Consider the following 231428-nt stretch of genomic DNA (forward strand, 5'->3'; position numbering starts at 1 on the left):
ATACCATTTCCCACATGTCAACTTTACATCAGCATCATTTTTTAAACATTTTTTTTTTATTAGGAACTTTTTCCAACAAGATTTACAAAACCATTTTTTTAGGGACCACATCAAATTTGAAGTCACTTTGAGGGGTCTATATGACAGAAAATACCCAAAAGTGATACCATTATAAAAACTGCACCCCTCAAGGTGCTCAAAACCACATTCAAGAAGTTTATTAACCCTTCCTGTGCTTCACAGGAACTAAAGCAATGTGAGAGGAAAAAATGAACATTTAACTTTTTTCACTTTAGCTCCAAATATGTTATTTTCACAAGGGTATCAGGAGAAAATTGACCCTAAAATTTGTTACACATTTTCTACTGAGTACGCAGACAGCCCATATGTGGAGGAATGCTACTATTTGATCGCACGGCAGAACTCGGAAGGGAAGGAGTAACATTTGACTTTTTGAACACAAACCTGTCTGGAATCAAGAGCAGGCACCATGTCATGTTTGGAGATCCCTGATGTGCCTAAACAGTGGAATCCCCCCACAAGTTACCCTATTTTGTAAACTAGAAACTTTAGGAAACTTATCTAGATGTGTCATGAGCACCTTGAATCCCCAAGTTCTTCACAGAGGTTTATATCGTAGAGCAGTGAAAATAAAAAAATCACAATTTTACCCACAAAAATGTAATTTTAGCCCCAATTTTTTTATTTTAACATGGGTAGTAGGAGAAAATGGACCCAAAAATGTGTTATGCAATTTCTCATGAGTACAGTCATGGCCAAAAGTTTTGAGAATGACACAAATATTAATTTTTACAAAGTCTACTGCTTCATTTTTTCTAATGGCAATTTGCATATACTCCAGAATGTTATAAAGAGTGATCAGCTTAACAGCAATTACTTGCAAAGTCAATATTTGCCTAGAAAATTAACTTTATCCCCCAAAACACATTTCAACATCATTGCAGCCCTGCCTTAAAATGACCAGCTAACATCGTTTCAGTGATTGCTCCATTAACACAGGTGTGGGTGTTGATGAGGACAGGGCTGGAGATCAATCTGTCATGATTAAGTAAGAATGACACCACTGGACACTTTAAAAGGAGGCTGGTGCTTGGCATCATTGTTTCTCTTCTGTTAACCATGGTTATCTCTAAAGAAACACGTGCAGTCATCATTGCACTGCACAAAAATGGCCTAACAGGGAAGAGTATCGCAGCTAGAAAGATTGCACCTCAGTCAACAATCTATCGCATCATCAAGAACTTCAAGGAGAGAGGTTCCCTTGTTGCCAAAAAGGCTCCAGGGCGCCCAAGAAAGACCAGCAAGCGCCAGGACCGTCTCTTAAAAGTGTTTCAGCTGCGGATCGGGCTACCAGCAGTGCAGAGCTTGCTCAGGAATGGCAGCAGGCAGGTGTGAGTGCATCTGCACGCACTGTGAGGCGGAGACTCTTGGAGCAAGGCCTGGTCTCAAGGAGGGCAGCAAAGAAGCCACTTCTCTCCAGAAAAAATATCATGGACAGACTGATATTCTGCAAGAGGTACAGGGAGTGGACTGCTGAGGACTGGGGTAAAGTCATTTTCTCTGATGAATCCCCTTTTCGATTGTTTGGGACATCTGGAAAACGGCTTATTCGGAGAAGACCAGGTGAGCGCTACCACCAGTCTTGTCTCATGCCAACTGTCAAGCATCCTGAAACCATTCATGTGTGGGGTTGCTTCTCAGCCAAGGGAATGGGCTCTCTCTCAGTCTTGCCTAAAAACACAGTCATGAATAAAGAATGGTACCAGAATGTCCTCCAAGAGCAACTTCTCCCAACCGTCCAAGAGCAGTTTGGCGATCAACAATGCCTTTTTCAACATGATGGAGCACCTTGCCATAAAGCAAAGGTGATAACTAAATGGCTCAGGGAACAAAACATAGAGATTTTGGGACCATGGCCTGGAAACTCCCCAGATCTTAATCCCATTGAGAACTTGTGGTCAATCATCAAGAGACGGGTGGACAAACAAAAACCTTCAAATTCAGACAAAATAAAAGCATTGATTTTGCAAGAATGGACTGCTATCAGTCAGGATTTGATCCAGAAGTTGATTGAGAGCATGCCAGGGAGAATTGCTGAGGTCCTGAAGAAGAAGGGTCAACACTGCAAATATTGACTTGCTGCATTAACTCATTCTGTCAATATAACCTTTTGTTACTCATAATATGATTGCAATTATATTTCTGTATGTGATAAAAACATCTGACAAACACACATAAAAACCAGAGGGCAGCAGATCATGTGAAAATATAATATTTGTGTCATTCTCAAAACTTTTGCCATGACTGTATGCCGATAATCCATATGTGGGGGAAAATGACTGTTTGGATGCACGGCAGGCTTGGAAAGGAAGGAGTGACCTTTTGGAACGCAGATTTTGATGGGAGCGTCATGTCGTGTTTGAAGAGCCCCTGATGTGCCCAGGGGTATAGTGAGCATTTTGAACCGACAGGTACTACACAGAATTTGATAACATTGGGTTGTCATATTGAACATTTTAATTTTTTTCAAGAAAATGTTGTTTTAGCCCCAAATTTGTAATTTTCACAATGTATAACAGGAGAAAACTAACTCCATAAGTTATTAAATTTGTCTTGAACATGACCATACCCCATATATAGTCAAAAACTTCTGTTTGGGCACATAGCAGGGCTAGGAAAGTAAAAAAGGTATTTGCCTGGGATAGATTGTGAATGCTATGTCACATTTGAAGAGCCCCTGATATGTGAAAACAGCAGAAACCCCTCACAAGTGACCCCATTTTGGAAACTAGACCCCTCAAGGAATTCATCTAAGGGGTGGACTGAGCATTTTGAGCTTATAGGTGCCTCAATTTTATAAAATTTTTGTGTTTGCTGCAAATTTGCCAGGTACACAAGGGTTAATGGGTGACACTGGACACTAGAATTTATTGCGCAATATTTCCTGAACGCGGTGCTGCCCCATTTGTTGTCAGAAATTACTGTTAGACCACACGTCATGGCTGAGAAGGAAGGAGCGCTATTTGGCTTTTGGAGCGCAGATTTTGCAAGAATAGTTTATGGGCGACATTTGCGGAACCCCAAAGGTGCCAGAACAGCAGAAAATCCTACAAAGTGACCCCATTGTAGAAACTGCACCTCTCAATGAATTCATCGACGGCTGGAGTGACTATTTTGTAACATCCATGTCAGGCTTTTTTTCTGGAGAATTGCAAATCTGCCAGTCTAGTACGAATACATTGTGCCCCCATATATTGTAGCGCCCCCATACATTGTGCCCAGCTTGTGCTTCTGGCGATACGCACCTGTAAAGTAAGCGCCTTCTCTCCATTACAATAATGACAGACTTGTGGCCTCTTACTGAGGTTTAGACACAGTGGGGATCAGGAGGGGGGCATGTGGATTTGAGAGCACAGAGTTCACTGGATGTTATTTGGGTGGTGGGAGCTGTCGCTTTTCCAGAGACTTTGTTCTGCCAGTTACGTGGGAACCCCCTGTATTTCCTGTGACAGATGACGCATCTGAGTGGGGGCTGCTTTTGTGCGGGATAAATTAGGGTTTTTATTGGTGACATTTTAGGGTACATTATATTATTCAATCACTTCCAGGATAAGGCTGAATCACATTGTTTTGACCTATGCTGAAAACTTACGCCGGTGTTTCCATGGAAATCACACAAAAATGTGATTTAGACAAAACCCCCAGTGGTACCACCCTCCATAATGAGAGAGACACTTCATACTATGTTGGGCGTTTGTTCCTGCGGTCTCCATCTTTTTAGGCAGTTACAGATCTGTGGTCGGCCACACTTGTTAGCTAAAAAGATGCTTAAAATGATGGGACACCGCTGGAACACAGACCAGTCTAAACTGAATCCATCTGCCTCATAAATGAGCGGTTCCATGCGGATTTTGTCTGAATTGTGGTTTTGGGCAATTTTTGGGGAGGTGGAATGAACAAATAGACAGCAGTACAAGAGTAGTTCTTGTTTTTGTGCGGTACGCCGTGCGGTGTAAGTGATGAGGCGGATTTGTTCTTCGGGTCGGTGCGATTACAGCAATATCAGATTTATATAGTTTTTAGGTTTTGTTGCTATCACATAGTAAAAATGCTTTTTTTAATAAAAAGTAGTTTGTTTTTTTGCCGTCATATTCTGAGAGATGTAACTTTTTTTTTTATTTTTTGCCGAACAGACTTGTATGAGGGCTTATTTTTTGCGAGACGAGTGGCAGATTTTTTTGGTACCACATTGGGGCACATCTTTTCTTTATTGCTTTTTATTCAGATTTTTCAGACACAGAATGAACAAAACCCAACAATTCAGTTATTGTTTTTATTTTTTGCGCCGTTCGCCGTGAAGTAAAAGTGATGAGACCGATTTGTTTGTTTGGTTAAATTAAAGTGATATCAGCTTTATACTCAGTTTTTTTAAAGCTTTGTTATTTTTACACACTAAAAACCATATTTTAGGAAAGCGTATTAGTTTTTCCATCATCATATTCTGAGAGCTGTGACTTTTTTATGTTTTTGAGCCACATCAGGGACAAATTAGCCATATTAGAGATGAATGAGCCATATTAGGATTGAATGAGCCATATTAGGGACGAATGAGCCGTATTAGGGACGAAGGAGCCGTATTGGGGACGAAGGAGCCACATTAGGGACGAATGAACCACATTAGAGACGAACGAGCCACATTAGGGACGAACGAGCCACATTAGGGACGAACGAGCCACATTAGGGACGAACGAGCCACATTAGGGACGAACGAGCCACATTAGGGACGAACGAGCCACATTAGGGACGAACGAGCCATATTAGGGCTTGTTTTTTGCTGGCCGATTTGGCGTTTTCATTTATACCATACTTTTTTTTTACATTTGACTGATTGTTTTTTATTCTATTTTGCTTTCTACTATTTTATGTTTTTGTGAGTCACTAGGATGAAAAAGTCACATTTTCGGAGTGATTTCTATTAATTTTATTTTTTACGGAGTTTGCCAGACGGAATAAATAACGTGTCAGTTTTATAGATGGGGTCGTTCCGGATGCATAGGCACCAAAATGTGCACTTCTTTTTTATCACAAATGCTGCATTTTGAATGGCGAAACGGATTTTAGTGATTTGTGTGCTTTTTTTGTATTTTCTTTAGGTTTTACTTTCTTTAGACACACTGTAGGACATGTATAATTTACATGTATCCTTTGATCACTTGTCTCCTACACTACACTGCAGTACTCTTGTGACCTGTCAGGGTGTCACTGACTCAGCTTACTGCTGGATGTCACAGGCCACAGGTCATCACACAACCTCAGGGTACCACGGGCAGGGCTGCCACTAGGAATTTTGGGGCCCCATACTGGCACCATTTTCGGGGCCCCCTTGAAACTCCACCCAGGATCCACCCCTCGAACTGTCCACAGCCCCACCGCTCTCTCTTGGAAAAACTCCACTTCTCACCAATCACACATTAGCAGTTCCCATCATCAGATCACACATATAGCCAGTAGCTCTTGTTTTGGCCAAAAGATTTTTTTAAGTCGCCACCAAGACAAGATAGACTCTACTCTATCCTATTAAATATTTGTTAAAATATCCAATACAATTTAGGTATATTTTTTATTTATTTTTCAATTTTTGAAATGACCAATAATATCACATACAAGGAACATATATCGCCGCACCATGACCAGACACCATATTACCACCACATAGAGACCTATAATACCACATACAAGGAACAAATACCACCACACCATGTCCAGACAACATATTACCACCACAGTGACCAAATAATATCACATACAAGGGACAAGTACCACCACACCATGTCCAGACCACATATTACGAGTACATGATGACCAATAATACCACATACAATGAACAAATACCACCACACTATGACCAGAAAACATATTACCACCACATAGTGGCCAAATAATAGCACATACAAGGAACAAGTACTGCAACACCATGGCCGGACAACATATTACCATCACATAGTGACTGAATACTACAATACTGGTCATTGATAAAAAAAAAAACCACAATACTAATATCACCATAATTGCCATTATACACAGGAGATCTATACTTGGTATGCAGTGTCTGCGTACAGGAAATACAGTGATTACCGGTGACATTATGCACAGGAGCTCTGTATATATTGTACAGGTTATACTGTGATCAATGACATTATACACAGGAGCTCTGTATATAGTGTCAGTGTAAAGGTAACACAGTGATCACTGGTGACATTGTGCACAGGACCGCTGTATATATTGTACAGTGTATAGTGTCAGTTTGCAAGTGTCTCCATTCTACCCCATGTCTCCATTTTGCCCCATAAATCCTTTCTGCACCATGTCTCCATCCTGCCCCGTGTCTCCCATCCTCTTCTGCCTCCATTCTTCCCCCCGTGTTTCCCATCCTGACCCCGTGCCGCTTTCAATAAAAAAAAAAATTCTCCTTACCTGGCTGCGCTCCTGCGGCGATGTGCCCTCCAATCAGTTCAAGCGCGCACTCGCTGGCGAATGATAATTACGTCATACGCCGGTGACGTGCGCGCTGACTTCAGCTGCCAGCCTCCGATTGGCTGGCAGCTTTTAACTATTGCCATGTGGGAAGCACGGTAATAGAGTTTAACTGAACTTGCGTCTCAGAAGCAGGTTGTTACTGCACCGGCAGAATCCTACCGCTAGGGCCCGGTGAGCAGATGAGACAGGGCCCGATGCGGCCCCCTCTGTTCATCAGGCCCCATACGCCAGTCAGGGCAGTAATGCCCTGATGGCAGCCCTGACCACGGGAACCATTGGGGCCCGCTGATGGTTACTAACGGGTCTTGTGACCCCCTGCTAACAACTTAAATATTGCCGTCACGATTGATATTGGTATTTAATAGGGTTAATCGGCCATGATCGGTCGCACAACCGCCCGATACTCCGGGAATTGCCGTTAAAAGGCGCATCGGCGTTCATTAAGGGCTCAAAACACTAAAATAAATCAAAACAGAACACGCCGATCACTGAGGAATCAGCTCCAAACTGGACACTGTCCAATCAGGAGGCAGCGAGGCGCTTCAGAACACGCCCACATTGGTTTCTTGGAGCGGTGTCCTCGGGAACCCTCCGCACACACCTACAGTGCGCCGGCAGCAGGACGCGGCCTCGGTGATGGCTCCCGGTACACGTCACCAGTTTCTGGAACTTCTTCAGTTTAAACTTTTGTATTTTGCACCAAAGGTGTGGCGTGACCGGGACCGTAACCGGGCCAGTACCCCTCAGCCCTCCGCCGCTTGTAAGGACTTGCTCCATGAATTCTACAAGCACACGCCACTCCTCCGGACAGGCAGCAGCGCCGCCAACTAGAGTCTGACCCCGCCCACACACGTGATTAACCTCATGACATCATCAGAGAGCCGTCAGCCGCTGACCGTCTAAATCTATCCGGCCCCGCCCCTCGCTAAAGCCACTCCCCTCTTCTGTCGCTGTGCCCCGCCCCCAGGTCAGCTGACCCCATCAAGCTGTGAGTGCGGGTATCAACAAGGAGCCGAGCCGGGCGCCCTGTCAGGTGAGGCGGGCGCAGCAGGTGGACAGTGCGGGAGTCACAGGCTGCTTGGGTATAGGCCGCTCAGGTACCAGGAGTCGTGTTTACATGTCCGCGGGGCCAGGGCTGTGCTGCAGTCACGTTACCGGGACTTTCCTCCTTTTAGAGGCGGCAGCAGGTGACCTGCGGGCCCGGGGCAACCGGTGTAATGCACCGTTATGTGTATGACAGGAATGTACGGGGGGCTGAGCGCTGTGCTGTGTGTACGCGGACTGTCGGGGGCAGACGATCCCCTCTGCTCTACAGGTGTCTGCACACCACTCCCCCACAGACCCCGGATCTGCAGATGTGTGTGTATAGATAATGATGAGGCATTACCTGTCCCCAGGTGTGAGCGCCCCCTGCTGTGAGGATGTGTGTATACTCCCATGTATGGCTGCATAATGATGATGAGGCATTACCTGTCCCCAGGTGTAGAGCGCCCCCTGTATGGCTGCATAGATAGTGATGAGGGTGTGGAGCGCCCCCTGCTGTGAGGATGTGTAGTGGCTGATGAGCTTCGGCACCGATCAGTCATCACTACACGCATTGGTGTTGATACTACAGTCACAGGGGATCCCGTAAGCTAGTCCTTCATCCGCTATTCTGAGGGTCCTTTTGCATGGCATTTGGTTACCTGTTTAGTGGCCCCGTCAGGGCTTACATCCAGCCCCTCACCCTGTAAAATGGGATTCGGGCGTATGCAGCGAGCGGGTCATTGACCATGCTGGTGTACGCGATGTATCATTCTCTGGTGTATACATTGGAGTGTCAGCCTCCAGTAGGCACACGCCTAAAAATGATGCACGTTCGCTCTGTCGGCACGATTATACTTTATGGCCTCATTGATGCATACGTCCGAATCCTGTTTTACAGGGATCCAGACATAACAGGTGCCTGAAAGCAATTTGAAAGCACCCTCAGTACAGATAGTAAGGCCATGTTGACCTGTCGCAGGTTTGCAAAATCTCATTGCTGATAAAAAAAAACAAAAAACCCAAAGCAGTTACAGATTTCACATCTGCAGCGCTCACTTTGTTTTCATCTTGTTGAATGCTTAGTAAAAGGGTGAAATCTGCACCTATGACCTACACATCTGTGACAAAATCCACAGTGGAAATTTTCTGCAACGTGTCAACATGGCCTAAATGTGACCGGGGGCTCCGGGCCATCCTCCCTAGTGATCACAGCCTCCTGTGGAGGATTGATATATGTGTGACCGGGGGCTCTGGGCCATCCTCCCTAGTGATCACAGCCTCCTGTGGAGTATTGATAAATGTGTGACCGGGGGCTCCGGGCCATCCTCCCTAGTGATCACAGCCTCCTGTGGAGTATTGATAAATGTGTGACCGGGGGCTCCGGGCCATCCTCCCTAGTGATCACAGCCTCCTGTGGAGGATTGATAAATGTGTGACCGGGGGCTCTGGGCCATCCTCCCTAGTGATCACAGCCTCTTGTGGAGGATTGATAAATGTGTGACCGGGGGCTCCGGGCCATCCTCCCTAGTGATTGCAGCCTCCTGTGGAGGATTGATAAATGTGTGACCGGGGGCTCTGGGCCATCCTCCCTAGTGATCACAGCCTCCTGTGGAGGATTGATAAATGTGTGACCGGGGGCTCCGGGCCATCCTCCCTAGTGATCACAGCCTCTTGTGGAGGATTGATAAATGTGTGACCGGGGGCTCCGGGCCATCCTCCCTAGTGATCACAGCCTCCTGTGGAGGATTGATAAATGTGTGACCGGGGGCTCTGGGCCATCCTCCCTAGTGATCACAGCCTCCTGTGGAGGATTGATAAATGTGTGACCGGGGGCTCTGGGCCATCCTCCCTAGTGATCACAGCCTCTTGTGGAGGATTGATAAATGTGTGACCGGGGGCTCCGGGCCATCCTCCCTAGTGATTGCAGCCTCCTGTGGAGGATTGATAAATGTGTGACCGGGTCTCCGGGCAATCCTCCCTAGTGATCATAGCCTCCTGTGTTTGTGGTATAGTCCCCTTTTGCCAGTTAAGTGAAGGCTCCCAGCCATGCTGTATGGCAGGTCTGGTACATGGATGGGGGATTAGGTTACAAGTTTTGTTCTCGTTCCTGCGCTGAAGAATCTTTCTTGCAACTTCTATCCCATTTACAGCAGGACATTCACTTGTTCTGCGCAGACGAGTCACTGGTGCCTAAGTAGTGACTCACCGGCATCTGTGCAGAAGAACAATGAGGCCAGTGCCCATAGATGAGCGGAGAAGGTATGCATAGTCACGCTGTGTCAGGGCGCAGGCACGGGACCCCCGGGCCACCAGTACACATCACAGGGCAGTGTGACACTGATGGGAGGGGGTGGGGAATGAGCACCAGAGGCAGTTTTCTTCCAGGCACTGCACACCCCAGAGCCTGGAAGAACTCATTATCTTAAAAGATGATTTTTCATCAAGAAGACCCCAGCTATGAGGCATACAGGGAGGACTGTTAGAATTGTTCAATCACCTGTAAGCCCATATTAATAGCTTAATAACATCCCAAAAGGTGACAGATTCCCTTTAAAAATCAGCTTCATCTGTCAGTGATTGGATGTGCACCAGGCGTATGTTTCAGGTGGATTCTGCTCCAGAACCAAAAAATAATGAACTTACCCCCTACAATGTAAAGAGGACTTCCTGCACAAGTGTTCCATTTCCATATTTTGTAACTTTTTTTTTTTTTTTTTAAACACTTCAGGCTTTGAAAGCTGTAACGCAGCTAAAAGAATTGACCCGACCATTCTGCAGGCGACTTATGTGAATGAAAAAAAAAGTAATAGAAGACACTTCCGGAAAAACACCTGCCGCTGTTTTCTTGGAGCGTCTTCAGCTTCAAAAACTATGCGGATAAGCCGATGTCTAAAAAGACACTGTGTGCACTGTGGTGCAGTGACCGCTGTGACAGCTAGGGGGTGCTGAGTGGGCATCCCAGGACATGCATACAGGCATCTCCATTATGGTAAGGGAGAAAGGATGAACGGCAGGATGGTAAATGACCGATATGTATCCCAGGGTGGGTGGCCCTGGGATGGAAGCTAGAACCGGTATTAATGAGCAGATATTCTGCTGATGGTTTCAGTTTACAATAGGGAAGCTTCCAGGTGGCTTGGTGAGATGGGTGGGACCAGTCACCTACAAATCCACCCAGGGGCGTGTGTCTGAACGCCCATAGTAAAACCTGTATATGTCTGTGTGTATGGCTGGGTGTCTGGAAAGGACCTGTAATGAGGTCATAGCCATGTGATCCATACCTCACCTGTGGCTACGGACCATAGAAGGTGACCAGGGTAGGTCACATGAGAGAGTGCATGGATCTGATTGGGCCATGTGAAAGGTCCCTGAAGGCCTAGGTGCTGTAAGGTGTGCGGTCTCCCTGAAGAGCACATGCTGAGGCCGCTGACCTGGTGAGGCCTGAATATATTGGCCTGTGTGTGTTGGACAGTCCCCAGGAGGGAACGGACATCCTGAATGAGAAGCAACTAAGAGGTAACCCCGGACAGGGGGAAATAACTGTGAGGCTATAGAGCCTGTTTGCTGCACAAAGCACAGCCTGTGTGACCACAGGGCTAAGAGAGCGGAGCTCTATTATGAACATTCGTTTAGTCTGGTGTAAGACTGTTACCATTTCTTCATGCTTCTATGGTTTATGCCAAGTAACAATAAAACGTATGGACTGGTTATGTTGAAAAACCGGACCCTATTAATCGGCTGCCAAGTGAGTGTCTCCCAACACGAACAATGTGCGCTACCTTACAGCACATATACTAAGGTTGTTTGTGCCCTGAGCAGGGACTTCTGCAGAATATCGGCTCAGGTGAATATGCCCAGTTATTTATATCTATCTTTCTGCCGGGTATGTCGTGAGCACCTGTTAGATGATGGCAGCTGTGAAGTTTCTTCACAGTATTGTGCAGCAGCTCCTTTATTTTAACCCCTTAGTGACCACCAATACATCTTTTTACTAACCTGCGTTGTAAGAAACTAGCATCCTCCAATGGGTGACAATCCAGCAGCTGTCAGCTATACAATATAGCTGACAACATGCTGCATCTGCCATGTTTTGTGTTGGTACCTACTGTAGTTGTTTAACCTCTTAAATGCTGCTGACAATAAAGACTGCAGCATCTAGATGGTTAACAGTGTGGAAGCTCCCTCTTCAACCCCACCAGCACCATGAGATCTTGATCATGTGGTCCTGATGTTTGCCATGGCAATTTATGGCCAAATAATGGCCTTAGAGTCTGTCAGCTCTAGTGACCTGTGAGAAGTCAGCAACAGTTAGGTGATAAAAATCAATTTCTTCATTCCTGTTATGTCACTTTGCATTAATTCCTGAAAAACAACAGAAGGGTTAATAAAATACCTGAAAGCAATTTTGAATACAATGAGGGGTGCCATTTTTAAATGGTATCAATTTTGTGGGTTTCCAATATGTAGGACCCTCAAAGTCACTTCAAAACTTAATAGGTCCCTAAAAAAAAGGTAAGTTTTGTAAATTTCCTTGAAAAAATGAAAAATGACTGCTACGTTTTAAACCTTCTAAAACGCGAAAAAAATATAGCAACATTTTACATATTGTTCTAATGTAAAGCAGACATGAGGGAAATGTTATGTTTTCTTTGGTATGATTATCTGGATTAAAGGGATAATCATTAGTGATGAGCGAGTATACTCGTTCCTTTGGTGTCCTCCGAGTATTTTGGCGTGCTCGGAGATTTAGATTAAATTTGAACTCTTGGCATTGCCTGCAGCAGTGATCCCCAACCTGTGGCTCGCAGGCCCGTGATGTGTGGCTCGCGGGCTGTCTGCCAGCTTGGTGCATTAGCACCAGGTGTAGCAAACAGCTATTAAGTGTATATCTCTAGATGGTGACTTTTGTGAGTAGCCCCCTGCACAGAAGAACTGATCTGAATGGGGTAAGGGCCCCGTCACACATAGCGACTCACCAGCGATCCCGACAACGATATGAACTTGTCAGGATCGCTGGTGTGTCGCTACATGATCGCTGGTGAGCTGCCAAACAGGCAGCTTCACCAGCGATGACGAATGCGTGACGTTGCTGTGTAACTTAGATACCTGCGCGCTGGTGCAGGGAGCTGGTAACCAAGGTAAACAGCGGGTTTCTAAGCGCCGCGCGCTGCTTAGAAACCCGCTGTTTTCCTTGGTTACCAGCTCTTGATCGCTGGTCTCCCGCCTGCCACACGCAGCGATGCGGGAGACCAGTGATCAAAAAATTGTCCATAGCTTTCCACAACGATCAGCAATACCCGGCAGGGGGGCTGGTCGCTGATAGGTGTCACACAGTGATCTCGCTGGTGAGATCGCTGTTGCGTCACAAAACTTGTGACTCAGCAGCGATCTCGCTAGCGAGATCGCTGTGTTTGACGGGGGCTTTAGATAGGAAAACCTGGAGCTTGGCATACTGCCTTGGTGTGATTTCAGTGGAAAAGCTTTGGCTGTCATTATACCGGTAATGGGGGGGGGGGGGGGGATCTGGGTGTCACTATTGTGAGTAGGTTAGGTGCTTTAGCACCAGGTCTAGCAGACAGCTGGGAAGGACAGGTCTTCAGATGGTGACTTTTAGGAGTAGAAGAGCAGATCTGATGGGCATATATATATATACCGGCCTTGTGGTCGCAGAAGTACATTAAGTACCATACTGGACTTAGGATGATGAGAACAAAAGAGTCCATACTATATTAATAAGTATAAATTTATTGATACAACACAAAGACACATAAATGAGAAGCAGGACAAGTATACTGGTGAAATAGGAGGTCAATCAAATTAATTAAACCTGAAACCATTATAAAGGAACAGACTGGCAGTGTTGGTAAACAAGTCCGATTGGACGACCATGAGAGGGGTAAGTGGTGTTACATACTTGTCACACATGCAAGTAACAGACAATAATCGCATTCAAGAAAGATCCCTATCGATTTTGTAAATGTGCAGAAAAATTGTATGAAGAATGTGAAGTATTATTGCACAATGCCCAAGGTAATAAACTATTGATACAACGGCAAGGAATACAGTCGCAGCTGAATTAAATATAGTAGAATTAGGTCATAAGGTCAACCAATATAAATCCATTGTTACGCTTGCCGCGGCTGCAAACATTGCCACCGTATCAAAACAATGGATTCAGAACACATGACACATGCACAAAAACTGAACGGGTCATAAGACCCTGTTCACACCACCCAAGAACTAAGACACAAAAACAGAACACAGTATGACAAACGTGCATAAATACTCTGCTGTAAAACATATGTAACTGTAAGTAGCAAGTGCTAGTAAAAGATGTTAACAAAAACAGGGTATTTTGTTGATACTTTTTTTGCAAAAAAATGTATGCTAAGCCACTCCGCCGCGTCAAGGCATACCCTTCTCGGAGCAGTCCTATCTAATATATTTAAAAACCTGAACATGTGAATAATACCTTCATGAGCAGGGTTCAGAAAGGTGCTGCCCGGTATGGGCTTGCTGGGCAAAATGGCTTTTTATGCATGTCCCAAGGGAGAGAGGCGGGGATCTCCCAAAGCTTGAATAAGCAAGAAATCAATGGATTCAGAACACATGACACATGCACAAAAACTGAACGGGTCATAAGACCCTGTTCACACCACCCAAGAACTAAGACACAAAAACAGAACACAGTATGACAAACGTGCATAAATACTCTGCTGTAAAACATATGTAACTGTAAGTAGCAAGTGCTAGTAAAAGATGTTAACAAAAACAGGGTATTTTGTTGATACTTTTTTTGCAAAAAAATGTATGCTAAGCCACTCCGCCGCGTCAAGGCATACCCTTCTCGGAGCAGTCCTATCTAATATATTTAAAAACCTGAACATGTGAATAATACCTTCATGAGCAGGGTTCAGAAAGGTGCTGCCCGGTATGGGCTTGCTGGGCAAAATGGCTTTTTATGCATGTCCCAAGGGAGAGAGGCGGGGATCTCCCAAAGCTTGAATAAGCAAGAAATCAATGGATTCAGAACACATGACACATGCACAAAAACTGAACGGGTCATAAGACCCTGTTCACACCACCCAAGAACTAAGACACAAAAACAGAACACAGTATGACAAACGTGCATAAATACTCTGCTGTAAAACATATGTAACTGTAAGTAGCAAGTGCTAGTAAAAGATGTTAACAAAAACAGGGTATTTTGTTGATACGTTTTTTTGCAAAAAAATGTATGCTAAGCCACTCCGCCGCGTCAAGGCATACCCTTCTCGGAGCAGTCCTATCTAATATATTTAAAAACCTATCAACAAAATACCCTGTTTTTGTTAACATCTTTTACTAGCACTTGCTACTTACAGTTACATATGTTTTACAGCAGAGTATTTATGCACGTTTGTCATACTGTGTTCTGTTTTTGTGTCTTAGTTCTTGGGTGGTGTGAACAGGGTCTTATGACCCGTTCAGTTTTTGTGCATGTGTCATGTGTTCTGAATCCATTGATTTCTTGCTTATGCAAGCTTTGGGAGATCCCCGCCTCTCTCCCTTGGGACATGCATAAAAAGCCATTTTGCCCAGCGAGCCCATACCGGGCAGCACCTTTCTGAACCCTGCTCATGAAGGTATTATTCACATGTTCAGGTTTTTAAATATATTAGATAGGACTGCTCCGAGAAGGGTATGCCTTGACGCGGCGGAGTGGCTTAGCATACATTTTTTTGCAAAAAAACGTATCAACAAAATACCCTGTTTTTGTTAACATCTTTTACTAGCACTTGCTACTTACAGTTACATATGTTTTACAGCAGAGTATTTATGCACGTTTGTCATACTGTGTTCTGTTTTTGTGTCTCGGATCAAAACAATGCAGCAAACAGGCCGCAAAGTGCCAAAGTGACGGGACCAGAAAAAATTACATGCACAAGCATAATAATTCAAGGCAAAATGAACTGGTGTAAGAGAACATACCCATCATGTCATGCATGGGACGCCAGTCTGGAAACCCCAACGTACGTTTCACGGTATGAATACCTCTTCCTTCCTGTAATTTTTAATTCTACTATATTTAATTCAGCTGCGACTGTATTCCTTGCCGTTGTATCAATAGTTTATTACCTTAGGCATTGTGCAATAATACTTCACATTCTTCATACAATTTTTCTGCACATTTGCAAAACCGATAGGAATCTTTCTTGAATGCGATTATTGTCTGTTACCTGCATGTGTGACAAGTATGTAACACCACTTACCCCTCTCATGGTCGTCCAATCGGACTTGTTTACCAACACTGCCAGTCTGTTCCTTTTTAATGGTTTCAGGTTTAATTAATTTGACCTCCTACTTCACCAGTATACTTGTCCTGCTTCTCATTTATGTGTCTTTGAGTTGTATCAATAAATTTATACTTATTAATATAGTATGGACTCTGTTGTTCTCCTGTGTTTTCTCATCTGATTGAGAGTCGTCTCTATGGACTGAATGAGGCTGCATCTGAATTGTTACAGTCATGTATTGAGAATGTATTTTTGGAGTTTTTTCTGCATGGACTTAGGATGATGCTGCCAGATAGATGGGGTGCCTGAAACTCAAATGAGGATAAGGTGGGTGTCCATGGATGTAAGTATTCTGTCTTGGTGTGACTTACTATACTGGTAATGGGGGCTCTGGGTGTAACTACTGTGGGAGGAGAAGGTTATCTGGAGGTGGCTCGCGACCCTCTTTCAGAGCTGAATATGGCTCTCAAGATGAGTAGTGTTGGGGAACCCTGGCCTATAGAGCTTAGTTCACCGTTACACGGATTTGCATGTAATGACCAGTCCTTTATTGGCAGCTCTCTTGGTAAGAGCAAATGTCTAAAATGAATCCCCGCTTCTGTGCTTGCACGCTGAAACTGTGGAAGCCCAGCAGTGTGTGCAGTGTCGGTGCGGGCTCGCACACAGTGTGACTGCGGATGCTCTCTGGTGCCTGGCTTAGCATTTTGTTTCCAGTATATCTGATGGGAAAGTTTTCCAATATCTTATTTATTGAGGTTACTCTCCACTGGAAAACTGAGTAAATAATACAGTTCTCATGAGTGGGGTGTTACAAAGCTCTGTTAGACACTCTGGAATAAATCTGTGCAGATTTTTGGAATGCTTCTACTGTGCAAATCTGCAGCATGCCCTACCTGTCTTGTAACTGAGGCCGATCGGAGGCTGTTTCTCCTGTGTGTGAACATGTCCATGTGGAACAGTTGGGCACAGAGGGAGAATGACTGTGTGTCTTCTCTAGACCCCCTGTTCCCATCTGTTGTCAGTTCTTCAGTGTACTGTAGCTGTGCCCAGATCTAGAATAACAATTACTACACAGTAAACCAGTTCTATAAGTGTGATTTGCTGACTAACATTAGAAGTGTGTATTTTACTGACTGCTTTCCCTGCTGCCATTACATCTATGAGGCTTCATTCAGATGACGGTGATTACTCATGTAAGCAAAAAATGCCCTGAGTGTCGCCAGTGTTTCATCTGATTTTTCACGTATGAAAAAATAAAATTATAAAGCTTCTATTCTTTACAATGTTAATCATGGATACACACGGACTGAAGGCTGATGACATCTGTGTGCTGTGAGCAATTCTCGCTTGCCCATAAACTTGTAAGGGTAATTTTTATCCGTGACGCGGTTCAAAAACAGTCATGTTGCTGTGATTTCTTTTGCGGATACACAATAGACATGTGAACAGTTTCATTGACTGTAATGGATACATGTTCTGCCTGTGAAAAGCAGATGTCTGAACAAGGCCTTGGTTATCTACCATGGCTGGATTGTGTGCGGGTAAGGCCCCTTTACATTTAGCGATGCACCAGTGATCCCGACCATGATATGACCCGGTCAGGATCGCTGGTGCATCGTTAAATGGTCGCTAGTGAGCTGCCACACAGGCAGGTCTCACCAGCGATGCAGCAGCGGTCTGTGGTGGTCGCTACTTACCTGTCAGACGTGGCGAGGGTGTCCGTCTTCCGCCTGCGTCCATGGCTCGCTCGTCGGCGCCAGCAGGAAGCTGACGACGAGAAATGGACCAGGCCGATCTTGCACGATCAGCGATAGCCAGCGGGGGGGGAGCCGGTCGGAGGTAAGTATCATATGTAGCGATATCGCTAGTGATATCGCTGCTGCGTCACAAAATCGGTGATGCTTTTGCGATATCGCTATGTGTAAAGCCCCCTTTAGGTTATGTCAGCAATGCCAGGTTGTATGGCGGAGATGCTTCTTGTGACCAGCCTTTCCTGCAGCTGCTGTTATTATTGATCTGGTAGTAAACATCCGTGCTACAGAGAACAAGCCTTCCTCCTCCGAGCTGCCAAGAGCCAGAAACGTCCTTGTAACCTGTTTAGATTTTGGCGTATATTATTGTACTGTACACAATGAGAAGATGTCAAGGAAAAACTCTACTCAAATAACATTTTCTTTTACTTTATGAGCTTTTTAGTTTTCCTAAGTTACATAATTTCTTCTATACTGACACGGTGACAACCACCCATTTATAATAACGCTGCTGATGCATGCAAATCCTCACATCAGTAGATTGTGCAGGGTCCTTGTTCAAGAGCAGCATGTGGACCTATAAGGCTAAGTGCACACGTACCGGAACTCTCGCGGAAATAACCGCGAGAATTCCGGAATTCCAGTCCGCAGGAAAATCGCATTTTAAATTCCCGCGATTTTCCTGCGGAAAAACTAGCATTTTGCAAGCGTATTTAGCTTGCAAAATGCTAGCGTTTTCCAAGCGATCTGTAGCATCGCTTGGAGAACTGATTGACAGGCTGGTCACACTCGTCAAACATAGTGTTTGACAAGTGTGACCAACTTTTTACTACTGAGGCCGCCTATGCAGCATCAGTAGTAAAAGATAGAATGTAAAAAAAAATTAAAAATAGTGTTATTCTCACCTTCCGACGTCCCGCGCATCCGTTCCCAGTAATCCTTTGCGAAAATGCCTGCGATGACGTCAGTTCTCGCGGGATCGCGACGTCTTGCGGTAATTCGCGATGACGTCGCGTGAATGACCACGAGACTTCGCGATCCCGCGAGAACGGACGTCATCGCGAGCATTTTCGCAAAGGACTACTGGGAACGAGAGCGTGAAGAGAAGCGGGAAGGCTGCGCGGGACGCCGGAGGATGAGAATAACAATATTTTTTATTTTTAAATTCTATTTTTTACAGGGATATGGTACCCAAAGCCCGGAGGACAGTCTTCTCTCCTCCGGACCATGGGTACCATCCGCAATTGTTCTGCTTACTTTCCGCATGGTGTGCACAGCCATATGCAGGAAATAAGCGGAACAATGCATTCCTATGGGTGCGGGATCGCCGCGATTCCGCAAATTAATGAGCATGCTGCGGTTTTTACCGCGAAGCAATTCCGCCGTGGTAAAAACCGCAGCATTAGCACAGCATTGCGGAATCCCATAGGAATGCATGGGATGCTTATTTTTCGCGGCAAAATCGAGCGGTTAAAACCGCCGCGGAAACGCGAAAAAAAGCCACGTGTGAACTCAACCTAACTCTTAAAGGGAATCTGTCAGCAGGTTTTTGCTATGTAATCTAAGATGAGCATGATGTAGGTGCACAGAACCTGACTACAGCGATGTCACTTATTAGGCTGTGCATTGCTTTTTCAATAAAATCAGGAGATTTTCATTACAGGACTAGGTGTCTTGTGCCTCCTAGTCTAGTCCCGTACCCACCACTGATTAGCAGGTTTCTGTCCATGTACAGTGTCCACAGAAAGCTGCCAATCAGTGGTGTCGGTGGGTTATACAGGGCTCAGCATTCAATGCTGCTAGATCTGCAGCACAGAAAACAGATTGCATCAAAATGTCATCAAGCTGTCCGGCAAGTAACAGCTGAAATCAGGGGCTCAACCCCTACATTGTGCTGCTCTAGCATTACATAGCTAAAACCTGGTGAGGGATTTCTTGTGTTCTGCCCAGTCTGTTTATTAATGTGGAGCCTTGCAGGTTGCAAGCTAGGTGGTACAGTCATCACAAGAAATGTACAGTATGACACCTGCATGATTACTGTGTTCTTTTGCATTAGCACCTAAATACCTCCTGTCCCCTTCTGCTTTATGCTCTTTCATGCTGAGTGGCAGTGTTTGTATACACCTCCATGTATGCAACACCTGGAAAGCGCTGGGTGCATTACACTGCATTGTACAGTGATCATGAGAGCTGCACATGTGAATATTTGGTTTATATCCAGCATGTGTAATAAGATCTATACTTTGGATTGGGGTCTACATGGCGACGATTGCAATTCTCAGAAAGTGGTGTGACCAAAAACATTTGTGCAACTTGCTGTCACACAACTATTTTGTGTAGTGAGTTTGCTGTAAAACAATAGCTAAATAGCAGCTGAGTCGCATGCTACTGGCATTGACGTGTATGGCATTTGAGTCTTGCGTGACCAGTGACACAAAATACAGCGCACTTGGAAATCTGTGCCACTCTTTATTGCAGTAGAAGACAATGTAACACAATGTTTAATAGATGCAATGTAGCAATGCAACACATCTCGCCATGTAGCCGTAGCTCTTCCTTCCAAGGCCTTTCTCTCATACACATGCTCGCACTGCTCAGCTGAATGTGCACAGTTTTCTATAAGGAGAGTGGGATGAATCTCATCTCCCAAGAGGACAAAGAATCGAGCATGTCAACATCTAGCCAGCCCAGTCTGCCACTGGATGAGTGCCTGTAACAATATACAAATAATCATGGGGAGGCTCCTGAGCTGTGTGTGTGATTAGTAACCCCACAGTGTCCGTCCGTACCCCTTCACCTTGATGGTGTTTGCTATGAACTCAACATTATTGAAGGCTTTTCCAGCTGATTGAATTGACTTTGGGGTCCTCTTGTTGTCGCTGCTCTACCTTCTCTCTTGGTCCACGTGTCGGAAGCGTGCTGTAAACTATTGACACAAAGAATATGGAAACACTGTTGTTTTCAGATACTTGTAAGCTAAATATTTAGATAGAAGTAGAATGGTCCAATTCTTGATAAGTACTAATAGCATCCATTGGTTTCCTCAGATCATCCCTACCCAGGATATCAGAGATGATATGAGCTCTCCACGTATTTTATATATATTGTATATATAAAGTACAGTGGCATCTACAAGTTTGGGCACCCTGGTCAAAATTACTGTTATCGTGAAGAGTTGAGCAAGCTGAAGATGAAATTATCTCCAAACCAAAAGGCCTAAAGTTAAATTGACACATTTCTTTGTATTTTAGTAAAAAAAAAAAAAATGTGTGTGTATATATATATTATACACCTATATTTTTTTTTTTTTTTTTTTGCAATTTAAAAATTACAAAAAGCAATATGGACCAATGCAAAGGTTTGGTCACCCTTTATGGTCTAGTAGCACCTCCTTTTGAAAATATCACAGCTTGTAAACACTTTTTGCAGACAGCCAAGAGTCTTTCAATAATTATGTGATGGATTTTCATCCATTCCCTTCCTTTTGAACATTTCTGGGTCGTCTTGCATGCAGTGCTATTTTGACGTCTAGCCACAGATTTTCAGTGATGTTCAAATCAGGGGACTATGAGGGCCACTGTAAAATCTCCCGCTTGCGCCTTTTGAGGTAGTCTATTGTGGAATTTTGACGTGTGTTTAGGATCATTATCCATTTTTAGAAGACATCCTCTTTTCAATTTCAGTTTTTTTTTTTTTTTGTTTTTTTTTTACAGATGGTGTTATGTTTGCATCAAGAATTTGTTTAAATTTCATTGAATCCATTCTTCCTTATACCTGTGAAGTGTTCCTGGTGCCATTGGCTGTATCCAAACCCTAAAGCATGATTGATTCCCCTCCATGCTTAATGGTTGATGAGATGTACTTTTCCTGAAATCCTGTGCCCTTTTTTCTCCACACATACCTTTTGATCATTGTGGCCAAGGAGTTCTATTTTAACTTTATCAGTCTACAGGACTTGTTTCCAAGATGCGTTATGCTCGTTTAGATGTTCTTTTGCATACTTCTGACACTGAATTTTCTGGTGAGGACACAGAAGAGGTTTTCTTCTGATGACTCTAACATAAATGCCATATTTGTGCAGCTGTCTTTGAACAGTAGAACAATGTACCACAACTCCATAGTCTGCTAAATCTTTCTGAAGGTCTTCTGTAGTCGAGCAGGGGTTCTGATTTCCCTCTCTAGCAATCCTACAAGCAGCTCTCACAGAAATTATGCTTGGTCTTCCAGACCTTATCTTAACCTCCACTTTTCCTGTTAACTGCAATTTCTTAATTACCGGTACATTTCGAACAGAGCAAAGAGTTTTTAAGTTGCCCTTTCCTATCTTCTTAAAGCCTTCTGCTTTGTGAGCTTCCCCTATTTTCATTTTCAGACTGCAAGGCAGTTGCTTAGAAGAACCCATGGATGCTGTTTTTTGGCATAAGGTTAGAGGATTCTGGGTTTTTATGAAGCTGAGAAATTTGCAAGAACTGGCCTTTCCTAACGATGATAGTGAACAAGTCATGCCCCTGACTAAAGGGGGCTTTTACACACAGCGATATCCCTAGCAATATTGCTAAAGCATCACCGATTTTGTGACGCAGCAGCGATATTGCTAGCGATATCGCTATGTGTGATACTTGCCTCCGACCGGCTCCCCCGCTGGCTATCGCTGATCGCGCGAGATCGGCCTGGTCCATTTCTCGTTGTCGGCTTCCTGCTGGCACCGACGAGCGAGCCATGGACGCAGGCGGAAGACGGACACTCTCGCAGCGTCTGAAAGGTAAGTGCGACCGCTGCTACATCCCTGTGAGATCTGCCTGTGTGGCAGCTCACTAGCGACCATTTAGCGATGCACCATCGATTCTGACCGGGTCATATCGTGGTCGGGATCGCTGGTGCATCGTTAAATGTAAAGGGGCCTTAATTAAGGTCTGCAACCTTGGTCACAGTTATCTGACCACACAAATCTCCAAGGTGCCCAAACTTTTGCTTTAGTCCATTTTCCTTTTTGAAATTTTTAAAATGGAAAAAGACTATATTTTTTCCTCCTAAAATGCAAAGTACATGTGTCATCTTTCACTTTAGGCCTTTTAGAGATCATTTTATCGTCAACTTGCTTAACTGTTCACAATAAGTCATTTTGACATGGGGTGCCCAAACTTTTACATGCAATTGTAGCTTCATGCGGTTTAGCCTTGAGTTTTAATGCATTTTATTAGAAATTTTTAACAGAATTGCACCAAATGTTTTCTTTACATAAAGCGGGTATTGTATGTATTTCTCTTATTATATATGAGTTTCATGCCTGTAGAAGATTTCAGTTTCCTTTGGACTCATATCTGTTAACAAACTAAAAGTGAAACAAATGTTTCTTCAGACGGGTATTTCCACATTCCTCCACCCTATGGTTCAAAGTGCCCACTGCAAGGATATACTTGCCCACTCGGACACCACCCCACACATCAGATTATTGGAAATCGTCTGTCATTCACCTAATGTCTATGGCCACACCTTCATCACGCAAGAGCCGTTTTATCTGTGTAGCATTGGTCCCAAAGATTATATACTCTGTGTGTGTGTGTGTGTGTGTGTGTGTGTGTGTATATATACTGTCTATATATAGTATATAATATTTCTAAAACCCCGATAACTGATTTTCTTGTGGAAGCTGCCCATTTTACTGCAGTAAGGTGTTTCATGAAGTTCACGTGAGTTCTGTTCATTCACATGAATAGAGGTTGTGTTAGAGGCTTCGTAAAACCTTCATCAGGGGTCCCATTATGAGGGGGGGGGGACAGCAGCAGTGTATGCAGCTTTGTTCTTCACTTCTAAACAGTGGCGGTCAGAGGAGTCTGTCATGTCATTAGTATTCGTTCTATGATAGATTCTGTATTGTGTAATTATTAGTAGAAATCATAATCGTGCTTTTATATGCCATATCGAACCATATTAGTGACTCATATGTAAAGGAATCTTATGGTCCGTGTCACGGATGATACTGGGTAGATCCAACAGATCCCACCTCTTGCCACCAGTTTGTCAAGGATAACAGCCGGTGGGGGTCAAGCAGATCCCCCTGCTGCCACTAGTTGTCAAGGATAACAGCCTGTGGGGGGGATTTGCTTAAATCCCACCACTGTCGCCAGTTTGTCAGGGGAATGCAATTCTTCTGCCTCTAATCTTCAGGGCAATTACACAATTGACTTACGAGTGACGGGTGAGGCCATGGCTACTTCCACTACTAGGGTACCGTTACACTTAGCGATGCACCAGCGATCCTGACAACGATATGGATCGCTGGTGCATCGCTAAGTGGTCGCTAGTGAGCTGCCACACAGGCAGATCTCACCAGCGACATAGCAGGGGTCGGGGGTCGCTACTTACCTGTGAGACGCGGCGATCCTGACGTCCTCCCGCCCGCGTCCACGCGTCGCTCGTCGGCGCCACAGGAAGCGCCCGATGAGAAATGGTCCAGGACGTTCTCGCGCGACCAGCGATGAGCAGCGGGGGAGCCGGTCGCTGGTAAGTATCAGACATAGCGATATCGCTAGCAATATCACTGCTACGTCACAAAATCGGTGACGTTACAGCGATATTGCTAGCGATATCGCTATGTGTAACGGGGGCTCTAGACCAGCCTTTTATTGGGGAACTCTCATTGAGTTTATGGCTCCAAAATGGCAAAAAGAACTTCTAGCTTCCACTAGCAATCGTTTATACAGGCCAATTGGACATTACAGTTATCTTTATGGAGGGAAGCACTCCGACTAGGAAAGTGGAACACTCTCGCAGCAAATGTATGTATGTCTTCAGAATGAACAATGACAGACACCCAAACTCTCGTTTTTATTAGTTCAAGATTACACCCACATACATCCCCTTCGTGATCTCATGTGGGGCCTAGTTGTGGGTTGTGCTAGGTATGTTGGCAAACTATTAGTTCCCCAACTTTGAGGATATTTTCACTCCTGGAGGTCCCAGGTGGTAGATATTGTCGTCATGTTTCCTATTGCGATTTTTACCTTTCCATAAAGATGAAACATGGCGTGGATGGCATCATCCATCGTACTGATATATTAAGTTGAAGGGTTTATAATGGCCTTGCAGTGATGAGAGTGAATGCGTTATGTTCGTTCCTTCACTATGACACCGAAAATATATCTTCCATAAATATTGGATCCATGCAAACCCAATATTTATCACTGACCACTGGCTCCAAAGTGTTTAAAGGGAATCTGTCACCCCTTTTTTTGAGATATCATATAATGATATCATACAATTGTGTGTCACATAAGGATTCTCTTAGTACTTTTGCTTCCCCCTGACCCCGCACCTTTCATGCATAAATACCTTTTTTATATCGGTTCAGATGTATGTAAACTGCTGCTGTCCGGTCCGATGGGCCGGGCTTATTCAACTGCGCCCCCCCGTCCCTGTCTTGCTCTACACAAGAAGAAATGCGTAGAGCAAGACAGGGAGGGGGGAGCAGTTGAATAAGCCCCGCCCAGCGGACCGGACAGCAGCAGTTTACATACATCTGAACCGATGTAAAAAAGATATTTATGCATGAAAGGTGCGGGGTCAGGGGGAAGCAAAAGTACTAAGAGAATCCTTATGTGACACACAATTGAATCATATCATTATATGATATCTCAAAAAAGGGGTGACAGATTCCCTTTAAAAAATTTCTTAAACATATGCTGCTCCTGTACTTCTCCGCCTCTGAATAAACAAATCCCAGCCTGTTTGATTCCCTGAGGAGATCTCCTGTTTTAATTACCTGGTTACTTCAGGAGGTCACTACTTCAATGGAGGTTGAACTGTTAGCTTTCTCTGACCACCCCAGTTATAATTAATCCCCTATGTTCAATGTGAAGTCCTACTTCAATGGAGGTTAAAGTGTTATTTCTTTCTCACTTCCCCAGTAGTGTGGGTGGGGTTATACACCGCTCAGCATTCTGAGCACTGATGCATGTAAATTCCGGGGATTAGCATGCGCTCGGTCAGTTATCGAGGTGAAAGTGTAACAGGGAACATGATCCCAGAAATCTGTAGTAAGAGAAATTCACCACACACTCTTTATTTCACAAGTACAAGGCAGCTGTACAGGCGCTGGGGGCGTCTCACCGAGTCAACCAGCAGCATAGCACTGCACAGTCACATTGTGCAATGTCCTACCACTAAGAAATTTCCTTTTCTCTTGCTTCATCTACCCACAAAGACTTGGCGATAAAGACCCTGGTGGGGACGAAACGTCTAAATTCTATCTCTCTATAACTTTTCGCTCAAATGTTATCTTTAGTCGCTCCCACAAACTCTTGCACTTGTGAAATAAAGAGTGCAGTGAATTCCTCTTACCACTGCTACATGTAAAGCAGAGAAAAGAGGGATTCTATCACAACTGCACCAAGTAGTACTGTAAGTGATATATCACTGGAATCAGGCTCTCATCCCCTACATCATGCTTCTCTCACATAACTTTCCTATTTTGTTCAGTGTGTGGACAGTTCTTTTTTTCCCACTGCCAGAGAGCATTTCTCCTACTGTTCAGTAAATGTTTCCATTCTGTAGGAGAAACCTTCTAGTTTAGTGTGGTGCATAACAGAGGTATCAATCAGCGATATTTGTGGATACCCAGCATCTTCTGCTGCCCGTCATGTTCCCATGTGGTGCACGCAGCTGGCAGCTGTGCCTGTTTACTGTGAGAGTGGGTCATGGGACACCAGCTGCCAGTCATTTCTAGTGTTGTGAAATGCTGGACATTTCAGCGGTTGATTTACTTTTGGTTTATTTCTTCTACACAGGTATTTTAAGGAAAACCAATAAAAGTTAAGGCTGTGATGGATCTAAACTGCTAACCCATGGACACACAGGCAGGAAGGTATGTTCTTTTGTAAAACTCCCAACACCTAAAATACAGGTCGTTGCCTAAAATAAACTTTAGTTTATTAGTGAGGATATGTCAGCAATGTATGTGTCTCATCTGTCTGTACAGCTGTATCTCCTTCTCACTGCCTGACATGAGGAGAGCTTAGACTGGAGCAGTGGTTGGAGATGGGCTGTGCCGCTCCATTCCGTTTTGTGGACCTGATGGAAATAGCAAGTATGGTGTTCGATTATTTCCATCAGCTCCACAGATTTTGGATGGAGCTGCAGGGCGTGTGCTTGGCACCTCTGCATTCAAGCTCCTCCTCACTGTGGGCATTGAGTCAAGAAGATTGCAAGGACTCTGAACATTGTGGCTAGTGAGCGTTGGACCACCAGTGATTAACTTGCCTTCTAATTTCAACATCTGCCATGATTGATATTGCTGCTACATGATGTAGCCAGCCGGGCTCCTAGTATTTTCTGGCCAGATTACATTCCTGCCTTTCACAATTCCACTTCTTTCTTTTTATAGTCTAGTCATCCTTCAGTCGATGACCATGGAATTAGTGAAGTCTTGCTACACACCGTCTAGGATCTCGAAGACCGTCTAGCTTTTGTCCTGAGTATTCTGATCCCCCTCCAACCCTGCTGACATGGAGCATAGACAATTTTTATCACTTTTTTTTTAGTTTATATCTTGTCATCTTGGAAGAGGGCTTTGGGGGGGGGCGCAAGTAAGGAATTCTACTCTAAGCAATGTATTCTCCTTCTCAAATTAAGGGTGCATGCCTTGTTAGCCCTCCAGATATTTCACCTTGCATTAAGGCCAGGTTCAGATTGCATTAGGGCAGTCTGTTCAACGTAAGCTAGCGCAACTGCCTTTTTTGGATCGCTTTTTTTGGATGCTTCATCTGCGCTAGCAGTGACTGACCTTCGGACGCGGCAGACCGCGTCCGAGGTCCGTCGCAGAATGACGGCACATCGCTAACACATGCCGTTTATGACGTGTAACGATATGCTCGTCTATAGCAATCTATGGGTGTGTTAACGCATCCGTTACATAGCGTTAATGCCGCTATGTAACGGATGCGTTAAACGCAGCACCCGAACGCAATCTGAACCCAGCACTTGCTGTGTAAACCAGCCATGTGTTTTAAAATATTTCCAAACTTCATGAAAAATAAAATAAATTATATCTTTTACATAGGACACAAAAAACAATCAGTGATTCAAATATTAGAAAGAAAATATGTATTTTTGTTTATATAAAATACTTTTTGCATTGTAATATTACTAACTTACCGTGCGATTGTTCTTTGCTGAATTAAATAAGTTATTCAACCTTAAAAAATGTGAGACACAGTGATCCCATAACAATTATAACCAGTGCCGTAACTCGAAGATTGTGGGTCTCAATGCATAATATTCAACCTGCCTGACAATAATCATAGGCTTTAAGAGCACGACTCCAGTATTTTGTGTTTTTTTTTTTTTTTTTTTTTTTTTTGCAGCGTTGGTGTAGTATCACTAATGTAAGGTCCCTACAGTTAGTCTTATACTCACCAGCAGCCGTCTTCATCTGTTCCTGGTGCTACTCTAGCCGGTTTCCAGCAAGTTGTCACCTGCTAGATCGCTCCAGTGTTCGCTTGGCGATCCTGTAGTGACAACTCAATGTAAGGCTTTCATAGACTTACACTGGGAGCTTGTGACCATTACCTTATTTCCAGTCAATCAGAAGTTACGGTCACATGATGGTGGCACGGGAGCACAGTGGCGCTGGGAAGAGCTGAAGACTGCAGATGGTGACCAGCGCTAAAATAAAAAATCGGTGGAAGGGTGCTTTAATGGTTATATTCTTTTCATATGGAGTCATGGGACCTTTTGGGCTCCTAGTCTCTGAGACCTGTGTGCGATTGTGACCCCTGCAACTATTAGAGTAACATCCCTGATTCTAACCCTTTGGGTTATATTCTAAGACTTGCCTGGTATAAGGAGAATATCCTAGATCAATTGACATCATCCATTACACAGAGATGACAGGTCAGCTTTTAAACAGTCCAACGACTCCATCTTAGTACTTCAAAACCATAGATCAATGGGATAGGACAGCTTCAGACCGTGCTCGGTTGTGGTGGAGGGCACCATAAAATAAATAATAATTTAAAAAAAACTAAGGTATCATAAAATATAGGTAAATTTAAAGGGATAAAAATAGAAAAGGTTAGCCAGCTCACCATATCTTGTATCCCAACATGCACAGAGTAATGCTCTGACAAGCGTGGAGATAACTAGAATGGATGAAGATTCCAGCTTCTGGTATGAATGGTAACAAATAGTTATTCAAGCACTTGACATGCTTGAATGTCATGGATTTTTAATTGTGTGAATAAATACCTAATTTTTTACCATTCATACCAGAAGCTGGAATCTTCATCCCTTCCAAATTTAAAGGGGTGCTTGTCCTGTCTTCAGCTAAATGAACGGGATTCATATAGCTTAACAAGCAGCTAAACCGCTATACCGGGGTCCAATAAGGGAGACTGTAGTTGAATCTGTGGTTTATTGAACGTAGGTATATAGATGGTGAAACTACAATACAAGACAGATACATAGAATTAGTGCTGTGTCCATAGGAAAACACAATATACATAGGCATACACAATCTGCACTACTAGCTGAATGGGGGGAACTAACTAAGCAGACTAATATGGGAGATAGGAATATATAGAGGGAACATGTCACCTACCGGCGATGCTAACGCAGGGGGAGAAGAGGGATGAGGTGCATCCAAAATGCAGACTTGGTAGAAAAGGGCAGACTGAAGAGAAAAAGGGGGCTGGAATAGACCATGGTATTTTGCAAACTTACCCAGGATACATTGTGGATTGGAGGGAAAATGATTCAGGAAGTACAATGTATAATAACATACAGTTATGACTTTGGCCACTAGATGGAGCCAAAAACACTAAACATTAAACTATAGAAATCTGAACATTCTATACATACAATGATTGCTGTATGTTATCAAAATAGGCAGTTCAAGAGTCATTAATTATGTCGGAGACAGAACAGTGCTTACTTCACTAAGATGTAAGATATTGTTGTACCACCAGCACTTCTGAATGCCAGTGCCTGATGCTAGGCCTGGCAGTGTGATTCTATTCCTTCTTTTTGCAGGGGATGTGGCTCAGGCTTTTATGGCAGACAGCAGTGGCAGATGGTATCACAGTCTTGCAAACTTTTAGCGATGCTCAGTGTGGGGTGGGCACAATATACTATAATTCGTAGGCTACCAAAAGAATACAGCTGCACACTGCAAGTGCTAAGATGTTTGCAAACATTGAAGGGCTCTTTAAATTTGTAGGCTTTTAGCACAGGTGCGGCATGATATTGGGTAGGGTCCAATCAAAGAAGGATGCCTTGTCGCGGCTGGTGGGCTCTCATGAATTGGCCAATTTGTGCGCTAAGCACCTTCATTTTTATACGTATATTCCATATAGCAGTAATTCAGTTCAAATATCATATATTCAATGTTTGCACACATCATAGCATTTAGGCTATGTTCACACGTTGTGTTTTTTCCCGCAGGCAAAGCCTGCTCTCTTGACAGTAAAGAAGCTGCTTACTAAAAGCAGTTTTTTGCTGAGTTTTTTTTTGTCTGTTGTGTATGTTGATGTTTAGTGGCCCCCCAAAAGGCCTGATTTAACCTCCTTAGACTTTTTCACCAAGAATGCAGCAAAAACTGATACCTGCATGTTTTGCTGCCTTTTTGCACTTACCCATTGTTTCCTATGGGTGAAAAAACGCTGTAAATATGCTGAAAGAAGTGATATACGGCAGTTTTCAAAAATGCAGCAGTTTTCCAAATCGGTCAGGAAAAAAAAAGTGTGTGCATGAGATTTCTGAAATCTCAGACTGTACTGGTGCTGTAAAACGCAGCTTAAAATTTGCATAAAAAAGCAACAAAAAAAAGCCTGTTGTAAAAACCCAATGTATGAACATGGCTTTACAGAGGCTGCTGTATTTTTTTTTTTTTTTTGTTTGTTTCTATATTATGCAGTCATGGTAGTTTGCACCTGTTCATATTAGCTTTATTCTGTTCAGAGTTGCTGGGCAGTGTTTTTTTTTTTTTTTTTTTGTTTCTTGGTGGAATACGGAGGCTGATTCAGCTTTGTTTGTTTTTTTTGTTTTTTTTCCAAGTCCCTCAATAGAAAGCAATGAATGATCTGACTATTCATTGTTTTAACCTTCTATGTAGTTTGGCTGGAAGTCTATATTCATAGACCAGGTGTAAACCACAAGTCATTCAGAAACAGACTATAATCTTTCGTTCTTGGCAGAATTTAGAGAGGAGAATCGGTTAGTATTATAATCTGGAATAAACCATACTCTTCTGTCTGCATCCAATATGTCCAGGACCAACAAATCTGAATTAGCCTGTAAACTAGAACTTTTCTATAACACTCCCTCATCTCTCTGTATCTTGTCATAAACTACACGTGAACCACACCGCTATGGCCACTGTACCTATATCAGGGCTCAGGCTGGGACTTCTTGTCATGGCCGTGTCGGATGTGCCAGTAAGAATCATTGTGTTGAAATCCTATTGGGCACATGAAGTGTGTGCATGCCAAGTGTCATTCTGTAATGTCTGCCGTTAACGGCGAGTTTTTGGCATTTGTCTTCAATCCCCTCTTTCCAGTAGAGCATATTGAGATTGGCTGCAGCTGCACAGTATGAGATCATGTCGTCATTTGTGTGATTTTAGTCTGCATTGTATATGCAAAAAATTTACTTGGGAGCAAAATCGCATGCTCCTCACACGAGAGACGTGTCTCTGGGTGCTGTCACTAACATCACATAGCTGATGCCTCATAGAAGTTTGCGCATTATTATTTGATTACTGTTTTTTCACCAAACTTTTTGAATTCTTAATAGTTCGGAAGAATCGGAAGGAGTTCAGGAAAGAGGCGCTGCCCATGTGTGGCAGGCCGGTTCACCCCATGTCACACCAGTAACCCTTCATGGACTGGGAGGAAGAACTGTCCTAAGTGCCAGCCTGGGAAGAAATCATGGGCTGTTGCTCACAAGTGGTATGTGGACTTGTCTTTGCATAAGTAGAGTAATGACTAGTATTGCTATTTTACCGCACAGCAACACTGTGAAGACTTGTGCAATGATGTTCGAAGAATTACTACTCCGATAAAGTGGATTCCCCACCAATAAATCTATAGCACTATCCCTAGCTTTACATTAATGCTTTACTTACACTATGTAAATGCAGTGCTTATCTGAGTCCCTATGACCTGGATGGTTGGAAGTTATGTAGTTCCTAGTGCTAATGTTTCAGCCTCACCATCTCTCTGTGTAGGTGATAGTTTTGGCCTGGTGACCATGTGAACAATAGTCTATCCTCCCAGAAAGGAAAGGGGAGCGTTTCTTGGATTGTGGGAGGTGTAAATGCTAGGGACTGTTCACTTCATGTTTCGCCCTGGGATGCACGCAAGTTTGTTGTTCCTTGTACATGTGGTTGTCCTAAAGAAGGAGTCTGATGACTTTGAGACACATTGACAATAAGCCACTTTTAGTAATCCTTGGTGCTTCAATTCTTGACTGATAATTCAGCAGCACAGATCAAGTCCACCTTTCCTGTTATCCTGACGCTAAAGCTCCCTTCACACACGTTTGAACTTCTCTCTAGAGCTCGGATGCCGAATGTTGGACATAAGTGTCCTTTTGGCCTCATATGGCTGATGTAGGTTAGTACACCACGGAAAAGGAATTTGACAGCTTTGTAGATGTTGTGTGTTTGATGCCATTGACCTGTGTGGCATCGATCACAGGCCTATGCTACACATATATGTCTTGGAGCATAGATAGAGCGGCCTGAGAGATGATCGTCTTGCTTTCTCTTTCCATGCTAGACATACAGCATAGCCCATCAGTCCGAGGAAGTGAACAAGTTTTATAAAGCGACTAAACTTATACTGACCCCAGTTTATAGACTGCTCAGCGAAGGGGGATACCAGTCTGAACGAGTTCCTATTGGCAACTTGGCCCACTGTGTACTTTGCATCTTTTCATTAGAGGTATACATTGGGAGTTTTTCAAATGTATACCTCTGAAGGAAGCCACCAAACATGAACTGGACGTATGGGGCCCCATACACAATAGATATATGTCGGATGAATGATAGTTCAGCCATCCGCCATCTCTTCCGAATTCCTCCATACATGGGAGCGCTTGCTCTACCAACTGCTTCTGTGTTCTTTGACAAGGCAGCTTTCAGTCTCTTCCGGCCGTGGCTTATCTTGCAGAAAACTAAAGGATTGTCGGTCTGAAATCTGACCAGCCGGATCCCTGCCTCCCTTGACATCTGTCGGGAGCCTCTTCACTAGGCACTTCACAACTTGCAATCCATCGCAAGTGACATAGAAATCCAGACGAGATCTAAATTACAGAAGTCCAGTGTCAAGTGATGTATTGCAGCATATTTTCGTGGTCCATCTTTTCTGATTCTTTTGAGCACGCCTGTTGTCTCTAGCTCTGCAGTATCATCCTCATTAGCAATATTACATTATATTGATTAGCCATTCATTGCTCTTGCAACTTGGAATAGTGTTTTTTTTTTTTTTTTTTTTTTATTTTCTTAAATTTACTTTAATTTTTTTTTTGTTTAGATGGAGAAGTCTTCAGCTTTGGGAAACAACCATGGAAGGAGAATGCATATGAAATCCCCAGCAATGTCCCTTTAGTAGAGAAAGTATTGTGTGGGCAGCGTGTAATATGCGTCGCTGCAGGAAGCTATCACTGTGGAGCAGTGACCGAAAATGGCATGGTGTACATGTGGGGGGAGAACACTGCCGGGCAATGTGCCATTCCCAACCGGCCCTCTATATCAGAACCCATACCAGTCACCATAACTGACCAGGAGAGCACACCGCCCCTGTGGGTGCGCATTATACAGCTGTCATGTGGAGAAGAGCACACTCTCGCATTGTCCACCAGCCGGGAAATCTGGGCCTGGGGCACTGGCTGTCAGCTTGGACTAATAACTTCAACCTTCCCTGTGACTAAGCCTCAAAAAGTGGAACATCTTGCAGGTCGTGTTGTCCTTCAAGTAGTATGTGGTGCATTTCACAGCTTGGCCTTGGTGCAGTGTCCACTTGCCCAGGATGTAAAGCCTGTGCCAGAGAGATGCAATCATTGCAGAGAGCTGCTCATTACCATGACTGAAAAGGAAGACCATGTCATTATTTCTGATGCTCACTGTTGCCCCCTTGGGGTAATGTTAGCAGAGTCCCATCCTGAAGCAAGGACTAGTAAGTCTCCGTGGTGCTCAAAGGATAAAAGCTCCAAAGTGCAAGAGATTTCTTTTCTTTCTGATACCCAAGAGGAAGTGAGCAGCCGTGGCTCCAAACTGATGGATTCAGAGACCGAGGTTGGCACAGATGTGGCCAGCTTGTGCGAAAGTGTGACTGATGCTAGTGCTGACAAGCCAGCATGTGACAGTGATGTGCAGCCTGGCGCTAATCAATCCACAGAGGAATCCGCTCCACAGAATACATCCTTGGATCATACAAAGGTAAGATATAGGGCAGCAAAGGATCACGTCGTGGCCTGAGCCCAAACTGGATTGCTACTGTGTTGAAATCTTCAATATTGTTTAATTATAATTGGTGTGAAAAATAATTATGCTGCCTCTTTTTGGATCTCTTCTCTGTTCAGTTCCTATGTTATTCCTCTTGAAAATATATAAATTGCCAATTTTGTTTTTGTTTTTTTTTTTTTGTTTTTTTTTTTCCTTGTCAAAGGGATATATCAAAACACAGGGCAACTTTAAGGCAATATGATGAATCATGTCCATAAAGTTATTCATCTGTTGTAATATGTCTGCTCTAAAGATATGTGCACATTGTCTCTTTGATGCTGGTGTAGCCACATAGTTTTTGAAGCAGTAAATGCTTTTCAGGGTTATTTTGTCCCTGAAACGTCTTTTGTTGCAGCTTTGACGCCAGTGTCTTTTTGTTTTGTTAGAATAGGACTTATTACTGTAACATGTACTCTTATCTGTAGCAGCTAATCAACACCATACATAATCAACACCATACAATATACGGTACTTATTTTTATAAATCTGACCGCTCCTATTATTCAACTCTTGTACCTTGATCACCGCACACACACACACGCACACATGACGAACCTCACTGCCCCCCCACACACACGACGAACCTCACTGCCCCCCCCCACACACACACACACACACGTGCGCGACGAACCTCAGTCCCCCCCCCCCCCCCCACACACACACACACACACGCGTGGCGTGACGAACTTCACTGCCCCTCCCCCCCCCCCCCCCACACACACACACACACACACACACACACACAAGGCGTGACGGACCTCACTGTTCATCCCCCCCCCCACACGCGGCATGACGGACCTCACTGCCCCCACCCCTTCACACGCGGCGTGACGGACCTCACTGCCCCCACCCCACACACACGTGGCATGACGGACATCACTGTTCACCCCACATTCAGCATGATGGACCTCACTGTCCACAGCCCCTGAATGGTATGAAGCTGTCATACATTCACCCAACAGATGTGCTGTGTGCACACTGAGGCTCTACACAGCAGACGTCATTGTATTTGCTGTCTTTGACTCAACTGCACAGGCTGACTGGTGGAAGAAGGAGCCGATGATGCCGAACTCCATCATTATATTCACCAGTATTTGCATCCTGAGGATGTAGTCACCAGTGAAATCGAGATGCCAGGCTGGGAGAGTGGCTGCATTGTGGCCACTTTTTCATGCCTTTCAGAAACAGCAAAAGCGTCCAATGTGGCCCATGGTCAGCACTTGCTCAGGTTTGTCTTGGAGGGTGGTTTAAACATCAGACACAACCCTGTTTCAAGTCAGAGGTGGAATGAATGGGCTGCAGCTGCTTTAGACAATGGTACGGTGGAGCAACCACCATGTGTTCGATAAACAGTTAAAAGAAAAACTAAAAAAGGGGAATATATCAGTGCTGGGGATCACCTACAGGTGGCAGTACATTCATAAGAATTTATTTAAATTGGATTAATACAGGGCTATGAGTTTCAACATCGGACAGATGTCCTCCTCAGGCCAGGCTTGTATGTCAGCAGTACAACAGAGTATAAATAGACACAAAGGGCTGAAAAGCGTTAAGTTAGGGGTCAGTGCAAATAAATAAGACACAGGTAAACAGTACATAATATATACTATAATAAATATACTACCAAACAAAATAATAGGAAATATAGACTTGATATATAAAGATGTAGCTTTCAACACAAAAAAGAAAAATACTTAAAGCTGGGTCTTGTAGTACCACACAATCAAGAATGGTATTGAGCATATCCATTACTAGTAAACAATCGTAAAATGTAATACACTATTAGTAAAACAGGACGCCGATTTAGGCTAAGTGCAGACGGACTTTTTAGCCATGCGGATTTTTCCGCGCATAATTGAAGAAATCCGCAGGTCAAATGACCTGCATTTTTCCTGCGGATTTCTTCCTTTTCTCTTGCGGTTTTCTTGCGGTTTTTGTGCGGTTTTCCCCTGCGGATTTCCACCTGCGGATTTGGAGAATGGAGCAGCTGGAAAACCGTACAAAAGAAGTGACATGCTGCATATTTTGAACCACAAGAAAACCGTGCGGAAAAATCCGCAGCGTCTGCACAGCGTTTTTTTTTTCTATTGACTAACATGCTACTGTACATCACAATGCGGATATGCAACGTTTCTGCATGGTAAAATCCGCTGTGGATCCGCTGGATATCTGCATCGTGTGCACATGGCCTAAAGAGTACATTAAGATGAGATGTGGTACTACACAAACAAAAATTCTAATGGCTAGAATGGAAATTGTTAAAAAGTAACGCATTGCTGGTGATGAATAAAGCTAAAACATAAAATAGAAACACTTTGGACAAGTGCTGGCTGTAACGCTTGTGGGTGTGGACCCAATGTGCCACGGGCCAGGCTTACCTTGGAGGAGCATGACTGTCTACCGAGTCTCACTAGTGCCTCTGATGGTGAGGATAGGCTGGGCTAACTGTAGACACTAGGTACTACTCCAGGGCAGTACCAGGGACTGCAGCAGCTGACCGAAGGGTCAGAGGAACTGGTTTGAGATACAGGAGGGTGAAGACAAAGATGTGGTCAGGGCAGGCAGCACGAATTTGATACACGTAGCTAAGGTCAGAATCAAAAGAGGTCAGAAAGGACGGGTAAACAAGCCGGGTCGATAATGGAAGACAGAATATGTAGGAGAGCGTAAACCATATTTTAGCAACCAACGTTCAGGCAAGGAATGTAGGGTGGAGTTGCCTGATATATCACTTGCTAGAAGGTGATACGCTGGGGAAGAAAATCTCTACAGGACAGGAGAGATGCAAATTCCTGCAGAGTTCGGCTGCGCCCCCTTATGACTCACAACTAGCACAAGGCAATTCAGAACAATGGTGGAGCAGAGAAAAAAACAGTGCGAAGGGCTTAGAAGGTCTGTGATTGGCCAGTGTAACTTAGAATTCTGGTATTACATTGGGGGGTTTGATGATGAAGATATCAATTCCTAAATGGTGTACTGATAACAATTAGAAGTATATTGATAATGTGCTACTGATAAAATATAAGGCTAAATGAGAGAAGCAAATGCTGGGACTTGCGGTGCCACTTCAGGAAACATAACCAGTAGCTAATATACAATTAGGTCCAGAAATATTTGGACAGTCATACAAGTTTTTGCATTTTAGCGATTTACCAAAACATATTCAAGATGGTTATGTAATCAATTTTGGCTTAACCCCTTCATGACCCAGCCTATTTTGACCTTAATGACCTGGCCATTTTTTGCAATTCTGACCAGTGTCCCTTTATGAGGTAATAACTCTGGAACGCTTCAACGCATCCTAGCGATTCTGAGATAGTTTTTTCGTGACATATTGGGCTTCATGTTAGTGGTAAATTTAGGTCGATAATTTTTGCGTTTATTTGTGAAAAAATCAGAAATTTGGTGAAAATTTCGCAATTTTCAAATTTTGAATTTTTATTCTGTTAAACTAAAGAGTTATGTGACACAAAATAGTTACTAAATAACATTTCCCACATGTCTACTTTACATCAGCACAATTTTGGAAGCAAAATGTTTTTTTGTTAGGAAGTTATAAGGGTTAAAAGTTAACCAGTGATTTCTCATTTTTACAACAAAATTTGCAAAACCATTTTTTTTAGGGACCACCTCACATTTGAAGTCACTTTGAGGGGTCTATATGGCAGAAAATACCCAAAAGTGACACCATTCTAAAAACTGAACCCCTCAAGCTACTCAAAACCACATTCAAGAAGATTATTAACCCTTGAGGTGTTTCACAGCAGCTAAAGCAATGTGGAAGGAAAAAATGGACATTTTAATTTTTCCAACACACATTTTCTTTCAGCATCAATTTTTTCATTTTCACATGGGCAACAGGATAAAATGGATCTTAAAATTTGTTGGACAATTTCCCCTGAGTACACCGATACCTCATATGTGGTCATAAACCACTGTTTGGGCGCATGGCAGGGTTCAGAAGGGAAGGAGCGCCATTTGACTTTTTGAATGGAAAATATGCTGGAATATTTAGCGCTTGCCATGTCGTGTTTGGAGAGCCCCTGTGCGCCTAAACGCTGGAGCTCCCCCACAAGTGACCCTATTTTGGAAACTAGACCCCCCAAGGAACTTATCTAGATGTGTGGTGAGCACCTTGAACCCCCAAGTGCTTCACAGAAGTTTATAACGCAGAGCCGTGAAAATAAAAAATCATTTTTTTCCCTCAAAAAAATGATTTTTAGCACGCAATTTTTTTTTTCACAAGGGTAACAGGATAAATTGGACCCCAAAAGTTGTTGTCCAGTTTGTCCCGAGTACGCTGATACCCCATATGTGGGGGATGACCACTGTATGGGCACACGTCAGGGCTCGAAAGGGAAGTAGTGACGTTTTGGTATGCAGACTTTGATGGAATGGTCTGCGGGCATCATGTTACATTTGCAGAGCCCTTGATGTACCTAAACTGTGGAAACCCCCACAAGTGACCCCATTTTGGAAACTAGACCCCATAAGGAACTTGCCTAGATGTGTGGTGAGCACCTTGAAACCCGAAGTGCTTCACAGAAGATTGTAACGCAGAGCCATGAAAATAAAAAATCTTTTTTTTTTTTCCTCAAAAAATGAATTTTTAGCTCGCAATTTTTTATTTTCACAAGGGTAACAGGAGAAATTGGACCCCAAAAGTTGTTGTCCAGTTTGTCCTGAGTATGCTGATACCCCATATGTGGGGAGGGACCACTGTTTGGGCACATGTCGGGGCTCGGAAGGGAAGTAGTGACGTTTTGAAATGCAGACTTTGATGGAATAGTCTGCGGTCGTCATTACGTTTGCAGAGCCCCTGATGTGCCTAAACAGTGGAAACCCCCCACAAGTGACCCCATTTTGGAAACTAGACCTTCCAAGGAACTTATGTAGATGTATGGTGAGCACTTTCAACCCCCAAGTGCTTCACAGAAGTTTATAATGCAGAGACGTGAAAATGAAAAAAACATTTTTTTTCCACAAAAATAATTTTTTAGCCCCCAATTTTTTTATTTTCCCAAGGGTAATAGGAGAAATTAGTCCCCAAAAGTTGTTGTGCAATTTTTCCTGAGTACGCTGATACCACATATGTGGGGGTAAACCACTGTTTGGGCACACGTCAGGGCTTGGAAGGGAGGGATCACCGTTTGACTTTTTGAACGCAAAATTGGCTGGAATCAATGGTTGCACCATGTCGCGTTTGGAGACCCTCTGATGTGCCTAAACAGTGGAAACCCCACAATTCTAACTTCAACCCTAACCCCAACACATCCCTAACCACAGTCCTAACCCCAACACATCTCTGACCCCAATCCCAACCCTATCCATAACTCTAACCCCAACAAACCCCTAACCCCAACACTAACCATAACACTAACCACAAGCCTAACCCTAATTCCAACCCTAACCCTCTTTCCAACCCTAACCCTCTTTCCAACCCTAACCCTCTTTCCAACCCTAACCCTAATGGAAAAAAAAAATATATATATTTTCTTTATTTTATTAGTTATGCCTACCTATGGGGGTGATAATCGGGGGGTTCATTTACTTTTTATTTCATTTTGATCACTGTGAGAGTGATCAAAATGAAATAATGGAATCTGCAGCCGGCAGATTCGGGCGGGCGCACTGCGCATGCGCCCGCCATTTTCTAAGATGGCGGCGCCCATGAACCGGATCTGCCGGACACCGGGAGCGACGGGGGGACTTAGAAGGTGCCGGGGGCGGTGAGAGTGGGTGAGGGGGTTATCGGAAGCTGGCGGGGAGCGGAGGGAATGGGAGGGGGGGCAGATGATGACAGCGGCGGCAGATCGCCGCTGTCATTCAGTTGCGTGGGGGCGATCGCCGGTGGGGGGGTCGAATCGGTGTCTCCAGCCTTGTCCGATGCTACTGCAGCATCGGCCATGGCTGGATTGTAGTATTTCATCAATTTTCATTGATGAAATATTACTATCGCTCTGATTGGCTGTTTCACTTTTAACAGCCAATCAGAGCGATCGTAGCCACGTGGGGGCGAAGCCACGCCCCCTGTGGTGAATTACAAAGCCCCCTGTATCTGCGGGTCAGGTGACCTTTCATTGACCCCGGTCACCCGACCCGCAGGGGGGCTTTGAATTCATGACACAGGGTATGCGTCATAGGTCGGATTGGCACCGACTTTCATGACGCATACGCTGTGTCACAGGTCGGGAACCGGTTAAAGGGTAGACTCGGCTGTAATTTTAGAGTATTCACATAATTATCTGTTAGGCGTCGAGTTTCTCCCACTGCACAGGGGGAGTCTCGAGCCATGTCCTCTGCAGTCTCCCGTTCTTCTGCAGCCACAGAGGTTCATGCTCAGCAGAGGCGTCGGTCCCAGCGTCTTGCCCAGGCTAATGCTAGGCATCTGGTTGCTATTCCAGGCTCCGCTATTCTACCATGCATGAGTCAGCGGAATGCAGACGCTCCTGGGACTAAGTCCTGCTTTTCTCCTACTGAGCATGCCCGTGGGACGACCTCTCATTGGTGGTCAGGGGTCACATGCTCAGGTCCTGTTGCTGCTCCGATTGGACCACCACCAGGAAGGTCCCGGAAGCCTGCAACTATAAAAGCTTAGCATGGCCGCCCGGCCATGCGCTATTATAGAAAAAGATTTAGACCATGTGGAGTGAGTGTTGTATGCATGTATGAATGTCTCTTGTGAATGACTCATTATGAAACTCCTACCCTTGGTACGCATGTGTTGTGTAGCCTAGCCTGCACAAGCCTGCCTCTACCTGAGGTCCAGGTAGAGGCAGAGTCAGAGACAGGCATCAGCATCTACCGGTGGCTTTGTCTGTACGCCACGTTGCACACAGTCTGCACTCCTCGGTGGTCAGCGTTCTTTAGGGGCGTCCGCAGGTGCGACGACACACGCTCAGTAGGTCTAGAGGGCCTCAGACCTCGTGTCCTTGGGGCTGAGTTCTGTGGCCACATACTAAGCACTCTCTTGGCGAGTGCTGTGAGTTTAACAGGCTCCGGCATTCATGTTCACCGGTAGTGCGGCTCTGTGACGTAACAGAGTCCGCTACCGTTCACACCGGGTGACGTTAACCCGCGTGTGACCTTCTGTATACCGCTATATACATCCGCCATTACTAAGCAGCAGTTTACCACCTCTGCACGGTGGACCCCGGGCTGTGAACGCACCTCACTATTATTTTATTATTTGGTGCGTTCCGCCAGCCCTAACAATTATCACTTTCCCCAATTGGGCTCACAATCTAAATTCCCTATCGATATTTCTTTGGCGTGTGGGGGAGGGGGGAACCAGAGAACATACAAACTGCTTGCAGATGTTGTCCTGGTTGTGATTTGAATATGGGACCCCAGCGCTGCAAAGCAACAGCTCTAACCATTGAGCCACATACTGGGAGTCTAACCTGGGCCGCCTGGATGAAAACCAGTAATCCTAACCACTAGACTATATGGCATGCAGAGCCCAAATCACTTAGATTTGGTCACTGTCCAAATATTTCTAGACCTAACTGTAAATCGGGAGACTCTCAGCCACCCCATTAAGCCCATTCAGGTGCAAACAGGAGAGCTTGTAAATCCAGAAAGCTCTTGTTTACGTAACCCATTGGAGACGTCTGCAGGCCGCCAAAACAGAAGGGAAGCCACTGAGAAATCAGTTGTCATGTTTCTCTCCTCTTTTAACCCCTTCCAGACCTTTGACGCCACGTAGGCATCATGAAAGTCGGTGCCAATCCGACCCATGATGCCTATGCGGCGTCATGAATTCATAGCCCCCCTGCTGGTCGGGTGACCGGGGTCACTGAAAGGTCACCCGACCCGCACGCACAGGACCCTTTGTACTTCACCCTGGGGGGGGGTGGCTTAGCCCCCACGTGGCTACGATCGCTCTGATTGGCTGTTTCACTTTAAACAGCCAATCAGAGCGATTTTGTAATACTTCACCAATGAAATTTGGTGAAATAATACAATCCAGCCATGGTTGATGCTGCAATAGCATCTGCCATGGCTGGAGACCGAGATCCGACCCTCCCCACACGAATGACTGGGGCGATCGGCCCTTGCCACCGATTGACGGCGGAAATCTGCCGCCGCCGTTACCATCTGCTCCCCTCCGAACCCCCACCCCCCCGGTATCTCCTATGTCCGTCTGGCCGTCTCGGATCATGGGCTCCGCCATCTTGGAAAATGGCAGGCGCATGCGCAGTGCACCCACCGGAACCTGCCGGCTGCAGTTTCATTTATTCATTTTGATCACTGTGATAAACTCTCAGTGATCAAAATAAAAAAAAAAATAAATAAACCCCCCTTTTATCACCCCCCCCCCATAGGTAGGGACAAATAAATAGAAAATATTTTTATTTTTCCATTAGGGTTAGAATTGGGGTTAGGGTTGGAATTAGAGTTAGGGTTGGAAATAGGGTTAGAGTTGGGATTAGGGTTAGGGGTGTGTTGGGGTTAGGGTTATGGTTAGGGTTGGAGTTAGAATTGAGGGGGGTCCACTGTTTAGGCACATCACAGGGTCTCCAAGCGCGACATGGCGCCACCATTTGTTCCAGCCAATTTTGCGTTCAAAAAGTCAAACAGTGCTCCCTCCATTACGAGCCCTGACGTGTGCCCAAACAGTGGTTTACCCCCACATATGGGGTACCAGCATACTCAGGACAAACTGGACAACAACGTTGGGGGTCTAATTTCTCCTGTTACCCTTGGGAAAATAAAAAAAATTGGGGGCTAAAAAAATTATTTTTGTGGAAAAAAAAAATTGATTTTTTTTTAATTTCACGGCTCTGCGTTATAAACTTGTGTGAAGCACTTGGGGGTTCAAAGTGCTCACCACACATTTAGATAAGTTCCTTGGGGGGTCTAAGTTCCAAAATGGGGTCACTTGGGGGTTTCCATTGTTTAGGCACATCAGGGGCTCTGCAAATGTAACATGACGCCCGCAGACCATTCCATCAAGTCAGCATTTCAAAACGTCACTACTTCCCTTTCGAGCCCCGACGCGTGCCCGAACAGTGGTTCCCCCCAACATATGGGGTACCGGCGTACTCGGGACAAATTGGAAAACAACATTTGGGGTCGAATTTCTCCTGTTACCCTTGGGAAAGTAAAAAAATAGCGGGCTAAAAAAAAAATCATTTTTATTCTATTTTCATGGCTCTGCGTTATAAACTTCTGTGAAGCACTTGGGGGTTCAAAGTGCTCACCATAAATCTAGATAAGTTCCGTGGGGGGTCTAGTTTCCAAAATGGGGTCACTTGTCGGGGAGCTCCAATGTTTAGGCACACAGGGGCTCTCCAAACACGACATGGTGTCCGCTAACGATTGGAGCTAATTTTCCATTCAAAAAGTCAAATGGCGCTCCCTCCCTTCTGAGCCCTGCCGTGCACCCAAACAGTGGTTCCCCCCACATATGGGGTACCATCGTACTCAGGACAAACTAGGCAACAACTTTTGGGGTCCAATTTATCCTGCTACCCTTGGGAAAATAAAAAATAGCGGGCTAAAAAATAATTTTTGAAGGGAAAAAAAAATGATTTTTTATTTTCATGGCTCTGCGTTTATAAACTTCTGTGAAGCACTTGGAGGTTCAAAGTGCTCTCTACACATCTAGATAAGTTCGTTGGGGGGTCTAGTTTCCAAAATGGGGTTACTTGTGGTGGGTTTCTACTGTTTAGGCACATCAGGGGCTCTGCAAACGCAACATGACGCCCGCAGAGCATTCCATCAAAGTCTGCATTCCAAAATGGCGCCACTTCCCTTCTGAGCTCTTCCATGCGCCCAAACAGTGGTCCCCCCCCCACATATGGGGTATCGGTGTACTCAGGACAAATTGCACAACAACTTTTGTGGTCCAGTTTCTCCTGTTAGCCTTGTGAAAATAAAAAATAGCGTGGTAAAAAAATCATTTTTTGAGGGAAAAAAATGATTTTTTATTTTCACTGCTCTGCGTTATAAACTTCTGTGAAGCACTTGGGGGTTCAAAGTGCTCACCACACATCTAGATAAGTTCCTTGAGGGGATCTAGTTTCCAAAGTGGGGTCACTTGTGGAGGAGCTCCAATGTTTAGGCACACAGGGGCTCTCCAAACACGACATGGTGTCCGCTAACGATTGGAGCTAATTTTCCATTCAAAAAGTCAAATGGCGCCCCTCCCTCTCGGGCCCTGCCGTGCGCCCAAACAGTGGTTTATACGAGTAAAGGAAAAACACCGTATGCACAACTTCAGAAGGTGCTCAAGTAGGGCCCCACACCATACATAAATAATAAAGAAAACTTTTTACTCGACTTCTAGAAAATTTTTTGGATTTTTTAATGCAGCCAGAAAATAAGACGTTTTGGCCTCACTGGCCTTCATCAGTAACAGACTGCAGTATAGTAGTTAATCGCATTCAGTGTGATAGTAGAAGTGACACCATAGTCATTTTAAATGTGACCAACAGTGGATACTGGGTCGCTGATGTCTGCATGGCACCCCACCCACCCAGGTACTATTTGATTCTCGCTCCATGCCCAGCGCCTAGTGCATGACCAGGCATATTTAACGTGAGAAATTGACCAACAAATTTTAAGATCCATTTTATCCTGTTACCTATGTGAAAATGAAAAAACTGAGGCTAAAAGAAAATTTTTGTGAAAAAAAGTACTTTTTTTATGGATCAATTTGTGAAGCACCTGGGGGTTCAAAGTGCTCACTATGCATCTAGATAAGTTCCTTGGAGGGTCTAGTTTCCAAAATGGGGTCACTTGTGGGGGAGCTCCAATGTTTAGGCACACAGGGACTCTCCAAACGCGACATGGCAACCTCTAAATATTACAGCATATGTCCCATTCAAAAAGTCAAATGGCGCTCCTTCCCTTCTGAGCCCTGCCGTGCTCCCAAACAGTAGTTTATGACCACATGAGGTATCGGTGTACTCAGGAGAAATTGACCAACAAATTTTAGGATCCATTTTATCCTGTTGCCCATGTGAAAATGAAAAAATTGAAGCTAAAAGAAAATTTTTGTTGGAAAAATTAAAATGTCCATTTTTTCCTTCCACATTGCTTTAGTTCCTGTGAAGCACCTGAAGGGTTAATAATCTTCTTATGTAGTTTTGAGTAGCTTGAGGGGTGCAGTTTTTAGAATGGTGTCACTTTTGGGTATTTTTGCCATATAGACCTCTCAAAGTGACTTCAAATGTGAGGTGGTCCCTAAAAAAAAAAAATGGTTTTGTAAATTTTGTTGTAAAAATGAGAAATTGCTGGTCAAATTTTAACCCTTATAACTTCCTAACAAAAAAAAAAATGTTTCCAAAATTGTGCTGATGTAAAGTAGACGTGGGAAATCTTATTTAGTAACTATTTTGTGTCACATAACTCTCTGGTTTAACAGAATAAAAATTCAAAATTTGAAAATTGCTAAATTTTCGCCAAATTTCAATTTTTTTCACAAATAAACGCAAAAATTATCGACCTAAATTTAACACTAACATGAAGCCCAATATGTCTAGAAAAAAAAAATCTCAGAATCGCTAGGATGCGTTGAAGCGTTCGAGTTATTACCTCATAAATGGACACTGGTCAGAATTGCAAAAAATGGCCAGGTCATTAAGGTCAAAATAGGCTGGGTCACAAAGGGGTTAATGTTTTCATTGGATGGTTATATTATACAGAGTGGCCCATTTATATGGAAACACCTAAATAAAATGGGAGGGGGGAAACTTTTCAAGATGGGTGGTGACCATGGTGGCCATTTTGAAGTCAGTCATTTTGAATCCAACTTTATTTTTTCCAATGGGAAGAGGGTCATGTGACACATCAAACTTATTGAGAATTTCACTAGAAAAACAATGGTGTGCTTGGTTTTAACATAACTTTATTCTTTCATGAGTTATTTACAAGTTTATGGCCACTTATAAAATGTGTTCAAAGTGCTGCCCATTGTGTTGGATTGTCAATGCAACCCTCTTCTCCCACTCTTGACACTGATAGCAAAACCGCAAAAGAAATGCTAGCACAGGCTTCCGGTATCGGCTGTTTCAGATGCTGCACATCTCGTATCTTCACAGTATAGAAAATTACCTTCAGATGACCCCAAAGATAAAAGTCTAAGGGGGTCAGATCGGGAGACCTTGGTGGCTATTCAACTGGCCCACGAAGACCAATCCACTTCCAGGAAACTGTTCATGTAGGAGTGCTCGGACCTGACACCCATAATTGATGGTATGGTGTGGTGTATGGGGTACATGGATAGTGGGGCCATTCTTCATCAGTGGAAACCGCCATGCCACTGTATATCTGAAATTGCTGCATGATGATGCGTTGCCCTCTTTATGTACTGAAGATGGCACCTTCCCTGAGTTTTTCCAGCAAGATGGTGCACCACCACATTATGGGTGTCAGGTCCGAGCATTCCTACAAGGAATCTGACCTTCTTAGACTAGCATTTCTTCTGCGGTGTTGCTATCAATGTGTTAAGAGTGGGAGAAGAGGGTTGCATTGACAATCCAACACAATGGGCAGCACTTTGAACACATTTTATAAGTGGCCATAAACTTGTAAATAACTCATGAAAGAATAAAGTTATGTTAAAACCAAGCACACCATTATTTTTTTTGTGAAATTCTCAATAAGTTAGAGGTCACATGACCCTCTTCCCAGTGGAAAAAATAAAGTTGGATTCAAAATGGCCGCCTTGGTCACCACCCGTCTTGAAAAGTTCCCCCCTCCCATATACTAAAGTGCCACAAACAGGAAGTTATCACCAACCATTCCCATTTTATTTAGGTGTATCCATTAAAATGGCCCACCCTGTATAATATATTTATATTGCACACCACTATGTGTTTGCTTGTGTATTATGTACCTTTGTCTACTTGCATTGACCCTTGACACCACCAGGTAATTGTATAATATTTCCTCTCCTCTTTTTCTATTTATTCTCTATTGTACTGCTAGCATTCAAGCCTGGCCTGAAAACGACATTTGTCCACTGTTGAAACACAAGCCCTGTATTCGTTTTAATCACTACGGACCTTGGATGTATCGGTGCATCCAAAGTCATGTATCCCCTTTGATTTTTCCTGGCACATGACAGCTAATTTGATCATATGTCATGTGCATCTAACAGCCGCGGGTGGAATCGCGATCCACCTACTGTGGATCCTACCTACCTACTGTTAAAATGTGAAATGCCACTGATGGCGGCATTTAATTCGAGCACGCCGGAAGATCGTCATAAGGCTCATAGAGTTGCAGGCATCACACCACCACGATCCCAAAGACAGGCCATCAATATTGAAGTTCCAGACATCCCCTTTAATGATCCATTGTCTATAGCCAGGCCGTCATATGTAATTATATCTGTTCCAGCCAAACAAACAGGGTTTAAATGGAATCTGTCACCAGGTTTTCGTAGTGTTATGTAAGAGCAACACGATGTAAGGGTAGAAATCCATGATTCTAGCGATGTCACTTACTGGGCTACTTGCTGAAGTTCTGATACAATCACTGTTTTCTCTACTGCAGATCTAGAAGTGCTCTGACTGCTGATCTGTGTATAATCCTGCCCATACCTCTGATTGGTAACTTTGTGTGCACTGTGCATAGACAGAAGCTGCTAATCAGTGGTCAGGGTGTAGTTACTCAGAGCAGGAGGATTACATGGCATGAGACACCTAGTCCAATAGTGGTAATCACTGGCTGATAAAACATTGATTACTGGCTGAATAGAAACTGATTTTTAATGAAAAAACACAGCCTACTAGGTGACACATCACTAGAATCAGGGTCTCTGCCCCTACAGCCTACTGCTCTCAGCTTACATATAAAAACCTGCTGACTGATTGACTTTAATGCCTGATCAATGTAGCAAAAAAAAAAAAACTTTTTTTTTTGCTTTTTTTTTGCTTTCTCTCCTCATTCTCCTTAATATTTTGCATTGGTGGTACCTTGTTTGGCTTCCGGAGTACTGACTTTTCTGCATTATTTAAGTGACATGCAGGCATTGAAGGAGAGTTCATTCTTGACCCACTTACTTTTGCAAACACTTGGATAAATGTTGGTGAAAATAAGTGTCTGATTTGCTACTAGCCAGTCAATCACTGTCCCATGCCTATAGGTACCGACTCTGCATTGTCTGCCCTAGGGGCTGCAAAGAAAGTCCTTGTAAGTTGCATGCTATGTCTGTTTTATCCATCGTCCCTTAGTATTGTAAGACTATAGTCCTATGCTTTATCTTTTGATCTAGAATAAAGAGCACAAGTTGACTGATGTAGTTGACTGTCTTTTGAGTCCAGCAACCACTACAACATCTGCTCTCAACAGCCTCGTTGTTTCCTGTGCGTCAGCCGTCGGTGTCCGAGTAGCGGCTACTTGTGAAGCTGGAGCGTTGTCGCTCAAGAAAGTGATGAACTTTTATTCTGGGTCTCTGTGTGACTCAGGAGTCCAGAATCCTTTAGGTTCTGTTGTACAAGAAGGGTTGAAGGACAGCAGAGAAGAGCAAGTAAAATTAGAGTCTATGCAGGGCAAGAAAAGCTCCAGTCTTGTGGATATACGAGAGGAAGAGGCTGAAGCCGGCTGTAGAAGACTCTCCTTACCTGGACTTCTATCCCAAGGTGAGCAGTGCCTCAGTTATTTATTCATTAATTTATATTTAAAAGGGTTGTCCAGATTATTTTTTTTAACAAAAGACAAAGGGTAAGAAATGAGATGAAAGGGCTGTTTACAACTGTACACCCCCTTATTAATAGCCATAAAATAAAAATAATATATATGGTTATCTCCAGGATTAGTGCCGTTCCTCTAATCTCAGCGCTGTGACCGCTGCCAGTCACCTGACACAATGTCATATAGCTGCTGTAGCCAATTAGTGGCCCTTCACAGAAGTGTTTAAAGGGAACCTATCACCAGTTTTGTCATATGTCATCTAAAATTTTCACCTTATTCAGCCCAGCGCTGCATTGCATTTTTGGTTATCTAACCCCTTGACTTCCACTGTTTACCGCCCCAAAAACATTTTTAAGTTCTCCTGCCCTGTATGTTAATCCTGACGGTCTGGTCCGAAGGCCGTCCATCATGTGCTTTCTATCCTGGCTGCTGCTCGCCGTCCTCATGCCTTTGATTGACATGGATGACGCCTGTTACGTCATCCACATTGCTAGGCGAAATCTTCAGCCTGTGCAGAGAAATCGCAGCTCGCGCATGCTCACTTATGTTTTCGGCTCTTCTCGCAGTAGGGCAAAGCATAGTGCGCAGGCACAAGATTTCGGCCAGCAATGTGGATGAGACAGAAGGCATCATCCACTTCAATCATTCCTGCAGCAATGAATTCACCTTCATCATTCACGTGACTGTTGCAGTGGTCGGGTGAAAGATAGAATGATGCCTTTTCTGCTGGAACAGATGGAGTTGGTCAGTGGCAAATACAGAGTTTTACTTCAGAGGAATTGCTGTAACTATGTAATACGTTGTCGGCCATTGCTCCACCTCTTATACATTCTCTATTACTACATTATTTATCTACAATGTCATACTAGAAAAGCACCGTTTCCTTTTCTAAATGCTGTTATGGGATCTGTCAGAACTACCCTTGTGGTAGGGTTTTCCACTGTCCGATTACTCAAACTGTAAAAAACCCTTTCCTATTTAGGTGCCAGAATCTAGCAAAGTGAGTTAGAATATAAAACATGATTTTGGTTTGCATACACCATAACCGTTATATCTTTAGTTTCCCCAAGGTTGCTAAGGAAGGTTGGAAGAGCAAAGATGAGAACAGTGGCTTTGACCCCTACAAACAGTGGTGAAGCTGATGTGCTGCTTCCCTGTCTAAGGACAGAGGTTTGGAGTTGGGGAAGAGGCAAAGAAGGACAGCTGGGGCATGGAGATGTATTACCAAGGTAAGTGACAGTCTTACGTTATGTGTCGTACACTTTAAAGGGAATCTGACACCACATTTCGCCTATCTAAACTATTAATATGGGCATACAGGCTACAGAATGCTGAAAACAGCCCTACCCTCCTCTTTATCACTTTATGTTCACACCTCTACAGGAAGATCTTCAGATGTCTAACAGAACACTTCCACCTCATCTACATGTATAACAAAACCTTAATTTGATTTCCTTGGCCTATCTTTCAAGCATCTCTCATGTCCTTATGTAATTCCTATATAAATGTTGCCATCTCTTCTCAGTATACTGGATGCCTGATGAAGGGGCCTTCTAAGCCTTGAAAGCTTGCAAATATAATTTCTCTGGTTAGCCAATAAAGGTATCACTCCTTGAATACTTTTCTCAATTTTTTGGGGGGACATAAGTATTTACATCTATTTTTCTGGCTAACACGGTGCCACAATATTATTTTGTATTGTACACAGTGTGAGACAAGTAACAAACACAGAACAGGAGACATGAAATTTGTCTCCTTACATACAGTTTTTGCTTCTCTCTCAGCTCTGCTATATTGTAACAGTATTACACCCTGTCTGCCAGTGAGCTGGAAGCTGAGAGGAATATGCAGATGTGTCAGTTATAATCACACACAGCTCTGCAGTGAGATCAGAGAGCGGACATCACACTATTAACTCCCGCTTCATGTAAAATAAGCTCTGGGGGCAGAATTATCTCGAGGCACCATCCTCCCCAGAGCCTGGAAGAGGTCATTTGCATAAAGTGATAGAAGATGATTTCTCAGCAACAACACATCTGATAGGAGGCACACAGGTAGGACTGTTTTCAGCATTCTATAACCTGTATGCCCATATTAATAGTTTAGATAGGTCACATGTGGTGACAGACTCCCTTTAAGTTGCTTGACATGATTATTGAAAATGGAGAATCCCTTTCAACAAAGTGGTCACCAGACTATTGAGTCATGTAGAATAAGCCATGTAGTACTCGCCCTTCTTGGCTCTGGTATCAGCTCTCCTCCGCTTCTCCAGTCCCAGTGTTTTGTCTGCAGCGCTGACAGTCCACATCACCGCTGCAGCCAATTACTGACCTCAGCGCCACCGTAATTGGCTGCAGAGAGGTGCTGAACTTAGTCATCAGCTACAGTAGTGATGCCACTGCCGCACCCATATCGCATTTATGTTTTATCATTTAGTTTTCTGAAATGGGAACGGTCATTCCACCAAACTTTGAATAAATCAGTCACACAGTTGAATACAAGAAATGTTGTAATACAGGATGAAGCCTGAGTGCGATCTGATGGAGGTTGGGGATTGTACAGACAAAAGTCCTGCTTAGGGGCCCTTCACTGTCAGTGTCAGCTCCTGCTTTCTAATATATCGTATCAAGGAATTCTTCTTAATTCTCTCATGAGCCACTTTTTCCCCTCCACATGCCTCTTGAACTGAGGAAAATAAAGAAAGCTTTAGGCTATGTGCACACGTTGTGGAACTCCCACGGAAGTTACCACGGGAATTCTGGAATTCCATTTCACGGGAAAACCGCATTTTAAATTCCTGCAATTTTCCCACGGAAAAACTAGCGATTTGCAAGCATAATTAGCTTGCAGAATGCTAGCGTTTTCCAAGCGATCTGTAGCATCGCTTGGAGAACTGATTGACAGGTTGGTCACACTAGTCAAACGCAGTGTTTGACTAGTGTGACCAACTTTTTACTATTGAGGCTGCCTATGCGCCATCAGTAGTAAAAAGATGTAATGTTAAAAAAAAATTGTGTTTTTTCTCACTTTCCGACGTCCCGTGCAGCGTTCCTGATCATCGCGATGCTCCCGCTCCCAGTAATGCCTTGCGAGACCTTTGATGACGTAGCGGTCTCGTGATACTGTAGCAGACTCGCGAGACCACTACGTCATCACAGGTCCTTGCCGCAAGGCATTACTGGGAACGGGAGTTGGTGGGAGCATCGGTAAGGCTGCGCGGGACGCCGGAAGGTGAATATAACCCGATTTTTTTTTTTACAGGGATATGGTGCCCAGAGCCCAGAGGACAGTCTCCTCTCCTCCACCCCCTGGGTTCCATCCGCAAATGTTCTGCTTACTTTTCGCATGGTGGACACAGACACATGCGTAAAGTAAGCAGAACAATGTATTCCTATGTGGGCGGAATCGCAGCGACTCCGCTGCATATTTTTCCGCAATGTGATTCCGCCGCGGAAAAATCCGCACCTTTGCACAGCATTGCGGAATCCCAAACGATTGCATGGGATGCTGTTTTTTTTTTTGCGTTTTCGCTGCAAAATCGCGCCTTAAAAACCGCCCGAAAACGCGAAAAAAACGCAACATGTAAATGCAGCCTAAATCCTTCTTCCTATAGACAACATGCACTGCCAGCACAGTGAGGTGTCATGTTACACCTCATAATATACTCTCTAGAGAGGGGAGGAGTGAGGAGAAGAGTGCAAAAACCGGCATAGGGAAAATCTGATGCTGAGCTTTCTAACAAGTCTTTTTTCACTTTAATGCAGGATTCACACCTATACTGCTTAGTACTGCTGTATATTTAAACCCTACTCCCTCTCTGTTCTGTGTATAGAAGAGCTTAGCAGCTTGTGTCATAGTACCAGCTTACAGTAATTTTCCTAATGAGGGAGCCTGCAGAGGGAAAAATTGGTGAGAATGCAGGATATGAGTCATAGTGCCCATGTTATATTTCTCATGTACACAAAGAAGACTGCTTATTCTGAAAGTTACTTGAAAGTAGTTACCCTCTAACTTTATAAAATGTTGTCATTTTGTAGGTTACAACCACTGTGTGTCCGCAGCATGGATAGCAAAGAGGTGGTTCAGCTGGCGGCTGGTAGCCACCATTCTATTGCCCTTACTTCCAAGTCTCAGGTAGCATTTACTTTCTGTAGTTCTCCTTATCCTTAAACCTTTTTAATCAATATTTTATATTGTAACCCAAAAGAAAATTCTACTTCAATGTGTAGCTTTAAAGCTGCATGAGAAGACACGGTTTTAGTTTTATATTTCTTACACACAGAATTCATAGCCCAATAGTACTGACTTTTTATATTGTGTGGCTGATGAATACCTCAATTTAGGCATAGTGTTATATGGTGTCTTTATAGGCTCAAATATTACATACCTACATTTATTTTCTTTTAAATGTACGTTGTACAGAATTGGGTAGTTCAATGCTAAAAGACAAAAAAGAAAAGGAATATCTACGTATGCCAGCTAGTCATAGGCAAAAACAAGTCTTTTGGCCTCTGTCAAGTATAGGGACCTATGTATAGTATAGGGACCTATAGATCCTTGTGATCTATTCACTAGAAGCTTTCCTGATGCATATTTCAACATACACACATAAGAGCAACAGACATGTGATAAAAAAATGCATTGATGTTTGCTTTCCTTTATTTGTAACTTACAGGTTTATTCTTGGGGAAGTAATATTTCAGGTCAACTTGGCCACATGCAGTCACCAACAACTATGCCACGCATTGCTAAGGTATGATTCCTGTTAAATAAGAGAGAATACAGATTGTCAATGAACTAGACATTACACTATTGGCAGTGTCCGCTTTAGGCCCTGTAGGTACTTCCATGGTGTTTGCCAATGAGAACACAAGACTGGTTGAATTTAATCTTGGGGATGATAGCTGTCAGCCAACAGCCATAGAATATATGTGGCCAACTTTACTCAAGGCATCTGATGTTTCAGGAGTCACAATGAAATGAATGAAAATTATTACTATCACAGCAAAGGTCTATACCAGGGGTGGGCAATTCATTTTCCTGATGGACTACATGAGACACCAGGACTGTTGTGGAGGTTGGACCAATAGACTTGACATTAATTATGCTTAATATTATTAATTACAATATAATTATTTTATGTTATCACTTAATATTGAGTAGAATTAAGTACTGTATTTTTCAGACTATAAGACACACTTTTTTCCCAAAAAATTTTGGGTGAAAATGGGGGTGCGTCTGGTAGTCGGAATATACTTACAAATACTGTGGCGGCAGTCCCAGTCCGATGCTGCAGGGTGATGCAGCCTCCTTTCCCAGGCCGGTGCTGCTGTGGTGCAGGGGGGAGGGGCTCTGCCGGCCTTTTGTGAAAGCCTGGAGGCCCCCGCAGATCCATTGCTGCGATGCGGTGGCCTCTGGGAAAATGGCTGCCGGGGGCAGGTCATGCTCAGATTGAGATCTGTGCACCGAGATCTCGTCCCAAGATCTCGGGAGATGAGATTTCATTGCCGAGATCTGAATCTGAGCATGTGTCGCCCCCCCCAGCGGCCATTTTACCAGAGGCCACCGCATCATAGCAATGGATCTGCGCGGGCCACCGGGCTCTCACAAAATGCCGGCGGAGCCCCGCCAAACCTGTCGCAAAATGCCGGTGGAGCCCCTGCCGCGCCACAGAGCACCACCGCCAAACCTTTAGCAAAATGCTGGCGGGATGAGATTTTCCAGAGGCCACGGCACCAGCCTGCACCACCGGACAACCCCTGTGACCACGCTACCCTATGACCACTCCTCCACCTCCCTCTTTCCCTCCGGTAAGCTGAATTCAGACTGTAACACGGACCCCCATTTGACACATTTTTTTTTTTTCCCCCTATTTTCCTTATGAAAATTTGGGGTGCGTCTTCTGGTCCGAAAAATATGATATACTGACATCCCTCTATATACAGCATGAATCCCCACACAACCTCCCTATATACAGCATGAGCCCCCATACAGCCTCCCTATATACCGCTATAGCCTCTTATATACTGTACAGTGTGAGCCCCAACGTGGCTTCCTGTATACATGTAAACATCCCATACACATATGAAAGAAAGGGGAAAAAAACACATACTCGCTTCTGTTCCTCGGGTGCTCTGCCCCAATCTCCTGTGCACTGACCCTCAGTAGCAGCAGCAGCGAGATGTAATGATATCATCGCGTCTGCTGTCTCACATGCTGTTTGGTGGAAGAAGGAGCATGCGGCCTTTCTTCCACCAATGTGTTCATTGCTGTCTGCATCCCAAGGATGCTGATAATGGTGACTGCTGCAAGCAGCTGATGGACGGCGGCGGAGGGCATGTGTGGCTCGTGGGCTATTGTTTTCTGTCTCTTGGCTGTCCGTGAGACAGACTGGAACAGCCAGAGGTCTGGAAGTGACCCCCAGGACTCACTTTGCCCAGCTCTGGTGTACAGCATAATGTGTCTTATTCATTTCAGAAGCTAATACTTCAATTTATCTGAGAGCAAAAGATGTGGTAGTCAACTTGGCTCAAGGAGCATATTTTCTATCAGTCCGTTCTAATCATAAGTTGTGGCTCCCCCTCTTGTACGACACCTTTATCTAATTAGCATGGAGAATAGCTATTAACAATGGTGTTCAGCTTCAGGAAATGATCAATATGATGACTCCAGATTTTGAGCTATTTAATATCCAAATTTCTCTGGTTGCCTCATAGAGAACACTCTGTAGTCTGCTTTTTCCAGATGGCGCTAGTCAGTGGGATGCCTTACTACTTTATGCACAAAGATCAGCCCCCTACAGGCGATTTTCTAGTAATCTGTAACTAATAAGCTCAGGGGTAGAAGCGTGTGTTATTATTTGTATCTATGTTTTGAATAATTGATCAGTCTGTTTTTTGTTTGTTCTTTATTTTCTTTGCAACAGATGAATGAAGATGGCACTGTGTGGAGCGTGGCTGCTGGGCAGGATTATTCTCTCTTTTTAGCACATGGAAAGAATGGGTTCCAACCTGTTGTATATTATAGTGGGCCTGAAGCAATGGACATTACCACCCATGTAGACTCAGTGCAGGCACCAATTCAGCTGGCAGAGTGTGGCCAGGTGAGTACATACATTAGGAAAGCTTTTAAGGTAACTTGTCATAAGCATTTAAAGGAAAGGAAAATGTAAAGAAGGGGCAATTGATGTGGATACTGTGTTGCAGTTTGCTAATTCTTGTCATATAATGTTTGTAGTAGATATATATGGTATAGCTATTGGAAATCACTCTGGTGTTGCTGCGAATGTAGCCTACCTCTGTAGATAAAACTATTACAAAAGATTTATCACGCTCCTGAACATAGAAATTACAACACCGAGTAGATAATGATGCCTTTAATGTTTGATGTCCAATTTCACTTGCATTACAGAATGGCTCAATTGGGGAACCAGTAGTAAGGCCATTTTTCAAAGTTTCTCTACAGACTCTTTTCAACACGACAACGCCGGCCTTTAAGCTGCTAGTGTTACTGTAGGCAGCTTATATGGCCTAAACGTGCTACCATGACCTGCAGCTTGTCTGGATGTCACTTATAGTGTAGGAAAAACTAAGTGCAACATGAAGGGGACCCAACACTAGGGAAAGGGGGAGTGGAAACCCCTAAGCAAATCTAACGTCACCCTGTCTGCCCTAAGCTTCCCTATATAGGTTATGCACCTATCGCCAAGCAGGATACCTAACCCCCGCCTGATCCTGGCGATGAGCCCTGCATAGGGAAGGACAGGATGAGCACTAGTCAATCCCCACTACCACTAAAAAAGGATGGGATACATAAACAAGGGGAACACTTAGGCCTAGGTCACACTTGCGAGTGCAATGCGAGGAACTCGCACCTCAATACCCTGCACTGCCACCGACACTCGGGACCTGAGTGTGCGGCTGCATGTATTTCTATGCAGCTGAATGCTCTGGTCCCAAGTGTCGGCAGTAGTGCCAGGTATTGAGGCGAGAGAGAGACTCGCGCAAGTTACTCGCATTGCATTCGCAAATTTGACCCCGGCCTTAGCTTGAGTAGACTTGGAGAGAAACACAGACGTCCTCCAAACACCAAAGAGAAAGATAGCCAACTGCTATAGTGCCAAGCCTCAAAAGGGAAATGGAAATATTACCAGCAATTCCCAGCAGCAAGCTGGAAGTTAAAAACACCCTGGCTCAGGTGTACCAACTAGAGCCATGGTGAGGTTGCCACTGGGTCTTAAAGTCAGAAGGACTAGAAAGGAATCCGCAAAGCCAACCACTGAGACCTTTTGCAGCTAGATGCAGTGCGACTGTCTGCAGCCTCTGACACATCCGTGACACTGTAATTCTCAAAGTAACCTCATTGCTAGCATGCCAAGGCGTGCAGCAAGTGTGTATATTACTCAATAAATCAAGATGGTTTGAAAATTGTTTTAATTTTTTCATCATTTTACATCATTAACATGTCTGTCATCCTGTGACTTCAATAATGCCACAACCTTTCCTTCTAGGTCTTGCAGTATCAGTTTATATGTATTAATATAACTGTTTATTACACTGCAAAATTATTGTATGCCGTTTTTTTCATGCTTGGATATCTTTTGGATGAGCGGTGTTTGGAATTTGCTTACCCCAAATCTTTTTCACTACAGCTAGGGTATATCAGTAGTGTCGCTGCTGGATCCAGGAGCTGTTTGGCACTTGTAGACCAAAACATGATGGGTTATATTGGAAACCTCCATGAACTGGCATCCTCTGAGAGGAGCTTTTATTGCCACCTGAGTGATATCAAGTCCCAAATACTTAGGCCTCTTTTAGGACTAGGTAAGTGTCTTTTATAACCTTGGGCAATACAATGCACGGATTGACTTTTGACCCACAGTAACTGTATTGTAGTATCTCTATACAATCTACTATGTATGTATTTATGCATATGTATGTATTCATATATGTGTATGTATGTGTGATATTTGTGTGTGTCTGTGTGTATACAGCTCTGGCAAAAATTAAGAGACCACTGCAAAATTTTCGGTTTGTCTGATTTTTCTCTTTATAGGTATATTTTTGAGTAAAATGTAAATTGTGCTTTTATTCTATAAACTACTGACATGTCTTTGAATTTCCAAGCACTTTGTATTTATTTTCAGAAAATGAGAAATGGTCAAAATAACAAAAAAAAATGCAGTGCTTGCAGAACTCAAATAATGCTAAGAAAACAAGTTCATAATCATTTAGAAACAACAATAATGTTTTAACTCAGGAAGAGTTCAGAAATCAATATTTTGTGGAGTAACCATGATTTTTAGTCGCAGCTTTCATGTGTCTTGGCATGCTTTCCACCAGTCTTTCACTCTGCTTTTGGGCGATCTTATGCCACTCCTGGTACAAAATTTAAGCAGTTCTTTGTTTGATGGCTTGTGACTATCCATCTTCCTCTTGATTACATTCCAGAGGTTTTCAATGGGGTTCAGGTCTGGAGATTGGGCTGGCCATGACAGGGATTTGATCTGGTGGTCCTTCATCCAAACATTGATTGACCTAGCTGTGTGGCATGGCACATGGCCTGCTGGAAAAACCAGTCCTCAGAGTTGGGGAACATTGCCTGAGCAGAAGGAATCAACTGTTTTTCCAGGATAACCTTGTATGCGGCTTGATTCATACGTCCTTCGCAAAGATTAACCTGCCCAATTCCAGCCTTGCTGTAGCATCCCTAGATCATCACTGATCCTCCACCAAATTTCGCAGTGGGTGCAAGACACTGTGGCTTGTATGCCTCTCCAGGTCTCCGTCTACCCATTAGACGACCAGGTGTTGGGCAAAGCTGAAAATTAGACTCATCAGAGAAGATTCCCTTACTCCAGTCCTCTATGGTCCAATCCTTAAGGTCTTTGGCAATCTTCAGCCTGGCTCTCCTTTGCCTCTCATTGATGAAAGGCTTTTTTCTACCTTTACATGACTCGAGCCATGTCTCTAGGAGCATATTACGAACTGTTCTTACTTCACCCCAGCTGCCATTTGACAATCCTTTTGTAGGTCCCTTGACAATCCTGCGGTTACTGAGTGACATTCGAATAAATAAGATGACGTTCATCCCGGTCAGTAGAGAGTCGTTTTTACCCTCTGCCGATCTGTAGCTTTGTTGTGCCAAATGACTGCTGCTTGACCTTGTTGTAATGGACTGCCGTCTTAGAAATTTCAAGGCTGGAGGCAACATGATACTCGCTGTATCCCTCTGCTAGTAAAGCCAAAATTGAGCCTTTCTTTCCTCACTCAAGACTTTTTTTTTTCAACTCCTTTGGCATGGTTAAGTTATTTTTTCATTCCTATTACTTTTGGGATATTACTAGCACTTGTTTTGCCATCCAGCTTGTCCTATTGCAGGAGGATTGTGAACACCACAGCAGGGTTTTTATACTTTCCTTCGTTAAATAAGATTTGGTTCAGGTGATCACCTAATCAGAAGCACATTAAGTAGAATGAGGTGTACTCTGGTTGGAATTCAACTGACACCAGAATGGAATGGCTGTCACACATGTAGAGAAGCTGATTTTTATAAAACTGTGCAGTGGTCTCTTAATTTCTGCCAGAGCTGTATGTATGTGTATATATGTGTGTGTGTGTTTATGTATGTGTGTGTGTGTGTGTATATATATATATATTATTATGCGTGTGTTTAAAACCCTGCTGTTCTGTTCAGGTTAATATAACCCGAAAAGAAATTTGAGACCCTGCAGATTTTTTATTATGCGGATCTGAAACTTGTGATTGATTTGACTTTTCCTCATTTGAGGGGTTCTTACTATGAGTGTTTTTTTTTTGTTTTTTTGTTTACTTTTTGCTATACGCTGATTGTTACACTTGTACTGTTCTGGTCAATATGACCCAATAACATTAACTAATTTTTTTCTGCCTGCAAAATGTATTTGTTTTCCTGTGTACTTCATCTCATTATTCAAAAGGGTGGAAGTTTCACTGTTCTTTCAGTTCTGAGAGTTAGGACACTGAGCTGTGAATACACATCTATGTAGCATATTACCTATGCTTTTCTTCTCAAATTATTCAATTGTCGTCTTTAGATTGCATATTGTAAAGCCATTTTTTGATTACTGTCATGATGTAAGCTTCATTTTTCATTTGTTTATGATCAACCATGTTCACATACAGTTTTAGAATGAAATAGGTATACAAATAAAACACAGTAGCTAAAATCAACCTTTTCAATAAATCTGGTCATATTGACCAAAAACAGTACAAGTGTATAAATAAATGCGATCAGAACAGCAGGGTTAATTTAATGTATGTGTATTTTCATGCTTCTAAACAAAATATGACGCATGTAATTGTTATGATTTGTTTTATACCATTATTGGAACTAATGTAGAGATAATAAATATGAAAAATGTCACAATACAAGCAAATCCTGTAATGATTCTTGATCATTGGTCATTGTAGACTATAATACACCATTATGGCTTTTAACCCCTGAGTCCCGACATTTGATGTACTATCCCGTTCATGTGCCCTGGGCCTTAATGCCCATGGATGGGATAGTACGTCATATCAATCAGCTGATCGAGGCAGAGTGTCAGCTGATTATCACAGCTGACACCCGGCACATTAACCCCCGGCACACTGCAACCAAACATGATCACAGTGTTCCGGGGGCATAGGGAAACATTGCGCAGGGAGGGGGCTCCCTGCTTGTTTCCCTGAGACCCTCAGAACAACGCAATGTGATCGCGTTGTTCTGAGGGCCTCTTCTCTACAGGCTCCCGGATCCAAGATGGCTGCGAGGTCCTTTCGGGTCCTGCAGGGAGGTGGCTTCTCAGTGCCTGCTGAGGGGAGGTGGCTTCTCGGCGCCTGCTGAGAGCAGGCGCTGAGAAGCCTCCTACACTGCCTGTCAGATCGCTGATCTGACACCGTGCAGTGCAAAGTGTCAGATCAGCGATCTGACTTTATATAGTAATGTCCCACCCTGGGACAATGTAATATTTTTATTTTATTTTATTTTTTACATTAACGTGTAAAAATAATTTTTTAAAAATTCCTAAATAATGAAAAAGAAATATTCCCCAATAAATTCATTTCTTTATGTAAATAAAAAAATAAAGTACACATATTTAGGATCGCCGCTTCTGTAACGACCTGCCCGATAAAACTATCCCACTAGTTAACCCCTTTAGTGAACCTCTTATAAAAAAAAAAAGGCAAAAAACAATGCTTTATCATCATACCGCCGAACAAATAGTGCAATAGCAGACGGATATAAATAAACATGGTATCGCTGAAAAAGTCATCTTGTCCCACAAAACACGAGCCGCCATACAGCACCATCAGTGAAAAAATAAGATATAGCTCGCAGAATAAAGCAATGCAAAAATTTTTCTCTAAAATTGTTTTTATCGTATAAAAGCGACAAAACATAAAAAAAAATATAAATGAGGTATCACTGTCACCGTACTAACCCAAAGAATAAAACTGCTTTATCAATTTTACCACACGCGGAACGGTATAAACGCAAACCCCCCCCCAAAAAAAGAAGTTCATGAATTGCTGGTTTTTGTTCATTCAGCGTCCCAAAAATCGGAATAAAAAGCGATCAAAAATGTCATGTGCCCGTAAATGGTACCAATAAAAACATCAACTCGTCCCGCAAAAAATAAAACGCCACGTCACTCTGTGGGCCAAAATATGGAAAAATTATAGCTCTCAAAATGTGGTAATGCAAAAAGTATTTTTTTGCAATGAAAAGAGTCTTTTAGCATGTGACAGCTGCCAAACATAAAATCCCGCCATAAATAGTAAATCAAACCCCCCTTTATCACCCCCTTAGTTAGGGAAAAATAATAAAATTAAAAAAGTATTTATTTCCATTTTCCCATTAGGGCTAGCATTAGGGTTGGGGTTAGGGGTGTGTTGGGGTTAGGGTTGGAGTTAGAATTGGGGGGGGTTTCCACTGTTTGGAGAGCACCTGATGTGCCCAAACGCAACATGGCGTCTGATCGCCATTCCAGTCAATTCTGCGTTGAAAAAGTCAAACGGTGCTCCTTCCCTTCCAAGCTCTGCCATGTGCCCAAACAGTGGTTTACCCCCACGTATGGGGTATCAGCCTACTCAAGATAAATTGCACAACAACTTTTGGGGTTCAATTTCTCCAGTTACCCTTGGGAAAATAAGAGATTGGGGACTAAAAGATCATGTTTGTAGAAAAAATGATTTTTTTTATTTTCACACCCAGGCGCTATAAACTTCTGTGAAGCACTTTGGGGGGGGGTTCAAAGTGCTCACCACACCACTAGATAAGTTCCTTAGGGGGTCTAGTTTCCAAAATGGGGTCACTTGTGGGGGGGGGGTTTCCTCTGTTTAGGCACATCAGGGGCTCTCCAAACGCGACATGACACCAGCAGACCATTCCATCAAAGTCTGCATTCCAAAACGTCACTTCTTCCCTTCCAAGCCCCAACGTGTGACCAAACAGTAGTTTTCTCCCACATATGGGGTATCAGCGTACTCAGGACAAATTGCACAATAACTTTTGGGGTCCAATTTCTCCTGTTACCCTTGGTAAAATAAAATAAAATAAATTTGGCCTGAAGTAATTTTTTTGTGGAAAAAAAAAAGTTAAATGTTCATAATTTTTTTTTTTTTTTTTTACATTAAAAAAATTCCTGTGAAGCACCTGAACGGTTAATAAACTTATTGAATGTGGTTTTGAGCACCTTGAGGGGTGCAGTTTTTAGTTTGGTATCACTTTTGGGTATTTTCTATCATATAGACCCCTCAAAATGACTTCAAATGTGATGTGGTCCCTAAATAATAAAGAAAAAAATGGTGTTGTAAAAATGAGAAATCGCTGCTCAACTTTTAACTCTTATAACTTCCTAACAAAAAAAAAATTTTTGGTCCAAAATTGTGCTGATGAAAAGTAAACATGTGGGAAATGTTACTTATTAAGTATTTTGTGTGCCATATCTCTGTGATTTAAGGACATGAAAATTCAAAGTTAGAAAATTGTGAAATTTTACCACTAACATGTAGTACAATATGTCACGAGAAAACATTGTCAGAATCACCGGGATCCATGGAAGCGTTCCAGAGTTATTATCTCATAAAGGGACAGTGGTCAGAAATGTAAAAATTGGCCCGGACATTAACATGCAAACCACCCTTGGGGGTTACGGGGTTAAAAAATGGAAGCCATGAAACCATATGAACTAAGCATGTCCCTAATTGCCAGAAATGTAGGGGTTTCCCTTTGGAATCTTGCACGTCCTGAGAATATGAACCTTGTTTTGCATTTTAAAGCCGCTGCTTTCTAAATAGAAGTCATTTGGCGCAGTGAAGGCTCAGGTATTCCACTCTTTCCACTGAACTCGCAGAGCCCAACAAGCAGGTGACGGGCACATTGAGCTGGAGAACGGGTATAGCCTATATATGCTATGAATTATTTAAATGAGAATACCTTTTTAATTTAAAATAATCTCCTTATCCTGCATTTACTATATTAATATAAATATTGTGACATGCCTCTTAATCATTGAATTGGGGTTTTTTATATAGTTCCATTGCACCAGGGTATAAAATCCAGCCCCCGCCATACTTGTAGAACTTTACTAATATTTGTGACAGACTGCAGTACCTGCAGAGTCCAAACCTCCTCTAGATTTTTCAACAATGGAAATATGTTACATAGCATGACGCTCTTTGTCTGTCCTGATGACCGAGTCTAAGTTTGGCAAAAGCCAGGAGAAGGTTGCCGGCTTGACTGCATTGCGTCAAAGGTAAACTTTGGAGGAGAAATAATACTAAGGAGTTATTTTTGGGATTGGGCTAGGCCTGTCAGTTTCAGTGAAAGTAAAACTTGAAGGGGTTTTTCCACGAACAAAGTTAATCTACGTTTTAATCAACACAGTAGATCTTGGAATAACAATTCCATAATTGGATATATTTTAAATATAATGTTCCTGCTCTGAGATTTTATAAATGTGGAGGGGATCACTGATTATTCTTCCTTTGAGATAAAACATTGCTTAAAAACAGGCAGGGATATACTTTACCTCCCAGAAAGAATCATTTATGATCCCCTGCTGTAATAACTGTATACTCTTTTGTGTCCGCCCCTGCCCAGGAGCTGTGGTGTGATCAGACCATGTTCCTGTACAGTCAGACACAGCCATTACACAGTACACAGCATGGGGACATTTATAAGATTATCTCAGCACAGGAACATTTTTTTTTTTTTTAACACATCCAATTGTGGAGCTTCTTTTTATTCCAAGATGTATTGATTTAAAATGAACTTTGTTCTTGGAGCAGCCTCTTTAACCCCTTCACTCCTGGAGCTATTTTTCTTTTTCAATTTTTCTTTTTCGTTTTTCGCTCCCCTTCTTTCCAGAGCCATACCTTTTTTATTTTTCTGTCAATATGGCCATGTGAGGGCTTATTTTTTGCGGGACGAGTTGTACTTTTAAACGACACCATTGGTTTTACCATATCGTATATTCGAAAACGGGGGAAAAAGATTCCAGGTGCGGTGAAATTGCAAAAAAAGTGCAATCCCACACTTGTTTTTTGCTTGGCTTTTTAGCTAGGTTCACTAGTTGCTAAATATAACCTGCCATTATGGTTCTCCAGGTCATTATGTGTTCATAGACACCAAACATGTGTATGTTCTCTTTTATCTAAGTGGTGAAAAAAAATTCCAAAGTTTGCTAAAAAATTGCCCAATTTTCTGAGACCCGTAACGTCTCCATTTTTTGGGGTCGGGTGAGGGCTTATTTTTTGCGTGCCGGGCTGACGTTTTTAATGATACTACTTTTGTGCAGATGCGTTCTTTTGATCGCCTATTATTGCATTTTAACGCGGCGACCAAAAAAAGTAATTCTGGCGTTTTTAATTTTTTTCCTGCTACGCAGTTTAGCGATCGGGTTAATACTTTTTTTTTTTTCTTTATTGATTGGGCGATTGTGAACGCGGCGATACCTAATATGTGTATGTGGGATTTTTTTGTTTTATTTTGATTGGGGTGAAAGGGGGGTGATTTGAACTTTTTTAGTTTTTTTTTTTTTTTTAAACATTTTTTTTTTTTTTTTTTTTTTTTACTTTTAGCATACTTCAATAGCCCCCACAGGAGGCTAGAACCATGCACAACCCGATTAGCTATGCTACATATGGGCGATGAGCAGATCTCCCATCTGTAGCAGATCTACATAGAGGTCTCATAGAGACCTGTGGTTGTCCAGGCAACATGACGCCGACCCCCGATCACGTGACGGGGGTCGGCGATGAGCTCATTTCCGGCCCGCCAGTCGGAAATGCTATGTAAATGCCCGCTGTAAGCTTTGAAAGCGGGATTTAACTAGTTAATAGGCACAGGTCAGCTGTTCATAACAGCTGACATGTTGCGGCTTTGAGGTGGGCTCACTGCCGGAGCCCACCTCAAAGCGGGGGTCCTTACCGATGACGTACTATTCCGTCATAGGTAAGGAAGGGGGTTAAGGTCACGTTCAGTATTTAGTGAGTTTTCTTACCTCAGTATTTGTAATCCAAAACCAGGAGTGGGGAAAAAATAGGGAAGTGGTGACGTGTTTCTATTCTACTTTTCCTCTGATTGTTCCACTCCTGATTTTGACTTACAAATACTGATGTGAAATACTGACTAAATACTAAACGTGTGCACGTGGCCTAGAGCTTCAACATCCCAAGACATTTCCGACAATTGTAGATTCCAACTTGGTGGGTACAGTTTGGGGAAAGAACTTTTCTGTTCCAGAAGGTATGGTAGGATGGAAGAACGTTAATGTCTTGACCTCAACCCCACCTGTCTCCTCTGAGATGAACTAGGACAAGAGGGCCTGGGTCAAAATCTCTGTTCAACATGAGTGTCTGTCTGATCCCATAAATCATCTTCTGGATAAACGGGCAAAAATTCCCACAGACAACTCCAAATTCTTGTAGAAATCCTTCCCAGAAGATTAGGAGCTGTTATAAATGCAAAAGGGTGGCCAACATCATATTAGAATTCGGATGTCATGAAGTCTCCTGTAGCGGGTCAAATACTTTTGTTCATAAACTGTACATAGAAGAAAACACAATGTAATTGTTTTAGGCATGTTAATCCACACTCCCAGGAATTCATTAAGGATTTGTTTTGTGCTGTGCCATTGAAAATCCTTGAAAAATGTAATTTTTGTTAATAACTGATTTATTATTTCTTGCTTAAGACAACCTTGGCTCTGTAACCACTGTTCAGCTGCTGCAGGACATGGCCACAAAATTCTGCAAACTCTGCTACCTGATTGGTCAGAACGGAACGTCACTCAGCAACTTCCTCCGTGGAGCGAAAGACGCGCGACGCCTTTCCATTTTGGAGCACTCGAATATCTTCTTGGATAGTTACACAGAGTTAGTGTGCTGCTTTTGTTTGACTTTCTCAGTAGTACAAACCCCTTCATGACAGCCAATACATATTTTTACTGACCTGAGGTATAAGAGAATATCATCCCCATACAGGTGATAATCCAGCAGCTGTCGGCTGTCCTCTATAGCTGACAACTTGCTGTATCACAAATGATCGGTGTTGGCACCATCCATATCTGTTTAACCCCTTAGTTGCTGCTGTCAAAAGTGACTACATCAAATAAATGATAAATAGATTGTGGGGGCTTGCATTTTAATCTAATTGACACCGAGATCATGATTGTGTGGTCCTGATGTTTGCCATAGCAGTTCATGGCCGAATAGCGGCCTTAGAGTCTCCCGGCTCTAGCGGCCAGTTCAGAAGTTAGTGACATTTAGGTGGTAAACAAACACTTTTTCATTCTGGCTATACTACTTTGCATTAATTCCTGAAAATCACCTGAAGGGTTAATAAACTACCTGACAGCAGTTTTCAATATATCAGGGGGTGCAGTTTTTAAAATGGTATCACGTTTGGGGTTTTCCAATATATAGCACCCCCTAAAGTCACTTCAAACTTGGATAGGTCCCTCAAAAAAAATACATTTTGTAAATTTCCTTGAAAAAATGAAATTATTGCTACATTTTTAAACCTCCTAAAAGGCTAACAAAATAAATTGGCGTTTTAAAAATGGTGCTGATGTAAGGCAGGCATGAGGGAAATGTTATTTATTAATGTTTTTCTGTGGTATGACTATCTGGATTAAAGGGATAATCATTCAAACTTTGAAAATAGCAATTTTTTTTACATTTTTGTCAAGTTTCTGATATTTTTTTTTATAAATAAACACTAAATATATCAATCTAAATTTACCACTATCCTAAAAGTCTCAAAATCACTGGGATTTGTTGAAGCATTCCAGAGTTATGACCACATAAAATGGCATTGGACAGAATTTAAAAATTGGCCCGGTCACGAAGGGGTTTAAGTGAAGGCATATTGTTCCACTATGTTATCACTTACTTGGTGGGAACCTCATTTCCACTGACTCCTATCTGTTTACAGAAAAAGTACAACAGCCTCTTCTTTTATACTTTTTAATACCATGTTGTATCCTTGGTCTGTTTTAGATATTGCTCTTCTCTCTCCAACTTCCTGGTAATGGGAGGATTTTCTCTTCTCTCCAAATCAGCAATGTAAGTACAATGGAAGTACATAGGTCAGAAAAGTACCTGGACAAATCTATTAAAGACCATTATATGTCCGCTCGCTCAGTAGTTAAACTATTGTATATGGGTTTCTGTTCAATGAAATGCCAACTATAGTTACGTGTAACCCGTCATTTCTGTCCGGAAGAAATTTAAATTTTCTGATTTTACCTGGAGACTTTTAGCTTTGTCCCCTTTGAAAAAGCACAAACTCTTAAGTGGGTTGTCTAGTTTTGTTTTATTTTTCTACCTTTACTCCATTGGCTTTTGGTACTTAAAAATAACAAAAGCAGCTTTGTCTCCAACTGCTGCTCCCGCGTCGACTCCCCACTCAGTCTTTTCTGATATGGCTCCTCTAGTGAAGTCAGACTGACGTCATGTGACTGCTGCAGCCAGTCACTGAGCTCAGAAGTGATACTGATTTAAACCACAGCAGACTGCTGAGTCTAGTAATTGGCTGCAGCGGTCACATGATGGCACCACTAAAGCAGGGCGCTGGAGTGGAGCAGTGGACCAACACTTTAAGCGTTGTTTCAGAGACTGTTCCATATGCTCACCGTACTAATTCTTCATCGGAGAACCAGCACTGGATGTTCATGTGAGTGTCCGGTGTTGTATGTGAAGACATCATGTCATTTGACTGCAGAGACATGTAAATGTCCAGAGGTTTACCAAGGACAGGCATAATGTGTAAAGAATTTTAAAGGGAGACATGCATTGTATTGCATTATTACTATGATACACTAGTTTTTTTTTTCTTAAGTTGATTGGACAACAACGTTTACCACAGGAAGCTAATTTAGGTCTTATGAGTTGAATATTTTCCTTTTTATGTGCATACATTTTATCACATTTAATTTGCTCCATATAATCTCATTTCAGGGACTTCTTCAGTAAAAGCCAAGCTCTGGTACAGAGTCTCTGCCCCGGGACAGATGAGGGTACTTCTATTCCTGAAACACTCAGTTCCCTCTTCTTTTCACCGATGACCAGACTGCATGAATATGCCAGATTATTACTGAAGCTCGCCATGTGCTTTGAAGTGGTAAGATACTGCATTTTAACGTCGCAGCGATAGTTATAAATGTTTCTTTCTACGCTTTATTTTAGTTTTTTTTCTCCTTTAGTGGGCTGTGACCACTTTGTGCCTTGTTTTTCTATAATGATTGTAATATTTCTTGCATATTAGCTAGCCATTCAAGGCTTTCTTGTGACGCTTCATTAAATTAAAAAAACTTAATTGCAATGTTTTTTTGTTTTTTTTAGTAAAAAAAATTAGTCTTCATACAATTCAAAATTACATAAATGGATCCTGATTTATTAAGATGGGCACACTTTTTAATAAGTTTGGTATCTTGCATGCTACATTACATATTGCATGCATCTTTATATATCCTATATACACAAAGTATACGCATTAACATATTATATTTATGTATACACACATAGACAGACATATTAATATATGCAGCAATATTGGCCATAGTTCAAGTATGAAAGTTTGCCAATCAGACAAGGGAGTAGGCGCCAGTCTCGTACCTTGTGAAACCAGTACAGGGAAAGATGGTGTGGCAGATCCAGCACTTTTTCGGCAGCCAACAGAGTGTTCTGCACAGCATGTCCTGGCTGGAGCTAGCATTGGTCTCTCTGTGCACTGCAGCTTCTTTAGACAACATATTAACCATAACTTTGTTAGGTCCTTATGTACTTAACACAGGATGACGTCACAGGACCGTAATAATAGTTTGGCCTGTGGCACTGTTGTAATGGCTTTAGGCCAAATATTGCTACAGTAAAAAATTGTAGGCAGTGGGCAATTTAGGTGTCTTAAAGCCCCAGAGGGTACTCTGGTCCAAACTACTCATGCTACCAGATATACTAGAAACAAATGTGCCCTGGGGACTGCGCAGGATAACATGCCTTTCAGGCCCCTGGCCAGCCCTCCACTGCGAATAGCCCTATTATAGCTATTGCCTAGTCACTTCTGTTGTTGTGTTAAACTATTTTATTTGTGTTTCTGTTCAGTTAAATGCCAATTATTCTTCCCTGTAACCCCCCCATTTCTGGCCAAGAAGAAATTTTATTTTTCTGATTTTTGCAGGGAGATTTTATCATATTTGTCCCCTTAAAAGAAGCACAAACCCTTAAATGGGTTGTCTAGTTTTGTTTTTATTTTTTAGCTTTACTCCTTAGGCTTCTGGTACTTAAAAATAGCAAAAGCAGCTTTCTCTCCAACTTATGCTCCACATCAAACCCCACTGAAGTCTATTCTCTCTCACCACTCAGTCTTTTCTGGTGTGGCTGCTCCAGTTACATCAGACTGACATCACTAGACTCATGCAGACGGTCACTGAACTTAGGGGAGATACTGATGTAGACTGAACCAGACTGCTGAGTCTAGTGATTGGCTGCAGCGGTCCCATGATGTCACCACTGAAGCAGGGAGCTGCAGTGAAACAACAATTTAAGGCTGAGTGCACACGGTGCGGATTCTCCTGCGGATTTTTTACTTGCAGAATTTGCTGAATCCGCAGGTAAAATGACCTGCGGATTTAGTGCAGTTTTAGTGCGGTTTTCCACCGGCGGATTTCTAGAATGGAGCAGGTGGAAAACAGCAGGAAATCCGCACAAAAGAAGTGACATGCAGCAGTTTTCAATCCACAGCAAATCTGCGCGGAAAAATCTGCACCATGTGCACAGCAGATTTTGAATTACATTGCTTTTAATGGTACTGTACATCACATGCAGTTCTGCTGCAAATCCACAGGGCCAAATCCGCTGCGGATCCGCAGCAGAATCCGCACCGTGTGCACATAGCCTAAGAGTTGTTTCAGAGACTATTCCAATCTGTTCAATATGCTCACCGTACTAATTCATTGGAGAACCAGCAATAGATGTTCATGTGAGTGTCCAGTGTTGTATGTGAAGACATCATGTTACATGGCTGTTGAGACATGTAAATGTCCAGAGGTTTACCCAGGACAGTCCTAATGTATAAAGAATTTTAGAAGGAGACATGCATTGTAGTGCGTTATTACTATGGTGCACTATACTATTATTATCTACTATATAATTGTCTAATTCAGTCTGTCTGTCTGTCTGTCATGGAAATCCCACCTCGCTGATTGGTCGTGGCCTAACTGCCGCGACCAATCAGCGACAGTTGCTTAGTCGTCGTGGCAACATGGCCGCATTGCTTATTGTACAGGCACATTACAGCCGTTAAAGGCATCACTGCTGCGTTGCTCATTACACAGGCACAGTCCTGTACATATTCTGGAGTAAAATACATTAGGTAATTTGGTAACAGAAGAACATCGACAGCAGCTCTGGGTGTAACTGGAGTACAATATATTAGGTAACAGCAGAACAGTGACAGCAGCTCTGGGTGTAACTGGAGTACAATACATTAGGTAACAGCAGAACAGTGACTGCAGCTCTGGCTGTAACAGGAGTATAATACACTAGATGGTGGCCCGATTCTATCGCATCAGGTATTCTAGAGTCTCAGTTAAAAATAAAAAATAGTTATATACTCACTTTCCGACGACCCCTGGACTCTGGCCCTCCTCTCACCATGCGCCCGGCATCTTCCGGTCCCAGTAATGCTTAGCGAGAAGGGCCGGAGATGACGTCACTCTCGCGACAGCGCAACGTCATCAGCGGTGTTTCACGCTAAGCATTACTGGGACTGGAAGATGCCGGGAGCATGGTGAGAGGAGAGAAAGAGTCTGGGGGCCGTCGGGAGGTGAGTATATCACTATTTTTTATTTTAACAGAGACTCTAGAATATCCGATGTGATAGAATCAGGCTACCATCTAGTTTATAATAATAGGACTGCATAATAATTAGTATATCCACCATCACATCTCAGAGATTGTTGCCAAGCTTTCCCAAATACTGGGCATCTTTGTATTTTCTACTGTCATTGTGTATATTTCCTTGCTATGGAGTTGTATGGCACTTTATCTCTTGTTCCCCATGATGTAATCATCAGACATTTTTCTCTTTGGTCAGTCCTCACCAGAATACAAGAAGCTTCAAGACTCCAGCACAAGCTATGACACCTTGGCTTTGACTTTAAGTAGAAAGAAGAAGGATGCTGAATACACCCTCGGATTCTGGAAGACTTTTCCAGGGAAGATGACGGTATGTCTGCAACCCATTTGAGGACTATAATGACAAGCCTTTTATCTACTGTTTGTATCTATGTGTTTCGGGGGGTAATTATGCCATGATTTGTAACATGTGAAAATTACTTACTCTGTCGCCTCATTGGGGGACACAGAACCATGGGTGTTATGCTGCTGTCCACTAGGAGGCGACACTATGCATAATCTGAAAAAGATTAACTTTGGCTCCTCCTCTGCAGTATACACCCCTGGACGGCGTCAGCCTTCTCCAGTTCTTGCTTAGTGTCGCAAGGAGGCACACCTAAAGATTTTATTTTTTTCCGACGGATTACAGATGAAGAAAAGTGGGTCTCCAGCGAGACTCCCGGCATGGCTCCTTCCTCGGCCCCCTATTATGGGGTGCCCGGTTGAAGTAGAGATGGCTATTCCCAATGTTGCTCCTTCCCCAGTCCCTCGGGTACTGGTTCGAAGTCGAGACCCCCCTCCTTCCCCAATCCCTTTGGGGTCTGGGTTGAGGGCGAGGATGAAGAGCCCAGATGGTGACAGACGCACCCTCCCTAATCCCCCTCTGGGGGCATTAGGTTGAGACGCCTCAGGTAGGGTCGGTACAAGGCAGCCTTCTGCAGCTTAAACAGCCAGGGACCCTAGCCCTGCTGCGGGCTCCTGTTGGGGCCGGGGGAAAGTGCAGGCAGACATGGCACATAAAGAGACAGGGCTCCCTGCGCCCCTGTCTCTGCGGCAGCATCCGCTCCATAGCGCCTCAGGGGGACCCCTCACATGGCCCCGTTACCGCTGCTAGCCCCACCGCTACCCTGCCTCTCAATCTGGAGGGGTCTGGTTCAGATCCGACCCCCTCCTGGACATCCGCGCCGGCCTGGAGCCCTTCTGGACATCAGGCTTCTAATTTAGACCGAGGCTTCGGCCTAGCTGAAGCCGCCGCCCCCGGCCCGCCCCCCGGATGACAAATATGACACTACAGTGTCGTAGAAGGGGCGGATCGAGGCAGAAAGGGCGCGTTTTTACATAGCCCTGCGTGCTCTTTTTCAGCTCTCCACCCCCTACTTCTTCCTCCTCGTCTTCTCGGCGGCCATCTTTGCTGCAGCAGACGCCGTCTGTGACATCAGCAGCAATGTCAGCAGTCTCTGGGGGGCACAGGACTGTGAATTGTCGGTGATGGACCTAGGGGCACACTGGTGGGGTGAGATCACAGCTGGGTTCTCTTTATTCGGCTGTGAATCCATATTACCTATAAGGCTCTCCTATAGTTTTTCCTCTGCGTAGCCACCCCTGTAGGGTCCTCTGCTAGCCAGCCTCTGTGCACTAAGTCGGGCTCAAGGAAGAGAACCAGGCAGGACTGCTTTTATGCTTTCTGCACAGCCTGCAAAACCACTCTCCCCAGTGGCAGCACGTACCCGCACTGCCGGGATTGTATCCAAAATACTGGGTCAGAGCCCCAAGAAGCCCCTACCATTGCTTCAGCGTCGGCTACCATGCCAGAATGGGCTACTTAGATGTCGCAGTCTGACACAGTCCATAGATAACCTAACCTCCACACTACTCCAGGCTCTGTAGGGTCATGCCTCGGCTATGAACGTTACCCAGCAAAGGGACAGCTCGTGTCAAGGACATGCCGTTTCTGACACTCACAGACGTAAGCGGACCCACAGGTCGCGTTCATCCGCGTCATCCCATAGCACACGGTCATCACCCTCCAGGGAGAGACACCGTGGTTCCAGGTCACCTAGACTGTCCCCTAACAGAGACAGACAACGCAGATCTCCACAGCAATCCCCGACCACAGAAGACCTCCGCCCCAGTTCGCCCACCAGGGAACGCCTTAGCGACACGCAGGAATCGGAAGGCATCTGTGACTCCGACTCACACAACGAAACGGAGAGGTTTCTGGCAATACGGCGCTAGTTGAGGACGTAATTTCTTACATCCATCGGGTGCTGGACATTTCTGATCCACCCCCGGAAACCCCAGAACACAAAATTTGTTTTGAAAGTGTTCTAAAACCACATAAGGTCTTGTCTAATCACCCGGAATTTCAGGCGATACTAAGCAGTTTTCGCAGCCTGAGAAGAAATTCGCCAATCGCAAATATCTGGAAGAAAGGTGCCCCTGTCCACAGAAGGACACCAAGGAGTGGACAGATCCACCCGAAGTGGACCCCCCAGTCTCTAGGCTAGCAGCACAGACCCTCCTCTCACTGCCAGATATCTCAACCCTCAGGGACGCAGCAGACCGGCAGGTAGAACGCATGGCTCGTTCAATCTTCGAAGCGGCAGGGGCCTCTCTGGCTCCCGCGTTCGATTCAGTCTGGGCGGCCAAGGCCTTTATAGCTTGGGCCAAAAAATTGCAGGCTGGCCTCCAAGCCTCAAATCCTGAGCTGTCGGACCAAGCCGTTCAAATAGCGGTGGTAGCAGATTACATGCTTCATGCAGCTCTGGATTCCACAAGAGGTGTAGCGGGAATAGCATCAAACGCCATCACGATCCAGCGTATCCTCTGGCTGCGGGAATGGAAAGCGGACGCAGCCTCAAAGAAATCCCTCACGCATCTCCCGTACCTCAGTGGGTGGCTTTTCGGTGAAAAGTTGGACACAATGATATCCAATGCCACCGGGTGTAAGAGTACCTCTCCCCCGCAACTAAAACCTAAACGCACGTTCAAAAGGCATAACCAAACTCGATTCCGATCCTTTCGGAATTCTTCAGGCTGGTCCGTCTCGCGCCCAGCACAAAATCGTAACCGCTCTCTGCGCAGAGACAACCCACGGGCGGCGCAGAGGCCGGACAGGACCTGGCAGTCGAAAGCAGGCCAGGCAAAGCCCAAAGGAGGGAAACCTCAGACTTTTTCCTCCTCATGACTCACGAATTCCAGAAGACACCCCACCCGTAGGCGGACGACTGCTACTCTTTCAGCAGGTCTGGCTGCCTATTACAGAAGACAGGTGGGTCAAGGAAATGGTGTCTTCCGGATACAAGATTGAGTTCACTTCCAGCCCACCAAACCGGTTCTTCCTCTCTTTTCCCCCAAAACCGCCAGACAAGGCTCATGCCTTCCATCAAGCCGTTTCCTCCCTCCTTCAGGCAGGAGTCATAATACCGGTTCCTGCAGAAGAGCGCTTCCGAGGGTTCCACTCCAATCTGTTTGTAGTCCCCAAGAAGGGAGGCAGCGTTCAGCCCATACTAGGCCTAAAACAACTCAACAAGTATGTTCGGGTTCGTCATTTTCGCATGTAGTCCTTTCGGTCAATCATTGCGTCCATGGAGAAGGGAGAATATCTCGCCTCCATAGACATACAAGACACATACCTACATATACCGATTGCTCCCACCCATCAGAGATTTCTCAGATTCGCAATCAACCAGGACCACTACCAGTTCGTGGCTCTCCCGTTCGGACTCGGCACGGCTCCCACCATGGACGTTCTACACTCCAGAGGCATAGTAGTCGTTCCATACCTGGACGACCTTCTCATCAAGGCTTCCACCTTCAAGGATTGCGAGGTCAGCGTCTCAATGACTATCGACACTCTGAGTCGCCTGGGCTGGTTAGTCAACTTACAAAAGTCATCAACTACCCCGAGTCAGTCTCTGACCTTCCTGGGGATGTTATTCGACACCTCCAGAGGTCTGGTGCTCCTTCCCAGGGACAAGGCACTGGCTGTCCGTCTAGGAGTCCGCATACTCCTCCGCAATTCCCCCCGATCTCCGGTTTGCCATGAGAGTACTTGGCAGGATGGAAGCAGCAATGGAGGCGGTACCATTTGCCCAGTTTCACCTCAGGCCTCTTCAACTAGCCATCCTCAAGTCCTGGGACAGGAATCCTTTCTTCCTCGACAAGGAGTTCCGGCTAACATCGGCAACCAGGAGGTCCCTACACTGGTGGCTCAAGCCAACCTCACTTGCAACGGGAAAATCCTTTCTCTCAGGTCAATGGAAGGTCCTGACCACCGACGCAAGCCTGACAGGTTGGGGTGCGGTGCACCTACATCACAAACCACAGGGCAAGTGGTCACCAGTGGAAGCGAACATGCCCATCAACATCCTGGAAATTCGGGCCATCTTCCTGGCATTGAGAGCTTTTTGTCAATTACTGGCAGCCTCTCATATCAGAGTACAGTCGGACAATGCCACGACGGTGTCATATGTGAATCACGAAGGCGGGACCCGCAGTACCCAGGCGATGAGAGAAGTGGCACATATCCTCCACTGGGCGGAAGACACGAGGTCGGTACTCTCTGCGGTCCTCATCCCGGGTGTGGACAACTGGGAAGCCAACTTCCTCAGCAGACAAGGAATGGACTCGGGGGAGTGGTCTCTCCATCCCAAAATTTTTCGCCAGATCTGCCATCGCTGGGGGACCCCTGACGTGGACCTAATGGCATCCCATCTCAATGCAAAGGTCCCCAATTTCATGGCCAGGACACGCGATCCGGGGTCGCTCTGAGCAGATGCCCTAGTTCAGGACTGGACCCAGTTCCAGCTTCTGTACATTTTTCCACCTCTTCCCCTGATATCCAGAGTCGTGAGGAAGATCAAGTAAGAGTGAGTTCCAACCATCCTGATCACGCCAGACTGGCCCAGACGTACATGGTACGCCGACGTTGTACAACTTACTGTAGACGCCCCTTGGCGTCTCCCCGACCGTCCCGATCTTCTGTCACAAGGCCCGTTCTTCCACCAGAACTCAGTGGCCTTCAATTTGACGGCGTCGCCCTTGAGACCTGGGTTCTAACCCAGGCAGGGCTCTCACCAGATGTCATTAGAACCATGATCAGGACACGGAAGCCAGCCTCCGCCAAGATCTATTACCGTACCTGGAGAGCTTTCTTTACCTGGTGCGAATCCCGCAGCCAGATCCCACTCCCTTATTCCCTCCCAAAAGTTCTTGGTTTTCTTCAATCGGGCCTGGACGCCAGGCTATCCCTGGGCTCGCTTAAGAGCCAGGTGTCAGCGCTTTGTGTTTTTCCAGAGACGCATTGCTAACAAGCCGCAAGTGAGGACTTTTCTCCAGGGGGTCTCCCTGTGGGTTCCCCCCTACAGACGTCCACTGGAGACGTGGGATCTCAACCTGGTCCTGACAGCATTGCAAGCACCACCTTTCGATCCCCTTAAAGAAGTCCCACTCCGCTTCCATCACAGAAGGTGGTCTTTCTGGTGGCAATCACCTCGCTACGCAGGGTGTCTGAACTGTCGGCACTCTCCTGCAGACGGCCCTTCCTGGCCTTTCACCAGGACAAGGTGGTTCTCCGTACGGTTCCATCCTTCCTTCCGAAGGTTGTGTCCAACTTCCACCTCAATGAGGAAATTTCACTGCCATCCCTTTGCCCGGTTCCGGTTCATAGAGTGGAGAAGGCTCTGCATACGCTTGACCTCGTCAGGGCATTGCGTGTATACGTGTCTAGGACTGCACCCTTCCGGAAGTCTGATTCCCTTTTCCTTCTTCCGGAAGGCGTTCGCAAGGGTCTGCTGGCTTCCAAAGCTACCCTTGCCAGGTGGATCAAGTCCACCATACAAGAGGCTTACCGCCTTAACAACTCTCCTCTTCCGGCCGGTATCACAGCACATTCTACGCGGGCGGTAGGGGCCTCCTGGGCCATTCGGCACCAGGCTTCGGCACAACAAGTGTGTAAGGCGGCCACCTGGACTAGCCTACACACGTTTACAAAACACTACAAAGTTCATACCCAGTCCTCAGCAGACGTGAGCCTGGGTAGACGGGTTCTGCAGGTGGCAGTGCCCCAAGTTTAGGGACCTGTCAGCACAATTTTCGTCCATTGCTTCCCACCCAGGGACTGCTTTGGGACATCCCATGGTTCTGTGTCCCCCAATGAGGCGACAGAGTAAAGGAGATTTTTGTGTACTCACCGTAAAATCTCTTTCTCTTAGTCTCTAATTGGGTGACACAGCTCCCACCCTGTTGCCCTTACAGGCCGTTGTTACGGTTGAATTCTCATATTGTTCTTTGAGCTCGTACATAGTGGCCTTCTTACAGGCATGGTTATGTTATTTCTGTTATGTTCCTCCTAATGCTTTTTTGCACAAAACTGGAGAAGGCTGACGCCATCCAGGGGTGTATACTGCAGAAGAGAAGCCAAAGTTAATCTTTTTCAGATTATGCATAGTGTCTCCTCCTAGTGGACAGCAGCATAACACCCATGGTTCTGTGTCCCCCAATTAGAGGCTAAGAGAAAGAGATTTTACGGTGAGTACACAAAAATCTCCTTTTTGCCAGGTGAATATGTTCTATTTCACCACTATTTAAGGTATGGACAGTGTATATTAAATCTGAAAGCGCCGATTATACACTTAATAAAAAATATATTTTTAATGCTATGCATAAAAAACTCCAAAACCAAGCATAACAGAATATATTTTGAGTGTAGAGCCCCGCCCACTCCGCATACCAACATTCACTATAATATCCCACATCATCTCGTCAGCCAGAGCTACCGGACTACTACCCCAAATATCCCACATTGTCCCGTCAGCCAGTGCCACCGGACTACTACTCCTAATATCCCACATCATCCTGTTAGCCAGAGCCACCGGACTACTACCCCTAATATCCCACATCATCCCGTCAGCCTGGGGTCAGAACCAGAGCGCTGAGGGGAACGGTCCTAACTTCCATACCGGGGATCCCTTTAATAGAAGCCTGGTGTCAGAACCAGAGCGCTGAGGGATTTACCCTAACATCCATACCGGAGATCCCTTTAAGAGAGGCCTGGGGTCAGTACCAAAGCGCAAAGTGGATTTGCCCTCACTTCCATACTGGTGATCTCTTTAAGAGGGGCCTGGGGTCTGAATCAGAGCGCAGAGTGGATTTGCCCTAACTTCCATACCAATGATCCCTTTAAGAGAGACAGGGGTCAGCACAAGAGCGCTGAGTGGAATTGCTCTGACTTGCATACAGGAGATCCCTTTAAGAGAGCCTGGGGTCGGTACCAGAGCATTTGAAGGCAATTGCCCTGACTTCCATACTGGGAATCCCTTTAAGAGAGGCCTGGGGTCAGAACCAGAGCGCTTAGTGGAATTGCCCTAACTTCCATACCAATAATCCCTTTAAGAGACCCTGGGGTCAGAACCACAAAGCTGAGTGGAACGGTCCTAACTTCCATACCGGGGATCCCTTTAAGAAAGGCCTGGGGTCTGAATCAGAGCGCTTAGTGGAATTGCCCTAACTTCCATACCAATGATCCCTTTAAGAGACCCTGGGGTGAAAACCACAGCACTGAGTGGAGCGGTCCAAACTTCCATCCTGGGGATCCCTTTAAGAGAGGCCTGGGGTTAAAGCCAAAGTGCTAGCTGGATTTGTCCTGACTTCCATACCAATGATACCTTTAATAGAAGCCTGGGGTCAGAATCAGAGCGCTAAGGGATTTGCCCTAACTTCCATACCGGAGATCCCTTTGAGAGGGAAGATGTGCCTATGGGATGGAGGATGTGTGATGGGTATATGGGCACGGGATGGGGGAAGATTCACTTCTGTCATGTGCTCTCTGCTCCTTTCTGGGGGGGCAGACAATGACTGGAAGCTTATGTCTCCGGGGATGCTAGATTTCTCCCACCGGGTCAGTGTCTGCTGAGGTGTTGTGGAGTGGGAAAACATAGCAACCAATCACAGCTCACCTTCTTTTAAACAGCTCTGGTGAAATGAAAGATGCTTCGTGATTGGTTGGTGATGCACACATACACACACACATACATTCAATCATATATATATCTATATAGAATCATAGAATGGTAGAGTTGGAAGTGACCTCCTGGGCCATCTGGTCCAAACCCCTGCTCAAAGCAGGATTCACTAAATCATCCCAGACATGTCTGACCACCCTCTGTTTGAAGACTTCTATGGAAGGAGAACTCACCACCTCTCGTGGCAGCCTGTTCCACTCATTTGATCACCCTAGCTGTCAAGTTTTTTTCTAATATCTAGTCTGTGTCTCCTCCCCTTCTGTTTCATCCCATTGCTGCTAGTCTTTCCTTGTGCAAAGGAAAATAAAGATGATCCTTCTACAATGTGACAGCCCTTGAGATATTTGTAGACCGCTATTAAGTCTCCTCTCAGTCTTCTCTCTTGCAAGCTAAGCATTCCCAAATCCTACAACCGTTCCTCATAGGACATGTGTTATGAATGGGTCACCGAGGAGGATGGCAGGAACAGGCTAAGCCACCAGGAAACCAGAGAGGTTGGTAACTAAGCGGATTGCAGACCCCTGATCCTATCAACACAACTAGCAGTAGCCGTGGAGCGTTCCTACGATGCCCTAGACGCCTCGGCACTGCCGGAGAACTAACTAAGCCTAAAGCCAGAAAGGTGCAGATCACCAAAGGAATAGACAGCCTCCAAACATATATTGTCGGTGAGACGAGATGAGACACAAACACAGGCAGAGAACAGACTGAGCAAACGGTGGGGCCCAAGCTGTCTAGACAGGACAGGACAGAAAAGATACTGTCTGCAATCATGCACAAAACCCTAAAAAAATCCAACACATCTGATATACAAAAAACCTGAGGCCACACGACCTCACCCCCGCTAGATCAGCACTCTGGTATGAACTGGAAGCAAAGAAAAAGATAGTAACATAACAAGGGACTGAACAAACTGACACAAGCTGTAACATATGAGCGGGGCCCAGCGCTGCCCCCAGCAGGGAGTACGCTGAACCCTAGCAACAAAGCAGAAAGCAAAAAAAAAAGGCACGACCAGATTAGATGCAAAGGATTAGCAAAAGAAACATTTAACTGAACCATGCAGATCAGGCAGGAGACAAAAGAACTCCAAATGCACAAGGAGGAAATCCGCAACCACCAAGGGAAGCCTGCTCAATTATATGCTCCCAGCCAGTAATCCCAGATTCCCAATTATCGTCGTCAGGTGGCAAACTTTCATCAACCTGGCCAGCTCCACTACTCCCAGTAAACACCAGAGGGAGCTCCAGCTCAGAAGTCCGAGCAAGTGAATTCACAACAGACATGGTTTGCAGACCGGTCACCATTCTGGTCGCTCTTCTATGAACTTACTCTAGTTTGTTGATGTGTTTTTTAAAATGTGGTGCCAAAAACTGGACACAGTATTCCAGATGATGTCTGACCAAAGAGGAGTAGAGGGCAATGATGACTTCACATGATCTAGACTGTATGCTTCTGTTAATACATCCTAGAATTGTATTTGCCTTTTTTGCTGTTGCATCACACTGTTAACTCATATTCAGTCTGTGATGTATTATTATGCCCAAGTCTTTTTCACATGTGCTGTTGCTTAGCCCTATTCCTCCCATTCTGTATATGCTTTTTTCATTTTTATTGCCCAGATGTGGTACTTTGCATTTTTCCCTGTTAAAACCATTCTGTTAGTTGTTGCCCACTGCTACAGTTTATTTATCTTTTTGAATCCTCTCTCTTCTCAAGTATTAGCTACACTCCTAGCTTTGTGCCATCAGCAAATTTAATCAGTGTACCCTCAATTCCTTCATCTAAATCATTGATAAAGATGTTGAACAATACAGGGCCCACGACAGAGCCCTGTGGTACCCCACTTGAGAAATTCTTCCAACTTGATATGCAGCCATTTATGACCACCCTTTGTTTCCGATCACTAAGTCAGTTATGAATCCACCTAACAGTTGCCTTGTCCATTCCAAACTTAGTCATTTTTTCAATAAGGATTGTGTGAGATACTTTGTTAAATGCTTTTCTGAAGTCAAGATATGCTATATCTACAGCATTTCCCTGATCCACCCAGTCAGTGATTCTGTCATAGAAGGAAATTAAGTTAGTCTGACTTGACTTATTAGTTACGAACCCATGCTGACTCTGGTTAATCACTTCATTCTTATCCAGGTACTTACATACATGTTGTTTAATAATTTGTTCAAAGATCTTTCCTGGTATAGAAGTCAGACTCACCGGCCTATAGTTCCCTGAGTCCATCTTCTTCCTCTTTTGATGATAGGAACGACATTTGCTCTTCTCCACTTCTCCTGTTCTCCAAGAATTTTCATAGATTATGGAGAGTGGTTCAAAAATTTCTTCTGTTATCTCCTTCAGTACTCTGGGGTGTAATTTGGCTGGACCTGGAGACTTGAATTTATTTAGGTTAGCTAAGTGTTTCCTCACGATCACTCTGTTTATAGATATCCTGGATTCTTCTATTCCTTTAATAGGACAGTGAAGAGTTGATGTTACAATTCCTTTCTGAGAGAAAACAGATGCAAAATAGGAATTTAAAAGTTCAGCCTTCTCAACATCCTGTCTTACCATTTCATCATTTTCATCCTGTAAAAACCCTATAGCATCTATGACTTTTCTTTTACTTTTGACATATCCCCAAAATCTTTTTTATTGCTTTTGATGTCTCTTACAAGCCTTAATTCATTGTCAGCTTTAATAATCTGTTTCGTGCCCTGCAGGTTCTACAGACAGCATTATATTCTTCTTTAGATATGCCTCCCTCTTTCCATTTGATAAAACTTTCTTTCTTCCTTTTTAGCATGTGTTTAAGTTCTGTGTTCATCCATCCTGGTTTCTTTAAGTGCTTCCTATTCTTCCCTCTTTTCGGAATTGTTAACTATTGTGCTTTGAGAATCTCATTTTTCAAGATTTCCCAACCTTCCTGGACATTTTTGTCCTTAAGGATATCCAGCCATTGGATCCCTCCAATTCTCTTTGAGTCCCTTAAATCCCTTAAAAATCTGTCTTTCTGAAATCTAACCTTGCCGTCTGAGTCTTCACAGGTCTTCCTCCTCTAGTTATCCAAAATTCTAAAATGGCATGGTCGTTACCTCCTGGGGTCCCAACCACTCTTACCTCTTCAACCATTTCCTCCCTGTTTATAAGGGTTAGATCTAAGGTACCAGATCCCCTTGTTTTCTCTCCTACCTTTTAGAAGATAAAGTTGACAGCAAGAGAGGATAAGAATTTCCTTGACCTATTAATTTTGCCTGAAAGAGATTCCCAACAAATGTCTGGATAATTGAAATCTCCCATGACAACTGTGTCATATGTTTTGGAGAACTTGGGCATTTGATGCGTAAAGCGTTCATCCATATCTTCAGCTTGCACAGGCGGCCTGTATTAAATGCCTGCAATGGTGTCCTTTCCATTGTTCTGTCCTTGTATTCTTACCCAAACAGTTTAGACAGAACTACCAGTCTCTGAAGCTTGGATCTCTGTGCAGATATATGCTTTTCTAACGTACAATGCGACACCTCCTCCTCATTTATCAAGTCTGTTCCTTGCAAATAAGTTGTATCCTTCTAGCCTTGTATTCCATTCATGTGTATCGTCCCACCAAGTTTTAGTGATTCCAATGACCTCATATTTCTTTTCCTGCGTTGGTAGTTCCAATTCTCCTTGTTTGTTGCCCATGCTTTGTGCATTCGTATAGAAATATTTTAGTTTGTGATTGGTTTCTCTTCCTCCGATATTTTTATTATTTAGATTTTTTTTGTCTTTGTTCTTCCTTTCCACTTCTAATAGCATAATAGTATTTGTCAGGTGTATGGCTTTTTCTGGCCTTTTGCTTCCCTTCCTACATTGTTCTACTTTAAAGCTCTCCTTATAAGTGTAGCAAGATGACTTCCAAATACATGTTTTCCAGTCTTTGTAAGGCACACCCCATCTCTAGCAAGTAGTCCATCATATAGGTAATTCACTCCGTGATCCAGAAATCCAAATCCTTGCTGACGGCACCATCGATGTAGCCAGTTGTTCACCTGCAGAATCTTATTCCACCTCCTTGTTATATGGCCATCCACTGGGAGGATGGAAGAGAAGACCACCTGCGCTCCCAGTTCTTTCACTTTCTTACCTAAGTTTACAAAGTCACTGCAGATGGTTTCCAGGTCGTTTCTCGCGGTGTCATTTGTTCCCACATGTATTAGCAGGAATAGGTGGTCGTTTGAAGAGTCCTGATATCCTGTTTTAATTTTTTCACCTGGAAGACAGCACATTTCTCTTGAGGTTATATCCGGTCTGCAGATAGCGGTCTCTGTTCCTGTCAACAGGGAATCACCTATGATGACAATTCTCCGTTTCTTCTTCACATTTTTCTTTCTCCATCCAGGAGGACTCAGAGGGCATACAAGGTTGTTCTTTGTGGGTAAAATTTTATCTTGATGTGTTTCTTCATCGTTCTCCTGCGTGAGAGCATGGTACTGATTCCCGAGCAGTATGGGTGGTGACTGCTTCTTGATCCTCCTGCTTCTCTGGGTCACATGCTTCCATTCCTCTGTTTCTTCCGGTGCTCTTTGAATTTCTTCTCTTTCTGTAACATGAAGAGATAATTCTGTTCTGTCTAAGAACTCTTCACCTTCCTTAATGATCTTCAATGTAGCTAACCTCTCTTCTAGAAATGCAGCTCACCAAATGGCTCCTAGCCTCTTTCATGTTTTTATTGTTAAAGAGAGAATCATACAACAACACCCAACATAGTGAAGAAGTGTTAATAAAATTATTGTATTTACAAGCAAAAAAGAGGGGGGGCGTGGCTATGTGGCGGCGGTGAGAGGACGCGTTCAGGGAGAGCTCCTCGCATCCTGACATAAATCCTGTCAGCGGACCCGTGGTGCTGCGGCATACCTGCCGGTACTGGACCCCTGGGCCGTGGAGCACCTCTGGAACCTCGTGGGAGGCCGAATCTCTGCGTGCAGATGGCGGTAAAGGCTGGGGCGGCCGGCGGGGCTTGCAAGGGGCGGCAGCCATCTTCAGAAGCGCGCGCTCTGGCTGTGAGAGACGCGGCACTGGCCTCCTCCTCACAGCGCTGACAGGACGGTGAGCACCTATTCTGTGGATCTGACAGAAGCGGTGAGGGCTCTGGAAGATTGGGCCCCACACTCCCCTCTGTTAAGTCACCCAGCTGGTCAGTGCTATTACTTTAGGGTCCTCTGGACTCATCCCTGGCTGCTGTCTCTGTGGGCACTGCGGTCCCTCCCCATCCATAAGGCCTCTCGGTTACTACTCAGTGCCGAATCTTATCCTCCCGGGTGACCCTTCTGCTCTGTGCTGCCCCTGGGACACTTGTCATTATCATATTATAGCGCTGCTGTGCTTATAATTTGGACCTGGGAATCTCCTGGACATACCATTTCAGTTGCGCCCGGCTGTGTCATATTGCTATTAAAAATGAACCGCTCCAAAGGGGCAGGAGCAGCCGAAAAATTGAAAGCGTTTGCTAGACCTGACCATTCTGACACCGCACGCACGGTCCCTCAGAAATAACCCCCCACAGGTTCAGCATAAAAACCGCCCCTCTGAGGGTGGAGAGGAGCGTGAGCAGGAGGAATTAACCCTCAAGCAAGCATCTGAACAACTGATGCAGGCCATCTCTTTACCAGAACATCGCTGATGGGGAAAATAGAGGACGTGTATACCGAGGTGGGGCGTCTTCGACAACATATGCAGGCCATGAGAGGGCGCATTACAGAGGTGGGGACAAGGGTGTCCAAGGTAGAGGACACCATCGCACCCATGGAAGCCAAGCTTACGCAAGCAGCAGGCTCGGTAAACGCTTGGAAGCAAAGAGCAGATGACCTGGAGAATAGAATGCGCCGGAATAACGTCCGAGTTATTGGTCTGCCGGAACGCTCGGAAGGTCAACATCCGGAACAGTTTCTAGAAGATTGGCTCAAAACCTCTCTGGGAGACGAATTCTCCCCAACATTTGCTGTGGAAAGGGCCCATAGGGTCCCTACAAGACCTCTTCCTCCTGGAGCCCCACCTAGACCTTTTTTGGCGCGTCTCCTCAATTGCAGGGACAGGGATGCGATTCTACGTCTAGCTCGACAAGAGTCCCATTAAGTTCAACAATGCCACAATCTCAATTTTTCCAGACTTTTCCATGGAATTTCAGAAACGACGAGCACAATTCATGGAAGTCAAGAAGCGACCTCCAGGAGAGGAATATCGTGTACTCAATGATCTATCCGGCCAGGCTCCGGGTGGTCCATGAGGGTTCTTCTCTATTTGTTACGGATCCGGCGGAGGCGGCTGAGTGGCTGCGGTCCCGCAAAGGGTCTGCTGCGAAGGAATCCTAATGTTTCTACTGTTAATCAGAATTCTTTCCATTGATGGTTTGATTGGAGCCTTTTCCACGGACGCCCGGATTAACAACAATACCAGACACTGAGCTCAGTGATGGTATCCCCGTGTCTATTTCGTGATGGGAGAGCAGGACTTTGCTCCCGTATTGTTTGTTTCTCCACTTTAATGTTTTTTTGTAGTGGTTTTGGTTTTATTTGTTTTTTAGGTATATTTCGCAGCCAGCAGCAGTTTCAGCTTATGTGTGGTGTCTCTAAATTTTCCCCGGGTACTGATGTAGGCCATATCCAGCGGAGTAAATATGGGGTCTGAGATGATATGTATGACATGGAATGTGAGAGGTATAAAAACCCCTCGGAAAAAGATCAAAGTCTTCTCACAGATTAGACATTACCGCCCTCACATTGTGGTCTTGGTGGAGACGCACCTGACCAGGGATACAGCTCGGTGCGTGCAGAAGCCTTGGGTACAATGGTCTGTTCACGCATTCCATACTAGTTACTCGAGGGGGGGTCTCACTGTTGGTGCATAGAGATGTGAGATGGGAAGCCAGGGAGACCCGGAGGGATCCTGAGGGTCGTTTTGTCTTCGTCTATGCATCAATAAATACCAGGAAATATGTGATTTTATGTGTGTATAATCCGCCTCCGGCTAATATGTCCATTCTCCAGAAGGCGTTGAGTTTTGCACTAAATTATCCGGATGCGGATGTTATCTGTATGGGGGACTTCAATATGGTTATGAATAATCATCTTGATAAATTGAGACTGGATGATGGAGAAGCTGGGGGGGGTTCCTTCGTCGACAGCAACCCAACTGACACGTTAACCCCTTGCACACCGCGATCAAACATGATCGCGGTGTACCAGGAGTTAAAGGGAAGCATCGGCAGGGAGGGGGCTCCCTCCGTGCTTCCCTGAGCCCCCCACGGCAGCGCAATGTGCAGCGCTGCTGCCGGGGGCTCCTTTCCTGCAGGCCCCCGAATCCAAGATGGCGACGGGGGCCTTCGGGGGCCTGCAGGAAGCTGGCTTCCTCAGTGCCTGCAAAGCGCAGGCATGAGGAAGCCTTGTGCACTGCCTGTGACAGATCGCTGATCTGTCACAGTGATCTGTGATGTGACAGATCAGCGATGTCCCACCTGGGACTATTTAATAAAGTAAAAAAAAAAAAAAAAAATAAAGTGTTAAAATAATTTAAAAAAAATCGCGAAATAAATTACAAAAAGAAAAAAATATTCCCCCAAATAAATCCATTTTTTGAAAATAAAAAAAAACAAAAAACAAAAGTACACATTAGGTATCGCCGCGTCCGTAACGGCCCGCCCTATAAAACTGTCCCATTATTTAACCCCTTTAGAGAACCCCTTAAAAAATAAAAATAAAAAACGAAGCAAAAAATGATTTATCATACCGCCAAACAAAAAGTGTAATAACGCGCGATCAAAAAGACGCATATAAATATCCATGGTACCGCTGAAAACGTCATCTTGTCCCGCAAAAAACGAGCCGCCACACAGCATCATCAGCGAAAAAATAAAAAAGTTATAGCTCGCAGAATAAAGCGATGCAAAAATAATTATTTTTTATGTAAAATAGTTTTCATTGCATAAAACCGACAAAACATAAAAAAACGACCTAAATGAGGTATCGCTGTAACCGTACTGACCCGAAGAATAAAACCGCTTTATCAATTTTACCGCACGTGGAACGGTGTAAACGCACCCCCCCCAAAAGAAATTCATGAAACGCTGGTTTCTGTTCATTCTGCGTCCCAAAAATCGGAATAAAAAGCGATTAAAAAATGTCACGTGCCCGAAAATGGTACCAATAAAAACGTCAACTCATCCCGCAAAAAATAAGACCTCACATGACTCGGTGGATCAAAATACGGAAAAATTATAGCTCTCAATATGTGGTGATGCAAAAACTATTTTTACAATAAAAAGCGTCTTTTAGCGTGCGACAGCCGCCAAACATAAAAACCGCCATAAATAGTAAATCAAACCCCCCGTTATCACCCCCTTAGTTAGGGAAAAATAATAAAATAAAAAAAATGTATTTATTTCCATTTTTCCATTAGGGCTAGGGTTAGGGCTAGGGTTAGGGCTGAGATTAGGGTTAGGGGTGTGTTGGGGTTCGGGTTGGAGTTAGAATTGGGGGTTTCCACTGTTTGGGCACATCAGGGGCACTCCAAATGCAACATGGCGTCTGATTTCAATTCCAGCCAATTCTGAGTTGAAAAAAGTCAAATGGTGCTCCTTCCCTTCCAAGCTCTGACATGCGCCCAAACAGTGTTTTACCCCCACATGTAGGGTATCAGCCTACTCAGGACAAATTGCAAAACAATTTTTGGGGTCCAATTTCTCCTGTTACCCTAAGGAAAATAAAAAATTGGGGGCAAAAATATCATTTTTGTGGAAAAAAATTATTTTTTTTTATTTTCACGTCCTAGTGTTATAAAATTCTGTGAAGCACTTGGGGGTTCAAAGTGCTCACCACACATCTAGATAAGTTCCGTGGGGGGTCTAGTGTCCAAAATGGGGTCACTTGTGGGGAGTTTCAATAGTTTAGGTACATCAGGGGCTCTCCAAAGGCAACATGACACCCGCAGACCATTCCATCAAAGTCTGCATTCCAAAACGTCACTACTTCCCTTCCGATCCCCGACGTGTGCCCATACAGTAGTTTTCTCCCACATATGGGGTATCAGCATACTCAGGACAAATTGGACAACAACTTTTGGGGTCCAATTTCTCCTGGTACCCTTGGGAAAATAAAAAAAATGGTGACTAAAAGATCATGTTTGTGGAAAAAATACGAATTTTTTATTTTCACGCCCGGGCGTTATAAACTTCTGTGAAGCACTGGGGGGTTCAAAGTTCTCACCACACATCTAGATAAGTTCCTTGGGGGGTCTAGTTTACAAAATGGTGTCATTTGTGGGGGGTTTCCACTGTTTAGGTACATCAGGGGTTTTCCAATCGCGACATGGTGTCCGATCTCAATGCCAGCCAAAAACGTCAAATGGCGCTGCTTCCCTTCCGAGCTCTGCCATGCGCCCAAATAGTGGTTTACCCCCACATGTGGGGTATCAGCGTACTCAGGACAAATTGCACAATAACTTTTAGGGTCCTGTTACCCTTGGGAAAATAAAAATTGGGGTGAAAAGATCATTTTTGTGGAAAAAATGATTTTTTAATTGTACTGCTGTACGTTATAAACTTCTGTAAAGCCCTTGTGGGTTCAAAGTTCTCACCACATATCTAAATAAGTTCCTTGGGGGGTCTAGTTTCCAAAATGGGGTCACTTGTAGGGGGTTTCCACTGTTTAGGTACATCAGGGACTCTACAAACGTGACATGGCGTCCGATCTGAATTCCAGACAATTTTGCATTGAAAAAGTCAAACGGCGCTCCTTCCATTCTGAGCTCTGCCATGCGCCGAAACAGTCGTTCCCCACAAACATATCAGGTATCGGCGTACTCAGCACAAATTGCACAATAACTTTTGCAGTCCAATTTCTCCTGTTACCCTTGGTAAAATAAAAAAAAATTGAACCTGAAGTACTTTTTTTGTGAAAAAAAGTTAGATGTTCATTTTTTTTAAATATTCAAAAAAAATTCCTGTGATGCACCTAAAGGGTTAATAAACTTCTTGACTGTGGTTTTGAGCACCTTAAGGGGTGCAGTTTTTAAAATGGTGTCACTTTTGGGTATTTTCTATCATATAGACCCCTCAAAGTGGCTTCAAATGTGATGTGGTCCGTAAAAATAAAATGGTGTTGTAAAAATGAGAAATCGCTAGTCAACTTTTAACCCTTATAACTTCCTAACAAAAAAAAATTTTGGTTCCAAAATTGTGCTGATGTAAAGTAAACATGTGGGAAATGTTAGTTATCAAGTTTTTTGGGTGCCATATCTCTGTGATTTAAGGGCAAAAAATTCAAAGTTGGAAAATTGCGACATTTTCAAAACTTTCGCCAAATTTCCGTTTTTCTCACAAATAAACGCAAGTTAGTTGAATGAAATTTTACCACTAACATGAAGTACAATATGTCACGAGAAAACAATGTCAGAATCACCGGGATCCATGGAAGCGTTCCAGAGTTATGACCTCATAAAGGTACAGTGGTCAGAATTGTAAAAATTGGCCCGGTCATGAACGTGCAAACCACCCTTGGGGGTGAAGGGGTTAATATATTTTGGGATGCCCTTAAGGCATATCTGAGGGGCTGCTTGTCCTCCACAATTTCTTATATTAAGCGGGTAACCTCAAGAGAGGATGATGTGATGGAACGGCGATTAAAGGATTCGGAGGCTGCATACATATCTAACCCAACCAATGGCAATAGGATTGAGTGGTTGGCTGCCCAACGATTATACACCCAGCACATACACACTAAGTCTAAACGCAAATTATTCTTTGCTCACCAGTCTTATTTTGAACTGGGAAACCAAGCAAGTAAGCTTTTGGCCTATCTGGTACGCCAACATAATACTTCTAATACAATATTACAGATTCGTAAGTCGGATGATTCGTGGGTGTCTTCAACTGAGGGGATTCTTGGCTGCTTCTATGATTATTATAAGTCATTATATAAATCTAAAAGTGGCTCTGATAATTTGGGGTGTTTGGATTACTTGTCGGATGTAGCATTCCCTATCTTAGATTCTGATCAGCGAGCCTTTATGGACGCTGAATTCACTGTGGAGGAGATAGAGAATGCTATAGCGGACATGACCTCTGGGAACGCCCCTGGGCCGGAAGGATTCCCTATTGAATTGTATAGGAAATACCAAGATATATTAACGCCACTTCTGATAAAGGTGTTTCGGGGAATATGGGAGGGGGATTCTATGCCTGAATCCTTTTACGAGGCTAATACCATAGTGCTTAGGAAGGAGGGGAAGGACCCTTTGGAATGTGGCTCCTGTCGTCCCATATCATTAGTAAATGTGGACTATAAAATCTTTACTAAAATTCTCGCCACCAGATTAAATTCGATTGTACTGAACCTTATACATCCTGACCAGACAGGATTTATGCCTGGTAAGAGTACTTCAATGAATATCAGATGAGTCCAGTCAATAGTCCAATATAGTTCTCTAATGTAATGCCAGACAACAAATGGGCACTGGCGTCGTTCGATGCCGCCAAGGCTTTTGACTCTCTTGAGTGGCCTTTCCGCTCCGCATGCCTACAGAGGTATGGCTTTGGTGATAAGTTTATAAAATGGGTTAAACTACTGTATATGAAACCTAAAGCCCATATTATTGTGAATAATTCCATATCTGAGTCCTTTTCATTACATAGGGGGACCCGTCAGGGGTGCCCCCTTTCCCCGGCCCTCTTCGCCTTTGCGATTGAGGCACTGGCAATACGCATAAGGTCTTCCCCTGGCATTAAAGGTATAGATATAGCGAGTCGGGTAGATACCATAGGTTTATACGCAGATGATATGGTGATATTTATGGATGAGGCGGAGGAAACTTTGCCTCAAGTAATTGCTGCTGTAGATAGATTCAGTAAATATTCAGGCTTATATATAAATTGGGAAAAGTCTGCCTTGTTACCCCTATCCCATGCCCCGATGTCTCGACTAGAGGCTCTCTCCTCCTTGTCTATTGTATCTAGCTTTAAATACCTGGTGGTTCATGTATCCCATAACAGCACGCTCGACTTACAACTTAATATCTGCCCACTGTTGGAACTGGTCAAAGTTAAATTTGCAACCTGGAGCAAATTACCGCTGTCTGTGGCCAGACGCATCAACCTGATTAAAATGATATTACTTCCCAAACTTCGCTATTCCCTTCAACACAGTGCCGTAATGGTACCCAAGTCTTTTTTTTGTGAATCTTAATTCCCAGGTCACGTCTTTTATATGGGGGAAAACCAGACCTAAACTTAAGTTGTCCGCTCTGCAGAGGCCCAAAAAGGGAGGTGGAGCCGCGCTACCAGATTTCTTCTTATATTATTTGGCTGGACAGGCTAAGGCCTTAAGTAAATGGATGCCGGGTAATTATCTCCCTAATTCTGAAAGTCACTTGCTTCACGCTGCAGGAACTGATTGCCCACTGGGTTTCCTGGAGTTGGAGGGGCCTGGTGTCCCTCGTTTACTGCCCCTGCTCCGTTTAGCACGATTAGTATGGAGGCAAATTAAGAAAGTGATTGGATATAGGGACATTAGCTGAATTGCCCCTATGGAAAAATGCCTATTTTTCAGTATTACTAAGTCACCCGTCCACTGATTTTTGGACTCAACATAATGTCTCCTTGATAGGAGACTTGTATGATCATGGGACCTTAATGTCTTTTGAGCAGATACAGGCTAAACATGATGTCCCGAGATCTCAATTTTTCCGCTATTTACAACTAAGATCTGCTCTTCAGTCGCACATAAGGAGTATACAGTTGTGGCCAAAAGTATTGACACCCCTGCGATTCTGTCAGATAATACTCAGTTTCATCCTGAAAATGATTGCAAGCACAAATTCTTTGGTATTATTATCTTCATTTAATTTGTCTTAAATGAAAAAAACACAAAAGAGAATGAAGCAAAAAGCAAAACATTGATCATTTCACACAAAACTCCAAAAATGGGCCAGACAAAAGTATTGGCACCCTCAGCCTAATACTTGGTTGCACAACCTTTAGCCATAATAACTGCGACCAACCGCTTCCGGTAACCATCAATGAGTTTCTTACAATGCTCTGCTGGAATTTTAGACCATTCTTCTTTGGCAAACTGCTCCAGGTCCCTGATATTTGAAGGGTGCCTTCTCCAAACTGTCATTTTTAGATGTCTCCACAGGTGTTCTATGGGATTCAGGTCTGGACTCATTGCTGGCCATATTAGAAGTCTCCAGTGCTTTCTCTCAAACCATTTTCTAGTGCTTTTTGAAGTGTGTTTTGGATCATTGTCCTGCTGGAAGACCCATGACCTCTGAGGGAGACCCAGCTTTCTCACACTGGGCCCTACATTATGCTGCAAAATTTGTTGGTAGTCTTCTGACTTCATAATGCCATGCATACGGTCAAGCAGTCCAGTGCCAGAGGCAGCAAAGCAACCCCAAAACATCAGGGGACCTCCGCCATGTTTGACTGTAGGGACCGTGTTCTTTTCTTTGAATGCCTCTTTTTTTCTCCTGTAAACTCTGTTGATGTCTTTGCCCAAAAAGCTCTACTTTTGTCTCATCTGACCAGAGAACATTCTTCCAAAACGTTTTAGGCTTTTTCAGGTAAGTTTTGGCAAACTCCAGCCTGGCATTTTTATTTCTCGGGGTAAGAAGTGGGGTCTTCCTGGGTCTCCAACCATACAGTCCCTTTTCATTCAGACGCTGACGGATAGTACGGGTTGACACTGTTGTACTGCAGGGCAGCTTGAACTTGTTTGGATGTTAGTCGAGGTTCTTTATCCAACATCCGCACAATCTTGCGTTGAAATCTCTTGTCAATTTTTCTTTTCCGTCCACATCTAGGGAGGTTAGCCACAGTGCCATGGGCTTTAAACTTCTTGATGACACCGCGCACGGTAGACACAGGAACATTCAGGTCTTTGTAGATGGACTTGTAGCCTTGAGATTGCTCACGCTTCCTCACAATTTGGTTTCTCAAGTCCACAGACAGTTCTTTGGTCTTCTTTCTTTTCTCCATGCTCAATGTGGTACACACAAGGACACAGGATAGAGGTTGAGTCAGCTTTAATCCATGTCAACTGGCTGCAAGTGTGATTTAGTTATTGCCAACACCTGTTAGGTGCCACAGGTAAGTTACAGGTGCTGTTAATTACACAAAGTAGAGAAGCATCACATGATTTTTCAAACAGTGCCAATACTTTTGTCCACCCTCTTTTTTATGTTTGGTGTGGAATTATATCCAATTTGGCTTTAGGACAATTCTTTTTGTGTTTTTTTTCATTTAAGACAAATTAAATGAAGATAATAATACCAAAGAATTTGTGTTTGCAATCATTTTCAGGAAGAAACTGAGTATTATCTGACAGAATTGCAGGGGTGTCAATACTTTTGGCCACAACTGTAGGTGTGGGCCGGGCCATTTCATCCCTACCTCTGATAGGAATCCTTAACTCACAGGGTCCCCAGGGCCTTATCTCCTCTTTATATACGTACATGCTGTCGGTGGGAGCGGAATCTACCATAAGTTCTGTTAAAGGGAAATGAGAAAGACTCATCCCTAATACGCAGGGAGAGGAGTGGGAAGAGATCCTGGAGTCTCCGATCGGAGTATCACCATCTATTAATAATAGAATGATACAGTTGTATATAATAAACCAATCATATTTGACGCCGATACGACTTTTTAGGATGGGTCGATTCCAATCATCAGAATGCTTGCGATGTCACTCACCAGATGCAGACTTTATTCACAAGATATGGCAATGTCCCACTACCCTACAGTACTGGAAAGAGGTGACGCTATTCTTGTCAACACTGGTGGAAGCTCCTGTCCCTCTTGAACCACTGGTCTGCTTGTTTGGGGTATGGGAGGAGGAGATTTGGGGTCACCATGTTGGGATATTTCTACGTGAAACGCTGTTTATGGCACGGAAAGTATTGGCACTACGGTGGATGGGTAATTCATGTCCCTCTCTCAGAACCTGGATTGACTTGGTAAACACGATTGTCCCATACGAGCGCACATTTTATCAGAACAGGGGATGCCTGGGTAAATTTTAAAAAAATCTGGGAGAAGTGGAACTCGTCTCCTCTCACTTTGTAGAATGGAGACATTGCATGTGAGACAATATAGTACAAGGCAGTAGGCTGCAAATTAGTAGATAGTTAACGTAGTTGTAGTTTAGTTTAGGAACTTATAATTAATCAATCTACGTTATCTTTGCGATATAATAAAGGCCCCTGTGAGATATGATTCATGTACATGCTGTGAGAATCATGTGGGAATAGTGGATGAGGGCAGGTATATCTCGCCCAGATTCCTTTCCTATGTGGCCTAGTCTGGTCAGTATCGCACCTGCTTGCTAATGAATAATGGGAGGTGGATATAAAAGGATGCCAGGTGGTTGTGTGAGTGTCTCAGCCTGGGAACACAGAGAGCCTGTCTGTGTGAGAGACACACGTGAGTGGAAGCAGTGCCCACTGCAACTGTGGTTTGGCTGGACGGGAGAAGCCCGCCAGTTGGTAGTTAGGTTGTCCATTGTTTAGTTAGTGCCGGACAGGCAAGGATTTGTTTTATGTTTTATTTCCTTTTTGCATTGCTTTCACCGTTAATAAACCTGACTCGGGGTCGGTTACACCCGAATCCCAGCTCTGCGCCTGAGTTTCATACTGAACGCACGTGACCTTTGACCCCAGCAAAGGCGAACCCGGAGTATTTTATCACATTGTGGTGGAGAACGCGGGCATCACGTTGCAAGCATGAGCATGGAGGACGTGGTGAAAGCGCTGGTACAGTCCACCGCCGTCCAGCAAAAAGCTAATCGGGTGATGATGGCCCAGCTGAAGGAGTTGGTGGACATGACAGCTACCGATCGTTCGCTTCTCCAGCAGGTGGCGCAGCGCCTGGCAAGCCTACATGAGGTTAACCTGGAAGCCGAGTCGAGAGTGATTCACGTGAGTCGGTACTGGCAGAAGATGACGACCGAAGATGACGTCGAGGCATACCTGACCACGTTTGAACGGACGGCGGTGCGAGAAAAATGGCCGAAGGCACGATGGGCCGGCCTGATTGCCCCGTTTCTTTCCGGTGAGGCCCAAAAGGCTTATTATGACTTGGAGCCTGAAGCCGCGCAGGACTTTGACAAACTGAAAGCCGAGATCTTGGCCCGGCTGGGAGTGACGACCGCTGTCCGTGCACAGAGAGTGCATCAATGGACTTATCAGCCGGATAAACCACCACGGTCACAGATGTTCGACCTGATCCACGTGACGAAGAAGTGGCTACAACCCGAGGTGTTGACAGCGCCAGAGATAATCCAGAGAGTCGTCATGGACAAGTACTTGAGAGCTCTACCGCCAGCCCTGAGGAAGTGGGTAAGCCATGGAAATCCTACGACGGCAGATCAACTGGTGGATCTGGTTGAACGTTACTCCGTGGCGGAAGGGCTCCGAGATGACGTTACCCCACCTCGTTCTTCATCATCTCCACGTGGAACCGGTAAGACTGTTCCAGGGAGTAGGGGAGATGGAAAAATCCCTAAGACAGTGGGGGAGGAAAACGGGACTGCCCGCACTGCGAGGCCGAGAGTAACGAACTATGGTCTAAGCAAGGGGCCCGTTAGGTGTTTCCGCTGCCAAGAGATGGGACATATTGCTGCGAACTGTCCGGTCACTACTGAACCCATGCAGTGCGACGTCACAGACTCTAAAAACCGCATGTCTATGGTTGCACGGGTAGTGAGTGTGAATGCCGGTCAAAAGGATGTGGAAAAACACTTGTGTGATTTAACTGTTGATGGCAAAAATGTGGTGGCATTGTTAGACTCGGGAAGTGTGGTGACTCTGGTGAAGGCCAGTCTGGTGTCAGCCCCGACTGGACCATCAGACAAATTTTCTGTAACGTGTGTGCATGGAGACACCTGTTCGTACCTCACCACGGTCATATGCATTACTACTTCCTATGGGTCTGTGCAACATAAAGTGGGACTCGTCCCGGCGTTATTGCATGATGTTATCCTGGGACGGGATTTTCCCCACTTCTGGCAATTGTGGGAGAATCAGTTGATGCCCTCGGGTAATAGTGTACATGGTTCTTCTCCCAGGGCGCATGTGGGTCCCGAATCCCTGGGAGAGGTCTCCCCGGAAGACTCGGCGGAAGAGTCTGCGGGAAATGACCTGCAGTTCCCGTTTTCAGTCATGGCGGGTGATACGGAAGAGACCGGGGAAGAGGAAGAGGCCGACAGCCGTCCACCTCCCCGTTTGCCGGATTTAGAAGGTCAGAAAGATGACTTCCAAAGCGAGCAAATAAAGGATCCTACCCTTTCTCAGGCTAGGACGAATGTAAAAGTGATAAATGGGGTACCCGTAGAACCTGGCTCTAGGCTGGCATATCCTTACATGGTTCTGGAGAATGATTTACTCTATCAGATAGAGAAAAAGGGGGAAGATACGGTGCAACTATTAGTCGTGCCAAAACCCTACCGGCGGCAGGTGCTGGACCTGGCCCACGGACATGTGATGGGAGGTCACCTGGGAGTCCAGAAAACCACCAAAAGGATATTACACTGTTTTGTTTGGCCAGGCATGCATCACGATATTCGTGTATATTGTGAGTCTTGTCCTGACTGCCAAGCCTCTGCACCTAAGCTCTGGTTCTGTAGCCCTTTGGTACCCCTACCTATTATTGAAGTCCCGTTTGAGAGGATTGGGATGGATTTAGTTGGGCCCCTTCCACGGTCTGCACGTGGACACCAACATATCCTGGTCATCTTGGATTATGCCACTCGTTACCCGGAGGCCATCCCTTTGCGTAACACGGCCACCAAGACGATTGCCAAGGAACTGGTGCATGTGTTTAGTCGGGTCGGTATACCAAAACAGATACTCACCGACCAGGGGACCCCCTTTATGTCCAGGGTAATGAAGGAGCTCTGCCGATTGTTACAAATCAAACTGTTACGCACATCCGTGTATCACCCTCAAACAGACGGGTTGGTCGAACGGTTCAATAAAACTCTGAAGCAGATGCTGAGAAAGGTGATAGACAAGGATGGGAAGAACTGGGACTATTTACTTCCATATTTGCTTTTTGCCATCAGGGAAGTACCCCAGTCTTCCACGGGATTCTCGCCTTTCGAGTTATTGTACGCTCGATGTCCCCGCGGACTGTTAGACGTTGCAAAAGAAACCTGGGAGGGTCAGGTCACTCCGTTTAAAACAGTGATAGATCACGTCACACAAATGCAGGACCGTATTGCGGCTGTTATGCCTATCGTCAAAGAACACATGATACAGGCTCAAGGAGCCCAAAAAAGAATCTATGATAGGGGCGCCAAGAACCGTACGTTTGCACCCGGAGATAGGGTGTTGATCCTGGTCCCCACGGTGGACATTAAGTTCCTGGCAAAGTGGCAGGGCCCCTTTGAGATTAAGGAAAGAGTTGGTGAAGTAAACTACAAAGTATATCAGGCAGGTAAACGGAAACCTGAACAGATTTATCATGTAAATCTGATAAAACCCTGGAAAGATCGGTCTGCCTTGTCAGCGGAGCTGGCCCGTCCCGTCTGCTCACATACCGTACCGGAGGTACGGGTGGCAGAGACTCTCTCGGAGCGGCAAAAGACTGAGGTCAGGCAGTGTCTACTTCACAACCAAAAGTTTTTTTTAGAAAAACCTGGCCAGACTACGCTCATGGAACATGACATCGTAACTGAACCTGGTGTCACAGTTCACGTAAAGCCCTACAGAATCCCGGAAGCGCGCCGTGAAGCCGTTTCCCGAGAAGTGAAGGCAATGTTAGAGTTAGGCGTCATTGAGGAATCGCACAGTGCTTGGTCCAGCCCGATTGTGCTAATTCCTAAACCGGACGGCACCATCCGGTTCTGCAATGACTTCAGGAAACTGAATGTGGTCTCAAAATTTGATGCCTACCCTATGCCCCGGGTCGATGAGTTAATAGATCGGTTAGGAAAAGCCCGGTATATTACGACTCTAGACCTAACAAAGGGGTATTGGCAGATCCCTCTGGCGGAGGCTGCCAGAGAGAAGACGGCATTTGCTACCCCAGAAGGTCTATTTCAGTATGTGTATATGCCGTTTGGACTGCACGGAGCACCGGCGACCTTCCAGAGACTGATGGATCGAGTCCTGAGGCCACATAGGCAGTACGCTTCGGCCTATTTGGATGACATTGTCATTTACAGTTTGGACTGGGAGACTCATCTCCAGAAAGTACAAGCTGTGATTGACGACCTGTGGGAGGCAGGTCTAACCGCGAACTCCAAGAAATGTCACATCGGGCTAGAAGAAGTCCGGTATTTGGGGTATGTAATTGGGAGGGGTGTTGTTAAACCCCAGGTTGATAAGATTCAGGCGGTTCAGGACTGGCCACAACCTGTCAACAAGAAGCAGGTGCAAGCCTTCCTGGGGATCGCCGGCTATTATCGCCGGTTCATACCCAATTTTGCAGCCATCACTACCCCCCTGACAGATCTTACAAAAGGGAAAGACTCCGTCATGATTAAATGGAGTTTAGCGGCTGAAGAAGCCTTCCATAGCCTAAAACGGGCACTTTGCTCTCAGCCCGTACTGGTGACTCCGGACTTCTGCAGCGAGTTTGTGGTACAAACAGATGCCTCTGATAGCGGTATCGGGGCCGTACTCTCACAAGTGAGGGACGGAGTGGAACACCCAGTCCTCTATCTCAGCAGGAAGCTGAATAAACACGAGCAAAGGTATGCAGTCGTAGAAAAAGAGTGCCTCGCTATTAAGTGGGCTCTAGAGGCCCTCAAATATTACCTGGTGGGCCGAAAGTTCAGGCTGATCACTGACCATGCCCCTCTCAAGTGGATGCACTTGAACAAGGAACGGAATAGCCGGGTGACCCGGTGGTTCCTTGCCCTGCAGGCCTACACTTTTACGGTGGAGCACCGCCCAGGGGTACAGATGGGAAATGCAGATGCCCTGTCCCGAGTGCACTGTTTGGCGGGTGTCATTGCTCGACCGGAGTGGTCTGAGCAGAGGGGGGGATATGTGAGAATCATGTGGGAATAGTGGATGAGGGCAGGTATATCTCGCCCAGATTCCTTTCCTATGTGGCCTAGTCTGGTCAGTATCGCACCTGTTTGCTAATGAATAATGGGAGGTGGATATAAAAGGATGCCAGGTGGTTGTGTGAGTGTCTCAGCCTGGGAACACAGAGAGCCTGTCTATGTGAGAGACACGTGAATGAAAGCAGTGCCCACGGTAACTGTGGTTTGGCTGGACGGGAGAAGCCCGCCAGTTGGTAGTTAGGTTGTCCATTGTTTAGTTAGTGCCGGACAGGCAAGGATTTGTTTTATGTTTCCTTTTTGCATTGCTTTCACCGTTAATAAACCTGACTCGGGGTCGGTTACACCCGAATCCCAGCTCTGCGCCTGAGTTTCATACTGAACGCACGTGACCTTTGACCCCAGCAAAGGCGAACCCGGAGTATTTTATCACAATGCTTATAATGTATAGCCTATTGTTCCCTGTATATGCTTGTGGAATTATGCATAGATTACTTGTATATTAATAATAGTGTTTAATTTTTGTTTGCGATTTAACAAAGACGGTAGTGTGTATGCTCTGTACAATGTTCACAACCACAAGCAAATATGTATGTTGTACATTACATCCTTTTTCTTGTTTTGAAGTTTAATAAACAAATTTAAAAAAAAAAAAAAGGGGGGGGGGCAGGATTCACCCTAATACGTCCCTTATTTCTATTCTTACCTGCCTGCGGAGGTTGACACTCTCTTGAACGCAAATGGCGCCCCCGCTTTTGGTCGCCTTGCCCTACAGGTGCCTGTCAGGCCCTAATCGGGTGAGGCAACATAAAAAAACAAACACAAAAAATCTGTGGCCATGGATCAGCAGAAAGAACTCTCCAAATAGGAAGCTCACATAGAGCCAAAGACAATAATTAGAGACCAATTCTTATCCACCAGTATATACTATTAAACAATTTGTCATTCTCATACCAACAATTCCTGGATTAGAAAAAAAAAAACTTTTGTAGACAACATGGCAGTAGTTATTATCATACATAATGAACAGATCAGTTGCTGACACGCCACAATATTGTGGAGATATAGTTGTTATAAATCTAAATAAATATATTAGAGCTCAACGGATCTATAGCAGATTTGTAACATGAAGTCGTATGAACAGTATGTCATTAGTAACCGCCCATACAGTATACCTGAACTCTATATTATACGTAGTGCATCATTTGTGAACAACCAAAAAAATATGCCAAAACTCAATAGTATATAATTTATAAACATCCATAAGGCATGTCTGAACTCACTGATATATCATTTATAAACACCTGTAAGGTATGCCTGAACTCAATGACATATCATTTATAAGCACCCATAAGTTATGCCTGAAGTCGACACGTAAGCGTTTCTCCTTAACAGTAGGTTCTTCAGGAGTACATACATGAGTTGCAAGAGTGTACTGCATAAAGACAATTCATAATACTTGGCTCATTGATTCATTCATGTTGTGTTCCCCTCAATAAAGTAAACAATGTCATGATTAGGGGGTGGACCGTCAAATGGCAAGTCCTCAAGAAACCTTTTCCCCAGAAAAATTAATATGTGGATATGTGAACACAACATCAATGAGCGAAGTATTATGAATATTATACCTTTGGTGTTGTTTACAAATAATGCACTATGTATAATATTGAGTTCAGATATACTGTATGGGCAGTGACATACCAATGGCATACTGTTCATAAGATTTCATGTTACAAATCTGCTATTGATCTGTTGAGCTGTAATATATTTATCTAGGTTTATGACAACTATATCTCCACAACTCAGCCATTCATTGTGTGCGATAATAACTACTGCCCTGTCTATACACATTTCTTTATCGCTTCTTTGGGGGACACAGGTTACCATAGGGTGTATGCTGCTGCTGCTGCTAGGAGGCTGACATTATGCAAAATAAGAAACGTAGCTCCTCCCTCGGCAGTATACACCCACCGACAGGCACCAAGTACCTCATAGTGATGGTAAGTTCGGCTCTATTTTTTGATCCGGCTCATTCGGCTCCGCTCAACATAAAGAGCCGGGCCTCATTATACACCTGTATAAGGATCTAGTGACGCAGTGTAGACTGTTATTCATCACTGCTGATTCCTCAGATTGTCAGCTCTTGTGATCAGGCCCCTGCTCCTCGCTCCGGTCTTTCCTGTACAGTGAGGCCTCATTATACCCCTGTATAAAGATCTAGTGACACAGTGTAGACTGTTATTCAGCATTGCTGTTTCCTCAGATTGTCAGCTCTTGTGAACAGGCCCCTGCTCCTCGGTTGTAGCCTTACCATGTATTGTGACATTTTTTGTTCATGTCCTTTGTGAATTATTAAGTGCTGTGATACAGTCATATGTAAAAGTTTGGGCACTCCTAATACTGTTAACCTTTTTTCTTTATAACAATTTTGGTTTTTGCAACAGCTATTTCAGTTTCATATATGTAATAACTGATGGACTCAGTTATATTTCTGGATTCAAATGAGGTTTATTGTACTAATAGAAAATGTGCAATCTGCATTTAAGCAAAATTTGACCGGTGCAAAAGTATGGGCACCCTTATCATTTTCTTGATTTGAACACTCCTAACTACTTTTTACTGACTTCCTGAAGCACTAAATTGGTTTTGTAACCTCATTGAGCTTTGAACTTCATAGCCAGCTGTATCAAATCATGAGAAAAGGTATTTAAGGTGGCCACTTGCAAGTAGTTCTCCTATTTGATTCTCCTATGAAGAGTGGCATCATGGGCTCCTCAAAACAACTCTCAAATGATCTGAAAACAAAGATTATTCAACATAGCTTTTCAGGGGAAGGATACAAAAAGTTGTCTCAGAGATTTAACCTGTCAGTTTCCACTGTGAGGAACATAGTAAGGAAATGGAAGAACACTGGTACAGTTCTTGTTAAGCCCAGAAGTGGCAGGCCAAGAAAAATATCAGAAAGGCAGAGAAGAAGAATGGTGAGAACAGTCAAGGACAATCCACAGACCACCTCCAAAGACCTGCAGCATCATCTTGCTGCAGATGGTGCCACTGTGCATCGGTCAACAATACAGCGCACTTTGCACAAGGAGAAGCTGTATGGGAGAGTGATGCGAAAGAAGCCGTTTCTGCAAGCACACCACAAACAGAGTCGCCTGAGGTATGCAAAAGCACATTTGGACAAGCCAGTTACATTTTGGAAGAAGGTCCTGTGGACTGATGAAACAAAGATTGAGTTGTTTGGTCATACAAAAAGGCGTTATGCATGGAGGCTAAAAAACACAGCATTCCAAGAAAAACACTTGCTACCCACAGTAAAATTTGGTGGAGGTTCCAACATGCTTTGGGGCTGTGTGGTCAATGCCGGCACCGGGAATCTTGTTAATTTTGAGGGTCGCATGGATTCAATTCAGTATCAGCAGATTCTTGACAATAATGTGCAAGAATCAGTGACAAAGTTGAAGTTACGCAGGGGATAGATATTTCAGCAAGACAATGATCCAAAACACCGCTCCAAATCTACTCAGACATTCATGCAGAGGAACAATTACAATGTTCTGGAATGGCCATCCCAGTCCCCAGACCTGTATATCATTGAACATCTGTGGGATGATTTGAAGCGGGCTGTCCATGCTCGGCAACCATCAAACTTAACTGAACTGGAATTGTTTTGTAAACAGGAATGGTCACAAAGACCTTCATCCAGGATCCAGGAACTCATTAATAGCTACAGGAAGCGACTAGAGGCTGTTATTTTTGCAAAAGGAGGATCTACGAAATATTAATGTCACTTTTATGTTGAGGTGCCCATACTTTTGCACCGGTCAAATTTTGATAAAATGCAGATTGCACATTTTCTGTTAGTACAATAAACCTCATTTGAATCCAGAAATATAACCATCAGTTATTAGATATATGAAACTGAAATAGCTGTTGCAAAAAACAAAATTGTTATAAAGAAAAAAGGTTAACATTAATAGGGGTGCCCAAACTTTTACATATGACTGTATATGTTGGTGCACATGATGCATCCTGATCCTGATGCAAACGTAGGTCCGTGCGTCCCTATGTTCAGTATATGGATGTAGTCTGGATCAGGATGCATCAGGATTGCAGAGCCACTCGTGCAGCCCCTAACTAGGTGCTCCCATGTTATATACATGCTCCTAATACATTATATTAACATTAACACACTGTAACATAGGGCACAAGCCCTTCTAATGATGCTGGAAAGATCACTGTATGACAGAACAGCATGCACATAGTCTATATTATGTCTGCATACTGGTTCCATACAGTTTCATCACTTTCCCATACAGCACATCCCTGGCTTCCGAGCATGCTCAGTGCCGCAAGACGGATCCCTGCACACGGACCAGTGTTGTCCTGGATCCGTGCTCCATTTTATTTCCAGACGTGTAGCCGCGGATCTGTACATGTCCCTGTGCCTGCGTGTCTGAAAATATGCAGACACAGCGATCCATGGGAAAACGGTGACAACTGGATGCACATGCAAGTCCCATCCGTCACCACTGAAAGTCAATGGAGACGAAAACGGATCCGTGTGCATCCAAAATATGCAAGTGTGAAACCAGCTGATCTCTATATAATGATTGGAGCTGGACCTAGCTCTCGCCTCAGGTTTTGCCTAAAATCACTTTATATTACTTACCCTACCCTTAGGGCTCATACTCACTTGTCAGAGACTCGCAAGAAAACCTGGCACTGCCACCGGCACTCGAACCAGAGCATGGGGCTGCATAGAAGTACATATATCCGTACGCTCCGGTCACAGGGCTGGCGGCAGTGCCAGGGTTTCATGAGAGAGACTGGGCCCTGCTGTGTCCCCACCGCTATCACCCTGTTCAGCACATGCTTTTTTTGGTGCTTATTTTTCCCCCATAGTCAGGCCTGGAAGCCCCCATGATGCACGCCCCTATCCGTCAGCCCAAGCCTATCACGCCAGTCGGACACTAGCCACGCCCACCGCTAAGGTCCTTCACTGCTCCAGCGTCATAACGCTACCTAGCACCTCGTGCACTACCCTGGCAGCCCACATGCTTACTATTCGGGGGACACAGTCGCGCTCCTGCTTGCTGCGGATCGCTGGTAACAAGTAGGTTCTGTCCTTCTCCCTGGGCCACTTTATAGCGCTTCCCTGCAGTATACTTATCTCACTAGAGAGCGTTACACGCTCCCCTGCAGTTATCTTTACCTCACTAGAGAGTGTTACTCTCTACATATGTTCAATTCCACAAGGGCTCCCCTTGCTAGGCACACCGTATCTCATTACGCCTGTGCACGCTGTAAAAAAAAAAAAATAGTGAACATCAGGTTGGTCGTCTCCTCTCTGCCCGTCCTGCAGTACCCCCACCTGTCTGAACTTTTCCAAATCAATAAGAGTTCAAGGCTAACTTGAGCAAACAATGGGAACATCCAGAAAAGCATTCTTCAGGAGGAAATCACCTACACGTGCACCTCACAAAGTGGGCTGAGTCCCCTAAGGTGGATCCGCCGGTTTTCTCGCCTGTCTTCCAAGACAGTTCTATCGCTATCAGACGGTGCGTCACAGAAGGATTCGACAGTCAGATCGAATTACTGTCCAAATTTATTTTTTGAGGCCACTGGCGTCTTCTCTCTGTCCCAACTTCGCCTCAACTTGGGTGGCGAAAGCCACCTCAGCCTGGGCAAAGATACTTTAAGGGTATCTTAGCGTCAGCTCATCAAAATAAGCTAGCTGAATTAGCGGACGCAATTGATCATGCCGCCAAATACCTTCTATCTGCCTCAGTGATGCAGCCGGGTGTTCCGCAAGAGCAAACAGTAACATCGTGGCCATACGCCGCATCCTTTGGTTGAAAACATGGAATGCGGACACCGTCTCTAAGAATTCCTGTTCTAACAGGAAGGCTCACCGGCCATTTAGGTTTTCTCGACCTTTCCATTGTTCGGAAAGTTCCTCACAGCAGAACCGTCCTCCTACCTCCAGAGAGAGGAGGAGACCATCACTCAAACCCTCGCCCCACTGGAGACTAAAGAGCAGGACCCTCAAGCCCTCAGGTTCCCGCTCCAGCAGATTCTCTTCCAGGTGTCGGGTCACTCCCACCTGGAGGTCTTTCCAGGGTGGGAGGCAGACATCTTTCCTTCAGGGATGAGTAGCTGTCGGTTGTTAACAGCGCCTGGGTAAGAGAAATCATCATTTTCGGTTACAAAATAAAATTTCTTCACTCCCAGTGAGACATTGCTTTCTGTCTCGCCTACCAAAACCGCCATCTCAGACACCAGTTTTCCTCCAGGCTGTCTCTTCCCTCCTATCCAATTCGGGAGGCGTATCTCCGCATCCCTATTTGTGTACAGTACAAAGGTTCCTTCGATTTGCGATCCAGGAGGATCACTATCAATTCACGGCTCTTTCCTTCGGCCTCCGGGTCCTCACAGAGGTCATGGCAGCTATCATAGCTGTCCTTTTCCCCTAGAGGGTTTCTAATATTTCCTTACTTAGACGATCTGTTAATCAAAGGCCGTGCCGCTGAGAATGCGTTCAGAATCTGCAGATTACTATGAGCACTCTGACCCTCCTCTGCTGGATAATCATCAGAGAGATGTCCACTCTGTACCCTACTCAGTGACTAGTTTTCCCTGGTCATGGAGTTCCACATGAATCTGACCCGGGTGTTCCTTACCAGGGACAAGTTTTCTGCTCTCTCGAAAGGAATCCGATCCCTGAAATGCCCAATCACCATTCCCCTTCGGTCCTGCATGAGGATCCTAGGGTAGATGATAGCCGCCATGGTAGCTGTCCCCTTTGTCCAGTTCAACACCTGTCCTTTTCTCCTGTCCCTTCTCTCTGCCTGGGACATGTCTTCAGTCTCTCTGGACCGACCCATAGTCCAGCCTCTCAGGGTGAGGCCGTGGGGGACGTTGCCTTCGTCAGTCCTGCACGAGTGATTCTTTCTTCCTCCTCAGTGGCAGGTCATCAGCACCGACGCCAGTCTTTTCGGGTGGGGTGCATTTTTCCATCCAAAAAAAAAACCAGCGCAAGGGCGCTGAATCCCTCAAGAAGCCCTTCTGGAAATGAAAGATGAAAGTTTCCGTAGTGTAGTGGTTATCACGTTTCTTTTACACATGAAAGGTCCCCGGTTCGAAGCCAGGTAGAAACACACAATCTTCATTGCCATCCTTCGTGGGCAAGCCCTTCTTGTGGGCAAACCAGTCCGCATTCATTCGGACAATGCCACAGTTGTGGCATACATAACCCACTAGGCGGAACTCGCAGCAAATGGATAATGACAGAAATGGCAAGGATCCTATGTTCATCAGAACGTTATGTCCCGGCCCTCTCAGCCGTTCAATCCCGGGGGTGGGAAACTTACTAAGCTGCCAGAGCCTAGCATCAGGCGAGAGGTCTTTCCACCCCTCGATCTTCAGCCCGATCTGTCATAGTCTGAGTTCTCCGGTTGTTGACCTCACGGCGTCTCGAATGAACCACAAAGTTCCTCGATTTGTAGCCAGGTCCAGGAACCCTCTGGCCGTCGGTCGCGACACGTTGCTGATTCCGTGGTCCCAGTTTCGACTCCCTTATCTATTTCCACCTACCTTGAACTCCAGAGTGATGAAAAAAAATAAAGTAAAAAAAATAAATATATAAATAAATCCGAAGGCATTCAAGTCATTCTGATAGCACCAGACTGACCAAGAAGACCTTGGTATGCGGAGCTGACTACGTCTCCTGGAGGCTCCTAGACCGTCCAGATCTTCTCTCGTGAGACCCTCTCTGCTACCAGAGTTCTCAGTCTGAGTTTTAACAGCACGGCAGTTGAGGGCGCGGTTATGAGGGAATCTGGTTTTTACCCACCACATCATTTAGACCATGATCAGAGCTAGTAAACCGGCCTCCTCCCGCATTTACCATAGGTACTGGAAAGCATTTTTCTGATGGTGCGACGCAACAAAGTTTTTCCAATATCTCTCTCCCTTCCATCTATCCTTGGCTTTCTTCAATCTGGTCTACACTCAGGCCTGCCCTTTAGTACCCTACAGGGCCAGGTCTCACCTTTGTCGATACTTTCCCAGAGGGATCTGACATCTATGCCACAGGTTAAAGCCTTTATCCAGAGAGTTGCCCGTTTGAGCCCTTCCGCACTTTCCATGGCATCTTACCCTCATCCCTAGCGTTCCCCAAAGCTCGTCTTTCGAGCCCATTCAGAACTTTCCTCTTTCCCTCCTTTCATGAAAAGTGACCCTCCTAGTTGCAACTACGTCCATTAGGAGAGTTTCTAATCTTGCGGCCTTGTCCTGTCTTTCCTCTCTTCTTTCCACATCAAAGAGGACATCTTCCTTTCCTCCTTTTTGTCCTTCTCCTCTTCACCCACTGGGGAAGTCTCTCCACAAGCTGGATGTGGTCAGAGCTATTTGACTCTATCTTTCTAGAACAAATCTCTCTGCGGCAATTCGACTTCCTGCTTATCTCTGAAGGTCGACAGAAGGAGCTCCCAGCATCCAATTCCACTATCGTTCGTTGGATTCATTCTGCGATACTGGAAGCATAATGTGCTCAGGACAAAATGGCCCACCCGAGCTGTAGGGGCTTCTTGGGCTGTCTGTCACTGAGCTTCGACTTCAGAGATTTACAGGGCCGCGACCTGGTCGTCCTTGCAAGGTTCTATAGGGTTCATGTCCAGGCCTCGTCCGATGCAGGCATCGGTATCCACCGACCGACCCAAGTCCTTTCCTCACGTTGCCTAATTTCATTTTCCCACCCTTGGGACTGCTTTGGGACGTCCCATGGTAACCTGTGTCGCCCAATGAAGCGAGAAAAGAAGGATTTTTGGTACCGTAAAATCTTTCTTGGAGCCTTCATTGGGGGACACAGCACCCTCTCTGTTTAAGTTGTACCATATTGGGCCTACGAGCTTGTTGTTGGGTTGGTACATATTTTGTGAGTTCATGTTACTTCTCCTACTGCTTTTTTCACCAACTGAGGTACTTGGTACCTGTCGGTGCGTGTATACTACTGTGGGAGGAGCTATGTTTCTTATTTTGCCTAATGTCAGCCTCCTAGCAGCAGCAGCATACATAAAAAAAAAAGTTGTGGGTTCCCCTGTATTTTTTAGAACCAGCCAGGCAAAACTGGGGGTGCAACCCTCAGCTGTCAGCGTTAGCAAGGTTGGCTATCAAGAATAGAGGGGTCCCAACATTGTTTTTGAAATTATTTAAACAAGTAATTTAAAAAAACGTTACGTGGGGTACCCCCCCATTTTTTGAAACCAGCCTTGCTAAAGCAGACAGCTGGTTGTCATTCCATTCCATTCCATTGAAGCCATCGTCTCCTGAAATAAAAAATAAACATATTACCCTTACCTGTCCGTTGTTCTGTCCCACGCCGTAATCTGTGTCTGGAGGATAAACCGTTTTCTCCTTCGCCTCATTGGGGACACAGACCATGGGTGGCATGCTGCTGCCACTAGGAGGACACTAAGTAAACATAGAAAAGATTAACTCCTCCTCTGCAGTATACACCCTCCTGCTGGCTCTAGCCAAACCAGTTCTTGCTTAGTGTCTGTAGGAGGCACTTGGGTCTGGTCTTCAGACCTCAACTTTATTATTTTCAATTTTTATTTTTCCTTCACGGAGTGAAGGGATGACTGGTCCCTTCAGGGTTCCGATTTTCCCCGAATCATCAACAGGCAGGAACGCTGAGTGTCGCCTCCCCATACCCCCTCCTGCAACGTCTGTATGCCATGCCTACCTTGGGCGGTGCCAAATGCGACCGTCCAGACTGAGAACCCAAGTAGTTTCCTGCTTTTTGTGTTTACATGAAAGGAGCTGCCTCTTTTTCCCAATGATCAGGAGTTTTCAACTAACAAACGTTTTGCTGGCAGAACTCCTCGCAACAGTGTTCTTCACAATGTGGTTTGCAACCTCTGCTTAAAGGAAATCTGTCGCCAAGTTTTTGCTTCCTCACTTGGGAGCAGCTTAATATAGGAAAAGAGATCCTGAATCCAGTGATGTATCACTTAGTTTACTTGGTGCAGCAGTTGTGATACAATCTTAGTTGTTAGATGTTGCAGAGCTCAGAAAGGTGCACTCGCCTACACCACAGCTTTCTGTGTACATTGTATGTTGACAGTAAGCTGTTAGTCAGTACTTGGCAAGGTTGGACTGGATGCATGTTGGCAGCTAGTTCGGCAGTGATAATCTCCTGCTGATAATACATTGTATGTAAACAGTACACAGCCTAAAGAGCCTTTTACACATAGCGATATAGCTAAAGCTTCACCGATTTTGTGACGCAACAGCGATATGGGTAGCGATATCGCTACATGTGACACCTCCAACCGGCCTCCCCACTGGCTATCGATCGCGCGAGATTGTCCTGGTCCATTTCTCGTCGTCAACTTCCTGCTGGTGCCGACGAGCGACTCCATGGACGTGGGAGAAAGTCGTCACCAGAGCTGCCGTCTGACAGGTAAGTGACGACCGCTGCTGCATCACTGGTGAGATCTGCCTGTGTGGCAGCTCATTAATGACCATTTAGCGATGCACCAGCGATCCTGACCAGGTCGTATCGTTGTCTGGATCGCTGGTGCATCGCTAAATGTATCGGGACCTTAATAAGTGACATGTCGTTGAAACCAATGTCTCATCTCCTACCTCATGCTGCGTTCTGATTATATAGAAAATATCTGCTGACAGATTCCATTTAATATGGACATGGGCACGTTTGTAAGATGCATTATTATACGGACCTCAGGCGGGGTGCATATTGAGAACTCGCCAGTATTATCTATGAATCGGGCATACATTCCTAATCTGCACAGATGAGGTTGTGAGACATATCCTCTAACTATAGCTGCATGTATAGCTCATCAAGAGTGTGCAAAGCAGTAATCAAAGCAAAAGGTGGCTACTTTGAAGAACCTAGAATATAAGACCTATTTTCAGTTGTTTCACACTTTTATGTTAATTATATAATTCCGCATGTGTTAATTCATAGTTTTGATGCCTTCAGAGTGAATCTACAATTTTCATAGTCATGAAAATAAAAAAAACTCTTTGAATGAGAAGGTGTGTCCAAACCTTTGGTCTGTACTGTACATTGTATAGAGATGTAGATTCACAATTGGTCTAGGCGGACGCTCCTTCATGTATGAGATGTCTGTCTCTCCCGGTAGCGCTGATACTCTGGTTTGAACAAACGCCTCAGCATATGGCATTCATTTCAGTTTAATGGCTGCATACATGGGAGAATTGTAGGTCCTGGCATTATATTTACCATACTCTAGCTTCCCTGGTATTAATCTCAAGATAGTCAGTGTAAGTACTTTGAAGTGTCAGTTTATACTGGAAGCAATTGCAGCATTATCTTGGGCCACTCACTGTGCAGCATTATCTGAGGCCACTCACTGTCCTCATTATCTGGGGCCACACACTGTGCAGCATTATCTGGGGCCACACACTGTGCAGCATTATCTGGGGCCACACACTGTGCAGCATTATCTGGGGCCACTCACTGTGCAGCATTATCTGGGGCCACTCACTGTGCAGCATTATCTGGGGCCACACACTGTGCAGCATTATCTGGGGCCACACACTGTGCAGCATTATCTGGGGCCACACACTGTGCAGCATTATCTGGGGCCACTCACTGTGCAGCATTATCTGGGGCCACTCACTGTGCAGCATTATCTGGAGCCACACACTGTGCAGCATTATCTGGGGCCACTCACTGTGCAGCATTATCTGGGGCCACTCACTGTGCAGCATTATCTGGGGCCACAACACACTGTGCAGCATTATCTGGGGCCACACACTGTGCAGCATTATCTGGGGCCACTCACTGTGCAGCATTATCTGGAGCCACACACTGAGCAGCATTATCTGGAGCCACACACTGTGCAGCATGATCTGGGGCCACTCACTGTGCAGCATGATCTGGGGCCACTCACTGTGCAGCATGATCTGGGGCCACACACTGTGCAGCATGATCTGGGGCCACTCACTGTGCAGCATGATCTGGGGCCACACACTGTGCAGCATGATCTGGGGCCACTCACTGTGCAGCATGATCTGGGGCCACTCACTGTGCAGCATGATCTGGGGCCACTCACTGTGCAGAATTATCTGAGGCCACTCACTGTGCAGCATTATCTGGGGCCACACACTGTGCAGCATTATCTGGGGCCACTCACTGTGCAGCATTATCTGGGGCCACTCACTGTGCAGCATGTTCTGGGGCCACTCACTGTGCAGCATTATCTGGGGCCACAACACACTGTGCAGCATTATCTGGGGCCACACACTGTCCTCATTTTCTGGGGCCACTCATTGTGCAGCAAAGCTGGGGCCACTCACTGTGCACCCTAGGCTTATACGCGAGTCAATACGTTTTCCCAGTTTTTTGTGACAAAATTAGGGGGGTCGGCATATACAATAGTATATACGGTAGTAATACATCAGCTAATCCTCTGCTACTTAGCTGCTACAAAGGAAAAATAATTTAAAAAACTACCTTTCTGGAATGAGCCTGGTGTAGAGAACACAGAATAGCTTTTTTTTTCCCCCAGTGTTACTTGGAATCATTACTGTAAATGAAAGAAAATAAAGTAAAAGATGCAGAATTTATGCCTTTGACACTGTGAATAAAATATAAGAAAATAAGACTTTCTGTTTAATTATTTTCCCCTCCACGTTATGTTAGGCTAGTTTCACACTAGTGTATGGAGGACCTGCGGAGGGATGCGGACTTCCTCAGTGAAGCTCCGCCCACGGCTGCACCTCCTTCGGTCAGATCCACGTCCATCGGCATGTGGCCTGCGTACCCTGTCTTTAGCATTGGATATGCAGGCCATGCCGATTTATGCTGATGCCTCCACATGCGTTGTTTTGACGGTGCGGCGACTGCAACCAAATGCAACACGTTGCGTTCGGCGCAGGTCGCTGCACCGTCAAAACGACGCATGCGGAGGCATCTGCATACATCGGCATGGCCTGCATACCCAATGCTAAAGATGGGGTACGCAGGCCACATGCCGACGGAGGTGGAGCTGACCGGAGGAGGTGCGGCCATGGGAGGAGCTTCACTGAGGACGTCCGCAGCTCCTCCATACACTAGTGTGAAACCAGCCTTATACAGTTTTCTTAGTACTGTACACTTTTATATGAATCTTTATATTGAGAAGTGTCACAATACTTGTCATAGATGCTCTTCTCTCTACTGAAACAGTATGCACGGTCGACCAATCCAAGCATGTATGTGTCGTGAAGAAGCGCTTTTGGAGGTGTAGGGGCTCCTTAGTTTTTGCTATGTGGTATTACTATATAGAACCTAGTGTATAAAAGACACGTCCTATAGAGCAAATTACAATGGCAAGATCTGTGCACCAAGGAATAATGAGAGTAATACAGTACAAAAGTTCCTGAAATGTTTTATCTGCAAACTGTTAACTTGTTCGCATACATGGTCTTTACATGATTTCTAAATTTTGTAATAAAAACATTACAGTATAATACAGGTTCATTGTAAGAATCTGAATACACTTGGGGGAACCCTGTTCCAAACTTTCTGTAGGATTCCATGCAAAAAAATTACCGGCCTATCATCCCTAAATAATGCCTTCAACCTTCACCATGTTAGCTGAAGTTTCCAATAATTATTAACATATGAATGATATCCCCAGTATGGCACCACATTACCCCCATTGCCGACCACCACTCTTGCCCATCAAATACAATTTATTTCAGTCTACAGCTAAAACAGTCTCAGAATTTGCTCCTACCTCAAATCTCCAAGAAGCTGTGACATTCCTACATTGGTATTACTTACATTATTATAATTATGACCCTCTCCCTAGAAGCGAAACGTTCTTCAAGACTGGAGGTGAAGGACTGTGTGTTGGTACTCTCCCTTTACTGTTATTTTGTATGAATTTTATTTGAACATATTCAGTGTACTTGACTTTCCATCAGCATATATTCTTTCTTATGGAATGCCACTATGCACTGTACTAATTGCAGCTGCTTGGCATGAAATCTTAGTATATCCTTATGCACTTTGCGCTATTATGAGATATGAATTGTATAACGAGTATACCTATTTTGAATTAGTTCCTATGTAACATATTTCGATGTACTTTATCTTCTGTTATTTATACCTTTTTTTGCTTCGTGCTGATAATCGATCATGACTTGTGTATGATATATATTTAAGTAGGAGTTACCAACTCTTTCTAGACCCTCCTATTGAGCTCATCACTCTTATCATATTTTTAGATGTCTGGAAATTGTTTATTTGAATTAATTGGTCTGTAGTACATTTTGTGTAGTTCTCCTTTTGAAGTTTTGTATCATTATAATTATTGTATAGCTTAGCAGCTTACCGTACATATTGTAAACACTTGTGTCTCTTTGTTGCTTTACTTTTTTTAATCATTTTTTTTTTCTTCAGGATTCTTTACGGAAACCGGAAAGACGCCTGATATGTGAAAGCAGCAACCGTGCACTATGTTTGCAGAATGCTGGACGCTTTTCTGTCAACTGGTTCATTCTCTTTAATGACGCCTTGGTTCATGCCCAGGTGAGAGGTTTTTGTCTGTTTTTCTGAATGGATATTGTTTGGAACAACATTTATTGAGTGTGTATCATAATGCACCAAGAACATTTGGCATTGCACATTTAGATATCCTCAAGAGCAAACTTATTAAGAGCGATGCTCACTTCTGCATCAAGATCTGTGCGGTGCCAATTACGTCATGTGCACACGTCCCAACGGGTGTGTGGCGAAGCAATGTCATGGGCACTTCTAACCACCAACGACGTTAACGTCAAGGTTGCAAAAGGTCAGCTTCATACAAAGTGATTCAGGAGTGTAAAGTTCTTAGTAATAATTACAAAGTAGTTACAAAGATTAAAGGGGTTCTCTCACAAACACTTATGGCACATCATAAGGCTATGCCATGCATGTCTGACAAATGCAGGTCCCATTTCTGAATAGTCAGAATGGGTTTTCCTGTTGTGGCTGGCATCTGACAATCTTCATGGAGAGGCAGTGGCTCATGCACCGGCTCTGAGTTACACATACAGACGAGTACTTGCTCAGCTGTACTTGGAATTCCTATAGTAATGACTGGACACCGTCCAGAAATGGGGGATAGAGTACCCCGTTATAGATATGGGTATCGGTCCTAGAAGTTGTGCCCACATCTGTCAGACTACGTGGTTTATCCACTGTTAATGCGATACATTTCTCTTGTAAAACTACCCCCTTTAATAATTACCAATTCTTAGAAGTATCTATATAGCTTGTACTCATTTGTTTTTCTTACTCCATGTTATCCACTTTTTCTCCAGTTCTCTACACATCATATATTTCCACTTTCTACACTCTGGGCGGAGACTGTGACGGAAGAAATTGCCGGAATGTGGGTATCATAGCAAAAATTCATTTGTTTTGTGTTCTAAAAATGAGCATGATATCTGTCTGATTTAATAAAGTAGCGTCCTCTGGGAGACTAAATGGCAGTGCTTCGATTTTGGACGCTGTCCATGTATCTACTTAATGTTTTATTTCCTGCTTCAGTAAAGCCAAGGATATATATATTTTAAGCACGACATTGGTAATTAAAGTATAACTGTCAGGGATCACTGTTCACAATTTTAACCAAAATCCAATAATTATTTTTTTTATATTCTCTGACAAAAGCTTAAGCAATTTCATACACTTACATTTGCAAACTTGTATCAGTGCCTAAATGAAAGGTTTAAAGGGAACCTGTCCGCAGGGTTGTGCATGGGTAACCTACTCGCAGTGTCAGGTCGGCGCCAGGATACGGAATATAATGACACCTTTATTGATGAAATCCTTCTTGTGCTTCTTTTTTAATCCTTAGTTTTAAGTTAATGATATGCTCATGTACTAAGGCGGGGTTCATGTATGTGGTGCTCTGATTAGATATTCATAATGCAGACTGCTGACAGGTCACTTGTCCCTCACTGATCTGCCTCCTAATTTTGCATAATATACTAATGTGTGTATTTGAAAAAAACATGTAAGGCTAGTTTCACATTAGCGTTTACGGCCGCAGCGTCGGGCTGCGCACGGCCGCCGCTAAGCCCCGCCCCCTGCCGCGCCTCCGCCGGTAGCTCCGCCTACGGGCGCATGATGCTGCATGCGTCCCGCGTCCCCTATCTTTAACACTGGGGACGCAGGCCGTGCGCAGGTATGCGTTTGGTGGCGCATGCGTCCTTTTGACGCTGCGCTGAGCGCACCAAATTGCAACCTGTTGCGTTTGGCGCTGGTCGGCGCAGCGTCGCAAGGACTCATGCGCCGCCAAACGCTTACCTGCGCACGGCCTGCGTCCCCAGTGCTAAAGATAGGGGACGCATGCAGCGTCATGCGCCTGTAGGTGGAGCTACCGGCGGGGGCGGGGCTTAGCGGCGGTCGTGCACAGCCCGACGCTGTGGCCATAAACGCTAATGTGAAACTAGCCTTACTTCATCAAAAAGTGCGCAGGGGCTGCCAATCACTTGTCAGTTGATGCCTATTATCTTGTGCTGTTGAAAATAAACAAAAATCACCATCAAAATGGCGCTGTCGGCTGTGCCTGCGCATTAGCATCTATCGTGTTCCAGTAGATGATACTGCATCAGTGCCTTCTCTTGCTCCTAGTAGCTGCAAACAAAATGAAATTACACTACATCAAAACGGCGCTGTGGGCTGAGCATTAGCATCTATCGCGTACCGATAGATGCTACTGCAAGTGCGCTGCCTCTGGCACCATTTTGTGGTGTATTTCTTTTTGGCTGCAGCAACAAGGGGCAGGCAGAGCTGCTCGTGCAGTAGCATCTATTGGTACGTGATAGATGCTAATGTTCAGGCGCAGCCCACGGCGCCATTTTTGATGTAGTGTAATTTCATTTTGTCTGCAGCAACAAGGAGGCGCTTGTGCAGTAGCATTTATCGGAATGTAAACTAGGGGGAAGGTCAGTTAGGGATCAGTGACCTGTCAGCAGTCTGCATTATGAATATATAATCAGAGCACCACATACCCCAGCCCCGCCTTGGGACGCAAGCATATCATTAACTAAAAACTGAAAATATAGATTAAAAAAGAAGCACATGACTGATTTCATCAACAAAGGTATCATTTTATTCAGTATAACGGCTCCGACCTGACACTGTGTGTAGGTTACTGTGCACAATCCTGCTGACGGGATCCCTTTAAACTGGTGATTGATTTGCGGTATTTTGTTTTACTTGCCGTGGCGCGATCTACATCTGTAAAGCTTGTACATCGTCGTCTCTGTTTATACAATTACATGTGTATTTACTGTAGGTATAGAACTTTACACTTCTATGTTTATTCTAGAAATGGTTTAAAGATCACAACCCCTGAGGAACAGCTCACCTTGGTTGCTTTATCACCACAAGAAAAGGTATGAAACCGGTTGTGTATTTGCTACACACCTTGAATTATCTTTATCAGTATCAAAGGAAAACCGTCTGTGATCTCGATAATTCTCCAGTAAGAAAAAAAAACTACTACTTTTGAAGCCCAAAAAAATGTTTTTAATGAAGTTTCCAAAAATAAAAACGTTACAAACAAGTTTTCATATCCCTCCAATCCTAAACACCTCCCCCCAACTAAGTGCAATAAGGCAAATTTGGTACAATAGTAAATGTCAAAGTACACAAAGGTAGAATTATGTGTATATCTCTCTCTCTATCTCTGTCGATAGATGGATATACAGTTGGTACGGAAAGTATTCAGACCCCTTTAAATTTTTCACTTTGTTTCATTGCAGCCATTTGGTAAATTCCAAAAAGTTCATTTTTTTTCTCATTAATGTGCACTCTGCACCCCATCTTGACTGAAAAAATGTAGAAATTATTGCAAATTTATTAAAAAATAAAAACTGAAATATCTCATAAGTATTTAGACCCTTTGCTCAGACACTCATATTTAAGTCACATACTGTCCATTTTCTTGTGATCCTCCTTGAGATGGTTCTACTTCATTGGAGTCCAGCTGTGTTTAATTAAACTGATAGGACTTGATTTGTAAAGGCACACACCTGTCTATATAAAGGCCCTGTCACACTAAACGATGTCCCAACGATCCCACCAACGATCCGACATGATGGGATCGCTGAGACATCGTTAGGCTGATCGCTGGTGAGCTGTCACATAGCCCCAGCGATCAGGACCAGCGACTCTGGACGCTGGTTTCTAATGTAAACGTCGGGTATCCAGGAGCCACGTGACTCCTGGATACCCGCTGTTTACCTTGGAAACCGGCGTACACACTGGTTTCCAAGGTAAACATCGGGTATCTAGGAGCCGCGCGACTCCTGGATACCCGACGTTTACCTTGGAAACCAGCGTGTACGCCAGTTTCCAAGGTAAACAGCGGGTTTCCAGGATCCGCGGCTCCTGGATACCCGACGTTTACATTAGCAACCAGCGTTCTGCGTTGCTGATCGCTGGTCTGTCGCTGCCACACGCAGTGATGCGCGCTGGGCAGCAGGAGACCAGCGATCGAAAAAACGTCCCAGGTCGCTCGAGCACGATCAGCGACAACCGGCATGGGGGGCCAGTCGCTGATCCCCATCACACAGCGATCTTGCTGGCGAGATCGCTGATGTGTCACAAAATCAGCGATCTCGTTAGCGAGATCGCTTAGTGTGACGGGGCCTTAAGACCTCACAGTGCATGTCAGACCAAATGAGAATCATGAGGTCAAAGGAACTGGCCAAGGAGCTCAGAGACAGAATTGTGGAAAGGCACAGATCTGGTCAAGGTTACAAAAGAATTTCTGCAGTACTCAAGGTTCCTAATAGCACAGTGGCCTCCATAATCCTTAAATGGAAGCAGTTTGGGACCACCAGAAGTCTTCCTAGACCTGGCCGTCCAACCAAACTGAGCAACCGTGAGAGAAGAACCTTGGTGAGAGAGGTAAAGAAGAACCCCAAGATCACAGTAGTTGAGCTCCAGAGATGCAGAGAAGAGATGGGAGAAAGTTGACTTTGTGGAACTATCACTGCAGCCCTCCACCAGTCGGGCCTTTATGGCAGAGTGGCCCGACGGAAGTCTCTCCTCAGTGCAAGACATGTGAAAGCCCGCATAGAGTTTGCTAAAAAACACATGAAGGTCTCCCAGACTATGAGAAATAAGATTCTCTGGTCTGGTGAGACAAAAAACTTTTTGGTGATAATTCTAAGCGATATGTGTGGAGAAAACCAGGCAGGAAAACCTGCCCAATACAATCCCAGCAGTGAAACATGGTGGTGGCAGCATCATGCTATGGAGGTGTTTTTCAGCTGCAGGGACAGGACCACTGGTTGCAATTGAAGGAAACATGAATGTGGCCAAGTACAGATATATCCTGGATGAAAACCTCTTCCAGAGTGCTCTGGACCTCAGACTTGGCCGAAGGTTCACCTTCCAACAAGACAATGACCCTAAGCACACAGCTAAAATAATAAAGGAATGGCTTCAGAATAACTCTGTGACCATTCTTGACTGGCCCAGCCAGAGCCCTGACCTAAACCCAATTGAGCATCTCTGGAGAGACATGAAAATGGCTGTCCACCAACGTTCACCATCCAACCTGACGGAACTGGAGAGGATCTGCAAGAAAGAATGGCAGAGGATCCCCAAATCCAGGTGTGAAAAACTTGTTGCATCATTCCCAAGAAGACTCATGGCTGTACTAGCTCAAAAGGGTGCTTCTACTCCATCAATACTGAGCAAAGGGTCTGAATACTTATGACCATGTGATATATCAGTTTTTCTTTTTTAATAAATTTGCAAAAATGGTTACATTTCTGTTTTTTCAGTCAAGATGGGGTGCAGCGTGTACATTAATGAGAAAAAATTAACTTTTTTTTTTAATTTGCCAAATGGCTGCAATGAAACAAAATGAAAAATTTAAAGGGGTCTGAATACGTCCCGTACCCACTGTGTGTATATATTATATGTCTGCAAATTATTGAAGTATTGGTTGAAAATTTCCATTCCTGAAAAACAATATAGATGTAGTTTTTTTCTTGTTTCTTGTGTTATTGCAGACCAAGTGGCTTCGAGCAATAAGTCAGGCAGTGGACCAGGCTTTGAGAGGCGTATATGAGCCTTCACCTACCACTAGCGGAAGCATTATAAGACAGGATCCTCCTCTATCACGCAGCGCTAAATACACCTATTACAAGGATGCACGACTGAAGGATGCAACATATGAGGGCCGCTGGATAAGTGGAAAGCCACATGGCAGGTATATCTGTGGGTCTTACTAGGGGTGTTTGCACAGAGTTTGTATGTGCTCGCCATACTTGCATTGGTTGCCCACATCAATATAATAATGGGCTTTCTATGGAACTGGTCTGAAAATATATTTTTATAAAGAACACCTATGGGTGAAGATGGGTTTAAATCTTAAAATTTACTAGGCACATGCTGCCAGTTTCAACAATATTATGTCTTGTCTGTGGCTTCCACCTCTCATGCAGCCATCAGTGGGACTGTTGGAAACCATTGTTCAATAGAAACTCGGTAGAAAAGCAGCTGGCCAAACCTGGGCCACCTTTGTGCTACATATTTCCTTGCATTTATATTTGAAAAATGTGTTTTTCCCTGACTTGGATAACTAAGATGTTCTAGTTTGCAGCAAGGAATGAAAAACCAATTACGTGATGGGTTATAGCCACAGGTAACTGATAATTACTTTTGCTATTTTTTAGAGGTGTACTGAGCTGGCCAGACGGAAGAATATACACTGGAGAATTTCGCAATGGCTTGGAAGATGGGTAAGTCGTGTTATTAGAACACTAAGCATGGTACTGATATTTGTTCACATCAGGTTTTGGGACATTTGCACAACATATAAGTATTAATCCTTAAAAAAAGAAGATTTAAATAACCATGATAAGTTATTTGATGTTTACAATATAGGTAATGTCATTGACCATAATATGCCTTCTGTACTCACAGGTATGGAGAGTATATATTACCCAACAAAGCCTTAAAACAGAATGATCGCTATCTTGGCAATTGGAAGGATGGCAAAATGTGTGGTCAGGGCACCTTCTGGTAATATCCATTGTAGTTTCCAAAATGTTTGTGTTTTCATCCTCAAACATTGTCACAATGATTTGATGGTTCCAGTTATTTTAGAAAACAATACTTTGTGTCACAGGTATGCAAATGGAGAAATATATGAAGGTTGCTTTCAGGATAATAATCGGCATGGGCACGGGCTTCTTCGGAGCGGCAAATTGACCTCCTCATCTCCTAGTATGTTTATTGGACAGTGGGTAATTGATAAGAAGACTGGTTATGGGGTATTTGATGATATCACAAGGTAATTGGCCGTATTCTATTTGATGCAGATTTTATTTTAGAATATAATAATTATTCACATTTTCTATTCTGTTCAGTATGTATTAATTGGTGATTAACCTGGTGCCTAAAACTGCCCTTACACCTTAGATTAAATTCTCATTCGCAAGATTTCAAAACCTTTGTATAGTTGAATTGCTAATAGATATTTCCCAGAGATGAGCAGTGCTAGCGATATGCCTTAGTCATCCAACCCTTTCCTCTGCCATATACTGTACATCAATGTCTACATTTACTAAACCCAGATATGCTTCTTGAAATTGACAACTGGTTGTTACGAGTGTGTGTATACATAAGACAGGGCACAGTAGTTTGCCTGTCAGTTTTACATGTACAACATATGGCTGTACGCTATTGCAATGTATTACATCAGTGGTCAAAGAATCAAGTGTTCATGTTTCCTCCAGGATATGCATGTCCAACTACACCAAATGTCAACTAGAGATGACCCCCGGTAGACAGTCCATGTTAATACTGCAAACCCCCTCCTTTTTGGTCCTGCACACTCCCTGGTTACTACAAGGCTGTTTACAACGCGCTCCCCAGCTATGACTGACTTCCTGACCGCCTTTCACCTGAGTCGGAAGTTCCCTCCTCTTCTCCCTACATCAGTGCTCACTCCCCTTGTGCTCTTCCCATTCATTTCAGTGAACATAGCCCCTACTAACCTCTTTCTCCTCCACGAGCTCGACACAAGTCTGCTATTGAGCGGCTGCGCTCATGCCATGATTTATTTTAGTTTTAATAAACCACAAATGGAGATGAATGACCTTGGAAGAGTATATTGTCTAATGCAAAAAGGCCTAAAGGGGCAGAGCTCCACTAGAAATGACCCCTCTCTATCATATCAATAAAACTTAAGCTTTATTGTACTGCATTAAAATAATTATTTTATGGGTAATGAATTAAAATAATAATCCTAATTTGTCAAAAATAGATTAGATTATACGTATATATCGAATAATCCAATTTTCTTTTGGCAAATTAGGATTGCCATGTTACTTTTTTATGGGGTAATACATTATTTTAATGTAGTACACTAAAATCTAAGTTTTAGTGACCTGCTAGAGAGGGATCATTTCTAGTGGGGCTTAGCCCTATTTAGGCCTTTTTGGATAAGGCCAAATGGATTATTTATTGATCTATTTCATGTATTCTCCTATTTGTTAGGTTTTTTTACATTTATCCTTTGGCTATGTATTGTGATCTTAACCTTTTTGTTCACTCCCTAAAGAATTAAAACAAAATGTATAAATTTGACATTTCCATCATTGCATCCACCCTCAGAGCAACATTAATGTGTCGTCATTCATACATCACGTAAGCTACGCAAAAATGCTGGTGGCCCTCAGTAGGCTGAGATGAAAAACATTTAAGTGGTTCTCACTATTGTACCTGCTGAACACGAACTTGGTGCTGTGTCTCTATACTTTAGTAATAATGACTTGTTTGTTTTTCCAGGGGAGAAAAATATATGGGGCTCTGGCAAGATGACCTACGGCAAGGCATCGGACTTGTGGTGACTCAGTTTGGTTTATACTATGAAGGAGCCTTTAGTCTGAATAAGATGATGGTGAGTTAATGTACGTAAGGATGTCCTAACCACAAACAATTACCTGGAAAGCAGCCAGATGACACAGATCTGTCCTCTTTTCCTTGGAGCTGTGGATTGGGCGTATGATCTTAACCACTACTTACACTTTTCACTATTCCATTCTGAATAGTAAAGTTTGTTATGCTCATAGTGTGCATGTATGAAATGAAGAGAAGCATGCAGTCATACATTGTGTCAAGTCACAGGTTGTTTTTATTTCTTCTGTAAATTTTTATGGAAGGATTTTCATATTTCACAGAAAACACATTAAAAAAAAGATTATGGTTAAAATATTATTCAGAAATTCAAAATTTTAACAGTTTGAGAAGAGTGGAAGACATACAAGACTTGCGCTAGACAAAGGGGGAAAGGTTAAATACAGGTATTGGAAGAAAGAAATGATGAGATGAATGAATAGGTCAAAAGAGATGACTCTCTGCTATTCAGGGCTATCCAGAAAGTGACCTAAAGGGACCAGATGAGATTAAATCTCTCAACCCAATTTACTTCAAAGCAGTGCGATATTCATAAATTCTGATGTCCTTGATCCTAGTGTGTAAGTTGGGTACAGACCGGGGAGAGGTTTGCTTCCAATATGAGGTTATCAAACATCTTGCAGCTGTCAATGTATGCAAAAGAAGTCTGTTAGTTCTTTTGGATATATTCTGTGAAAATATCTTAAGTAAGAAGATCTGCGGTTCTAATGGTAGGGTCATATCAAACATTTGTATCATTAGAGTTTGAACAATAGTCCTGAAAGGAATGATCAGAGAACAATCCCAAAATAGATAGAAGGCAGATGCCCATATCTCCAACACAAGAGAGAAACAGATGAGTCTAGCTTATGTAGAAACTCTGGAGTGTGATATCAGAAGTGGAGGATCTTGTATTGGTTTTCTTTGTAGGTGATACAAGAACTAATCAGAAAAAATCCATAAAAAATCATTTGAAAGGTAACTCACCAAACCCTGACTAATGCACTGGCAGGATGCAGCAGACCCCCATTGATAAAGGTTGGGGCAGCACAGGTGCATTCCACTGATGAGGACAGCCAGTAACCCATTGTGGTCCGGCTGCCCAGTGGAAATGCACACAGATGAGGCTTGCATAAGGCATAGGTCACACTGATAAATGCGATGCAAAAGTGTCTGAGCAGCCTATTAATCACGCCCATAGTATTAGCAGGCGGGCTGCTCTGCACTATATATACATGCATCACACAAAGAACCAAGCCAAACATAAAGGGCTCTAGCTGCATCCTGCTAAAAAGTGCAAAAAGATAAATAGATATGGGGTATTGGTTACTATTTTGGCCAAAGCAGATAAGCTCACAACCCAACGTCAAGGGTCCCCAGATATTGTGAGTCCCTAACACTAAATATAAACAAACACTAATCAGAAAAAATCCATAAAAAATCATTTTTTATGGATTTTTTCTGATTAGTGTTTGTTTATATTTAGTGTGATGCATGTGTATATATAGTGCAGAGCAGCCCGCCTGCTAATACTATGGGCGTGATCAATAGGCTGCTCAGACACTTTTGCATCGCATTTATCAGTGTGACCTATGCCTTATGCAAAGCCTCATCTGTGTGCATTTCCACTGGGCAGCCGGACCACAATGGGTTACTGGCTGTCCTCATCAGTGGAATGCACCTGTGCTGCCCCAACCTTTATCAATGGGGTTCTGCTGCATCCTGCCAGTGCATTAGTCAGGGTTTGGTGAGTTACCTTTCAAATGATTTTTTAGGTGATACAAGAAGCCGTAATAGCTGCTCTTGCCCATACAAGTCTCCAATCAACATCACTTAAAGTTTTACCCAAATAATTTTCCCATCTGGACATATATAGAAGTCTAACTAGAGAATAATCATCAGGGGTTTTGTAAAATATTAAATAAGTCAGATATTAAACCTTTTGTTGAGGGGCTATTTCTACAAAGTCGCTCAAAGGTCGTTAGAATAGAAGCCTGCAAGCTGTGAAACAGGGATAAGGCAAAATGCCTAATCTTAATGTATTGAATTATCAAAAGGTTTTGTGTTGGTTTGTTTTTTTGTTAGCAGATTTCCTTTTTATGGAAGGCTCACTTATATATCTTTTATCAATGTGTGTTTTAGGGAACTGGCGTTCTTTTCTCTGAAGATGACACCGTTTATGAAGGAGAGTTTTCAGATGACTGGACGCTGAATGGGAAGGTGACATTTATTTTGTTATCTAGTGAGTAGTCGTCATATATTGCTGTATATTGCTAACAGTTTTATTTTTGTTTTGAAAGGGAGTTTTGAGAATGTCCAATGGTGACTGCATTGAAGGTGTTTTCAGTGGTGAATGGGGATCTGGTATCAAAGTCAATGGCACCTACATAAAACCAAGCTTATACGAAGGGGAGAAGGAAGATTCCAAGTCGCTGTGAGTCCCAATATTTAGAGTAGCTTTCGATACTTCTGATGCTTACTTTTTTATTATAGCATAATATGCTCTGTATAACTTTAACTCCTTATCCTCTCCAAAAATATTCTTATCCATACGTGGTCCAGCTACATTTATCCTACTCTCCATGGAGTTATGGTTGGTTAAAACAATAACATAACTTTTTGTTTCTGACATCTATTTTAGATGGTTTTATTTACTTTAGACTAGGTTTAAGTGAAAAAGGCCACATTTCAGTAAGCCGCAGTTAAATCTTACATCACTTTTCTAAAAACTCATACCAGTATTTAATTTTTATACAGCAAGCTGGGCTGTCTTTCCGTTCCTGCTGATGATAAGTGGAAGGCCATCTTTGAGGAGTGCTGGAGGCAACTTGGATGTGAAGCACCAGGCAAAGGAGAACTTCAGAAGGCCTGGGACAACATTGCTGTGGCCATTACAACAAAGAGGCGCCAACGACAAGACAGGTTTTGTTTTTCTTATTATTCTACATGGTGCCATTCTTCTGCTATTCCCACTGTTGGCAATGGATTTGTGAACTGAGCACTAGACCCTTTTCAGTCAGTGTTGTCCTTCCCTAATCTGATGACATCAGTATTCTTTACAGAAAAACTTTTCACCTACTTTAGCATGTTGATTTGACCACATTGAATAATAACTGCAGAGCTGCATAAAATTATTTTTTTTTATTATTTCTAATATCCTTTGCTAGGGATATTTGAAAAGGGTGCTGCTCTAGAAGTTCAGAATGGCATTCTGTGATGGGATAAGACATGTAATGACTGGCTGCTCTTTCTCTCCTCACCACTTTACACAGATCTCACTGCCAGCATGTATTGTGATTACGAGGGGTGGAGAGCAGAACTGTGTCATTACAAGCATTGCATTTATCGCAGGCATTAGGGAATACTGCTCTGATATCTGGCACAGATCTAGAGTGATGTTTGAGCCACCCTGCAGCTCTCATCTGACAGAACTGTCAGCTCATGGTTGGATAACGGCTCCTTTGCCTGAAGTCAGACGGCAGTCAGGCAGTAGGAGGCGGGAATAGAGCTGGAATAACAGAAGTGTCACATCTACTAATAAGGCCCCTTTACATTTAGCGATGCACCAGCGATCCGACCTGGTCAGGATCGCTGGTGCATTGCTAGTGAGCTGTCACACAGGCAGACCTCACAGCGATGCAGCAGCGACGCAGCGCACGATACTCACCTTTCACACACAGCGATCCTGACGTCCTCCCGTCCGCCTCCACGCGTCGCTCGTCGGCGCCAGCAGGAAGCGCCCGACGAGAAATGGACCCGGACATTCTCGCGCGATCAGCGATGGACAGCGGGGGAGCCGGTCGGAGGTAAGTATCACACATAGCGATATCGCTAGCACGCCACAAAATCGGTGACGTTATAGCGATATCTCTAGCGATATCGCTATGTGTAAAACCCCCTATAGTCCCTCAGCCTCATTTGAATATAAATTAAAATACTGATTTCTCAGTAACAGAGGAACTGGAATGCTCTACCCCAAGAAATCAGGACTATCCACAATTTGCATAGTTTTAGGCGCTCCCTCAAAACACACCTGTTCAGAGCGGCCTATCACATTCACTAATCAAAGTCATTCTCTGTGTAAGTGTGCGTATGTACCCCATTTACTATCTCCATCCATCCTTCACTCCCGCAAGATGGCTGGACCTTCATTGTAAATACACCATTGTAAATACACACCTGTACTCTGTATCTCCCTCACCTTATTGTAGATTGTAAGCTCTCACGAGCAGGGTCGTCTTATTTCGTCTTATTTTGCTTTAATTATTGTATTGTTAGCGTTGTTACTTATGACTTGTGTTTTGAAACTGTTAAACTGTAAAGCGCTGCGGAATATGTTGGCGCTATATAAATAAAGATTATTATTATTATTATTATTAACTGACTGACTATGTAAAGGTATTGCTGGACTTGTCTACGAAAGACCTACATAGACATATATGCAGTTTTGGGGTGAAATCCTGCTCTCCGATTCCCTTTAACTCCCTTGCAAGCCCTCTGAACATTACATAGAGACAAATTTGTCAAGGGCTGACCAAAAAAATGCTTTGTATCCCAATTACATACTGTGGTGATCCATTTTTTCTAATACAGGTTAAAAAAATAGGTATATGAGAAAACATTTACCTTTCTCTATCGCTTCTTTGAGGGACACAGGAAACCATGGGTGTATGCTGCTGCCACTAGGAGGCTGACACTATGCAGAAAAAAAGTTGGCTCCTCCGCAGTATACACCCCACTGACCGGCACTAGGATATTCAGTTTTAGCTTAGTGTCAGTAGGAGTTGGACACGGGACTTTCACTAGACCCATATCTACCTCAGTGTGCGTCGTTTCTTTTCAGGTACTCGGAGGGATACAGCGTGAACTGTTATGAATGGGAAACCAAGGAGGAAAAAAGACAACAAGCTAAGTCTCAGAAAACCAGAGAAGTTGGTAACTATGCAGATTGCAGATCCCTGATCTTAACCGCACAACTAGCAGCAGTCGTGGAGCTTTCCTACGTTGGTCCTAGATGCCTCGACACAACCGTAGAACTACATAAGCCTAAAGCAGGAAAAGAGGAAAACTAACTGCCCCAGCGCAAACCCCAAAGGAAAGACAGCCCCCCACATGTATTGACGGTGAAACGAGATGAAAATACAAACAAAGGCAGGAAAATAGGCTGAGCAAACGATGGGGCCCGGCTAACTAAAAAGGACAGAAAAGGAAAGGCACTGTCTGCAATCTGCCAAAAAAAAACTACAAAAATATTGTCCAACACTTCTGATGGCAAAATTAACCCTGAAGTCACTAGACTTCTAAACCTATATCAGCACTCTGAAATATTCTGAGGCAGAGCAAAAAAGAGGCCAATCTAATAAGGGACAAAAATCAAATTGGCAAATACTGATCAATAGGAGTGGAATTTCAGCATAGCCCCAGCAGGGGCAGGCTGATTACACAAAAAACTGAATTGACCAACAAGCGCAAGTGTGAACAATAGCAAAAAACAAACTTAACTTGAGAAGACTGGAAGAGAGCTGAAGTCCAGGACCTGAGAAGCAGACTGAATCACCAGAACCCGGATAGGGCGTTGGCTGTCTTATATCCAGTCTGATACTCCAGAGATCCAATCGTTATCTCCCTCATCAGGTGGCAGATCACTACCACTTAAACCAACCGCACTACCTCCTGTCACCACCAGAGGGAGAACGGAAGGGGAACTCTCAACTGGTGGAGCAGAAAATGAGTTCATGACAGTACCCCCCCCCCTTGAGGAGGGGACACCGAACCCTCATCCATGCCACCAGGCCGATCAGGATGGGCCCGGTGAAAAGCACGAACCAATTTATTGGCATGAATATCAGAGGCAGAGACCCAAGAATTATCCTCCTGGCCATAACCCTTCCATTTGACCAAATACTGGAGTCGCCGTCTAACCAAATGAGAATCCAATATTTTCTCTACCTCATATTTCACATTGCCTTTAACCAATACAGGATCAGGAGGTGCCGCCACAGGAACTACTGGCTCAACAAACCTCTTCAACAGTGACTTGTGAAATACGTTATGGATTTTGAACGTAACTGGAAGAGCCAATCGAAAAGAAACAGGATTAAGAATCTCCAAAATGCAACCTTCATAGGAATATTCTTAGACTACAGCCAAACCATATCACCCACTTTAAACCGGGGACCAATGGTCCTACGCCGGTTGGAAAAAAAGATGAGCCTTTTCCTGAGAGAGTGACAACTTATCCACCACTAGGTCCCATATCTGCTGCATTCTCACAACCACAGTGTCCACACCTGGGCAGGACGAAGATTCTACTTGCCCTGAAGAGAATCGAGGATGAAACCCAAAATTACAGAAAAAGGGTGACATCAGAGTGGCAGAACTAGCTCTATTCAACGCAAAATCGGCCAAGGGCAAAAATGAGACCCAATCATCTTGATCAGCAGATATAAAACATCTCAAATAAGACTCCAGGGTCTGGTTTGTTCTCTGTCTGCCCATTGGTCTGGGGATGAAACGCGGAGGAGAAGGATAACTGAATTCCCAGATTGGGACAAAAGGCTTTCCAGAATCTGGAAACAAACTGGACCCCTCTATCGGACACAATGTTCTCAGGAATCCCATATAACCGAACCTCCTGTTGTAAAAACAAGGGCACCAATTCAGCGGAAGATGGCAGCTTTGGGAGTGGTACAAGATGGACCATCTTTGAAAATCTATCACAAATCACCCAGATAACAGTCATTCTCTGAGAGACAGGAAAATCAGAAATAAAATCCATTGAGATATGGGTCCATGGCCTCTTGGGCAGCGGCAGGGGCATCAGCAACCCACTAGAACGAGAACAGGGCTTAGACCGAGAACAAGTCCCACAGGACTGTACAAAATTCCTGACATCACAAGATAAGGCAGGCCACCAAACGACCGACTCGCCAAATCTCTGGTACTAAAAATACCCGGATGACCAGCCAATGCAGAGCAATGGATTTCAGACATCACTCTCTTTCTCCACTGGTCAGGAACATACAATCTTCCCATAGGGCAATGCTCAGGTTTATCCTCCTGAAATTCCTCCAGGGCGTGTCTCAAATCGGGCAAAATGGCAGAAAGAACTACCCCCTCACCTAGGATAGTAGTAGGCTCGGTCACATTAAGAGAATCAGCAAAGAAACTCCTAGAAAGGGCGTCTGCCTTAACATTCTTAGTGCCCGGAAGAAAAGAGACCACAAAATTAAAACGCGTGAAAAACAAGGCCCATCTAGCCTGACTAGGATTCAAGCGTTTGGCCGACTCCAGATAAATCAGATTCTTGAGATCGGTGAGGACCACAAATTGATGTCTAGCTCCCTCCAACCAATGTCTCCACTCCTCAAATGCCCATTTCATGGCCAGCAATTACCGATTCCCCACGTCATAGTTGCGTTCATATGGGGAAAACTTTCGAGAAACAAAGGCACAGGGATTCATCTTAGAAGTCACAGGGTCTTTTGGGACAACACAGCTCCTGCACCAATCTCAGAAGCGTCCACCTCCACTTGAAATGGAAGTGAGACATCAGGTTGCCGTAAAACTGGAGCTGAAGTAAATCTCCGCTTAAGCTCCTGAAATGCTGAGACAGCCTCAGGAGACCAATTCAGCTCATCAGCTCCCTTCTTGGTCAGATCAGTCAGTGGTTTGACAATACTAGAACAATTACCTATAAATTTACGATAGAAATTAGAAAAACCCAAAAACTTCTGGAGAGTCTTCAAAGAAGTAGGCTGAACCCAATCATAAATGGCCTGTACCTTGGCCGGGTCCATTTCAATAGTCGATGGAGACAAGATAAATCCCAAAAATGAAATCCTCTGTACACCAAAGAGGCACTTCGATCCCTTAACAAACAGGGAATTCTCCCTCAAAATCCGGAACACAGTCCGGACATGTTCCACATGGGAATCCGAATCACTAGAAAAGATCAAAATATCATCCAGATAGATGATCAAAAACGTATCCACAAAGTCTCGGAAAATATCATTCATAAAGGATTGGAAGACAGAAGGGGCATTAGAGAGCCCAAAAGGCATCACCAGGTACTCAAAATGTCCCTCTGGAGTATTAGACGCCGTCTTCCATTCATCCCCGTGCTTGATGCGAATAAGATTATACGCCCCCCTGTGGTCAAGCGTAGTAAACCAGCAGGCACTCTTAACTGTGGAGAATAAATCCGACATCAGAGGTAAAGGGTACTGATATTTAACCGTCATCTTGTTAAGGGAACGATAATCAATACACGGTCTTAATGAACCATCTTTCTTGGCCACAAAAAAAAAAAAACAGCGCCTAACGGTGACGAGGATGGTCTAATATGACCCTTCTCCAACGACTCCTTAATATAGGATCGCATAGCATCATGTTCGGGTACAGATGAGTTGATGCCTGGGTTTAAATTTCCCAGGGTCGGCTTTTCAACTTAATTGCACAGTCATAACTCCTATGAGGAGGCAAAGACGCAGACTTACTCTCACTAAAAACATCAGAGAAATCAGCCAGATAATCAAGAATATCATGAGACTGAGGAGAGGTGGAGAAAACAGGAGCGTCCCTAAGAACACACTGACAACTCCAACTCACCACAGGCACAGATTTCCAATCCAAAACTGGGTTATGAGTTTGCAACCAGGGGAACCCCAGAACAATAGTATCATGCAAATTATGCAGCACCAAAAATTTACAATTTTCTTGGTGGTCTGGGGCAACTCGCATTATCACCTGGGTCCAAAACCTATGTTTATTCTCCGTCAAAGGAGTGGCATCAATACCCCTCAAAGGAATGGGCATCTGCAGAGGCGTCATGGACAAACCACAACGTTTAGCAAAGTCCAAATCCATCAGATTCAGAGCTGCTCCTGAATCCACAAAAGCCTTAGTGGAAAATGTGGACAAGGAGCAGATCAGAGTAATTGCCAAAAGGAACTTAGATTGTATACTGCCCACAGCAAATGTGTGTGCAAAACGTTTCTCTCGTTTAGGGCAGACAGAAATAGTATGAGTGGCGTCTCCACAGAAAAAACGCAGCTTATTACGACTTCTAAACTCCCAACGTTGCGCCCTAGACAAAACCCCATCACATTGCATAGGTTCAGATATTTGTTCAAAAGGTGGCAGCGCCTCCTGTGTAGTTTTACGTTCACGTAAACGCCGATCAACTTGAATGGCTAATGACAAAGAGCCATCCAGACCAGAGGGAACAGGAAATCCCACCATAACATCTTTTACGGTCTCTGACAAACCTTTCCGAAAGAGAGCTGCCAATGCATTCCATGTAGTAAGGACCGCCCACCTTCGGAATTTTTGACAGTACAACTCTGCAGGATCCTGACCCTGGTTTAATGCCAACAGGGTTCTCTCAGCTTGATCAACGGCATTAGGTCCATCATACAACAACCCCAAGGCCTGAAAAAAAGGATCCACATTAGTCAGAATAGGATTTTCAGGTGTCAGAAAAAGCCCAATCTTGGGGATCGCCGTGCAGCAAGGAGATGACAATTTTAACCTGCTGCACAGAGCTCCCCGATGAGTTAGGCTTCAAAGCAAGAAATAATTTACAATTATTCTTAAAATTCAGAAATTTAGACCGATCCCCAGAAAACACATCAGGAGTAGGAATCTTGGGTTCAGCAGCATGTGACTGAATAAGGTAGGTGGAAATTCCCTGTACTTCAGCAGCAAGCTGCTCCACACGATCACACAGTTGCTTAATCTACATTAGAAAAAAAATCCTCCTACGGCCCCAGAGAAAGAGGAAAAAATACATAATAAAAAAAAATAAAAAAAATTCTGACACTTTTTTTTTTTTTTTTTTTCTTTCTCTAACAATTCTCTCCTGCTTTTGAGTACCCTAGAATCTGCGGTATGGCTGGTGATTCTGTTATGAATGGGAAACCGAGGAGGAAAAAAAGGCAACAAGCTAAGTCTCAGAAAACCAGAGAAGTTGGTAACTATGCAGATTGCAGATCCCTGATATTAACCGCACAACTAGCAGCAGTCGTGGAGCGTTCCTACGTTGGGCCTAGACGCCTCGACACAACCGGAGAACTACATAAGCCTAAAGCAGGAAAAGAGGAAAACTGCCCCAGAGCAGACCCCAAAGGAAAGACAGCCCCCCACATGTATTGACGGTGAAACGAGATGAAAATACAAACAAAGGCAGGAAAATAGGCTGAGCAAACGATGGGGCCCGGCTAACTAAAAAGGACAGAAAAGGAAAGACACTGTCTGCAATCTGCCAAAAAAACCTACAAAAATATTGTCCAACACTTCTGATAGCAAAATTAACCCTGAAGTCACTAGACTTCTAAACCTATATCAGCACTCTGAAATATTCTGAGACAGAGCAAAAAAGAGGTCAATCTAATAAGGGACAAAAAGCAAATCGGCAAATACTGATCAATAGGAGTGGAATTTCAGCATAGCCCCAGCAGGGGCAGGCGGACTACACAAAAAACTGAATTGACCAACAAGCGCAAGTGTGAACATTAGCAAAAAACAAACTTAACTTGAGAAGACTGGAAGAGAGCTGAAGTCCAGGACCTGAGAAGCAGACTGAATCACCAGCACCCGGATAGGGCGTCGGCTGTCTTATATCCAGTCTGATACTCCAGAGATCCAATCGTTATCTTCCTCATCAGGTGGCAGATCACTACCACTTAAACCGCACTACCTCCTGTCACCACCAGAGGGAGAACGGAAGAGGAACTCTCAACTGGTGGAGTAGAAAATGAGTTCATGACAGTGAACAGTCACTGCTGTACTCCCACAAAGAGACTGAGTACGGCGTGTACTGCCACCCTGTATCCTCATACGTCTACTCCGTCTCCCACCCACTCGCCCACCAGAGCCTGTCAGTTTGAGGAGCCGCGGATGTCCCACAAGGCAGGATTTTCGGTCGTCCGATCTATCCCGGATGGGGAGGTACTTTTCTGCCCCCCAGATGCCAGCGAAAGGAGTACAGAAAGAAGAGAAACCAAGAAGATCGAAGGGAAAAAGAAAAAAAAATTGTTTTAATAGAGGACATTAGGAGTCTATCCCCTTTAATTCACATATACCTTTGTGGCATTTTTAGCACCCTCCACTCTGCTCCCCCATGCTCCAGAGGTCACCAGCTGTACTCTAGGTCCTGGCTTCACTCAGGCCTAGGAGCAGCGTTGGGCATTAGGGGACTTTTCCTTTAATTCCAGGGGGTATTGGCACCAAACATCCCTTTCCGGCGTTTTTAGGGTCCTCCACGCCGCCCCGGCGGTCACCAGCTGTAATCTAGGTCCTGGCTTCACTCGGGCCTAGTGGCGGCATTGGCGCCGCCCCCCTTTCTTCCCTGCACTTTGGGTGGGCTTTTCTCCCACCCGTCGCTTGATGCTTCCTTCCGGACTGAGGCTAGCCCCGCCCTCCCTTGGCTTCATCTCTCTGCTTGGAGCTGGCGCCATGTTTCTCCTTCTGGACCTGGTGCTTGGCTCCGCCCCCTCTCCAGCCTCAGAGCGGGCTCTTTCAACGTGCATCCCTGCAGTGCATGCTTTTACCCTTTCAGTCCCTGTCCTTCTTGCGGTTACCATTTTTCCTGCTTGTGGATCCGGATGGTGGCCCTCTCCCGGCTGGGCCTACATCTTCAGCGCTAGTAGCCCTACCGCCTGGCAGCAGAACATCTCCCAGCACCTGGACCCATAAAGCAGCGCTTGCTCCAGGTAACAGGCAGGGTGCGAACTATAAGCCAGGCACAGCAAAATACAGCTCAGACAGGCAACTCTGTCTGCAGGCTCAGTGATTGCTGAGAGTCACCATCATTCCTATTGGGGCTGGTGCATTAAATGCTCTAGAGCCGTGCAGTTACTGGTGTATTAAATGCTCTAGAGCAGTGCCGTCACTGATGTAATGCATGCGCTAGAGCTGGGCAGTCAACAGCAATGGGCATTGCAGTTCACCCCACTCTCTGCACCCTCCACAGTGAGAGGGGCCCTTATAAGTCCTGCCGTACACCGTTTGCTCTGTAGAGTTTTCTTGCAGTCTCCTCTCAGAGATTTCCGATACGTCACACTGCTGTTGTGATTTCTGCTATTACACATCTGTGCCTTGATTTCAGCGGAGCATAGCACGACCATTACTCTACACATGAAGATGCTAGTGCCCTGGCATATCATACACTTCTAAGCTCACAGGCACTCTACCCGCAACCCCTCTCCTGATACTAGCATTACTCTGCAAGCAGAGAGGTGAGCTGCTTCTACGCCTTCATTACTGCAGTGTTGGGGGACCAACTTTCCAGCTGTGTAAAAGTCCTGTATTCTCCAGCAATGTCTGCTGTGGCTCAGTGGACAAAGAAGCTGACCACAAATCGCAGGCCCAAGCGTTTTAACTCAGGTGCAGAGTAGAGTTTAGTCTCCCTCTGATTCAAAGCCTACAGCTCTGCCATCTGGAGAAATGACTGTACAGGATGTACTTCAGGACAGACATCGTGGTGCGGCTTACTACATGTGAAACGGTTATTCTGCCTAACGCCGTCAGGTATCCAGACCTAGACCGCAACACAGAATTGGCTTTCTCTCATACCCTTCTACAGGGTTCTCTCCACGCTAATGTAATCGCTGGATACTGAGAGCCAATCGCAGCAGTACTCTTCCGCTATCCAGGTTTCTGACGCACCAGCTACAGTAGGGTATTTTGAAACTGCTGTATTTTCAGTGGATCAGACGGGTCTTGGGTTGACTGCTGCAGTGGTACTGGTTTTCTGTACTGTATTAGGTGAGTCAGAAGCATTTTCCTTTATGTTCCCCGCATTTGATTGCAGCAGTACTCTATCCGCTATCCAGGATTTACATGCGTCCTCTACCAGACACTTTTGGTCGATCTGGTTCAGATGTGGCCGTGGTCGAGTGCTGCATCGGTCCTGCTCTTCTATCCTAGACTCAGGTGAGTCAGAGAAGCCCTGTTTCATGTACCTCAGGGTCTTTTTGCATCATCTGCCTAGGCTCCCTTCGGTTCACCACTTAGTGAGAGGTGCCCGGCATTCATTACTTCTGTTTGGCTGCAGCAGCGGTTACAGTCCGCTTTCAGGTCAGTCAGAGGCACCTTCTGCTGCGTGTTTCATGGTCAATAACATCTGTGGTCTATTAACAGTAAATCTGCTACGTACCACAGGGGGAATCTCAATACCACAGGGTGGATCTCAGCGGCATCATGAGTGGCCAGTCCACTTTCAGGTAGGTCAGACACGCTGGTGTCCGGTACTGGATGGTCGCAGTTTTTTCTTCGGCCACGCACTGGGCTCTGTTTGCATGTTACTCCCCAGGGGCCTGTCCATACGATCTGGTTATTCGGGCCTACCACCAACTATCCGTAGGTCAGTTTACAGTGCTGTCCTCAGGCTATCTTCATTATCCAGTGCGTTACGCCTATCATAAATGATTTACCAATTACTGTATATACGTCCTGGCTGTCTTTTTTGCTGAGTTAGCATCCATATGTATACCATGACTCTCATGACTGTTCACTGTTCTGTCCTAGGGGCCTTTGAGCTACCTCAATACCAGGGCTCCCTATCTATTTGTCAGTACTTGCCTCTTCATTCTTACAGACACCGGATAAAGCCTCGAGCAGCTCCAGGATTTGATTCCCGAGGGTGGCAGGAACAGGTTTCCCACCTTGGACAAGAATTGGATCTTACTCTGCGCACGCATCAGCCAATGCCGAAGGCTGCTCCAGGCCTGAATCCAATGAGGAGTTTTGTGATAACTTGTTTCTTTCTTCAGCAAGATTCATTTCCTTTCACTGGTATATTCAGTCGTGTGGTGTCTTATACTTAGGTAAGTGGGTCCACACACTGCAATCCTCTCCCCTTTCAAGAGGTTCCAGGATGCATAGGGTTGCCAATGTCATCGTAGGGAAGGATCTTCCTTTCATCAGTCAAGTTTCTTTTGGGGTCTATGTGCTCCTTCCTAGGGCCAACTTTCCATGGAATTGACATACTTCATGTTTTTTCATGGACTTTCCTCTTTCGACGGCTCATATTTTACTGTGTCTTCCAACGCCTATCTAGATCCTCATCCCTGTACGCTTGAGTTTAGCTGCCAAGTCGTCCAGTAGTTTACGTTCTACATGCTTAGATGGGCAAGCTGTTGTCTCTTCAAACGATTCTCCTGTTCTGAACCGTTTTGTTGGTTAAAATAGAGCCTTCATCGCCGTGATGAGATCCAGGGACCACCCAAGGTCCCCTTCAGTACGTCTTTAGCGTCTTGCCATCTAGTAGGTTCACAGTAGCCTACTCTCAAGTCTTTCCTTGTCAATGCAATTTAATGGTCTTTCCTTGTCCTTTTCTCAGGATCCTTAGTCCAGCCGCTTCCAAAGAGGGAAGCGCCTCGGTATCCTATATCCCTTCTCTCCTGAGCTCACTGCAAACTGGACCACTTCGACTATGGTCCCTCCAGTTTCCAGACTTTCCAGCATACGGTCCTTCCTCTCCCAGAGGGAGCATCCCTGAAGGATACCAACGGCGTACTCATAGTCATTAGCAAGGTCAACCTTTTGAAGTGTCTGTCGCTGCATTGTGCCCTGCCTTTGCCTCCACCTGTGTAGCAAGTTTATAGATGCAGAGGCTAAGATGTTCCATCAGGGCATTCTTTCTAGAGCCTGATCAAAGGAATTGGCCACCCTCGCGGACCAAGTTACCCTGTCAGGGAAGTACATAGTATCCGCCTTCCCCGGACGCTGCTGCAGGTGCTGCTCGGGCATCCAGCAATATCATGGCCTTCTGAAGGACCATGTGGCTTACGGCGTGGCAGGCAAACTTAACCGCAAAGAGTCCCTTACCAGCTTGCCTTTCCAGGGTTATCAGTTTGGCTCCAAGTTGAACCACATTATCGTGGAGATTACTGGAGGGTCGAGCGCTCTCCTTCCTCTTGCTAAACCTCGTTGTTCTACTGGTGACTTTTTTCCTCAGCATGACTCGTCGGGGATCTAAGATTACTGAAAGGAGGAGTCCATCCTTGTCTTTTCAGCATGAAAGCTCTTTGTTCAGTAATTGCTTCCTGGGAACCGCATAAGTTTTCCTTTGTCCCATGGAAGCCTTTATCCAGGTCCTGATTTCTTCAGGGCATCGGACATTTCTACGTTTTGCAAGGGGCACATCCTTTTTCATTTTATAGCTTTCTCTTTAGGGGTCCCAACCACTCCCAGAGTCTCGCAGAATCTGGCAGCAGTTTTGCACATTCTATGGATCACCGCGTCAGTGCTCTTCCTGTATCTCACCGATGTTCTCTGTCCTTCATTCCTCATTCTTTCCTTCGCCCGGCTCAGACTCATTCTTCGTAGCACTCTTTCATTAGGCTACCTGGCCAGGGCGACATGCGTCTGTCCGGTTAAGGCCGCCCCTCTCCCTTTTCAGAACATGGGCTCAGCCTATAGAGGCCGTCCGGCCTCCAGGTCAGCGAATGCTCACTGAATCTGGTCAACATTTGTAGGTTTACCAGGTCAGGGCAGAGCGCCTTATTCTGGGTTAAGGCACACTCTACCCGGAAAGGGGGCGCCTCCTGGCGGTACACATAGGGATTCCACCCTGCACCTCGGCAGAGCGATGATCTGCCCTCCGCATGTTCGCAAAATTCTTCAGAGTCCATGTTTTGCTTCGGCAGATACTGTCTTAGCTACAAAGACCTTGCAGGTGACGGAGGTGAGTTCTCAGACCTGATTGGAGTTACCTGCTGTTCCCTCGCCTTGGGTACTGCTTTGGAACGTCTCATGGTTTCCTGTGTCCCCCAATGAAGCGATAGAGAAAACAGGATTTTTGGTTGCTTACCGTAAAATCTTTCTCGGAGCCTTCATTGGAAGACACAGCACCTTCCCAAGTTGAACAGTTCTGTTTTATTGTATTATATTGTTACAGTTTGAGTTTGTGTGTTTTCTTTCTTTTTTACATGTTGCTTCTCCTACTGCTTTCTCACTAACTAAATATTCTAGGGGTGGTCGGTGGGGTGTATACTGCGGAGGACGAGATAACTTTTTTCTACATAGTGGCAGCCTCCTAGTGGCAGCAGCATACACCCATGGTTTCCTGTGTCCCCCAATGAAGGCTCTGGGAAACAGATTTTACAGTAAGCAACCAAAGATTCTGTTTTACTGAGACAGAGAAAAATGAGGCTTATGGAATTAAAAAGCATTCCTATATTAAGGGGTCGGTTACATGTAGACATGTAGTCTTTGTAGACTATATTGCTAGTATTTTGACTTGGTGTAAATTCTCTGTTGCAGTCCAGAGCCATTAAGTCGATCACATACACAAATGCTGGAGAGTTTGGAGCGAATTCCGCAGCACAGTGGCAATTTCACCATGGAGAAATATGAGAAGATCAAGTCCTATTTAATAAATGTAAGATAACTTGTATTCATTACTGTTACATGGTTGTGTTTGGAGGGTGTTGGTCTGTACTGTACATAAATATATTCTATCCAGCATACATGCAATGAATTATAGGGCAATATTATAGGGTAAAGAGGTCGGCATGCAAAAGAGAGCATATATGTTGTTCAACCAGAGGAGAAGACGAACATGAAGGAGCCCAGATGTAACAGCTAGAAATGTTACTATAAGTATTTTACAATCAATGATTTAGCTACATAGTAAAATTACTACTTGTATATTTACCATTGTGACATATATTATTATAAAAGTGGTCAATATTACTAAAGGTATAAGGTTACACACCTAACTGCTGCATCTGGTCTTTCCCACCCATCATCTTGCATGCTTATTCCCAGGCTTGTGAAACCCCAATGCATCAGCTAGGTCGGCTCGTGGAAACGTTGGTGGCAGTGTACCGGATGACCTATGTAGGAGTCGGTGCCAACCGAAGACTTTTACAGGAAGCTGTAAGAGAGATTAAGTCGTATCTGAAACGGATATTCCAGCTGGTGAGGTACAGCATCAGCTTCATATATTTGACAATTATGGATTTAAAATCTGACACAAAACTTGAACATCATGTTAACTTCATTTTTATTTTTTTTATTTTGGCACATAATGTACATATATTTAACCCCTTAATGAACGCCAATACGTCTCTTTACTGACCTGCGATATAAGAGAATAGCATCCCCATACTGGTGACAGTCCAGCAGCTGACGGCTGTATACTATAGCTGACAACTTGCTGTATCAGTTACGATGAGTGTTTGCACCAACTATGGTCATTTAACCCTTAGATGCTGCCATCAATAGTGACTATTGTATAAATGGTTAACAGAGTGTAGGGGCTTCCTCTTTATCCTCATTGGCACCCTGAGATCATGATTGTTTGGTCATGATGTTTGCCATGGCAGTTCACGGCCAAATAGCGGCCTTAGATTTTACGGGCTTAAACAGCCTGTTCAGAAGTCGGTGACATTTAGGTGGCAACAATAAATTTTGCATTCCTGTCATGCCACTTTGCATTAATTTCTGAAAATTTTATTTAATAATCTACCTGACAGCAGTTTTCAATATGTCAGGGGGTGCTGTTTTAAACATGGTATCACTTTGAACGTTTTCCAATCATAGCACCCCTAAAGTCACTTCAAACATGGATAGGGCTCTTAAAAAAAAAAAAAAAAAAAAAATTTGGTACATTTCCTTGAAAAAAAATGAAAAATTGCTGCTACTTTTTTAAACCTAAAAGGCTAACAAAATAAAATATTATTTTTACAAATGGTGCTGATGTAAAGCAGGCATGTGAGAAATGTTGATTATTAATATTTTTGTGTGGTATGACTATCTGGATTAAAGGAATAATGATTCAAATTTTGAAATTTGCAATTTTTTTTTTTTTTTTTTCTCAAATTTCTGATTATTTATAAATAAATACAAAACATATCGACCTAAATTTACCATTATCATAAATTATAATGTGGCTCAAAAACAGTCTCAAAATCACTGGGATTTGTTTAAGCATTCCAGAGTTATTACCACATAAATTGACATTGGACAGAGTTCAAAAATTTGGCCTGGTCACTAAGGGGTTAAAACAAATGCCAGATTAAAAAAACTTTGACCCTTTTCATAGATATTGTGAATTCCAGATAGGGCTAAGCGATTTTATTGACTATTTTTGATCTTAAGGTTTTGATTTTATTTTTGTTTTGTTGTGCTAAGCGTAATCCAGAATTTCCTGGATCCAAGCAGTTTGTGTGTCCTGGACTTCAGCAGAAAACTGTTGTCACATTTGATTGCAGCAAAATTTGCTAGGAAAGGCCAATAATATTTTTCTCATTATGGTTGTTTAGCTTGTTTCCGCAGGCAAATGCACCCAAAAAATCTACTACAAAATTTTTGCAACGTTGTGGGGATCTCCCTGCAGCTTTCTCTGGATTTGCAGTGGAGATTTTCCACAACACAATCCTATATGTGTAAACATTCCATGTGAATGATTCCACTGCACAATTCTCTTAACTTGTATACTAGTTTGGGGGTGGCAGACAAGTGGTCTGAAATAATAGTTATTGCAGTTTATGGAGGACATGGAGTGGCCACACAGGGAGAAAGTGTTGGGTTAACCCTTACCTTTTCTTTTGCACAAGAGAAACAATACAGAGATGAACATGCAGGCGATATGTAGAAGGGGAAGTAAGGGTTAACCCCAGTTCACAGTCAAGAAGATGAGAACATTTTACTTGGGGATAAGGGGGTAAAAACCAGAGAGAAGCACACAAGCATTTAAAGGGATTGTCCTCATTCAGAGAAGTTTTTTCTGGAAGTTCTGTTAGAAGTAAAAAAACAAAAAAAAAAAAACAAACCTGTGCTTTTCTTTTATTGTCCAACTAAAGCAGTAGGTTTCCACCACTGCTCCTGGTGTCTTTTGTTGACTGCAACGCTGACATCACATCGACAGTGCTACGTGGACTTATCAGTCTCCTTATGGTCTCCACAAGGAGAAACTTCATCCCTTAGATTTGCGCATCCAGCTAAACCAGTCCTATTGCTTTGCACTGATGAGGGGCAATCACCCTGAAACACTTGTCTGCAAAATGGAGTGTATGGTTTGACTTCTTGTTCAAAGTTGTGTGACACGGGTTGTTTTGTTAAAGAGTCATTAAAGACTCTGTTCGGGCCAGGCGATAGCAGGCCGGACGCTGTTGGTATGGGTATGTGTCCAATTCCATCAGGCATGCTGAAAGCGCGTGTGGCCGTAGGAGCGCTCAGCCAATCGACTGGAAGAAGATTTTCAGGCTGTATTTACAGTATTGACCTTTAGAATTGCTGCTTCCAATAAGTGGCACTACATTTCCCATCTGCTTTCTCTCTTAAGAGGCTATTTACTGATTTAATTTCACAAAGGAGTATCCCAAGGCCTATAAGTCTCCTTACTCCAAGTTGGCACTTGTCTCAAGGAGAAACTTTACCTCACGGTGCATGTTTGAAATGTTATTTTTTACTGTTTTTTTTTTTTCCAGATTTTTGTTTCCAGATCTGCCTGAAGAAGGTAGCACAATTCAGCCATCAATCGCCCTTAAAGAATTCTCTGATAAACCTCACATCTGCAATGGGAGAACAGGTTCGGAGTCTGAATCGCCTGAACCTGGGTAAACATATCAGAAAGCTAAATTCTTTAGATTAGACACAGGTTTATGATTTATTGTCTGACTATTCTGCTTTTTAGCATTTCTCTTGCATAACCCTCAGTATATTATAATGATCATGAGGCAAGATTTTGTGTGCAGTGGTGACGTCCCATCTACAACATGTGATTGCTGCAGGCAATCACTGGCCTCAGCAGATATGCCAAGGAAGACTGCACAAGACCGCTGAGGCCAGTGATTGGTTACAGTGGTTATCTTATAGACAGGACATCATTGTTGCAGCCCCATGAGCAAAAATGGAGACAGCAAAGAGCACTGAAGCATCAAGTCTCCCAACAGGAAAGTATTGCTTATTGTGTTATTTTAAAGCATTACCTGTTCCTCAATTTTCACTGAAAATTAACAACCCTTTTAGATATCTTTGATGTTAAAGGGAATCTGTCAGTAGTATCAATCCTCCTAAGCCGTCTATATGGGCATATAGGTCATAGGAATATTAATAAAATGTTACCGTGATATCTGCGTTCCGATGTCCTATTCCAGAGAAATCCATGTTTTCCTTATATGTAAATGAGCTGTTCAGAACTATGGGCTGGACTCTTATCTGTATGAGACTCTGATTCCAGAGATTATTTTAAAAAGGGATGTTACCGTTGTGATGTGTAATGCTCGATCTTTGCTTTCCTGATCTCACTAAAGAGCTGTTTGTGGTTCCATCTCATAACCACACAGTGTTACAATAAAGCAGAGCTGTGAGACCTGCAGAAAATGTGTATGCAAGGAGAAAAAGTTGAGTTCTTCTGTTCTGTGTTAGTTACATATCTCACACTGGTAACTTTGTCTTTTTAATAAAATCTCTGGAGACAGATTCTCATGCACATCTATGTCCTGCCCATAGTCCTGAACAACTCATTTACATATTAGAAAAACGTGAATTTCTCTAGAATAAGACATCTGATCACAGATATCAAAGTATCCTTTTATTCAGCTTCCTTTGAACTACATGCCAATATAGACGGCTTAGGAGGGTTGATCCTACTGACAGAGGCCCTTTAATGTGGACCTGTCATGTAAAATAATGCTATTAACCTGCAGATATGCGGTTAATCTGCAGGTTATAAATGTTCTAACACCATGCGACACTGACAGAGAGCCTCGCTGCCAGGAAAAAATGAACTTTCTCATTCGTCTCTGAGAGACACCAAACCATGGATAGTCTGCTGCCACCTGGAAGCTGACACTATTATTGCATTTAAATAAAATTGGCTCCTCCCCAGCAGACTATACCTCGCCTGCTGGAGTAAGACTTCCTCAGTTCTTTGTAGTGCCAGTTGGAGGCAGTCTGTCTCAGACCTGTCTTGGGTTAAGCGCTAACCATTTTCCTTTTATTCTTCAGATTGATGTCTCAGGGTAACAGAGTGTAATTGTGCACTCTTTTTCTCTCAAGTAGCAATGGAAAGTACAGGCTGCAATTGTTAAGTCCGTATTCTCTCTTGTCTGTGTGGCCGGACCAATGTACCTTGACATTTGTAGGTACCTAGGTACTGGAGCAGAGGTCTGTAAGCCAACTAGCTATTGCACATCGCCCCACAAAGTGCACGTATGCATGGAGCAGAATTTAAAGGGATCCGGATCTTCAGGAAAGGTAAGTATAACCCTATCATGAGCCCTTTCTTCCCTCCCCAGCTCCCCACGCCTACCCCCTCTATTCCTTTTCTCGGGGCGGTAGTTACCAGAGGCTGTACTGCCCCAGGGTGTGAAAATAATGGTCCTTGTGTAGGGGCCTGGTTCTGCAGCTGGCTGTTCTGCTCCCCATTTGAGCTCTCTTTGGCCTTATCTGGTTGGGGATAGACAGGTTGGTGTGCTGGCGTGTGGGACCTTGCCATGCAGCGATCTGTGTATCTGCAGGCGTCTCTCTACAGGGCCGGACGCTGTTGGTGCGGGTCTGGTTCCATCAGGCAAGCCGCAAGCACGTATGGCTGTAGGAGCACTTTAACAATCTGACACGGCATGGCACTGTTAAGTGGTGTGGACATAGAAGGAGCTTGGCATCTTCCTCCTCGTGGGATGGTAAGCTCACCAGGAAACAGATTCCTGCAACATGGACTGGGTAGGCTGTTGGCTACTGGGGGCTTATACTAGGCACTCTAACAGTTCTGTATCACTGTTTAGGGGTGTGTGTGTTTTCTTTGTGCCCTTCCTCAGTCACTTCTAATGTCTGAGTCTAGAGAGGATCGTACTTGCCCATTACCCAGTCTACACTTGCCACTTTCTGTGCTCATGTAACTTGTAATGGTAAGTTTTCCGCCTGTCAGTCTGTGGCACAATTTAATGGTGTAGCTGTTGAAGCCGCAAGTTTGAGGGAGGCAGGTCTGTCTGAATCAGTCAGACTATGATTAGAGCCCAGAAGCCATGCTCATTGCAAGTCTACCATCACACTTGGAAGGCTTATTTTGGTTTACCAGTCTTTCGCCAGTGTCTTTTTCTTAGTCAGCGTTGCTCTCTTTCTTATAGTCTGGATTGGAGGTGTGGCTGTTGCTCAACTCCCTCCAGGGTCAGGTGTCTGCTATATTACTTCAGAAGGATTTGGCATGTAAACCTCAGGTTAAGACTTTTCTCAGGGATAGTGCACATTAGGCCACCCGATCTGACTTCCCTGGATCCATTGGATCCGAATCTCGTTTTGGAGGCTCTTCAGTCTTCACATTTTGGGCCTACCAGAGAGATCTCTACGCTTTTTCTTATAAGTCTTAATACTAATGTGTCCAATACACATGAAATGGTTGTTAGACACTTCGACCAATGTATATTAACAAAGTCTATTGTGGCATTAAGCTACTAGACAAAAAGTGTTTCCAACAAAATAAAAACTACAGTTCAACCATTACTTGGATCAATTCCAGTAGTATGGTGGGGAAGGAGATCTGCTGCATACGGAGCAGTATTCAATCAATGGCTATACCAAAAGTCATTACATATACCAAAATGTGGCCTCAATGCCTCAAAATGTGGCCTCAATCTATAAGTGGTTCACCAGAGTAATCATGGTGTATATATAGCAGTAGCGTGTTCATTACCTCTGAGACTGGTGAGCAGGAAGATGGTAGTAACACGGTGATATACTTTTTCTTATAAGGTAGCTTTCCTAATAGCCTTCACTTCTATTAGAATGGTCTTGGAGCTTGCCACTGTCTTGTCTCCCTCCTTACCTTATTGTTCATCAGGATAAGATAGAGTTGAGACCAGTTCAGCCAGTTTAGTTTTTTCTTCCGAAGGTGGTCTTGTGTTTTCACCTTAATAAAAACCTTGTTTTACCTCCCTATTGTCCAGCACCATCTCATTCTATTGAGACGGCTCTACACAGGTTGAACGCCGTTGTTAGAGCCGTAAGATACTATTTATCGGCCTCTGCCTCATTTAGGCGTTCTGATTCCTTGTTTGTTATACCTCAGGGCCCTCTTAGGGGATAGGCCTGCTGGATCAAGACAGCTATTATCCAGGCCTATAAAGCTAGATCCAGGGTGGTCACATTTAGGATTAGGGCTCACTGTATGCAAGCGCTGGAAGCTTTTTGGGCGGTTCCTCATCAGGCATTGGCTTTTAAGCTCAGTAAAGTAGCTACTTGAGCATTGGTTCATACATTTTCTATGTTTTGCAGGATCCACACTTGTCTCGGCAGATGCACTTCTTTGTAGGAAGATATTGCAGGCTGCAGTCGCCCAGACTTCTGCTTGAGTTACAACGGAAGTCTAGGTATTATCAGTATATTTAATTCTTTCCCACCCTAAGGAAAGCTTTAGGACCACCCAGGTTTTGTGTCCTCAGTGAGAAGAATAAAAGTAGTTTTTTGATGCTCATTGTAAAATCTGTTTCTCCTAGTCTCGATTGGAGGACACAGCTCCCTCCCTTGGTTGCACAGTTTGGAGTGAAGTTATGTTTCTCTTTCCCCCATGACGGCACCACGGAGAGAGGGGATCTGCCCCACGGGGACAGGAAACCTACAGGTAAAAAGGCGGTACCTCTCTCCCGCATCAGTTAGTTTCCTGTCCCCATAGGGAAATTACAGACTCACCAGTCGTCGTTGGATGCCGGGGCTGACCAGTCCGGAGGATGACAGCTGGGGTTCCCTGTCCCGGCTGGGGTGGTGACCCGAGGCGCCACCGCTGGAGGTCAGCGGGCCTCCAGGGTGGGCGGGGGGAGAGGCGGCAGAAGCGATCCAGGCCCTGTCAGCCTTCCCTCCGTTTACTCAGATCCTAGAGGACAGGGTGGTACTTAGGACAGACCCAGCCTACCTGCCGAAGGTAGCATCCCGATTCCACAGAACGCAGGAAATCTCCCTCCCCTCCTTTTGCCCCAATCCCAAAAACGGGAGAAGTGTTACACACATTAGATGTTAGGAGATGTCTAATTAAATACCTAGCGGCCACCAGGGAGGGTAGAAAGGATAGGTCACTTTTTGTCTGCTTCCAGGGGCCAAGAAAGGGGCGAAAGGCATCAAAGAGAACGCTGGTGAGGTGGATAAGAGACGCCATCACCTTGTCGTACTTGTCGCAGGAGGCAAACGTCCCAGACAGAATAACAGCCCATTCTACAAGAGCGATGTTGACTTCCTGGGCAGAGAGAGCAGGCATCTCCATTGAGTAGATATGTAGAGCCGCTACTTGGTCCTCTCCTTCAACTTTCTTCAACCACTATCGGCTGGACCTAGCCACCTCCTCAGATCTAACCTTTGGTAGAAGGGTGCTGGAGGCAGTGGTCCCCCCCTAATAGTCTCTGCAATTCTCTCCATGGTGCCATCATGGGGAAAGAGAAAAGTGGGATTTTGGGTGCTTACCGTAAAATCTCTTTCTTGGAGCCTTCATTGGGGGACACAGATTACCATGGGTGTATGCTGCTGCTGCTAGGAGGCTGACACTATGCAAAACAAGAAAATTAGCTCCTCCCCGGCAGTATACACCCACCGACAGGCACAAGGTACCTCAGTTGGTGAGAAAGCAGTAGGAGAAGCAACCAAAAACTATGAACATATGTACCAACCCAACAAGGGACGCGAGGACCCAACACGGTACGACTTAAACAGGGAGGGTGCTGTGTCCCCCAATGAAGGCTCCAAGAAAGAGATTTTACGGTAAGAACCCAAAATCCCTCTTTCTTTATCGCTTCATTGGGGGACACAGGTTACCATGGGACGTCCCAAAGCAGTCCCAAGGGTGGGAAAATGAACTTGGGCAACGTGAGGAAAGGACTTGGGTCGGTCGGTGGATACCGAGGCCTGGACATGAACCCTGTAGAGCCTTATTGGGGGACACAGATTACCATGGTACGTTCCAAAGCAGTCCCGAGGGTGGGAACAGCCATAAAGGAACGAAAGAAGGAAGGGCTTAGGTTGGCCGATGTGCGACTGCCACCTGCAGAACCTTCCTACCAAGAGCTGCATCGGACGAGGCCTGGGTATGAACCCTGTAGAACCTCGCAAAAGTGTGCAAAGACGACCAGGTCGCGGCTCTGCAAAGTTGCAAGGCCGAAGCCTGGTGTCGCACAGCCCAAGAAGCCCCTACAGCCCGGGTGGAGTGGGCTCTCACTCCCGGAGGGGGCCGTTTTTCCTGAAGTCGGTAGGCTTCCAGGATGGTAGAACGAATCCAGCGAGCAATTGTGGATTTGGACGCCGGAAGCCCTTTCCGGCGACCTTCATAGATGACAAGCAGGGAATCAGATTGGCGAAAAGAAGCGGTCCTGGCAAGGTAGACACGCAAGGCTCTCACTACGTCCAGTTTGTGGAGCGACTTTTCCAGAGGATGAGCTGGTGCAGGACAAAACGATGGAAGAACGATATCTTCCTTAATGTGAAAGGGGGATACCACTTTTGGAAGGAAGGAACTGGCCTGAGAACGACCTTATCTTGGTGAAGGATAAGGTTCGGGGAACGACAGGATAAAGCCGCCAGCTCAGAAACTCTCCTGATAAATGTAATGGCGATTAGAAAAGCCACCTTCCATGAAAGATGGGACAGAGGAATGTCCTGGATTGGTTCGAATGGCGCCTTTTAGAGAGCGCCAAGAACGAGATTGAGATCCCACGGATCTATCGGAGAATGATGAAGAGGAGCTACATGGGCGACTCCTTGGAGAAAAGTCTTCGCCTGCGGTAAAGAAACCAGATCCTTCTGGAAGAGGATTGCCAGGGCAGACACCTGGCCTTTGAGGGTACTGAGGGACAGGCCCACATGCAAACCGGATTGGAGGAAACCAAGTATGGATGGAATGGAGAATGACAATGGAAAAATGCCTTCCAGTACCAATGGTAAATGCGGGAGGAGGCTGGCTTCCTAGCCTTGATCACGGTTTGAATGACCCGGCTGGAAAACCCTGATTCTCTTAGAATTGCGGCCTCAACAGCCATGCCGTTAAACTCAGAGACTGAGAATTCTGGTGGTAAAGGGGCTCTTGTGAGAGAAGATCTGGATGGTCTGGAAGCCTCCAGGGGACGTCCGCGAACATGTTCACCAACTCCACGTACCAAGGGCGTCTCGGCCAGTCTGGAGCCACTGGGATGCCCTCCGACTTTATCTTTTTGACCACTCTTGGGATTAGGGCAAGGGGAGGAAACAAGTAAGGCAGTTGGAACTGGGACCACGGAATTACTAGGGCATCGCAACCGACGGCTAGAGGATCCCTGAACCTGGCTACAAAGTGAGGAACTTTGTTGTTCATCCGAGATGCCATGAGATCAACGTCTGGGGTGCCCCAACGCTGGCATATCTGACTGAAGACTGGGATGAAGGGACCATTCGCCTGACGCTAGACCCTGGCGACTTAAGAAGTCTGCTGCCCAATTTTCCACCCCAGGAATGTGAACGGCGGAGATCGCCGGAACGTGACGCTCTGCCCAACGCAGTATCCTTGCCACTTCTGACATCACCTGCCTGCTGTGAGTACCGCCCTGGTGGTTTATGTACGCCACGGCCGTGGCGTTGTCTGACTGCGGACTGGTTTGCCTACGAGGAGAGGCTGCCAACGAAGGAGAGCATGGAAGATTGCTCTGATTTCCAGAAGGTTGATGGGAAGAAGAGTCTCCTGGGCGTTCCAGTGCCCTTGGGCCGTTTTCCGATGGTAAACCACCCCCCATCCCAGGAGACTGGCATCGGTGGTGATGACTTGCCACCGAGGCGGAAGAAAGGACCTTCCCTGGAGAACTGATGCCGGCAAAGTCCACCAAGTCAGCGATTGTCTGACTCTGAGCGGAAGAAGAATGGGGAGGTCCAGAGAAAACGAGGTCTTGTCCCAGACTGAAAGGAGGAACAGCTGGAGAGGGCGAGAGTGAAAGTGTGCGAAAGGCACTGCTTCCATGGAAGCTATCATCTTCCCCAGAACCCTCATGCAGGACTGAAGGGACATGATTCTCGAGCGTTTTAGGGATCGGATCCCCTTGCAAAGGGTTGAAAATTTGTCCCTCGGTAGAAACACCCGGGCTAGATTCGTGTCGAATTCCATGCCCAAAAAGGTCAGACGCTGGGTAGGGTGCAGGATGGACTTCTCCTTGTTGACTATCCATCCGAGGCGGCCGAGGGCATCCAGGGTTATCTGAAGACTTTGAAGACAGTCTTGGCGGGACGAGCCCTTGATCAGGAGATCGTCCAGGTAAGGGATGATGAGAATCCCCCTGGATCGAAGGATGGCCATGACTGTTGCCATCACCTTCGTAAAGACACGGGGAGCGGAGGCTAGGCCGAAGGGAACTGGTAGTGATTGTCCTGAATCGCAAAGCGGAGATATCTCTGATGTTGCAAACAAATAGGGATGTGGAGGTAGGCATCTTGTATGTCCACAGAGCAGAGGAACTCTCCGGGTTCCATCGAGGCTATTACCGAGCGCAGAGACTCCATCTTGAAGTGGAGGATCCTCACGTGGCGGTTGAGCAACTTGAGGTCCAAAATTGGACGAAGGGAGCCGTCTTTTTTCGGGACTACGAAGAGATTCACGTAGAACCCTGAAAAACCGTTCGTTTGAAGGAACGGGAACGATAACCCCGGCGGAAAGGAGGGAGGAGACGGCCTGAAGGAACCCTGGAATCTGAGACAACTGTCTTGGGGGTCGAGACAGGAAGAAGCGACTGTTTGGGGGGGGAAGAAAATTCGATTTTGTATCCGGATGTGATGATTTCCCTGACCCAAGCGTCGTCGACAACGGATAGCCATGCGTCCTTGAAAGAGGAAAGTCTGCCTCCCACCCTGGAAGGATTTCCAGGTGGGGGTGACCCATCACTTAGATGAAAATCTGCCGGAACGGGGGCCTGAGGACCTGGAGGGCTGACCTCTTGATCTCCAGCAGGGAGCGGGTTTATAAGATGGTTTTCTCCGGTCTCTGGAAGCAGAGGGCCGGTCCTGCTGGGATGAACCTTCTGCGGAAGAGAAGGGGCGAAAGGACCTAAACGGCCGAGAAGCTTTCCTGTTAAAAAACCTTCTAGGCCGGGACTGAGGAAGGGAGGTACTCTTACCACCAGTGGCATCCGAGATTATCTGATCCAGCTTGGCGCCAAAGAGCCTAGAGCCGTGAAACGCCAGGTTGGTGAGCACTTTTTCGAGGTGGTGTCCGCACTCCACGACTTCAACCAAAGAATGTGGCGTATGGCTACTATGTTGCTGCTAGCTCTTGCTACGCACCCAGCCGCGTCCAAGGAGGCGGCCAAAAGGTATTTACCCGCATGATTAATCTGGTCCGCTAAATCTGCCAGCTCGTCCTGAGGAGCTGCCACTGAAATGCCCTTGCGAAGAATTTTTGCCCAAGCTGAAATGACCTTCGCCACCCAAGCGGAGGCGAAAATAGGATAGAGTGAGGCGCCGGATGCCTCAAAAATTGACTTAGCCAACGATTCTATTTGCCTGTCTGTTGGCTCTTTAAGCGAAGCTCCGTCCGGAAGGGAAAGAAGCGTCTTTGAGGAAAGACGGGAAACTGGTGGATCTACCTCGGGAGCTTTAGTCCATTTCGTGACTAGATCTGCATCGAAGGGATATAGCACATCTAAGTACTTGCGGCCTGAAAAACGTTTCTCATGATGTTGCCAGTGATTGGCTAAGGAAGTGTCGAACTCTTTGTGATTAGGAAAGGTTCGAGAGGGAGGCCTCGCTCTCTTAAAAGAAACAGAGCATTCCTGAGGGGGTGCCTTATCCTCCTTTATCTTGAGAGTTTGGAATATAGCCGATATGAGACTATCCACCATGTCCCGAGTTCTAGCTATGTTGTCCGCCTCTGAGTCAGATCCAGATTGGGAATCATCGTCTGACCTTGGGTCGTCTGCTGAGGAGGGAGACGAGAAGCGTAGCCTGGGAGAAGCGGAAGGACCTTGCGAGCTGGAAGAAGAGCCAGACAGAGCCCGCTTCCTAGAGCCCCTACCCGGCCTGTCCATCTGAGGGTCGCGGTCAGGTACAGGCAACTCACCGTGAGGGGAGGCCGGCGCACAGGTGGCTGTAGATAGCTGAGGCAACCGCTCTAAGACCTGGACCAGAGACTGAGACACTTTAGTCAGATCAGAGACCGACTGAGACATTGCAACGGCCCACTCAGGGGGTGGGGTGCTCTCAATCCGGGGCTCGGAGTGCTCCTGAGGGGCAGACATGGAGGAAGGGCTGCAGGACGGGCAGAAGGGAGACGACTGACCTGATGCCCACTTCTTTTTACAGCGCGCGCAGGTGTAGTGAATAGCAGTGGGTCTAGAACAGGGAGCCCCTGCAGGGTTGGGCATATGTCTATGCGGTAGAAGCGCTACCTGATGGGGAACTGCCTTGGAGAGCTAATTCTAGTGACAGGCTGAAGCAGCGCCAAGCCTACCGAGGTTCAGATGCGGAGCAAAACACCGTTGTGTCCCCCAGGAAGAGATCCAGTGAAGAGAGAGGATGATATTCAGCAAAGACAGGAAAACCGCTAGCGGAGGGCGGGGCTTAACAGCCGAGCCGCGTGATTGGAAGAGAACCGAGAGGGGGCGCGGTTAAGGAGACTGACAGGGCTGAAGTGAAAGCAGCCCTGTGATGGGCTGAAAAAAGCACGCAAAGAAAGCGCGCGCAGGGAGAAGGGAGGAAGCTTTCAAAATTAAAGTGAAAGTGAAAGCGCTTCCCTCTGCACTCACAAGCGACCGCGCGCCCGGAGCCAGCAAAGCCGCAGGGACAGGGAAGGCACCGGGCAGGATGCTGCCCGTGGACGCCACCGCTGGACCCCCCGGTGATAGAAGAGGCGCACGTCTGACAGAGCACTCGGGGGGGGGGGGGGAAATAAGGCGGGAAACTCAAAAACGGCAATGAGAGGTACCGACCCTGATAGCGTGTGGGGAGACTGCAGGGCAGGTATTTCAAACAGCGCTGTACTGCCTGTAATGGCTGCAGGGCTGAGTGGGTCAGCTTGGGTCCATTTTTCAGAGCGGGGCTGGAGGGGACATCCAGATCAGCTTACCTGACGTCCCTGAGGAGGATGACCGCAGGGGCCCACGATAGAGAGCAGGCCGCTGGGAGAGGCGATCCTCTGTAATCGCTCCATGTCCGTATGGTGCAGAAGACTGCTGCAATCTCATGCTGACAGTGGAAACATCACCGCTGGCGACCGCCGTCTTCCTCTCAGTCCTGTTCCGGAAGAGGGGTGAGGAGGGGAATCGGCTATGACCGAACACCCGTCAATAGCTCATAGCACCCGAGGGTGATAGGAGAAGGTCCTGCCTGCGGTCCTGAGAGTTGCGATGTGGGCAATACCACATTGCTCGCTCAGCCGCCTGAAATTGAAAAGCAGGATGAACTCACATCCTGTTTCCTGATGCTGTATATGAAAAATAAAGTAAAACATTAATACACACCACTAAAACCTGAAAAGAAAAAGACTTCGTTAAATGCGGATCTGGGGAGATCCCGGTCCGCCTCCTACAGACACTAAGCACAAACTGAGGTACCTTGTGCCTGTCGGTGGGTGTATACTGCCGGTGAGGAGCTAATTTTCTTGTTTTGCATAGTGTCAGCCTCCTAGCAGCAGCATACACCCATGGTAATCTGTGTCCCCCAATAAGGCGATAAAGAAAGCGTAGTTACTTACAGTTAACGGTATTTCTCTGAGCCCATGACGGCACCCATATATTCCCTCCCTACACGCGTGGGGTGTGCACTTATTGTTAATACAGTTTAGTTAAAAATCACGTGGTGTCTCCTCTACGCAGTTTAATGATTGTAGAAATTTCGTTTTTTTCTTAAAATTGTTGTGTTAGTATTAGGCTGAAGTTCCGTTAATGCTCTTCTCCCCTGTTTTTGGGATTGGGGCAAAAGGAGTGGAGGGAGATTTCCCGCGTTCTGTGGAATCAGGATGCTACCTTCGGCAGGAAGGCTGGCTCTGTCCTAAGTACCACCCTGTCCTCTTGGATCTGAGTAAACGGAGGGAAGGCTGACAGGGCCTGGATCGCTTCTGCCGCCTCTCCCCCCCGCACACCCTGGAGGCCCGCTGACCTCCAGCGGTGGCACCTCGGGTCACCACCCCAGCCGGGACAGGGGACCACCGCTGTCATCCTCCGGACTGGTCGGCCCCGGCATCCAACGACGACTGGTGAGTTTGTAGGTTACCTATGGGGACAGGAAAACAACTGATGCGAGAGAGAGGTACCGCCTTTTTATCTGTAGGTTTCCTGTCCCTGTGGGGTGGATCTCCTCTCTCCGTGGTGCCATCATGGGCTCAGAGAAATACCGTTAACGGTAAGTAACTACGCTTTTCTTCTTGTCTTAATTCTTTTCTTTTCTCCTACTACTGCTTTCTCACAAAACTCAAGAAACCTGACTCCAGCAGGCAAAGTTTTGTCTGCCAGGGAGGAGCCAGTTTTAAGTGCAATGATAGTGTCAGCTTCCAGGTAGCAGCAAACTGTCCCATGGTTTTCTGTCCCCCATTGATGACTATGAGAAACAGATTTTACGGTGAGTACCAAGACTACTACTTTCTCCTTCGCCTCATAGGGGGGACACAGGACCATGGGTGTTATGCTGCTGACACTAAGTAGACCCCATAAGATTAGCTCATCTTCTGCAGTATAGACCAAACCCACTGGCTCCAGCCAAACCAGTTCAAGCTTCGTGTCAGTAGGAGACACGTGTTCTGATCTTCACACCAAATCTATAGCTTTCTTATTTTATTTTTTATTCTCAACATCTTCAAAGGATTACAGGGGGCGACTAATCCCTTAAGGGCTCCGCTCTCCCCAAACCTACAAGAGGCGTGGAGTGTCGCCTCCGTGTACCCCCTCCTGCATAGTTTTCTACGGCATGCCTGAGACCTTTTTTAGGGGTGACGGGTCCCTTTAGGGCACCGCTCTCCCCACATCTACAACAGATGGGAACATGGAGTGTCGCCTCCATGTACCCCCCTTCTGCATCGAGGCTTATTACAGCCGGACCAACAGCTCTGTCCCATCCTGGGAGAATTGGATGTCCAAAGACTCTTATGGTGTCCGTGTGGCCCCCACTGCATCGCCACTGATGAGTAGCGGCGATGGAAGGAAGGCATACAGTCCCTCTCCACCTCTGTGACAAAGGGATTGTGCGTGGAGGGTTTCCTGCACCGTCCAAGCTACAGCTGTCCTGTAAGCAGTCTGGGTCCTGCGCTGCAGCGGTTCCATACTGGAGCGCACCGGAAGTGTTTTTCACCTCATGTACCACCTGCCAGGGAGTATGCCACTCTGCAAGGCCTGTGTTCCGGATTGCGCTCAGGTGCCCTCCGCCGCTACCGAACGCAGTGTACCTAGTCCCCCTGAGTGGGCTTTGTCACTGTCGCAGTCCTTGGCTTCTCTGACTAAAGCAATTGAGTCCCTCCAAGATCCCGCCATGGGTCAGAGCATGTGTCTGCCTGTCTTAGAAGGTCCCTCTACCTCACTGGAATCGCCGGCCAGCAGGGGCCGTTCTCAGTCAAAAACTCCACAGGCGTATAAGAAATGGATCCATAGCATCTCTCCCGGGCCCTCGCGTGCCTCTTCATCCGTGAGCTCCGTTTCCCGCTCCCCCTCACCCGGGGTTCACAGTAACCAGGACTCTGAATCCGATACCGAAATGCAACTTGATCTAGATTCACCAGATTATCAGGCGATGGTGGATAGTCTCATTGAGGCTGTCGACCAGACTTTGAAGATTGATGAGGACTTTAATTCCATCCCGGATTACACGGTGTCCTTGAAGAGGACCAAACGCTCTCATAGGGCTTATTCCAACCATCCAAAATTTCAGGACATAGTTCGGCGGCATAGGGAGCGACCGGACAAATGCTTCGCAGATCAGAAGCCGCTTGATGTGAAATATTCATTTTCATCCGATCTGCGGAAGGAATGGTCCGAATCTCCTCCAGTTGATCCACCGGTATCACGCCTGTCCAGTGAAACCCTCCTATCCCTTGCCAGGTGGTTCTTCCATTTAAAAACTCCATGGGCCATCACATAGAGAATCTTGTTTGTTCAGTTTTTGAAGCTTCGGGCTCGGCACTCTCTCCCTCTTCGCCACAACGTGGGTAGCTAAAGCTATGGCCTCTTGGACAGATGCTCTGACCAGAACCATTCAGGATAGTGACCTATCACCAGAGGCAGCGGATCTAGAAAATCGGATCTCTTTAGCCAGGGACTATTTGGTGCATGCTTCCCTGCACTCTAACTATGCCGCTCTTGCAGTCTCTAACACCATCTCCATTAGACAAGCATTGTGGCTCAGGGAATGGCAAGCGGACTCTGGGTCCAAAAAATCCCTAACGTCTCTGCCTTACCAGAGCAGTTGTTTATTTGGAGAGAAGCTGGATCAGCTTATCTCGGACGCCACAGGAGGAAAAAGTAAATTCAGCAGAGGACTAGACGACCTTTTCGTCGGCAACAGCAGACGCATTTCCGATCCTTTCGCAGCAATTCCATTTCGTCCAATAGAGCCACCTCTTCCGGCTCGGGGTGATCCTCCCGTGGAGACGAGCCCCCAGGTTTCATGCAAGTCCAACCAGTCATGGAAGAACCGTTCCAAGCAATCCAGATATAAGGGAGCCAAGTCCCATAGATTCTTCTCAATGACTCGTGGCATTATCCGGTCGACACCAGCAGAGTAGGCAGCCGTCTTCTCCTATTTCTCCATACCTGGCTTTCCGTCATTCACTACGAATGGGTCAGGAACCTGGTGTCTTCCTGTTACAAGATAGAATTTTCTTCCCATCCTCCAGCACAGTTCTTCCCCTCTCGTCCCCCCAAAAAGGCTCAGGCATGGTCTTTCTACCGAGCCATTGATTCACTACGCTAAAACGGAGTCATTATTTCGGACCCAGAAAACAAGAGGTTCGAGGGGTTCTACTCGAACATATTTGTGGTTTCGAAGGACGGGACGGTGTGGCCTATTCTGGACCTGAAGCTCCTAAACAACTTTGTCAAGGTCCAGCACTTCAGGATGGACTCCCTCCATTCTGTCATCACTTCGAAGGGGGGAGTTTCTAGCATCCATCGACATCCGTGGCAGCACGGTGGGGTCCTGGTTTCAAATTCCCCCAAGGACAACATCTGCAAGGAGTTTGTTGTCTCCGTGTTTGCGTGGGTTTCCTCCAGGTACTCCGGTTTCTTCCCACGTTCTAAAGACATACTGATAGGGAATTTAGATTGTGAGCCCCATCGGGGACAGCGATGATAATGTGTGCAAACGGAAATGTACTGTGGAATATGTTTGCGCTATATTAAAATAAAGATTATGATATTCAGGATGCTTACCTTCATATCCCGATTTTTCTTCCCCCCCCCCCCCCCCTCCCCACCAAAGGTTCCTGCACTTCACCGTCCGCGAAGGAAAATTTCCAGTTTACAGCTTTGCCCTTCGGACTCACCACCGCTCCCAAAGTGTTCCCAAAGGTCATGGCGTTCGTCATGTCCATTCTGTACTCTCGGGGCATCATCATTTTGCCATACGTAGACGACCTCCTAGTCAAGGGCCTGTCTCTCCAAGCCTGTGCTGAGTGCGTTCGTATCATTTTGGATACACTTTCTCGCCTGGGTTGGCTGATAAACTTAGCCAAATCTTTCCAGCCCCAGCTCAGCAGATTTCCTTTTTAGGAATGAACCTGGACAACTCCCGAGGGTTGGTGATTCTCTTTCGAGACAAGGTCTTAGCCCTTCAACAGGTAACTCGAGCACTTTGTCGCCCATGTCCTCACTTCATCCATTTTGCTATGGGGGTCCTGGGCAAGATGGTGGCAGCTGTTTCCTTCGCCCAGTTACATCTTTGACCTTTACAGCATGTGCTTCTAGCAGCCTGGGACAGGAACCTGCTCTCTTGACTGGCTGTGCCGCTTGTCTCCGCTGGTCAAGCAGGCCTTCAGGTGGTGGACGTTGCGGTAGTCCCTCACCCAGGGGAAATCTTTCCTTCCGATCCAATGGCTAGTGGTCACCACCGACCCCAGTCTTCTGGGCTGGGGGCCGTCTTTCAACATCACACTGCCCAGGGGCGCTGGGCTCCTTGGAAGGCACTTCTCCCGATCAACATTCTAGAAATCCGGGCGATTCGGTTGACCCTGTGGCGGTTCCATCACCTCCTAGCGGGTCGCCCCATCCGAATGTAATCGGACAACGCCACAGCTGTGGCATATATCAACCATCAAGGGGGCACCCGCAGCAGGGCGGCAATGTGCAAGGTGACACACATTCTCTGTTGGGCCGAGAGGGACCAGTCATCTCAGCAGTTCACATCCCAGGTGTGGATAACTGGGTGGCAGACTTCGTCAGCTGCCAGGGTCTCGCTTCAGTGGAGTGATCATTGCATCCGGAAATCTTCCAGCAGATTTGTCATCGCTGGGGGACTCTGGACGTTGATCTGATGGCATCAAGACTAAAGGCCAAGGTGCCCGAGTTCATAGCTCGGTCCCGGGATCCAGAGGCCATTGGGGTGGATGCACTGGTCCTTCCGTGGCATTACATTCGTCTTCCATACGTGTTTCCCCCGCTTCCGTTGCTCCCGAGGGTCATCAGGAAGATCAAGACAGAAGGAATTCCAGTGATCCAAGTCGCCCCGGACTGGCCGCGCCGGGTGTGTGGTACACAGAGTTGGTGCAGCTCGTTGTCGACCTTCCTTGGCGACTACCAGATCGACCAGATTTACTCTCCCAGTGCCCGATTTGCCACCAGAACTCAGAGGCCCTGTATTTAACGGCATGGCCGCGTTGAATCCTGGGTCCTAACCCAAGCTGGGTTCTCCCAAGAAGTGGTTTCCACCATGATTAGCGCTCGGAAACCTGCATCCGTGTGCATCTATCCACCGTACCTGGAAATATCTTTTCGCATGGTGCCGGGACCGCGGTAGTTCTCTCACTTTCTCATTCCGGCCATTCTGGTATTCCTTCAGGCTGGTTTGGACTCAGGCCTAGCACTTAGTTCCCTCAAAGGTAAGATTTCTGCCTTATCTCTTTTGTTCCAGCGCAGGATCGCGTCCAAACTGCAGGTGAAGACTTTCAATCAGGGGGTCTCCCATTATAGAATGCCGTTGGATACCTGGGACATTAACCTGGTCCTGGATGTTCTACAGGGGTCTCCCTTTGAACCGCTGCAAGACGTCTCTCTCGCCCACCTTTCATGGAAGGTTGCCTTTCTTGTCGCGGTGACGTCAATCAGGCGGGTATCAGAGTTAGTCGCTCTGTCCTGTCGAGCTTCTTTTCTAATTTTTCACCAGGACAAGGTGGTTCTCAGGCTGTCTCCATCTTTCTTGCCCAAGGTGATCTCTTCCTTTCACCTTAATGAGGACATTGTCCTGCCCTCATTTTGCCTGATACCAATACACCGTTTTGATAGGTCTCTTCACACTCTGGATCTGGTGAGGGCTCTCGGAAGGTACGTTTCACGGGCGAGGTCCTTCCATAGGACGGACACCTTATTCGTTCTTCCTGAGGGTCACAGGAAGGGACTCGCCACTTCTAAGTCCACAATAGCCAAATGGATTTACTTGGCTATTTAAGAGTCTTACCGTGTCAGAGAGATTAAACAATGCCCCCAAAACTATAACATGGAGGACCGTGAAATCCGAAGAAACCTAAGCAAGAAAAAATCCTCCAGTAAATTCAAATAAAAATATAATTTTTATTGAACCATGTCTAAGAATATTAAACAAGGGATGAAAACGCAGAGAAAAAATGAAAAAGGCAAGCAAACATTGAGCAGAAGGATGGGTTATATCCCATGGTAATAACAATCACATGATAATTATTAAATAAAGGCTTGCAAAAAAAGGTCCCTTAATAAAAATGAAAGCAAAGTGCCTCATATTAACCAAAGAAATATAAAGTGCAAGCAAATAGGTACTTCAACACATCCTGCAGGACTAAACTGGGTCATTCCTGTTTCAATGTAAGACTCCACAGAGTTCATGAAAATAAATAAAACATGGTATAATAGAAACAAAATCACAAAAGCTCAAAGAAAGGAAATTTCTTTGCACATCATAGCTGATCAAAAGGAATGGGCATAATAGATGAAAATAACCATTGATTATAAAGTGCACATAGTTACCCAGGGTCCAAAACTGCTGCAATGTACCCCCATTTCCTTGTAGATTGTAAGCTTGCGAGCAGGGACCTCACTCCTAATGTCATTGTTTGAATTGTCTTAACTTGTATTGAATTTATTGTCTGTACATGTCCCCGCTTAATTGTAAAGTGCTGCGGAATATGTTGGCGCTATATAAATAAAAATTATTATTATTATTATTATGACGCGCGTTTCAAGAATCTCTTCCTCAGAAAGGGTGCATGAGGACACAACCAAAAGGAACATCTATTTATATCAAACCCCATGACTGAATTGTGATCAGACCTATAATGCGCCACCGTCCGAATAGAACCGGAAGTATAATCCGCTATTCCTAGGTCATAGTGAGAAATCACAGTGCGCATGTTCAAGAGTGAGTGACGTAGCCCGAAGACCATGTGATCGCCAGCGTCATAAATACACGCCTCCCTTCCTGACAGGTCGGCTAATTACCATGAGACTGTGCGCGTCATCGGAGAATAAACAAAACGTCATTGGTACACGCCCCCTCCAATAAGTCAATACACAGAGCAGATTACTAAGTAGGACTAATCCCATTCACTGACTGTTAAACAGGAGGAGCGTCAGAATAGACTCCACCACTAGACCACTGCCTCACTCATCCTGTGATGGCATCATATAATGTGCGATCTAGCATCAAATTAGACATATGATAATTATATTAAGATAATATAATTATAATAGAATTTAGTTAGTATAATATGTAATCCAAAATATAACAAAATATACTCAATAAATATATATAGTGTCCAAGAGATGGCGCATGCGGGCCCACATGCACCACCCAGAGACCTAACTGAATAAATTGATGCCAGTTAAGAATTCAAAGAATTCATAATTTATCATTTATTTAGCAGCGCCAAAAACATATAATAATAATAATAATTGCAGTGTTAAAGAGTAAAAAATGAAAAAATAAAAAAATACTAAAAATAAATCTAAAAAAAGAAAATGTTATAAAAATTTGTGAAAATAATAATAGTAATCTGCTCCATGTGTTTACTTAAGGAGGGGGCGTGTACCAATGACACTTTGTTTATACTCCGATGACGCGCACAGTCTCATGGTAATTAGCCGACCTGTCAGGAAGGGAGGCATGTATTTATGACGCTGATGGTCACGTGGTCTTCGGGCTAAGTCACTCACTCTTGAACATGCGCACTGTGATTTGTCACTCTGACCTAGTAATGGCGGATTATACTTCCGCTTCTTTTCGGACAGCGGCGCATTACAGGTGTGATCACAATTCTATCGTGGAGTTTGATATAAATAGATGCTCCTTTTGGTTGTGTCCTCATGAACCCCTTCTGAGAAAGAGATTCTTGAAACGCGCGTCATGGGGTACATTGCGTCAGTTTTGGACCCTGGGTAACTATGTGCACTTTATAATCAATGGTTATTTTCATCTATTTTCATCTATTATGCCCATTCCTTTTGATCAGCTATGATGTGCAAAGAAATTTTCCTTTTTTGGGGCTCCTAAGTGATTTTGTTTCTATTATACCATGTTTTGTTTATTTTCATGAACTTTATGGAGTCTTATATTGAAACAGGAATGACCTGGGGCGTGGCCTGGATGGCATGTAGGGCAGACTGCAAAGTGTGAACTCCCGCATATTATCCTGTGTTTATCCTGTGATATTTGCTGTCTGTGACCCCTTTGATCTTTCACCCAAATCCTCCTGTACAAAGAGATTATCTGGAGAATAAGGGTCCTGTCACACATAGCGATCAGGAGGACTGATATGGACTCAGCAAGGGGTAAGAGAGGACAATCTAAGATGGCGACTATACACTGCTCTCCTGCAAACAGGAATTCAGATGCACGTGCTAAACTTGAGAAGTTTGCCAGAGTCACTCTTCATGATGCTGACTCTGGTGGCCGAGGTCGAATACTTAACATGAAGTGTTTCGGACCACTCACCCATTAGAGTACAGATGAGATGGGGAGCTGACGGAGTGAGGAGTTGGGCCCCATGGTGGCTAAACCCAAATTGGCTTCTTCTGATTAATGGGAATACTATAGAAGGATGTATTAAGGAATATCTACATCATAATATTAATACCGCCCCGCTAAACATTCTGGACTGCTCTTAAGGCTTTTTGTAGAGGGGTTCTTTCAAAAGAAATTTACCAATTTAAGTCCAAATCCAGAAGGTTGGCAACCTTCCTTCGTGAAGAGGTAGATAAATATGAACTTGAATTTACTACTACACCATCAGACTCCAGTAGGAGGCAGTGGGAAGAGGCTTAGAAAGTATACTCGGACCATTTACTTGACAAAGCTGAGCATAAACATTTTTTCTATAAGCAGAAGTTCTTTAAGGCGGGAGAAGGACGGGACACCTATTTGCTTCTGTTATTAAGGCACAGGAGGGCTTGGCCCATATATCGAGTTTACATAATACAGAGGGGGAAACTATCACAGAAAATAAGGACATCTTAGCAGAGTTTAAAGAGTACTATTCTGAACTGTATGCTTCTAGGGCCCCACCTTGCGAGGGAGAAATGGACACATATCTGTCTAAGATAAAATTTCCTAAACTTTTTAAGCAGGCAGTTGAGGAGTTGGATAGGCCCCTGACGATTGAGGAGCTGGAGTATGCGCTTTCAGGGTTTTCGAATGAGCAGACCCCAGGGTCGAACAGTATTCCTGGTGAAATTTGCCTCTGCTGCTAAAAGTCTTTCAATCTGCAAGTGATACGGGACAGCTCCCTCCGTCCATGCTAGAGGCTATTATAGTGGTCATCCTTAAGCAGGGTAAGGATCCCCTCCATCCTGAATCTTACAGGCCCATTTTTCTACTCCAGACGGTTGTTAAAATTCTTGCCAAAGTTCTCTCGGTCAGACTGGCTAAGGTTATTGCTGGGCTTATTCATGAGGATCAGTCAGGGTTCATGCTGGGGAAGTTTACTGCCATTAATTTGCGTCGGTTGTTCCTCAATATGCAGATAAGTTCTCCTGAGGCGGGCGGCCAAGGCGGTGCTATCGCTCAACGCAGCTAAGGCCTTTGATACGGTTGAGTGGAGTTATCTTTGGAAGATTTTAGAAAGAATGGGGTTTGGCCCTAAGTTCTTGGCCCTCATTAAGCTACTCTATAATGGTCCGTCAGCCAGGATTAGGGTCAATGGTGAGTTGTCTGGGGTGGTGGTGATGGGGAGGGGAACAAGACGGATGTCCTCTGTCACCCCTCCTATTTGCCACCGCTATTGAACCCTTAGCAGGTATTATTAGGGCCTCTAAGGAAGTGCGGGGATTTAGGGTGGGGGACTTGGAAGAACGCATCTCGCTCTATGCGGACGACATGCTTCTGTATCTGGGGGATGCCTCTTCCTCTATTAGACCAGTTATGGCTATCCTTGAAGAATTTGGTAAGTGGTCGGGCCTCCTTATAAATTGGAACAAATCGGTACTTATGCCTATAGACCTCGTGTGTACACACGCAGAGGTTAGAGGAAACCAATATTAAACTGGTAACGGAATTTAAGTATCTGGGGATGAATGTTACAGCTAAACCTGTTGACTATGTGCCTCTTAAACTGACACTCCTGTTAAATAGCTTTGTAACTAAAATTGATGCATGGTGTAGACTTCCCCTATTAGTTGTTGTGAGAGTAAATGGTTTTAATGCCCCAACGGCTCTATATACTTCACAACTCCCCGGTGTGGATCCCGGCATGGTGCTTTCAGAGAGCTCATAGGTTATTCAGACAATTACTTTGGAAAAAAAAAAGCAGGCTCGAATCCACAAATGGGGGGCTGGCTGTCCCGAATGCTTGGATGTACTATCTGGCAGCTCAGATTCAGCAACTGAAGGGTTGGGATCATTGTGGTGCACTGGAGAAAAATGGGCGACTGGCAATTCAGAATAGCCCCTGGAGAGTACCAATGTATATGGTAGACGCCCGGGGAGGGGGAAACAAATTATCTCAAGCTCCAACTCTGGCCATGATCTATAAGGTTTAGGATAGAGTAAAGCACCCGTTGGGTGGTTCTGATTGCTCTTTGTTTACACCATTGTGGCATAATCCTAGTCTTCTGGAATTTCAAACTTTAGAAGGGTGCTCTGATTGAATGTGTGCCTCAGTCATCACCCCCTTCACCTCCCAGTCTAATAAATACATTAAAACAGCTTGAACAACTGTGCACTGAATCTGACATTCCCCATAGGTTTTTCTACAGATTTTTACAGCTCCGGCATGCGTATGCAGCTCAAATCAAAACTAGAGATCTTAGTATAGACCCTAATCCCTTGACAATGTTAGTGTGGGGCTTGGGCTCCAGAAGAGAACTTGATTTCCTCCATCTATAGAATACTTCTCAATGCATTCCACGATAAGTACCCCCTTTGCACCAAAGCTAGATGGGAGGAGGATGTTGGCCTGCTCTCAGATGATCAGTGGGACTATGTGTTGAGTTCAGTGCGCTGTCTTTCGCTATCTGAGGCCCAGAGATTATCGCAGGTGTATCCAATACATAGGAAATATAAAACGCCAGCGTTCCTGCACAAAATTGCGATAAGGAGTGACTCGTGCTGCCCCCGATGTAGTCTACCTGATGCACACCTTATACATATGTTCTGGGAGTGTCCTCGGCTTGGACGGTTCTGGAATAATGTTCTGAATATGTTGGCAAGAGTTTATGGTACAAGATTGCTCCCTGATCCAAAGGACTGTGTGCTGGGTATTATACCGGATGTTCCTGTGGAAGACCTGCTGGCGATCGGTACGGCTAGAATTCTATATATAGCACGGAAAACTATTGCCTTGCACTGGAAGCAATCTGTACCCCGACGGTGGAGGAGTTTATTAATAGAGTCAATAGTTCTATAAGGCTGGAAAAAGGAGTGTATATTAAAAGAAAAGCTATCGGAAAATTTGATAAAATCTGGAGCCCCTGGCTTAACACCCCAGGTTTGCCATCCCAAATTTTGCTGCTGGAGAATCTGTTCCCTATGCTTCGTTAATTATGGTTCCCCTTACTCCCTCTTGGTTCCATATGATCTCGTGCTTTATGAATAGGTTTCAAGAATATGTCTATTGCTCATTTTATACTATGTGCCTGACTGTTCATAGTTTTATGCTGTACAAGTCTTATCTTGTTTCATATTGTCCCCCTTAAAAAAATTTTTTTTTTTTTTTTGGGGGGGGGGGGGGGGGTTTGTGTGTTTCTCTCTTTTTTTCTACTATACATTTATAGGTCACATTCTAAGGGACCCACGCTTATATTATAATTTGATAGTGGGGGGGTTGGGTTGTGTATAAGAGGTATGTCTCAAATATGTATGTTAAAACTGTGTGTGCCTTGTCTCAATTTTGTAAGTTAAAACTTTAATAAAAAATAATCTGATTTAAAAAAAGAAACAGGAATGACCCAGTTTAGTCCTGCAGAATGTGTTGAAGTCCCTATTCGCTTGCACTTTTTATTTCTTTGGCTAATACGAGGTACTTTACTTTCATTTTTATTAAGGGACTTTTTTTGCGAGCCTTTATGTAATAATTATTATCATGTGATTGTTATTACCATTGGATGTAACCCATCCTTCTGCTCAGTGTTTGCTTGTTTTTTCATTTTTTCTGTGTGTTTTCATCCCTTTTTTAATATTCTTAGACATGGTTCAATAAAAAATATATTTTTATATGAATTTACTGGAGGATTTTTTCTTCGTCTCAGAGACCAGCCTATCCCAGCGGGGATTAAGGCACACTCCACTTGTTCGGTGGGGGCCTCCTGGGCCATTCGACACCAGGCGTCGGTGAAACAAGTTTGCAAGACTGTGACTTGGTCCAGTCTGCACACCTCAAAGCACTACAGCAGTGTTCCCCAACTCCAGTCCTCAAGAGCCACCAACATTTCATGTTTTCAGGATTTCCCTTAAAATTGCACAGGTGAGATCTGCTCACCTGCACAGTCAATAATTCCACCACGTGGGCGATACTAAGAAAATCCTTAAAACTTGACCTGTTGGTGGCTCTTGAGGACTGGAGTTGGGGAACACTGCACCACAGCATTCACACTCAGGCCTCAGCAGATGCAAGCCTCGGAAGACGACTCTTGCAGGCGGCGGTAGCGCATCTCTAGGCGGCTGGTGCGTGAGGTTTGGTCTGTCCTGTCGGTTTCCCTCTCAGGCACTGCTTTATGGCATTCAATGATCCTGTGTACCCCAATGAGTTGAACGAGAAACCTGGATTATTGTGTACTCACCGTAAAATCAATTTCTCTGAGCCACTTATTGGGTATATTCTTTGGATTGACGTTGGTATACTCTCATATACGGCTTAAGGTCACTGGTGGTGCTGGCACAGTTTGTCACCGTCCTGTGTATAGAATTGAAGGCTGTAACCGTGTCCCCGGCACTGGCTGACAACAGGCATTACAGACTGATATCAGTCAATGCCGGGGGCCTTTCTACAGCCACAGCTCTCTATACACAGAATGGTGAGTGAAACCTCAACAGCGCCTATCCTGTGACAAGCCAAACTGTGCTGGGAGGTATTAAATTCATTTTCTCCCACCAGTGGGGCTCTCAGTGCTTCGGTTAACTGCAGATAAGCACCATATCTACAGGTTAATAGCATTTTTCCCTTCACCCATGACAGCACACCTGAGAGAGGGATCCACCCCGCCAGGACAGGAACCTACTGAGATATAAGGGGCGGCACCTCTCACCCGCTTCAGTTGGGTTCCTGTCCTGTAAAAGAGTCCCACTGTTGGCGGTTTCCTGTCATGGGCGAAGTGAAAGAAAGGAAAAAGAAGAAAAAAAAATGGACCCGGCTCCATCCCGGCGCGGGAAGAACAGGTATCTTACCTGTAGCGTCGGATGCTGGAGGCACAGTCCCCGGGCCCTCCGGGGCTCCGGGTTCATGTGGGCGCAGGTGGGATCCCGGTGGCTCTGGGGAGCCCCCACCGCGCCGCCCTCCCCTCGCGCGCACCCGCATCTCGATCCCCGAGGCGTCTGACAGGGAGAGACACGGGCATCTTCCGGCCGCTGACATCAGCGGCGCAAAGGATTGTGGCCTCGCCGGCTGACGTCAGCTCCAGGCGACGGTGTCATGGAGCCGGGTGCGACGCCGGCCGGCTTTCTGAAGCAGTCGGCCGGCGATCGCAGGGGGAGGGGAGGCAGCTGAACGGGCCACTCACCAGGACGGTGGCATATTTAAAGGAGGAGCAGCGGCGGGGCAGACGGTGCAAGTATGGAGTCAGAGCAGGAGAGATCCTTGTCTCTGCTGCCCTCACAGACCTCCGGCTGCAAACACGGAAGCTGTTCAAGCAGCAGCCGCACGTCGGGAGAATCCTCAAGATCCAGAGAGCACAGGTCACATGCTCCGATGCAGCCTCATAGTCTGGTACCCTTGATTACGGGTGGTGAGTGATCTTCATGAATGCTAGCATTTATGTTAATAGGGTTTCTCTGTGTATGTTTGACCCCGTTGGAAATGCCCAAAAAAGCAGGAAGCAAGAAGAATAATAGGGACTCTGCAATATGTAAAACAGCCCTAGCAAGAGACTGGCAGAAAGACCTCTGCGCCAGTTGTATTCAGCGAACCATGGCGGAGGAAGCGCCTAATTTTGCGGCTAATTTGATATCGGCCCTTAGGTCGGAAATGGAGGGTTCAATTATGACCCTATTGAAAAAAAGGGAGAAAAGGTAGGAAGAATCCCCCTAGTTCTCCCTCAAATTCCTCTTCGGCCTCGTCTCAATCATAACAGGCGTCCTCCTCAGACTCCTCAGACAGCAATACGGGGTAAGCCATGTTTTCCGGTGGAAGACACAGACACTCTCCTAAAGGCCATCAGAACAACGATGGGCCTACAGGAAGAGAAAACGACAAAAACCCTAGAAGACGTTATGTTTGGGGGGCTCCAGGAGAGGAAAAAACGGACCTTTACAGTGAACGAAAAAATCCAGGCGCTTATTGAGAGAGAGTGGAGGAAACCTGAAAAATCAGGGGCTCTTCCCTCCACCTCTAAGAGGCGATACCCCTTTGAGCACAAGGATGCGGAAATATGGGACAAAGTCCCAAAAATAGACGCAGCGGTATCCAGGTCTTCTAAGAAATCGGCCCTGCCCCTGGAAGAGTCAGGGGTTCTTAGAGACACGCTAGACAAGAAAGCGGACTCATATCTGAGGCACGCATGGGAAGCGACAGCGGGAGGATTAAAGCCGGCGATAGCGGGCACCTGCACGGCCCGCTCCCTGATGGTCTGGCTGCAGCAGTTGGAAGAAAAGCTAGCATCAAGGGTCCCAAGAGAGAAGATATTGGCGGATATGTATCTCTTGCATGGGGCGGCCGCCTTTTTAGCAGACACCTCGGCAGATTCTATGTGGTTGAGGGCTAGGGCGGCAGGATTATCAAATGCTGCTAGACGTGCACTTTGGCTTAAAGGCTGTCCAGGTGACCTGCAGTCTAAGGCTAAACTGTGCTCCCTTCCCTGTGATGGTCGGTTCTTATTCGGGAAGAACCTAGATGATATCCTGGAAAAGGCAAGCGGTAGGAAAAAAGGCTTCCCCAGGTTCCCGACAGAGCAGAGAAGACGGCCCTTTCGGAGGGGCGGTAGATTCAATAGGGGGCGTCCTCTGGCCGACAGAAGGAGATGGGAGGACCAAAGGAAAAAAGAGTCAGGATTTATGTTTGGTGGGGGTCTCCACCTCAAAAAAATCACAATGACGCCAGTATTCCAGTAGGGGGGAGATTGGCACTCTTTTCCCAGGCCTGGGAAAAGATCTCCTCCAATACCTGGATCTTAGGCGTCTTAAGAGAAGGCCTGAGAATCCCCTTTGTTCACCAGCCAAAAGCCGTGTTCGTGGTTACCCCTATCAGAAAAGCGGCCGAAGAACGGTTGGCCTTGGAAGCGGAGATCCTGCACCTGATAAACAAAACAGGTCCTTTATGAAGTCCCAGACACACAGAAGGGAAGAGGTTTCTATTCACCACTTTTTTTGATCAAGAAACCGGACCAATCGTTCAGGACAATTATAAACCTCAGAGGACTCAATCGGTGGATAGGGAATCAGACCTTCAAAATGGAGTCGGTGACCACGGCCATAAAGCTACTACATCAAGATTGCTTTATGGCTGTAGTCGATCTGAAGGACGCATATTATCATATCCCTATCCATCCAGATTACCAAAAATACTTGAGGGTAGCGCTTTATATCCAAGGCGTACTGAAGCATTTCCAGTTCAGAGCTCTCCCGTTTGGTATATCCATAGCCCCGAGAGTTTTCACCAAGGTCATAGCGGAGGAAACAGCTTTCCTCCGGATTCATGATAGTCATAATACCCTACCTGGACGATTTCCTCATAGTGGGCAACTCAGAGAACCAATGTACTACGCAGTTAAGCCAGGTGACCGACACCTTACAAGAATTAGGGTGGATAATAAATTTCAAGGAGTCAAAACTACAACCCCTAAAGCAACAGACCTTCCTAGGATTTATCCTGGACTCAGAACAGCAGGTGTGTCTGCTTCCGGAGGCCAAAATAGAGAAGGTGCGGAATATGGCCTTGTCTGCCCGAAACCAACCTCGGATGACGTTGAGGAAAGCGATGTCTCTACTAGGCACCCTGACGTCCTGTATTCCGGCAGTCAGATGGGCTCAATTTCACACCCGTCAACTCCAATGGGAGATATTAGCAGCAGAAAGATCGCTAAGAGGGCATTTAGAAGGAGGTCTAGAGCTTTCATTAGAGACCAGAGACTCTCTCAACTGGTGGCTGGACAGTACAAACTTGGACACAGGAATAACCAGGGACAAACAAGTGACAGTCGTGATTCTAACGGAAGCAAGCTCCTTGGGGTGGGGGGCACACCTAAGGGGTCACGTAGGCCAGGGGTCCTGGACACCTCAAGAAAGGAGGGCATCCTCCAATCTGAGAGAATTGTGGGCAGTGAACAAAGCCCTAACCCACTTTTTTCCCCTACTCAGGGGTCGCAATGTCCGCATCATGTCGGACAACAAGGTGACGGTGGCATACATCAACCACCAAGGAGGGACAAGAGCACACTCCCTAATGAAAGCAGCAGACGACATCCTGGGCAAGGCGGAGCAACACTTACACTCCTTAACAGCCTTACACATAAAAGGGGCAGAAAACATAGAGGCCGATTTCCTAAGCCGCAATACTCTGAGGCAGGGAGAATAGGTCCTAAATCGGTCCATTTTTCAAAAAATAACGCAGCTTTGGGGGGAACCAGTGATAGACCTCTTTGCCAACAAACACAACAGGCAAACACAAAGGTTTTGCTCTCTAAACCCGAGGGAGGATCCATGGGCAGTGGACACTTTGCACATTCAGTGGGACTTCAAGCTGGCCTATGCGTTCCCCCCAGTCGCTCTGATCCCAACAGTGGTCAAGAAGATCAGGAGCAATCAGGCCAGAGTAATTCTAATAGCCCCATTTTGGCCAAAAAGGCCCTGGTTTGCTCTACTGCGGAGAATGTCCCTCTCCGATCCATGGGTTCTGCCAGAAATCCCGGAGCTTCTAGCCCAGGGCCCGATATTCCACGCGCAAGTCAAGGGATTCCATCGGACGGCGTGGAATTTGAAAGGTCACTTTTAAGGAGTAAAGGTTTCTCTCCTGGGTTGGTGGCCACCCTGTTTAAAAGTAGGAAACCTGGGACGACTAATATCTACGGCAGAACATGGAATAAATTCCTACAGTTCCTAGGTAAGCCGTTAGAACAAGAACCCCCGATTAGTGCCATCCTGGAGTTTTTACAAGCAGGATTACAGCTGGGGTTAGCAGTAAATACGCTTAAGGTTCAGGTATCGGCACTAGGGGCGCTCTATAACTGCAACTTGGCAGCAAATAGATGGATAGCCAGATTCATCAAATCATGTCACAGGGCTAAACCTATTCCAATACCCAGGATAGCTCCCTGAGATTTACACCTAGTACTAGAGGCCCTTACAAAAGAACCATATGAGCCATTACATCAGCTCCCCATAAAATTTCTGACCCTAAAAGCAATCATTTTAGTGGCCCTTACATCAGCCCGTAGAATAAGCGACCTGCAGGCTCTCTCAGTGAACCCACTCTACACACAAGTTTTTCAGGACAGGGTGGTGTTAAGAACACACCCCGCTTATCTGCCTAAGGTAGCGTCAGATTTCCATCGGTTTCAGGAGATTATCCTTCCATCCTTCTGCGATAATCCAAAAAATCTAGGGGAAGAAAAGTTCCATAGTTTGGACGTTAAGAGAACCCTGCTAGAATACATATCTATCACCAGCCAGTGGAGGAGGTCCCAGTCCCTATTCGTAGCTTTTCAGGGTGCCAGGAAAAGCTATGGGTTTTCAAAAGGGACTATTGCTACAGTGGGGAAAAAAAGTATTTAGTCAGTCAGCAATAGTGCAAGTTCCACCACTTAAAAAGATGAGAGGCGTCTGTAATTTACATCATAGGTAGACCTCAACTATGGGAGACAAACTGAGAAAAAAAAATCCAGAAAATCACATTGTCTGCTTTTTTTTTCATTTTATTTGCATATTATGGTGGAAAATAAGTATTTGGTCAGAAACAAAATTTCATCTCAATACTTTGTGATATATCCTTTGTTGGCAATGACAGAGGTCAAACGTTTTCTGTAAGTCTTCACAAGGTTGCCACACACTGTTGTTGGTATGTTGGCCCATTCCTCCATGCAGATCTCCTCTAGAGCAGTGATGTTTTTGGCTTTTCGCTTGGCAACCCGGGCTTTCAACTCCCTCCAAAGGTTTTCTATAGGGTTGAGATCTGGAGACTGGCTAGGCCACTCCAGGACCTTGAAATGCTTCTTACAAAGCCACTCCTTCGTTGCCCTGGCGGTGTGCTTTGGATCATTGTCATGTTGAAAGACCCAGCCACGTTTCATCTTCAATGCCCTTGCTGATGGAAGGAGGTTTGCACTCAAAATCTCACGATATATGGCCCCATTCATTCTTTCATGTACCCGGATCAGTCGTCCTGGCCCCTTTGCAGAGAAACAGCCCCAAAGCATGATGTTTCCACCACCATGCTTTACAGTAGGTATGGTGTTTGATGGATGCAACTCAGTATTCTTTTTCCTCCAAACACGACAAGTTGTGTTTCTACCAAACAGTTCCAGTTTGGTTTCATCAGACCATAGGACATTCTCCCAAAACTCCTCTGGATCATCCAAATGCTCTCTAGCAAACTTCAGACGGGCCCGGACATGTACAGGCTTAAGCAGTGGGACACGTCTGGCACTGCAGGATCTGAGTCCATGGTGGCGTAGTGTGTTACTTATGGTAGGCCTTGTTACATTGGTCCCAGCTCTCTGCAGTTCATTCACTAGGTCCCCCCGCGTGGTTCTGGGATTTTTGCTCACCGTTCTTGTGATCATTCTGACCCCACGGGGTGGGATTTTGCGTGGAGCACCAGATCGAGGGAGATTATCAGTGGTCTTGTATGTCTTCCATTTTCTAATTATTGCTCCCACAGTTGATTTCTTCACTCCTAGCTGGTTGGCTATTGCAGATTCAGTCTTCCCAGCCTGGTGCAGGGCTACAATTTTGTTTCTGGTGTCCTTTGACAGCTCTTTGGTCTTCACCATAGTGGAGTTTGGAGTCAGACTGTTTGAGGGTGTGCACAGGTGTCTTTTTATACTGATAACAAGTTTAAACAGGTGCCATTACTACAGGTAATGAGTGGAGGAAAGAGGAGACTCTTAAAGAAGAAGTTACAGGTCTGTGAGAGCCAGAAATCTTGATTGCTTGTTTCTGACCAAATACTTATTTTCCACCATAATATGCAAATAAAATGAAAAAAAAACAGACAATGTGATTTTCTGGATTTTTTTTTCTCAGTTTGTCACCCATAGTTGAGGTCTACCTATGATGTAAATTACAGACGCCTCTCATCTTTTTAAGTGGTGGAACTTGCACTATTGCTGACTGACTAAATACTTTTTTTCCCCACTGTAGATGGATTAGGGAGGCCATTAGTGTAGTCTACTCAGCTAGTGGTAACCCAATTCCTGACGGCATTAAGGCTCATTCCACCAGAGCCGTGGCGACTTCCTGGGCTGAAAAAGCAGAGGTATCGATTGAGCAGATTTGTAAGGCTGCTACCTGGGCCTCACCATCAACATTTTTTAAGCACTATAGATTAAATCTATCCTCCTCTGCTGACTTATCCTTTGGTAGAAGGGTGCTGCAAGCGGTGGTCCCTCCCTAAGGTGTTTCAAAGTCTCCAAAAGTCTCTCAGGTGTGCTGTCATGGGTGAAGGGAAAACCACCATGGTTACTTACCGGTAGCCGGTTTTTCCGGAAACCATGACAGCACCCATATATTCCCCCCCCCCCCCCCCCTTTTCACCATATGGGTGTGCACGTTTAGTAGGGTGCTTTTGTGTGATGTGGTGTTGGATTAACATGTGCTAACCGGGAAGTCCTCTCAATGCTCTGTAACCCAACTGAAGCGGGGGAGAGGTGCTGCCCCTTATATCTCAGTAGGTTCCTGTCCTAGTGGGGCGGATCCCTCTCTCAGGTGTGCTCTCATGGGTTCCGGAAAAATCGGCTACCGGTAAGTAACCATGGTGGTATTTGACTCGACGGGTTCCCTTTAAGGTTTGAAGCATCAGAAATTTTTCAACATCTTTTTTTTGCATATACTATTAACTTCTGTCAGGGAGTGTATGTCGCTTATCCATGTTATGTAAATAAAAGCTTATAACCTGACGTTAAATTCATCCAATGGTTGTATAAATTATTCTTTTGAAAGCTGAAACCCTCCAAAATGTGGTTTAGGTTAAGAAAATAAATTGGCATCAATGCAGAAATATTGATCATTTAATGGACACAGAATGGTCAGATTTTGGCAAGACAAAAGTTTTGTCGCCTGGTCATATAATGCACCCAATCCTAGTTTACATCCTCACATGTGCTCAGTAAATGATCGGTTAATTAGTGGGTGTGTATAAAAAGAAACCCAGCACCCCAGACCTTCACTTGAGCTCTGACATCATGCCAAAAATCCACCCTGCGACCAAAGCCTGGATTATCAAAAGGCTGAAGACCAGATCCACTGCACAGGTGACTGGCACCTTTAATGTGTCTCTGCGTCAAGTACAAAGAATTAAAAAAAAGATTTGAAGAGGCTGGAGATGTGTTTGACAAGCCCAGGTCCGGCAGACAACTGCTCAGAAGGAACGTTTGTTGGTTAGAAAATCCAAAGCAAGCCTCTTTTCCACTGCAGCAGAGCTCCAACAGGCCTGGTCACCTCAAGTCCCTGTGTCAACTAGAACAGTTTGTAGGATTCTGTCTCGAAATGGCCTCCATGGTCGAATCAGTGCCCAGAAGCCAGCACTAAACAAAAGGCAAATAAAAAACCGTGTGGCATTTGCAAAGTCCTACAGCCTACTAAACAGATGGACGCTGGAAAAGTGGCAGAAGGTGGATTTCTCTGATGAATCTTCAGTAGAATTACACCACAGCCGCCGCAAATACTGCAGGAGACCTACTGGAGCCCGTATGGATCCAAAATACACCCAGAAAACCGTTAAATTTGGTGGTGGAAAGATCATGGTCTGGGGTTACATTCAGTATGGGGGTGTGCGAATCATTTGCAAGGTGGAAGGCAGCCTAAAATATCAAGAAGTATTAGCTACCTCTTATGTTCCAAATCATAAAAGGGGTCAAATTCTGCAGCAGGATGGCGCTCCATCTCATACATCCATCTCTACAACAAACTTCCTTCAGACAAAAAAAGATCAAGGTGCTCAAGGACTGGCCAGCCAAGTCACCAGACATGAACATCGTTGAGCATATTTGGGGTATGATGAAAGAGGAAGCTTGGAAGACAAAACCAAAGAATCTAGATGAACTCTGGGAGGCATGTAAGACTGCATTCGTTGCTATTCCTGATGACTTCATTAATAAATTGTATGAATCATTGTTGAACCGCATGGATGCAGTCCTTCAAGCTCATGGAAGGTCACACTAAATATTAAATATGACTCTAATAGCACCACAACTTCATTCACCAATGTTATGCAACATATATTTGTATTTTAAGTTAATTACTTGTTTGAATATCACATTACTTTCTGTGGCCGACTAAACTTTTGTCTTGACAAAATCTGACCATTCTGTGTCCATTAAATGATCAATATTTCTGCATTGATGGCAATTTATTTTCTTAACCTAAACCACATTTCGGAGGGTTTCAGCTTTCAAAAGAATAATTTATACAACCAATGGATGAATTTAACGTCTGGTTATAAGCTTTTATTTACATAACATGGATAAGCGACATAACTTCTGTCAGGGAGTGTACTATATTCTGGTAAGACCTAGTGATTATTTGATCAGGATTCAGTTTTGTCCTACTCCTGTTCATTATTACAGTGAAGGACACACTCTGGTGTGGTTTTACGACATTAGGATATGGATGGCAATGGTAACGGGCTCTTCATGTTTTCTGTTTTCTCTAGGTATGTGGTGACTAGCTCAGGACTTCTCCTACCTGTGCTGCTACCCAGACTATACCCTCCCTTGTTTATGCTTTATGCCCTGGAACATGAGAAGGAAGAAGATGCCTATTGGGAATGTGTCCTCCGGCTGAACAAACAACCAGACACTGCACTCCTTGCCTTCCTGGGAGTACAAGAGTAAGTAACACTAGAGACTGCAAAAACAGAAAAGTCCGTCACTGTTCCTACCAGAGTACAATATCTGCAGGCTCCAGATGAATAAATGTATTTAACTTTAGGGTTTGTCTTTCTTTACTTATAAGAAAGACAATCGTAGAATAAACCTTCTGCTATATCTGACTTATTATTTATACTAAATAATGATGAGCGAGTATACTTGTTGCTCGGGTTTCCCCAAGCATGCTCGGGTGTCCTCCGAGTATTGCTCGGAGATTTAATTTGTGTCGACGCAGCTGCTGGACAGCCTGAATACATGTTAGGAATGCCTGTTTGTTAGGGAATCCCCACATGTATTCAGGATGTCTAGCAGTCGCAAATCATGCAGTTGCTTCGACACAAAGTAAATCTCCGAGCACGCCAAAATACTCTGAGGACACCCGAGCAACGAGTATACTCGCTCATCACTAGTACTAAATCGCTAGAAAGGTCTTGGGTGGACAAGTGGTGTACATTAATGTATTAAGTTAGGATTTGTCGGCTATGTAGGATTGTTGTTAGATTCGTTTTACCTGGTGTCTGTAACATGACACACATTTTCGGTTTGCATGGTCTCCTGTTCCTTTTTTTTTTTTTTTTTTTTTTTTTGTCACTGGGAATTTGTCAAATAGATTGTAGCTATAACTTGCATTCTTACAAAACAATTACTTCATTTACTCATTGTTATATGTTTAATCATACCAGTAATAAAAAATTGAAGATGTTTAAAATTATTTTTATATTCTTTAATTCCATTTTGCAGAAAATTCTGGCCAACCAGTATTAATTTCTTGGGTGAAAATAAGAAGGTATGGAGATGACAAAAATAAAATGTCAAATATTTTTACTCACTTATTAATATTGTTTATTAACATGTCATAAAGTATAAACAAGCACATACATTAACATTACTGGTCCAAATCATGACTTTTCTGTCATGGAGTTTTCATCGCAAAGCCTCTGCCCTATTGTTATTGTTATGCAAAGCAGCAAACATGATCATTGCATCATCTTTTGCCAAATTTTTTGCACTTTTGTTTTCAGTGACGCTAATGTTTGCTAGACATCAGGGTCACCTCCATTGTTGTATCTTGAATATACAGTACAGAACAAAAGTTTGGACACACCTTCTCATTCAAAGTATTTTCTTTATTTTCATGCTATGAAAATTGTAGATTCACTGTGAAGGCATCGAAACTATGAATTAACACATGTGGAATTATATAATTAGCAAAAAAGTGTGAAACAACTGAAAATATATCTTATATTCTAGGTTCTTTAAAGTAGCCACCTTTTGCTTTGATTACTGCTTTGCACACTCTTGGCATTCTCTTGATGAGCATCAAGAAGTAGTCACCGGAAATTGTTTTAACTTCACAGGTGTGCCCTGTCAGGTTTAATAAGTAGGATTTCTTGCCTTATAAATGGGGTTGGGACCATCAGTTGTGTTGTGCAGAAGTCTAGTGGATACACAGCTGATAGTCCTACTGAATAGACTGTTAGAATTTGTATTATGGCAAGAAATAAGCAGCTAAATAAAGAAAAACGAGTGGCCATCATTACTTTAAGAAATGAATGTCAGTCAGACCAAAAATTGGGAAAACTTTGAAAGTGTCCCCAAGTGCAGTGGCAAAAACCATCAAGCGCTAGAAAGAAACTGGCTCACATGAGGACCGCACCAGGAAAGGAAGACCAAGAGTCACCTCTGCTGCGGAGGATAAGTTCATCCGAGTCATCAGCCTCAGAAATCACAGGTTAACAGCAGCTCAGATTAGAGACCAGGTCAGTGCCACACAGGGTTCTAGCAGCAGACACATCTCTACAACAACTGTTAAGAGGAGACTTTGTGCAGCAGGCCTTCATGGTAAAATAGCTGCTAGGAAACCACTGCTAAGGACAGGCAACAAGCAGAAGAGACTTGTTTGGGCTAAAGAACACAAGGAATGGACATTAGACCAGTGGAAATCTGTGCTTTGGTCTGATGAGTCCAAATTTGAGATCTTTGGTTTCAACCACCATGTCTTTGTGCGACGCAGAAAAGGTGAACTGATGGACTCTACATGCCCGATTCCCACCGTGAAGCATGGAGGAGGAGGTGTGATGGTGTGGGGGTGCTTTGCTGGTGACACTGTTGGGGATTTATTCAAAATTGAAGGCATACTGAACCAGCATGGCTACCACAGCATCTTGCAGCGGCATGCTATTCCATACGGTTTGCGTTTAGTTGGACCATCATTTATTTTTCAACAGGACAATGACCCCAAACACACCTCCAGGCTGTGTAAGGGCTATTTGACCAAGAAGGAGGGTGATGGGATGCTACGCCAGATGACCTGGCCTCCACAGTCACCAGACCTGAACCCAATCAAGATGGTTTGGGGTGAGCTGGACCCCACAGAGTGAAGGCAAAAGGGCCAACAAGTGCTAAGCATCTCTGGGAACTCCTTCAAGACTGTTGGAAGACCATTTCCGGTGACTACCTCTTGAAGCCCATCAAGAGAATGCCAAGAGTGTGCAAAGCAGTAATCAAAGCAAAAGGTGGCTACTTTGAAGAACCTAGAATATAAGACATATTTTCAGTTGTTTCACACTTTTTTGTTAATTATATAATTCCACATGTGTTGATTCATAGTTTTGATGCCTTCAGAGTGAATCTACTATTTTCATAGTCATGAAAATAAAGAAAACTCTTTGAATGAGGTGTGTCCAAACTTTTGGTCTGTACTGTATATAGTTGAAAGTTTTTGTCAATTAGCTTTTTAACTGCTAACATATCTATTTGTAAAAGTCTAGATATACTGATATTCTTTGATTAGCATGGATCACTAAACAAGAATTTGTTTCTTTACAGGTTTTACCAAGCACTAAAGACTCCTGTTTTGCTTCAGCTGTGGAGAGCCTGCAGCAGATTAGGTACCATGTCTGTCATACAGTATTGTGAACTGGATGGTAACTATGTCACCAGTATTGTTGACATCAAGTTCTGTCATGTTATTAATACATTTGTCTTTTCTATTGTTTTGCAGCACTACATTCACACCGGCAGACAAACTAAAGGTTATCCAACAAACTTTTGAGGAGATCACACAGGAAGCACAAGAAGCGCACAAGGAAGGTTTCCTCTGGTCCATGGATGAGTTGTTCCCTGTCTTCCTTTACGTTGTGCTGAGGGCCAGGTCTGTCATCGTGAATTTCATTCCTCATTAAAGCCAAATCTTTGTAATTACTTCCATAGCATAACTAGTCACAAAGCATGTTCCTCCTCATTATTGCACAGGATACGAAATCTGGGTTCTGAGGTGCATCTCATAGAAGATCTTATGGATCCATATCTGCAACACGGGGAGCAAGGAATTATGTTTACTACACTAAAGGTGATAATGCAGGAGTCTCACAGTTTCTAAAATATCTATTTGCTGCTCATAAGCTTTAGATTTAGGGTATGTAACACTAAATGTGAAAGGTAATTAAGAGTTGCCTTTACTACAGTATTTAGAGCACAGGGATTCTTCTGGTAGATTTAGTCCTGTGCTCTGTTTTCACGTTTTTTTTGGGTTTTTTTGTGTGTGTGTGCTTAACCCCCTTCATGCCGCAGCACTCTTTCGCTTTTGCGTTTTTCTCCTTCGCCTTATTGGGGGACACAGGTACTGTGGGTGTATGCTACTGCCGGCTGGAGGCTGACACCAAGTGGGAAAAAAAGAGGTTAGCTCCTCCTCCGCCATATACACCCTCGCCCCGATTTCAGGCGGAAACCAGTTTTTTTGCTTAGTGTCTGTTGGAGGCACACATCGGTCTGTTTCCAGGTTTTTTTTTTTTATTTCCCTATGAAGATGAGACAGGGGAGACCGTCCCTATTGAAAGGGTCTGATCTCCCCAAACCAACAACGGGCGAGCATATGCGAGTGTCCCTCCACGTATCCTCTCCCGCAACGTGGGATATTGCCAGACCACGGAGGTGAGATACGGGCGACGGACCCTATTGAAAGGGTCCGATCTCCCCAAACCAACAACGGGCGAGCACGTGCGAGTGTCCTTCCAAGTATCCCCTCCCGCACCGTGGGACATGATGCCGGACTTAGCCCTGTCCACCCTAGGGTATTGAAATCCTAGGCTGCACAGAGGCACAAGTGTAGTCCATGCGGCCCCCACTGCCCCACCAATGCTAAAACTGCAGTGCGGCAAGGCGGCGGATGGTCCCACTCCTCACCCCTGCAAGGGGTTAGATGGAGTTAGGGTGCTTGCACCATCCTTTTTCATATGGCCCCTCTACCTGAGCTGGACGGAGGAGGATGGCCGGGGAGGGCTCCATCAGCGGCGCAGGGCTGGAGCCCTTAACTTCTCCCGGGCGGCAGCAGAGATGGGCGCGTCTGGCAGCGTCGGATCCGGTTCCCGGCCTTGATTCTGGGGTCCGGCGGTTCGCCAAAGAAATTTAGGCCCCGGCTTCAGGCCGAAGCTAGGCCGCACACGGAAGTACCGCCCCCAGGATCCCTTTTTTCTTCCGGGGGCCTGCCCGCAGTTGTGGCGCGCAGAATGAAGCGACGCCTCGCACGTCTAGGACAGGGGACACAGTACTGGGGTAAGTGCTGCCCCACAGAGAGACCACACTAGGAGAAACGAAGAACGCCCTCCCCTGGCGGTTTTTTCAGCACGGATGCCTGACAGGTACAGCATGTCAGGAAAACCTAAGACGCCCTCGTTTTTATACACTGCATGCATGTCCTGTCGGTCCCCTTTTCCGCAGGAGCAGACCAAGCGAGTATGCGAAGCCTGCGAGTCCGATCGCGCCCAGGAGCCCTCCCCTGCAACCGAGCCCAGTGTACCAAGGCCCCCGGAATGGGCGTTATCACTGTCGCAATCTATGGCTTCACTTACGAGGGCAATAGAATCCCTTCGGACCCCAGATAGGGGCAGGGACAGTGGCTCGCCTGCCTTAGAGGGATCCTCTACCTCACAGGAGCCTCTGGACTGCAGGGGCCGCTCTCACTCTAGGCAGACGCGGGGGAAACGAACCCACACGGCGTCTCCCGGTCCATCCGGCGCCTCTGCATCTATGAGCTCTGATTCTCGCTCTCCGTCTCGCAGTCCGTCATCAGCAGTCGATAGCGAGCAAGGCTCGGACTACGACTCGGATGAACCCCTCGACCTAGATTCGCCGGGTAGTCAGGAAGCGGTTGACAGTCTCATAGAAGCCGTCAACCAGACTCTAGGGATTGAGGATGATTCCACCCTGGCATTGGGCCATAAGGTGTCATTTAAGCGAGTCAAGTGTCCTCATAGATTATTTTACACGCATCCTGAGTTTGAGGACATAGTGCAACGACACAGAGAACGACCGGACAGACGTTTCTCGGGCCAGAAGGCACTTGAGGCGAGGTATGCTTTTGCCCCGGATCTCCGTAAGAAATGGACGGAATCCCCAACGGTGGATCCACCTGTGTCACGCTTGGCTACGAAAACTCTACTTTCTGTACCTAGTGGCTCTTCTACACTGTGTTCCAAATTATTATGCAAAAAATATTTTCTCATATTTTCTCTAAATTACCTATATGAATTGCAGTCATTGTTATTTTCCAGTCATCTAATATTCTAGTATAATTGCAATGTTTTTGAACAAAATGCCTATGAAAACAGTGTATTTTTAAAAATAAGAAACACTCAAAATACATGTTCCAAATTATTATGCACAGCAGAGTTTTCAACCTTTTTATTTTGAACAAAAAAATGGTCAATTGTGAAATTATAAGCATTATCAGCTTATTACAAAATAAAATCAAACAGTTTTCAAGTCAAAACTTTATTTTTGGTTGATGTTACATTTGCACATAGGACCCCTTGTTCGAAAGAAGCTTCTGAACTCTCTCGTCCATTGAATTTGTCATTTTTTGGATGGTTTGTGCTTCTATTGTTTTCCATGTGGACAGAATACCCTCCCAGAGCTGTTGCTTAAATGTGAACTGCCTCCCGCCATCATAGACATTCCTTTTGATGATGCTCCAGAGGTTCTCAATGGGGTTGAGGTCAGGGGAAGATGGTGGCCACACCATAAGTTTGTCCTCTTTTATGCCCATAGCAGCCAGAGATGCAGATGTGTTATTTGCAGCATGAGACGGTGCATTATCATGCATGAAAATGATCTTGCTGCGGAAAGCACGGTTCTTCCTCTTGAACCATGGCAGGAAGTGCTGTTTTAGAAACTCCACATAGATTATGGAGTTCATCTTTACCCCTTCAGGGATCCTAAAGGGGCCGACAATCTCTCTCCCCATGGTTCCAGCCCAAAACATTACTCCACCTCCTCCTTGTTGTTGGCGCCTTAGCCGTGTTTTCATGGGGTGTCCATCAACCAGCCATCCTCCACTCCATCCATCTGGACCATCGAGCGTTGCACGGCACTCATCGGTGAACAAAACAGTTTGGAAGTCAGTCTTCATGTATCGTTTGGCCCACTGGAGCCGTTTCTGCTTGTGTGCAGTGGATAGAGGTGGTCGACAGGATGGCTTACGCACAGCTGCAAACCTCTGAAGGACCCTGCATCTTTTGTTCTGGAGACGTTGGAGGCACAAGCAGCTTCAAAAACTTGTCTGCTGCTATGACAAGGCATTTTTGCAGCTGCTCTTTTAACCTGACGCAATTGCCTGTTGGAAAGAGTCCTCAATTTTTCCTTATCGGCACGCACACGTGTGTGCTAGGAATCAGCTACATACTTCTTGATTGTGCGATGATCACAGTGTCTTGGCAATGTTGATTGCAGTCATGCCTTGACCTAAATACTCCACAATTTGTTGCTTCTCAGCAGCCGACACATCCTTTTTCTTTCCCATTTTGGCAAAAAATGTAGGCTGCTTAATAATGTGGAACAGCCTTCTTAAGTAGTCTTGCCTTTATTTGGACACACCTGCCAAACTAGTTTGCACAGGTATCTGCAATTGCTTTCAGTGATATAGAGAGCCCTGACACACATCACCATCAATGAGTTTAAATAACAAACAAAAAAATTCTAACCTTATCACTCCTAAACTCTTTTTGCATAATAATTTGGAACACCGTTTATTAAGGATCCCACTGATCGTCTCATTGAGAACTTGGCTCGCTCAGTGTTTGAGGCATCAGGATGAGCACTCTCTCTCCTTCGTTCGCAGCAGCGTGGGTAGCCAAGGCCATAATTTCTTGGTCAGAATCATTGAACAGAGCCTTGCAAGACATAGACCTGTCAGCTTCAAAAAAATCCTTAACTTCGCTACCATACCAGTGTGGCCACCTGTTCGGAGAGAAATTAGATCAGCTCATCTCCAACTCCACAGGAGGGAAGAGCGTTTTTCTCCCTTAACAAAAGGTCAAACCGCTGTTTCGTCACCAGTTTCAGGCACGTTTTCGGGCCTTTCACAACCCCGGGTGTACTACAGCTGCCAATTCCGCCGCTTCAGGTCGCCTCTACCGGAATAGGGATCGACAGGTCTCATATAGAATAATATTACAGCAGCAGTATATAACAGCATCCTAAAATTAAATAACCGTGAGTACATGCTGTTTTACAAAATGGACAACTAAGGATTCATCGTTTATGCAATAGAGAAAGAAGGTGTGGAACAACCACACAAATACGACATCCAGATCCAAATTATTAGCAAAAATCACTTTATTGAAAAAACTGGACAGAGCAGGGAAAATGGGGGTACCTCTCCTCTCCTGTTCTCCTTCCCCCTTCCTCACTTGGCATGTCCTGTGTTAGCTCAAGGTACTCTCACTTGCGGGGGATATGTTTTTGTTACATGTAACTGTATACTACCATTTGTCATTGCCTGGTGATACCATGGCCAAGGGATATGATGTCAGCTAGGTCTGAGATTGGTGATAATTATATTACCTCTCCATCCCCAAACCCTGTGCAGTATAAGGCTGAGTTCACACTTGGCGTTTTTTTTTGCGTTTCCGCGGCGGTTTTAATCGCGCGATTTTGCCGCGAAAACGCGAAAAATAAGCATCTCATGCATTCCTATGGGATTCCGCAATGCTGTGCTAATGCTGCAGTTTTTACTGCGGCGGAATTGCTTCGCGGTAAAAAACGCAGCATGCTCATTAATTTCGCGGAATCGCGGCGATCCCTCACCCATAGGAATGCATTGTTCTGCTTACTTTCGGGATGTGGCTGTGCACACCATGCGAAAAGTAAGGCCTGTTTCACACTTCCGTTTTTGTGTCCGCCAAACGGATCCGTTTCCGTTTTTTTGACGGAAACTGATGCAAACGGATCCGTTTTTTTAAAAACGGATCCGTTTTTTTGACGGATCCGCGGTAACCGTAATGGAAGTCTATGGGACAAAAAAACGGATCCTGCAAAAAATGGCGGATCCGTTTTTTTACGGAAAACAACGGATTTTGACGGATTTGAAAAAACGGAAGTGTGAAACAGGCCTAAGCAGAACATTTGTGGATGGTACCCACGGTCCGGAGGAGAGGAGACTGTCCTCCGGGCTTTGGGTACCATATCCCTGTAAAAACTAGAATTTAAAAAAAAATATAATGTTATTCTCCCCTTTCCGACGTCCCGCGCAGCCTTCCCGCCTCTCTCCACGCTCCCGGTACCAGTAAGCCTTTGCAAGCCATGACGTCCGTTCTCGTGGGATCGCGAAGTCTCGCGGTCATTCGCACGACGTCATCGCGAATGACCGCGAGACGTCACGATCCCGCGGGAACAGACGTCATCGCGGTAATTGTCGCAAAGGATTACTGGGACCGGGAGCCTGGAGAGAGGCGGGAAGGCTGCGCGGGACGTCGGAAGGTGAGAATAACAATATTTTTTTATTATTTTTTACATTCTATCTTTTACTATTGAGGCCGCATAGGCGGCCTCAATAGTAAAAAGTTGGTCACACTCGTCAAACACTATTTTCAACAAGTGTGACCAACCTGTCAATCAGTTCTCCAAGCGATGCTCCAGATTGCTTGGAAAACGCTAGCAATTCTGCAAGCTAATTATGCTTGCAAAATACTAGTTTTTCCGCGGGAATTTAAAATGCGATTTTTCCCGCGGAATGGAATTCCGGAATTCTCGCGGTAATTTCCGCGAGAGTTCCGCTACGTGTGAACCCAGCCTAAATAACACACTTTGTTGCCCTATTTAATGGCGCTATTGAACTATAACAGGCACATAGAAAGGGTTGGTTCCATGGTTATAACTGGTGCAATCTGTTTTAATCTTTGAGAGCTTACACTACGGTTACCTTATTTTAACAAGTATGTACATGTGGAGATTATTATAAACTAGATTAAGGCGGCACTTGTTATCCAACTCTATAATTACTGTGTATTTGCAGTTATTCATATTGATATCTTTGTGCTAGATTTGTCGGGTTAGGCGTGTCTTTCAGCGCTGTTGCACTTTATTTCCCCTGCACATGCTCCCCCATTTTCCCTGCTCTGTCCAGTTTTTTCAATAAAGTGGTTTTTGCTAATAATTTGGATCTGGGTGTCGTCTTTGTGTGGTTGTTCCACACCTTCTTTCTCTAGGTCTCGTATAGAGCCAACCCTTTGGGAAGGATGCGTACTAACCAGTACACATTCAGGACCCAAAGATCTTCAGCCAAATGACTCAGGGCATTTGCCAGGCGGCACCAGCAAGGTAGGTAGCCGCCTACTCCGGTTTTGCCACGTCTGGCTCAACGTCGCACACGACGCATGGGTAAGAGAGCTGGTGTTTGTCAGGTACCCCCAAGACGATTTTTTTCTTTCCCGTCTTCCCAAGTTGGATACCCGGGCAAGGGCTCTACTAGGATCCATCGATTCGCTTCGGCACAACAGAGTCCTTATTCCCGCACCGGAAAACGAGAAGACTCAGGGCTTCTATTCCAACCTGTTTGCAGTTCCCAAAAAGGACGGGACTGTCAGACCCGTTTTGGACCTAAAGCTCCTGAACAAATTTATCAGGATCAGACATTCCAGATGGAGTCTCTCCGTTCAGTCATATCGGCAATGGGGTAAGGAGAATACTTGGCCTCTATCGATATCCAGGACGCCTATCTACATATCCCCATTTTCCCTCCACATCAAAAATTTCTATGCTTCGCCATCAACGGTCTACATTTCCAGTTCGCAGCACTGCCCTTCGGGCTAGCCACGGCCCCCAGAGTGTTCACAAGGGTCATGGCAGTCCCCACGGCCATCCTGCACTCCCAGAGCGTAGTCGTATTTCCCTACTTAGACGACCTCTTGGTCAAGGGCCCTTCAAGGCAGGCATGCAAGGAAAGTGTCAGCATCACGCTAGATACTCTTGCCCACTTAGGGTGGTTGGTCAACATAAAGAAGTCATCCCTTATTCCAGCTCAGAGGATTTCCTTTTCAGGGATGATCTTCGACACTTTCCGAGGGTTGGTAATTCTCCCTCGAGACAAGGCCCTAGCTCTCTGTCAGGGAGTGCGGATACTTCGCCAACCAGTCCCTCACACCATCCGTTTCTGCATGAGGATTCTAGGGAAAATGGTGGCGGCAATGGAAGCGATCCCGTTCGCCCAGTTCCATCTTCGGCCCCTACAGCGTGCCCTCTTGTCATCCTGGGACAAGAACCCGTTCACGCTCAATCACCAATGCCGGTTGTCCTCTCAGGTCAGACAGTCAGTCGAGTGGTGGACAAATCCGTTCCCCCAGATCAGTGGCTGGTGGTCACAACCGATGCCAGCCTCCTCGGCTGGGGAGCGGTTTTTCGCCACCACACGACCCAGGGACGGTGGTCAACGCAGGAGGCACGCCACCCGATCAATTTGTTGGAGATACGGGCGATCCGGCTGACTCTGCAACGGTTTCATCACCTTCTAGCAGGCCGCCCCCTTCCGGATTCAGTTGGACAACGCCACGGCGGTGGCTTACATAAATCACCAAGGGGGTACCCGCAGCAGGGCAGCCATGTGCGAGGTAGGGCACGTGCTTCGCTGGGCCGAGAGGAATCGCACGGTGATATCGGCGGTCCACATCCCGGGGGTAGAGAACTGGGCGGCAGACTTCCTCAGCCGGCAGGGGGTTGTGTCCGGGGAATGGTCACTACACCCAGAGATCTTTCAGCAGATTTGCCAACAGTGGGGAACACCGGATGTGGATCTGATGGCCTCCAGGGTGAACACCAAGATGTCCGTATTTGTCGCTCGGTCCCGGGACCCGCAGGCAATCGCCGTGGATGCGCTGGTTCTGCCATGGAATCAATTTCGCCTCCCATACCTATTTCCTCCGCTGCCACTACTTCCGAGGGTCATCAAAAAGATCAAGGCAGAAGGGGTCCCAGTGATTCTGCTGGCCCCAGACTGGCCTCATCGGGCGTGGTACGCAGATCTAGTGCAGCTGCTCGTCGACGTGCCATGGCGACTGCCAGAGCGCCCAGATCTACTTTCTCAGGGGCCGATCTGCCACCCGAACTCGGGGACCCTGTGTTTGACGGCTTGGACGTTGAATCTTGGATTCTGATGCAGGCGGGGTTTGGGCGCAAAGAGGTTGCTACGATGGTTAGCGCCCGGAAGCCTGCCTCAGCACGAATTTACCACCACACCTGGACTCTCTGCCTCAAAATCAACCATAGCCAGATGGAGTCGTTTGGCTATTCAGGAGTCCTACCGCATCAGAGGCGCGCCGGTTCCAGTAGGGATCAGAGCACACTCTACTCGAGCAGTGGGCGCCTCTTGGGCGCTTAGGCACCAGGCTTCAACAGAACAGGTTTGCAAGGCAGCAACCTGGTCCAGCCTGCATACGTTTACCAAACATTACAATATCCATACTCAGGCTTCAGCGGATGCGAGCCTGGGTAGAAGGATTCTCCAAGCAGCGGTGGCGCACCTTTAGACAGGAGGTGCATGTAGCTTGGATCGGTGAGTCAACTTCCCACCCAGGGACTGCTTTAGGACGTCCCATAGTACCTGTGTCCCCCAATGAGGCGAAGGAGAAACATGGATTTTTGTGATAACTCACCGTAAAATCCTTTTCTCCGAGACGCTCATTGGGGGACACAGCACCCACTCTGATAGCCAAGTTGGCTTCTGTTTGTTTAATTAATATGCTCTTTGTATATTAGGCTGTTTTTTTCTCTAGACATGTTGTACCTGCATTAAGGTTGATGTCTGATTTTTGTTTAATCTCCTACTGCTTTTGCACCAAACTAGTTTCCGCCCGCAATCGTGGCGAGGGTGTATACGGCGGAGGAGGAGCTAACCTCTTTTTCACTTGATGTCAGCCTCCAGGCGGCAGTCCCCCAATGAGCGCCTCGGAGAAAAGGATTTTACGGTGAGTTATCACAAAAATCCATGTTTCGCTCATCTTCTTCCCAGAGCCACAAACTTTTTTATTTTTCCTTCAATATGGCCATGTGAGGGCTTTTTTTTTGTGGAACGACTTGTGCTTTTGAACAAAACTATTAGTTTTACCATGTTGTATACTTGAAATTGGAAAAAAAATCAAAGTGCAGTGAAATTGCAAAAAAAAGTGCAATTCCACGACTTTTTTGGAAATTTTTTTTACCATGTTCACCAAATGCTAAAACTGACCTGCCATTATGATTCTCCAAGTCATTTCGAGTTTGTAGATACCAAACATGTATAGATTTTTTTTTTTTTTTATTTCAATGGTGAAAAAAAATCTAAAGTTTATTTAAAAAAGTAGTGTCTCCATCTTTTTGTGATCTGGGGCTGGCTGAGGGCTTATTTTTTACATGCCAAGCTGACGTTTTTAATGATACCATTTTGGTGTGCATAGGAGCTTCTGATAGCCCGTTATTGCATTTTAATGCAATGTTGCGGCGACCCATAAACTGTATTTCTGGCGTTTTTGACCCTTTTTTTTTTTTTTTTTTTTTTTTTTACTACGCCGTTTACCGATCGGATTCTGAACTCGGAGATACCAAATATGTGTATATGTTATTTTTTGTTTTATTTTGAATGGGGCTAATGGGGGGGTGATTTCAACTTTTCATTTTTTTTAATCTTTTTAAAAACATATATTTTTTTTTTGCTTTTCACTTGCTTCAATAGTCTCCGTGGGACACTAGAAGCTGCGATAACCCGATCTCCTCTGCTATACACAGGCGATGATCAGATTGCCTGTGTGTAGCAGAAATGCTCACTTCCTATGGCTTGGCAATCCGGCAATGACAACCATAGAGGTCTGCTGGAGACCTCTGGTTGTCATGCAGACCCATTGGTGACCCGCGATCATGTGACGGAGTCACCGATGGGCGGGATGAGTGAAGTGCTTCTGGCGCGATCACATTAAATGCTGCTGGCTGAAATTGACAGCGGCATTTTACGGGTTAACTGCCACAAGTGGATCGCGACTCTACCCGTGGCTGTTTGGGGCACATGTCAGCTGTTCAAAACGGCTGACGTGTGCAATGAAAGATTTGGTCTCAGTGTCGGAGCCCTCGTCAAAGGTAGGGACACGACGTGCGGTGTACATGTGCGGTTACCAAAGTAGGAAAGGATTGGCGGAAAGATCACATTTATGGCAAATAGTGTTTGTTTGTTTTTTTGTTTTTTTTTTAAAAAACACATTTGCACTGTAATATTGCCACAAGGTCAGAAAAGTTGATCATGTCAGCATTTTATCCTATAGATTTGTTCAAAGCCTCATATGCATAAATATTTGGGCATGTGTATATTACAGGTTCATCTCTTTCCAGCATTTTCTGTTCTAACCCTTGTGTTATATTACAGGATTTTGACATATTCTGTCCTCAGGTGTTCACGGCTCCCCTGCCTCCCGAATTCCTTCTCACCAGGGGCGGTGCACTTCTGATGATTGACAATTAGCACCCGTGACGTGTCTGCACCGCTGGCCCTAACTGCGTGGTCGCCTATATTGCAAACAGAATCCTTTTTTCCTCTGCTGTGTCAGAGGAGCACAGGGCACTGAATCGACTTTGATTCTGCTAGATCCAGACTGTCAGATTAGCACTTGCAAACTCTCTAGCGAAGAACTTGTTAATTAAATTGCAGAGTTAATTATTTTTACAAGCATTTTACAATTTTAACCATTTAGGAAGATGGAATAACCCCTTTAACGCATATAGATGTTGTAGGAGGTGGATTTGCACCACCTGGGACCCTAACCCATGAATTATAAAGTTGGTTATCCATTTTAGTTGCTGGTGTGCAATACTACATTTCCCCAGCAGTGTTAGGGCCCCGTCACACATAGCGACTCACCAGCGATCCCGACAACGATATCAACTTGTCAGGATCGCTGGTGTGTCGCTACATGATCGCTGGTGAGCTGTCACACAGACCGCTTCACCAGCGATCAGCACCAGCAACGCCGAGCGCCCGGCGTCGCTGTGCACGTTAGTTACCAGCGCCTGATGCAGGGAGCTGGTAACTAAGGTACACATCGGGTTTCTAAGCAGCGCGCGTCACTTAGAAACCCGATGTGTACCTTGGTTACCAGCTCCCTGCATCAGCGCGCTGGTAACTAAGGTACACATCGGGTTTCTAAGTGATGCGAGCTGCTTAGAAACCCGATGTTTACCTTAGTTACCAGCGCGCTGATCGCTGGTCTCCCGCCTGTCACACGCAGAGATGCGTGCTGGCCAGCAGGAGACCAGCGATCAAAGAAATGTCCAGGGCATTCCAACAACGATCAGCGATACCAGCAAGGGGGCCGGTCGCTGTTCAGTGTCGCACACAGCGATCTCGCTGGTGAGATCGCTGCTGCGTCACAAAACTTGTGACTCAGCAGCGATCTCTCTAGCGAGATCGCTATGTGTGACGGGGGCTTTACTTTCCTAAGAAGTGTACAGCTGATAAGAACCAGGAAAAGGAAAAAATCTAGACTTCTAAATATTCTTAGTGACCTCATATTTACATTGGTGTTCACTGAAATGTAAATATATATCCTGTTTTTCTATTTGATTTTTGTTTTGTTTTTTTGCTTTTTTTAAGGCGTGTTATTATCAAATCCAACATGAGAAGCTGCACTAGGCATTGGTAGAAGCCTTGAATAAAAAAAGGAAACCTCAGCCTGTCTTAGAAATCCAGGACGGGGTACTGTGCTCTCAGCAGTTCTAGAAACTGCAATAAACTTTGCAAGATCCTGAATCAGAAGGAAAATCGCCAAGAATGTGATTCCAGAGAGGCGCCACACTCACTCTGTTCGCTGAGCGCTGGACAACTGCTGCAAGTTTACAGTTAATTTTTGTAACAGGTGGTAAAGTTTTGTAATCTTATTTGATCACTTTAATGAAAGAGCATTTAACATATGTGACTACAGCTCTCTAAAATAGTGATGGCCGGTGGTGCTAAGGTACAGTAAGTGGTAGAAACCTCGCTGAACCCTGGCCGGTACAAAGCTTGCTGTTATTGCTTCTTCTGAGCCAAAGTCTGATGCCGATCATGTATTGGTGTCACAGCAGAACAGATGTGTGTATATTCTTGATGCACTCTTCAAATGGAAAACATACTTTACAGTATTGTACTCTTTTGATCAATTGCACAATTAATTAGTCCAACATCTAAAAACAGTGTTAAATCAGATCCCTATAGCAGAAAGCTAGGAGAGCATCCAAGAAACACAGTTATAATAGCAATTTTCTATCTGTTTTGGTGTGCATATTGGGACTTACAGACTTCAGTGTGTTGTCGTTTTTTGACCATATTTACCTAGCTTCACTATAAATGTGAAATTGCCATCACCAAAGATCCAAATGTCATCGTCTTTGTGTAAACTAACACAGAAGGCTTCCAATATTGGTAAAGACGTATTGACTTGCTAGTAGGATTGCATATACAATTGTGTGCATGGCCTAGGCTTATGGTAAGTAATAGTAATTGCTATGACTTGGACGTACAGACTGTCTCCCCAAATCAATGGCTAATGATACATTTTTCTTAAAGGGGTTGTCCAGCCTTAGAGTGACTGAAAACTTGTAGCCTGAGTGACTGTGGGTTTGTGAATCCTCACATCACGTGCACTGCACTCTGTGAGGCTTTTCTGGTGCTGGGAGCAGGCAGTCAGATGACCACAGTTATTCAATTTGTATACTGTAGGTCGCATTCTGACTACACAATATCCGGCCTCGCTCAACACTCTGGCATTGGAGTTGAACACATGTATGCAAGTCACATACTTAGTAACGTGCCAGCTGCTCCTGGCACCAAAGAATCCTTACAGCATGCAGTGTGAGCGATGTGAGGATTCATTAGTCTGCAGTCGCCTAGAGATTGCAGACTTGTAGCCTAATGGTACTGTCACACTTAGCGATGTACCAGCGATCCCGACCAGCGATATGACGCGGTCAGGATCGCTGGTACATCGCTAAGTGGTCGCTAGTGAGCTGCCACACAGGCAGATCTCACTAGCGACATCGCTGGGGACGGGGGTCGCTACTTACCTGTCACACCGGGCGATCCTGCGTCCTCCCGCCCGGCTCCACGCGTCGCTCTTCGTCACAGCAGGAAGCGCCGCAGGAAGCTGACGACGAGAAACAGTCCTGGACGTTCTCGCGCGATCAGCGATAACCAGCGGGGGAGTGGTCAGAGGTAAGTATCACACACAGCGATATCGCTAGCAATATCGCTATAACGTCACAAGTTATAGCGATATTGCTAGCGATATCTCTTAGTGTGACAGGCCCTTAAGACTGGATAACGCCTTTAATACTGAGGACACTTAAATTGAATCTGTCAGGTGATTTTTTTCATAGCATACTAATAATATCCTGAAATACAATTTGGGCAGCTCTTTCAGAATTTGTAACTTTGAGGATATGTGCACACGTATGCATTTTTTTTCGCGGTTTTACCAAATAAAGCGCTTAAACGCAGCATCCCATTCATTTTAATGAATTCCGCACTTTTTGTGCATATTGATGCATTTTTTTTCCACGAAAAATGCGCATCGCGGAAAAAAACTCAGCATGCTCATTAATTTCACGGAAAATTCCGCATTTCTAGCTATTTTCTATGAGGCTGGGACCGCTCCAGGAAAAAACGCGCGTTTTTTGGTAAAAAAAAAAAAAAAAAAGCGCGGAAAACTCGCAGAAAAAAAGGGTTTTTTCTGGGAAGGAATCCGGTTTTCATGCAGAAATTTTCTGTATATGTGTGCACATAGCCTAAATGCTGTACCTTGCCCCGTTGTCTTGCTGTAAGTTCGGGACAGTTCAGAGTCGTGCACCAGCTAGTAATGTCTATCTAAATCCAAAGTAAATATTCACCCCACACTCCTGTCCATAATCCCACCCACCCCTCTGTGCTGACGTCAGTGATAGTTGGGGTGCGGTCAGATGGCCATATTACGCTGAGCCTCGCATTGCAATCTTCTGCATTGTCTGACACTTACAGCAAGACAACGGGGCAGCGTGCAGCAATAAACATTACATATTCTGAAAGGGCTGCCCAAGCCCTTCTTCAGGGTATATATATTAGTACACTACGCAGAAATCATCTGACAGATTCCCTATAATATGGGCTGCTACCTGAAACTGCGATTTCAGCACAAATACAGTGAAGATGCTTACCAACAAGAAAAGACAGCCACAGCTTCTATCACATCTGGCACACTTACATCTGTGGTGTTTATCTGTGGAGATGCCATTGATGGCTCTCTTCTTCCCATGTTCAGGCCATGTATTTAGACCAGAGTTGAGCTGTGTATGGCTAACCTTCAGCACATCTACAGCTCTTCAGTCAGCTATTGGTTCTTTTCATATCTGCGTCACGGCTGGCATTTGTAATGCTATTGCATAATGACCCCAGTGATTTACAGTGATGCCCTTGGGACTCTGCCATTGTGTTTAATAGCAAAAAATGGCTCTACGTGAAATGCAGTCTTTGCCGTAACATCAGATAGAGCTGCAGACGGAACCACCAACTCAGATGTGACTCGGCCTTATTGTTACAATGCACTTCCAATTCTGTATAGATGATTGGTATATCAGTATTGCAAAGAGTATCAACATATTGCTTTTTGGCAGAGCAAAATCTTACACCATGTACACACAGGAAAACCACCAAGAAAATGGGATACGTAAATATGCACCAATCGTGACAGGTCTATGGATGAGCAGGTATTTTTCTTGCCTGTGGCAATACTTTTTATTGCACGTTTTGAGCAATCGTGTTCTGAAAAATATGCTTATTTCTTCAACATGAACATGTAAGCACTGTATCGAAATCGTGTAATTTATGGAAATGTATTAAATTCAGTTGGGGAAACTTTGATTTAAAACAATACATTATGAAGTGGGCACTTAATCCTTATTATATATTTATATGGTATATTATATGTTCATTTTACATTGCATTTTTCTCAAGTTGTTTGTTTTTTTTTTTTTATAATTTATTTAAGGTGTGGGGTTACCCTCTAATCAAGCTGCGTACATACCAAAGGTATGCATAGATCCCTGTCGACTTGGTGCACGTTAAGCGTTTTCCGCTAAGCAATAGAAAGGCATTTTGCAAAGAAAACTTGTACAACATGGAATACAATTTTATTTTTTTCAATAAATATGGCATGCACACAAGTGTGTTTCTTGTTGTATACATGAAGGGCATGCTGTAGATGCAGTGTGAATAGAGCCTTAGATTTACGTAACGTTGGTGAATTGCTTTTATAGCAATATATAATTCTTATTTTACAGACATGGAGTTCTCTTTTCACATTGGCCCGCGATTTCATCATTTTGCATTTTTTAAGTCCCTTACCTTTTTTGTCTTGTGGTATTATTTGCTGTTTTGGGTGCCAGTGAATCTGGCACATAACCTATTTTTGTCTTTCTTCCTTGTCTTGATCTGTCTTTTTTTTTTTTTTTTTGCAACTCTTGGCGCCAGAAGTGTCTCACAATGGCGTGAAAAGTCACAATCTTTGCACTAAAATACTGATGTACTCAAAATTACTACTAGAGTGAATTTGTGCCAAAGTTTGAGACTTTTAAAAAGTTGCAATTGATGAATCAGGCTACAACATTTGGAATTTAAAGACTCCACCATGTAAAGTAAGAGTTTAACAAAGTCGCAAATAGAATAATGGATACAAATGACAAAAAAGGTGAAAAACACAAAACTAGATAAAAAAAAATAGGCATATGGAGGATGGAGTGGTAGATCTAAAAATCTGTCAAACATAAGGTAATTGTGTCCCCATCCTCAAACAGGACAATATATCTGCAAACTGATTCTTGCAAAATGTTTTCATTTAATTTGCCCCAGGAGAGCAATAATGTGCGTTTCCAGTACCTACTTAATAACAAAAGAGATGGACAGCAATAAATGGTTGAAGCTGTTTTTTTTTTCCCCCAGTGTCTGTCAAGGTTTGACTTCTTGTTGAGCATTAAACTACACACCATCGCTGGATTTTATTTTTTTTTTTCTTACCTATGCTCATGCCATTTGCTAACTAGGATATGTTATACATCATTAATTTGCTTTGCAAAGCAAAACTGTAGAAGGCTTCACCTCCTACAAGATGGTTGTCATTAGCAGATATAAAAGGTTGAACCCTTCGGGGCTTCGGGCCCTTTTACTTGGGCCCGGAGCCACGGTGCAATATAAGAGACCCACCATTTTAGGCTCAAAGCCAGTTATAAAATTTCAGTCTCTAAGGTGCACATCTGATATAAAAATACCCTGCAGATTACTGTACATATATATATATATATATATATATATATATATATATATATATATATATATATATATATACACACACACACACAACCACTGCTGGCTACTAATATGGATTGTGTGGTGTTAATGCCCAAAAACTGGAATACAAATTAGAAATGTTTAACAAGCCCATTTTATCTTTGTACAGTAAATTATGTAAATAATGTGTCAATGACGAAACTGAATTGTAACTAAACTAATTGATTTTATAAAGAGTGCTGAAAATGTTCTGTTCATTTCGTAAAATATTGTGCTTGTGGTTTTTCCTAATTCTATCGTGCATCCAGGCAAAGAGGTGCTGAAAGGAACCTGCCATGGGTCTAGTTTATTTTTATTTAAGCTTGATGCATCGTCCAGTTGTCACTGCTCCACTGATTCTGGATCAGTTGTACGTGTCCCTCCGTTCTAAAGTCGTGCACCATGGTAATAAAAATACAAACTTTCCCTTCCCACTAGCTGTATACCGGAGACCTGGCCATAGAGGAGAAAAGGAGTTCAGTTCTATATGCCCAGTTGGTTAACATGAAGATTTGCTTCTTAAATATTAGGGAGAAAAAACGGTTTCAGAATCAATGGAACACCGACAATTGGAAGAAGTACTCTGTTTAAATGGAAAAAAAAAATGAGTGAAAGTTCCTGTTTAAAGGGTTACGTTAATGTGGGCCGTGTTTTGTTTTTTCTATTCTGTGTAAAATCTGCCTTTGCGGTGAATAATTAAATATTTGCCATTAAATTTTGAGTGGCATGGCCAGTAATTGGACAATATTGGTTAATACAGAATGCTGTAGATAAGGCCTCTTTCACAGTTCAGTTTTTTGCATCAGTCAAAATCCGCCAAAAGGACGGATGGCGGATCCGTTGTAGTACTGATGACAACGGATGCCACCCGTCCGTTTTTTTTACAGATCCGAGAAATGAAGAATTTTAAAGGAATCGCAGCCTGGAAAGGGGGGGAGAGAGAGAGAGAGAGAATTTTTTTTTGACCGCCACCCAGAAAGAATTTCGGGTTAAATGAGTGTCTGGAGGATCCGCCAGAGAAAAAAAACGTTGCAAGCTCCGTTTTGAAATCTTTGAGGATGGTGACGGGCAGCAACTTTTGACGGATCCTCAAAAAAAACGGATGCAACGGACGGCAATCCGTCACAATCCGCCAATAATGGAAGTCAGTGGGGAAAAAAACGGATCCTCAAAAGAAAATTGCGGATCCGTTTTTTTCAAAACCTGGCGGATTGTGACTGATTGTAAAAAAAACTTAAGTGTGAAAGAGGCCTAAGCATTAGCTTATAGGCCGAAAATGGGGTGACAGATTCCCCTTAATCTTGCAATACAATGTGACTGGTAACGGACAACAGTCATTACATCTGAGATTTCACTGTTGTCCAATAAGGTAAGCGCTTATACCTTAGAATGCGATTGTAACTTGGTCTCATCACTTCTGGTTTTATCATCCTGTCTGGTGGAAAAGTGTTCAGATCTCCTATCATCCTCAGGCACACAGATGATTTTAATTTTGGATATTTTCAAATCAAATACATATCTTTAACATTACTGCTGAGAAGTGCGGTAGATTCTTTACCTCATTTTATCTTTGCGTAAGTCTAATATTTTTACTGATTGAAGTTTTTCTGGTACAAGTAATAAGTCTGTGTTTAGAACTCTAGCCCCTTAAAATTAATCATCAGTTTATTAGATAACAATCATATACAAATAGGGTACGAAAAGAGCATTATAGCAAGAAACACAGGACATAAAACTAGATGGGGGTCAGTAACCCATGCAAAAGAGTGCTCATGCCCATAACAATGTGACAAATGCAAGCCACGCAATGTTGCAGCCTTTTCAGAAGTAACGTAATACATCAGGCGCGCAACCGTCATACAAGTGTGCCCTAATAGGGAATGTCGCACTGCCAACATGAAGCGTTTACCAATAGTTAACGCACGGGCACCCACAGGGAGGATAGAGGTCCCCGACACGAGTTTCGCATCCACACCTAGTCGCTTTCTCAAGAGGAGTGGGGAATACATGGCCTAATAGGTCCTTTTGTAACGCTGGCAACAGGTCACATGGTCGGTCACATGTTAGCAGCAGACCAATCTGAACGGAGTAAGCGGTGCATGCGCCGTGTTACCCCAAGGTCCTTCATGAGTCTCGGCGTTAGGCAACCAGACAGATTCACAATGAAGTGCGCACGCGTGGAGGCAGCGAAAACGCCAAGGCCCAGTGAAAGACACGAGAAGACAGCGTGCATGCGCTCTGCTGAGGATGTAAAATACAATTCAATAAGTGAATGGCAAGTGAATGAATATACAGAAATATATCAGCATAATATACAAATACAAAAATTAAATAGCTATATGCTCACATACAACGTTACAGCTGATAAATATTCGCAAAAATACGCCTATAATGAATAGATTACGAAATAAATATGTATACATCCAATAACAGGTAATTAATCAGGTGACATTCAAACAGCGCAAATAAATGAGGTATAATAGAATGTCATGGATGACAGATATTTCTTCACAAGGCAGGTAAAGCTGACAAGGCGAATGGTAGAATATATCTTGTATCCCAACGGTACCAATCGGCTCAAAAACCCCCAAAGGATGATTGATAGTAGTGGTGAATAAAAACTTAAATAGAAGGAAAAAGAATAAAACAGAAGAAAATCCTCTGAAGTGGATGTGTACAAGACGGATACAATACAAAGGATCTACAGATATGAGGCAAAGTTCAAGGATTCATTTAGGCTGTTAGGGACCATCGTACCTAAAGTAAAGATCCATTTGGCCTCACATTGTGCCAAAAGTTTTTTATAATTGCCACCCCTGATTCCAAGATGGATAATATCCATACCCCGAACTTGAAATGATTTTGGGTCACAATCGTGACAGACCCAAAAGTGTCGGGAATAATTTTCAAAATAGAGGGGTCGGCCACTGTCTTGGCCTCTTGGCCGCACGAATGTCCCGCGCATGCTCACGCACCCTAACTCGTAATTCTCTTGATGTAAGACCAACGTATATCATGGGGCACCCACATGTCGCAAAATAGACAACGTTGTTGCTACCACATGATATACGCTGTCTAATTTGGTAGCTTCTAGAGCCATCAGAAGAGTTGAATGTTGTGCACCGCAGGACATTCGGACAGGCAAAACAGTGGCCGCAAGGAATGGATCCTGGAATAGGACCCTTAGAGCCAAACGGATTGGGTTGTTCGCGGATGTAATGGCTTCTCACCAGCATATCTTTCAGATTTCTTGACCTCCTAGGGGTCATCTGTGGATAATCACCAATTGATGGAGCCAAAGACTGTTCAGCACTGAGAACAGACCAATGCCTCACCAGAATTTCCCTCATGGTCCCATTCCTGGTTGAAGGTGGAAATGAATCGAATAGTTTCATTCTTAGATCTACCCCTCCTGCCCAAATCAGTCCAAGGATAAAGCAAGTCATTCCTTGATGTATTCCGAGCCCTTACGTAACCCCTCCTTATACACCTGTTGCTGTATTCACAATCACGAAAACGATCTCTGAGCTCACTGGCTCGTTTTTCAAATTTATTCAAGGTGGAGCAGATCCGCCTCACCCTAAGGAACTGGCCGACCGGGACGGCCCTGATGGTAGAGATATTGTGCGAGGAATGTGCATGCAAGAGTGCGTTGACCGATGTTGGCTTACTGTAAACGTCCATCTGGATGTATCGATTCTCGTCTATCGACAAGGAGACGTCCAGAAAGTCAATACAATTCTGATCAAACTTCTAGGTCAATTTAATGTTGTAATCATTCACATTCAAGCATGCCATGAACTCCCCGAGCTGCTGCACTGGCCCACTCCACAAGAATAGAACATCATCAATATAGTGGTGCCAGCACAGCACATGGGAGGCGTCCGGCATGCCCCCATCACCTATGACAAATCACTCCCAAAACCCCAGGAAGAGATTTGCATACGAAGGCGCACAGGCTGTGCCCATGGCTGTGCCGCACCGCTGTAAATAACATTCTTTAAAGACAAATAATTGTGTGAGAGGACAAATTGGAGCAGCTTGAGGAGTAGCCCGCACAAGGGGCCGTCGAGGTCGGACAACCCCAGGAAGAAGCGGACCTTCTCCCCCCCCTCCCCCCCTGTTTGTGATCGATCCAGGTGTATAGGGATTCGAGGTCGGCCGTCACAAAAAGGGCATGATCATCCACAAGGACACCATCGACCCGCGACATGACGTCCGTTGTGTCACGGATATATGATGGTAACAGTTCCACCAAAGGTTTCAGATAATAATCCAAAAATTTACACACGGGATCACACAGTCCCTCAATACCAGACACAATGGGATGCCCAGGCAGGTCGGCGGTGTCCTTGTGGATCTTGGGCAGGAGGTACAACATAGATGTCCTAGGGGACCTCACCATCAACCACTCGAAAATCTCCTTTGAAATGATGTTATCATCTACTGCCCGAATCAGAATCTGTTGAAGCTCCAGCGAGTAGGAGGATATAGGGTTGAAGGACAACTTCTGATATGTGCGGGTATCCCTAAGCTGTCGAAAGGCTTCACGTTCGTATAAATTTGTGGGCCAAATGACGATATTTCCCCCCTTGTCTGCCGGCTTAAAGACCACCCCTGGGAGAGATTGTAACTCAGAAATAGCTTGACGCTGCCTCTGAGCTAAATTATCATGTTTACGCCGTGTGGTCAGTGTTTTGAGATCTCTGGTGACGAGTTTCGTAAAAATGTTAATGGCTGGACTTAGAGACAAGGGGGGAAACTTCGTTGATTTGGGCAACACATTTGGAGGGAACTTACCACGATGTGGCAGAGATTGTTCCGCTAGAAGGTCCTCCAAGTTACTGAGAGCCTCCCGCTTGCTGTGACTCAACATTTCATTTGACTGATTCCGTTATGTAGCTTACGAAGTAAAAGCTTCCGTGAGAACAAATGAAGGTCCTTCACAGCTGAAAAATAATAAAAGGAGTTAGTGGGGGAGAAGATGAGGCCCCTGCTCAGGACATCAAACTGGATATCAGTTAATTTATGTGAAGATAGATTAACCACCTGCACACCGCTCTGTGGGCCACCTGAGATACTATTTCCAGCTTTATTTTTGGATTTGATGGTTTGACGTGTATTAACACGTCTCGGTGGTATGTCAGAGGGTAGGTTTCTGCCAAAACTTGAAGATTGAGATGTAGAATCTTCATCACAAGAAAAATTAGATTTTGTAGAGGTGGACCTTGATCTGGAACGAGATGTGTTCCTGTAATGTGGGCATGATCGATTGGCGGGATTATGCCACCTGTACACCCTGGACATTGTTTTATCCTGTATATCCCTTTTGAATATTTTTGTTTTCATCGTTTGAATATATTGAGCCCACTTTCTTTAAAGCATCACCTGTTAATTCCTTTTGGAGAACTGCTTGCACCACCTCACTTTCAAGTTTGTCAAGTGATTGTTGGTTATGTGATTTAAGTAGCTCGAGGAAACCTTTTGAGCAAGTGTTTAACTCCTCCCATTTGTCTTTGAAGACATCATCTTGTATAGGGAAGGATGGAAACACTTGAATCCTCAAACCTTTGGGAATCAAGTCCTTCTGGATATATTTATCCAAGAAGGCATGATTCCACCAAATACGAGTCTGTTTTTTCAATAAATCCTTGAATGAAAACATTGCTTCCTGTAAATCCCGATTGCACCCGTCAGTACCCCCATCAGTGGTGTCATTAAGCTGTGCACGCCATGTGCGGTCACGTGCATGAAAATCCATGCTGAGGCACGAAAAGACTGAAAAACACAGAGAAGACAAGGTTGATTGATAAAGTGAATAAAAAGCTCTTTTTGTAAACTATTTGTATATGATTGTTATCTAATAAACTGATTTTTTTTTTACTATTTGAATCTGATACTCCATTTTGTTCTCCAATCTGATATCATGTTTAAGGAGTGGAATATTTACTAATATGGCGGTATATTTGTGTATAAGTCCGCCATGTTTTCCTATCACGGTATTTGGCACATTTCTTGTTCTAACGGTCCTTTAAATCTAGTATAAAAAATAACGAAGATAATAGTTTAGGACAAACCCCACAATGCATAAGAATAAATAAACAGATGTTAATATAGGCATCGGATAGTTTTAAAATATATACCACCCTCATATGCCATCATCAGTGGCATGAGCATAGTACAGTTCACATTTATGCTGAGAAATAGACCAACCAGCACAGTAAATAGACTTATTACCTAGGTATATAGACCAGGCACAGCCATCAGGATAGATCCAGCATTACCCCAACGTTTGTTTCGCCATCTGCTTCCGGTGGCGTCCTAGGCTCTGTAAAAGCACTTGCCCCCCCCAAAAGAAATTACGTAAATTTTGTGCTCCAAAATCCAAATGCTCCCACTCCCTTCTGAGCCCCAGTGTGCCTAAACTGCAATTAGTGTCTACATTTTTGTCATTCCTGTAGCAATGAAAGCCCACCTAATTTACGGGTGCATGAGCTGGGCACAATGTACGGGGCACTACAGCATACTGGTCACTGCAATGTACTAGTCTCCACGGCAGTTTGCAATTTTCTCTCCGCAGCATCCACTGCTGCTTCTGGAAAACACCCATGAAGTCAAAATTGTCACGACACGTAGATAAATTCCCAAAGTGGTATAATTTCCAAAATGGGGTCACTTGAGAGGAGATTGCATTTCTAGCACTTAGGGGCTCTGTACATGAAGTGCACAAATTATTATACAAACTTTTGCGCTCCAGGATGCCTCCTGTATAACAGTACTGCTTAGCAATACTGCAAGACTTGAGAAGGACACAGCGCAGTACAGCCACTTATGGGGTATTTCTACGTTCAGCAAAAATTGTGGGATAAATTTTGGTGCCATTTTTACCCATTTTCCAGTGTGAAAATGTAAAATCTGGGGCTAAAATAAAATTTTGGTGAAAAAGATTTTTTTTTCTTCATTGCCCAATGGATATCATTTTGCGACCCACCTGTGGTGTCAATATGATCACTGCACCCCGAGATGAATTCATTGAGAGGTGTAGTTTGTAAAAAAAAAATAGTCTCTTATGGGGGTTGTGAAGTTCTGGCACCTCAAAGGCTCTGCCAATGTGACATGGCACCCTCAAGACCAGTCCACCAAAATGTGATCTCCATTATGGCCCCTTCTGACCTTTGCACTGTGCCTCAAAAGTAGTTTTCGATCACATATGTGGTATCTGCGTACGCAGGAAACAAATATTGGGGTCCATTTTCTCCTGCTATCCTTGTGAAAATAAAAAAATTAAGCTAAAATAACATTTTTGTGGGAAAAATGTGATTTATTTTTTTTTATTTTCATGGCTCTCCTGGAGGGGTTAAAGGTGCTCACTAGAGATGAGCGAGTATACTCATTGCTCTGGTTTTTCCAAGCATGCTCGGGTGTCCTCCGAGTATTTTGGCTTGCTCGGAGATTTAGATTTCGTTGCCTCAGCTGCATGATTTGCGGCTGCTGGACAGCCTGAATACCTGTGGGAATTCCCTAACAAATAGGCATTCCTCACATGTATTCAGGCTGTCCAACAGCCACGAATCATGCAGCTGCATTGACAGAAACTAAATCTCTGAGCACGCCAAAATACTCGGAGGTCACCTGAGCATGCTCGGGAAAACCCGAGTAACGAGCGTAAGTTGCTCATCACTAGTGCTCACCACACATCTAGATACATTCCTTGAGGGGTCTTGCTACCAAAATAGTGTTACTTGGGGTTTTCCATTGTTTAGGCACATCAGGGCCTCTTGACATGACACCGACAGACTATTCCATCAATGTCTGTGTTTCAAAACGTTACTCCTTTTCAGAGCCTTGCCATGAGCCCAAACAACAGTATACCCCCACATATGGGGTATCTGCATACTGAGGAGAAATTGCACAACAAATGTTGGGGTTGATTTTCTCCTTGTGAAAATAAAAAAAAATGGGTCCAAAAAACATTGTGGGGAAAATTTGATTTTTTTTTTTTTTTTTTTTTTATTTTCACGGCTCAATGTAATAACTTCTGTGAATCTCCTTGGGGTTCACTGTGCTCACAACACATCTAGATAAGTTTCCTGAGGAGTCTAGTTTCCAAAATGGGGTCACTTGTGGGGGGTTTCCACTGTTTAGGCACATCAGGGGCTCTTCAAATGCAACATGGTGTCCACTAATTATTTCACCAAATTTTACATGGAAAGTGTCAAATACCACTTCTTCCCTTCTGAGCCCTACCGTGTGCTCAAACAATGGTTTTCCCTCACATACAGGGTATCTGCGTGCTTAGGAGAAATTGCAGAACAAATTTTGGGGTCCAAAAATTGCAAAAATAAAAAAAATTGAGCCTAAAATAATTTTTTTGTGACAAAAGAAAACATAAATTTTTATTTTTTCACATTCCAAACAATCCTGTCAACACCTGAAGGGTTAATAGAAGTCTTGAATGTGGTTTTGAGCTCCTTGAGGGGTGCACTTTTTAGTATGGTTTCACTTTTGGTTATTTTCTGCATATAGGCCCCTCGAAATCTTATCAAATGTGTCGTAGTCCCTAAAAAAAAAAAAAAATGGTATTGTAAATTTTGCTGTAAAAATGAGATCGCTGGTCAACTTTTAATCCTTCTAACTTCCTAAGAAAAATAAAATTGTTTCAAAAATTGTGCTGATGTAAAGCAGACATGTGGGAAATTTTATTTATTGACTTTTATGTGACATTACGCTCTGATTTAAGAGCATAAATATATACATTTTTGCCAAATTTCATTTTTTTTTTTCACAAATGAATGCAAGTCATATTGAACAAAGTTTACCACTATCATGGAGTACAATATTCACAAAAAACAGTATCAGAATTAGTTGGATCCATTGAAGCGTTCCAGAGTTATGAAGGGGTATGAAATGGCCTAGGTCAATTTATACCCCGGAGTACAAATTAGCTTAGGCCATAATATACCTGAGGTATTATAATCAAGCCTAGGCCGTTTTAACCCCTGGTATACTATGGCCTGTTCCGTTGGTATTAACCCTCTTTACTCGTACTACTGTAGAAAATATTAAACCCATCAGTTCCAATCTTTCCAAAGTCTAATACATATATACATAATATGATACAAACAGCTATATACACAGCTCCCTACTATATACTGTATATATTTTTTCCTAGTATTCAGAAGCAAATAAGAAAAAAGATTAACACACACCAACATAACTAGTGTAATGGGGTATACCATATACTAAGTACTACCAATGAAAAGATTAATGACAACCCCATGAAATGCATGGTATTATGGACAGAGTAAAGACCATTTGTCACATAAATGTGCAAGAGGGAGGGAGAAAGAGAAACTTCCTCATAACAAAATAGGTCAGATATAAAATTACTTTATTTAGAATACAGGGCAAGGAACAATACATTAAAAGTTTACATAAGTTGGTAACCTGTCATAAAAAAGGTACCAAGGGTCCTAACATGTCGATCAAAATGTAGCCCAAATAAAAAGGACAAAAGAAAAAATTAAAAAAATGTACTATCAGCCACATACGATATAAAGTGGGAATATGACCCACTCAGTGTAGCAGTAATACCATCATACCACATATTGCAAAGTCATGATATACAATAGTAGCGTGGAAATCCCACCAGATATAGCCATAAATATGGGTTACACAAAGTCATGACACAAAAAGTATATTTGTAGCCCAAGTAGAGAGGAAAAAAGAAAAAAATCCCAATAATGTTATGTCAGCCACACGCAGTATAAAGTGGGAATATAACCCACTCAGTGTAGCAGTAATACCGTCATACTGACTACTACAAAGTCATGACATGCAATAATAACATGGAATTCCCACCAAATATGACCATAATAACATTAAGATGGATTACATGAAGTCCTGACACAAAAAGTACATTTGTCCTATATTACCAGATAAAGTGTCCGTGCAGAGCGACAAGTGAGGAACCTGTTGGTCCCTCCCCCTGGCTGGTGCATGGCGGCTTTGGGCGTCCGGTCCCGTGGGGCCCCGCGTCATCCGGGCGTCATGGCTGTCCATCTACCGAGCGTGAGGGCGGGTCCACGGTTACCCGGGCAGCGCTAAGTGACTTCCGTCCAATACATGGATTGGCCCTTCCGGTTTCTGCAGTATAAAGAGCACTGTGGATTACTGTGTCATAGCGCCCCCTGACGAAGGTTCCCAAAACTCGCGTCGGGGTGGGTACCTGGTTCCTCACTTGTCGCTCTGCACGGACACTTTATCTGGTAATATAGGACAAATGTACTTTTTGTGTCAGGACTTCATGTAATCCATCTTAATGTTATTATGGTCATATTTGGTGGTAATTCCATGTTATTACTGCATGTCATGACTTTGTAGTAGTCAGTATGACGGTATTACTGCTACACTGAGTGGGTTATATTCCCACTTTATACTGCGTGTGGCTGACATAACATTATTGGGATTTTTTTATTTTTTCCTCTCTACTTGGGCTACAAATATACTTTTTGTGTCATGACTTTGTGTAACCCATTTTTATGGCTATATCTGGTGGGATTTCCACGCTACTATCGTATATCATGACTTTGCAATATGTGGTATGATGGTATTACTGCTACACTGAGTGGGTCATATTCCCACTTTATATTGTATGTGGCTGATAGTACATTTTTGTAATTTTTTCTTTTGTCCTTTTTATTTGGGCTACATTTTGATCGACATGTTAGGACCCTTGGTACCTTTTTCTATGACAGGTTACCAACTTATGTAAACTTTTAATGTATTGTTCCTTGCCCTGTATTCTAAATAAAGTAATTTTATTTATGACCTATTTTGTTATGAGGAAGTTTCTCTTTCTCCCTCCCTCTAGTATTCAGAAGCAGTATTGCTATTCATTTTTCATATGTTTCACATTGACATGCTTTAGCATGATAAAGTGCAACTTTTTTGTTTATTTTATATGGAGGTGGCTGTTCCTAGTATGTACCTATTCACACTAGCTGGGATATGCCAGTCAGTCTTTTGTTAACACTATGTTACTAAAACCTACATCAAGTTTACCAAAAGCATGTGAAAAAAGTGTTCTAGTTTAATGATGCCAAGTTGGAACTTTTGGGACATAATCCCAAAAGGTATGTTTTGTGATGAGCAAATATACTCATTACTCAGGTTTTCCCGAGCATGCTCGGGTGTCCTCCGAGTAGTTTGGGCGTTCTCTGATATTTAGTTTCTCTCGCCGTATCTGTATGATTTGCGGCTGCTGGACAAGCTGAATACATATGAGAAATGCCTGTTTGTTAGGGAATTCCCACACGTATTCAGGCTGTCTAGCAGTTGTAAATCATACAGCTGCTTCTACAAAAACTAAATCTCTGAGCACGCCAAAATACTTGGAGGACACACGAGCATGCTCGGGAAAACCCGAGCAACGAGTATACTCGCTCATCACTATTTGGCGCAAAAGAATGCCATACCCACAGTGAAGCATGGTGCGGACAGTGTTGTAATTTGGGGCTGTTTTTGACGACTGGGGCTTTAGTTGAGGTGGAGGTAATTATGAACAATTCCAAAATCAATCAATTTTGCATTACAACCTTCAAGCCTTTGATAAAAATGCTGAACATGCAGTGAAGAATATTTAGAACTAGCTGAAGAGCCTGGCATTGCCTGGGCATAGTAACCAACTGTGGTTAGTTATAACAAATATATTGCACATAAAAACCGTGCATCTAATCCTATGCTGTGTGATACTGACTGCTGAGACGTGTATCTAATACTATTCTGTGTGATACTGTGTGCTGAGCTGCGTATCTAATCCTATCCTGTGTGATACTGACTGCTGAGCTGTGTATCTAATCCTATCCTGTGTGATACTGCCTGCTGAGCCATGTGTCTAATCCTCCTGTGTGATGCTGACTGCTGAGCCGTGTATCTAATCCTATCCTGTGTGATACTGGGCTCCCCCTGTAGTCTGTGTCAGAGGGTGGTCTTTGTTGGCACGGTAATAAATTCTGTTATCTTCCTTCTGTAAAGCTGGAAATAACACCATAGAAATGATAAGAATAATAGGCCTCAGTTACTACAACTGTCTACAAAGAAAACTGTTGCTGATAGCAACCAATCACAGCTCATTTTTCATCTTTTAAACAGCTCTGGGACAGCGTGGCGAGTTTTGAGTGGCGACTTTTGTGTTTCGACTTTTATGTGGCGAGGTTGGTGTATGTGTGCTGAGGGTGGTATATGTGTTGAAGCCCATGGTAATGTGTGGCGCATTGTGTGTGTGTGTTCATATCCCCGTGTGTGGGGAGTATCCCATGTCAGGGCCCCACCTTAGCAACTGTACGGTAAATACTGTTTGGCGCCATCGCTCTCATTCTTTAAGTCCCCCTTGTTCACATCTGGCAGCTGTCAATTTGTCTCCAAACATTTTTCCTTTCACTTTTTCCCCATTATGTAGATAGGGGCAAAATTGTTTGGTGAATTGAAATGTGCGGGATTAAAATTTCACCTCACAACATAGCCTATGATGCTCTCGGGGTCCAGACGTGTGACTGTGCAAAATTTTGAGGCTGTAGCTACGACTGTGCAGATGCCAATACATACATACACTTTTTCTCCATTATGTAGATAGGGGCAAAATTGTTTGGTGAATTGAAACGCGTGGGGTTAAAATTTTGCCTCACAACATAGCCTATGATGCTCTCGGGGTCCAGACGTGTGACTGTGCAAAATTTTTTGGCTGTAGCTACGACTGTGCAGATGCCAATACATACACTTTTCCCCCATTATGCAGATAGGGGCAAAATTGGTGAATTGGAACACGCGAGGTTAAAATTTTACCTCACAACATAGCCTATGATGCTCTCGGGGTCCAGACGTGTGACTGTGCCAAACTTTGTGGCTGTAGCTGCGACGGTGCGGATGCCAATCCCGGACATACATACATACGTACATACACACCGACATTGAGCTTTATATATTAGATTGAGAGTCCTCAGTGGTTGATACCTTTTAATGGCTAACTGAAAAGATAGTAACAAATTGCAAGCTTTCGAGACTACGCAGGTCTCTTCATCAGGCTAGACTAATACAAAATCTGAAGAATCACATATTTATACACAATACAGCACAGAAATAACTCAATAGATAAGACAAGTGATGTGAAGCGGAATAGTCATTATGGGAGAGAGATAAGCATAAATATTGGAGCAGTTCATAAATAAGCAGTGTGAAGGTTTTATTGCCCTCTGATTGCCGGTCTGGTTCTGTGTTGTGATGACTAGAGTTGAGCGAAACGGGTCGGTCATATTCAAAAGTCGCCGACTTTCGCTGAAGTCGGGTTTCATGAAATGAAACCCGACCATAGCGTGAAGTCGGCCACGAGGTCGGCGACCAGAGCGCCAAAGTCGCGTTTCAAAAGATGCTTCCAGCGCCCTTTTTCAGCCAATGATGGAGGACGCACACTGTGGGCAACGCGATGACATAGGCAACAGTCACCACCATCTTTGATAAGGGCTTGCAAGTGATTGGCTGGCTTTGTGTGGCGTCACGGGGGCTATAAATGGGCGTGAGCGCCGACCGCCATCTTACTTATGCCGATCTTAGCATAGGGAGAGCTGCTGCTGATTCTGTAGGGAGAGCGTTAGGCAGGGAAGAACCAAAAAAACTGCTTCTGCTGTTAGCGATTTCCACTTACAACACAACACTTTGTGTGCAGTGACAGAGGAGGCTCTATTTTTGTGCATCAGCTCTGTTGGTTATTAGGCTGCCTTATAAGGCTCCCTGATAGCTGCATTGCTGTTTGCACACTGCTGTGCAAACTGCTTTTTTAAAAGCAAAAATACTTTTCTTCCTCTTTTCTGCACAGTTACCAAGCATTCATTTTTCCACCCTTTTGTGTGTGCACTGTGCAGCAGTCCTGCTTATTAGGCTGCCTGCGTCCATACTTGGACTGAGAGCATCATTGTCAGTGTCCTCAAATCTCTGGTGAGATCCAAAATCTCACCAATCCTATAGACACCCTCCACCTTGTCATACACCATCCAATTTCAGTCTGTTACATTGAGGTGTAATCTCTCCTGGGCCAGAGACAATAGTTCAGCGTCTTCAAATATATACAGGAAAGATGTATATCTTTGTACCGTGTTGGCCAGTAGATAGAAAAATATTCAGGATTGAGAGTCCTCAGTAGTTGATACCTTTTAATGGCTAACTGAAAAGATGGTAACACATTGCAAGCTTTCGAGACTACTCAGGTCTCTTCATCAGGCTAGACTAATACAAAATCTGAAGTCACATATTTATGCACAATACAGCCTAGAAAAAATGCAATAGATAAGACAAGTGACGTGAAGCAGAACTATCAATATGGGAGAGGGAGAAACATAAATATAAACATTGGACCAGTTCATAGATAAGGAGTCCGGATGTTTTATGGTCCTCTGATTGGGGTCTAGTTCTGTGTTGTGATGCCCCCACAAGGTTTTAAAAGGAAATTCCTTAATTGATGTAAAAAGACATAAATCCATGCGACACATTCATTCCAGCACTGAGAGTGTCAAAGGTCGTCATAAATTTGTACTCCCAAACTCGTCTCTCTCTCTGAGTGACAATAGTTCTGCGTCCTCAAATCTCTAGTGAGATTAAAATTCTCACCAATAGTAGATACACCTTCTACCTTCTTTTATAGTACCATATAGCTGGTGGTATTTTGGGTAGATTTTCACAAAAATGAGCAAGTATGGTGGAAGACGCTATGGAAGTGGGCAGGGGTTGCTAGCTGGTGGTGGTGGTGTTGCATCTGTTGGTAGTGGCAAAAGCACAATAGCACCTAAGGCAGGAGGTGTTGAGCCTGCGTCATCGTCTGGCTCCACAAGGCCTCGAAAGCTCTCTTTTCTGGGAATAGGTAAACCACTTTTAAAGCCGGAGCAAGTTTTGGCTTACATTGCTAACACAGCCTCCAACTCTCTCGCCTCCTCTTCTGAAGTTTCCAAAAATAAAAGCACTGAGTCGTCATTGGAGGCTCCTGGTCAGGAGCAACACTTTTCCTTGTGTCCTTCACCCCTACCAAAAGTGAAGGATGTGGCAGGCCACACTACTGTTTACTCCATGGAGCTCTTTTCACATACCATGCCTGGGTTAGCAAGTCAAATCTTGAATTCCCCAGTCCAAGATGAATCTGACATGGAGTGCACTGATGCACAGCCATTGCTAGATTTTTCTGCTGGTACGTTCACTCCGAGCACTAAATTGTCCTCGCAGTGTACTGAGGCAGAATCAGGCCCTGATGAAACTCAGGTGCCCCTTCCCGCACACTATACCACCTTACACGGTGACACAGAGGAAGGTGCACATGAAATTGAAGAGGAGGTGATGGATGACCCAGTTGTTGACCCAGATTGGCATCCATTGGGGGAAGAGGGTGCTGCTGCCAATAGCTCAGAAGAGGAGGATCCACAGCAGGCAACGACATCGCAACAGCTGTTATCTGACAGGACCGTAGCAGTCCAAAAATGTGTTACAAAAACCAAAAGAGTTGCAGGACAGCTTGGCCAGATGGTCAAATTAGCACAGCGTGCAAGGTCTCAAAATGTCTTCCATAGTAGGAAGAGTGCAGTGTGGCACTTTTTTGAACAAAATCCTAATGATCAGGCAAAAGTTATCTGTAAGAAGTGCACAAAGACCTTTAGCCGAGGGAAAAATCTGAGAAATTTGAATACCAGTTGCATGCTTAGACGTTTAACCACCATGCACTTGCAAGCGTGGACGGACTACCAAACCTCACATTACCACATGTGCACCTGCTCCGAATGAAGGTAGTCAGCAATGCTACATCGCTTCCCCCACTGTAAGCCCACCGGTTAACACACCACCAGCAGCAAATGTCGAGGTGTCGTCGCAAGGGCAAAGCAGTCATGGAGACACAATGTTATTGCTACGAAAGACTGAATCTAGGCCATCAGCAACACCACCAACACCATCACCAACCCTCTCTCAGTCCGCCATGTCCACCGCTAGTTCCACCATATGCAGCTCTCAAGTCCAGCTCACCCTACCAGAGACTCTGAGTAGGACAAGAAAGTACTCATCCTCATCCGCATACACTGGCTTTGAACGCCCACATTGCCAAACTAATCTCGTTAGAGATGATGCTCTACCGGTTGGTTGAAAGCAAAGCTTTCCGCAAGCTCATGGCCTATGCAGTACCACGCTATGACCTACCCAGTCGGCACCTCTTTTCGCAAAAAGCCATCCCAGCCCTCCACGTGCATGTGAAAGACCGCATTGTCCATGCACTCAAGCAATCAGTGCGTGGAAAGGTGCACCTCACAACATACATGTATGGTCCAGTAGGCATGGCCAGGGCCGTTACGTGTCCATCACTGCGCAATGGGTTAATGTGGTGAATGCAGGGTCCACAGGGGACAGCGGCGGTGTGACAGGGCTGCCTAGCCAATGGTATAGGAAACAGTTGGCTGTAGGTGTTCGACCCTCCTCCTCCAGAAGCGAAAGCTCATCCACAGAGCGTAGTCACGCGAGCACTCCATCCGCAGCTGCCATTGTTGCACACGAGGTGTCCCACTATCGAACAGCTAGTGGTAATTGTCAGCAGGTTGTGTTGAAGATGATGTGTTTGGGCGACAACAGACACATTGCGGAGGTACTGGCCGTCTACTTGCAGCGACAAACAGGTATGGCTGGGCAGTCTACATCTTGACGCAGGCAAGGTAGTTAGTAATAACGGCCGGAATTTTGTGGCAGCCATAGCCCTTTCAAAACTCAGACACATACCTTGCCTGGCTCATACCTTGAACCTGGTGGTGCAGTGCTTCCTCAATAATTATCCAGAGTTAACAGCCCTGCTCCATAAGGTGCGAAGACTGTGCTCGCAAATCCGCCGGTCACCCGTACACTCCAGTCGTATGCAGAAGCTGCAGCGATTGCTCCACCTTCCCAAGCACCGCCTAATTATCGACGTTGCAACAAGGTGGAACTCCACCCTGCACATGGTTCAGAGGTTGTGCGAACAGAGGCAGGCTGTAATTCATTTGTGGGAGGATACACGGGCAGGCATTTTGCACGCAGACATGGAGTTGTCTGGTGTGCAGTGGTCGAAGCTGAAAGACCTCTGTAAAGTCCTTCAGTGTTCTGAGGAATGCACATGGCTGGAAAGCGCAGATGACGCCATCATAAGCATGAGCATCCCACTTATGCGTCTGCTCATGCAAACTTTGACGCACATTAAGGAGCAGGTGTCTGCAGCCAAGGAGGAAGAGGAGGAGGGAAGCCTTGATGACAGCCATTATCTGCTCAGGGAAGTCTCATGGACGAGATGGAGGAAGAAGAGGATGATGGGGATGATTATTTTGGGGAGGAGGATGCTTCTCAGGGAGCAAGAAAAAATGTTGGCGTGGCAAGGTCAGGTACAGGGTTTGTGCGTGATTGGAGGGATGTGGATTTGCCAGAAAGTGCTCCTCCACCCAGCGCTCGCAGTGCATCATTGACACCTGGAACATTGGCCCACATGTCTGGTTATGCCTTGCAGATCCTAAAAAGAGACCCCTGTATTGCCAAAATGATGAACGATGACGACTACTGGTCAGCCAGCATCCTGGATCCACGCTATAAAGGCAAATTCCAAAACATCATGCCACAGGAGAACCTAGAGCTAATATTTGCAAACAAACAAGCAACTCTGGTAAACCGTTTGTTTGAGGCATTCCCAGCACACAGCGGCGGTGATGTTTTTCCAACCAGCCGTAGGGGGCAACATGGAAGAGGTGTTCGTGGTGCACACAGCCGAAATGGCGTTGTACACGGGTTTCATGACCATGTTGTGGACTGATCTTTCAAATACCGTTCACACAACTGGTAATACTGCATCGATCGAAAGTGACAGGAGACAGCAGTTGTCAACTATGGTAACAAACTACTCCTCCAATATCGATGTTCTCCCTCACTGGTCATTCCCCTTTGACTATTGGGCCAGTAAACTTGACACCTGGCCTGAATTGGCACAATATGCCTTACAGGAGCTCGCTTGCCCTGCTGCTAGTGTGTTATCTGAACGAGTCTTCAGTGCTGCTGGATCAATCCTGACAGAAAAAAGGACCCGTCTGTCGACCCAAAATGTTGATCTAACCTTCATTAAAATGAACCATGCATGGATTTCAAAGGATTTTGTCACACCCTCCCCTGCTGACATGTAGGTTGCCAGAAAAATGGCTTGCTTTTGTCCTCCTCTTCCGCGGACTTCTCCAATTACTCCATTTGCAGCTGCTGAATGTCCAACATCAACATATGCCAATTTTTCCACCTCCCTAACTGGGCTGCCTCCCCCCACAGGGCCGGAGTCACCACCTGGCGCACCCACCCGTGCGAGTGCCGTTGCCCTGGACAGGTGGGTGGGCACACTCTTTGGCAACGGCACCGGCACAAGGTCCCTCAGTAGAATCAAGTGTCTCTGACAGTGGGGGTGCACACCCGCCATCAGACACCGGCGTACTATGAGGGGCAGTGTGCCAGTGCCGTCGCCAACGAGTGGGCCCCCCCTGCTTGCTCAGGATCACAGCACTTGCAAAGTTGAAATACTTACCTCTCCCTGCTCCACCGCCGTGACGTCTTCCGCGTTTCCTGACAGTGACATTCTGGTCAGAGAGCGCGATGACATCACGTCTGTACGCCCTCTGCCTAAACAGTCCAAGTGCAGTGAGATGGAAGATGGGGACGACGAGGAGTCCAGACTAGTACAGGGATTCCCTAGCGAGGAGACTTATTTAATTGTTTTCAATGTTGGGACAGCTATTTTTGGGGAGCACTATACTCTGGAAAATGATATATGAGGCCCACCATACACTGGAGCATTCCAAAGGTGGATATCAGACACTGGAGCAGCATTTACAGGGCCCATTATGCACTGGAGCATTATTTGGGCCCATTACACAGTGGAGCTTCATCCATGGGGACCAACATATGCTGTAGCATTATGTGGAGCTTATCATATACTGTTTCAAACATTATATGGGACCAATGAATCTGTATGGAGAAATATATGGGCCTCATTACTCTGTATAGCGCACTATGCGGTGGCCATAATACTGTATGGAGTAATATACTGTCTGTTTTTGGAGCTATTGGAGAATATAAAATGGATATCAGTCATGAGATGTAAGAAGTGAAGTATTTTTCATAGTACTATACTGCTATTTTTCTGCCGTATCAGAGGATCATGAATTGTGGCATGTGTTAAAGGAGCCCATTGACACTCTTTGGCCCTGGGCCCATGAAAATCTGGAGCCAGCCTTACCCCCCCCACAACTTTAGCTAAATAACCCCCAGTTTTCAATGCCTATCTATTATTATAAAGTAAATTAAGGTTGACAAGCTTAAGTAATAAGAATTGATGTTTTTGGCATTAAAATGGGAACTGTAGGTGTGTTTCCTGTCCTCCACTCCCTGCCGACCTTGGTTCCCCATTGACTTGCATTGGGTTTCGTGTTTCAGTCGGCCTTCGACTTTTCACGATAATCGGCCGATTTCGTTCGAGGAGATGCCCAATCTGACAGATTTAAAGCGCTACTGCAAGGAATAGAGGGCAGAGATTGCCAATTCTATATGTACTGTGCTGATAGACTCCAACCCAAAAAGACTGAATACTGTCATAAATGTAAAGCATAACTATTCAAACAGATTATTTTAATTCTTTATTTTTCTTTTTCAACCCCAAATGATTTCAGTTTATTTTTCAATTGAGTTATACACAGCATAGGGGACATTAAAGGTGGAAACATTTCTGAAAAGATTCTTTTTGGTATGATAATTTTTACATTACAAAAAAAATGGCATTATGACAGTGGTGTGTAGACTTGTATCCATTTTTTGACGCAGGGACCTAGTGGTTTGCAAGCTACATATTAAAGTATGCGATGGAGCAAATAATGAAATATTGCAAACTAAAGGGTGGTATAGAAGTATATAGCATTGTGTATCTACAGATTGCACAAGCATGATTTTATAAAATGTCACACTCCGCTATAAAAACAGGGAAAAAAACATTGAGTTACGAGGGGCGCCTGAAAACTTCGAGGCCCACCCATGAAATCTTTTTTGCATGGTCTTGTTTTGCAATGCAATATGTTATTTAGTTAGTCGAATGGTCTCATGAGCAATCTGGATTTATTTTGATTTTTTTTGTTTCTGTTACAGCAGTTTAAAGTTGGGTCGCAAGGCTGAAATATGAAAATGGAGAAGTTGGCAAAGTTCACACATCAGCTGTTGCAATGACTGCAATTACACCTTCCACCAAGGTGCTTTTTCATCTCTGGGAATAGGTGATAGTCTGAGGGAGCAGTTGGAAACCACAGGAGTGAATTGCAGCAGCCGATGTGTGAACTTTGCCAACTTCTCCATTTCCATTCAACTAACTGAATAACATATTGCATTGCAAAACATGACCATGCAAAAAAGATTTCATGGGTGGGCCTCAAAGTTTTCAGGCGCCCCTCGTATACTGGAGCAATTTATTTGGAAAAATTGTAGATTTTCTTCAGAAACTTATTTATTATGAATTCTGTTCTCTCCGAGAAGGGTTGTGTTTCGCAACTAGGCTACAGTCGTTGTAGTAGAGTAGTTCTGTAATGAACAAAGCTGAAGAGACATCCTGATATCCAGCGCACCTTGTGTTAGGAGTCAGATTTCTGCTCTGGCTATGCAGAGATCTAGACCCTTACATCCTGCAGTCTCCTGCTATCCATCCACTGCAGGAGAGATTGCAGAAGAGTTTGCTTTTCAGCAACTCTCTCCGGAGGCTAAGTCCTTCATCCCATACTCTGAGCATGCTCCTGGGACAACCTCCCATTGGAACTCAGGAGTCAGGTGCTTAGGTCCTGCTCCTGATTCCATTGGTCCAGCTCAGGGTTATGGAGACTTCCGGAAGGTCCCGTACACTATAAAAAGTGCGCATGGCTGTTCCGCCACGCGCTAGTCTTTTCATACTGCTGCTGTGTGTATGGTATTGTATGTTTGGACTGGTCGATGATGTATTATGAAACCCCTTCCCTCTGACATTACGATTGTGTGAGTGATTGGGCAGCTGCCAGTAGCAGCGCTAGCGCCAGCACACTCCAGCCATACCTTGTGCAGCAGCTAAGCGTCCTGCATTGCGCCAGCGTCCTTGCAGCGCCTTGCTTGCGGCTCTGTTCACGCCGCGCTGCAGTTGCAGCTTATTTCTGCGTCTGTGGTTGCAACGCCAGCACACTTGTTACTACGGTAGGTGTCGGACGTAGTGACGTTTTAACTACTACGGGTTTTGCCTACCGCATGCGTGTCGCTGAGTCCCTGTGTTACTAACAGGCTCAGCGTTACTTTGCTATTTTTCCTGTAGCAGCTCTGTGCACTTAACAGAGACTGCTTGACAGCACCTGGGTGATATAGAACCCCGTGCACATTACCGCCACAGTGCTCTGTGTCTTCTAGCTGCGGTTCTTCCATTTGCTGCACGGTGGACCCCGGGCGGCGAACACGTTTATTTATATTTTTTTAAGCGTGTTCTGCCGCCGTAACACCTTGTACTACAGTTTGTGTTTCTATACATTCTATACGTTATATTCATGTGCTTAGTGATTTATGGCTCTTCCCAAAATTGCACATTGATGTTTTCTCTGGACCTTTTTTCGGCATCTGCCCTCTAGCAACATTCATTGTGTAAACTGGACTAGGAGTTAAAAAAAAAAAAAAAATAGCACTTGGGCTTTACACAAAGCTGATTAAGTCTTCCCTGCCTAGTTCTTGGTTGAGGAGGATGTGATGGGATTAGTCAGGTTGTGGCTGATGACACTTTTCCAACAGGTCTGTATGAAGCTGGAGTGAAATGGTGTCTCGTCATCTTGCTGTTTATCCAGGTAAGATTCTAAATCCGAACATTTAATTACAGCCGAGGACGAGCCAGGAATGGGCAGTACAGAGACCCCATGATCGTGTGCATGCTCTGCTGGCGAGATCGGTGTTTGATATTAATATCAATTAGATAAATTATGGAAAAGAGCCATTCACTAACAGAAGCTCATCCTATATTAATAAGGGATTAAAACAAGATTGGGGGGGGAAATAACAAAAAAAATACAAGTCATAAATCCAATGAAATGTGTATAGCTAACATGCATACGTAATACAGTTTGCCCAAAATAGAATACTTTGTCAGACCAAGTCAAAAGGAGATTACTGTATGAGGTTTAGTCAAGATTTTTTGTATTTTGCTTTTTTGGGGGGTCAAAAAATGTAGTGTACAAATCTATCTTCCCATTTCTGCTCTCAGGAGATTATCAAGATTAGGGAGTAGTTAAAGGATCAGACTCAACCCTTGAGTTTGTTTGTAGTTTGTATCCATGGAGACACATTAGCCGGTGTAGAAGTTGTAGATGCGGAATACAGGAATAGAATTTTCTTAAGAAACCTGTTCTTGTTTTTAAGTGCATTAGAACAGTGGGAACATTTGAGGCAGTGCACATGGCCGAGAATATACAAAATCTCACTCAAACTCTGCTCAACACGGGATCACTTTTTAGGAAAAACAATGCACGTTAGTCTAAATGAAGGGATCATTTTGGGCCAGCCATAAAATATAAATGCTGGGGCCTGAGTGTAGATATTTCTATTGTATTCATTAAAGGCCGCTGATCTTTTGTTGCTCACTTGCCTTCTCCTGGTACAATCCCTTCATTGAAGATGCTGACTTCTTATTTCTACCCTGTTCCCCTAAAAAGAGTCCGACATAAAATTCAGAATTTTGTGTAAATGCATTTAGTACAGAAACGGTGAAAAAAAGCATTGGGCAGTAATTTCAATGTAAATAAGGCACTGTCTATGGTTATAATATTATGGGCATACCATGACAACATTAAAGGGGTCGTCCATTACTTTGAGACTACCATCACTTTCTTTGAGTGGCGTAAAAGTAAGAAAAAACTAAAATAAAAACTTTGCTACCAGCCCCTTGCACTGTTGACAGCATCCCCCTCTGGCTGCTGCAGTTCAAATCCACAAGACTACCCCACCTCCTTAGAGACTTATGGAGACATCGGCAATAGCACATGTCTAATAGGTGAAGTTAGTTTTTAGTTATATTTCTACACCACCCTGGGTCCACTAACAATCTCACTCAAAGCAATGGACAATCACTGTAAAGAGAATCGGTCAGTAGATTTTTTTCAACCTAATCTACGAGTAGTATAAAGTAGAAACAGAAACTCTGGTTCCAGTGATGTGTCACTTACTGGGCTGCATGCTGTAGTTTTTATAAAATCATAGCTTTATTAGCAGGAGATTATCACTATATGATGGTAAATCTGCTTCCAGGTAGTCCACAATAATTATGAGCTTTATATAACCCAACCTCCACTACTAATTGGCAGCTTTCTGTGTACACTGTACATGGGCAAAGCCTGCCAATATTGGCCAGGTGTGGGTGGGGTTAGACAGAGCTCAGCATTTAGAGAACTGCTAGATCTGCAGAAGATAATACAGGAATTTTATAAAAAGTACTGCAAGCAGCCCAGTAAGTGACACCTCAATGGAATCATGCTTTTCTTGGATGAAATGGTAAAACAAGTGATATTTTCCTCTAAAACACTTTAAAACAGCTGAAGTGAATAACATTGATTGTGTCATTACAATGTGACCTGTCAGGGGGTGGAATATATTCGGCACCAAATAATCAGCCAGTTCTTGATGATGATGGAAGCAGGAAAAATGTGCAAGTGTGAGGATGTGAGAGACTTTGACAAGCACCAAGTTGTGATGGCTACACAAGTCTGAGCACTTGTGTAGCTTGTCGTGCTGGGCTGTTCCTCACAAGAGCTGTTAGCACCTATAAAAAGTGGTTTTGGTAAAGCCAAATGGTGAAAGGGTAATGGGCGCCCAAGTGTTATTCATAACAGTACATGTAAATGCTAATTAGGCCGGGGTCAGACTTGCGATAAACCCGCACATCAATACCCGGCACTGCCGCCGGCACTCGAATCGGAGCGTTTAGATGCATGTATTTCTCTGCAGCTGAACGCTCTGGTCCGAGTGCCGGTGGCAGTGCTGGGTCTTGACGTACGAGACTCGTGCGAGTTTCTCGCAAGTCTGACCCCAGTCTTATGATGTAAAACTGACTCAACAAAACGCACCCCAGCTTACTGCTTGGCTTTAGATGGAGGCCAGTCCTAGAAGGCAGAGCAATGGAAGAATCACATCTTTCTCTTACACCATGTGGACAGTTGGGCACTTATGTGCCACTTACCAGGAGAATAGATGGTTCCAGAATGCACTGAGAAGACAACTAGTGGAGGCATTGTAATACGCTGGGCAATGTTCTGCTGGAAAACCCAAGGTCCTGAGCTTCATGTGGATGTTACAGTGACGTAAGCCACCTTCCTATACATTGTAGTACACCAGGTAGCCAGGTACATCTCTTCATGGTAATGGTAGTTACTAATGATAGGGCCTCTGGCAATAGGTCAGTTTAGTTAGTTCAGTAAAACTCTGGTCACATTTCCTGTAATTTCCATTTTCAGACTTGTTTTGGGATCATAAAAGTTGGAAACAAAACCATTCCAGTACAGGGTAAATTCCTTTGCATGGGAATAAGAGTGTTATAAAATATCTTCTCCTTTTTTTAGCTGGATAAAAAAAAAGTAGTGAGCACAACTGTTTTTGTCTGGTCAAAAAAATCAAATATTTATGGAATTCCTCTTTCATATATTTATTTCTATGGGAAAAAGGTCATGTCAGATGATCATTCGTTATGTCATCAATTAAAGAATATTTTTATTTTCATCACTGCACCCCCCCAGAACATTAGAGGTTCTCAGAAACTCCTCTAGTAAAAACAGATGTAAAATAGGAAACTAAAGTGTTCATTTTTTAAAAAGATCCATATTTTTAATGATAAATCCATCCAGAGACAGAATGTTACTGCCCATTTTGCATTCACTTCCACTCCATTTGTAACAGATCTGTTATAAGTGAAAGACAACTGTACATGTGAACAGAGTCTAACTAAACTACGGTAGCTTTTCTAGCAATGTCATTGAATCGCATGCCGATTAATAGCTCCGTCCTCCTTGCAGCTGTGATGACTACTTTTCTCAGAACTACCAGACTTCCAGTCCCAGTGACTGCAGGTGATATTGGTGGACTTCACATAATGAAAGTATGTAACAAATGTGTTTACTATGTTTGTAATGGATCCAGTTTAAGAAAAAAAATTGAAAATTTTTTGTTTTTCAATGGATTTGTTTTTTTTTTTCTAAAATATATTGTACAGGGGTGGATTAAGGGTAGCCAGGGCCCCGGGCTGTTCAGACTCTGTGGGCCCCCCGGTCATGTGACTGGGTCAGAAAGTCACTAGTTTTCATGATGCATACGGTGCGTCAAGGGGCGGGAAGGGGTTAAATACTGAGGTAAAAAATCCTCTGCAAATACTCAACGTGTGCACGAGGCCTCACAAATACTGAGGTAAAAAACACCAAATGCTCAGCGTGTCCATGAGGCCTTACAAATACTGAGTGAAAAACTCCCCAAATACTCAGCGTGTGCACCAGGCCTTATAAATACTCAGGTAAAAACTCACAAATACTCAGCGTGTGCACAAGGCCTTACAAATTCCTGAAGGCTTCTACCCAACATCTAGTCCTGACTCACCTGTACCTCACATTGAAACCAGCTAATAGTCTGCAATCACCTGCTGACCTGGACCTATGACCTGTCAGACAAGTTACTTCACATGAGTCACACAGAGGCTTCTGCTTCATGAACTTCCCCAGATAGAAGAAGCAGCCTCCAGTGTGCAGCCTGTGGCCGGATACACAGGAAGAGATGCTCCTCGTCACAGGCTGTGTCCAACATGTCAGCAGAAGGGTTAACGCCACAGACAAGTCGCCGTCTCCTCACACACTGACACGACACTGCATCTGGCGGTGAACAAGCGGACATTGCGCAATGTTAGTCATGTCCCAGATGTTCAGCATGTGGAGGACCAAGGGGGGACCAAAAAAGACCCCAGGATTGGAACAGGAGCATGGCAAAGTGGACAGCGGTTGGAGGGGCAGGGTTTATATAGGGGTCAGAGTAAGTAAATATATATATATGCGGGCAACGCACACATGCACAATCCTCAGGTTGTATAACTTTCAACCGGTCAAAACATTTCTCTCTGTAGGCAAAGAAAGAAATGTGGCAGGAATAAAGTACACCTCATAGTAACTTATGTGTGAGGCAGAGGTGACAAGACCCGCCATCTCGTGCCCACCTTACTGGAGGTGCCCACTGCCCACATATAACAAAGTTGATGGAAACAGATGACTTCCACTATGATGATTGGTTACCGGCCGCCCAACCACACCCATTTCACAACTAGTCACACCCAAGTCCATACCCCAACCACACCCATTTAGCACTGCTGATCACACTGACTGGTACTGAGGGCACAGTGGCTGGTACTGTGGGCACACTGACTGGTACTGAGGAAAAGAAAGAAAGAACAGAGAGAAAAATGAGAGAAAGAATAAAGAAAGAGAGAAACAGAGAGAGAAAGGAAGAAAGAACAGAGAGAAAGAAAGGGGACAGAAAAAAGAACAGAGAGCGAAAAAAAGAAAGGGGAAGACAGAAAGAACATAGAGGGAGAGAGAAAGAAAGAACAGAGAGAAAGAAAGGGGAAAGAAAGAACAGAGAGAAAAAAAGAAGGAAAGGGGAAAGAAAGGAAGAACAGAGAGGGAGAGAGAATGAAAGAGGGGAAAGAAGGAACAAAGAGAAAGAAAGAAAGAACAAAGAGAAAAAAAGAAAGGGGAAATAAAGAACAGAGAGGGAGAGAGGAGTAAAGAAAGAACAGAGAAAGAAAGAAAAGGAAAGAGGGGAAAGAGAAAGATTCTATAAAGGTACTATACCAGCCTGGCTCACATTGTAGTGCCCACCTGAGCCTCCTGGTGCAGGACATATGATCCACTCACATGGCCGACATCCCCAAGTCCCAGGTGATCCTGCTATCACGCTGTAGGAAGAGGACATAGGACATGGTGATGATCTGAAGCATTCCCTGAAGTGCCTCCATGGTTCCTTCACAATCTCCTCCGGTCAGCTTCCAGCACGTCACTTCCGATGGAATGTCACGTGTGAGTTTTCAATTGCTCCTCGGGGCTCCGCCGTATACTCCTGTATCCGTGGGAAAAGTAAGCTCCCGGTCGGGGCAGTGGGGCAGACTCTCAAAATCTGGGATGGTTGGGAGGTATGAATGCTCCACATCATACACCTTGTATACGCATGGCTCCACACACCTCATACACACATGGTTCCATTTTGTATGCCTCGTACACACGGCTTCGCTCCGTACACCTCGCTGTTATGAATGGGTCACCGAGGAGAAAAAAGCAAAACAAGCTAAGTCACAGAAAACCAGAGAGGTTGGTAACTATACAGATCCCTGATCCTACCACACAACTAGCAGCAGCCGTGGAGCGTACCTACGATGTTCCTAGACGCTTCGTCACAGCCGGAGGACTAAATAAGCCTGAAGCATGAAAAGGGGAAAACTAACTGCCGCAGAGCAGACCCCAAAGGAATAGATAGCCCCTACACATGTATTGACGGTGAAACAAGATGAAGGCACAAACACAGGCAGGAAAATAGACAGAGCAAACGATGGGGCCCAAACTAACTAGAGAGGAAAGGAAAGACACTGTCTGCAACCTGCAAAAAACCCTACAAAAATAATGTCCAACACTTCTGATAGCAAAATTAACCCTGAAGTCACTAGACTTCTCCCACTATATCAGCACTCTGAAATATTCTGAGACAGAACAAAAAGAGACCATCTAGTAAGGGATAAAAAGCAAATTTGGCAAAATACTGATAAATAAGAGTGGAAATTCAGCACAGCCCCCAGCCGGGGCTGGCTGACCACACCAAAAAACTGAATAGACCAACAAAATCAAGTGTGAATATTAGCAGAAAAACTTAGCTTTAGATGACTTGAACAGAGCTGAAAACCAAGAGCTTACAAGCCAGAAGGAATCACCAGCAACGGAATAGGGCGTCGGCTGTCTTAAATCCAATCTGAGACTCCTGAGGTCCAATCGTCATCCTCATACTCAGGTGGCAGATCTCCACCGATCAAATCAGCCTCACTACCTCCTGTTACCACCAGAGGGAGTCTGGAAGGAGAACTCACAACTGGTGAACCAGAGAATGAACTCCCAACAGTACCCCCCCTTGAGGAGGGGTCACCGAACCCTCATCCACGCCATCAGGCCGATCAGGATGGGCCCGGTGAAAAGCACAAACCAATCTATTGGCATGAATATCGGAGGCAGAGACCCAAGAATTATCCTCCTGACCATAACCCTTCCATTTGACCAAACACTGGAGTCTCCGTCTAACCAAATGAGAATCCAATATTTTCTCTACCTCATATTCCACATTGCCTTCAACCAACATAGGGTCAGGAGGTGCTGCCATAGGAACCACTGGCTCAACAAACCTCTTCAACAGAGATTTGTGAAATACGTTATGGATCTTGAACGTAACTGGAAGAGCCAATCGAAACGAAACAGGATTAAGACTTTCCAAAATCTTATAAGGACCAATAAATCTTGACTTAAATTTAGGAGATGCAACCTTCATAGGAATATTCTTAGACGACAACCAAACCATATCACCCACTTTAAACCGGGGACCAATGGTCCTATGCCGGTTGGAAAATCGCTGGGCCTTTTCCTGAGAGAGTGACAACTTATCCACCACTTGGTCCCATATCTGCTGCATTCTCTTAACCACAGTGTCCACACCTGGGCAGGACGAAGATTCCACTTGCCCTGAAGAGAATCGAGGATGAAACTCAAAATTACAGAAAATGGGTGACATCAAAGTGGCAGAACTAGCTCTATTGTTCAGTGCGAATTCGGCCAAGGGACAAAATGAGACCCAATCATCCTGATCAGCAGATATAAAACATCTCAAATAAGACTCCAAGGTCTGGTTTGTTCTCTCAGTCTGTCCATTGGTCTGGGGATGAAACGCAGAGGAGAAGGATAACTGAATTCCCAGATTGGAACAAAAGGCTTTCCAGAATCTGGAAACAAACTGGACCCCTCTGTCGGACACAATGTACTCAGGAATCCCATGTAACCGAACCACCTGTTGTAAAAACAAGGGCATCAACTCAGCGGAAGATGGCAACTTTGGGAGTAGTACAAGATGGACCATCTTCGAAAATCTATCACAAATCACCCAGATAACAGTCATTCTCTGAGAGAGAGGAAGATCAGAAATAAAATCCATTGAGATATGGGTCCATAGCCTCTTGGGCACCGGCAAGCGCATCAGCAACCCACTAGAACGAGAACAGGGTTTAGACCGAGAACAAGTCCCACAGGACTGTACAAAATTCCTGATGTCACGAGATAAGGCAGGCCACCAAAAGGACCGACTCACCAAATCTCAGGTACCAAAAATACCTGGATGACCAGCCAATGCGGAGCAATGTGTCATGATCTCAGTGCGGGTTTGACTCCCACACGTGGGGTTAATGTTTGGAACCAGTGCTGATGACTGGCATTTCTGGGGTTAAAGGTTGTGATCCCGATGCAGGCTTACCTGCACACCTGGGGCTATGATTGTGGCCTCTCCCTGGTTCTGGGGGAGGCTTCTTATAGCCTCAGGACGCTCCCATCCCTGTCAGTTATACTCTTGCCCTTGGCATTTGTGTGGTGACCCCTGAGTGTGTTTGTGCTGTGTTCTGGTTACTTGATTCTCTGTGTATGACTCGGTCTGTTCTCTGGATATCGCTTTGGATTCTGGCTGGTACCTTATATGTCTGTTTGGTTTTGATCCCTGCTTGGCCCTGATTATCCGCTCTGTCTCATCCCTGGTACTGTACTGTGATCCTGTGTATGACCTTTGGCTTTGTCTGACCTCCCGTCTGTTTATTCCTCCTGTACCTCGTTTAGCACTGCTTCTGTACTCGGGACACGCGCACTGGCTCTATGAGCAAGTGTAGTGCGGTGTCTCTGACAGACATTAACCCCACGTGTGCGAGTCAAACCCGCACTGAGATCATGACACAATGAATTTAAGACATCACTCTCTTTCTCCACTGGTCAGGAACATACAATTTTCCCATAGGTCAAAGCTCAGGTTTATCCTCCTGAAATTCCTCCAGGGTGTGTCTCAAATTGGGCTAAATGGCAGAAAGAACTACCCCCTCACCTAGGATGGTAGTAGGCTCGGTCACACTAAAAGAATCGGCAAAGAAACTCCTAGAAAGGGCGTCTGCCTTAACATTCTTAGTGCCCGGAAGAAAAGAGACCACAAAATTAAAACGCGTGAAAAACAAGGCCCATCTAGCCTGTCTAGGATTCAAGCGTTTGGCCGACTCCAGATAAATCAATTTCTTGTAATCGGTGAGGACCACAACTTGATGTCTAGCTCCCTCCAACCAATGTCTCCACTCCTCAAATGCCCACTTCATGGCCAACAATTCCCGATTCCCCACGTCATAGTTGCGTTCAGATGGGGAGAACTTTCGAGAAAAGAAGGCACAGGGATTCATCTTAGAAGTCACAGGGTCTTTTTGGGACAAAACAGCTCCTGCATCAATCTCAGAAGCATCTACCTCCACCTGAAATGGAAGTGAGACATCAGGTTCCCGTAAAACTGGAGCTGAAGTAAATCTCTGCTTAAGCTCCTGAAATGCTGAGATAGCCTCAGGAGCCTAATTCAGTACATCAGCGCCCTTCTTGGTCAGATCAGTCAGTGGTTTGACAATACCAGAAAAATTAGCTATAAATTTACGATAGAAATTAGCAAAACCCAAAAACTTCTGGAGGGCCTTCAAAGAAGTAGGTTGAACCCAATCATAAATGGCCTGTACCTTGGCCGGGTCCATTTCAATAGTCGACGGAGACAAGATAAATCCCAAAAATGAAATCCTCTGTACACCAAAGAGGCATTTCGATCCCTTAACAAACAGGGAATTCTCCCTCAAAATCCGGAACACAGTCTGGACGTGTTCCACATGAGAATCCCAATCACTAGAAAAGATCAAAATATCATCCAGATAGATGATCAAAAACTTATCCACAAAGTCACGGAAAATATCATTCATAAAGGACTAAGGACTGGAAGACAGAAGGGGCATTAGTGAGCCCAAAAGGCATCACCAGGTACTCAAAATGTCCCTCCGGAGTATTAAACGCTGTCTTCCATTCATCCCCGTGCTTGATGCGAATAAGATTATACGCCCCCCTGAGGTCAAGCTTAGTAAACCAGCAGACACTCTAAACTCTGGAGAATAAATCAGACATCAGAGGTAACGGGTACTGATATTTAACCGTCATCTTGTTAAGGGAACGATAATCAATACACGGTCTTAATAAACCATCTTTCTTGGCCACAAAAAAACCCCAGCACCTAAAGGTGACGAGGATGGTCTAATATGACCCTTCTCCAATGACTCCTTAATATAGGATCGCATAGCATCATGTTCGGGTACTGATAAGTTGAAAAGCCGACCCTTGGGAAATTTACACCCTGGCATCAACTCAATTGCACAGTCCTAACTCCTATGAGGAGGCAAAGACGCAGACTTGCTCTCACTAAATACATCAGAAAAATCAGCTAGATAATCAGGAATATCATGAGACTGAGGAGAGGTGGAGAAAACAGGAGCATCCCTAAGAACACACTGATAACCCCAACTCACCACAGACCCAGATTTCCAATCCAAAACTGGATTATGGGTTTGCAACCAAGGAAAACCCAGAACAATAGTATCATGCAAATTATGCAGCACCAAAAATTTACAATTTTCTTGGTGGTCTGGGGCAACTCGCATTGTCACCTGAGACCAAAACTGAGGTTTATTCTCCGCCAAAGGAGTAGCATCAATACCCCTCAAAGGAATAGGCGTCCGCAGAGGCGTCATGGAAAAACCACAACGTTTAGCAAAGTCCAAATCCATCAGATTCAACGCTGCTCCTGAATCCACAAAAGCCTTCGTGGAAAACGTGGATAAGGAGCAGATCAGAGTAATTTCCAAAAGAAACTTAGGCTGTATACTGCCCACAGCAAATGTGTGTGCAAAACGTTTCTCTCGTTTTGGGCAGACAGAAATAATATGAGAGGCGTCTCCACAGAAAAAACACAGCTTATTACGCCTTCTAAACTCCTGACGTTGCGCCCTAGACAAAACCCCATCACATTGCATAGGTTCAGACGTTTGTTCAAAAGGTGGCAGCGCCTCCCGTGTAGTTTTACACTCATGTAAACGCCGATCAACTTGAATTGCTAATGACATAGAATCATCCAGACCAGAGGGAACAGGAAATCCCACCATAACATCTTTTACGGTCTCTGATAAACCCTTCCGAAAGAGAGCTGCCAATGCACTATCATTCCATGTAGTAAGGACCACCCACTTTTGGAATTTTTGACAGTATAACTCTGCAGAATCCTGACCCTGGTTTAATGCCAACAGGGTTCTCTCAGCTTGATCAAAAGCATTAGGTTCATCGTACAACAACCCCAAGGCTTGAAAAAATGCATCCACATTAGTCAGAATAGGATTTTCAGGTGTCAGAGAAAAAGCCCAATCCTGGGGATCGCCGCGCAGCAAAGAGATGACAATTTTAACCTGCTGCACAGAGCTCCCCGATGAGTTAGGCTTCAAGGCCAGAAATAATTTACAATTATTCTTACAATTCAGAAATTTAGACTGATCCCCAGAAAACACATCAGGAGGAGGGATCTTAGGTTCAGCAGCATGTGACTGAATGAGGTAAGTGAAATTGCCTGCACTTCAGCAGCCAGCTGCTCCACACAATCAGACAATTGCTTAATCTCCATTAGGAAAAAGAAAAAAAAAATCCTCCTACGGCCCCAGAGAAAAAAAGAGGAAAAATATAATAAAAAAAAAATTCTGACACTTTTTTTTTTTTTAACAACTTTTTCCTGCTTTTGAGTACCCTAGAATCTGCGGTATGGCTGATGATTCTGTTATGAATGGGTCACCGAGAAGAAAAAAGCAAAACAAGCTAAGCCACAGAAAACCAGAGAGGTTGGTACCTATGCAGATTGCAGATCCCTGATCCTACCACACAACTAGCAGCAGCCATGGAGCGTACCTACGATGTTCCTAGACGCTTCGTCACAGCCGGGGACTAAATAAGTCTGAAGCATGAAAAGGGGAAAACTAACTGCCCCAGAGCAGACCCCAAAGGAATAGATAGCCCCCACACATGTATTGACGGTGAAACAAGATGAAGGCACAGCAAACGATGAGGCCCAAACTAACTAGAGAGGAAAGGAAAGACGCTGTCTGCAACCTGCAAAAAACCCTACAAAAATAATGTCCAACACTTCTGATAGCAAAATTAACCCTGAAGTCACTAGACTTCTCCCACTATATCAGCACTCTGAAATATTATGAGACAGAGCAAAAAGAGACCAAACTAGTAAGGGACAAATAGCAAATTGGCAAAATACTGATAAATAAGTGGAAATTCAGCACAGCCCCCAGCCGGGGCTGGCTGACCACACCAAAAAACTGAATAGACCAACAAAATCAAGTGTGAACATTAGCAGAAAAACTTAGCTTTAGATGACTTGAACAGAGCTGAAAACCAAGAGCTGACAAGCCAGAAGGAATCACCAGCAACGGAATAGGGCACCGGCTGTTTTAAATCCAATCTGAGACTCCTGAGGTCCAATCGTCATTCTCATTCTCAGGTGGCAGATCTCCACCGATCAAATCAGCCTCACTACCTCCTGTTACCACCAGAGGGAGTCTGGAAGGAGAACTCACAACTGGTGAACCAGAGAATGAACTCACAACACCTCGCACACATGGCTCCACTCAGTACACACATGGCTCCACTCCGTAAACCTCGTACACATGCGGCTCTGCTCCGGACACCTTATTCACACGCGCCCACGCTCTGTACACCTTGTACATACCTGGCTCTGCTCCGTAAACCTTGTACACATGCGGCTTTGCTCCATACACCTCGTACACACACGGCTCCGCTCCATAAACACACGGCTAAGCTCTGTACACTTTGTACACACAGGGCTCCATTCCATACACCTCGTACACACGCGGCTCCGCTCCGTACACCACATGCACACACACGGCTTTGCTCCATACACCTCGTACACACACGGCTCCGCTCCATAAACACACGGCTAAGCTCTGTACACTTTGTACACACAGGGCTCCATTCCATACACCTCGTACACACGCGGCTCCGCTCCGTACACCACATGCACACACACGGCTTCGCTCCATACACCTCGTACACACACGCGGCTCTGCTCCGTACACCTCTGACACGCGCAGCTCCACTCCGTACACACGCGGCTTTGCTCCATAAACACACGGCTCAGCTCTGTACACACAGGGCTCCGTTCCGTACACCTCGTACACACACGCAGCTTTGCTTCGTACACCTCGTACACACGTGCAGCTCTGTACACACATGCGGCTTCGCTCCGTACACACATGCGGCTTCGCTCCATACACCTTGTACACACACGCAGCTTCGCTCTATACACCTCATTCACACACGCGGCTCCGCTCCGTACACGCGCAGCTCCACTCCGTACACCTCGCACATGTGCAGCTCCGCTCCGTACACCTCGTACACACACGCGGCTTTGCTCTGTACACACATGCGGCTTCGTTCCGCACACCTCGTACACACATGCGGCTTCGCTCCGTACACCTTGTACACACACGCAGCTTCGTTCCGTACACCTTGTACACACACACGGCTCAGCTCCGTACACACGTGGCTCCGCTCCGTACAACTCGTACACACACAACTCCGCTCCATACACCTCTCACGCACGCAGCTCTGCTCCGTACACCTCGCACATGCACAGTTCCGCTCCGTACACCTCACACATTCGCGGCTCTGCTCCTTACACATCACACACGCTCAGCTCCGCTCCGTACACCTCGCACATTCACGGCTCTGCTCCATACACCTCGCACACGTGCAGCTCCACTCTATACACCTTGCACATTCGCGGCTTTGCTCCGTACACCTCGCAGGCACGCGGCTCTGCTCTGTACACCTCGCACACAAATGCAGCTACATTCACCCTGTAAACCCCTCCTGACCCCACACATAATTCCCTCATCCAGCACCATGACAACCAGCACAGCAGTCCCACATACAATACATTGAGGGCTGTGTGCACAGGTCCTGTGATGAGGGAAGGAGTCAGGTGTCACATGATCAGGGGCCTCCACTGAAGGGCCCCTGATTATGTAACCCCTGACTCCTCTCCTCCTGTGACCTCATCACAGGTCCTGTGCACACAGAGCAGGGATTTATTAGTGAGGGGCTGGCGCTGCAGTGGCCGGTGGATCTGGGAAGGGAGGAATGGGTCGGTACATGGGGGGGCGTGGCGCTATGGTGGCAGATTATAATGGTGCAATTTTTCTTGGGCTGGTGGGCCCCCCACACCACTGGGCCCTGGGCTATCGCCCATATTGACCTAATTATAATCAGCCACTGATACTGTATATTCACTGCTCAATAAATAAGGGGAACACTAAAATCCTACATCCTAGATATCACTGAATTATATATTCCAGTTTCAATTCATTGCATAGTGGAATGTGTTGAGAAGAATAAAATATAAAAATGATCATTGTGAATCAAAATTAATATCCCATGGAGGTCTAGATTTGAAAGGATACTCAAAATCAAAGTGGAAAATCAAAATACACGCTGATCCACCTCCAGTGGAAATGCCTCAATACAAGGAAATGATGCTCAGTAGTGTGTGTGTGGCCTCCAACTGTCTGTATGACCTCCCTACAACGCCTGGGCATGCTCCTGATGAGGCGTTGGATGTTCTCCTGAGGGATCTCCTCCCAGACTGGATTAAAGCATCAGTCAACTTCTGGACAGTCTGTGGTGAAACTTGGCGTTGGTGGATGGAACAAGACATGATGTCCCAGATGTGCTTAATTGGATTCAAGTCTGGGGAACGAGCATGCCTGTCCATAGCATCAATGCCTTTTTCATGCAGGAACGGCTGACACACTTTAGCCACATGAGGCCTAGCATTGTCATGCATCAGAAGGATCCCAGGGCCCACTACACCTGTATATAGTATCACAATGGGTCTGAAGATCTCATCCCGGTATCTAATGGCAGTCAGGGGTACCTCTGGCTAGCACATGGATGGCTCTGCAGCCCTCCCAAAGAAATGCCTCCCCACAGATTTACTGACCCATGGCCACATGTGACGTCTGTCACGTGCTCAGTGTGAACCTTTTCTTATCCATGAAGAGCACAGGGCACCAATGTTAAATCTGCCAATCTTGTGTTCTCTGGCAAATGAAAATTTGCTCAGCTCGGTGTTGGGCTATATGTACAACACCGATTTGTGGACGTTATACCCTCATACCACCCTCATGGAATCTGTTTCTGACAGTTTGAGCAGACACATGGATGTTAGTGGACTGCTGGAGGTCATTTTGCAGGGAGCTGGCACTGCACATCCTTGCACAAAGGAGAAGATAGCAGTCCTGTTGCTGGGTTGTTGCTCTCCTATGACCCCCTCCACATCTGGTGTACTGGCCTGTCTCCTGGTGTCTTCTCCATGCTCTGAACACTGTGCTGAAGACACAGCTACCCTTCTAGCCACAGCTCGCATTGATATGCCATCCTGGGTGAGCTCTGCACTACCTGAGCAACTTCTGTGGGTTGTAGACACCGCCTCATGCTACTGTAGGGATAAGAACAATGACACAATGCAAAAGTGACAAAAAAAAACAG

The 231428-nt window shown here is 44.9% G+C and overlaps 1 protein-coding gene across 3 annotated transcripts; it reads left to right on the forward strand.

Annotated features, from left to right (window-relative positions):
- Positions 1-7361: 7361 nt before the first annotated feature.
- On the forward strand, positions 7362-193439 carry ALS2 (alsin Rho guanine nucleotide exchange factor ALS2). 3 transcript variants are annotated; one of them, XM_073551524.1, is made up of 34 exons: positions 7362-7655; positions 26398-26474; positions 31400-31554; positions 33142-34046; positions 48343-48709; positions 49822-49990; positions 52799-52895; positions 53437-53514; positions 55687-55863; positions 57412-57583; positions 65983-66163; positions 67289-67354; positions 68249-68411; positions 71385-71516; positions 113692-113820; positions 114594-114664; positions 116612-116678; positions 119313-119512; positions 119979-120044; positions 120229-120327; positions 120434-120598; positions 122098-122209; positions 124348-124425; positions 124506-124639; positions 124963-125127; positions 138475-138592; positions 138982-139139; positions 141648-141776; positions 174761-174937; positions 175719-175764; positions 177807-177868; positions 177982-178131; positions 178233-178329; positions 189862-193439. In XM_073551524.1, the coding sequence occupies exons 2-34, from the start codon at positions 26455-26457 to the stop codon at positions 189898-189900; spliced, it is 4944 nt and encodes a 1647-aa protein (XP_073407625.1). In that variant the 5' UTR covers positions 7362-7655; positions 26398-26454; the 3' UTR covers positions 189901-193439. The 3 variants fall into 3 exon arrangements, with proteins under 3 accessions (XP_073407625.1, XP_073407624.1, XP_073407626.1); XM_073551523.1 differs by having other exon boundaries at positions 7362-7591; XM_073551525.1 differs by lacking the exon at positions 7362-7655 and adding an exon at positions 7712-7745.
- The last annotated feature ends 37989 nt before the right edge of the window (positions 193440-231428 follow it).

Source organism: Dendrobates tinctorius, unplaced genomic scaffold (genome assembly GCF_039654945.1).
Source record: "Dendrobates tinctorius isolate UK_male_01 unplaced genomic scaffold, ASM3965494v1 ptg000177l, whole genome shotgun sequence".
NCBI lineage: Eukaryota > Metazoa > Chordata > Amphibia > Anura > Dendrobatidae > Dendrobates > Dendrobates tinctorius.

Coding starts and splice junctions, on each gene's coding strand:
- ALS2 (XM_073551524.1), top strand. CDS start 26,455: ATGGACACACAGGCAGGAAG. Junction 49,991..52,798: donor CATGGAGATGTATTACCAAG/GTAAGTGACAGT, acceptor GTCATTTTGTAG/GTTACAACCACTGTGTGTCC. Junction 114,665..116,611: donor ACGGAAGAAATTGCCGGAAT/GTGGGTATCATA, acceptor TGTTTATTCTAG/AAATGGTTTAAAGATCACAA.